This window comes from Alnus glutinosa, chromosome 7 (genome assembly GCF_958979055.1).
Source record: "Alnus glutinosa chromosome 7, dhAlnGlut1.1, whole genome shotgun sequence".
Classification (NCBI taxonomy): Eukaryota; Viridiplantae; Streptophyta; class Magnoliopsida; order Fagales; family Betulaceae; genus Alnus; species Alnus glutinosa.
Window position 1 is genome coordinate 8942113 of NC_084892.1, and position 288358 is coordinate 9230470.

Here is a 288358-nt window from a genome sequence, read left to right on the forward strand (position 1 = left end):
TGCAGTCTCAGCTGGAGCACTTGCCCTTCAATCCCAATCAAACCCTTCATTCTGCGACGCTTCTGATACTAATGCTAGGTGGGTTTAAGATAACAAATGATTCTTCTTGAGAATATTGGTTGATAAATGGGTTTCATTACTTATTGTTCTTTTGGGTAGCAGAGGTGTCAGCTTTGGGGGCCAAGGTAGCACCGAGTTTGTGGTAAAGGGATCGCACAAGGAACTTCCAAAAGAGCTTATTGATGAACTGAAGGCTATATGTCAAGTATTATATCACTGTTTCTTTATAATATTTGATTGCTGAGAAATTTTAGTGAGGGCAATTTAAACTTCATTTGATGGAGCAACTAGCTGGAGCGTTATTATTACTATAATTTTTTTTGTTCCTACTACTATTTGTTACAGTTGTTAATTAATTGTTCGTGTGGGTTGGTAATGATATTATTAGTCGTGCAGGATGACATTACTATGGATTATGATGAGAGGTATATCCATGGAAAACCACAAAATAGCTTTCACAAAGCAGTCAATATCCCTGATGTGGTTGTTTTCCCAAGGTGAGACTTTTATGGACCTTGAGATTAGATGTTCATTTGCAATGCTAATCTTTGAGGATAAGCTTTTTGATGGCTTCGTTGCTCCTTATCTTCATGTGTATTTCTTATTCCTAATACTTCAAGAAAGTTGGTTTCTTTACATAAAACTAATCTATCTGTTTAAATTTCATACAAATTAAAATAAACGATTGCATTTTATCAAGTCAATTATAGTTATTAGCAGTATATTTGAGAGTTATAAAAATATGATATATCTGTGCGTGTGTTTATTTAGAAGCTCTTGCAGGCAATGTCAAGGTTCGTGATTATGCTTGTAAGGTAGCTAAAGTTTAATGCCGTCAAGAAGAATTTGGTGGTAGATTTTTATTTATTTATTTTTTCTTGTTTGCGGTTTTCTTTGGGTTGGAGAGGGGGGGAGGATATTGGGGGATGATGGTGGTAATAGCGAGAGGTAGCAATTGTAGCCATCATGCAGTGCAGAGTTGATGCGCTTGTATGGTAGCAATGACATATTGGTTGGATGGTGAAGCCCATATCATGATGATGCTTGTGGTAATTATAAGGATTAAGTACTAGAGGTTGGATCAGATGAAAGTTAATCATGTATCTATTTCTGTAACCATGTGTTATGAATGTTTGTTTAAGTTTTAAGAGTTTCCCATGTGTGATATTTTAATAAAAAAAGATGCATAGGATTTGTCACAAGTGGTTGCATATTATGTATTTGAGACATGAGGAAACATTAGCAGTTTTTTAAGAGAGTTAAAAATTCTGGTTACCTGCTCTGTGAATGCACTATGAACTATGTCTTATGCTTGATAGTTTTCTTAACAGAATGTGCCCTGATTCATAATTTGCAGGTCTGAGGAAGAAGTTTCCAAGATAGTCAAATCATGTGACAAGCATAAGGTCCGAGACTCTAAGTTTCTCCTCTTCTGTGAATCGATAATGATGCCCTACCCTTATGCATTTCTTTTGATTAGTACTGTGGCTTTTTCTTTGAGATGTTTGTATTTCCCTTTGAATTGGTTAGTTCTCAATTGCCATTAAAGTTTCAGCCATGTGGATCGAATGATAATACATCTATAATTTTTTCACAAACTGTGAGAATTGAAAAAGTAACTACTAAAAAGATCAACACAATTGACGATCTGCTTTATTTGCTTGCTGTCACTAGTGCATGAAAAATTATATAGCCTTTCAAGAAAGTACTGAAGTCGGTTTTCTTTTAATCCACAAGCAGGTCCCAATTGTACCATATGGTGGAGCTACATCAATTGAGGGTCACACCTTGTCTCCAAACGGAGGTGTTTGCATTGACATGTCATTGATGAAAGTATGTATTATCTCTTTGTATAATAAGAGTTAGATTTGGTTTAAAAATTAAAGCCTCGCTTGCCATTTCTTATATCTGTGGATAAATAACTGATATTTTTTGGCTTCCAAATTTGCTTGTGCAAGATGTATGGATTCTTATGTTTAAAATAAGATAAGGGACATCAGGCTAAATAGAAGTTGCAACCATCTTTTTTGGTCCTTCCCACTTTTGATGCAAGCATGCAAGTGCTTGCTTTCCTTTATGTGTGTTTGTGTGTGTCACCTATAGAAGACAAACTTGGATAGAGCAAACACCGCACTTCATCATGAGCTTTTGAATGTCAGTCTTTGGAGTCTAGAGCATGTTTTCTCTTCCGTTGATGTCAGTCTCTGGAGTCTGAATCCGTCATTCTCTCATATTTTATCTGTTCTCTCTAGTTACAAAACAAGAAATTCGTTTGGTGTTGTTATTATTGTTTGCCATGCTTATATTCCATCATTTGTTTAAATTATAGACTGTTAAAGCATTACATATTGACGACATGGATGTGGTTGTTGAGCCTGGGATTGGATGGATGGAGCTTAATGAATACCTGGAGCCCCATGGTCTATTCTTTCCCCTTGATCCAGGTTAGTTTATTATGTATCCTTGTTTTCAATAGGAAATATCTGGGATGTATTAATTTTGTTTCTCTCTTATAGTTGAGATGCTGTTTGAATTGTTTCATATCAAGAGAAAGTTAGAAAATGTCAAATGCATATGCCTTGGAACTGCGCATTTTGATATGTGCCGTGAAATAAAAACATGCTGTCAGAAGCTGCAAGGTATTGCAAGCAATATAAATCATTCTTCTAGGAAATTATATTTAGTTGGCATATGTTAATTCATGTGCAGCTTTGGTGGTGTCCCACTTGACATCCTATTGAAATGGTCTACACTGCCATTGCTTCCTGAATTGATTTATGGCATAAGTAGAGAAACGTGTGTTTGACATGGCAAAAAAATGCTAGAGTATCTTTCTAACATATTCTCTCCATCCCAATTTAAGTTTCTTGCTTACTATTCAGGTGTCCCAATATAACTGTCTACTTTCCAAAAGTTAGAACATTTACTTAGACATTTTCCTGAGCTACCCTCATCCTTTTCATAAAGTAAACAAGATTCTCATTACAAGTTGTGTCCAGCACTAATTTAGAATGAAGAACATGCTAAGTTAATTAGATACTTATTGTGGGGCGGAATTTAGAGGATAGACAATTTCCAGGCAATCTTTATGTGCTAATATCTTTCATCCTATGTATTTCTGTATGGAAGTCAAAGTGATATCTGAATTCCTTGGACCTTGGCTGTGTCAGTACTTATCTTTGAATCTTTGTAGAGTAATAACAAAGATATTTGAAGTATGACAAGAATTGTGTTATTATAAATCTGAAATTAAGGCTGAACCAAGGAGGCAAGTGGCAAATTCTTTGATAGTGTGGTGATGCTATTAGCCCGATACAAACTAAAAAGAGATATTAATAGTATAGTAAACTAATATGACACTTAGCTGCACCATAAAGTCTTCTTTGATAGTGTGGCACCACAAGTGTTACACTTCCAAAAGCTCTTATATAACAGAGATGTTACTTAGGATAATGAAATTTGGGTAGGTGCTTAGCTTTCTGCTTAAAAGGTAAAAAATTTATGCATTAAAAGCTAACACAACCCATTTTGTGTTTAGTTTTTCCACATCATTTATGGCCACATTAGGGTGAGAGTTGGAGTAATTCCCAACTAGTTCTGATATCTTATTTCCAATATATGAACCTGGTGTATTTAACAAGTCATTTTTCTATTTGGATTTTCATGTACTTCAAATCTTTTTGACAAGCAGGGCCTGGTGCGACCATTGGGGGTATGTGTGCTACACGTTGTTCGGGTTCTTTAGCTGTGAGGTAGTTGCTCTGCTTTATTAGCTTTAAATTTTCACTTTTTGCTGACAATGTTAATACATGCAAGTTTGCTTCCCAGAAGTAAAAGTTCAAAGATTTGATTACCTGATGGACCATGTTGTAACATTTTTGTCCTAAATTACTTGTGTTATTTTTCTCAATCTTAGTAATCCCATTGAATATGGGGGTTGAAGTACTAAAGTACTGCAAATATTCCTCTAAACACATCTACTAGGCTGTGCACCTTAGTCTCTCCCTCTGCACGTTAGTGAAGACTTCTTTATTTTATATCCCATCTTTGTGGATTGAACTAGACCTTAATGAAAAAAGAGAATCTACTTCATTCCATTAATAACACAGAGAGAAAGGCTCCACACTATATTTTATAAATCAGAAAAATGGCGTTTGTGATAGATTGAATTGGAGGTGCTCATACTATCCCCTTCTGCTAAATAAATAAAGGAAGGAAACTTCACATATGTTTAGGATTGTTTTTCTTTTCTTGCTAGAAGTGTTTCTGGATTCAGTATCATTGTTAAGCTCGTAGATCTGACCCTCCATATTTGAGGCTATGTATGCTGTTTTCAAGTGTTATCCAGAACCTAATGGTCTCTTTTAATGAACAAAATTATCATTTAGGGGTAGGGGTATAAGTACATTCAAGCAAGTAAGAGCGGACCCTGCTGCTCTAGCAGACTAGCACATATTCTTTTGCTGCAGGTTGAAACGCTTTAAGCTTTTCCACTACTTTGAGGAAAGTGTTAAAATATGTGAAGTTGTAAGAGTAAAATATGATTTATGAGGAGTTGATATATAATTGATCTATATGTAAATAATACTGTATTAAGGTTGATTGTAAAGAATTTGCATATTTTTTCATCATAGATTGTCATAATTCCCAAAAGTGTAGGCGACTTTCATGTAGTGGTCTTTGATCAAAGCATCATGAAATGCTTATGGGCTGTTGAAAAGAATAATGTATTCTTTATGTCTTTTAGTTGGTCAAGAGTGGCTGTCGTAGGTGCCCACCTGGTAAACTTTCATATGCTTCCATTGCTTCTTATGAATTAACATCTATAGGTAACCCCAAGGGGTTGGTAAAAGTGTTAAGGACCTTGGTCTTTGTGGTAGTCCCATGAGGTCTAAGGTTCGAATTCCCTTGAGTGCAAACAATTCATTGGGGCTAGCCTACCGGCGAAGTTGGAGTATTATCCGATTCGTATGGAGGGGGCGCTTTATACGGGTAAGGGGTTTACCTGATAGAAGTGGATACACAAAGTTGCTCTGCTTTGGAGGGGTTCCTCATCATTAAAAAAAAAAAAAAAAATTCTATAGGATCAATCAATGAAAATTAGTGACCAAGTCCACGACCATTTCATGACAAGACTCTTTTTTCTTTGCATGTCTTAGCTTGTCATTGTATACTTGGATTTTATATAATTTCATGATTTCCTTGTTCTATTTTATTCTTCTAGTTAGGTGTTTCTCTTGTATACTTCCTATGTGTCCGGGTTGGCCTTTCGCTTTTAATAATATTCCGATTACTTATTTAAAAAAAAAATAGTAATTTCAGTTGTCTGATTTAATATTGGATATTGGATTTAATGATTATGTTTCTAGCATGTAGGTATGGAACCATGCGTGATAATGTCATTAATCTCAAGGTTTGTTAATAACCCTTTTGATGTCATATTCAACTTCCAAATGCTGTATTTCTTATGTTGTTTGTCTTCCAGGTGGTTCTTGCCAATGGAGATATTGTTAAGACAGCATCTCGTGCTCGAAAGAGTGCTGCAGGGTTTGTTCTATTGTCTTCTTCTTCTTCTTCTTTTTTTTTTTGTTTTTTTGAGAAGTTATATTAAAAAACAAATGAGAAAGTTGGTGGGACAAAAATGCAGCCAGGCATGCTGTTAACCATATAATTTGTATGTCTTAGGTATGATCTGACCCGCCTGATGATTGGAAGTGAAGGAACTCTGGGTGTAATAACAGAAGTCACTCTTCGACTTCAGAAAATTCCTCAATACTCAGTGGTACCTTGATCCTTTATTTGTTTGAAGGTTTTATTTTCAAAATTATTTCTAGTTTGCTGACATATGTGGTTGTCTTTCAGTAATTGTATCTTAAATCTAATTATATAATTGTTTTGTTATGCAACATGATGAGAGATATATTTGAATCTTATTTCTCATTTGAATGATCTTTTACTCATTTATGATCCTTTCCATGTATAAAGATATGGCTTGTGTGGAGACTTCTTGATTTGTGTTGTATGCTTAATTTCCATTCTCTCATGTTTCCGATTTCCATCAAATAAGCTGAAAGATGAGGAATAACATTAGAAATAGATACACTAAAAATACAAGAAATTGCATTTATGATCTTTTGAACTACCTCATATTGCATAGAATATATAAGTAATCAAATTCATCTGATCATATGCTTTTGGTACTCTTAACATATCATCAAGACAGAGGTTTATGTCTTGCTTTTTCCCTCTGTAAAACATCGTGGTTCTTGCCTATGATGCCTCTAAGATTCGCTATTGCAAGATGAGCATCAATATATTTGCTGGTGGTGTTGTTACATACTGGCTCGCTAGCTGTTGTAAGCATCACTGTGATAATTCTTTCCGTGGTTTTTAGTATTAAGTGGTTGTGGTTAATCATGGTTGTCACTTCTAGTCGAAATTATAATATTTTATTCCATGTAATATTGAAAAGCTTTGTTTTAGTAACATTGGAAGTTTTGTAACCTTTCTTTGAGACACTTCTACATGACATTTTTATTCTAATAATTTTTCTTTCTTGCACAATAAAAATATTCTGTCAAATTAATTAATCTTTCTATCTATATTAGTTGCAGTTGGAGTCATATTCATATGCTCAGCTTATATACATTTTGTTGATTTACAATTTTGCAGGTTGCAATGTGTAATTTCCCTTCAGTTAAGGATGCAGCAGATGTTGCTATAGCCACAATGCTGTCTGGTATACAGGTAGGATTTAGCTGCAAATTTTGTTTGCCATTTCAATTTCTTCACGGATATTCTTTTCCTACTTGTTAGGTGTCAAGGGTAGAGCTATTGGATGAGGTTCAAGTGAGAGCTATCAATATAGCTAATGGAAAAAATTTGCCTGAAAGTCCTACCTTAATGTTTGAATTTATAGGCACAGGTAAACAGGATCCTCGTTTTATCTCAAGTGAAATTTTCTGTCCCAATTTATTTTTGGCTAAAAGCAAATTTAAGTTGAAGGAATTTTTTTATCATTGAGCTTACTGCACTTACCTTTATATCAGAAAACCAAAACCAACTGATTTAATAATTGCTGGTGTTTATTTGACTTTAAAACTCGAGAAATTATGCTAAATAGGATGTAATTAGTTTATGTTAGCAATCACATGTAAGACAACAAATAGTATGGTCATAGCGACTCAGGCTTTAAAGCATCCTGCCCCCGCCCTCTTCCCCTTACCTGAGCAAAATGCTCATTACTTTTTCATATTTCTGAATAAATACATCACCATTTCCAGTAGGAAGCTAATCCTAAGCTGTCTTCTTCTTCACCTTTTGTGATTCGTAATTTATTTCTTGATTATTGTGTTTTAGAGGCATATTCACGTGAGCAAACACAAATTGTTCAGAAGATTGTTGCAGAGCACAATGGCTCAGATTTTGTATTTGCAGAAGACCCTGATGATAAAAAGGAGCTTTGGAAGGTAGTGGTTACGAAATTGATGTTCAGTGATTGGCCTTTTGTTATTACTATTCTTTCATGTTGATATATAAACAAACCCTTTTACTTCAAAATCTTACTTTTGGGACTAATTATTTTATCAAAATAATTTGTCAAAATTGGAGAAACACTACAAGTTTGGCTGTTTAATTATATTATTTATTTTTATTTTTTATTTTTATGGACCTTGTGGCTGTTTTATTTCAACTCCGTATGTGAACTCGTGTCTCACTGCTCTACTATGTCCTTTTAATTTATTTTCCAAATTGTGTAATTTTTCATGTATGATGTTAATTACTTAGTATGTCTCTACACGGATTTTAGACACAAGCATGTGCTGGGCCAATATCCCAACCATTTTACTGTATTAAATAATGACAGTCTGATCTTTTTGTAAAAGAGAATAAGATCTTGCCAATAAAGATATAATTGTATGACATCCAAGAGCTGTACACGTGTAACTGGACTCAATTGAAGAAACTCTTGAAAACTAGATTTACTTACCAAGTTAAGGCAGAATATATAATATATGTGGCTGGACTCACTTGTGCTGACATTTTACCCTTTATCCCCTTGGAATGGGCGTGTTTTTTGGTATGTTTGAAAGAGACATACATGCATGGAGTTGCAACTCTTTAAATAGATTGATCGTACACTCAAACGTACTTGTTAGTGCATGTGGTATACAGATCAACACACACAAAGGGTATGTATACATATGCAGAATAGGGTTCTTCAGTTGCATCATTGCACCTGAAGCCTCAGCCCAAAACATACCAGAGATCTGGTTGATTTCCATAACCATTAACCAACCCCTTGTAAGATTAAAACCCTAACTGGCCTATATGGCCTTCTTGGATGAGTAGGTATTGGTTTCTTACTTAATTTGTGGCCCCTATTCCTTATTTTTCTTTCATCCGCAAACGTTTTCCCATAGGCCGACACCCCCCCCCCCCCTCCCCTCTCCCGGTCCAGGCACTGATCTATATCACTCCAGAAGTGACCCCAGTAGTTTCCACTTCTGTTGGACCAGACACCACCTTGCAACTATGACATAACGTCACCCGCTTCCATCCCAATATAGATCCATTTGTTTATTTAGTTTAACGAGGCCTCTTGTAAGATGCTTCTTCCGAATAGTCCTTATTGCCATTCTCTATATTTTCTAATTCAATGTTTTAATTGCATTAAGCTAAGGAAGGAGGCACTCTGGGCTTGCTTTGCATTGGAACCTAATTTTGAGGCAATGATATCGGTCAGTTGACAACAAAGGATTTTATTTACAATTGTATTTACTTTCTAATAGTCTTAAGAACCTCTTTTCTTTTCTTTTCTTTTTTTGTTAGTTTTAATCCTATGACCTTTAATTTTTGCAGGATGTATGCGTTCCTCTCTCGCGCCTTGCAGATTTAATATCAAGGTCCAAACGAGAGCTCAATGCATCACCACTTGTCTGGTATGTCTGATCAGAATGACTATTTTTTTGGACATAAAGGTTAAGTTGAAGCATTTTATGTTTCTTTTTCAGTATGGATGGTCAAATGAACTTATGCTTACAATGCATACGCCTTTTGTTATCGTTCCTATTAACAGCACAGTTATTGCTCATGCTGGTGATGGAAATTTCCACACAGTGATTCTGTTTGATCCTAACATAGAAGAACATCGGCGGGAAGCAGAGAGACTTAACCAATTTATGGTCTATACCGCATTGTCAATGGACGGTATGCACTCTTATTCTGGGATGAACTTAGTGTATCTGTTTTTCATCTGGACAATGAAATAACACTGCAACCTGAAAGCAAGTTATGGTGCTAACAATTGGTTTCTGTGACAACTAAGCAGGAACATGTACCGGTGAACATGGTGTTGGTACAGGGAAAATGAAGGTATCTCACTATAATCTTTAGACGTATAGGAGATTTAATAGAATACCCAGATGCAACTTCTCAAATGCATTGGGCAACAACTTCAGTATCATGCTCATATCTTGGAATCTGGCACAATTGGCATGTTCTAAATTTCATGCTTTGGCAGTTCCCTAGCTGGGGCAATGGCATGGAAAGTAAATGGAACTTCTGTTTACTTATTCAATGTTATCTGACAATGTAGTTACTATTCTGATCAGGTTCTCTTTTACATTTTTCAGTATCTTGAGAAAGAGCTGGGAATGGAGGCTCTGAGGACCATGAAAAGAATAAAGGCTGCATTAGATCCCAACAATATTATGAATCCAGGAAAGCTCATTCCTCCCCATGTTTGTTTCTAAGAGCTTCCCCTTTTGAATGTTGCACCTACTGGAGTGGTATCTGCTTTGTATTTGAGCTACTGCATCAGGCCTTGCACAACATAACTCCCTATCCTCCTTCAATGTCCGTTTGGTATTGACAAAAGTAAATTAAGAATTGTAATTTTGCACCCTTCAATTTTCTCGATTTACCCTTCTATATTTCTGGAGGAAAAAGTTTGAAGGAGAAAATTTCAAGTTAATAAATAAACTAGTGGAGATGTGGAACAATTAAGTAAAGGAAATTCCATGGAATGGTTAACCTACTTTAAAAGGCTTCAAATTTTGCATGTATATGTAGCAGACGTCAAGCACCTTAAGAGAAGTGATAATTCAGGACTAAGGTCACGTTTGGTAGACACGAATAGTTCCGTTGTTTGGTTGTGCATCATTACTACTATTCTCCTAAAATGAGGAATAGTTATTCCTCTAAATTCCTGGAAGAATAGAATAGTATTTTAAAATTATTATATATATATATATATATATATTAAAAGTCCCCATCACATGGGACGGGCATGTGATAAAGTTTAGTTTTTTTTTTTTTTTTTTTTTTTTTTTTTTTTTTTTTAAATTGGGTGTAAAATTAAAAAATAAAAAATCAAGATTTTTTGAAAATATTTTTTTAGATCTGGGGCAGTTTAGTAAATTTGACTTAATTTTAATAAGAATTTAGTCATTTTCGTGTTGTCATCAAAACAAAAGAATATAAATAGTTAGTACATTTCAGCTTTATATATTTCTAGCAACACTTATTTTTGATTTAAGAATTCATACTTGTTGGAAAAGCAACGGATTCACTTATTGAATTCAAAAATCATAATGCAAGACCGAAGGAAAGGCGAATTCAAAAATCATAATGCAAGGCCGAAAGAAAGGCCAGAGCGTGGAAAGCGACGAAAGCCCCTACTTGTGGAGTGGTAAAAAATGAATTGGGATGCAGCTGTACGTAGATAAGAATAAATAAAAGATGGGCATTGATGTGATTGTGAGGGATCATGTAAGATAGTTGATGTAACGTTAATAGCTCCCAAACCGTATATTACTGATCCGATTGTTGCAGAGGCCATGGCTGCGTTGAGAACTATTGTATTTACTAGAGAGCTGGGGTTACAACAGTAGAATTAGAAGGAGATGCTCTTCAGATCGTGCATGCATTCAAAAATAAAGAAATGAATTGACATAGATTTGGTCAATTGATTGATAATACTAAAGTTGTTTTGAACAGCCAATGAAATTGGCAGGTAAGTCATGTTAATAGAGAGGCAAATCTAACAGCTCATAGGCTAGTCAAAGAATATTCTCTCTTTGAGTGGCACAAAAGGTTGCCGGAAAGCAAATTGTCATTTGTCGGTTTATTCAACATTAGCTCGATCTTGCCGCGTAAATGGCTGTAATTTTTTATTCGGGCTGTGGACCAGTGGCCTTTGGGCCTACAACCCGAATTCGCGGATATCCAATTGCAGGAAAAAAGAATAGAAGTCAATCATGGAAGAGGACAAAACAAGGGCGGGACAATATAGAACCCTTTAGAATCTCCCAAGAAACTTTAAAAAGTATTTTGTTTCTTTTAAAGAAAGTTAAGATCTTCAAGATTGTTTGACGAAAGAATGAAATTGATTCCTAAGTCGGATTCCATAGGCAATGGAATCTATTTGGTAAGCTGTATACGCATGCTTAGCACAAAGCAATATAGCATGTATTTTTTAAAGGAATATAAACAATTAATATTAGACACTTTCTCCTTACAAGCCGATCTTCATAACTGAGATATATTCGAGATTTGTATAAGTCGGTATCAAAGCCAGCTATTACGTTGAGTATATATGGATCGAATAGATTGCAGTTTATAATCGAGTCACAGAAATGATGACTTATAGGCTGGGTTAAAATGTTTTGGTACATAATATTAAGTCATTGAATAGTGATAGATGAGCGGAGTCGTCAAAGGAGAAAGATCTACTGCGACGTCGTCCCGCATCGCCTTGTGTAGGAATGGGATGTGTTTATATGTATATTCGCACAATTCTTGACACAACGAGTTTTAAAGTTGTGATGACCATTAACTTATTAGAACTTCGTAGTTAAGCATGCTTATGCTTATGCGAGAGTAATAGTTGGATGGGTAATCTCCTGAGAAGTTTGGTTCAACGGAGTTGAAAGCAAACAATATTGTGTTGTATGGGGGTAGGTCGTTAGAGTGCACTGTTGTAGACGTTGGGTACCGAACATAAGGTGATGTGCTGGAATATAATATTTGGTAGGTTAGATATGCATGCATGCTTAGCACATAGCAGGTATTTTTGAAAGGATTACCCAGCTTATAACTTCTAATTAGAAGTTTAGAATCAATGCTCAAAGATACATCATTTCTTTCCCTGACTAAAAGAAGGTGGAGTAAAGCCAGAGAAAGAGATCTGAGTAAAACTGGCAGGTTCCATGAATGTAAATAGTGGGCATTATGATAGGAGACAAACTCTCTGTAAAACACACCACATGTGCGGTTGGGGCCACTGAGAATTGTTTTATAGCAAGACTTTTTCAAACCCTTTAGGGTTGGAGTTGAGCTTAAATCAGTGCATGGCCAGTTGAAAACCATAACCATAACCACCCCAAGCACGACTATCAGCTAGGATTGGGCAATGTTCTTTTGCTTCATGATATTAAGACAAACTTTGTTTTGAGCCAAGCAATCTGCTATATACGGGTTCATGCACTTGAATTTTAGGTTGTTGGTCCTTGGTGGTTAGTTAATGATGATTTTGATCATTGAAATAAGAGTACTAATACTATTTTTCACATCCATCGTCTCACACCGGTTGACTTGAAAAGCCACTCAAAATATCTCACGTCAGCTGGTGTAAATGTGATAAATGGGTGTGAAGAGTAGTATGAAAAACCCCCCAAATTCACCATCCGCCCGTTTGTATGTGTTACATGTGAATTTTTAGCCTTAACCTAGGATGGGTGAATAACAAAATATAGGTAGGCGGAGGTGGATAATCCTTTACCTACCCATATTTATATATAAAGCTTTGTAGTCGTTTCGTCTAGGGAAATGACCATCTAAAAATTAGATTAAGCCCATCTAAAAAAGCTCATAAATTTTTATTTTTTATTTTTTTTTAAAAAAATGTCTGTACAAATTAATTTCATAGTGAAAAAAATAAAAATAAAAAAAAGCATAAAATGCAAAGCGAATGTCACGAGTGGTTAGTACAAAAAAACCGTCCACTCGTGTACAGTTATGCGTGGTTGATATTAAAAAAAAAAACCAACCGTATAATGCAATAACGAAATAAATTTATTATCTGCTATATAGTGAAAGTTGTTTATGAGATAATATTATGTAATTTGTAAGATCAAATCCGAATGATGAATAGATCCTCTTAGAATCGAAGTGGCGAGGATTCTGATCCTTTGTGTATTGCGTCTCGATAGGAGGTGAGCTTCGACCATAATTATTTATATTAGTTATCGTTATCATTCTTATGGTGTCCACCCCCGCCGGTGTGGGATAATCAGTCAATAACTTTTATCCTACACTAACTAATTGGTATCAAGCTTGTCTCAGGTCAACATTATGCCTCTCACTCACATAATTGGCTTGACTGGAATCTAATCATTTAGCGTACGGCTCCTGCTACCGGCCACTATAGCACTGCCCCAAGATTACTCAACCATCCATCAACGTTGCACCAACCAACGGGGTCGTTTAACGTTGCTACTGCTGCTTCTGTTTTTGTTTTGATATATATATATATATATATAAATATATTTTTTTTTCCTTCTTTGTATTGCTGTTAATTATATATATATATATATATATATTTTTTTTTTCCTTCTTTGTATTGCTGTTAATGTTGCTGGTTAAGTTTTTGTAGGATTTTGTCTAACTACGTCCCTTTGTGGTGTTATTTAGTAGTACATGTGGAGTGTTTTGTAACCGGAGTTCATTTTTCCTTGTCCACGGATCCTGATAGGTGTTTTTTTTTTTTACTTTCGATTACTGCTTTATGTGGCACTACAAAAAAAACACCTTTTAGCGTCATTTAATTTAGTGTCGCTTGTACTAAGCGGCACTAAATAATGTTGTTTACTGTTCAAGCGGCGCTACGTTTAAATTTTGCGTCGTTTGAACAGTAAGCGACACTAAATTTAAATTCAAAGCAGCTTGAACAATAAACACCTTTAAATTATTAGCATCGTTTTTACTGTTCATGTAGTATTGCTAAATATAAATTTAGAGCCGCTTAAATTTAGTGTTGCATGAATAGAAAAAACAGTGCTAATAATTTAGAGCCATTTACTATTCAAACATAGCAAAATTTAAATTTTGTGCCCTTTGCTATCTTCTGATCAAATGACATTATTTTTGGTGGTGAAAAATTTATATATATATATATTTTTGAAGAATCGAGTTGTTTATAATTCCTTTGGGATCATTTATGGACTAATTTATTATTTATAGCATTATCTCTTCCATTTGGATACGTTGGTGGGGAGCGCGCCCCCCCCCCCCCCTCTAGTTCTTTGACACCTTGTAATCCTTTTTCTCTATATTGAATATAAAAAAAATAAAAAAAAATCAACCGATCATTCAAGTAATTAAAATAATGATGATTTATTTTATAGTTCAGATTAAGGTTTACAAACCTAATGTAATATATGTTGTTACGTTATTTAATTTTTTTTAAAATAATATAACATCATATACATAATTATATACAACAAAATAAAACCTTAACCATAAAATAAATTATCTCCTCCCCTATGGTTGAAATAGAGAGATTCCTACTCCATCATACAGTATCCTCCCATTTTTATCCATTTTCGATCTTTACTTATTTAATATAAGCAGGTTCTGCCTCCATTTTTATTTATTTATTTAATTTCCAATCACGAGGGCCCAGCCGAAAAAGAAACAAGCAAGTAAAATAATAAGCTGTCAATTTTCAACTTACGAGGAGGTTTGGGGAAGGTGCAGCCTAAGGGTCAAAAGTAGTTGAGCTTGTGGCTGTGCCTGTTCTACAAAACATAAATCAAATTATAATAACATAATATTAATACAGATTTAATAATGTGGCAGCCAACCATTTGTCCTTTAGCATATATATGGTTTAAATTAAGTTTAAACTATTGTTAAACCTTAGGGTTCGTTTGCCTGATAGAAAATCTATTTTCTCCCTTAAGAGCATTTCTAAAATAACTTTTCTAGTAGCTTCACCAAATTTTACTCACCAAAATAACTAAAAATTACTTTTTTTCTATTCTGGTGAGCCACTTTATTAAAATTCCCCCAGCAGCCTCACCATTTTAACTAGTCAATATTCACTATTCCATTTAAATAATAATTTTTTCATATTTATTTATTTTTTCTCTATATAATCTTTTTACAAAAAATCATTCGTATCTATGAAATAAGGACATTATCGTGTGAGAGATGGGAGATAGGAGAGAAGAAAATGAGAGAAAAAAGAATAAAAGTGTGTTAATCATGTGAGAGAGAAAGGTGAAACAAAATTTGGTGAGTGGGTTGTTGAATGAAAATGACTCATCTAATTTGGTTAGTAATTTCAATCATCAATTTTTTTTTGTTAAAATGGTAAGGCTGCTGGGAGTGGTTTTTCAGGATTTTCATCAAATTGGCTCACCAAAATAGCTAAAAAACTATTTTGGTGAGGCTACTAGGAATGCTCTAATGCTGGCATTTTCATCCGGCTAGCTAAAAATTAACCCAAATGTTATTTTGGTTAGCTAAGATGTTAAAATGTGACAAAACATTCCGCTTAAAGCTGCTAAAAAAAAAATAATTAAAATCTCTAATATTCTTTTTCCTCTCATAAAAAGAATAAAGAAATTTTTGAAAATAAATATTTAAATAGAATAGTAAAAATAAATAACTAAAATAGAGAACTGTAGATATTTCGAAAAAGGTAAGTAGTTAAAATAAAAAATGTAAAAATAAAAAGTAAAGTTACTGAGCTGGATGTAAATGCGCCACCTGCCTCTCATTCATAAACATCTCCATCAATTTCTTTTGAGAGCACCACCTCGCCATTTATTGGGTTGAATAATAAAACTTATCAAAAACAAAAGAACTGGCATTTTTTTCCTTAATTAGTTGAACTTTGCTGTCATAATTAACAAAAAAAAAAAAAAAAACCTTTTGTACATATGTACTTTATAGAATTAAGGAATGCTAATTGCTACGTACATAACTCTCATTTCACTGGAATGATATGACAATGGCCCCGTTTGAAAACCACTTTCCCCTGGCCTTCCCTCCCCTTCCTTTCACTTCTCTCAAAAAACATCAACTTCAAAATATTCTTAATTTTTTTTCACTTTTTATATCATATCAACACTTTCTTATTACTTTCTAAATAAAAAACTCACTACAATACATTTTTTTTTTTTTTTTTTTTCACTTTTCCATATAAATTTTTCAATTTTATATCACATCAATTTTAATTTTCAATCATTCAAAAAAAAAAAAAACACAAGGGAGGGGAGAGTAAGGGGGTTTTCATACGGGGCCACTGCTCCATTAACATTTATGAAAAAGAAAAAAAAAACAAAAGTTAATGGACATATTGAGACAAGAGTTATAAGCATTAATCAAGAGACAAAAGTTACAACTTATAAGCACTCAAGAGACAAGAGTTACAAATCTCTTTTACTTCTACATTAACAACAATAAATCCAATTTATCATCTTGTAACTTTTGTATCTTAAATCATGATTGTAACTCTTGTCTCTTGAGTGCTTGTAACTCGTGCCTCAATAGAACAGTTCTACATCAACTCAGTAAGATAAGAGATAAGTATTTAGAATTACAATATAAAATTATATCTTTCTTAATGATATGACATGCACACACTTTTACCCATTTTATTACTCCACTTGGTGTAATTAATTAACTAGCTTGACCCTTCACACCCACAAATTTTTTCATAAATTATTGTATGCGACTAATTTTATAGTTTTATGTATAGATGTGAACTGTAATTACAGATAAGTTAGAAAGTGAAGAGTCTCTTCATATATATATATATATATATATATATATATATATATATAACCCTGGTGAGCCCTCACCTAAGCCATTTTGAACATTTTCAACCCTCAAAACAAACATTACCCTAGCCACCACTCCCATCTATGGTCCATATTCAATATAATAAGATAGACCAATGGCCGTGCACGCATATGCCACCACATTCAAATAATGTCCTCTCGAATTTACACAATCACCCCCAACTTTCCACACTTTCCCCACCATACCCACCTCCCTTTTCCCCTACTTATATCCCTCACATTCCCTCTATACCCAACCGCAACAAATCTTAGTACAGAGAAACAACAATGGGTTCTCTCCCACAGATAGTAGAGGACTGCATGGGCTTCCTCCAGCTCTACAGCGACGGCACCGTTTTCCGCCTCAAAGACATCAACTTCAACACCCCTGTCGTCCACGACAACTCCATCCTCTTCAAAGACTGTGTTTTCGACGAGAAACTCAACCTCCATTTGCGCATGTATAAGCCCACGTCGACAAAATCCACTACCACTTGTAACAAGTTCCCAATCATTGTCTACATACACGGTGGTGGCTTTTGCTTTGGCTCCTGCCGATGGCCCAACTCTCACAACTGCTGCGTTCGGCTGGCGTCCGGGCTCGGCGCGGTTGTTATCTCGCCGGACTATCGGCTGGCGCCAGAGCACCGGCTGCCGGCAGCCATGGACGACGCGGTGAGTGCAGTGAGGTGGCTCCAGAGGCAGGCTCTGAGCCAGAGTGGCGGCGATGCATGGTTGAGTGGTGGTGCGGTTGACTTTGGCAGAGTTTTTGTAGCAGGGGACTCGTCTGGAGGGAACATTGCACACCATTTGGCTGTCCGGTTCGGGATCGGTTCGACCGAGGTGGAGCCGGTTCGCGTACGAGGTTACGTTCTGTTGGCGCCGTTTTTTGGTGGAGAGGTCAGGACCAAGTCAGAGGAGGGGCCGAGTGAGGAATTCTTGAGCTTGGAGATACTTGACAGGTAATTGTAAATTTTGTTTTAGTTGTTGGATACCTGTTGTGTTTATGTTTGTGTTGACACTACTTATAACTTGAGAAATTGGAGGTATAGTTTAAAGCAATTAATTTCATTTTTGGGATTTTTTTTTTTTTTTAATAAATGTTATTCAGTAGGCTGTTATAGTATTGCTATATGAATGAGATAGCGTAACAGTAAAAATCAATTATTGATTTTTCTTTTTACAAATCTTTGATGATCAAAAGGCTGATATTCACTGTCACGTTATCCCTATCATATGACGGTCGTATAACAGTTTACTAAATATTATTATTTTTTCTTTTTTATTCAATGTGTTGTGCATTCTTAATTGGATGGAAAATTTTCTCGGTACTAAATTTTTATCACAACATATTCATTTACAAACTCACGTGACATCTAACATTTCATAAAAATTAATGAGTCTCATGCATAGGTAGTCCACAATTTAGTGATTGAGATGATAAATGTCACATTAATTTGTTATGAACTTAGTAAAATAAGAATAATGCTACTTTTTACACCTATTTCACACAACGCGTTTCAACTAACTTTTCATATTAATTAAAAAAAACAATTTCTCTGAATATTTCTCTAGCTTTTAATGTCATAAAAGTTTTGACATGTACAGATATGTTTAATCATGAACTATATATATAACAAGTTGTGATTGTCATTGCTCCCAAGAGTAGGGAAAGAAAAAGAAGTTAGCATAAAAAGGGAAACCAAAAGAGAAAAAGAAAACAATGAAGGCCAGGTTATAGGTCAAATGCAATGTTAGAGGTGATTGTAAGAAGAAAAAGGAATTTGTAACCGACTAACCGCTTCTCTCCGGCCTTGGAGAAAAACTTTTGAAGGGTCCGTTGATGATCATGGGCCACTTTTTTGTTTGGTGAGAAATGAAAGGCATCTCAATATTATTTATTTTTGATATATAAATATATATATACATGATTGGGAGTGGTCCGTACTTGTAAAAGGTGAAGCAACTTGGAACGTCACTCCTATCATGGAAATACCTTTGAATGTCACTAATCACGATCCACGAGCCACGACATTTTAGTCATTTTGTTCTCATCTATTCTACCCTTATTCCTATGAATTGACCTCCAATTTAGTACTAGATACCTTTTTACAACTGTCGGGTCTACCTAGTGTTTTTTATTTATTTTTAATAAATTTATTATTCACATTCATTTTATCAGTTATCACACCCTCGGCCGCTTCATATATGTTGATATTGCATTAATTAAATAGCTACTTGGAAAAAAACAAAAAAACAAAAAATGAGTTTCCATGGTTTCGCTTAGAAACAGAATTTAAATGACAGTCAAATATATGGGTCAAATGAAATTACAAAACTTTTAGAATTTTTTATTTTATTTTATTTTATTTTATAACTAAGAACATATATATACTTAAGGAAATAATTGAATCCAATTTAAGGTCTCTCAGCACAATCATCCAAAATTGAAATTAGAGGAGGCACATGGTAGTGGGGGAAAGTTTTTAATGAGAAGTTCTTGAAAATCTTGTAGGTGCCTAAAGAAAATTGTCTAGAATAGGATAAGAGTATGAGTAAATGCTAGATCGAGGTCTAACAAAATTTTCCCACAGATTGTGGTCGGCAAAAGACACGTATATAATAAGGCAACTAGCTAGGTGAACTCTTTTATTTTACTTTATTTTTTGTTTCAAAAAGTATGTCTTCCTTTTTGACCTTGATACCTACACCGAATTGCGTATTCCAGGATCTCGACCATTCTTTCAAAATGGAGCAGTGATTGGGAGGGGACGTTTTACCGTCCCCTGCCCGCCCCTTTTAATTAAAAAACAATTTTTTTGTTCAAAAAGTCAGTTGGGGGACGGTAAAACATCCCCCAAAAACCAGTGCTCTTCAAAATGAACTTCATAAATTTAGTTATGCCAACTTCTAAAAAAAATAATAAAAAATTAAAGGATAATCTTAAGATGGTTAGCCACCTCTTCAAGATTGGTCGACCGCTCTTCACTTTTAAAGGAGTGGTTAGACACCCAAAAGTATTGTTAGCTAGGATAGGCCGACCACCTTATCAACGTTTAAAGGATTGGTCAACCATATATTTAAAGTGTGTTATTTGGGTGGATTGAACATTCTTAGAGGAGGGAGTGTGAAGCGACTACCCCTAAGCCCATCACCCATGGACGGCTCCAGAGTGGTGTACATTGAGTGTTTGGGGGTGGCTTGAATGGTCCGACCACCCTAACCCTCTCTTTGATGTGGCTTATCACCCTCTCAAATATGGTAAAACTATGAGATGGCCGACCACCATTAGTCTTTCTTACTTGTTGTTTTTGTTTTTGTTTTATTTTTTTAAATGATGGCTCATTTTGCCCAGTTTAGACTATTTATTTTAAATAAATGGTCTAAATTTTTATAATTACATGCTCGGGAAAGATAATTGTAGAGAGACCTCAATCCTAATTTGCAAGTTGGACAATAATTTTCTCTATTTTAAGTAAAATAAAAATGAGTTATTTTATAATCAAAATTTTATTTTATTACATATATAACTGTATATATAATATATCACATTATTTAAAATTTAGAACTTTTAAATAATATAACAATATATACTACACCTTTAAATCTGTAAGAGGATCTGTTCCCGAGCAGGTGTCTTATCGCAATAACATATGGAAACAATAAATTTTGGGTTTAAGAACGTGAGCAAATTCAATACCATAATTATAGTTCCATAGGCCAAAATTAAGAACACATGTGGAGAGTATGTGAGTAAGATTAGAACACGTGGCTTGTTTCTAGTGGAGCTTGTTTGATACCACTTGGCAGTGGTATCAAAACATGTCAAATCAGCGAATCTCTAAAAAATCATATGTTGAGAGGTGTTATTGTCCGAAACTTTTTGTTTTCGGTATTCTATTGGTTTCTTTTTTCTTGATGAATCATTCAATTGCTTTTCTTAGCCATCACCAATCACCATATTTGACCGTAGAAAGAGTCGCTTGGAGTACTTAATTTGGATAAACATTAATTAATCTTAAATGAATTTATATGATTTAATTAATTTCCTTATTTATTTATTTATTTTTGTAGTTTTTGTAATTTTGTATGAACCATAAGATGTTCAAATTAAGATATATTCTAAGGTGCGGATTGAAATCGATCTCCAGCAATCTCGATCCGATCCCCGTCTGAATTGCAAGAAATCCCCGACGAGGCTCATCATAGTGGAAATGGAATATATATATATAAAACTGTTTGAGGATTCAATTCTTGTCACACTTGTAAAATAATTAAAAAGGTATACATGCAAGGGATTTTTTGTCAAATGAAATCTACCTTTAGTTGATATGGTAGGTAGTAAATCAGCTAATGCATGCCCTGTGTATGATGTATCATGTTTAGTATATATATGTTTAATTTTATGATAATAAAAAAAATTGTTTTCCTGTATATATTATTGTGAACAGATTTTGGAGGCTGTCGATGCCGGTGGGAGAGAATAGAGACCACCCATTGGCGAACCCATGGGGAGGTGGCGGCTCGAGCCTTGAAAAGGTGGCGCTTGCCCCGATTTTAGTGGTCGTCGGAGGAAGTGAACTGCTGAAAGATAGAGCGGAGGAGTATGCGAAGAGGCTGAAAGAAGCAGGGAAGGAGATTGAGTACGTGGAGTTTGAGGGAAAGCAGCATGGTTTCTTTACCAATCATCCCTTCTCAGAAGTTGCAAATGAAGTCATCCAGCTTATCAAACAGTTTATGTTTGAAAATTCTGACCGGGAGATCATGATCAGTTAGAATTAATCATGTTGGTTCATGATCAGCTTGATCTTATTATGTATTTAGTGAGAGATTGTGAGTGCAAATAAAAGTGGGCATGCATGGGAAATGAAACCCTAGTTATCCTTAGAGTTATTGTATAACAAGTAAATGAAACTGGTGATTGCAGGCTGGCTTCAGCTCCGGTGAAATTATAAAATTTTTGTTTCTATATATATATTTAGACATGTTTGAAGTTATAACATGTAACGCTTGTCTAGAGTGAATTATCGTGGATGTCGACTGCAGAGCGTAATGGTTAAATGAAATTTTAACCACATATATATAAGCTCTTGGACACCGTACGTCTCTTTGTAAGCCGGTTTTTAAAGGTGAATTAATTGTATATGGGCTTGTATCATCTATCTTAATTTCCTCTTATTTTTGTTATGAAAGGTTAAATAATATTAATTGCTTTCACTCTTAAAGCAGGATTAATGAGGCTTGTAGCTATATATCTTGAAAAACATGCAATTCAGACACATGGATTATGGAAAGGGCTCAGGATTAGTGTTCCAAATAAAAAGCACTATTTTGTGTGGGTAAATTACCCTAGCTCACAGTACCATTTCTGGTCATTGATACAATTCTATTGAAAACATTACCAATAATATATAGTATCCAATTATTTTAATAAAAAAAAAAATGTAGCCTCTAAAGCTTTCAATTGTACGTGGATATAGGCCATACACTGAATCACACAATTTCCGTTACTACGTATTTTTCTTTCGCTACATTTATCTATCTCTTTATTTTGTTCTGAAATTCTACGCAAAATTTTAACTTTGCAGATAATTAATGAAGAGAATGATATACATACATACATATACATGGAAAGTTCTAAAATGAAGCAGGCTAGGGATGGATCTTGTGGATGACCATGAATTCAGTTGTTGATGAGTACAAGAGACATGAGAAGATAATTGAAAGGACAGTGCAACGTATTTAGATGGAAAATCACTCCAATAATGATTCTGGTCAACACTTAAATAATCAGATTGTAATTAATTTGGATTACATTCGATCGATATATATATATATGTGGTGATAGCCATGATATCATTATTACAATTTGTAGTGATTTGTGAGCTCATTGTACGTACCATGATGATTTGTTATGGCCTTCATTCAATATTCATAACTCTCCACAGCAAAAACTACTGCTCCATCACATGGAATATTGCCACCATCAATGGACATGCATGTCACCCAGCTTCTTGTATACATGCTCATCCAAAACCCATCACTCTCACGCTTACCATAATACAGAAATTGTGCTTGTCTTATTGTTAGCAGCCTTTTTAGGAGATTTGGTGGGTCCGAAATCGGCTGACTTGATTTTTAATTTTATCCCCGATTTTTGTGTAGGAAATTGATTTAGTCGATCTCATCCTTATCCCCCTATTAATTAAACAATAATTATCCCAAAAGCCATTGTCCATTGAGTTGGGATGATCGACAAACACATAATTATAGATATCTATATATATATTGGTAATTCATAATTAAGGTCCACGAGGCTATCATATTTCCAGCCTCCAGCGGTCGATCGAAGATTAGTTCTTAAAATAAAATAAAATATCTGCTCACGTATGCATAGAAACATGGTTTCTTCCATCGCTATCTTCTTTAGTTTAATCCCATGAGCTTTGGTCCATAATGACTCCATATATATACATGGCAGAAAGATTTTGCTTAGCATACGTATGCATATAAAGAAACGTGGTTTCGTCCATCGTTTTCTCTTATATCTTCTTTTAATCCCACGAGCTTTGGTCCATAGGCCCAAAACATGGCGCGATTTTTACGCAAATATGTAGTGGGAAAGTTCGTACAAAATTCTACCTTGGATTTGCGACCGCGGAAGATTAGGCTTCTGTCGTACGCTTTGTTTTTTTTAGGGTTCAGATGTAATTTGAGTGCTTCATTAAATAAATAAATAAATATAATCTAGATCCTTAAAAGAGTACTGGCCATAATTCAATTCTTAACAAGAACAAGTCATATAGCCTAATATTTTGAATGGGCTTTATTCTAATTATATATCTTTGAAAATCATAAAAGAAAATGAGACTAATGTCCACGTCTTTCAACTAAATGCTAAGGTTGCATATGCGGACGTGGTTATTGGCTATATCCGCATTCGTGCAATTACTTATTGTATCCGCACAATTTTTGAATGCGGATATTATCCGCTATCCGTGTATCTAGTAATTGGCATATTTTAGTCTTTTGGATTTTCTGTGGGCCATATTAGGTAATAAGGATATTTTAGTCTTTTGAATTTTTTGTGAGTCTCTATCAGAGCATATTTTAAACGATTTTGAAAATAATTTGGATCTATTTTTAGTATTTTGGGCCTTTTTTAGTATTTTTTTTTAAGTCATAAACATCGCCCTATACTAAATCTAAAACGTCATTTTGGTGTTAAACACCAAAACAGCGTCGTTTCGGTGAATATATATATATATATATATATATATATATATATATATATATATATATATATATATATATATATATATATATATATATGTGTGTGTGTGTATGTGTTATAAATTTATATATATATATAGTGTATTCGAATGAGGTCATTAATCGCATCCGCATACCCTAAAACTAATATATGCGTATGCGGATAGCTGCAAGAAATATCATCCCGCATGTACAGCCCTACTAAATTTATAATCATAAATATATCACTATTTTTCATTTTGGAAAAAGCTAAAAGGGTTATCTAAATTTTTATTTTCTTTTAAGACTCTGTTTGCTTCGACGTAAAATGTTTTTTGTCGAAAAATATTTTTAATGAGAAAAATAATTTTCCTAAAAATATTTTTTGGCGTTTATCTCGTATGGAAAATGAGCGATAGTGGAAAACGGCCGGCAACTTCTGGTAACTTTTAGCGGAGGTCCGAAGAACTCTGGCGATTTGAGAAGTTGAAACTCAAGCTCGAAAAAATGTTTACAATTTTAAAAAATGAAACCATTTTATAGAAATAAAAGAAGCTTTTTTGTTTAAACCAAAAATGTTTTCATTTTGACTATTATTTTTTTGTTTATTGTTGCATAAATTATTTTCTAGAAATTATTTTATATCAAAACAAAGAACTTAAAAGTGAGGTTTTGATAGATTGGGAAGTTATGTAATTTGTTTGAGGTAAGGGAAGTTATGTAATTGATTGGTTGGCTTGAAGCTAAATTAAAGTATTCTGCATCATCAACTAACATTTCAAAATTAAGGTATATTGTGGATAATGATACCGAAAGTGAACCTATTGGTATGTCCATTTCAATTTAAGTTTGTTAAGCGATAAATATTTCTAAACTTTTTCATTTTCAATTAGTAAAGGTTGATCCCAATGATTGTTAAAGTCACAATCAAATCCCCCCACCCCCATTAAAGGAAACGAGAATCCTAAATGTATAAAATCTTTGCACTTCTTCTATTCTGCCTAGCTGCTTTCCCGTTTTGATTATTGTCAGATTTTAAATATAAAAAGATTCTAATTCTTTTTTAACATATTTTATATCTTCTTTTAATTGATTTGTTAGTCTTAAATCATTAAACAAATTGAATTCTATATGTTTTATTATAAAATCTCCATAATTATTGTGATCATTATTATTTATTTATTTATTTTTTTAACTTTATGGGCAAAATAATTAGGTAATCCTTTTATAAATTTTTCTTTCCAATAAAAGACTCTATTATTCATTCTGATTAATATTCTTGAAAGAAATACATCTCTAAAATTTGTTAAAGTATGGTATTTTAAATGTTCTAAATTATCATAAATATTTTTCCTATATACTGATAGATTTTCTACAAAATATTATAGGATTGCAAATATTAAAGCATCTTCTTCAGATTGATTTGCTACTTGATGATATAATCTATTATCATCTTTATAAACATTTGCTAATATCATTATTTCATGTAAAATATTCAAAATTTCGTATTCTGATAAACCATTCAAAATTTCATATTTTGATAAACCATCTATATTCCATTCATACAAAGCATCAGCTGTGTAAGCAGCTCTTATTCCTAATTCTTTTTCTTCAAATTGTATATCTGGAGGTTTAGGATACCAATCATTCTTAGGTATTTGATCATTTCCTGAAATCATTTTATTTAGATCTAAATTTTTTAATTGAGATCGTAATTCATTAATGTAAGATTCATCATATACTTCTGTTTCTTCATGTGATTCTTTTATAGTTAAAATCTCTTTATTATGTTTTGAGGTAGAAGCATAATTTTTTGTTTTAAAAGTATCAACTTTTTTAGAAATTCCTTCTAATAATTATGTATTATTATTTTTTAAAGATAATTGTAAATTTGGAGGAGTTTCATATAATAAGAGTCTTTCAGTTTCTTTTTCTTGATTTTCAATTTTTAATGGATTTATCTGATTTTCAATTCTTCTTTTTCTCATCAAGATTTATTATACATGTATTTGTAAAATTATTTTGCTGTATGATATTATTATCATCACTAGGACTAACTTTTTTAAGCGGAGGAGTAACTAATTGTGATTCTTTATGTCTAAGGCTTAATGATTCATTAGGAGTATATTCTTTATGAATAATTTCATTAGGTAAAGGATTTTTAAAATTATTTTGTTGTATAATATTATTCATATTTTTATTATCATCATTAAGACTTGTTATTTTAAGAGGAGAAACAATTATTTGTGATTTTAGATGTGTGAGGGTTGTAGATTCAGAAGGAGGGTATTCTTTCTGAGTAGTTTGAGTATTTTCAATTTCTACTAATATTATCTTCTCTAGTGTTAATTTTTTCATAATTATGCTCAAACCAAGGGAAGAAATATATATCTGTTTTTGTTTCATTCATATGATTATACCATCTAGTTCTTATACAATTTTGCTCTATTTGTGAAAACTTATTAAAAAACCATGTTCTCTTATAATCATATTCAGGAGACATAAAATCTTTTCTTAATTTTTCTTTATTTATCTCATAATTTCTTTTTATTTCATAATCTCTAATTATCATCATGATTTGTGAATCTCTCATAACCCTAAGTTCTTCATTAGTTATGACATTATCACTACTATCAATAGAAGAAAACTTATGAAATCTAGAGGAAGAGCTCCTAAAGAACGAATTCATAATTTGCTTTAACACTCTAAGTTTTCAGTAATCAGTTTCAAACTACTAATTGGACCACTGCCTGGACCACCCTCAACGGTCTCCTGGCAAACGGGCTAAACCAATGGCCTTACGCTAAACCAACGCTAGCAAGATTTAATTCTTGATCCATGATACAAATTTCTTCATTATTTATGACATTATCACTACTATCAGAAGAAGAAGGTATATGAGATCCATATGCTCAAATGATAACCAATGATTCTAAGATTTTCATAATAATCAGAAATATAATTTAAGCTTATTAGAAATCTCTGTAACTGATTTTTGTCTTTTATTTCATCAGGAAGTTTATTTGCAAATTGTAATGATCTATTTATAGGGATAATAATATTTTGAACAATATTATGACCAAGAAACGAATATTATTCTGAAATAAACTAATTTTAGTTGGTGAAACTACTAATCCATTATTTTTTATGATTTGGACATCATCTATGTATACAATGGAGAAGTTGATAAAATGAATGAAAATATCATTCATAATATTTTGAAATTCACTGGGAGCATTTTTTAATCCAAATGGCATATCATTCCATTCATAATGTCCAAATGGTACTGTAAAAGCAGTTTTATATCTATCATTTTTATCTATTTGGATTTGTCAAAATCTACTTTTCATATCAAATTTTGAAAATATAGTAGCATCATATAATCTTGAAAGTAAATGTTTTTTATTGGGAATTAGATATCTTATCCATTTGAAAGCTTCATTTAGCGATTTATAATTTATAACTAGTCTAGGGGTTCCTCTTTCTAATTCAGCATTTTGTTGAACATAAAAAACTGAACAATTCCAAGGTGATTTGCTTTTCCTTATTAGACTTTTTTGTAATAAATCTTGGATTTCTTTTTTGCAATATTCTAATAATTCTTGATTCATTTGAATAGGTCTAGCTTTTGTTGGTATTGTTTTCTCATCAAAGTTTGATTCATAAGGTAATTGGACAACATGATTCTTTCTATACCAAAAAGCATTTGGAATGTTAGCACAAATTTCTAATTCTATTTTTTCTTGAAAATTTTTAATTTTTTGTTTTAATAATGGATCATTTAATTGTTCTTTTATTCTTTTATATTTTAAGTCTTGTTTTAAAAACATTATTTGTTTTTCTTTTCTGTTTCTTATTTGTTTGGAAATAACATTAATATCTTTAGCCATTAGTGGTAAAATAAATCTGAATAAGATTTTCTTTCTCATAATTTCAGTACTAATTCCTTCTTCTGTAATTTTTATTAAAGGATCGAATAATGCTAAAAATGAATTCCCTAATATTATTCTTGGTATAATTCCTTTTTGAATATAATTTATATCTGTACCTGAATCTAATAATGCTATAGTTGTAATTTGAAATTCAGCATTAATTATTAATGTTACTTCAACATACCATTTTTGAAAGATTATTCTATTTATAAGATTAATGAATAATTCATTATCTACTGAATTTTGTTTGGTTTCATAATTATCTTGAACCTCTTTGATTTTAAATTTATTATTATCTTGTAAGATTTCATTAATTTGTTGTTTTTCTGTTTGTAGTGTTATAATTTTTTGTACTAATTGTTCATTAGAGATTTTAAAATTATATTTTAATTCTTGTTTTATATTATTTATTTCAAATTTTAAATCTTGAACTGTAATAGGACATTTTTCTTTTTTAAATCTATTAGAAACATTAGTAAGATTATAATTTATGCTATTAGTAATAATTTTCTCTTTTTGACTAATTTGTGGTAAATACTTTATTTTTGTTTCTGGATCTTCAATTTGATCTATTAATTCTAATATTATTCTTTCTCTTTTTAAAGTATTTATATCTTTTCTACAGGTACACATATTCTTATTTTTGCAGAAACAAAATCCTATTTCGTTATCAGAATATTCATCATCTTTAGATGTAGTATTGTTATCATCAATTTGTAATAATTCTTCAGATTTTGTATCAGATTCAGATAATATATTTAAAGGTTGAGATTTGTAATTTATCATCAATATTAAGTTCTTTAATTTTTACTTTTACTTTGCAATTATTTTTATAATGACTAATTTGACCATATACAGGTTGTTTCCTATTATGCTTAAATTTATTAGAATTTTTTGTAAATTTACATTTGCTACTATCATCATTTCATGTAAGACATTCAAAATTTCATATTTGATAAACCATCTATATATTTTTATGAATATTATGAGATCATTAATTATATTGATATTTATAATAACTATATATACAACCATTCAACTTCTACTAGAATTATGAATGGTTACAACTATTCACCTTTTAACATTTTATATTTAATATATTGTAAGATCTCTTCAACTATCTCATTATTATTGTCTTTAATTATGAATGCCTCTTCAATGTCTTCATTGATATGCTTGTCATTACTTGTGTGAGTTATATCTTTAACAATTATAATTTGGTTTGTTATTTCTGCTCAAATTTGTTCATCACACTTATTTTACATCGGTTGATATAGCGTGTTTAAGTAGCTTTTTTCTTTCTTTTTTTTTTTTTTTTTTTTTTTTTTTTTTTCCCCTGTAAGTAGCTAATATAAAAAGCTACTTAAAACATGTCATATTAACCGATGTAAAATGAGTATCAGTTAGTAGGGGTGAAAATGCGGATGCGGATGTAATTATTAGCAATATCCGCATCTGCATAATGCAGTCATCACTTTTAGGTATCCGTGTCCGCATCCTCATCACGTAATTATTATCTGCATCCACGCGGTTATTACGGATATTGAATGTGGTTATTATTTGCTATTCACATATCAGGTAATAGTCGTTTTAGGTCTTGAAATTGTAATTCTTACTTCTAGTATAAAGAAAAAGACATTTTTTATAGTTGAACAATAGTATTCAGATCACACTTGCTAATCATTTTACCATTAAATTTCTATTTCATACATTATTTAGCTTTCAGAATCATCTATTTATAGTTGGTAAAGGAAAAATATATATATATATATATATATATATATATATATATACACACGCATATGAGGTAACACCAAAAAAATGTCATTTTTTAATAAATTAAATTAAATATATATAATGTATATACTATATATAAATGGTATGCTGATACGGTTAATATGTAGAATTTGGACTAATATGTAGTACATACATTATATATATATATGGTGTTATTTGCATCTACATATGTGGTTAATAGTTTTTGCTAATTGCATTCGCATACGCAGATAATGGATAACAGACAGGTGCAAATAGAGGATACAAGCGGTTATTATCTACCTGTATTTTTACCCATTTCAGTCACGATCGGAACTAGAACTTGAGGGGAGGGGAGGGGAGGGGGAACAAACTTTTTTTTTTAAAAAAAAAGGGGTGAAAAGTAAATCTTGTAAGGAAGAAACATATATTTTTTTTTTAAATTTGGGGTGGCCGAAGATTCCTCACCCATTAAGGTGGTTCCGCCCCTAGTGCTGATCAATATGAAATGGGTGTGATTACTTGGCTGCTTGCTTCAAGCACAAATAGGACTTCCTTGATTGGACCCAAAGCAAGTCAGCCATATTGGATAATTGTGAATGGGGGAGCCCTTATGCTTAGAAAGTCAGCCATATTGGAGTATATTGGGCCGTTATGAAAATAGTAACAGAATTTTGCTAAAAATTTAGACAGCAGAGAACATTATATTGGGCCGAAACACGGGTTTTGAAACAAGTCCTCGGCCCACACAATATTACTCCAAAATTCCGTGCATTGAAGGTTTCATAATTTCTTAGCTTTTTATATTATCAAAAGTTCTTAAATTATTAATTGTAATTTTCAACTTAAATGACTAAGATTTACCAACTCAGTTTTTCATTATTTATTTATTTTTTCTAAATTTTTTATTAGGGTATTTTTATCATTTTTGGTACAGATATTTGTATTTCCTTTTGAATTGGATTCTGTTTTAGCTCTTTTTTCTTTGCCTGTCTTAGCTTTTGTGAATGTATATTTGGATTTTAGTATATTAAAATTTATTTTGGAAGCTAGGATGTTTCTCTTTTTACATAAATTTTTGTCGAAAACTCATAAATATCTGTTGTAGAAATAATTTCAGTTGTCTGATTTTGTCCAAAACTAAAAAATATTTTAATTATATAATTGTTTTTGTTAGAGCATTCCTAGCAATTACCTTGAGGTTGCTTTCCTTCCTTAAAGTTGCTTGAAAATTTTCAAAAAGATCACTTACAGCAACTTCTCTATAAGTTCCCTAAACATTTTTTTTTTTAATTCTTCTCGGCTATCATGAAAGATTAGGGAGAACTCCCTTGGACACATATATAGTCTTTGATTAAGTTCCCTAAACATTGAGTGTGCTACAGTGTTACCCAATGTGTAGAGAAGCTCTATCGTTTATTTTAATATAAAATATTTTTCTTTTCTCTTTCCTTTCTCATCTCTTTGGCTTTTATTGAGAATTGTGTTAAAATTTTGTACAAAACGTAGTGGTAGGTAAGGAACTTGTATTTTGTAAAGAAAAAATATTTAATTGGTGTAAGGCCCAATTTCTTCACCTTTTGAGAATCCAAGCAAGGCCTATCTGCGAGTCCAAGGAGACACATCTCAAAACTCCCATGGATATATTCACTAAGAGAAATGTTACATGTATTTAAACTTTTACAAAAGAAGCCTTACTAACTGATGTGAAACTTATTCATTGGAGATGATTAAAATAATTAATAAAAAAAAATGCTACAAGTACCAATGAATAAGCTCTATATTATATCTTAGTAAGAGAAAGAGAGAGGTGCATTATTCTATGATTTCTATCTGATAATGCAACACGATGGCCGTCGACGGGTGAGAGTTTAATTCATTCTGTGCAAGATGGCATTCAAGTAATTACACAAAACGATTTAAATAATTGCAAATTAGAACCTGCAAAACCACTCCCCATTCTCTAAACTCTTAACTTCTCCAAATTTCCCATTTTAACCTCATCAGCCAAACCCTCCTCCCCAAGCTTCCTCAACCCTTTACTCAAAACCTTAACCACATACTCATCCGCCGCAAAGCTCGACCCCCATCCACTCCTCTTCATCATCCCGTAGATCCTGACCGTCGATTCCCTCCTCCCAGCACCAATCACCGCCTTTAACAACCTGATCAGCCCCTTATCATCACACTGTATCCCACCGCCGCCATCTCCCTCCTCCATGTCACGGATCACGCGGTCGATATCCTCCACCATCCCGTTCCTCGCAAGGGCGGATGCCACGTCGGCGTAGAGAGATAGGTCGGCCCGGTATTCCGACCGGAAGGCGGAGAAGGCGTGGAGAGCGAGGGCGCACTGGTCCTGGCGTAGGAGCTCGCGTAGGGTAGCGAGGAGGTCGGACTTGAGCAAGCGGGTGAGGGTTTTGGAGAGGAAGGCTGGGAGTTGGGTGGGGTCGGAGGACTTGTGGGCTCGCTTGAGGGCTTGGATGGCGTTGATGGCTTCGATGCTTAGGATCCGGCCCTTCATCAGGGGCCCACGGTTGGACCGTGGTCCGCATCGTATGGGAGCGTAGCTGGTGGGTCTGAGAGTGGTGGTGATTGGGTTTGGAGGGCGGTAGGGTTTGAGGGAGGTGAGGCTTTGGTGCAGAGTGGAAGCCATGAGTGAAGGGTTTGGAGAGGAGGAGATAACAGAGTTGAGGGATCAGGGAAGGGGATGATTAGAAGTTTTGGGGTTTGAACGCCAAATGACGATTTTGCCACTAAAGAAAAACAAAGGTTCATCCTCAGATCAAGATTTATAAGGGAGGATTGTTGGAGAAAAGTGAGGGTCTGAGAGTAATTATGTAAGAATTGGAAGGAATTCTGATCTTGGGTTCAGTGATCTCGGGCGCCACGTGGGAGGGGGGGGGTGGGGATAATTTATTTCCGAACGTGGATTAAATGGAAGCCGTTGATTGTGATTACAAGACTCGTTTCTGTCAGCATGAATTTTCATCTGTTATCCACAGTCTGCATCCAACGGTAGTGAACGCGAGCATTACAACTTAAATGATCTTAAAAAAGCACCGTAAAACTTTATATAAGAAATCAATAAATTGAAGAAGATATTGTCTATACGCAAATATTTTACCTTTAAATGATATAGAGTTAGTGTACCTCATAGCATCCCCATCAAGCTCTTCAAAATTTTCTTTAAATTTAACTTAAACAATCTACTTTTTTGATTTTATCTCTCACTTTTGAAACATTTCTTACATAAAACTCTTTAAATATTTCTCCATTTTAATTATATATTGTTTTTTATTAGTTTGGAAACCAACCAATTTAACTATATAAACATCAAAATTTCTTACCAAAAATAATCTCACCAAAATCGGCTACCCAGAGAATCGAAATCTCAAAATTAGCCAAACATCAACACAATACCAGAGAATCAGCCAAACATCAACACATGCAATACCAAAATCACTATATCGGTCAAACCAATTCGAGCTCAAACACAAGATGAATCGAAACCCTAAATTCAAGGTCAAACACGAGATGAATTGAAACCCACAATTTCAAACCCTAAATCAATTTTTTTTTTTTAAATGAATCGAAACCCTAAATCAATTGAAACCAATTTATGAAACTCACATTTGAGAAGGGAAATTCGAGGTCAAAAGCAAGATTGTCTGGGTTCTCGGCGTTGTCTGGGTTCTCGACTTTCAGGCGTTTTGGCGTTGTCTGGTTCTCGGCGTTCTCAGCATTTCGGCGTTGTCTGGGTTATCGGTGTTCCGGCGTTCTCTGTGTTGTCTGGGTTCTCGGCTTTCAGGCGTTTTGGGGTTGTCTGGTTCTAGGCGTTCTTAGCGTTTCGGTGTTCCGGCGTTGTTTGGATTATCGGCGTTCTCGGTGTTCTTTGCATCTATATCGTCAACCTTGTCAAGCCCAAATTCTCAGAAAAGGAAAAGGAACAAGGAAAGGAAAGGGCGGCCGAGGAAGAGAGGGGAGAAATCCTCAGAAAAGGAAACGGAACAAGAAAAGGAAAGGAAAGAGGCGCCGAGGAAGAAAGGGAAGAAGCGGGAAAGAAAAAAAAATTATTAAAAAACAAATGGCATGAAGAAATCTGGAGCCAAATTTGGAGATGGATTCTGACATAACTTATTTTGGTGAAATGATGAAGAGCTTGATGCAGATGTGGTTTTCTGAAATTTCACCAAAATTTGGTTAAACATTTGAAATGCCGAGTTTGATGAGGATGCTCTCAATTTTTAATTTTTAAAAAAATGTGAAATTGTTTACATAGTTTGATACACAAACTCTAAATTTTAACCATAAAATAGAGAGCAAGGGCGGAATAGAGATTTTTGGCGTGGGTCACGAACCTCTATACATGTACATAGTCTCTCTATATGTGTGCACCCGTATTTATGTAAAATAAAAATAGATAAATCTTAAACTTAATTTCACATCAATTCATAAGGCATAACTTATACAAAACTTACATGTCTATAAATTCATCTTTAAAAAAAACTTCCATTTCGAATACAAAAGTTTTCTAATTTGCTATAGACATGTACAAAAAAAATCTAAAAAGGAACTTGGCATCTCTTTCGAATTATGCTCAACGGCAGTCTTTCATGAAATAAAATTTATTCATTATTATCTTTGTAGTGAAATTCTTAGCAAATTTTTTTTTTCTCAATATAAACTACCAAATGATCTGATAGAAATTCATCTTCTAATACGTAATTTAGTTTTTACAAGTTTCATAGTAGAAAAAGCTTGTTCAATAGTGACAGTAGAAACATAGAGAGTCAACACCAGACGAATCAACCTGTCAATCAAATTATATATCTTTGAGTTTCTCGAAATTGCTAATCTTCTACATAACTCAAATAAAGTAGACATATTTTGAAAATCCTGATGTTTTGGCACATCAAGCCTATAATGCTGCAATTGAAAATCCAAATTGATTATTTCTTGCTTAGTGAAATCTTGAGGATAAAACTTTTCAACTAAGTTTCATATATCATCAATCTTAAACGATTTGAATCCATCTTTAGGGCTTAAAGTTGTGCTAAGAATAAGAGGTTCCTCTGCATGCTCACTAAATCTATTCTTCAGTTCTTACAATTAGAAGTCTATTGCAGCAGTAAATATATCAATTCTAAAATAATGATCTATTGTCATTGAAGATTCTTCATCTTGGTCGCCGATGGGATATTCTTCAAGCTCTAGTGTAACGAGTATTCATATCAGGAACATCAATTTTTTTTTTTTTTTTTTTTTTCTTTTTCACAAAATGATTTAATAGTATCAAGCAAAGGTCCCCAATACTCTTCATTTCTCAACTTCTGAATAAATAATTTTGTAGTTGAAACTGCACTCATGGCATTTAAAATGTCTTAAGAATTTTGTTGCAAAGCTTGGCAAAGAGAATTAGTGAGTCCTGTAATCTATTTAATCAAATGCAAAATCAAAACAAATTCAAATGATGTTAATACTATATAAGCTGTTTCAACATCACCAAGCTGAGAATAGGCGATTCACTCATTTGAGATAGTATCTAGAACTGAGTAAGTTACACGACACATTCTTATCATGTTACAAACAAAATGAAAATGAGAAGATCATTGAGTATCTCCAAGTCGTTGTTGCAAAGTACCAATTTGGTTTGTTTTTTCTCAATTTCATTAGAAACAATCATACTTTGTATCTCGGCAACTTGAGAAGATTGCAATTCATCATTGCGTTTTGAAGAACCAACAATAATATTGATATATAATAGAAGCCAAATGGACAAAGAACTGATGAATATATTTTGCTTATCTAGATGCTGCATCTAAAGCTAATTGTAACTTATAAGTAAAGCAATGCATATAATATGCATATTAACATTCTCTAAGAAATAAAGCTTGTAGATCATTTTATTCACTACGTATAGTACTGCTTCCATCATATCACCAACCTTGAATATTCTCAATTTAGAGATCGTAACAAGAAATGACATCACATATTTCAATTTTTTAAAGTTAATGTAGTAGTCTCTTTGACATGGATAATATGGAATAATTTCTCTATAATAAAACCATATTTATCAACAAACCTCAAAATAATAGTCATTTGCTTCATTTTTTACTCATCCCGAGCTTCATCAACAAAAATGCAAGTTTTGACATTCCAATTTCTTTACAAACCACATCCATTACTTTAGTTGCAAGATTCTTTTTGAATTTTGGATGATGTATAGCATTCTATGGAACATTTTTCAAGACAACTCCAACAACTTTTTCATTATAAGTTGCTAAGAAATTTATTGATTCAATGTAGTTGCCTTGCTTTTTTGAGTCAGAGTTTTCATGATGACTTTTAAATGGACATGCTTGGAATGCTAGACATCTAATACCATCTACTAAAGTTTTGCCGCAACCGATTATTCTCTATTTCTTGTAATGATTGTTTTTCAATTAACTTGCCAATATGTTGTGATAAATCATTACAACATTTCACAGTAATTTTATCTGGTAAATTTGGATCTTTCCCACATGTCCCATTAAAGGACAAATCATTCAATTGTTCACATTTCTCCAATTGTTAAAACCTTTCCCTATAAATGCATTTGATCTCGGATGGCCTGTCAAATTCTTAGCAAAAATATAACATGAATGACAAAATATGGTATTTTTTGAAGGTGAGTACTTCAACTAATTTGAGTATGTCTTGAACTAAGAAGCTTAAAATCGACAATGATGATAATCCAATCCTAAAGGCGGATATTATGGAAGATTGGGTTGGTATAGACCAGCTTTAAGATAAACATGTCACATTTCATTTTGTAAATTAATAGGAAATTCTCATATTTGCGGACGTAATCTTGGATCACGTTCCAAAGACGGAGCATCATTTATTCAGGTTGAATTCTTGGATATTTAGGAGGCCGCTAATCAGTTAATGGAGCATTGAGAACCGTTACTAATGGTCTATCTAAAGTTGTATTAACCTCTGAATTACTCGCATCTTTTTCTTAAAGAATAAATCAATTGTTTTTAGTTTGCCCATATTTTCTAAGTTGTAAGAATAATTTATGGATCAAGATTAATTAACCTGAAAAATGCCTAGAAGTATGAGATTTTTGTTAGAATTTTTTATCCAAAATAGTTCTTATTATTATTAATAAGCGAAAGAGCAACAAACAAATTAATAATGTAAAGATGATTGAATTCAATCCCACAATACAGAGACTTATTGGAAATATGGTGATCATTCTCAACGATCGTGCATGTCTTGTTTTTTAGGTACGTCATACCAAAAGAGTTGATTAGAATTGCCCTCTATCACAACTTTTTAGCATTTCATCTATATGCCTTTTTAAATGTTATTACTGTTCAAAATAGTTTTTTTTAAAAAAAATTTATAATTAACATGTGAAAAGTACAGATATATTTTTTTTAATAATTTTATGACATACTTTTTAAGTAGTTGAACTACTATAAAAATTAATTAAGTGCTTAATTCTCACATATTCAAAACACATAACAAATTTATAAAGTAATTTTTCTTTTCAATCCAATTTAAAAAAATTTCTGTCCTTTCAATAAAGGTTAATTATTCTTTAAGCCCACGAAAAAGGTGAATTATTTAAGTGACTATTCAATATGCTGTAAAAGCAATAAACCTATATATCATATATCTTCACTGCCTTTGAACGGTTGGAGCCCATAGCTCCCGATGACGTCCAACAACGTGGGTCATTCCCATGATACCAACACCACCTGCCTAATCTTGAAAAAACTTCCATAATTGCCGACGTGTGAGGTAGTCCTGTTTCTCACTTATAGGGCTGTACAAGCGGTTGCAGTTAGCGGTTATGAATTTTAACAATCGCAACTGATCTGCTTAGGCAGTTAACGGTTATTTTATAACTAGAGGTTAGCGATTATTAAATCCTATAACCGGCGGTTGATAACCGTTTTTTATATGTGGACTTTTGAGCCGGTTTTTAGGCTTTTTTTAACTTTTAATTTTTTAAAAAAGAGCTTATCAAATAAGTAATCGAAAGAATCTATGTTGTATCCATTGACAAAGGTACTGTAATCCTCAATTCCCTATAAAATTAAACAATATATACCAAGAAAAGTGTAAAGAATTCTATATCCATATTCATAAATGAACTTAAAAAAAGAAAATGGTATAAGTTGCATAATAAGCTTACCAATTCAAATACCCATTTGGTGGATGAGATTTCCATCAAACCCGCTTAATTTTGTTACCTTAAAGATGAATTGTACGTAGGACCTTGGGAAAAATTGAATAAGGCACCGGAATCTTAGATTTAAAGGCTCAAAGGTAGTGATTTGAACTTTTTTTGCAGATTTTAAGATATTAATAATAAATTGTGATCCCAAGTATAATCTTCTTTGCTTGTTATCAAAGATAATAAAAATTTTAGAGCGGATGAAAGATTTTTTTTTTTTAATAAAATTAAATACATCACTTTGTGTATCGAAGTTATTGTTTTATATTAAATAAGGGTAGGTGGTTAGCGGTTATTAACTACTTACTCATACCCCTAAAACCGCTAACTGCTCCGCTTTAAGCGGTTAGCGGTTATTTATAACCGCCTTCAAAAGCGGTTATACGGTTAGTGGTTACGAGGCGATTATAACCGTCCCGTTTGTACAACCCTATTCACTCGTGAAAATTACATGCTCAACGTCTTGTTACTCCCCGCCTGCATTAAACTACAAAGACCTTAAACTAACAAAAAAAAAAAAAAAAAAGAGGAATATTATTTAGTAGATTATTATAAAATTATTATAGTACTCAATAATATGACAATGAAAATTAGATTTTGGATCAATCATTGTAAAATAAAAATAAAAATTGAGGACTAATTTCCACCCACATTCTCTTGGATGACAATTGAAAATTAAGGATCGCCCACACCAATCATAAGTGTAATTGTTACTTGCCTACATAGTAATTAATAAAGTCTTGTGAAAAATAAAATCTTACGTGAATTTTTATTAATAATATTAGCTAGTACAAGTACATACTATTCAAACAACATACTTTTTAGCTAGCTGGCTAAAATTTATATCACCAACCCTTAAGAAAGCACTAAAAAAGGAAAAAGAAACAAAGAAAAAGGAAAAACTTTACTTATAATTACTGATCTTTCATTATTTTTGAAAAAATGTACATAAACTTTAAAACGTGTCAATTCAGAGCATCCATTTTCCAATTTTTTCCAATTTCAACAATCCGTTAGAATTTTCCGTTAAATCCTATTAAAATTTTCAAAATACCTCTATGTTTATTTTTTTAAAAAAAAATTTTAAAAAAAATTCAAAGATTCAGGTATGGTTATTTTTGCTAATTCCGTTAAATTCTTACCAATACCTAAATCTTAACAATTTTTTTTTTCCTAAAAAAAGGAAGGGTATTTTGAGAATTTAACAGAAAATTCTAACGAATGGTTAAAATTTAAAAAAATTGAAATATGAATATCAAAAATTGACATTTTTTAAAATTTAAGCACATTTTTCAAAAGTGATTAAAAATAAAAAATTATAAGTGAAGTTCTCATGAAGAACAAAGAAAAAAAGAACATTCTAGTAGTTATTCATTGATGAAAGCCTTGATTTGAGACATCATCTCATGGGTTCGAGGTTGAGAGAGCTGGGAGTTGTGCAGAATTTGAAATGAATGCCCTACGCCTTTGTGCATCACTGTTTCCACCTTGGTCCCTGCGCTATTCAATGCGTTGCAAAATTCCAAGTTTCGATCCTTCAATATATCCATCTCCGATATGCATACCATTGTGGTTGGAAGTCTTGAATCACGCAACTTGTCTGAGCCATTTGCGAGAGGGTTGCACCATGCATGGTCCCGGTTCGCCCCTGGAGGTAGGGATAAGCGCCAATATGCATCGGAAACTGGTAGGGTTAGCGCTGAACTAGGCGGTTGATCGGTATGCTTTTCGGACCAAGTTCGCGCCTCTCCTCCAAAGAAAGGTTGGATCAAGATGGTACCTTTGAGACACAACGGCCTTATAATGGTGGATTCGGATGAGCCACTTGACCCTAGCCGTGTGGCCACATTGTAAGCTATGTTGGCTCCTGCACTGTCACCGGCTAGGTACACGCTGGAAAGACTGCAATGCTTCACCCACCATTTGTGCTCCCTAGAGCCACTTAGAGCTTGCTGTTTCACCCACATAAGAGTGTTGAGACCATCCTCATATGCAGCAGGGAGACGGTTCTCAGGGGCTAAACGATAATTTACAGAGATAATCACGCAATTCGCTTTGGAAGCAAGGTTGGACAAAAACTCGTTGTAACAGCTCCAAGCAGCAGAGCCGACACAAAATCCACCTCCATGAAAAAAAACAAGCAATGGAAGCTTCCCAGGGCAGCTCGGGAGATACATGCGCGCCCATAAGCCGGTGCACTTATCGATTACAACGTCTTTTGCTGTAACACCACGCTCCAATGCTATGGTGCAGGGGACAATAGTGACAATCGGCGGCCTTTCGACGTGTCCATCTATGTACACTCTAAGGAGACCTTCAATCTCTTCAAAGACTCCTCCATGTTGGTGACTGTTCTTGAAAACTTGGAGGGAAACGGCAGCCATTCTTTTTGTTCTGATCGTGAAATGAAATGAATAGAATGGTGTTTGTAGTATATATGAATGTTATGCCTTAAGGGGTCTTTATATAGGAAACAACTAGAGGTTCGGCCGAAGAAAAAGCTTCAAGTGGGTAGTCAAGCTCGCCATTTGTCTTCACTTGGCTTCTCATGATATATATGATGCAAAAAATTCACATTTCTCAATCCTTTAGTTAATTACATATCATATGTATATATATATATATATATATATATATATATATATATATATATATATATATATATATATATATATATATTTTATTCTTATCTTATCCCTCATTGTGACCAGTAGTATTGAAGAGATAAACAAGCATCTTTTTCAAGAATGGTTGTACGTGAGAATTCCACCATGAAGAGCAATTCATTCATTAAAATGATTAAACGAAAGAAAAATATACTGGACTGCTTATTCTTCCCAAATACTATTTTCATGTGATCTCCTGGCCGGAGGATGAAGCACTTTCCAGTCCCTTAATATATCTTCTCGATCATGAACGTTTCTTCTGATCACATGAATAGGGAAGAATAAGCAGTATTTGGGAAAAATATACTGGACTGCTTATTCTTCCCAAATACTATTCATTCATTCATATAAGCTGTTCTAAATATATTATAAATATAATATTCTAGGTCGATTTGTATTTTCTAGTATAAGTATATTTACTTTTATTTATATAGGTCGACTTATTCAACTATAAATAGGGATCTATATATATTGTAAACAATCAAGTTATTGAATACAGTGTAACCTTTTGGGCTTTATTTGACCTGTACGTTGACGTAAATCATAGACCGAACCACGTAAATTTTCTGTCTCTTTTCTCTCTCTTGCTTCTTCTATTATTCCACTTTTATTCTATTTTAGATTTATACACAAATCCCAACATGACATCAGAGCCAAAGATTCAGCTGAGTTCAAACCTTAATTGACTCCGTCATTCACTCCAATTTCAATTATGTTGTTAGGCTTGACCTATTAAAATTTAGTTTGAACCCACACATGCCCACACGTGAGGGGGATTGTTGAAGTATTGATTAAGTGATTAAATTTATCTCTTAACCTTTTAGGAAAAGTGATAATTTAACATGATATTAGAACCATCTTTCCTTGGCCTAAACAGTCCAGCCATGCCTCCATGCACTGACGAGAGTTTCTGCATTTGAAATTTCTCCCCTCCAAAGTCGTCCAATCACCTTGCTACTAGCGCCTATCGATAATCGACCAATTGGGCTCGTCTTTTTTTTTTTTTTTTCCTAGCCCACATTCGGCCCCTAGTCGGTTCTTGGCTCACAACGCCTACCAATAACCGCCCAATTGGGCTCATCATTTTTTTATTTATTTTGTGTTGGCCTGCAGTCGGCCTTTTTTAATTCAGTTTTCGGCCCGTCGTCTGCCCCTTTTCAAAAAAAAAAAAAAAAAGGAACGGAAAGGAAAAGAAGAAGAAGAAGAAGTGTATCATTCATTTTTCACTTTTAGGCTCAAGCTAGCGTTCGTCAGTCTTCACCACCAGCTGTCACTTGCCGCCCACCAGCCTCCATCAGCCTCTTGTCTCCTCTGATAGTATCCGTCAGTCTTCATAACCAGCCTCCGTTTTTTATTTTCAAAATCAAGCGTCCAGAATTTTCCATATTGAGTTTGAGGGGATTTTAGAATATATTAATATAATATTATTATTGATTTATATTTTCTAGTTTTGGTCGATATGTATTCCTTAGTATAAGTCAGATTTAGGTTTACTTATATAGGTTGAATTATTTAACTATAAATAAAGATCTATGTATTGTAAACAATTAAATTATTAAGTACAATGTAACTCTTTGAGCTTTATATACCCTGTAGACATAGGTTATAGACCAAACCACGTAAATTCTGTCTCTTTTCTTTCTCTTACTTCTGCTATTATTACACTTTTATTCTATTTTAGATTTATACACAAATCTCAATATGGTATAGAGCGATTCCAACGTAAACAATTCCCCTACGGTTGTGATCCACTGTTGATTGGAATTTTTTTTTTTTGGAATATTCTTCAAAATTCTACGTCCGTACATGCAAATGGACAGTCCCCTTTATTCTCCAGATATCCCCACTTTCTTCTCCATTGCTTTTTGACTGCTTATTTTCTAATTATTCCTTCCCTTGCCTTTTTTCCCCCCGGGGGGGCCGGAGCATGTTCTGAATTTCTCTATTTGAATCTCTAATTAAAGAAATTAAGTTAAACTTGTCTCTCTCTCTCTCTCTCTCTCTCTCTCTCCTCTTAAAAAATGAAACTCAAGTTAAATCTCCATGGTAGATGAAGAAATTCATAATCAAATTGAAAGAGGGAAAGAGACACAAGAATTATATATACGTAGTTTTATCTATGATTTATATTCACAAATTAAAGCTTTAAAAACTATATTTTTGCTCTTATTCTTGATGATCTTTACAATGCAAATGATTCTAATATATTTATAGAAAAAATATGGTAGATGAATACAATTCAAATACTTCAATTACAATCACAATTATATAGAGAATAATTTAATAAATAATATATAAAAAAATATAAAAAAAATATATATTTACATCCCATCAAACTAAGATAAAAGATTATGAAAGTTTGAGTTTAAAAATTAAAAAGAAAAAGGAAAGAATCATTCAACAGAATGACGTTTTAATTTGATGTGAAGTAAATTACAATAATTACTAATATTTGGACAGCAATGGTCCAGTATATATGGGCCAACTCTTGCAGCCTGGAAAGGGCATTCATGCTGAAGATGCTTTCTCGATAGACCATGGACCACTCTTTTTGCATGAGGTAAAGAAGATGATTTTAAGTTATTGATTAAATAATTAGATTTTTTTTTTTTATTAACTTAAATTTTTGGGATAAATGATAATTTAATATGGTATCAGAGTAAATGTTCTAAGTTTGAACGACTTCGACTCCGTCATTTACCTTTCATTTCAATTAACTATTCCACATTATAGGCCTCACTTATTAAAAGTCAATTAACTATTTTACGTGTTAGGCTTCACTTATAAAAAATTAATTAATTATTTTACGTGTTAAGCCTCACTAATTAAAAGAGAGTTTGAGCTCACACGTGAGGAAAAGTACTAAAGTATTGATTAAATAATTAAATTTACTTATTTTTAAGATAATTAATAATTTAAGAGACCGAAAAGGTGAGACACTTTATACGGTCAAAAGCAAAACTTAGACCATGCGGCATGGATATATCATCTTTAACTTTGAAACTCGGACAATCACAATTGCTCGACCCTTTAATAATTAGTCGTCGCATATATGTAGCGAATCTGATCATGTGTTGGATGATCTGCACGTGCATGAAAAGGCCAGGGGTTGAGAGCTCGGACCCCAGCTGGCTTTTCTAGAAGATGATCCAAAAGGACCAAAATTACAAAAAACATCCAAGCTTGGATCGAAATTCGCACATAATCCACCGGCTGAAACAAAACCCAATGCAAATGCCAAATCTTGCAGAAAACTAATTAAGATCTGAGAATAAAAACAGAGGGGCGTGCAGAAGGGGCGGAAACTATGGGTGAAAAAACTGCCGTCTAATAACCGTTGGCTAACTGCTAATCGCATGTAACCGTTAACTGTACAACTGCAAAACCGATTTAAAAACCGCTAATCGCATTTATATATATATAAACTGACATTGTATTAATTAACAAAACGCATAGTCTATTCGTATCTTCAAGCTCTTCCAGTTAGAGTCAGTTGTAATCACACTTCCTACACATGCTTAGACTGCTCGTTGACCACAGCTGTCTCGCACTACTCCTCTCACGACTCATCTGCTAAACTGCTGCCACACATCTTCATCCTTCCTATAGCTTCCTTCATGCCCCTCATTCTCCATGCTATGCAATGGTCATCTTCTTCATTCCTTATGGTATGCACCTTTAACCATTACAAAAGTCATTTACGAGAATTGTAGCTTCATGATGTTCTCGTCGTCCTTATCTGTCGATGGATTCTACCTCCTCAAGAGATTCCCTATTCCCTACAGTATATGTTTTTTTTTTGTTGAATGAATCTTTCAACATTTTGAATAACTATATTTTTGCCATTCTTTTTATTGATTCTCATCTCATCAAATAAATCCATCCTTCAATATTCTCTCCTCCAAAGAACCTCGATAATTTCCTTCAGCTCATTTTCTAGTACTTTTAGAAGCCCATCTACTTCTTCTTCTACAACATTCTCGTCAGTGGCAGACCCAGCCTTGCAAATATGGGAGGGCCAAATTGAAAGATAAAAAATTTGGAGGGGCAAACCTAAAAAAGGAAACAAAATTAAGGGCAAAATTTTATTTTATTTTATTTATTTTAGAATTTTTTTTTTTTTTTTTTTTTTTTGAGAAAAATTCTGGGGGTTGGGGAGGCCAGGGCCCCCCCTAGCCCCCATGTAGGTCCGCCATTGATTCTCGTGTTCTTTCTTTTCGCCCTAGCAAGCTCATTTTATTTTATTTTATTTTTAAAAAAAAAACCAAAAACAATTAACGGTTAAAAATAAACCGCTACTTTGAATAACCACGTCTAGGCGGTTGCAGTTAGCGGTTTTGGCCAATAACCGCTAACCACATTTTTAGCCCTAGCGGACCACCGGAAATGGATCCTCTCCATTTCAGTTATTTTAATTTTTTAGACAATTTTATCCCTTGTTTTACAAGAGACCGGCTTGTGGGGCGAGGCTTAGAGAGAGAGAGAGAGAGAGAGAGAGAGAGCTTCAAAAGTGCACAATTGAGAATATTATTTTTGTTATTTTTATTTTTATTTTGTGTGGTGTGTTATTAATGAGTACTACTGAGTTAGTCATCCAATAAAAGTTGTTTTTTGAGTGCATGCTCTCTCTCATTCTTAAACAAAAAATCATCTCCAGGTCTCTTTCTAGCTCATCCATATGTATTTTAATTAATGAAATACAAGTTATTTTTTTCCAATTAAGCACGGTTTGCCTTGTCGTTAAATTTATCATCCTATATGTTGATAATTTTGTTTGGACACAATTTGTAGTTAAAGCTAGTGAGATTGATGCTTTGGTGGTGTAGCTAGCTAGGTACGTTATTTCGTTAAGGACACAATATTGCGTGCATGTGACGTATCAGGTGTGATCATACCTTTTAAATGGAAACAACAAAATTTAGTTTTCATTTTTTTACCAAATTCGCGTCGTTTATGTGCTTCGATCTATAAGCGACGTCAATTGGCGTCGCTTGTCTAAGGGATGCCTTTGGTGTCGCTTCTAAGCTTAGACAAGCTACGCCAATTCATGTCGCTTCGATGATCAGAAGCCACGCAAATTAATTTTCTCTACTAAATTATAGCAATAGAACATAAACGCTGCTAATGGAACGTCGTTGATTAATTAGCAACGTTTGAGGACCACGTACTTAACGATGTTTTGTAAACGTCGCTCAATGAGGGTTTTTTTTGGCTGCTCCTTTTTCTTATACAAAAAATTATCTCTAAACTGATAGACTGATACAATTATCACCATTGCAAAACCTTTTTTGGCAAATGATAAATTAAAAAATTTACAAGTTCCAAGTTAAGTTTTAAACGATAATTAAATTTTGTTAAATTATTTATTTACCCCTATGAACTAAAGTTCTGACTCGGCCATCGGGCCGGGCCATAGAAATATAATAGCTTTAGGGATAGTAGATAGTCTAAGTATACATTTGTTGGCTTTCTTTGCTTCTTTGTGCGAGCTAGAGTTTTTCCTAAATTTGCTCTGTATTGTGCTTCTTAGTTGTAATCATTTTCTCTATTTCTTGAGTACAATTCCATATTAGGTTTTAGTAACTTCTATTTGTAGTTGTGAGTTTATCTTTGTAATTGCTCAATTTTGAAGACATATTAATCACTCTTGTGTATGCTTAGGAACTTGGGTTTTGACTTGAAAATCATATATCAAATGTTTATTTTGAGGTTTTATATATCTATTTGTCCAAATAAATTTTGAAGAAAAATTACCATCTAATTGATGTTCAAATTGATCCAATAATGGTGAACGAGATTTGGTTACATGATTGTGATGGTTATGTTAATTATTACACTCCAAGAATATTTTAATCGATGTATCCTAACAAAAAATTGATGGCGTAAAAATTGGTTATTGGATTAGCACTTTTAAATGAAATTAAGGACTAATTTTCACAGCTATATCATTTTAATTGTATGACAATAGTACATGAGTCTACTAAATAAATTACTCTTAATGATTACTAGATTGTGGGTTTGATATAATTTCTCACCACACTCTGCTTGTTCGAGTGGAAGTTCTAAAATATCATGTCTTTCTTGTTTTAATATACATGCGAGGAGATCAAAAAAGAAAAAAGAAAAAAAGAAAAAAAAGGAGAATATTTTTGATAAAGGACAAATTATCTAAATGTTCAAACTCGTGAAAAATAAATATAATATTTCACCTACTCTCATTCATAAATATTTTATGAAATTTGATATTTACAAAATAGGTTATTAAACAACTCTGTTTTGTTTTTAATTTCTAAAACAACTAAAGGAGTACTTATATGTCATTGACTTCAAGTTTGTTGGGATGTGGGCCGGCGGTCCATAGGCCCAAATCTCTTACCATCTTCTGAGTCAAAGGCCCGTTTAGTTAAGGGGACTTAAATCAAGTCTTGGCCAATCGAGCAGCGATTGCCCTCCTCAGTAGGTCGGCAATCGCCTCTCTCAGCGGATCAGCAATCGCTAGGCATAGCAAATCAAGGGTTAGATCGTCGTCCCATCTCCCATTTCGATCACCAAGATATTTATCAATGTCAACTAAATATCAGTAAGTGGGCCTGGTGCAGCCAAACTCACCATTCTTTTATCCCCTAAATTTTAAGAAAAGTATATGTCACATCAACTTTATACTTTGGAGCATGGAGATGAACAAATCGACACATGGCTCTTAGTCATGTCTAAGGCCAAATTATACCCCCAATCTCGATGCTTGCAGGGTAAGGGGTTCAACCTCATGAAAAACCTAGTCAATACATAAATAGAGGAGGAGAGACAAAGGTAATGACGTTCCAAGGATTCCTACTCTGAAGTGCTTTGTGATTTGGTGATCATTTGAAAAAGAGCAATACTAACTTAAGCGTCAGAACTATTTCTCACCAACTCGCTCCAACAAGATCTTTTTCTAACTGTTCATTGTCTTGCAGCTGTCGACATGTCACCAGTAAGAAAATTGTCCCAACAAAAGTGTAAGCTCTTAAATTTTTTGCCCAACTTCTTGGAGCAATGATACGTTTCATTCCATTGCTAAACCATACACAGCATAGCTACTTTTTAAGATTACTTTCTGAACGACTTGTATCTCACGAATTGGTGGTTCTGCAAGGATGACATATAATTAGGGATTGCAGTTTGTGTTTGCATGTCTAGTTTAGGTTGTTAAGGCATGGCATAAGATTTTATGGATCAAGCCAAACTCGACCAATTTAATTAAGCTTGCAATCCTCCCAATTCTAATACAACCCATTTAAATAGGTGGATTATACGACATGACCTGTATAATTCATTTAATAAACATGTCATATTGGTTTGATCCAATCCAACCCGCATAAAATAATTTCTAATTCTTGAGCATGGAAATGTCATTTTCTACAAAGATATTATCACAATCATTCTCAATTATTAAACATGAAAATGAATTCCACGACCAAAATTATATCTTTACAACTCCCACCAAGGGTAATCTTTTGTTTTAGACTTTAGGGTTTTAATTTTTTAATTGTACAAAAAATTAAAAAAATTATATGGAGTAATTCTATATACTATCCTTTTATCCCCCAAAGTTGACGTGGGGGAGGGGCCGACTTATCTTGCATTCGACTTCGGCAATATCGCATCAAGAAAATTACTTTCATCAAAAAACACTTCATGTAAAAGGAATTAAGGGGTATTTGTTGAGGAATAATCACGATCTTGCAAATAGGTCGAGGATTTGAGCCCACCAAGATCAGCGACACACTACTAAGACTAGATCTATTGGGCTCATCGGCAGAAAGGCCCAATAGTTCATAACAATATTTTACTGAAACCTCATCACCTATGGTCGGTATAATACCAACCCTGCGTATGCTTCAAGGTCGGTTAAAAAACTGACCTTACGATTATAGCGGAAAGTGCTCCCACAACCTAGAGCTAGTTGAAGACGGACTCCACGATGATCATAGGTTGTGTACCACAAACCCCCATGATTTAGAGCCAGTTGAAAACCAACTCCACGATGATCATGGGGCATGTACCATAATCCCGCAATCCGGGCAGTTGACCAGTGCTCTAGACCCGACACGTGGTCCAATGAAAAATCAGACCACTCTCAACACTTCATCTATAAATACCTCATAACTACGCAAGTACTTTTTAGAGGTTGTTTAGGGTGCAATTACTATAGATTGATATACACTTGATATAAATATTAACTTTAGCATCGGAGTGTGATTGTCGGGTCCCCCCGACGAGATTTTCTTCTTAACAGATTAAGAGGCAGGCTCTTTCAGTTCGGCGATTGACCAAATCGGAATCTGTTCTAACAAGTGGTATCATGACCCTTTGTTTGAAGGTGTTTCTTTTCAAAATTATTTATAGTTGGCTTACACGTGTGCTTGTCTTTTGATAATTGTATCATCTTAAATCTTAGGGTTAAATACCCCAGAGGTACTTGAGTTTTACGTGTTTTTAAATTTAATACTTCAGTTTCATTTCGTATCACAGGTAGTACCTGAATTTGGAAGAAAAAAGCTTTAGGTAGTACCTGTCAGATTTCTCGTCCAAATTTCAACTTCTCGCCACGTGTCAACCGCTGAGGTTGACACGTGGCACCAAAAAAAAAAAAAAATTAAAAAAATGATTAAAATTAAAAAAAAAAAAAAGAAAAAAAAAAAAGAGGGGTGGCCCTTGGCCGGTCTGGGGTGGCTGAACCACCCCCTATGGGGTGGTTCGGCCACCCCACAGTTGAAAAAAAAAAAAAAAAAAAATTTGAAGGGTTTTGGCCCTAGGGGGTGGGGCTGGTCTAGGGGTGGTTGAACCACCCCCGTGGCGGCCACGGGGGTGGTTCGGCCACCCCACAGTTGAAAAAAAAAAAAAAAATTTTTTTGAAGGGTTTTGGCCCTAGGGGGTGGTTCGGCCACCCCACAGTTGAAAAAAAAAAATAAATAAAATTTTGAAGGGTTTTGGCCCTAGGGGGTGGCCGAACCACCCCCGTGGCCACCCCCTATGGGATGGTTCGGCCACCCCAGACCGGCCACCCCTCTTTTTTTTTTTTCTTTTTTTTTTTTTCATTTATTTTAATTTTAAACATTTTTTAATTTTTTTTTATGTGGTGCCAGCGGTTGACACGTGGCGAGAAGTTGAAATTCCCACGAGAAATCTGACAGGTACTACCTAGGGTTTTTTTCTTCCAAATTCAGGTACTACCTGTGATACGAAATAAAACTGAGGTACTAAATTTAAAAACACGTAAAACTCAGGTACTTCTGGGGTATTTAACCCTAAATCTTAACCATACAAATATGTTCTGTTATGCAGCCATGATGAGAGATATATTTGAATAATCTCAATATTGCATTGAATATATATAAATAATCAAATTCATCCGAACAGGTTACAGAAGGGCTTTTAGCACTCTTAAAATGTATAGAATCACCTAATAATCTAAAGAAATGAAAGCATGAAAAAAGAACATAGAATTAAGGTGGTTTGACATTTGGCCTACGTCTCCACGTCAAAGCCTTTTTGGCTACATCTTTTCTTCATAATCTGAATGTTACACGTCTTTTTTACTTTTACGTTAACAAGAATAAATTTAATCCATACAAACCATCTTATAAATCTTTTCTCTTAGAGTTTTTGTAACTCTTGTCTCAATAAAATGTAATCAATAAATTTAATTCACATAAATCATCTTATAAGTCTTTTTTCTTGAGTTCTTGTAACTCTTGTCTCAATAAAATGTCATCAAGACATAACATTTATGTCTTGTTTCTTCTACATATTTACAGGTGGTGTTGTCATATGCTTGCTCAATTTGGGTCCCACCCCAATGTGTCTTGTTGTTGTACCATTGTTGTACATTGAGAGTGTTTTGATCATTTTCCAATCATAAGATAGCGAGCAAGCATTGGGTCCCACCCATCCCAATGTGTTTTGTTGGTATGCCATTGTTGTACTCCAAGAGTGCAAGTATCATTTTCCCTTATGATTTTTCTTTCTTCAAATCAATTGATCTTGTTATATTCATATGCTCTGCTTTTTACATGCATTTTGTTGATTAACTTTCTTGCAGGTTGCAAAATGTAATTTCCCTTCAATTAGAGATGCACAGGTGGGATTTAGCTACAAATCTTGCTTCCCAATTGGATTTCTTCACTGAGAATTATACTTGTTGTTAGGCTTCACTATATATCAGAAAACCAAAACCAACTGATTGGATGATTGCAGATGTTTATTTCACTCAAGAACTCGAGAAATTTTGCTAAATAGGATGTAATTTGTTTATGTCAGCAATCACATATATGACCACAAATAGTATGGAAACTGCATTGCCGAGATTTTCCAATGCAAATCAATGGGAAAAAAATAAAAATAAAAAATAAAAAAAATCCAAACCGATCCCAAATCCTATACCCATTCCACCCCAACCGTTGAGCAAAAGCCTAATCACACAAAATAACCCTTGTGATGGCGAGAACAAGGCAAGACACGGCGAAGAAGAACAAGGAGACAAAATCCCTCGCCGACCATTTCCTGACCGCCTTGGCCTCGACACGCAAACTTTTCGCCCTTCGAAGCGCGTCGACCTCCTTCAACAAGTCGAATTCGATCCCCTTCTTCTTCAATTCCTCAACGCACTTGGCCAAGAGCTTCCCGTCCTCTTTCTCCCTCTCCAGTAGCTTCTCCAGGTGGACCTCCACGTCGGTCTTGTACCGCACGGCCCAAATGATTCCGAGGGAAAACAGAGTGGAGCAGAGTGATGGGATCCATGACCTGTGGCAGGCTAACCGGCTGGAAAGTGGGTCTCTCGAGGAGGCACTGAAGAGGAGGACCAAAGCCGTGGAGTGGAAGAGGAAGAAGAAGATGTAGAGCATTGTGATTTCCTTTCGGACCGAGTCGATTTGGGTTTCTTTGAGGATGGTTCTTCCGAGGATTAGTTCTTCTTCCTTGAGCCATTGCTTGAGAAGAAGCTTGTGGGTCGGTGTTTCTGCGATTTGGTGAAGTGGGTGCAAGGGCTTTGACTCCATGATTGATGGCTTTGTGCTCTGATCATCCATGAATTTGTAGACAGATAGAGGGTTTTGAGGGAAGAGAAACAGTGGTGCTAAGGATTTTCAAACAGCCGCGTGGTTTGTGGTTTTGAATTTCGTAACGGTTGGATTGGAAATATATATAATTTAAAAAGAATAATAAAAGAATCGTATTTCCAGGAATGCCCCTAGTCGGTGATTGAATAGCAGAGCGTGCCAGCGTCTGTAACGGCTACCAGCGTGTAAGATTCCATTTTGGTCCTTTATGAATATGACGCATTTCAAAGCTGCCAACGGTCATTTACACAAAATATTTGTTTATCATTTGAGTAATGATTGTTTGTACACAATTTTTTTCGAAAAAAAAAAAAAAATTTGCTTGACACACTTCTTCATTACTCTTATCAGGTTTGGAGAAGAAAAAGACATTTACAAATAAAAATAAGCATTGCCATTCTCTCATTTCTTTTTCGATGACTTGTCATTTCTCTCGATTCACTCTTAGATTAATTTTCATTAAAAAGAAAAAAAAAAATTACAATAATAAATTGACAATGTTACATTAAAAAAAAAAAAAAAAAGAGAAGGAGAAGAAGATTGAAAAGTGATAAAGAAAATAGTAAATAGCATTTCTATATATCTTTTATCTTGCCTATCAATGCTTTTGGGTCAGACTTGGAATAAAAACGGGTAATTGGAGAGACGACACTCAGAAATGGGAATTAGGAGAAAGATGACTTTGAGAATGAAAAACGGGTAATATGGTTTTGAGGTGGTGTGATGTAATTTTTTTAACAGTTTATATTTAATTTTAAAATTCTAAGGAGAATGAGAGAGTGCAATTAAATTTGGACTATTAAAAAAATTACGGCATATATACTATAGTTTTTTTACATCACCTAAACCATTTCTTTTATTATTATTCTCGGGATACACACGTGATACACATGTTCCTCCTTTCGCTGGATTGTATGGAGTTTGAATTTTGAGATTTATTTCTGACAATGAATTGATGAAGGGATTAAAATGTTGAGAAATACTAGATACTATGATTATATTAAACATTTTTATACAATAAGGCTGACGTGACACTCTCAAATCCTTGGATTAATTATTGTTAAATAAATAATAATAATAAAATTTAATGGTTAATTTGGAGTACAGCATCCACATTGTTCGACAATTGTAAAATAAAAATATGAGAACTGCAATTTAGCGTACTCATGTCCTTCTTTCATACATTTTTTTAAAAAAATTATTCATTGGATCAACATTTGTTAAAAAAATAAAAACAAATGTTGATTTAATAGCTGATTTTTTTGTTTTTTTAATAAAAAAATTGTAAGGAAAAATGACAAGAATATGTTGTCTAGACTTTCTCTACAAATATATATATATATAGTATCTAAAATTTTATAAAAGAGGGTTGTAGGAATAAATATGTTAGGTTAGCATTAAACGGGAAGAAATTCAAATAACGGGAAGCAACACTCAAACTGAATTCAGCCTCCAAATCAAACGCAAAACAAAAACAAGTTAAGCCGGCCAAACATTCAACACTAGTGCATGGATTTTTGGAAAACCTAAAACAAAAACAAATATTGTGTGCTGTCAAACAGGGATAAGGATCATCTACAATTGAGCCGTCCAACCACTTATTCGGTTATGATTCGTGTGCGTCATACAAATGATCTCTCACGATCATCTTCTTAAATTCTTTCAAATTTGAACAAATAATTGTAAACGATAATCCGGTCAAACAAGAAAGCACCTTAGAGTATGCAAGGACCAATATTAAAATAAATAAATAAATTGAAAAACGAACTTGGTTTCACTTAAAAGCAGAATTTAAATGGCAGTCAAACAAAGATTTTTTTTTTTTTTTTGAACTAAGAACATACTTAAGAAAATAAATCCAATTTAAGGTCTCTCAGCCCAATCATAGATACGAGTAGATGGCATCATCAGAACCTTATCTTTTATGCTAAAAATAGCAAATAGAGGGACAACATACAATCATACATGCTCACAAAAAGAGAAAAGGAAAACTTTACTTACAATCTCTTATATTTTATCACTTTTAAAAAAAGGTATTCAAATTTTAAAAAGTGTTAATTTAGTGTATCAATCTTTTAATTTTTTCAATTTCAACCATCCGTTAGAATTTTCTGCTAAATTCTATTAAATTTCTAAAATACCCATTTGTTTATTTATTTTTTTTAAAAAAAATCATAAAGAATTCTAAATATTTAGGCATGAGTATTTTTGCAAATTATGTTAAATTCTTACCAATATCTCAATCCTATCAATTTTTTTGTTTTTTTTCCTAAAAAAAGAAGAAGCGGTATTTTGGGAATTTTGATATGATTTAAATTTTAATAGAAAATTCTAACGAATGGTTAAAATCAAAAAAAAAATTGAAATATGGATACCCTAAATTGAAAGTATTTTTTAAACTTTAGGTATTATTTTTCAAAAGTGATAAAAAAAAATAAAATCAGAGATTTTAAGTAAAGTTCTCCAAAAAAAAAAGAAAAACAAAGAAATAAAAGACAAAAAACATGCTTAGTATGTAAAACCTTATACAATGTTCATCATAGACTCATAGGAGGTGGAAAGTAACTGTGAATTATTTCATTTTTCTCAATTACTACCACCACAACCACCACCGCCACCAACACAACCACCTCCACCACCATCGTCGCCTCCACAACCACCATCATCACCGCCGCCACCGCCGCATTTGCGAGGTGTTTCAAAGTCATCATCAGAACAATAAAAGATGAGCATGTATATAATTGAGAGGGACATGATAATCAAGTCGAGCAAAAGTAGGCCACCCGAGCCTTCCAAGGCAACACCTGGATCATCGACATGGGCAACACCAACTAGATTGAGCACCAAAATCTCACCATTTGTGGAATTTCCTTCTCTTTGTAAGATTTTTAATAGCTCAATACTCAATAGTAGTGTGTGTATATATATATATATATATACACTCGAGTTTAAAACGTCTACTCGACGATTGAAATTTCTAGCCAAGTTCATCCAAAAAAAGAAAAAAGAAATTTATAGCCACACGATTTCTGATAATTTTCCTTGAAATTTCTTCTGTTCAATAGGGTCCACGTATTTCCACATGACATTATTCATTGAAATTTTTATGTAAGACAATTTATGTGATAAAAATACTGTACGTGAATGATTAATTTTTGCAGATATAAATAGATATTTCAGCGATCGACAAAATAAATTATCCATAAGATAAGACCAAGTAATTAATTAAGTTAGAACCACAAGTTTTGGACTACCAATCTCAACAAGTCAAGAACTTTCGCAATCTTTATACAAGTCAAGCCCTTTGTGCAAAGCATTGTCATGAAAACATTAGCCACCGTGTTTCTAATTTGATGAAATTAAGGTCAATGCTTTGAATATTGTAAATTTAAAAATATAGTTTTGCCTAGAGGTGAAAAGGCTGTTGGTAAAATTTAATAACTGCCTTAGACAGTTAGCAGTTATTTAACAACCGTTAGCTGGTTAGCGATTATTTAACTTACAACCATACCGCTAACCCTTTTACTAGATTGGGCCTGTTTTTTGGGTTAGAAGCCAGGGATAAACAAACGATAATGATTGGATTTGCCTTGTGAATCACTGCTTGTTGTTTAGCCACTTTGTTTTTGGTTGTTGACTAGCTTGATATGATTTTTGCTCCTATATATATATATATGCTGCTTTCCATAACAACAGGATTTCTTTATTGCTTTCCTTACCACATAAAGCACCAGAAGTTGCAGGTATCGGCCTCATAAATAGCAGCCCTAAAATCGCATGTTTGGGGGATTCGACTGAAGGCGGACACTGCTCTATCTCTCTTGATCTATTTTCCTTTTGGAAAGATTGATCAATGACTTCATCTTTTCTTTCTTAGCTCGTACTTCTTATTCTCTGACGACTTTTGCTTTAGGCCGATTGTTCTTGCCGAGGCGCGCGGCAGACCACGTTGGAAGACGTAGAAGGTGAACTAGTACTTGGAGGCCTTGTCCATGAATATGGAATAATTTTATTCAACCCGTTCACGATCTGCTTGCCTAGGTGGGCTGACGCCGCTTCTCCGGTAGCGGTAGTGATTTGCTATGGGAGTGCTTGAGAGAGAGAGATAATGAGATTGAGATGTGTGTGAAGTTGGGTAGGAAGGAAAAAATAAGATGGTATAAACCCTAGACGTGAAACGATTTTGCTTTGTATATATAAAAATTTAATATATATATATATATATATATATATATATATATATATATATTAAGCGGTTAACGATTATAATCACTAATCGCCTACTCTAAAATTGCTAACCGCCCGACCCTAGGTAGTTATTGATTTTTCCAAACCACTTTTAAAGGCAATTTAAGCGATTAGCAGGCAGTTAATAACCGCCCGCCTTTTTAGCCCTAATCAACTTATGCGCCTCATATATATATAAAGTGGTCATGGTTGAGCACATCCCGGTTGTGGCCATGGCCGTGGCCGGTGGTAGTGCCCAGCCATGACCACATGGCTGGGTTGGGTGACATAACCCAGGATGAGCTACTTTTTTGGGTTTTTTTTTTTTTTTTTTTTTAATATATTTTTTTAATTTTTTTTGCTTTTTAGTTTTGTTGAATTTCTTAAACAGAACCACCTATGTACTTATTTTACCAATTAATTTTTGGATCAGCCCTGGTTAAACAAAAACAACGAATATTAATTGACAGTGTCATATCAACAAAGTAAGATAAACGTGTAGTATATAACATTATTATTTTCTTAAGCCAAATCATTTTTGAAAAAATAAAGACGCATTTCTGTGTGCGTGTGATCAACCAACAAACCAAAATATAAAATGCGGAAAGTAAAAAACACAGATATTTTGGTGATGAAATTGAAATTCTTTGTACCAAAGAGAAAAACCCTTCCGGGACAGCCAAATCCAGACAATCTACAATTCAAAAGAAAAAGCTAGTAAAAAATTAAGACTCCTAAGTGTGTGTGTAATCAACCAAACATGTAACCAAAATATGAAATGCGAAAAATAAAGAACACATATATTTTGGACTTAGAATGCTAAGATTCATCATAAAAAAATCCCATCTAATATCCCCACTTTATCGATCAAAAGCAAGAATACTCATATACCACAAAACAACAATTAAGTCCCATGAAAATTTACGAAAGTCTCTGATTTAACAAATAACTCAAGATCGAACCCTCCAAAAAGAAAAGAAAAGAAAAGAAAAGAAAACAAACAAATAAACCAAAGACTAGAGAATCAAAAGGTGAGGGACTCTCGCAAGCCTGCCGTCCTTGTCCCTTTCTCTCTCATAAAACAACAATTAACCTAATGAGGGGGGAGGGGGGGAGCGGTAGGGGCCATGGGCCCCCTCAACTTTTAAGAAAAAAAAATTAAGGTGAAAAAAATAAAATAAAATTATAAGGTTTTTTTTGCCTATTGGTTCATAGCGAGAAATTTTTTGGCCCATTGGCCCATTCCCTTTTATGATCTCTTCAATTAATTATGTAAATCTCATTTGAAACGATAGTTTCTTTATCAAAACTTTTTCCTTATATTTCACGGGTATCAACAGACATGTTTGAGAATGGTAACAATGGAAGGAGCTTTACAAAGTTACATATGTTTTGTTCAAAGTAAATGAAAAAGGTTTAGTAAAGTAGTGCATTGGAAGAAGACAGGTGTGGACTCGAGAAGTCACATCTGGCAAAGCTCAATTTCCTAAGGATGTGTAGCAAAGATAACGTAAAATGAGGATTCATTTCAATATAGCTAGATGACATTAGAAACGTCTAGAAGATATGCATGCGTTTCATTTGTTTTGTGTTGCGTTTAGCAGAATGTGCTTTGTGTAAAATTTAGAGTTTTTTGTATAACAAATAGTGGGCTACTGTGTTAGTTAGAGTGTGTTGTTCTAATAAAAGGAGCAAGGGAGTGTTAGCTTTAAGAGCCATGTCATTCAAGTAAAGCCTTGCGAGAACACCGAGAAACATACAATTCATCCAACTAAAATTTCTCAATTTTAAACAGCAATTTTCTTTACTTTTTTTTTTTTTTTTTCAAAAAACTTTCTTTTCAATTTTGCTTGTTGATTTTAATTTGAAGGGAATAATAAAAATATAAAAATTAGGTTATGTTTAATTTACTTAAAATTTGGCTTTATATATATATATATATATATATATATATATATTCATACTTTAACCCTTCAAAAAAAAAAAAAAAAAATTTGGCTCCCTCCCATTAAAATGTCTGGTTCCATATTATTTATTAACCCATAAAATTTTACAAAACTACTAACCGCTTCGGTAGAGCCGGTTACTTAATATTTTCAACTGATACCAAATCAAGAAGTAAGGGAAAAACAGGAAGTAGTGTAAATCAGGAAGTAAGAAACATCATGTGGGCTCAATTAGGAGACTTTTCTCATATGAAGAAAGCCAAGGAGCTGCTGGAGAGGACATGCGTGGGACCAAGAAAGAAGAAAAAGAAGAAATGGAAGAAGAGAAGAAAGAAGAAAAGAAAGGTGCAGCGCCGCATGCAATGCAGAGAAAAGAAAGGAAAAAAGAAGAGAAAAGCGGCGTGGTCAAAGTTTTTTTAATAGGATATTTGTACTTTGTCATGTATTTTAATAGGATAAGTGGCTAAATTTTTAGTTAAGTTTATGGGTGAAGTTTAGTATATTTTTTTTTTTATGGTTCTTGAGATTATGTTTAATGTTTTTCAATGTTTAATGATCGAATGTTGGGGATGATTTTAAATTTGTGAAAGATTTCACGTTGACTAGTTTTTGATTCATTATTATTTTTGTTTATATCAAATACTTACTTTTTGTTTGATTTGCTTTGATTCGAATTTATAGTGAATGCTTAATCTCTCTTAACATGTCATTAAAATCAAATTTTTATCAACTCATGTTCAATCTATATTTTTTTTCCCGCTTAATTGTTTTATCTTCCAACTAAAAGAGTTGATTCTATACCTAGTTGAGAAAAAAATAAATAATATATGTTTCAAGAATACGTAATAGATTGCTAGGTAGATCACTGAAGCCTTACTATTTTCTATTAATTTCCTCAAATCTCACTTTTATTAATTTAGTTTGGTAATTTAATTTTAGTTTACCTCTGGTTCTTTTTATCTTGATAGTTTATTACTTTTATAATTTATTTTGTTTAGATTAATTGCATGTTTAATTTTATTTTTATTTCTAATCAACTACATTTTTTTTGAATTAGATTAGGACTAATTTAGTTAGATTTGGTTAGTGTTTCTACTATTTAGGGGTGTAAACGAGCTGAGCTACTCGTGAGTTTACTCGAAATCGGCTAAAATAAACTCGACTCATGCTCGAATTAATTATTAAATGAGCTACTCGTGAACACGAAATTAGGCTCGATTATTAAACGATGCAAACTCGTATAAACTCGGTTTGACTAGATTAAAGCTCGTAAACCCGCTCGTATAAGGATCGACTCAGATATATATATATATATATATAAAATGATAATAATAATAATAATAATTTATATATTAATTTCTCAATACATAACTTATTTTTATAATATAGTATATTAATAATAATAAAAAATATAGTATATGTAAGCATAAATTAAGTAACAAATAACAATGATCATTAGTCAATATATATTACACTAGTCTCTATGAATTCTATCTTGCGCTTGCAAAGCTATACTTCGATACAGTTCGTGCGCTTTCGAATACAATTAAAGTTTCACAACAAAAAGACAGCATACATGCTTAGCAAAACCTTATACAATATTCCTCGCATACTCACAGAAGGTAGAAAGTAACAATGAATTATCTCAATTTTTTTTTTTTTTTTAACTAAGAACAATGCCCCATAGAGTGTGCAAGGACCAATATTAAAATAAATAAATAAATTGAAAAAGGAGCTTGGTTTCACTTAAAAGCAGAATTTAAATGGCAGTCAAACATAGATTTTCTATTTTTAACTAAGAACATACATAAGCAAATATATCCAATTTAAGGTCTCTTAGCGCAATCAAATATATGAGCAGATGGCATTATCAAAACCTTATTTTTTATGCTAAAAATATCAAATAAAGAAGACAGCATACATGCTCACAAAAAGAAAGACAGAAAGAAAAGGCAGCAAACATGCTTAGCAAAACCTTATACAATATTGTTCGTCATTGACTTACAGGAGATGAAAAGAAACAGTGAATTATCTTATTTTTCTTAACAACCAACACCGCCACCGCCACCGCCACCACCACCGCCACCACAAGCACCACCACCACCGCCACCGCCACCACAAGCACCACCACCACCGCCACCACCACAGGCACCACCACCAATACCGGCACCACCACAGGCACCACCACCGCCACCAAGGTCACCACCACCAGTACCACCATGACCACCGCCGTGGCGGTTGCGAAATATTCCATCAGCACAAGAAAAGATGAACATGGATATAATTGAGAGAGACATGATAATCAAGCCGAGCAAAAGTAGGCCACCCGAGCCCTCTAATGCAATACCTGGATCATCAACATGAGCAGCACTAACTAGAGCACCAAAATCTCTCACCATTTGTAGAATTTCCTTTGCTTTAATTTCTAAGATTTTTAATAGCTCAATACTTAATAGTAGTGTACGTATATATATTCTCAAGTTTAGAAACGTCTACTTGACGAGCGACAAGTCTTTGGTTGAAATTTATAGCCAAGTTCATCCAAAAAAAGAAAAATGAAATTTATAGCCACACGACTTCAATCTGATGACAAGAAGGAAGGAGGCCGAAGTTTCCTTAATTGAAATTTCTTCTGTTCCTTCGGATCCACGTATCTCCACATGACATTCTTCATTGAAATTTTTATGTAAGACAAGCTTTTGTGATAAAAATACTGTACGTGATTGATTAATTTCTGTAGATATATATAACTGGATATTTCAGCAATCGACAAAACAAATCATCCATAAGATAAGACCAAGTAATTAATTAAGCTAGAACCACAAGTTTTGGACTACCAATCTCAACAAGTCAAGAACTTTCGCAATCTTTATACAAGTCAAGCCCCTTGTGGCTGTTAGAATATATAGAAAATATATTATATTTTTCATATATTCTATATTTGGTTGATATTGTAATATTCTCTATTTATTGGTTAATTGTAATCAAATCATGGGAATTTGATTACCATATTTGATGGGGATTTGATTACCATATTTGTATTCACTCTAAACCCTATAAATAGGGACTTTTGTATTGTAGACAATCAAGCAATAAGAGCATAATGTAGTCCATTATATGTTTCCGCTTTCTCTCTTCCTCTCTCTCTAGCTCTTACGTAAAATTTCTTGTCTCTTTTATATTATTTCCGCTATTTTTCTCTTTAGTTTTCCATCTTGTTGTGTTTTCTTTCATGGTATTAAAGCTGTAGGCTAACGTGAGTGTTCGATCCAATGGTCTTGTTAATTTTTCGTTTCCTCTTATGTCTGTTGCTTCTTTTATCTCTATGTTTTTCTTATGCTTCTCTTGTTATTTGTCTATGATTTCACTATGTTTTCTTTCTAAGGGTCCTGTGAATTTTTTGCTCTTGTTCTGTTTTCCACTCTTCTCCTTGATAGTCTGCAAATCTCATCATCATAGAATTTGCATACTTGAATTTGCCAAAAAAAAAAAAAAAAAGAGGGACAAATCTCACTCTCCACGACAGCAGAACTTGTAGATTCATGGCAGAACCAAGTCTCCAGTCCAGTCCGATCCTTGACCAGCTCCTGCCCAATCCGATCAGCGCCCAGAGGCTCAGCCCAGTCCGATCCACTCCAGCCCCACTACAATCCCTTATGTTCTCTGGCAGTTCAGTTGCTAACTTCCAGGAAAGCCCTTTGGGTGGTCTTCGTTTGGATCATTGCACATGATAGGAGTACTGAGTATACGTGGTTAGAAGCCGAGATGGGTGATCTTCTTCAGTTCGTTTGGAAGGTTTGGATTTTCAAACCTTTTCTTTTAACTTTAGATATCGTTGATTTGTTGGTAGCAAAATGGAAGAAGAAGAAGAAAAAAAGAAAAACAATCAAAAGAGGCCAAGAGCTCGTTTGGTAAACCGATTTTTTGTTTTTGTGTTTGAGAATTGTTTTCGAGAACAAAAACAAAAAATCGTTTTTGTTGTTTTTTCGTTAAAAAAGTGTTTGGCAAATTGTTTTCGAAAACAGTTTTATAAAACAGAAAACAGTGGTTAATACGTTTGTACAGTTGTTTGCAAAACAGTTTTCATTTAAGAAGAAAATAGAAAACTGTTTGGCATTTCTTAATGTATTTTTTGTTTTCAATTTTTTGTTTTCACCATTTATTTAGTGATTTCCAAATAAAATTTTGTCAAATTTATGTCATTAGACTTGATAGCCTAAATGAGAATAGTATATTGTCAAAACTCTTTTACACTATTTTTGTTAAAAATTATTCATGATGTATGCTCTATTTAGGTGGCCAACAAGAGGTCATTTTTAATAACCAAACTTATCCACTTTCCTGGATGAAGATAGTAATGAACTAAGAACTTAACATTTAAAATATGATCCACGGGCCACAGTCATTCATACTATCATGTGTGTCCCATATTTTTGGATTAACCTGCCTAATAAAATTAAATTGATAAACCATAACCCATTGTCCCACCTGCTTCTAATAATAACATTAGGAATTCCTCATACAGTCATGAAAGATACAAGATTATAAAAGAATTGGAACAAAAATCTCCAAACAAATATCTCAAACCAGGTTTGAGATGGACACTCATGTGTCTTTCAATAATAGAAATAATCCATTTACCTAAATACTAAAGAAGTTGAGGGAATAAAAATTACAAATAACACAAAACATTAGCCTCAATACTTAGTACTAATAATTTCAAGTAGTGTCGTTCCCATTACATAAGCTGCATAAACGTGATAGATATTAAACTAGTTAAACATAACTGACTCCAAAAGTCATGCACATCTAATCATTTCGATGCTGCCACATAAGTTGTGCAATGCTCTCCCTCAAGACGGCCATCTCATGCCCGACTGAATCTGATAGGTTCTGAAGGTTTCTTCCATGCCTCGAACTGGACCCACCAACACTTTCATAATCGTCCGTACGCACATCTTCATTCTCCCAATGGGTAAATAAATGATCATCATCCGCAGCCATTCGAATGAAGTTATGCACGGCACAACAATCTGTAACAATTGTCGGTTGCTTACTTGTTTTATATGATGCCATAACTATCAATATTTTAAAACGAGCTTTCAATACACCGAAACATCGCTTTATAACATTCCGCAGAGATGAGTGCCTGTGATTGAATAGCTCCTTATAACCTCTAGGGGTGCCTGTTGCTCGGAACTCTTCCAAGTGATATCGTTCTCCACGAAATGGTCTCATAAAACCTTTGGCTTGCGGGTAGCCCGAGTCCATCAAATAGTAATGACCTACATGATGGTAAATTATATATAAGCGTTTGTGACCATCTAAGTATGTGGATAAATATCTAAAAAATTAATGCAAATTTAGCATTTTAAATACTTTCCGGTGCCCAAGGGAATTTGTTCTTCACGTTACCAAGCGCATTCAGAAACACACGTGAGTCATTCGCGGTCCCTTCCCACCCAGCATACACAAAGGTGAATTTCATGTCAAAGTCACAGCAACACATTACATTCTGTGTTATAATCGACTTCCTTCCCCTAAAAGCGGTTTGCCTCGATGTAGGAGCATGCGCTTTGATGTGTGTCCCATCGATCGTACCGATAGCATGCTACAATCACAACACAACAAGTATATATGATCTTTAAATAATGGGTACAACAATCGAGTTAATATGGAAACGGGTAAATATACAATTACCTTGAACCACGGGTAATATTTACTTGAGTTACTAACAAATGGATGCACTCCAATAGTCTGTGTCGGTCGTATGATATGTTTTCCTAGCTTGCTAAAGGCTCGAATAGTCTGCCTAAATTTACGTTGAACTGTCTCCAAGGAGTGCTGGAAACGATCAGCTGCAACTCTCATTCCCACACCATGACCAAGTATAAACAGTGTGATACCAACGGCCTCTTCAACAGTGACTAATTTAGTATCTTCAGCGTAGTTCAATTCCCTTAAACGGGCACACAAGCTTCTAAATGCACCCTTATACATTCGAAACATGTCATGACAGTTTGCAGGGTTGCCTTCCAGTTGCTCATTGATATAGGCTGCTCCAGTTAATATGGATGTGCGCTGAGGCTCCCTAGGCCTATAGTTCATAACAATCACTATCAGATCAAGCATTTCACGCATTTCGGTCTCCTCATCGGAGGAATCACTATCGGTATCCAAAATGTTATCTAAATCCATAAGAATATTGGCCCAAAAGTTGCCTCCACCTACAAACCATAATAGCGTAAAAGCATGTCATACATATAAACCAACAACATTATTCATGGAAAACTCACAACTAAATATAATATAATAGAGTAGAAGCATAAGTTACCCTTACTTCATATAGTAAAAGCACAACAAGCTTCATAAGTTGCATATAGGATATCATAAGTCAATGCGTTTTACATCATTAAGTAATAGCATTTTTCATGGAAAAGAAAAACTTAATACTAAATAATATCCTGTCACATTGCACCTTAACCACACCACAAAACAACTCCATAAGATGACAACAATCTACAGTGAGGCTAACCACTCAACACGATGCTCAGGTGGCATCGTAGCAAACACAATCCTCCACCAATCTTCCTTGAAGGTCTGCACCGCCTTCAAATAAGTGGTGCTCGAGATAGGTGGATCCAATTCTGACATAATGGCCATGCAACCTTTTATCGAGCAAGGGTCAGGTGCAACGTTGCTGCTCCCCATTTGTTGTTCCTCAATATTCTTAAGTCTTTCTTGCTTTTTATTATTGATATAGGACCGACTCTGACACGACTCCTCCATAGCGGCCAAGGTTGCGTGAAGCTGTTCTGACACATTTTGCCTTTTTTTCCTCCCAGATCTTGGTGGTGCAGTACTTCCAGAACGCTTTCCAGAGTGGTTTCTTCCATTGCCATTCGCAGAGGGTGGGGTGTCAACATCAACAAGCTCTTCATCAGCATCCAAATCCACGTGGACACCACCGTTTAGTAGCGCTTCATATAGATGTCTCTCATCCTCAGAGTTGGGTGGGTCTTGTGTAGATGCATGTTGCAACACGCCAGTTGCTGTGGTCTTATTGAATATAATCCCCAATAGATTGTAGTTTGCACATCCTTTGGTCTTAAACTGCGTCGCAATAGGGTTAACCTAAAATAGGAAAATAAATAATCAAGCGCCTGAATGCACATATCATAAGCTTCCTATATTACCGCAGGGTTAAGAATTTACCAAGAGATGCCTTGCCCAAGCATCTTCATCAGCAGTGACCGTGCCTTTTTCAGGATCCCAACCGAATCCAGTCGGTTCATTCAAAAGGGTCGAGAAGCTACGGTGTTTCATGCGAAGCCTATTAAACTTTCCCTTTATCTGTTTGTGCGTCATACGTGGATTTACTTTTGCTCTTTTGTTGAATTCATCCGTAATCTTACGCCATTGGATTTTGGAAAATCCCACACTGTCAGATGTTCCCTTGTTAACCTCCTCAACCAAGATGTCAATTAAAATCTTTTCAACATGGGGTGGCAGAAATCTGATCATTAGCGGCCAGCGCATAGTGGCCGCAAATGATAAAATTATTAGCGGCAAGATACAACTCGCCGCAAATAGTTGCCACTATTTGTAAACTATTAGCGGCCAACTAATTGTGGCCGCTAAAAATGGACGCTAATACACAAAAATATTAATATTTGCGTCGAAATTCAGGTTGCCGGTAATAAGTGGCCGCTAATAACTTGGCGGGAATTTGCAGGAAATTCCGGGAAGCTATTAGCGGTTAGATAAGTGGCCGCAAATAATTTCTTGATGTCGATATGTGTTAGTTTGTAATTGGCCACATTCTGTTGGACAAAATCACTTCTTTATAATGATGCTTTTTAACAGGGATTCCGCTATTCAGAGTGCTTCCAGAAGATTTTGTACAATCCTTAAGTCAGAAAAATCTGGTTCCCTGCCAGTCGTCCGGACGACGTGATACATCGTCCAGACGCCCAACTGTCCAAAGCATCATCCGTCCGGACGACAAGAACTTTTTGTCCGGACCTTCCTTTGTGTCGAGAAGCTTCGAACTGTTCTAGCTTGCATCCGTCCGGATGTTTCAGCAGCACGTCCGGACGACACTCAGTGTTTGACCAGCTAGAAGATTTCTTTCCAAAAGACAGCTATGGGAAGTTTACTGCAACCGTCCGGACGATGTGGAATCTCATCTGGACGCACTCATCTATAAGGCAAGTATCGCATTCACAATCCAGACATCCGGACGCTAGTCAGCATGGTCCGGACTCCCGAGCATCAGATATGGAAATTGCATGCATTAGATCAACCATCCGCATGACTATTCCCTTGGTCCGAACGCGTGAAGCCTTGATATGGAAATTACTTGCAGCGGAAGTGCTACCGTCTGGACGACATGGCAACATCCTCCGAACGAAGCTCAAATCAGGAAAAAATTTCTACGAAATTTTCGGAAAGCCGATCGCACAGCTATTCGTCTGGACGCCCTATGACCACTGTCCGGGCAGCGCCTAGGTATTATCAAGCCAAACGCTTAGTTGAACCTGCAGCCTACAAATAGAGGTCCCAAGGCTTGAGAACAGCAAGAATTCGGTATTGAATTTCATTAGTGCTTAGAGAGTTATATTGTGAGATTATTGAGCTAAGTTAGTCTCTCTAAAGCCATTATTGTGTGTGTTGTTGCTGCGCTTTTCTGAAGTCTATCATAGGGGTTGGCCCTAAGGTAAAAGATTCCATTGAAAACCCCTTCAGGTAGGAGACCTGGTTGGGAGGTGTTCGTGTTAGGCTACACATAGAGTGCAAGGTACGACCATTGCATCAAGGGTATGTGAGTGCTACTACTTTGTAACTAGTCTTATCTTCTAAATAGCGAATATCCTGGGTTTGGCTGCCCCATAGTGATTTTTCTCACATTGAGTTTTCATTTCGTTAACAAAAATCTTGTGTTGTTTAAATTCCACATTGTTATTATTTTGTTAATACTTTGTGCACACACACACACTTGCTTTGTGTTAGAAGTCATTATTATTTTTGAATGGGTATTAGAGCTTGTTATTATTATTATTATTAGGGGTAATTACCTTTTCCCCCCATGAATTACCAACTTTTGCGCAAAGCCTCCACAAACTACCAACTCGACCAAAATAGAGTATTCAATTACCAAAGACAACCATTTTCCCCCATTTCGTCAGTCAAAGGGGTTAAAACAAACGGTCAACGGGTCACGTGACTGTCACATGCTATTTTACCCAGGGCCCGCTGGAGCCTTAGGCGGATTAGGCGACCGCCTAAGGCCCCTAATTTAAAAATATTAATAGAGATTTATTTCTAAAAAAAAATAAAAATTAAGGCCTTAAATACGATCAATACACTTAAATAAGGCCACAAATCTTAGTAAAAATAAAATTAAAAAAGGCAATAATATAATGCAGGGCCCAATTTTATAAGGCCTCATTAATGAAGATTTATTTTAAGAAAAAAAATGCTTACAAAAAGACGAATCATCAAAGCATTGTTTTCGGTAATGCCCCCAGTCAATGCCTTAAAATATGCTGCCTAGGGGCCTTCTCCCGTCAAAAAACTGCAGGTTAAAAAAAATAAAAATAAAAATTCAGGCCTTCATTAATTACCAACGACTTGTGAGATATGAAAAGTCTAAATTAAAGGCCTTTAATTTTTTGTACATATAATTACCAACGACTTGTGACTTATGAAATATGGAAAGTCTCTGCATTAAAGACCTTCAATTTCTTTGAACGTTGACGTTCAAAATAGAATTAATGAGATATGAAAGCTTCTAAATTATAGGTCTTAATTACTCACATTAAAAATTGAAGGCTTTATGTTCAGTGTTCAAAAAATTTAAGGTGTTAAGTCCAACGTTCAAGAATCAAAATAAAATGAAAAAATAAAAAATGAATGCTAAGAAGATGAAAAATCTCTAAGTTTCCATTTTAAATCCTATTCTTTATAAGTTTTTATTTTTTTATCTTAATTTTCCTATTCAAGTCTTATTTGAATTTGAATTTCTCTCTTCTCAATTTTCATTATTTCCCAATAGCTTATTATTCAAGTCCTTAAAATCAATCCATATCTGATTAGTGATTAAAAAAAATTAATTACCAAAACTAAATTAATCAATTGCAATAATTTTTTTTATTCGATTTTAGGAAACATTCTAACACTAATTTGTCTTTCCTTTGATAAATCAAGTTTTACCATTCTATTTTTTAAATTAATTAATATTTTTTTTTTAAAAAAAAAATTGTCTCATTTAAACTTTTCGCCTAAGGCCCCAAAATGTATTGAGACGGCCCTGGTTTTACCCTCATTTTCTTCCTATTTTCCCTCCATGAACTACCACCATCTTTGAACATGCCTCCATGAACTACCACCATCTTCCAACATGCCCCCATGTTAAACGGCACGTGACCCGTTGACCGTTTGTTTTAACCCTCTAACTGACGGAAGGGGGGAAAATGGTTGTGTTTGGTAGTTGAATGCTTTATTTTGGTCGAGTTGGTAGTTTGTGGGGGCTTTGCGCAAAAGTTGGTAGTTTATAGGGGAAAAAAAGTAATTACCCCTTATTATTATTATTAATATTAATAATAATAATAATTATTATTATTATTATTATTATTATTATTATTATTTTTTTTTTTTTTTTTTTTTTTTTTTTTTTTTTTTTTTTTTTTTTATCTTTGACTTCTAGCTTTTAAAATGTCTCAAACTCTTAATACTGTTCATGCCTTTGACGATACGAACTATGGCTATTGGAAAGCTCGTATGCGGTTCTTTTTAAAATCTATTGACTATTGAAGTATTGTTGAAACTAGTTGGACTAAACTAGTGGATACAGCCCTCGAACTAGTCCCTCAGAAAACCGCACGGCTTTTTGTTGATAAAGCCGTCTATGCTCTTTGTCAAGCACTTTTACCATCTGAATTTGCAAAAATTTCAAATTGTGAATCCGCTCAAGAAGCATGGCAAATCTTGAAAACAATATATGAAGGCACCAAATTTGTAAAATCTGTCAAACTTAAATGTTGATTTTCAGATTTGAAGAAATTAAGATGTTGGAAGAAGAGACATTTGGAGAGTTTTACTCCAAAATGAGTGACCTAAAAAACTCCATGGTGAGTCTTGGGAAACTTGTCTCGGATGTAAAACTCATCCGAAAAATTCTAAGATTTTTGCCTGAGCGTTTTAGGATCAAGGTGACTACAATTGAAGAGAGCAAAGATCTAGAAGAAATGAAGATTGAAGAGTTGGTGGGATCTCTTCAAACTTATGAGCTGTCCCTGCCCCCGGTCAAAAAGCTGAAGACCATTGCCCTGAAAGCTTCCACGAAAAAGGTAGAAGCCAAGTCTAAAGATGACTCTGAGGAGGAAGAAAAAGTTGTGGCTATGCTGGCCTAAAATTTCAGAAGACTAATGAAAGATGACCAATTCAAGAAGAAGTTTTCTGAAAAGATGTAGAAAGCTCTTAGAGAAGAAAGATCCCAGAGGTCCAAAATGTTTTGAGTGCTCAGGATTTGGGCATATACGAGCTGATTGTGGGAACCTCAAGCAGGGCAATGGGAAGGCATATAATGTGACTCTTAGTGAGGAGTCAGAAGAAGAAGAAGTTCCTGAGTCAAAAAAATTTCTAGCCTTTGTGGCTCCACTTGCAGAAGAAGAGGATTCTTACTACTCAGAGCACAGTGATGATGGGGAAGAACTCAAGGAGGCATACAAAACTCTCTATGTAGAATATGAAAAACTGAAGGAAGGTCGCAAGTAGCACATTCATCATCTGAACAGTTTGTAGACTGAGAAAAGTTCATTGCTGAACAAAATACAAGAGCTAGAAGAGAAGCTACTAGAGACACGGCTCCAATTAGAAAGAGTCACTTATGAAAAGCTGACTCGTATGCTGTCCATTCAGAAGAGCCCAACCGACAAGATTGGTCTCAGGTATGTAGCTCCTCCCTCTAATACTCCCTCTACTTCTAGGACTGTCTTTGTTAAGCCTGCAGTCCCAGAGCCTCCCCCCACTGTTGAAGATAAAGGGAAGGACAAGCTTAATGGAGATATTTCGGGCACTCAGAAGCCCCCTTCCATCAGAAAATCTCTGATATGTCATCACTACGGTCTAAGTGGGCATGTCCGACCCCAGTGCTCCCTTCTTAAAGCATAAATAGCAAAGGTTAAGAAAGAAGTGCCCAGACAAGCTAATCATGGCACAAGACCTCTGACCCAGCATCAGACTCCATGGTATTAAGCTCCTTATCATGCTCCATGGAATCAAGCACCATGTTATCGGGCTACTCAATATCAAGCTCCTTGGTCTCATGCACCACGACACCTAGCATCTCAGCATCAGAGGCCTCAGCAACAATTTGTACCTTCCAATTACAGTGGCAAATCCAAGATCAAATCCAAGCACTGTAAAAGGTCACAGAAGGTGGAAAACGATCAATACTACAGGGAGCCACCTATTTGGATGCAAAGCATGGTGGAATGGATGGGTCAACAGATGAAGTTTTGCTAGCAACCATCCACAGGAAGGTAGGCTTGGGTCAAGAAGAAGAATAATATTCACCCCATGAGAGGGAATGGACGCACCTAGTAGGAGAATGTGTTCATGCCTAGAATTTGGATCCTAATCCTAAGGCATCAGGTTTGATTGCTTGACTTTTAATTGCTATATTTTGTGCTTACTATGCAATCTAGGAACCAGTTTTGTTTTTACCCCCTTTTTCTCTTGAGAGAATATTGCAAGTACTATCTGGGGAAGACAGAAAAAGCAAGTCGAGCGACTGTTTTTCTGTATTGGCAACATCGAGGTTACATAGGTTTGATCATGCCTTGCATGTTATATGATGTCATTTCCATATAACATTTTTTTTTTAATTAAAAAAAAATTGGGGAGAAATTGCAGGAAACTTTTCCTTTTCTTGGCATGTCAGATATTGCATGTGTTTTTACCTGATATCTCAATTCTTTAGGCATTAATTTACTTTGCTTAGATATGATTGATAGTTTATGACTATATCTGCCAAGCGTTTTCCTGTATATGCAAAAGTTGGATAGCCTCTTTCCTCATGTAATGAAAATGTACACTATCCAAGACTCCCCTAAAGGTACATCTTTCCTTCTCTGACTTTTTGCTTTTGGAAATTCTGAATAAGAGAAGAGGTTTTTGATAAGATGGTCAAATTGACCAAAATGCTAGTTGAACCTAGAACCTAAACACTCTAACATTTTCTCTAGGTTGTAGCACCAAAAGAATCAAGCAGTTACTATTATGAATTCTATGCTATGTACGTATATTCACTGCCTATGTGCTGAATTAACAATATACCTTGTCCTTTATGGTGCAAGTAAAATTTTACCTTATCTTTTATGGTACAAGTAAAACATTTGGGTGCTGCATCTTAGGGAGAGTGTATCAGATGAGGGTGGCTAGGCCCTAGTAATTAATAAGGTTTGACTTTTGACTAATCTTTTACTGATTTTATCTCTTGTCAAGAAAATCTGGTTACTTTGTGTCATGTTAGAGAAAGTCATACCTTTTGGGAAAAGTCTTCACACACACATGCATTGTATGAGTTGAGTAATCTATCTAAATTTTCTGTCTACAAGAAAATCTTTGTGCTGATTGAACTCTAAACTCTCTTTTATATCTCTGCATAGTTTTGAGATGCTATCTGATTGCTTTATCAGTTGATTATACATGCATGTTCTGAAGCTGATATTAGGAAAAATATTTTCTACTAATTTTTCCCTCAGTTTGTCTTTTCAGTGTGAAGCATTCGGACGGCCTCTCTTTGCGTCTGGACGGGTGTGACTCAGACGGCCGGACGGTAATGTTACACGTCCAAACGCGCGCGGCTCCTGATGGCCGAACGGTAAGGTTACATGTCTAGACGTGTTGCTTGTCCGCATGTTTACGAGACAACGCGCGTCCGGACGAGGACCCCACTGGTTTTAAAATCCCCTGGCCGCCGCATTTTTCAGCCTACCTCACTCATTTTCTCACTTTCTTTTGGCTTCTAGTGCGTGATTTCTCGAGATTTTTGCATTATCTCGCTCTCTTTTGTCCTTTTGTGCATTACTCTCCTCATTCCAGGTACATTTTGTACTTAACTTTATTCTTTTTTAGTTTTTTTAAAACTTTTAGAATTTTGATTATTTTGGGAATACTGTTGAGATTATAAAATGCATATTTGTGATATCTGCTGTGTTGGGATTATCTGGTTCGGTATTATTGTTGACTGTATTGTGATATTTCATGTCTGTAATTTTTGAAAAAGTCCATTTTTATTGCCGCTATAATGCCGTATTTTCTATGTGCACTAACAAGAATATCTCTATTGGATTATTATTGCCAAATCTTTTTTTTTTTTTTTTGTAGAATCATGTATGCAGGCAGTCCACAGTGCAGAGTTCGACAGAGGACAGAGGGAGATAGGGTAGCCCTTAGAGCTAAAATTATGGACCAGCTAGTCATTGCTGAGAGAAATGTTGTTCAGTCAGATATCATGGTGGCTCCTCTGGACAGTATCCATGACACTATCTAGTCCTATCATTGGGGGTATCTACACAACTGTGCCTGTGTTGTGTACACCAGGCTGATTAGACTATTCTATGCCAACCTCGAGGTAGTTCAGGATGATGACCGTGGGTTGGTGCTTCAATCCACTGTAGGTGGGCATACTATTACTGTTGATCCCAGATCATCTGTCAGTTCATAGGAGTACCTGTTCTCTAGATTCTTGGCTGCCCGTATAATGAGGTGGTAATCCCTCCTTCTCTAGATGATCTCAGAGAATTCTTTCATGTCGTTCCCCAAGGAGAGGAGTGCGCCACCACCATCAGGATCGGTGCCTTATCTGCCCCACACCGCATGCTAGCCAAAATTGTCCAGGACAACCTTTGGCCTCAGGCGCAATGACCTGATTTTGAAGAGGGCCTAGTTCGTCTATGCTATCAGTCTTCGCTTGCCTTTCTTCATTTGCAAGTGTATTTTGGGCATTATTCTGGAGGCTCGTGATGAGGGCAATACCAGTCTTCCGTTTGGCTGCCTGCTCACACAGATTATTCTACAGTCAGGCATTAGTATTGCTGGCGAGCCAAAGATGAAAATTCAAAATTCTATTAGCAAGCAGACCCTGATGAAGTCTAATGCTCAACTGCAGCGACATGATCAGGATGATGATGTGCCCCCGCCTTCTCCTATTCCTGTAGGCATAACGGATGTGGCGTCTTCTTCCTAGATTGTTCCGCCACCACAGCAGGATGCCAACTATTCTCAGATTATGGAGGCATTAGCCGCTATTCAGGGGGGCATGAGTTCCATGCAGCTATCCATGTCATCCAGGCAGCAGTCCATCTCTGCCATGTAGCAGGAGGTTCACTCAATTAACCTCTGTGTAGAGTAGAACTGGATTGACCTCCGGGAATGTCTCAAGTTCCATCATCCATCCAGCAGTGACAATAAGGATGATGCGCCTATGGCAGAGGCTGCTTGAGTTTATTTTGTTTATTGTTGTTTACTTGTTTGAGACATCTCTGTTATCTTTGTGATAAGTTGCTATATTTGTTTAAACTTCTGGATACTTTATTACTCTGTTTACCCTAGTCCTTCTGAGACCTTTTAGGGGGAGTAATTTTTGTGTGGTTTTTATCATTACTCTATTTTACACTTTACAAAAAAGGGGAGTAATTTTTGTTTTTGGACCAAGATTGTATTTTAATTGGTCAAGTGATTTTTGTCCCAGAATGGCCAAAGGGGGAGTTTGTTAGTTTGTAATTGGCCACATTCCATTGGACAAAATCACTTCTTTGTAATGATGCAAACTAACAGGGATTCCGCAATTCAAAGTGCTTCTAGAAGATTCTGTACAATCCTCAAGTCAGAAAAATCTGGTTCCCTGCCAGCCGTCTGGACGACATGAGATACCGTCCGAACGCACAACTGTCCAAAGCATCATTTGTCCGGATGACGAGAACTTTCTGTCCAGACCTTCCTCTGTGTCGAGAAGCTTCGAACTGTTTCAGCTTGCATCCGTTCGGACGTTTCAGCAACACGTCCGGACGACACTCAGTGTTTGACTAGCTATGGGTTTGCTTTCCAAAACACAGTTATGGGAAGTTCGCTGCAACTGTCCAGACGATGTGGAATCTCGTCTGGACGCACTCATCTATAAGGCAAGTATCGCATTCAAAATCCAGACGTCCGGACGCCAGTCAGCATGGTCTGGTTGCCCGAGCATCAGATATGGAAATTGCGTACATCAGATCAACCGTCCGGACGACTATTCCCTTGGTCCGGACGCGCGAAGCCTTGATATGGAAATTACTTGCAGCGGAAGTGCTACCATCCGGACGACATGGCAACATCATCCGGATGCGGCTCAAATTAGGAAAAAATTTCAGCGAAATTTTTGGAAAGCCGATCTCACAGCTATCCGTCTAGACGCCCTATGACCACCGTCCGGACGGCGCCTAGGTTTTATCAAGCCAGACGCTCAATTGAACCTGCAGCCTATAAATAGAGGTCCCTAGGCTTGAGAACAACAAGAATTCGGTATTGAATTTCATTAGTGCTTAGAGAGTTATATTATGAAATTATTGAGCTGAGTTAGTCTCTCTGAAGCCATTGATGTGTGTGCTGTTGATGCGCTTATCTGTAGTCTATCTTAGGGGTTGGCCCTAAGGTAAATGATTCCATTGAAAACCCTTCAGATAGGAGACCTGGTTGGGAGGCATTTGTGTTAGGCAACATGTTAAAGTGCAAGGTACAACCACTGCATCAGGAGTATGTGAGTGCTACTGCTTTGTAAGTAGTCTTGTCTTCTAAATAGTGGATATCCTGGGTTTGGTTGCCTTGGAGTGATTTTTCTCACATTGAGTTTCCACTTTGTTAACAAAAATCTTGTGTTGTTTAAATTCCGCATTGTTATTATTTTGTTAACACTTTGTGCGCACACACACTTTGCTTTGTGTTGGAAGTCATTATTATTATTCAATATGTAAACCACAGTGTTTTGATAAAAAAATTTAGGTGGGTGTTCTTGGCGCTATGGAATTTCTTCAGAAGAAAATTTTCCCTCATCTCTAAATAATTAATATTCTCCACTTTCTTCACTTTCATCTTCTCCCTTTTCTTCAGTATTTTTAGACGTCTCTCTCTCACGTCTCTCTCTCTCTCTCTCTCTCTCTCTCTCTCTCTCTCTCTCTCTCTCTCTCTCTCTCTCTCTCTCTCTCTCTCTCTCTCTCTCTCTCTCTCACGTCCTTGTCGAGTCTCTCTCTCACGCTCTCTCTTTTGCCCTCAACAGCCGTACTACCCCTCACCACCGATCTTTGGCGGCGTTTCCAGCTCCGTCGACCGCTTCTCCGGCAACCTCCAGCCAACTCATTTATTTGAGATTTGCACTTCAGCTACACCAGTAACAAATTTTGTATCGTCAATTTTGGTTAAAGATTTGATTTTTCTTACCATTTAGGGTTTAGAGAAATTTCTAGCCATAGCTTTGTGGAGCAAATTGATATATGTGAGATAGATAAGATGGTCATTGATATAAGTAGAAGATGTTATGTGCTCCAGGTTCGAAAGGTCCAAACCTAACTCTCTTAAATGTCATGGACCCTCTGCTAATTTGGGTTTGGTGGAAATTTTGTGGAGAGAGAGGTTTGAGTTTGGTGCGAGAGAGAATCAGAGCCACCACCACCGCCTCCACAACTTTTACCTTCAACAGAGTCGTTCATTAGGCGGTACAAGCCCGTTTGGCGTTCTTCTTGATCTTCAATCTTGCTCTTGGAGGTCAGCAACTATCTTTCCTCTCTCTCTTTTGTGTCCATGTGTGGGCTTCAGGCATTGGAAATGTGGCTCATTGGTTGTTAAAACCCTAGGGTTTTGGGTGGTTTTCATTTTGGCCTATGATGTGTTTGACGTATTGGCTAGGATGAGTTTTCTAGCTAGTGCTACATTGGTTTTTTATTTAGTTTTGTTTTGAAGTATGATTATTTGAATTTTTTTTTTTTTTTTGCTTTGTCTCGTTTGAGACTTTGAGGACCATTTTGATTGATTTTTGTGGTAGTTACTTAGAGTTAAAGAGGAATTTTTTTCACTGAAAAGAAAAATATATATTGGGAAGGAAAACGTGACCAATGCGGAAATGCATGAGAGTGTCTAACATAGTAAGGTATGTTTGTAAAGAACTTGAGATATTTATCAGACTAATTAAAGAACTTCAGATATTTATTAGAGTAAATAGTTATAGAGACATCAAGATGGATCGGAGTTGGATGCGAGAACCTACTCGATGTTCAGATAGATATTAGGCTGGTGTTGAAGAATTCATAAGAATGGCGGGTAATTGTGTGGGAGTAGATGGTGAGACAAAGTGTCCATGTCGTAAATGCGAAAACACATATTTTCATCATATTGACTTAGTAGAGCGTCACTTGTATGTACATGGAATTGACACTAAATACACTCAATCGATATTTCACGGGGAAGAAGATCCGTGTAAGGTAAATGTTACTGGCAATTCCCAATCCGTGGGTGTGAATGAAACGATAGATGAGATTGAAGAATTGTTAGATGATGTACGTATAGGGACATTTTACGATGCTAACATAGGCGAATCCTCTGCTGCTCAAGGTTCCACAACCGACGATCAATTGCCGAGAACATCTTTTGACCGATTATGTGTAGATGGCTTGAGAGAAATTTATCCAGGCTGTAAGAAAATTTTAAAAATCTTTTTCATTTTAAAGATGCTTCATATAAAGACGATTTGCAACATGACTAACAAGGCATTCGATATGATGATTGACTTGATAAAGGGGGCCCTTCCAGATGGAGAGACCTTGCCACAATCATACAGAGAAGCAATACGGTGGACCCGAGACTTGGGTATTGGTTATGAGTTAATACATGCATGCAAGAATGACTGTGTACTATTCTGGAAGGAACATGCCGATAAAGATAAATGCCCAAAATGCAACACTTCAAGATGGAGTATTGTCAAAGGTAGCGATAATAAAATTCCTCAAAAAGTCTTGCGGTATTTTCCAATAAAACCGAGGTTGCAACGGTTGTTCACATCAAAATATATAGCCAAACAAATGAGGTGGCACAAAGATGGATGAGAAGATGACGACAACACTCTCAGACACCTGGCCGATTCCATTGTGTGGAAAGAGTTTGATAAGGAACATGACTGGTTTGCTAGTGATTCCCGCAACATGCGACTTGGTTTGGCAAGTGATGGTTTCAACCCATTTGGTAATATGAGTTCATCATACAGTATGTGGCCAATAGTATTAGCACCGTACAATTTACCTCCGTGGATGTGTATGAAGGCTCTAATTTACCTACATGATTGATGAGGATGATTCCAGCAAACCTCATTATGAGCATGTCCAAGCTACCACCACACTTAGGAGTGAGGTAGTTTTTGAGGAGATTTTTAATGAGCTAAGTCTGAAAGATCCTTTTGAAGAGAGTTGTGCTAAATTCGAATTTGACCTTGACTTGGTACTTGAGCAAGATGAGGCCTTATTGGATTCCACTCCTGAGATACGACCTATGAATGGGGAAACCACTGAGATATCATTCCCCACCACATCTTCTTCAGGAGCTGAGAAGGAAGAAAAAAGAGAGCACTTGAAATCTGTTGAGCACCTGGAGCACACAACGCCCCTGCCAAATCCAAATATGTCCAATGACAAGGAAGTGAGTACTGAAGCTTATTCCTTCATCACAATCCCTCTTGAGACATTTCATGAGCCCCAAGCTTCAATTCTTCAATGTCTCCAAAAGCCATCTTTTGCTAAAAGCCTCAAGGATCGATGCACACATGGTCAAAAATTTAGGAACCATCGTCCTACGAAGATCTTTCGAAGCAAGTAAGTTGGCCACCTAAGAAGGCGACACATTCTTCCAGAGGAGTATCAAATTTTAAAGAAGAAAGGGTGGAAGGATTTGGTTGGACATCCACGTGATCGGGGAAGGCGTTGTAAATTTTCTTTTCCCTTTTACTTTCTGTACATTTGATTTCTTCCATTTTTCATTTGATTTCTTGTTATTTAATTTATGTTTCTGATAGCAATTAACTTTTTGATATTGGTTTCTGTGAGAAATTTTGATGTTAGTTTGTGACAGGTGTGCTCGTGTTTAAGTTTGGGGACGCCCTGGCTTTTTTCACACTTTGATGTTTCCTTACTCCTGGTAATATATTTCTATACTACACATTGTGGACAATGTGTGATTCAAGTTTTGGGGTATGAAAAAACAATATGTCTGTTTGTTATTTATTTTTAGTGTCTTTTTGTTCTTAAAATTTTGAAAAAAAAAATTGTTGTTATCAAGTTTGAGTTAAACTGTAGCTGTGGTTTGCATTTCATTGGCTTGCTTAAAGTGTTGAGCATTTCATCATGTCATTAGGAATCTGTGTCTTTTGACTTATTTTTGGGCTGGTAAGACTTCACTTGTTTGAGTTGAATTACCACGAACACATTATCATGCAATATGTAGGGTATGAATTTGTGCTTAATCATTGTGTATTTTGAGAATTGTTGGATGACATATTGATAAATAATCCTGACTTGCAAGATATATTTACATATAAAAAAAATGAGAAAAAAGAATAAGATCATTTTTAGTTTTTCACTGAGTAACGGGGCATCTTGCCTCACTAAACATTCAGTGTTCGCGTCAAAAGGTGAGAATTTCAATTTGGTTGATTGTATGGCTAGTTTGGCTTCGTAGCTTTTGACTTGAGTAATTAAGCTCATAGGGATGTTTCTACATCTAGTGCCCTAAGACCATCTGGTTTGGGAGTCACTAGCCCAACACTCGTTACATGGGTCAATTAGAAAGCTTAAGGGAGTCGAACATTGCACAACCTACACATAAAAATAATAATAATAATAATAATAATAATAAGAATAATAATAATTTACATATCTTGCCTTGGTTGTTTCATTTGATAGGGATTTTAAAGATTTTTGAGGTACTTATCTTGAGATTAAAATGAAACCTCATGTTTGTATGTTAATTTGACTCTACACTTTTGAGAACAGCTGATGTCTTAATAGTCCATTTATGAGTGATTCGATGTTGGATCCCCTGTTGATGTTGATAATGGTGTTTGTCTTTTTAAGCATGCTAATGACGTATGAACCATGGTTTGTGTGAAAATTCTTTCTTGTTGACAACATAGTGTTTCAATGTTTGTGGGTATCATTTCTGGCAAACCCTAACGAGACTTCACTCGTCCTCTAAGGAGTCCTAGGGGTTTAAAAGGCTTGTTGCATACGCTAAATGCAATCGTCTCTCCCACGAAAGCGGATTTATGTTTCTTGCTTTGATTTTATTTTTCATTTTGTTTTGCTAAGGAACTAGCAAAATGTAAGTTTGGGGGTATTTGATGAATGCTAAATATTGTATATTTGGACCCCTTAATTCACATTTGCTAAACCTTTAGCTTTGTTATTTTTTAATGTTTTTTGTTAGTTTTTGTATTTGTTATTTTGCAGATTATGAAGAGAAAACGGTAGTTTTAAAGTGAAAAATGCAAATTTTGGAAGTCAAAATTGGATTGGATTAAATTTCAGGTTCTGCATAAGTCGTAGTTTTTTTTATCATAACTTTCAGCTCAAGTATTGGATTAAAGTGAAATCATCGACGTTGGAAATCTAATTCAAAATGCTAGAAATCATTGTGAAATAGAATTTTCCTAATTCGAATGTTCGCTACGTCATAAGTGCCCCACAATATAAGAACACGAATTTCCTTGTTCTTGACGGCTGCAGATACTTCAAACCCTATCATTCTTTTCTCTTATTAGGGTTTTTGAGTGGTATAGGTGTCATTTTGAAAATATGGCCCTAAACCCTAGCGTTCTTTTCTCCTATTAGGATTTAGAGGGGCAGAGGTGTCATTTTGTAAAAGTTAGGTTTAACCTAATCTTCTTCTATAAATACCACTTGCTGGGCACCACTTAGGACACATCCCAACATTGTACATAGCAGCAGCTGGGTTCTTTGGCTTCTATTCTTTGTAAGTTTTTATTTTTATATTCTTAATAAAATTTAGTATTTTCTTTTTAGTGATGAGTAGCTAATTTTTCAACTAAGGTTGAGGATGAAACCTCACCTTTGATAATACTTTCATTCTTGTTATTTTATCTAATGCAACTCCGATATTTATCAAATTATTGTTCAAGTCCAACATTCAATTAATTGATTTATGTCTTTTGATCGAATGATTATTTATGAAAAAGTTGGATATTCAATGCATTTCAACCGATGGATACATCGAATGATTTGGTTGAAAGAGGATATCCATTGTGATTTGTTTGTCAAAACGGATACATTGGATGATTTGATTTCAGTTGGGTATTAGTTGTGATTTGTTATTAAGCTGGATTCATTGAATGATTTAATATAATTTTTACGGAACCTTGAACAATGAATATGTCTTAATTGTTTATGGGGTGTATAAATAAAATACAAGAATGTGTTATTTGATATGGTGAGGTGGATTCTAAAACTTTGGTTTTTTTATTTTTTTATTTTATTTTATTGATTGTTTTTAACTCAGTTTTTATTTAGTTTATTATTTTACATTATAAAATCCCAAAATTCGGAACTAGGTTAAGATAAAATTAGTTATATAGAAATTAATTTTTGCAACGCAACTCCCTGTGGATTCGACCTCGCACTTGCACATACACTATATTGCAAACGATTTGTGCGCTTGCGAGTATTAAAATTTGCACATTAGCAGACAAAAATAACTGGTGTCAGGCCCAGTCTTCTCGAATTTTATAGCGATACGCACAAAAAGAAGGACGGGTCTTTTGTTAACGAAGTTGTTGAAAGCTTATATGTAAGTTTTATAAAAGATTACTCATAATGGATATAAATATTCAGCTTGTGTGAGTGATTTAGTTAATGTTCATTTTGTTTGTGCAAAATGAAATGGAAGCAAGAGTTCACTTAGACAGCGCGAATAACATTGAAGAAGAGGCATTCACGGAAGTGCTTGGGGTTTCACGCACAGGGCATGTTCGAGGGATGGGGTTAGGTGTCGTACCTACCCAGCCAAAATCTTCTCGAGCAACATCCTCAAGCCAAATTGACGTTCATGAGGAATGCAGGAAGCACCAGGAAGAGCTCGAGACATCTTATCAATTCATGTGTGCAAAGATGGCCGCATCACAGGAGGAGATGGCCGCATCGTAGGAACGGATGCGGAAAGAGATTCGGGCAGAGATGCGAGCAGAGGTGCAGGCAAAGGTGTAGGTAGAGATGCCAGTAGTGATACAAAAACTGCTATCACAATTTCACGAACTTTGCCAATCGCGTTTTTTTCATACACACGCATTTGATATGTAATTATTTGTAAGATTATTGATAATGATTTGAAGTCTACTCTTATCAGGCTTGGAGGGAGATCTACCATAGGTCAATCAAGCCAAGGCAGTAAGGAGTGATTGATGCTCTATAATAGTTTTTCTTAGAAACTACTATTGTCTTAGACAATTTCTACTATAATAGTTTAAATGTTTCGAACAATTATGATTTCTATTTAGTATAAAACATTCGAACAGTCATGTGTGTTTTGTAATATGCGTAATTGATGTTTTGTAAATGATGGTTTGTGTTACTACAAGGTAAAAGATTAAGACAATTTTTTTGGTTTAAGAACTTTGAATAGTAAACTTCCCTTGACATGTTTACCAAGGTTAAAAAACTTTGAGTAAACAAAGCAAGGGAGTAGAACTATCTAATAAAATTTTCTTTTTAAGTGTTTGTAGGATGGCAACAGGGAAAGATGGCCGAGCTAGAAATTGCGGTGCTAAAGGGCTCAAGTGATCGATGGTAAGTTATTTCAATCCTATTGTCATTTACTTACTAGTGACAGTACTATAAATTGTAGCAAGCGGGCGGCTTGTAGGGAGTGATAAGGTTGCGTAAAAATTATTTAGAGTGTTTGGATATGGTTGTTGGTTGGTTGTTGGTTGTTGATACTTTTGGTTGAATATTTTTGCTAGGTATGCTAAATGAAGTGCCACTTATGTGCCTAGATATGTGTGTGTTTTCCATCTTTCCCTAATTACCAACCCAATAGAGCATATATAATTCTTAGGGATAATTGCACCGTTGGTCTATGTGGTATGCTATAATTATTTTTCACTCCTTATGGTTTAAAAAGTTCATGAGAGATCCCTGTGCTATGCAATAATTACAAATCGATCCATAACGTCAAATTCTGTTAAATTTTTTAACAGATTCCGTCAAATGCCACGTCAGCGCCACGTGTCACCAATAAGATGGCGACACGTGCCTATCTTAATAAAAAATATAAATTAATTAATAAATAAATAAATATACTTATTTTTTAAAAAAAAAATTAAAATTCAAAAAAAAAAAAAAAAAAACCCCATTAGCTGGGGGCGGCCAGGCCACCCCTTGCTTCCTGTTTTTCTTTTTCTTTTTTCTTTTTTTAATTAAAAAAAAAATAAGTATTTTTATTTATTTTTTAATAAATTTATATTTTTTTTTATTAAGATGGACATGTGTCGCCATCTTATTGGCGACACGTGGCGCTGACGTGTAAAGCTAATAGATTCCGTCAAAATGGTGGATGGAAAATCGGCCCAGGGATTAAAACGTAATTATTGCATAGCACAGGGACCTCCCATGAACTTTTTAAACTATAAGGAGTGAAAAATAATTATGGCATACCACAGGGACCAACGGTGCAATTATCCCTAATTCTTATCTGGTTTCGGATGTTGATATTGTGAAGAAATGGAACCTGTGATAGTTTACTTATATTTCGAGTCCGTTTGGGTTTGTGATTTCAAAAAGTGCGATTTAAAATAACGATTTTAAAATGTACGATTTGAAAAAAGTGATTTTTAAAAACGCAATTAAGTGTTTGACAAAATCGCAGTTTGGCCTTTAAAATCGCGAATTTACCTTTAAAATTCTGTGTTTTCAAAAAAGCACCATCTTATCTGCGATTTGAAAAAGCATATTTTTTGCGTTTTCAAATCTCAATTTTTAAAAATGCAGTTCCCAAACGATCTATGTTCTGCGATTTGGTTTAAAATCGCACTTATTGTCTACGAAATCGCAATCCCAAACGCACCCTTCAAAGATAAACTCCTTCCGGGTTTGTGTTATTTTGTTTTATTTTGATTAGAGATTTTGGGATTCACATGATTTTGTTAATGATGTAGTAGTATTAACAGAATTGGGGATTCTGTTGATCTCTCTGCTTCAGTTTCTTGTTATTGGATTAGGAACATGTATACTTGCACTCCAGCTTCTACCCTTGCATCACATTTGGACAGATTGCTGATATGGTTAGCAGAGGTTCTTCACGTAAGCCTATTGAAAACAACTTACTTTCTGATTATCAAGTTTAAGAATTTATAGAAAATGATGGTTTGAGTTTACATCTTTTGTCATATTATTTTTTCTAGTGTTTTTACAGATTGTGCTCCAAGCGGCACAGTTTATGGAGTTATGTCTAAGGATGTGTGGCAAAGATAACATAAAATGAGGATTCATTTCAATATAGCTAGATGACATTAGAAACGTCTAGAAGATATGCATGCATTTCATTTGTTTTGTGTTGCGTTTAGCAAAATGTGTTTTGTGTAGAATATAAAGTTTTTTGTATAACAAATAGTGGGCTACTGTGTTAGTTAGAGTGTGCTGTTCTAATAAAAGGAGCAAGAGAATGTTAGCTTCAAGAGCCATGTCATTCAAGTAAAGCTTTGCGAGAACGCCGAGAAACACACAATTCATCCAACCAAAATTTCTCAATTTTAGACAGCAGTTTTCTTTACTTTTTTTTTTTTTTTTTCAAAAATCTTTCTTTTCAATTTTGCTTGTTGATTTTTAATTTGAAGGGAATAATAAAAATATAAAAACTAGGTTATGTTTAATTTACTTAAAATTTGGCTTTATATATATATATATATATATATATATATATTCAAAAGGAAAAATGTCTAATAAATCCTGAGTTGAAGCGCCATTTGAATTCAATCCCTCACTTTTTGAAAATCAGTATTCAGTACTTAACTTTTTCGCGAATTTGAAATAGATCCTTCCGTGATTTTTCCGTCCATTTTCATATCTTTTGTTAGTGCCACGTCACCCTATTCACCACATCATCTTAAAAAATTATTTTTTTTATTATACTATAAAATTATAAAATTAAATTAAATTTTTTTATTTTTTATATTTTTAAAAAAGGAAAAGGCTGGAGGGGGTGGCCTGCAAGCCCACCTCTGGGGTGGCTCACGGCCACCCGCCAAACCCCCATTTTCCATTTCCCCACCTTTTCTTCTTCGTCTACGAATTCGTTTTCTTCTTAATTTGTACGCTTCAAATTCTCTTAAAGCTTCGTGCTTTACCTCTACCTCCGAGAGAAGAAAACCCACTTCCCTGTTTTGCAAACAATCTCGGTTTTTGAGGTCAACGGGTGAGAGCCAAAGAGGAGAACTTTTTGTGCTTAAAGCAGGCGATATGACTATCACCGAGGTCAGGGAAGAGGAGGAGGAGGGACCTCCACTGCTTGACCCATAGACCAATTCAAGGCCTCGCTGCATTACTCTCTCTGTTGAGCCTTCTCCGTTTGCGTGAATTTCTTGATCTGTTATGCTGAAACGGAGTTCATGGCGTCTCTTTGATGGCAAATCTTAATGAAGAATGATAGAGGGATATGCAATCATATTTTGCCGTATTTATTGGTTCTAGATTCATAGTTGATAGAACAGCTTGGTGTTTTGGTTTTTCTCGTCCTTGAAAGGTTGGTCAAGGACTCAAGGGGGATCAGTATAACTATTTAATGTTTGCGTCTCCACTCGGTCTTACATGAAATTCATCCAAAGATTTCATTACCAGGGTTCCAGGACCTCTAATACCAAAAACCCACTTGCAGAAACTCAATATTGATCAAAACCAGAAACCTGATGAAGCTAACTCATCCTCTCTAATACAACAACTAACGATATCAGATGAAGCTATTACCATAAACCCATAACTCTTTGAAACTGATGACTATTAAAGATCCCCCAACACTCCACCCCATGATTGTCCCCACACGGATAGGACAAAAATGTTTAGCACCAGCAGTTGGTAACGATGAATAACCATTAACCAATGCATTCCAAAGCACAACATCTTTCATCGGCAATCCCTCAAACACCTCCTGTGCCTCTTCCATCAACCCAAATTTCAAACAAGTATGAACCAACGCACTTACAACAAACACATTCATAGTGCCACTTAAAATTTGACAGCTCTGGCAGTAAAGTTAGCAATATTATAATTTCTTCGTCGGAGGATAGCCCGAACACAAACGGGATTCACCTGCAAAACACTCGAGAGGTAGAAATTCAGCATTCTAATATTGGTTGTGGTAAGAGCTAGCCACAAATTTGAAAATTTCTTTTTTCTTTTTCCCAGAAAATATAGCCAAGATTTGCAAGGCTGGTGTCCCAATACCCTGAACCTTACGTTTTTGCTTTACACGCCGGTCAACAATGTTTAGTTATGTAATTTGTCAGGTGCCCATTGGGTTTTCGTTTGGCTTTGTTCGTGCTGGAAATTTCAGTGAGGTGAGTGTAAATGGAGGTAGAAGGGAAAAAGAAGAGATTTCTTGGTTTTATACTGAGAAATTGAGGAACTTAGTGAATTTTTTCAATTCAGCTAATGATAATAAAGGAAATGGAAAATTGAGTGTCTCAAGATTCATCAAATAAGTCTGCTTTTGATGAGGATGGACGTAGTCGAACAATAATTGATTCACAAAATGGGAAAACGAGTTCAGGGGAGATGGGTGGCAGTGATAAAAGATTTATTGACGGAGAAGAATATAGTTACCGGAGTAGAAGGGCCGAGGGTGGCCGCGCGGCGAACCCCCTCAAACCAGCCTTTTTTCTTTTTTTAAATAAAAATAAAAAAATTCTAAATTTTAAATTTTATAATATAATAAAAAATAATATTTTAAGATGATGTAGCAAAAAGGGTGACGTGGCACTAACAGGAGTTGCAAAAATGGACGAAAAAATCACGGAATGATCTATTTTAAATTCGCAAAAAAGTTAAGCACCGAATACTAATTTTCAAAAAGTAATGGATCGAATTCAAATGACGCTTCGACTCAAATATTTATTAGACATTTACCCTATTCAAATATATATATATATATATTATTTGACCCCTCCCATTATAATGTCTAGTTCCGTATTATTTATTAACCCATGAAAATTTACATAACTATTAACCGCTTCAATAAAGCCGGTTACTTAATATTTTCAACCGATACTAAATCAAGAAGTAAGGGCAAAACAGGAAGTAGTGTAAATCAGGAAGTAAGAAACATCATGTGGGCTCAATTATGAGACTTTTCTCATATGAAAAAAGCTACGAGTGATTGGCAAGGGACGGTTTACCATCCTCAGACCCCTTCCTTAAAAGGGGGGTTTTTTTAATAAAAAAGCTGGTTGGGGGACGGTAAACAATCATTTCCCGGAGAAAGCCAAGGAGCTGCTGGAGAGGACATGTGTGGTACCAAGAAAGAAGAAAAAGAAGAAATGGAAGAAGAGAAGAAAGAAGAAAAGAAAGGTGCAGCGCCGCATGCAATGTAGAGAAAAGAAAGGAAAAAAGAAGAGAAAAGCGGCGTGGTCAAAGTTTTTTTAATAGGATATTTGTACTTTGTCATGTATTTTAATAGGATAAGTGGCAAAATTTTTAGTTACGGTTAGGGGTGAAGTTTAGTATATTTTTATTATGTATTTTTGAAACTATGTTTAATGTTTTCTAATGTTTAATGATCGAATGTTGGAGATGATTTTAAATTTGTGAAAGATTTCACATTGACTAGTTTTTTATTCATTATCATTTTTGTTTATATCAAATACTTACTTTTTGTTTGATTTGTTATGATTCGAATTTATAGTGAATGCTTAATCTCTCTTAACATGTCATTAAAATCAAATTTTTATCAACCCATGTTCAATCTATTTTTTTTTTCCCCGCTTAATTGTTTTATCTTCCGACTAGAAGAGTTGATTCTATACCTATTTGAGAAAAAAAAAATATGTTTCAAGAATACGTAATCGATTGTTAGGTGGATCCTTGAAGCCTTCATATTTTCTATTAATTTCCTCAAATCTCACTTTTATTAATTTAGTTTGGTAATTTAATTTTAGTTTACCTTTGGTTCTTTTTATCTTGATAGTTTATTACTTTTATAATTTATTTTGTTTAGATTAATTGCATGTTTAATTTTATTTTTATTTCTAATCAACTACATTTTTTTTGAATAGGACTAATTTAGTTAGATTTGGTTAGTTTTCCTACTATTTAGGGGTGTAAACGAGTTGAGCTACTCGTGAGTTTACTCGAAATCGGCTCAAATAAACTCGACTCATGCTCGAATCAATTATTAAATGAGCTACTCGTGAACATAAAATTAGGCTCGATTATTAAACGATGCAAACACGTATAAACTCGGTTCGACTCAATTAAAGCTCGACAAACCCGCTCGTATAAGGATCGACTCAAAAAATATATATAATAATAATAATAATAATAATAATAATAATAATAATAATAATAATAATAATAATTTATATATTAATTTCTCAATACATAACTTATTTTTATAATATAATATATTAATAAAAAAATAGTATATGTAAGCATAAATTAAGTAACAAATAACAATCGTCATTGGTCAATATATATTACACTAGTCTGTATGAATTCTATCTTGCGCTTGCAAAGCTATACTTCAGTATAGTTTGTGCGCTTTCAAATACAATTAGAATTTTACAACAAAAAGACAGCATACATGCTTAGCAAAACCTTATACAATGTTCCTCACATACTCACAGAAGATAAAAAGTAACAGTGAATTATCTCAATTTTATTTTTTTACTAAGAACAATGCCCCCATAGAGTGAGGGTGCAAGGACCAATATTAAAATAAATAAATAAATTGAAAAAGGATCTTGGTTTCGCTTAAAAGCAAAATTTAAATGGCAGTCAAACATAGATTTTTTATTTTTAACCAAGAACATACATAAGCAAATAAATCCAATTTAAGGTCTCTTAGCGCAATCACGTACTGATATGAGCAGATGGCATCATCAAAACCTTATTTTTTATGCTAAAAATGTCAAATAGAGAAGACATCATACATGCTCACAAAAAGAAAGAAAAGGCAGAAGACATGCTTAGCAAAACCTTATACAATATTTTTCGTCACAGACTCACAGGAGATGAAAAGAAATAGTGAATTATCTTATTTTTCTTAACAACCACCGCCACCGCCACCACCACAGCCACCACCGCAGCCACCACCGCCGTCGCCACCACCGTGGTGGCCACCACCATGGCCACCACCATCGTGGTGGCCACCACCATGGCCACCTCCACCATCACCACCACCTCCATCATCACCGCCACCACCACCACCACCGTCACCACCGCGGCGGCGTTTGCGAGGTGTTCCATCATCAGCACAAGAAAAGATGAGCATGGATATAATTAAGAGAGACATGATAATCAAGCCGAGCAAAAGTAGGCCACCTGAGCCCTCTAATGCAACACCTGGATCATCAACATGGGCAGCACCAACCAGAGCACCAAAATCTCTCACCATTTGTGGAATTTTCTTCTCTTTAATTTCTAAGATTTTTAATAGCTCAATACTCAATAGTAGTTTATATATATTCTCAAGTTTAGAAACGTCTACTCGACGAAAGATAAGCCTTTGGTTGAAATTTCTAGCCAAGTTCATCCAAAAAAAAGAAAAATGAAATTTATAGCCACACGACTTCTGATGACAAGAAGGAAGTAGGCCGGAAGTTTCCTTAATTGAAATTTCTTATCTGTTTGATCGGGTCCACATGCACGACTTCTGATAGATTTTCTTCTGTTCCTTCGGATCCACGTATCTCCACATCACATTCTTCATTGAATTTTTTTTTTTATAAGTCTTCATTGAAATTTTTATGCAACAAGCTTTTGTTATAAAAATACTGTACGTGAATGATTAATTTCTGCAGATATTTATAACTGGATATTTCAGCAATTGACAAAACAAATTATCCATAATTAAGACCAAGTAATTAATTAAGCTAGAACCACAAGTTTCGGACTACCAATCTCAACAAGTCAAGAACTTTCGCAATCTTTATACAAGTCAAGCCCAAGCCGCTTGTGGCTGTTAGAATATATGGAAGGTTAGAATATATGAAAAATATATTATATTTTTTATATATTCTATATTTGATTGATATTGTAATATTTTCTATTTATGGGTTAATTGTAATCAAATCATGGATTCACTCTAAACCTTATAAATAGAGACTTTTGTGTTGTAGACAATCAAGTAATAGGAGCATAGTGTAGTCCATTATATGTTTCCGCTTTCTCTCTTTCGTAAATTTTTTTGTCTCTTTTCTATTATTTCCACTATTTTTCTCTTTAGTTTTCCATCCTATTGTGTTTTCTTTCATGGTATCATAGATATAGGCTAACGCCAGTGTTCGATCCAATGCCCTTGTGAATTTTTCGTTTTCTCTTATGTTTGTTGCTTCTTTTATCTCTATGTTTTTCTTATGCTTTCTCTTGTTCTTTGTCTATGATTTCACCATGTTTTCTTTCTAAGGGTCCTGTGAATTTTTTGTTCTTGTTTTGTTTTCCACTCTTCTCCTTGATAGTCTGCAAATCTCATCAGCATAGAATCTGCATACTTGAATTTCCCAAAAAAAAAAAAAGGGGTCAAATCTCACTCTCCACGACAGCAGAACTTGTAGATTCATGGCAGAACCAAGGAAGGGCCTACAAACAAAACGTACAATTTATATATTTTTACCTTGAATGAGATGTTTGGTAAGTAATTGTACGTGTAATGAAATATTTATTTGAATAGTAGTAAGAAGTGATTGATGTGATATAAAATTTTAGAATGTTTTATAGAAAGGGTTAAATATATTTTAGCCTCCCAAACTACTACATTTTCTCCGGATGGCCCCCCAAACTATCAATGCTTAGATTTTGGCCCCCCAAATTACCACTTTCTGATTTTTTGGTCTCATCTGTCTATGCAGTCAATTCTAACAGAAATTGGCCAAAAACCCGAAAAATACCCATTCCTTAACCGAGGGAATTTCAAAGTGTAGGAGAGGTACTTTCGAATTTCTGTTTAAAATTGACGGCATAAATGAACGGATGAGGCCAAAAAATCAGAAAGTGATAGTTTGGGGGCTAGAATCTAAGCATTGGTAGTTTGGGGGGCCATCCGGAGAAATTGTGGTAGTTTGGGGTGTTAAAATGTATTTAACCTTTATAGAAAAGTGAAAAAGTTTTGTTTTGTATTGGGTTTTTTTATTTGAATAATAATAAAAAAAAAAATTATTGATATGATGTAAAAAGTGTAAAAAAGTTTAAATTTTTTTATTTAATTTTTTTTGGAAGAAGTGAAAGGGGAATTGGAAATTTTACATTTTGTTGCCAAATAGCTCCCAAGTCTCCAGTCCAGTCCGATCCTTGACCAGTTCCTGCCCAATCCGATCAGCGCCCAGAGGCTCAACCCAGTCCGATCCACGCCAGCCCCACTGCATCCCCTGTGAGAAGGCAGTTCAGTTGCTAACTTCCAGCAAAGTCCTTTTGGTGGTCTTCGTTTGGATCATTGCACATGATAGGAGTACTGAGTATACGTGGGTAGAAGCCGAGATGGGTGATCTTCTTCAGTTCGTTTGGAAGGTTTGGATTTTCAAACTTTCTCTTTTAACTTCAGATCTCGTTGATTTGTTGTAAGCAAAAAAATAATAATAATAAAGAAGTAGAAGAAAAAAAAAAAAAACAATCAAAAGAGGCTAAATTGCCCATATTATTCTGGCCTTTTGTTGGCTCCTTATTTTGGTCATTGACCCATCTTTCTTTTCTTTTGGCATTTGAGGTATTCTCTAAAACTCATGCCCATTTCAACCCCATTATTGACTCACTTTCTTTGGCCCATAGTTGGCACATTATATTTTGGCATTTGTGAAGTGATATTATGCCTTATTCAGCCCATAGTTGGCCCATTGATATTTAAGGCACATCTTCACCGACGCCAACTTCCTCCATTCACAGTTGACCTATTAATTTGATTTTCGCCCACAGTTGGCCTATTGATATTTAAGGCGCATCTTCACCGTCGCTGACTTCCTCCACTCATTGTCGTCGATCATTGTCATCTCCAAAAGAAAAAGAAGCATTTATTGTAAACTCAAGCTTCCAGAATCTTCCACTTTGAGTTTGAAGGGGGATGTTAGAATATATGGAAAATATATTATATTTTCCAAATATTCCATATTTGGTTGATATTGTAATATTCTCTATTTATGGGTTAATTGTAATCAAATCATGAGGATTTGATTACATATTTGTATTTACTCTAAACCCTATAAATAAAGACTTTTGTATTGTAAACAATCAAGCAATAAGAGCATAATGTAGTCCATTATATGTTTCCGCTTTCTCTCTTCCCCTCTCTCTCTCTCTCTTACGTAAAATTTCTTGCCTGTTTTCTATTATTTCCGCTATTTTTCTCTTTAGTTTTTCATCCTATTGTGTTTGAGTTTTTGGAAATTATTTACGACCCCGTCATGCTTTTTGCGCTTTTTGACATTGAAATGCATGTTTCTCATTTGATGAAATTAAGGTCAATGCTCTGAATATTATAAATTTGGACCTCCATTGATATTCTCCGTCAAATAGATGACATAAACAAGTAAAACAACATAAAAATATAGTTATGTCTAGAGGTGAAAAGACGGTTGGTGAAATTTAATAACCGCCTCCGCAACCACCAGTGTTAACAATTAACCTACAACCACACCGTTAACCGCTTTTACTAGGTTGAGCCTGTTTTTTGGGTTAGAAGCTAGAGAGATAAACAAACCATAATGATTGGATTGGTCTTGTGAATCACTCACAGTAGGTGTTTTTTTTTTTTTTTTTTTTAAATAGATAACTCACGGTAGGTGTTAATTTGTTGTTTAGGCACTTTGATTTTGGTTGTTGACTAGCTTGATATGATTTTTGCTCTTACGTATACGCTGCTTTCCATAACAACATGCAGGATATATTTTCTTTATTGCTTTCCTTACCACATAAAGCAACAGAAGTTGCAGGTGTCGGCCTCATAAATAGCAGCCCTAAAATCGCATGTTTGGGGGATTCGACTGAAGGCGGACACTGCTCCATCTCTCTTGATCTATTTTCCTTTTGTAAAGATTGATCAACGACTTCATCTTTTCTTTCTTAGCTCGTACTTCTTATTCTCTGACGACTTTTGCTTTAGGCCGATTGTTCTTGCTGAGGCAGCAGACCACGTTGGAAGACGTAGAAGATGAACTAGTCCTACGAGGCCTTGTCCATGAATACGAAAGAATTTTATTCAACCCGTTCACGATCTGCTTGCATAGGTGGGCTGACGCCGCTTTCTCCATTAGCGATAGTGATTTGCGGTGGGAGCGCTTGAGAGAGACATAATGAGATTGAGATGTGTGCGGCGTTGGGTAAGAAGAAAAAAATAAGGTGGTGTAAATCCTAAACGTGAAACGACTTCGTTTAGTATATATAAAACTTTCATATGCATATGTATATATGTATTTATAATATATATAGAGGGTTACCGGTTATCGCGTTAATTTGTTACTTTAAATTGCTAACCGTCCCATATTAGGCAGTTATTAATTTTTTCAAACCGCTTTTAAAAGCGATTTAACCGTCCGCCTTTTTATTTACTTATTTATTTATAACTAAGTACATACTTATGCAAATAACTCCAATTTAAGGTCTCTCAAAGCAATCTGAGATATGAGCACATGGCATCATCATCAAGATCTGACTTGCATGCTCTAGGGAAAAGTATTGGATATTTGTTATAGAAAAAATAGACGGTTGAGATTCAATTAAGTATATTTTAACTTAAACGCGTAAAAAAGTATAAGGAAAAATTAAAATTAAAATTAAGGCCATTGCAAAGAGAGAGAGAGAGAGCTGTCAACGAAAGAAGAATTGGGTACTGGTTAGCTCAACCTTACCACACTGCCTTTCTTTACATTTATTCAGAAAGGTGACGTGTCTGATGGCTCACTTTTTTCTTTTTCTTTTTCTTTTTAATTTTATTTTTAAGTTTTTGATAGGATATCTACATACTGCAGAATTTACTAGTCTTTATGTGACTTCCGATCCTTTAGGTACTCGGCCCTTTTTGGTACTTAACTTCATTTTTAATAGGTGAGGTTCAACACATGTAATATTTAAGTGAAATGGGAAATAAATGAATGAGCCAAAATTTTGAACTTAAGATATTTGACTCTAATACAATGTTAAATTACCATTTATCCAAAAAGCTTAAGCTACATTTGTGTGGTCCATGTAGCCCATTTTTGACCCCGTTTTGGCCAAAATAAGTTGAAGTCTAAATTCCGGCCAAACTAGCCAATGTCGGCCAGAGTTGCCGAAGTCTAAGTTCCAATCATAATAGTCAATATCAAATTCAAGCGATAGTAGGCCATTCTTCAGCCACTCGATATTCAAGATCAACGATCGCTAATAGATCGTTCATCTTGCAGAGAAATGTTAAGGATAGAAATCCGTTGTGATAGATGTTTATTTGAATTTCCTAAATCTACAGTAATCAAATCAAAAAAAATCCCTTGATTTAGAGAATTCAAATAAACATTTATCGCAACGAATTTTTATCCTTAACATTTTCTATCAAACAAAAGATGGCTTTTGGTACTTATTTTCAACACCAAATCAAAACACTAAAACCAACTTCAAACTCAAAGAAAATCAACCATTGAAACTCTAACACACCCAATTGGCCAACCCCATCGACCCATAAGCTTAAACCACATAAATCCAAAATCAAAACAATCAACGTAAATTTCTCACCCTCCTGATCGTCAAAGCCTTCTTTTTTATTCTACAAATAGCAAATAGAAAATACAGAATACATGCTCATAAACAAAAACAAACAAACAAAAAAAAAAACAGCAGACATGCTTAGCAAATGTGGGAGAAGAGAGAACTTATACAATGTTCATCACGGGAGATGGAAAGTAATAGTATTGAATTATCTCATTTTCTCAACATCCACCACCTCCACAATGTATAAGTTCATCACAGGAGATGGAAAGTAATAGTACTGAATTATCTCATTTTCTCAACAACCACCACCTCCACAAACACTACTACCTCCGAAATTACTAGCTGCACAACCGCCACCTCCAAAATTACCAGCTGCACAACCGCCACCGCCACCGCCATAGAGAACTCCAACATAAGGACGACCACCTCCACCCCAAGCACGACCACTCCCACCTCCAGCGGTTTTGCAGCCGGCACCTCCAGCTGCAAAACCACTGCTGCGAGTTCGCGGAGGTGTTTCCGAGATACCATCAGCACAAGCAAAGATGAGCATTGATATAATTGAAGGGGACATGATAATCATGGCGAGCAAAAGTAGGCCACCTGAGCCCTCCAATGCAAAACCTGGATCATCAACATGGGCAGCACCAACTAGAGCACCAAAATCTCTCCCCATTTGTGGGATTACCTTCTCTTTCTAAGATTTTTAATAGCTAAATACCAGTGTATATGTATATACTCGAGTTTAAAAATGTCTACTGGATGAACGATAAGTGTGGTTGAAATTTCAAGCCAAGTTCTTTTAAATATATAGCCACACGTACAACTTCTGATCATAATTAACTTTCCTTGAAATTTAATGACTTGAAACAGGTATGAGGTTTCCTTGATATTTTTTCGGTTTGATAGGGTCCATGTCCGTATCTCCACAACACATTCTTCATTGAAATTTTTATGTAAGATCGACAAGCTTAATTATGTGATAAAAATACTGGAAATGATTAATTTCTGCAGATATTAATTTCTCCACACACACACACACACACACATATATAAGATAGAGTAATATTTCTTGTACAATTTTTACATAATTTTTGCACAACTCTAAAGAGCACTCACAATGGATTATTTATTTGAAAAATGTTAGATTTACAACACTAACAAAACAAGTGCACAACAACCCCTCACATGAGGGTGGGCCCCACACATTCACAGATCTATCTTTATTTTATTCTTTCTTTCACCTCCCTTCTTCATTCTTTGAGTTTTCTTCTTCATTCTTTCAGCTTTCTTTTTCTTTCTTCCTTATGCAATAAATGTTGACATTATTATATAAACGTAATTTACATGAAATTAAATGTTGTTGAAATACAATAAATATTCTTGAGAGTTGTTGAAATGTTGTTGCATAGAAAATTTATTGATATTAATGAAATCAAACCATATAAGCAAGCCAACCCCACATCTTCTATCTCTAAAAAAAACAGACAATAAAAAAATACGATAGTGAAAAAAGTAATTAAAAATAATAAAGAAAGAATATAGAATTAAGAATAGATAATCGAATGTATGGTGTCATTTAAAACTCATTAGCTAAACTAGATAAAGTAAGTTTTGGTTAGCTATTTTAGATGAAATATACGCGATCCGCTATGAATGTTCTAACAACCTTTTTTTAAGATCAACCATTGAATATTTAGGGTACGTCCACATGTAAGAAAATAAATCTAATGATTGATCATAAAAAAAAAATTAAAAAAAATAAAATAAAAAAAATAATAATAATAATTAATTAAAAAAAAAATTTAAAAAAAAAAAAAAAAGTAGTTAGAGTTGTGTAAGAAGACCAAATAATGAAGTAAGTTAGAACCACGTGTACACATTAAACATGAATTTTCTCCTCTTCATAAACTCTCTCTAGCTCCCAATGCCGGTTAGAACCACGAGTACACATTATACATGAATTTTCTCCTCTTCATAAAATATTTTGTCTTTTCATATTTGAATTTGAAAATCGAGATGTGCATTATTCTTTAGTCTTTCTCTACCGACGTAAATTAGAAAGCCCTAACCTTTTAATTAGTTTTAAAAAGACCTAAAGAGTCTAATGCTTCTCGAATATTGATTATTATTTTAAAATCTTCTACAACTACAAATGAAAATTTCAAGATTTAGCATCTAATTGAATGTTTGATTCCCACGTTTCTGTCTTCCCGGTCGAAAGCTCCATGAATTCATCTGTTAGATCCAAACAAAAAGCTCCAAATTTGGTTTTCTTATTTCCTTTCGGTTGTTCTTGAGTTTTTTTTTTTTTTGGTGTGAGTGCATTAGAAATTTAGAATCATGTAGGTTTTTTTTTTTTTTTTTTTTTGGTAGAATTACGTAAATGAGGGTAATTCTAAATATCATATAAATGTTTATTAAGTGTCCATTAAAAAATAAGGTGGTTTTTAAAATTACTATTGAGCGTATGATTAATCAAATAGTAATTTTCATCAAATGATGATTTTAAAAATCACCTCATTTTTTTATGGACACTAATATGACATTTAGAATTACTCTATAGTTAATTTAGCATTAAATGCCCTATCGTGACATATTCGGTTCCCATTAGAATCCTTTATATGGATTAACAAATTGACCCCTCAAAATGGATTAATCGGATCCTCTTTAATTTGTTTGAACCGGAGAGGATGCTTGTCCATTGGGTTCTCTCCCCAGTCCCCACCAATAATTGGGAGTTTGGGACAAAGAATCTCTCCTGTTCTAGCGAACTGAAAATGTGCCACTTAGTAAAAATATGAGGGTAAAATTGTCCTCTCATCCCTAACCGGCTCATCGACAGCTGGCCTGAACTGGATAGATCCAAATGCCAATAACAAATGAAAACGACATTCATTAATGCAACGACTTTTCGTCTTTTTCGAGCAGTGTGGGCTTTTTCCTTGAATGTCGTTTACTAAGAGCACTAGCAGTTACCCTATATTGGTTCCCTTCCCTATATTTAGGGAAAATTTCATAAAAAATATCAAAAAACCTCCCACAGCAGATGCCCTATATTTAGATGAGGGGGTTGGGAATGAATAGTGATTCCCAATGTATACATGTCTACTATTCATTCCCTATGTATTATTTTAATATAAAATAAGTATAATTAATTGATATAGGGAAGAGAGAAAAAGTAGGAAAGAGAGAAAAAGAATAAAATAAGAGTAAAAAAAATAATATTTAATTGATATAGGGAAATGTAAGGGAATCTATTGTGGGGTATTTTTTTATAGGGAAGTAAAAAGTAGTTTTGTTCCCTAAACATAGGGAAAATGGTTGGGAATCTGCTGCTAGTGCTCTAACTCCCTCCCCCTCCCCTTCCCCTTCTCTCCCCTTACTTTTACCTTTTCCAAAAAATATCAAATTCAAAACATTCTTTTTTTTTTTACTTTTTATATCACATCAATAATTTTTTATTATTATTTAATTAAAAAAATCCACTACAATACAAATTTTTTTCACTTTTCCATATAAATTCTTTCTACTTTATATCACATCAATCATTTTCTATTTTCACACAACAAAAAAATTCTCACAAAGGGAAGGGGAGAGGAAGGGAAGGGAATTACTAAACAGGGCCAAATGCGGCAAGTTGGCAACAGGCTTAGCCGTCCACCGACAGAATTACCAGCTTGCATCCTGGATTCCCGCTGAGCACTTTTCCCATGCATGCTTCCCTAGGCGGTCAGAGGAGTAACGCCATGCTCCTGGTGTGTCGCCTATGCCATGTGATATCACTGTACACCTCACATAGTAACGCCACGTGTCTCTCAAGAATACCATTAATTTTGCATAGTGAAACCGCATATACAATCTCACGCGTTCTGGGATAAATAGTCACCATTCGATTTTCCTCATTTTTCTCAGAGCCGTTCGATTCCAGATGCGCTTTCCATGTTGACGGTGTGTTTGACTCACTACAATAAAGCCCACCTACTGCCTTTATCCTCCAACCGTCTCCCACCTACACACCTGACACCCCCTACCATTTCAAAAAAAAAATTGAAATTCTCAAATTATTTTTGAAATTAAGCGGTTTTTCACATCACAATGGCTTGAAAAATACTGTATATTAAATATATGGCATGTTAATAATAAAATAAAATAAAATAATTTCAAATGCTTTTTCTTTCGCTTTTAAAAAGACGTTACGTTTTTACCGAATCGAAATACAGTTTTTTTTCAAAGCTTTTATACGACATAAAGGGTGCGTTTGGGATTGCGATTTCGTAGATAATAAGTGCGATTTTAAACCAAATTGCAGAACATAGATCGTTTGAGAACTGTGTTTTTAAAAATTGCAATTTGAAAAAGCAGAATCTGCTTTTTTCAAATCGCAGATAAGATGGTACTTTTTTGAAAACGCAAAATTTTAAAGGTAAATTTGCGATTTTAAAGGCTAAACTGCGATTTTGCCAAACGCTCAACTGCGTTTTTAAAAATTACTTTTTTCAAATCGCACATTTTAAAATCGTTCTTTTAAATCGCACTTTTTGAAATCGCAAACCCAGACGGAACCAAAGTATAAGAAAAAACATTTTCGAATGATTTTTTTATTTGGTTTCATTGTTAACATGTCATCTTTTTAATATATAGCATTTTTTTTAATGTTATTTCAATGTAAAAAATAGCTTAATTTCAAAAACAAATTTAAAAAATAAAGGAATCCTGATTTGCGCTGCACCAATCACCATGCCTTCATCAACGAATTATGCAGAAGACTGAAAAGTTGGTTCCCTTTCTAGCCCTAATCATCGACTAATGCCCCTAATATATATATATATATATAAATGGAAAATGCTAGAATTACTATAAATATATTATAAGTGCACAACTCCTAAGTACATTGAAGTGAAACCTACATATAAGTGGTCATGGTTGAGCACGTCCCAATAATGGTCGTGGCCGGTGGCAATGCCCAGCCATGCGGCAATAAAATGAGATAAATGTGTAGCATATGACATTATTCTTTTCTTAAGCCAAATCATTTTTATTATTTTTTGTGACATGCATGTTCCTCTTTTCACAGATTTGTATAGAGTTTGAATTTTGAAATTTATTTCTGACAATGCACTAATAGAGGGATTAAAATGTTGATAAATTCTAGACATTATAATTAGAAATAACATTCATCCAACAAGATTGATGTGACACTCTCAATTAATTTTTGGATTAATCTTTGTTAAATAATAATAATAGTTTTTTTTTTTTTTTTAAAAAAGAAGATTTAGTAATTGATTAGGAGTGTCGGTCAACACTATTAAACAATTATAAGAAAAAGAGAAATGATCCCTACACTCATTTCTCACAACAGCCTCACAACAAGCTGATGTGGATGGTAATATTTTATTACTTTTTTTGTTTTGTTTTATTTTCTTTTCTTTTTGTAAAAAAATAATAAAACACTACCAGCCACGTCAGCATGTTGTGGGGCTATTGTGAGAAATGAGTGTAAGGATCATTTTTCTAAGAAAAAAATAAACTACGTAACATTATTCTAAAACGTTGTAAAAAAGGAATTTGGATCATCTCCATTTGAAATGGAGAGAATTCTCTCCATTTAGTATACATAAAAAAGGGTTGTAGGAATAAATGTGTTAAGTTAGCATTAAATGGGAAGAAATTAAAATAAAGATGCAGGCTGGGCATCGTATTAATTAAGGGCCTAAACAAGCTTAGGTTATTTTTTGCAACTTGTTTCAGAAGCCCACACGCACTCAAAACTGAATTCAGCCTCCAAACCAAACACAAATAAAAACAAGTTAAGCGAGCCGAACATTCAACGTACACTGCATGAATTTTTACAAAAACCTAAAACAAAAACAAATATTGTAGGCTGTCAAACAGTGCCACGTGTGCAAGGACCAAGATTTTGAATATATATATATATTGGAAAAACGAGCTTGGTTTCACTTAAAAACAGAATTTAAATGGCAGTCAAATATATGGGTAAAGTAAAATTACAGAGCTCTTAGAATTTATTTATTATTTTTTAACTAAGTACATACTTAAGCAAATAACTCCAATTTGGGGCCTCTCAAAGCAATTAGAGTTAACCAGTACCCAATTCTTCTTTCGTTGACAGCTCTCTCTCTCCCTCCTATAAAATGACGTTAAGGAGTTTTTTTTTTTTCTTCTTTTTTTTTTTTTTCCTTAAACTCTCTTTACCACATCTCAAAGCAATCAGAGATGTGGTAAAGAGAGTTTAAGAAGAAAAAAAAAAAAAAAAAAAAAACCCTTAACGCCATTTCAAAGGAGGGAGAGAGAGAGAGAGAGCTATCACTAAAAGAAGAATTGAGTAGTGGTTAACTCGACCTTAACACGTTGCCTTTTCTTTACATTTCTTCAATAAAGGTTTAGGTAATGACTCTCTCTCTCTTCTTCTTCTTTTATTTTTTATTTTTGATAGCTTTTGGTAGAATATCTACAGAATGGAGATAACTGGTCTTTATGTGAATTCTGATCCTTTAAGTACTCGGTGCCTTTTGGTATTTAACTTCTTTTTTAATAGGTGATGTGACTAATGTTTAATACGTGAAATATTTAATTAAAATTTAAAGTAAATGAAAGAGTTAATGTTTTAACTCATAATTTTTAGCTTTAATACAAAGTTAAATTATTATTTATTCCAAAAGCTTAAGTTATACATATGTAATCCATTTAGCTCATTTCAGAACCATAGTTGGCCCCGTTTCGACTAAAAATAGTCGATGTCTAAATTCTGGCCAAAGTTGTCGATGCCGGCTAGAGTTGCCGAAGTTCAAGTTCCGGTCATCGTAGCCGATGTTCAAATTTAAGACATAGTAACTATTTTTTAGCCATTCAATATTCAAGATCAACGATTATTAACAAACCGTTCATCTTACGGGAGAATGTTAAGGATAGAAATCCGTTGTGATTGTTTATTTGAATTTCCTAAATATAGACTAATCCAATCATCTAAATCTATTTAGAGAATTCAAATAAACATTTTTAACGAATTTCTATGCTTTAACATTTTCTATCCAACAAAAGACGGCTTTTGCTACTTATTGTCATTTGTCAACACCAAACCAAAACACCCAAACCAGCTTCAAATTCCAAGAAAATCAACCATTGAAACTCTAACACTCCCAATTGGTCAAACCCCATATATCGACCCAAAAGCTTAAACCACATAAATCCAAAATGAAAACAATCAACGTAAATTTCTCACCATCCTGATCATGAAAACCTTATTTTTTATTCTACAAATAGCAAATTGAAAATACACCATACATGTTCATAAACAAAAACAAACAAACCAAGAAAACACAGCACACATGCTTAGCAAATATGTGGGAGAAGAAAACTTATACAATGTGCATCACATGAGATGGAAAGTAATAGTACTGAATAAATTATCTCATTTTTCTCAACCACCACCACCACCACAACCGCCACCGCCACCGCAGCCGCCACCGCCACCGCAGCCACCGCCACCGCAGCCGCCGCCGACGCCGCCGCTGTTGTAGCTGCTTTTGCGAGCGCCTTTGCCTTCGTCACCACAAGCAAAGATGAGCATAGATATAATTGAAAGGGACATGATAATCATGGCGAGCAAAAATAGGCAACTCGAGCCCTCCAACACAACACTTGGATCATCGACATGGGCAGCACCGACTAGAACACCAAAATCTCTCGCCATTTGTGGGATTACCTTCTCTTTCTAAGATTTTTAATAGCTCAATACTAATGTGTGTGTGTGTGTATATATATGTTTAAGAATGTCTACTTGACGAACGATAAGTGTGGTTGAAATTTCAAGCCAAGTTCTTTCAAATATATAGCGACACGTATGACTTCTGATCATAATTAACTTTCTTTGAAATTTAATGACTTGGGATAGGTATGAAGTTTCCTTGAAATTTCTTCTGTTTGATAGGGTCCACGTATGTATCTCCACATCACATTCTTTATTGAAATTTTTATGTAAGATCGACAAGCTTAATTATGTGATAAAAATACTGTGAATAATTAATTTCTCCATATATAAGATAGAGTAATGTTTCTTGCATAACTCTAACAACTTTTTTAAAAAAATCAATCATTGAATATTTAGAGCCCACGTGTAAAAAAACAAATTCAACAATTAATTATAAAAAAATAATAATTAGAGTTGTGATAAAATTGAGTAAAAAGACTAAGTATTGAATTATGTTAGAACCACAAGTACACATTAAACACGAATTTTCTCCACTTCATAAACTCTCTCTCCTCCAGAATGTCGGTTATACATTTTGTCTTTTCATATTTAAGTTTGAAAATTGAGATGTGCATTCTTTAGTCTTTCTCTACCGACGTAAATTAGAAAGCACTGACCTTTTAATTAGGTTTAAAAAGACCCAAAGAGTTTAATGCATCGCGAATATTGATTATTATTTTAAAATCTTCTACAACTACAAATGAATATTTCTAGATTTAGCATCTAATTGAACGTTTGATTCCCACGTTTCTGTCTTCCCGGTCGAAAGCTCTATCAATTCATCTGTTAGATCCAAACAAAAAGCTCCAAATTTGGTTTTCTGTATTTCCTTTTGGTTGTTCTCGAGTTTCTTTTTTGGTGTGAGTGCATTAGAAATTTAGAATTTTTTTTTTTTGGTTTTTTAGGTAGAATTACGTAGTTGAGTGTAATTCTAAATATCATATAATTATCTATTAAAAAAATGAGATAATTTTTATAATCACCATAAAGTGTGTAATTGATCCAATAGTAATTTTAATCAAATGATGATTTTAAAAAACTACTCATTTTTTTATAGACACTTATATGACATTCATTTCTATAATTACTCTGTAGTTGATCTAGCATTAAATGCCCTATCATGGCATATTCGGTTCACATTTAAATCTTTTTCGGTTCAAACAAACCGGAGTGATCCAATTAGTGTATTTTAATAAATAAATTTATCTATAAAAATATAAATAGACAAATTTACCCTTCAAAATGGATTAACTGGATTTCCTGCTATTCAATTGAATTGAACGGAAGAGAATTTCTGTCAATGGGGTCCACTCCCCAGGGGTAGTGACTGGGGGAGGCCAATGACCGGCTCTCTCCGCCCTTTAATATAAAAAAATTCACTTTCAATCTAAAGAAAGGAATAAAATAATATAAAAGATAAAAAATAGATTGAAAGTAAATTTTTTTAATATTAAAGGGGGAGAGAGCCGGTCATTGGCCTCCCCCATCACTACCCACTCCCCAGTTCCCACCAATAACAGATGAAAACAACATTAATTAATGCAACGACTTTTCGTCTTTTTCGAGCCGTGTGGGCCTTTTCCCTGAATCATTTTATCCACATGCAGCTATAGGCTTAGCCGTCCACCGACAGAGAAATGTGAAAACAACATTAATATTCCAGAGATGTAAAGGTATGTTTGGGTCTCATCAAAATTTAGATTAGATTATATTATATTATATTTCAATAACATGTTTGGCTGGTTTTTGAATTTCAGAATTTAGAAATCGGTTTTATTCAACCCGTTTTTAACCCAACTCAACCCGATTGAAAAGCATACGATTTAGAATTCCATAACGTCTTCAGAGTACTTTTTAGAATTCCAACGCGTCCTTACTTAGAAATTTTTCTCGGTGTGTTCCTTTTACACGACGTTTGTTTGCATTTTGCAGTATAAACCGTTGGATGCAGAGACTGGTTAGATTTAGCGTCCACGTTTCAATCAGGACCGTCAACCGAAATGTACAGATAAAAGTTCCATACACCGAACAACTTTCCTCCTGCACAGGTCACGGGACGACGGGTCATGGGTCAGCTTTCTCGTTTTCCTAGGGGTCCTTTGCATTGTATGTGTTGGGCTTTACAAAACGTTAAGGTGGGAGTGGCAGAAGAAAACCATTGGATGAAGCAATCTCATATCTAACGGTTGTTGACGAATAAAAAATATATCCGATAGACCGAGCTTCTCGTCCGCATGCCTCCACCTCATTTTCTGCACTAGCTTTACCAGCTTGCAAGCCTTGCATCCTTGATTCCCGCTGAGCACTTTTCCCATGCATGCTTCACTACAATAAAACCCACCCACTGCCTTTATCCTCCAACCGTCTGCCACCTACACCCTCCCTACCATTGCAAACTTTAATTTTAAATTCCTAAAATTTTTTGAAATCAAGAGATTTTTTACATCAAAATAATATGAAAAAATATTGCATATTAAAAATATGGCATGTTAATAATGAAATAAAAAAAAAAGTCATTCAAAAAGACTTTTTTTTTTTTTTTTTTTTTTTTTTTTTTTTTTCACTTTTGAAAAGATGCTTTTTTTTTACTAAATCGAAAGATTATTTTTTGCTCAAAACTTTATACGACATAAAGTGTAAAAAAAACATTTCGATTGATTTTTTTTATTTAGTTTCATTGTTAACATGTCATATCTTTAATATGTAAAATTTTTTATACTATTTCGATGTAAAAAACGGCTTAATTTTAAAAGAATTTTAAAAATTTGTAGAGAATCCTAATCTGCGCCACACCACGCCTTCATCAACGAATTATGCAGAAGACTGAAAAAGTTGGTTCCCTAAGTTCTCTTTCTAGCCCTAATCAACTAATGCCCATGATATATATAAAGTAGTCATGGCTAAGCATGTCCCAGTTGTGGCCGTGGCCAGTGGCAGTGCCCAGCCATGCAGTCATGGCTGGGTTGGGTGACATAACAAAGCATGAGCTACATTTAACAAAAACAACGCATCAACAAGTGAGATAAACGTGTAGCATATGGCATTATTCTTTTCTTAAGCCAAATCATTTTTATTATTCTTGTGACATGCATGTTTCTCTTTTCACTTATTTGTATGGAGTTTGAATTTTGAAATTTATTTCTGACAATGCACTAATAGAGGGATTAAAATGTTGATAAATGCTAGACATTATAATTAGATATAACAATCGTCCAACAAGATTGATGTGACACTCTCAATTAATTTTTGAATTAATCTTTGTTAAATAATAATAAATAAATAAATAATTTAGTAATTGATTTGAAGTGTCGGTCAACACTATTAAACAATTATAAGAAAAAAAAATAGACTACGTAACATTATTCTAAAACGTTGTAAAAGAGAAATTTGGATCATCTCCATTTAAAATGAAAAGATTCTCTCCGTTTAGTATACATAAAAAGGGGTCGTAGGAATAAATGTGTTAGGTTAGCATTAAATGGGAAGAAATTAAAATAAAGATGCAGGCTGGGCATCGTATTAATTAAGGGCCTAAACAAGCTTAGGTTATTTTTTGCAACTTGTTTCAGAAGCCCACATGCACTCAAACTGAATTCAGCCTCCAAACCAAACACAAAAAAAAAAAAAAAAAAAAAAAAAAAAAACACAAAAAAAGAAAAAAACAAAAAAAGTTAAGCGAGCCGAACATTCAACGTACGGTACTGAATGGATTTTTACAAAAGAGTAATGATTCAATGATACCCAAAGATACAATTTTTCACTATCTTGCCTATGTGGCAAGGTGGTCTCCCACTATTTTTTGAGTTTTTTTATTTTTTAAAAATAAATTAAGGTGGGGGACCACCTTGCCACATAGGCAAGGTGGTGAAAAGTTGTATATTTAGGTGGTAGTGAATCATTACTCTTTACAAAAACCTGAAACAAAAACAAATATTGTGGGCTGTCAAACAATGCCACGTGTGCAAGGACAAAGATTTTGATAAAAAAAAAAAAAAAAAAATGAAAAAACGAGCTTGGTTTCACTTAAAAACAGAATTTAAATGGCAGTCAAATATGTCATATATGGGTCAAATAAAATTACGGAGCCCTTAGAATTTATTTATTTATTTATTTTAACTAAGTACATATTTAAGCAAATAACTCCAATTTAGGGTCTCTCAAAGCAATCAAAGATATGAGCACATGGCATCATCGTCATCAAGGATCCTACTGTAGGAAAAAGTATCGGATATTTGTTGTAAAAAAAATAACGGTTGAGATTCAAGTTCGTATATTTTAACTTAAACGATGTCGTAAAGAGAGTTTACGGATAAAAAAAAAAAAAACCTTAAGGCCATTTCAAAGGAGAGAGAGAGAGAGAGAGTTGTCAATGAAAGAGGAAGTGGGTACTGGTTAGCTCGACCTTATCACATTGGCTTTCTTTACATTTCTTCAAGAAAGGTGATGACTCCCTCTTCTTTTTTTTTTTCTTTTTTTTTTTCTTTTTTTTTTTTTTTTTTTTTTTTTTTTTTTTGTAGTTTTTGGTAGGATATCTACAGACTGCAGATTACTGGTCTTTATGTAGAAATGTAAACGAAGCAAAACTACTCGTAAGCTTGCTCAGGCTCGGTTCGATAAAGCTCGACTCGTATGCGACTCGGTTATTAAATGAGCTACTTGTGGGCACGAAAATATACTTGATTATTAAACGATACAAACCCGTATAAAACTCAACTCACTCGTTTATATGATACTAAATCTTATAATTTAAGTGATATACTGATAGGATATAGTGTATCTTCATTATATAATGTAAATTATGTAATAAACATATAATTAATCATTTATATCAACAAGACAACAACACTTATTTTATATGACAAGTGACTAAGTATGATCTAATCATATATATTACATAATATGATCTAACAATTCATATGAATATGATATAAAGATTCATATGTGATATAATTAAGTATATATATATAAATTATAGTCATATAATGTCACATAATTCCTAAATTCTAACTCATAAGTATACAATTCATAGTAATGTAAACTATATCACTTTACCACAAAACATCAGTATTTTTTTTTTCGAGCCGAGTTGAACTTAATTTTTAAATTTTAAAACTTGTCATATGAGCTCGTGATAAATGAGCTCGAGAGTGGCTTGAGCTCGGCTCGAGCTCGTGATACATTTAAATGAGCAAAGCTTAGACATGCACTTTTCGCTCGAGCTCGACTCGTTTACATCCCTATCTTTATGTGAATTTTGATCCTTTAGGTACTCGGTGCGATTTGGTATTTAACTTCTTTTTTAATAGGTGATGTTCAATACGTGGAATATTCAATTGAAATTTGAAGTATATGAAAGAGTCAATGTTTGAACTCATGATCTTTGGCTATGATATCATGTTAAATTACCATTTATTCTAAAAGCTTAAGCTACATATGTGTAATCCATGTAGCCCATTTCAGGCCCATAGTTGGCACTATTTCGACCAAAAGAAGTCGATGTCTAAATTCCGGCTAAAGTAGTCGATGCCAGTCATAGTTGCCGAAGTCCAAGTTCTAGTCATAGTAGTCGATGTTCAAATTCAAGACATAGTAACCATTCTTTAATCATTCGATATTCAAGATCAATGATTACTAACAAACTGTTCATTTTGTGGAGGAATGTTAAGGATAAAAATTCGTTGCGATAAATATTTATTTGAATTTCTTAAATCTATTTAGAAAATTCAAATCAACATTTATCACAACGAATTTCTATCCAACAAAAGACAGCTTTTGGTACTTATTTTCAACACCAAATCAAAACACTCCAACCAACTTCAAACTCCAAGAAAATCAATCATTGAAACTCTAACACACCCAACTGGCCAAACCCCATATATCGATCGACCCAAAAGCTAAACCACATAAATCCAAAATCAAAACAATCAACGTAAATTTCTCACCATCCTGATCATCAAAACCTTATATTTTTTATTATACAAATAGAAAATAGACAATACAACATACATGCTTATAAACAAAAATAAACAAACAAACAAACAAAGCAAAAACAGCACAAATACTTAACAAATATGTGGGAGAAGAGACAACTTATACAACATTCATCACAGGAGATGGAAAGTAATAGTACTGAATTAATTATCTCATTTTTTTCAACCACCACCACAATCGCCGCCGCCACAACTACCGCCGCCAGAGTTACCATCACCACAAGCAAAGATGAGCATAGATATAATTGAGAGGGACATGATAATCATGGCGAGCAAAAATAGGCCACCCGAGCCCTCCAACGCAACACTTGGATCATCGACATGGGCAGCGCCAACTAGAGCACCAAAATCTCTCACCATTTGTGAGATTTTCTTCTCTTTCTAAGATTTTTAATAGCTCAATACTAACGTGTATGTGTGTGTGTGTCTATATATATATATAATAATAATAACGTCTACTTAACACCAAGTTCATCCAAAAAAAAAAAAATATGAAATTTATAGCATGCACATTTCTGATAACTTTTCTTGAAATTCAGTGACTTGAAACAAGTAGGAAGTAGGAATTTTTTCCATATTTTATTCTGTGATTCGATCGGGTCCACGTATATTAATAACATTATTTATTTATTTATTTTGGATGAATATATTAATAACATTCTTCATTGAACTTTTCATGCAAGACAAGCTAGCTTAGTCACACGAGATTATCCATAAGACCAAGAAATTAACTAAGCTACAAGTACAAGTTTTGGATTACCAATCTTTATACGAGTCAAGCCCTGGCCTTGACCATTTCTTGTTTCTCTCTTTTTGAAATTATTTTATGACCCCTTATGTTTTGTGCTTTTTGACATTGAAACCTCACTTCCTAATTTGATGAAATTACGATCCTTGTTTTGAATATTTGTAAATTCAGGCCTCCGATACTATTTTCCGTCAAATAGATAACATAAACAACATAAAAATCATAGTTATGCCAAAGGACGGAGAGGTGGCCACGTGGTGTGGGGGGACGACCTTAAATAAATACATATATTGTCTCTTGATGTGTGTGTCGATCTGTGATTATTGTAGCAAATAATTAGTACATAAAATTTCAAAAAATCAGATTATTCAATTTCTGCCTAATCGGTAATATTGATTTTTATGCCATTAATTCTATGAGAGAATTAAAGACTTTCTTTTTTTAACTTAACACTAGCAGAAACAGTAATTAATAACAATGATTGGAAAACCATCCATTTTCAAGCAAGATAATATAAAACTAAATTGACTTTGCACCATATATTCTCTGCATAAACTAAAAAAACTCACATAAAAACACTACTTTTTTTTTAAAAAAAAAAGAAAAAAAATTAATAGAACAGGACTTTCCTCTAATTTAAGGTAAAATAGGAAGTGGGTGTGGATGGAAGTGGGTTATTCATTATTGATTACCTTGGACCTAGAATGCCAAGATTCATCATTAAAAAAAAAAAAAAAAAAAAAAAAAAACCATCTAATATCCCCACTTCATTGATCAAAAGCAAAAATACTCCTATACCACAAAACAACAATTAACCCATAAAATCTACACAAGTCTCTGATTTAACAAATAACTCAAGATCGGACCCCCCCAAAAAGAAAAGAAAATAAAATCAATTTTTTATCAACCCATGTTCAACCTATATTTTATTTTTCTTTGCACTTAATTGTTTTATCTTCCGATTAGAAGAATTGATTCTATACCTAGATGAGAAAAAAAAAATGTCTGAAGAATACATAATAGATTGCCAAGTGAATCCTTGAAGCCTTAGTATTTTCTATTAATCTCCTCAAATCTCACTTTTAATAATTTAGTTTGGTAATTTAATTTTAGTTTACCTTTCGTTCTTTTTTATCTCGATAGTTTATTGCTTGTATAATTTATTTTGTTTAGATTAATTGCATGTTTAATTTTATTTTATTTCTAATCAACTACATTTTTATTGAATTAGATTAGGATTAATTTAGTTAGATTTGGTTAGTTTTCCTACAATTACACAAACGTCAGTAGATTCAACCTTGCCCTTGCAAAGCCATACTTTGGTACTGTTCGTTCGAAAGGCTTTCGAGTGCATTTAAAATTTTACAACAAAAAGACAGCAGACATGCTTAGCAAAACCTAATACAATGTTCGTCATAAACTTACTGGAGAGATAGAAAGTAACAGTGAATTATCTCAATTTTTTTTTCATTTCTTTTCTAAAGAAAGAACAATGCCCCTTAGAGTGTGCAAGGATCAATATTAAAATAAATAAATTGAAAAACGAGCTTGGTTTCACTTAAAAGTAGAATTTAAATGGCAGTCAAACATAGGTTTTTTATTTTATTAACTAAGAATATACTTAAGCAAATAAATCCAATTTACGGTCCCTCAGCGCAATCACAGATATGAGCAAATGGCATCTTCAAAACCTTATCTTTTATACTAAAATAGCAAATAGAGAAGACAGCATACATGCTCGCACGTTTAGCAAATAGTGAATTATCTTGTTTTTCTCAACGACCACCACCGCTGTCTCCACAACCACCACCACAACTAACGCCTCTAGCTCCACAGCCGCTGTTGCTGCCAGAGTTACCATCACCACAAGCAAAGATGAGTATTGATATAATTGAGAGAGACGTGATAATCATGGCGAGCAAAAGTAGGCCACCCGAGCCCTCCAACGCAACACCTGGATCATCAACATGGGCAACACTAACTAGAGCACCAAAATCTCTCATCATTTGTGTGATTTCCTTCTCTTTTTAAGATTTTTAATAGCTCAATACTAGTGTATGTATATATATACACTCTCAAGTTTAATAACGTCTACTTAACTCCAAGTTTATCCAAAAAAAAAAAAGAAATTTATAGCTTGCATATTTCTGATAACTTTCCTTGAAATTTAATGACTTCAAACATGTAGGAACTAGGAATTTTCCCATATTTTTTTTCTATTATAATTCGATCGGGTCCACGTATATTAATAACATTTTTTTTTTTTGGATGAATATATTAATTAATAACATTCTTCATTGAACTTTTCATGGAAGACAAGCTAGCTTATTCACACGATTATCCATAAGCCAAGTAATTAATTAAGCTACAACTACAAGTTTTGGATTAACAATCTTTATACACGTCAAGCCTTGACCTTTTCTTTTTTCTCTCTCTTTCGGAAATTATTTTACGACCCCCTTGTGCATGCTTTTGTGCTTTTTGACATTGAAACCTCACTTCCTATTTTGATGATATTAAGATCCTTATTGTTTTGAATATTTGTAAGTTCAGACCTCCGATATTATTTTCCGTCAAATAGATAACAAAAACAACATAAAAATATAGTTATGCGGGCTCATATATATATATATAGCCGGGTTGGGTGACAAAACCCAGCATGCATGAGCTAAATTTTTTTCGGCATTTTTTTTTTTTTGGCTTTTTAGTTTTGTTGAATTTCTTAAACAGCATGCTTACCTATTTTACCAATTAAATCTTGGATCAGCCATTAAAAAAAACAAAAAAAGAAGAGTTGTTTGATAATTAATGAGACTTTAATCAACAAAAAGAAATAAAAGTGTATTATATAGCATTACTCTTTTCTAAATATTAAACACACATTCGCACTTGTAAAACAGAATGTATATAGAATATGCAGTGGAAAATAATTTTGACATGCTTCTTTTATAGAAAATGCAATGAAAAATAATTTTAAAATTCCTCAAGCCATGGTTGTTCAAGCTTACAAAATCCCAATACACATAATTTTGGAAGAAAATTTCAGAGACAGAATTCTTCAAACCTACGTCAAATTTTGACTATGTTGATGGAATACACGTACCTTTTATTTATTGGCTAGCTTAGGAAGCCTTAATCAAAGTTTCACTTTAATTTTTTTTTTTCTCCCACCGAGAAATAGCACTCAATTCCAAATAGCTAGAATTCCATTAAAATAAATTGCCAAACACTTGCAATTTGTGTTTAATTAAAATACACTAAACCACATGCGGCATATCGGTCCACACTTTAAATATTAGATAATATCATATTACATTGGCAAATACATTTAATTAGTCTAAATAATTCTAGCTGCTTTGGTTTGAATAGTGGGGCCAAGGCTCCAATTGTGTGAAAAACTAATAATTCAATTGCTAACAAGAACAAGCTATATACCCTAATATTTTGAATGGGATTTATTTATTCTAATCTTCTTTGAAAACCATTTGAATAAAGATCATAAAAATAAAATGGGACTAGCTAGTGTCCACATCTTGCAACTAAATGCATAATCATAAATTCAGTATTTTATTTTTTATTTTTTTGGAAAAAGCTTAAGTTTTCTTTTCTTCTAAAAGTGAGGTTTTGATAGATTGGGAAGTTATGTAATTGATTGGTTGGTTTAATGCTAAATTTAAGTATTCTGCACTTAAGCCAAATTAAGTATCAACTAATTAACATTTTAAAATTAAGTATGTTGTGGATAAGAATACCCAAAGTGAACCTAATTCGTGTGTCCATCCTTTCAATTTAAGTTTATTAAGAGATAATTTGGGGGGGATGGGGGGAGGAAAGGCTTATTAAAAGATAAATGTTTCTAAACTTTTTTCGATGGACTTGGCTTAGGTGCTAAAAAGATTAATGACAAAAAAAAAAAAAAAAAAAAAAAAAAAAAAAAAAAAAAACCCTACATGTGTTGTATTAACATTCTCTCTTTCTTTTCTTATGAAAAACTTGAAATTGCACTTAAGCCAAATCCTATTTGGTAAAGGTGGATCAGAATGATTATTAAAGTTACAATCACCTTTAGGCTTCACGCTATTTCTTCTTCTTTTTCTCCTTTTCCCAGTAAAAAAAAGGAAAATCCATGTTTGAAACCCTTGCACTCCTCTCTGCTTTCTCCTGTCATGAATATAATTTGGTTTGCCATTTCTGCTAAGATTAATTTGTTGGTCACCTTCTAGTAAGGTTATCTCCGACTTCCAGAAGGGTTGCTCCGGGTACAAATAAGACTCCTTTGACTGGAATAGGGTAAAGATTGTGCATAACTGTGAATGAGAACCCATTTTGCATAGAAAGTCAGGCATATTTTAGTATATTTTGCAAGAAATTCAGAGATTTGGACTTCAAGGGAAAAATAATAGAATTACACTTGGCCAAAGATACGGCTTTCGAGATTTTAAACCTGCCTTTTATCCTTTTGTACCCCATCATTTATAAACTAAACTCTTTAATTAATTGGTTTCTTTTAATTTGTATTCATCTTTATCACTTACATTTTGCACAAACTGGTTCCTTGTTCAACCTTAATTGACAAATATAACTCCACAACCTTAGTGAAAAGGGAGACGTTCACACCCAACTCCATACTGTATTTACAACAAAATCAAATTCGATAATATAGACCATATACATATGCCGGATACCATCATCACTTCTGAAAAATACTTATTCATATTAAGAAATTCTCACACTTTTCTCATAGTAGGCACCCAAAATTATAGGCTCTCAGTGATAACCAAGTGGAGCAGTAGACTCCCTCAACTCACGTCCTTGATAATGTATGTCCTGCAATTCAAAATTTGCAACGAAAAACACCACAAACATATATACAGAAGATCAGCTAAAGGGGAAAGCCTGTGACAAGTAATGAGATCATTTTACACTTACAGCTGCAAAGTGGTTGACATCGAGGTGGTGAGCCTCATCCGCTCTCACAACCATGACAATATCGCGTAAGGTTGAGTCCGCCAGCAACTGCCAGTAATCAATGGCAATGGCCGGAGTTGGCACATTCTCGATGGTGCCCTTGTCGAGTTCCTTGAGGAGCTCGGTGTACGAGTGTATTGCCTCCTCCTCGAGGTAACCGACCACACGGTGAGCAACTTTCGGAGAGATGATGTAGCCTAAGAAGTAAGCATTGAAGACAACACCTTGGACAGTAAACACAAGAGCGCGCTCGTACCACCTGGGGTTGGATACCTCCATGAAGGTCATGAGGTGCATACGCTCATTCTCAGCTTCTTCCAGCAGGGCTTTGATCCAACCACCGCTTTGCTCGAAGCGCCTCAGTGACTTGCAGTGCAGCAGCAAGCCTCACACCATCCCCGGAACAGCAGCTACAGTTTCTAGCATCATTGCCCGGCATCCATATCGCCTCTGTAACATTTATACAAACACATGGAAGAAGGAAATTTAATTAATCTCTCCAAGGGAAATTCAAACATAAAAAAAACACATGGGAATATGCAAATTAATCGCCCAAAATGACGCAGGAAAACCAACAATAGTCTAACGACTTCTTTATTAATATAATAACTGCTAACATTTTCTTTCTAAGATGTTAGAAGATCCTAATCCGGACAGGGCAACATAGGAATAGCAATTCAAAAAATTTGATACCAATGATACTAATTATTTTTATTTTAATCACATCTCAGCATGAAAAAGAAAAAAAACATACAATGAAAGTTGAAACTCAACCATCCAACCCATACTCTAACAATTTTCCTTGACAAAAAGATTGGAAAAAATATATTTAAAATATTAAAACATTTGAATCAATGACATATAATAAATAGGAAAAACTAAACTTAATCCTTTGAACTTTTATAAATTTTCACTTTAAAAAAGCGGGGCGTTAGAGAGAGAGTGAGAGAGAGAGAGAGAGAGAGAACAGTCAATGAAAGAAGAATTGGGTACTTGTTAGCTCAACCTTACCACGCTGCCTTTCTTTACATTTATTCAAGAAAGGTGATGAGTCTGATGACTCTCTTTTTTCTTTTATTTCTTAATTTTTTTTTTAATTTTTTTAGTTTTTAATAGGATATCTACATAGTGCACAAGTCATTGGTCTTTACGAGACTTCTGATCCTTAAGGTTCTCGTCGTTTTTGGTAGTTAACTTCATTTTTAATAGGTGATGTCCAACACGTGTAATATTTAAATGAAATGGGAGGTAAATGAAGGAGCCAAATTTTAAACTCAAGACATTTGGCTTTAATACGATATTAAATTACCATTTATGCCAAAAGTTTAAACTACATATATGTTGTCCATGTAGCCCATTTCAGGTCCCATTTCAGCCAAAATAAGTCGATGTCCTCCGGCCAAAATAGCTAATGCCAGCCAAAGTTATCGAAGTCCAAGTTCCGGTCATAATAGCCAATACTCAAATTCAAGCCATAGTAGCCATTCTTCAGCCACTCGATGTTCAAGATCAACGATCGCTAACAGACCGTTTATCTTGCGAAGGAATGTTAGGGATAGAAATCCGTTGTGATAGATGATTATTTGAATTCCTTAAAGCTACAATAATCAAATCATCTAAATCCTTATATTTAGAGAATTCAAATCAACATTTATCATAATGAATTTTTATCCTTAACATTTTCTATCAAACAAAAGATGGCTTTTGGTACTTATTTTCAACACCAAATCAAAACACTCACACGCCGTCGCCGGTGGCTCTAATATTCCCTGTTTGGCCGGATCTGTGTTGGTTTTTTCTGCAGTGTTATTTTTTCTGTTGTATTTCTTAGGTTTTTTCAAAGCCTGCTTATGATTTTTGCAGATATTATGGGTCTGTTTTTAGGGCTTGTTAGCTCGGATCAGCCCTCTCTTTTTAGTAGTGGAGCGTTATTGTGAAAAAGTGGCTCAAATGCCGGTTCTTGTAATATTTGTGTAGTTGTAGGCAGCACCCAAGTTAGATTTTTCTGACTTAGTGTGTAGGATGTTTGTATTTCTACTCACTTTGACAGGCCTTTAGGCTTTTACTAAAATTAATACAAGGAGCTCCATTTCTCCGTTCAAAAATTATAAAAAATAAAAAAATAAAAAATAAAAATAAAGAAAGAAAGAAAGATAAATCAACCATTGAAACTCTAACTCACCCAATTGGCCAACCCACATCAACCCATAAGCTTAAACCACATAAATCCAAAATCAAAAGAATCAACGTAAATTTCTTACCTTCCTATCATTTTTTATCCTACAAATAGCAAATAGAAAATACAGCATACATGCTCATAAAAAAAAACAAACAAACAAACAAAGAAAAAACACTAAACATGCTTAGCGTATATGGGAGAAGAGAGAACTTATACAACGTTCATCGCAGGAAATGGAAAGTACTAGTATTGAATTATCCCATTTTTCTCAATGACCAACACCACCACCACCACCACAACCACCTCCACCACCGCCGCCGCCACCACCAACGCCGCCGCTACCACCACAACCACCTCCACCACCCCCACCACAACCACCTCCACCAACGCCGCCACCACCAACGCCGCCGCTACCACCACAACCACCTCCACCACCACTGCCGCCGCCGCCGTGGCGGCGGCGGCGAGATGTTCCCGAGTCACCATCAACACAAGCAAAGATGAGCATTGATATAATTGAGAGAGACATGATAATCATGGCGAGCAAAAGTAGGCCACCCGAGCCCTCCAACACAACACTTGGATCATCAACATGGGCATCACTAACTAGAGCACCAAAATCTCTCACCATTTGTGGGATTTCCTTCTCTTTCTAAGATTTTTAATAGCTCAATACTAGTGTATGTATATATATACACTCTCAAGTTTAATAACGTCAACTTAACTCCAAGTTCATCCAAAAAAAAAAAAAAAAATTTAATGACTTCAAACATGTAGGCCGGAACTAGGAATTTTCCCATATTTTTTTTCTATTATAATTCGATCGGGTCCACGTATATTAATAACATTATTTTTTTTGGATGAATATATTAATTAATAACATTCTTCATTGACCTTTTTATGGAAGACAAGCTAGCTTATTCACACGATTATCCATAAGACCAAGTAATTAATTAAGCTACAACTACAAGTTTTGGATTAACAATCTTTATACAAGTCAAGCCCTTGACCTTTTCTCTTTTCTCTCTCTTTTGGAAATTATTTTACGACCCCCTTATGCATGCTTTTGTGCTTTTTGACATTGAAACCTCACTTCCTAATTTGATGATATTAAGATCCTTATTGTTTTGAATATTTGTATATTCAGACATCCGATACTATTTTCCGTCAAATAGATAACATAAACAACATAAAAATATAGTTATGCGGGTTCATATATATATATATATATATATATATATATATATATATATATATATATATATATATATATATATATATAGCCGGGTTGGGTGACAAAACCCAGCATGCAAGAGCTAAATTTTTTTCGGCATTTATTTATTTTTTTTTAATTTTATTTCGCTTTTTAGTTTTGTTGAATTTCTTAAACAGCATGCTTACCTATTTTACCAATTAATTCTTGGATCAGTCATTTAAAAAAACAAAAAAAGATGAGTTGTTTGATAATTAATGTCACTTTAATCAACAAAATGAAATAAAAGTGTATTATATATATAGCATTACTCTTTTTTAAATATTAAACACATGCACATTCACACTTGTAAAACAGAATGTATATAGAATATGCAGTGGAAAATAATTTTGACATGCTTCTTTTATAGAAAATGCAGTGAAAAATAATTTTAAAATTCCTCAAGCCATGGTTGTTCAAGCTTACAATCCCAACACACATAATTTTAGAAGAAAATTTTAGAGACAGAATTCTTCAAACCTACGTCAAATTTTGACTATATATGTTGATGGAATACACATACCTTTTAATTTATTTATTGGCTAGCTTAGGAAGCCTTAATCAATGTTTCACTTTAATTTTATTTTTTTCTCCCACCTAGAAATAGCACTCAATTCCAAATAGCTAGAATTCCATTAAAATAAATTACCAAACACTTGCAATTTGTGTTTAATTAAAATACACTAAACCACATGCGGCATATCGGTCCACACTTTAAATATTAGATAATATCATATTACATTGGCAAATGCATTTAATTAGTCTAAATAATTCTGCTTTGGTTTGAATAGTGGGGCCAAAAGGCTCCAATTGTGTGAAAAACTAATAATTCAATTGCTAAAAAGAACAAGCTACCCTAATATTTTGAATGGGATTTATTTATTCTAAATCTTCTTTGAAAACCATTTTAATAAAGATCATGAAAAAAAAAAAAAAAAAAAAAAAATGGGACTAGCTAGTGTCCACATCTTGCCACTAATTAAATGCATAATCATAAATCTATCAGTATTTTATTTTTTATTTTTTTGGAAAAGGATACAAGGGTTATCTTAAGTTTTCTTTTCTTCTAAAATTGAGGTTTTGATAGATTGGGAAGTTATGTAATTGATTGGTTGGTTTGATGCAAAATTCAAGTATTCTGCATTATCAACTACTTAACATTTCAAAATTAAGTATGTTGTGGATAAGAATACCCAAAGTGAACCTAATTGGTGTGTCCATCCTTTCAATTTAAGTTTATTAAGAGATAAAAAGTTGGATTTGGCTTAGGTGCTAAAAAAAAAAAAAAAAACTACGTGTTCTAATAACATTCTTTCTTTCTTTTCTTATGAAAAACTTGAAATTGCACTTAAGCCAAATCCGATTTAGTAAAGGTGGATAGGAATGGTTATTAAAGTTACAATCACCTTTAGGTTTCAGGCTATTTCTTCTTCTTTTCCCAGTAAAAGAAAAGGAAAATCTTAAATGTTTGAAACCCTTGCACTCCTCTCTGCTTTCTCCTGTCATGAATATAATTTGGTTTGCCATTTCTGCTAAGATGTGTTGGTCACCTTCTAGTAAGGTTATCTTCAACTTCCAGAAGGCTTGCTCCAGGCACAAATAAGATTTGATTGACTGGAATAGGGTAAACTGGTAAAGATTGTGCATAACTGTGAATGAGAACCCATTTTGCATAGAAACTCAGGCATATTTGAGTATACTTTGCAAGAAATTCAGAGATTTGAACTTTAAGGGAAAAGTAAAAGAATTACACTTGGCCAAAAATTCGCCTGCCTTTTACCCTTTTGCACCCTATCATTTATAAACTAAACTCTTTGGTTTCTTTTAATTTTTATTCGTCTTTATCACTTAACATTTTTCACAAACTCGTTCCTTGTTCAAGTTCAACCTTAATTGAAAAATACAACTCCACAACCTTTGTGAAAAGGGAGATGTTCACACCCAAGTAACTTCATACTGTATTTACAACAAAATCAAATTGATAATATAGACCATATGCATATGCCGGATACCATCATCACTTCTGAAAAATACTTATTCATGTTAAGAAATTCTCACTCTTTCCTCATATATAGTAAGCACCCAAAATTATAGGCTCTCAGTGATAACCAAATGGAGCAGGAGACTCCCTCAACTCACGTCCTTGATAATGTATGTCCTGCAATTCAAAATTTGCAACGAAAAATACCATAAACAACATACAGAAGAGCTAAAGGGGAAAGCCTGTAACATTTGATGAGAACATTTTATACTTACAGCTGCAAAGTGGTTGACATCGCGGTGGTGAGCCTCATCCGCTCTCACAACCATGACAACATCGTGTAAGGTTGAGTCTGCCGGCAGCTGCCAGTAATCAATGGCAATGGCCGGAGCCGGCATGCTCTCGATGGTGCCCTTGTCGAGTTCCTTGAGGAACTCGGTGAACGAGTGTATTGCCTCCTCCTCCAGGTAACCCACCACACGGTGAGCGAATTTCAGAGAGATGATATAGCCTAAGAAGTAAGCATTGAAGAAAACACCTTGGACAGTAAACACAAGAGCGCGCTCGTACCATCTGGGGTTGGATACCTCCATAAAGGTCATGAGGTGCATACGCTCATTCTCAGCTTCTTCCAGCAGGGCTTTGATCCAACCGCCGCTTTGCTCGAAGCGCCTCAGTGACTTGCAGTGCAGCAACAAGCCTCCCACCATGCCCGGAACAGCAGCTACAGTTTCTAGCATCATTGCCCGGCATCCATATCGCCTTTGTAACATTTATACAAACACATGGAAGAAGGAAATTTAAGTAATCTCTCCAAGGGAAATTCAAACATAAAAAAAACACATGGGAATATGCAAATTAATCGCCCAAAATGACACAGGAAAACCAACAATAGTTTAACGACTTGTTTATTAATATAATAACTGCTAACATTTTCTTTCTAAGATGTTAGAAGATCGTCCTAATCCGGGCAGGGCAACATAGGAATAGAAATTCAAAATTTTTGATACCAATGATACTAATTATTTTTATTTTAATCACATCTCAGCATGAAAAAAAAAAAAAAAAAAACATACATTGAAAGTTGAAACTCAACCATCCAACCCATACTCTAACAATTGTCCTCGACAAAAAGATTGGAAAAAATATGTTTAAAATAATAAAACATTTGAATCAATGACATATAATAAATAGGAAAAACTTAACTTAATCCCTTAAACTTTTATAAATTTTCACTTACGCTTTTTATAAAAAGCGGGGCGTTACAGAGAGAGAGAGAGAGATAGAGCAGTCAATGAAAGAAGAATTGGGTACTAGTTAGCTCAACCTTACCACACTGCCTTTCTTGACATTTATTCAGGAAAGGTGATGACTCTGATGACTCTCTCTTTTTTCTTTTATTTCTTAATTTTTTAAGTTTTTAGTAGGATATCTACATATTGCACAATTCATTGGTCTTTATGTGACTTCTGATCCTTTAGGTACTCGGTCCTTTTTGGTACTTCATTTTTAATAGGTGATGTTCAATACGTGTAATATTTAAGTGAAATGGGAGGTAAATGAATGAGCTAAATTTTAAACTCAAGACATTTGACTCTAATATCATGTTAAATTACTATTTATCCCAAAAACTTAAGCTATATATATATAGCTTAAGTAGGGGTGGGCATGGGCCGGATTGGGCCAAATTTGCATGTTTTTCATAACCCGCCCCGCAGTGAACGGATTTGAAAATCAAGATCCGCAACCCGCATAGTGAATGGTCAACCCGCTGGGTCTTGGGTAGTGCGGATCGGGACGGGTTCATACGGGTTCGGGTATTTTTTTTATGGGCCCAAAACCAAAAAAATAATTCACAATCTTGTTAACCCAATTCAAAATTTGAAAATTTCTATTGAATCAACTTCACCAGCAACACAATAACAAGAAGAAAGAACTAGAATTACCAACAAACCTAACTGTAAATAACTTTTTTATTCTTTTATGCGATTGTAGATTGAATGAGTATGTGTATGTGAGAATGTAGAGATAAAAGTGTATATAAAAATGGAATAAGAATAGAGATGAAATGGAAAGTGTAGAATTGAATGAAATCAAAGGTACACAATCTGGGCAATTCATGAGTCTTATAATTTTTTTGGAGAAAATTTGATGAAATCAAAGGCACACTCCTAATCATGATTCTTATAATTTTTTTGAGAAAAATTTGATGGTACGAGTATAAAGGGATTGCGGGGCGGGGCGGGTGTGTGGGTGAGAAAAAAATTTAATACCGCAACCCGCCCCATAAATCACGGATTGGCATATTTAGGATCCTCACTTTTTTAGAAATGTTTATATCCGTTATTGACGGGGCGGGTTTGCGGGTACAGGTGGGTTTTGCACACCCCTAATTTCAAGCCCCGTTTAGGCCAAAATAAGTCGATGTCCGAATTCCGACCAAAATAGCCAATGCCAGCCAGAGTTGCCGAAATCCAAGTTCCGGTCATAATAGCCAATATTCAAATTCAAGCCATAGTAGCCATTCTTCAGCCACTCGATGAATCAACGATCACTAACAAATCGTTCATCTTGCGGAGGAATGTTAGTGATAGAAATTCGTTGTGATATATGATTATTTGAATTCCCTAAAACTACAGTAATCAAATCATCTAAATCCCTTAATTTAGAGAATTCAAATCAACATTTATCATAATGAATTGTTATCCTTAACATTTTCTATCAAACAAAAGACAGCTTTTGGTACTTATTTTCAACACCAAATCAAAACACTAAAACCAACTTCAAACTCAAGGAAAATCAACCATTGAAACTCCAACACATGAACCCAATTAGCCAACCCCCATCGACCCATAAGCTTAAACCACATAAATCCAAAATCAAAACAATCAACGTATATTTCTCACCCTCCTGATCATCAAAACCTTATTTTTTATTCTACAAATAGCAAATAGAAAATACACCATACACTGCCACCGCGCTTGCGACGTGTTCTCGAGCTACCATCAGCACAAGAAAATATAAGCATGGATATAATTGAGAGGGACATGATAATCAAGCCAAGCAAAAGTAGGCCACCCGTGCCCTCCAACGGAACACCTGGATCATCGACATGAGCAGCACCAACTAGAGCACCAAAATCTCTCACCATTTGTGGAATTTCCTTCTCTTTCTAAGATTTTTAATAGCTCAATATATATATATACTCAAGTTTAATAACTTCTACTTAACTCCAAGTTCATCAAAAAAAAAAATTGAAATTTATAGCCAGCCTGCACATTTCTGATAACTTTCCTTGAAATTTATTGACTAGAAACTGGTAGGAACTAAGAATTTTCCCATATTTTATTCTGTTATTCGATCGGGTCCACGTATATTAATAACATTTTTTTTTTTTTTTGGATGAATGTATTAATAACATTCTTCATTGAACTTTTCATGTAAGACAAGCTAGCTAGCTTATTCACACGATTATCCATAAGACCAAGTAATTAATTAAGCTACAATACAAGTTTTGGATTACCAATCTTTATACAAGTCAAGCCCATGACCTTTTCTTTTTTCCTCTCTCTTTTGGAAATTATTTTACGACCCCCTTGTGCTTTTCTGCTTTTTGACATTGAAACCTCACTTCCTAATTTGATGAAATTACGATCCTAGCTTGTTTTGAATATTTGTAAATTCAGACCTCTGGTACTTTTTCCGTCAAATAGACAACGTAAACATTTAAAAAAATAAAAAAAAAAAATAGTTTTGCCCAAAAGGGCGGAGGGGCGGAACCAGAATTTGTGGTGTACGTGGAGAGACTACCTTAAATAAATACATATAGTCTCTTCATGTGTGTCTGTTCTTCATTGAAATTTTTATGCAAGAGGAGAAGCTTATGTGATAAAAAATACTGTAAATTAAATGGTTAATTTCTGCAGATATAAATAGATATTTCAGCCACCCACAAAACAAATTATCCATAAGATATGACCAACTAATTAATTAAGCTAGAACCACAATTAAGTTTTGGATTACCAATCTCAACATGCAAGTCAAGAACTTTAGCAATCTTTATACAAGTCAAGCCCTTGACTTGACTTGACTTAGTCAAGGGCTTGACTTGTATAATTTTAAAAATATATAATTTTAAAATTCCTCAAGACACATTGTTCAAGCTTACAAAATCCCAACACACAAAATTTTAGAGACAGAATTCTTCAAACCTACGTCAAATTTTGACTATGTTGATGAAATACACATACGTTTTAATTTATTTATTGGCTAGCTTAGGAAGCTTTAATCAAAGTTTCACTTTAATTTTTTTTTTTCTCCCACCGAGATATAGCACTCAATTCCATTAAAATAAATGGTTAAATACTTTTTTGCCTCGTGTGGTTTAAAAATTTATTTTTTGTCCTCTTAGTTTACATTTTTTTCATAGATGGTACATGTGCTACGGAAAAAGACGGAGATAGTACCTTCGTCCATTTTTCTGTCCAAAACTAACGTATGGCCATGTCATCGGACAAGTGTTGGTATAATAATGTGATATCTGTCCCCAAATGCAACGTCAGCGCCACGTCAGCGCTGACATGGCTACCATATTTTTTTTTTATTTTTAGGATTTTTTATTTTTTTTAAAAAAAAATTATAGAAGTGGCTCAGCCACCCCCAAGCCCAGTTTTTGGGGTGGCCGAACCACCACCATAGCCTATGGGGTGGTTCAGCCACCCCCATTTTTGGCCCTTGGAGATGGTTCAACCACCCCCAAAACTGGCCTTAGTCACCCCTACAATTTTTATCTTTTATTTTTTAAAAAAAGTCCTTAAAATAATAAAAAAAAATTTAAAAAAATATGATAGCGACGTCAGCGCTGGCGTGGCGCTAACATTGCATTTGGGGACACTTGTCTGATGACATGGCCAGACTTTAGTTTTAGATGGACAAATCGTTGGAGGCTAGGTATCATCTCCGTCTTTTCCCATAACACATGTACTACCTATGAAAAAAATGAAAAAACTCAGAGGGCAAAAAATAAAGTTTTTAAACTACAATGGGGTGTAAGGTATTTAATCCTAAAATAAATTACCAAACACTTGCAATTTGTGTTTAATTAAAATACACTAAACCATGTGCGGCATATCGGTCCACACTTTAAATATTAGATAATATCATATTACATTGGCAAATACATTTAATTAGTCTAAATAATTCTGCTTTGGTTTGAATAGTGGGGCCAAGGCTCCAATTGTGTGAAAAACTAATAATTCAATTGCTAACAAGAACAAGTCACCCTAATATTTTGAATGGGATTTATTTATTCTAATCTTCTTTGAAAATCATTTTAATAAAGATCATAAAAAAAAAAAAAAAAAAAAAAAAAAATGGGACTAGTGTCCACTGTCCACATCTTGCAACTAAATGCATAATCATAAATCTATCAGTATTTTATTATTTTTTTGGAAAAAGCTACAAGGGTTATCTTAAGTTTTCTTTTCTTCAAATAGTGAGGTTTTGATAGATTGGGAAGTTATGTAATTGATTGGTTGGTTTGATGCTAAATTTAAGCATTCTTCATCATCAACTAATTAATTACATTTCAAAATTAAGTATGTTGTGGATAAGAATACCCAAAGTGAACCTAATTGGTGCATCCATCCTTTCAATTTAAGTTTATTAAAAGATAAATGTTTCTAAATTCTTTTCGTTGAATTTGGTTTAAGTGCCGTAAAAAAATAAATAATAAATAAATAAATAATAAAAACATGTGTTGGAGTGACTTTTTTTCAATGGTTCATATTTAATTTTATTCTTTCTTTCTTTTCTTATGAAAAACTTGAAATTGCACTTAAGCCAAATCCTATTTGGTAAAGGTAGATCAGAATGATTATTTAAGTTACAATCACCTTTAGGCTTCAGGCTATTTCTTCTTCTTCTTCTCCTTTTCCCAGTAAAGAAAAGGAAAATCCTAAATGTTTGTAAGAAACCCTTGCACTCCTCTCTGCTTTCTCCTGTGATGAATATAATTTGGTTTGCCATTTCTACTAAGATTTGTTGGTCACCTTCTAGTAAGGTTATCTCCAACTTCCAGAAGGCTTGCTCCAGGCACAAATAAGACTCCATTGACTGGAATAGGGTAAAGATTGTGCATAACTGTGAATGAGAACCCATTTTGCATAGAAAGTCAGGCATATTTGAGTATATTTTGCAAGAAATTCATAGATTTGGACTTTAAGGGAAAAGTAATAGAATTACACTTGGCCAAAGATACGGCTTTTGAGATTTTAAACCTGCCTTTTACTACCCTTTTGCACCCTATCATTTATAAACTAAACTCTTTTTTTTCTTCTAATTTTTAGGGTTAAATACGTTTTTACTCCATATGATTTAATGCATTTATTTTTTGCTCCATGTGGTTTATTTTATATTGTAGATAATACCTCGTTTATTGTTAATGACGGAGATGGTACCTCCATCCAAACTTCTGTCAAAAAATTGACGGAAGTCCACGTCAACATTTCTAGCTTAAAAAAATAAAAAGGAGGTTAATCTCCCCCTCCTTTTTTTTATTCAATTATTTTTTTATATAATTTTTTTAAGTTTTTTAATTTTTAATTAAGTATAGGACACATGTCAACACCTTAGAGGTGTTGACGTGGACTTCCGTTAAATTTTAGACGGAAGTAACATCTCCATCATTAGTCATAAACGAGGTACCATCTACAATATGAAATTGGTCAGAAGAAGCAAAAAATAAAGACGTTAAACCACACGGGGTTAAACGTATTTAACCCTAATTTTTTTTCAACTTAATTTATCACTTACATTTTTCACAAACTCGTTCCTTGGTCAACTTTAATTGACAAATAGAACTCCACAACCTTAGTGAAAAGGGAGATGTTCACACCCAAATAACTCCATAACGTATTTACAACAAAATCAAATTGATAATACAGACCATATGCATATGCCGGATACCATCATCACTTCTGAAAAATACTTATTGATATTAAGAAATTCTCACACTTTCCTCATAGTAAGCAACCCAAAATTATAGGCTCTCAGTGATAACCAAGTGGAGCAGGAGACTCCCTCAACTCACGTCCTTGATAATGTATGTCCTGCAATTCAAAATTTGCAACGAAAAACACCATAAACATACAGATGATCAGCTAAAGGGGAAAGCCTGTGACAAGGAATGAGATCATTTTATACTTACAGCTGCAAAGTGGTTGACATCGCGGTGGTGAGCCTCATCCGCTCTCACAACCATGACAACATCGCGTAAGGTTGAGTCCGCCGGCAGCTGCCAGTAATCAACGGCAATGGCCGGAGCCGGCACGTTCTCGATAGTGCCCTTGTCGAGTTCCTTGAGGAACTCGGTGTACGAGTGTATTGCCTCCTCCTCGAGGTAACCCACCACACGGTGAGCGAATTTCGGAGAGATGATATAGCCCAAGAAGTAAGCATTGAAGAAAACACCTTGGACAGTAAACACAAGAGCGCGCTCGTACCACCTGGGGTCGGATACCTCCATGAAGGTCATGAGGTGCATACGCTCATTCTCAGCTTCTTCCAGCAGGGCTTTGATCCAACCGCCGCTTTGCTCGAAGCGCCTCAGTGACTTGCAGTGCAGCAACAAGCCTCCCACCATGCCCGGAACAGCAGCTACAGTTTCTAGCATCATTGCCCGGCATCCATATCGCCTCTGTAACATTTATACAAACACAATTTTATTTAAATTTTTTCAATTTTGTCTCAAATTTTTTAAATCATCTAAACATAACTTTAAAAAATAAATTTATTCATTATTCACAATTTAAAATATAATAAAAAAAATCGCCCATCCTAAAGTTTCTAACATGCTCTTTAATCGGGCGGAGACAAAATCAGAAATAATTTGCCAGAAAAGAGGGCCTCCGATATTGAAATAATTACAACAAGACTAATAAATTAAGACTGCACATAAATAATATTTAAAGAAACAAGCACCTGAAAGAACAAGTCAGTCGGCCATCTGAGGGATTTGACGGTCCAAAAAGCCAATTTGTCCATAAACGTAGCGGGCACGTGGTGCTTCTTCAGATCAATTGAAAGATCCGCTTGGTACGCCTCCCATGGCTGATTCCATCGTCCATACACACACCATGACAATCATAGCATAAATCAGTAATTTCCATCGCTAAACAAATTTAAAATATTACAAAAAATTATAATTTCTTTTACAGAAATTCCTTCTTATAATATTTTATTAAAAAAAACATGTATATTTCAGAGATTTCCAAAAAATTAAAAACTTTTCAGCAAGATTCCCAAAATCAAAATACAACATAAATTATAAAAGAACAGAATAACCGTGTACGTACTATTAAAAATGGGTTTTTTTTTTTTAAAAAAAAAAATTCTCAAGAGAAAAAAAATAGCACTACCAAATCACCCTATAAATTTAATTTATATTTTAATTAACTTAAATTCAATACATAAAAGAAATGAAAAATGAATGACGTAAAATATTTTTGATAACAAGGTTAAATTATTATATATGAGAGCTTCTACACATCCTCCCCTCATCCCTCCTTATCACCCTTTTATAATAAAAAAAATTGATTTTTATTAAAAAGTTGTCTCTAATGTCACATCATAGACAACTTTTTAATAAAAACCAATTTTTTTAAGGAAAAGGCGGTGACAAAGAAGATGAGAGCCTCCTCTTTAGCATTTCCCATTATATATTCCATTTAGGTGAAGAATTTAACCATTTAATTTATATTTTGTTAATTGTGTATATAAGTACGTACCCTAAAGCAAGTCCACCTCCAATCGGTGCCATCCTTTTTCACAATCTTCCCAGACGGCACGCCCCAATAACTCACAATCTCCTTCTTCTCGGCCTTATCGTTCTCACTAATGGAAATACTTGGCTTACCGTTCTCCACCTGCTGCTGCTGCTGCGCCACGGCGCTGAAGTTCCGGACGCCGGCGATCCAACTCGCGCCTAACGTATTGGTCGCGTTCCCGTTCATGATTCCGGCCAAAACAGATTTTCCGTTGGCCACGCCACGGGCGGCGGTGGCGGAGTGAGAGAAGAGGCGCGCGTCGAACGCGGCCAGCATAGATCCGGCGAGCCTGGCCCCACCTTGACGCATCATCGTGCTCTGATTGTTGAGAGGTCTTGGCAGAAGAGAAAGAAAAAAAAGGTTTTTCTGGGGTTTTGACTTTGGTGATAGGGTTTAAGACAGACTTGTGTATATGTTGTTGCAGTTATATATACGTTCAAGTTAACTATGGTTAGGTTCGTGAGTTAGCCTCTTATTTACTCGACGGTTGTTCCTGATATTTCCAGTCTAGAAGTTGTGATGAATTGACGTAATTGTCCTTGACCAATGTCTATCTATAGCGTGCTACTTGCTGGAGTTTTTATTTTTTTTTTATTATTATTATTAATTTTGTTGAGAAAACTATGTGCTGGAGTTATGTGTGGCACACGGGGTGCGGATATTTTAGTAATTTTTGGTAGACGAAAAGAATTTGTCGACTACAAGTAAAGGCGGTTGTAGCGTAGCGTTTGTTCAATCTTGGGGACCAAGGCAAGGGTATATGGGTTGAGTTAAGTTGCGTGGTGGACACGAACGATGGTTAATAAAAAATAAAAAATAAAAAATAACTCTGCACGTTTGCCAAGTTGGCAGTTTCCAATTTGGAAGCTCCCACGCTGTGGGAACTTTTTTTGACCAGTTTGACCGGTGGCGGGCAGGCTGAAATCACGCACTTGTCAGTGGCAAAGAACACGACGCGTTGCAAATATATATTGAACTGTTTTTCAAAAAGGAGGGAGAAAAATTGTCACTACGACTTTACATATCAAAAGTAACACACGAAACAACTTCCTCGAAGGTCGGAGGAACTAACCTCATTCATACATTCATGACTTTTTTTTCTTTTTTCTCTTTTTAACTGAATAAGGTAAATATATATATATATATATATTATCCTTAAAAACTATCACTCAATTGTCAATGTCTTTCTCAAATCATTAACATGTTTTGGTAGTTTAGGGAGGACATTAACACAATTGGTGATTTGGGAGGGATTGGATATTGACAATAATATAGTAATTTAAAGAGCTTATGAGTACTTTTTATTTTTCTTTTTCTTCTTTTTTTTTCTTTTTTTTTCTCGTATGCTTCTCACATATTTTTAAGTCATGTTACACGCCTATATCCGACCCATTTCCTGTCCATCCCATTTTCACATCTATTATTGGATTGGTTTGATCAAGTAGGTCCCACAAAATTTAATGATTGATTTGAAAAAATTTGCTATAAGAGATGCATAGCGGATGAGAAGGGGGTGAATGTCTATCATTTTTTCTTTTTTCTTTTTTAGAGAACTTCACTCAACTCTTTTAAATTGTCGCCACTTTTGCAATTACCCTCTAAACTTCAAAAACTTTTAATTTAATGTATCTATTTTTCAATTTCACTCCTCCGTTAATATTTTTCGTTAAATGTCAGTCTAAATTTTTAAAATATCACTCTTTAAAAAAATAAAAAATAAAAAATCAATGACTCAGACGTGAGTGCAAGCATCTCTCTATTGCCATTCAAGAATTAACTTCTTCCTCCTCTCATACATGGTTTTCTTTTCTGGGTTGCATGTGAATTTTAGTTGTGTAGGGTGGAAATGAAGAAATTAGGGTCTTGTGGGGCATTTCAGGTGATGGTTAGAGGTCATAAAAGTCGCACAATTCTCCTCTACTGGTATGTACGTAGTATGTACATTCCAATTGCTCTCAAAATTGTTTTCATATGTGGTTGGATTTGGCAAGACATACAGACCAATCTGACATTTGGATTTGGTGGATGATTTTCAACGATGAATTCGCTCACTTTTGTACTAATAACATTGTATAGACCTCAACTTTCTATTTTTTCAAGTTTTTTGTATCAAATTCATTTTATACGTTTTTTTTTTTTTTTTTATGAGAGAGAAGTCGTTGAGAGAGAGAGAGACTAGTCATTATGTAAAATCAAGCATCATATGACCTTCTTCTTTCTTCTTTTTTTAAAAGATGAATGGAACAAGAAATTATATCAGCAATCTATAACAAAATAAGAAAGGAACACAAATGTCCTACAAATTAGGTTGTATGAACCTCCAAAAAAGTGACATATGTCTCATAACACGTGATAAACACATGTTTTTCTAATAGTTTATGCTTCTCACATGTGTATTTAATAGTATTAATAAGAAAGCATGTGTTTCTCATATGCATAAACGACACATGTCACTTTTTAAAGGTCGGGTTGTTTGTAGGAAATTTGTATCCAAAAAAAAAAAACATTTACACTATCTATTGCAACAATCCATTCTACGCTTCAAAGAGGATCCTTGACATGGAAGAAGCAAATAGAAAGAGCTTATCAATAAATAGATCTCTTTACTAGTATGACTTAGATGTCTCGTATTTCTCAAAAAAAACGATTGAATTGATGGGATTTGATATGATACTTATGAGATCAATAAGATTGATATTCAAATATTATTTTCTTAGAACGTATTGATTTGACCCCATAAGCGGGACCACCACCCCATTGCATGTTACTGCCAGAAGCATAACACCATTTTTTTTCTATAGAATCCCCGATTGTTCCAAAAAACGTATTGATTTGACCCCATAAACGAGACCACCACCCCATAGCATGTTATTGCCAGAAGCATAACACCATTTTTTTTTCTATAGAATCCCCTAATTGTTCCAAAGCAACTAGAATCTGAAGCGCATGGATACAAGTTATGCCTTGAAATGAAAGACAATTCCGAATCCGCTTTGTTTACGAGTGAAACGGGAGTAGAGAAGCTTCAGATAAACCGGAATGAGTAGCAACATTTTAATATAATTTACTAAAAAAATATAATATAATTTTATCAATTCAGCCCCAAGAAAAATATGCACTAACAATTCTATTAACTAAGAGCTATCACAGTTTCCCTGGTCTCTCAAAGTTTATCTAACTGTTTGCTTACATGGGCAACCCCACAGTAAATCAAAAGCAAAAGAAAAATGTCGTAAAAGACTCAAAGACGAAGTAATGAAAGAGCTTGGTCCAATTTAAAATTTTATTATCTGAAAAGAAAAAAGGACAATTAAAAATAAAAATGTTTGAATGTAAGTGTTATCTGAGATTTAAACGAGGTTGCTCCAACATTTCTACAAGAAAATTTCTACCTGAAATTCAGACATGGGAAGAGATCTCTCGACACTTCTACAGAACCTTCTACTTGGTTTCAGGACTGTAGGCCATAGCCCTTGCGATTCCAGACTGGAGTCGTCTCAATAAGCTTATGAGGTACAAGCCGCCTCTCTCGCTTAGTGAGCTTGCGGAAATTATGGACTCTAAGTCTGGCAATCTCCGCCTCCTCTTCAGCCGTCATCTCCCTTACTACCACCGTTAGTCGGCACTCCGGTCTCATTTTGACTCCACATCTTCCTTTAGAATGGTAGGAAACTCTCTTTTTATACAATCCTTTTCCCAGAAATGCCTCAGCTGTATGAAAGGAGAGAGTGCAGGATAAGCAGGATTACAATAAGAGCAAGAATGCATCAACCTCATTTTCATCATTTACCAACAAGGAGACGATCTGGATCCAACCCATGGTTATGTGTTGCATTTGCTCGAGCTGAGTGAATAACCTGCAGAGAACACTCTTATTACATAACGTGAAAAAATTCAAAAAGAACTAAAAAAAAAAAAAAAAAACCTTCTTTCATGGCATTTTTAACACATCTTGAACATAATGCCGACATGCAGAGTGCTTGTATTACCTGATATACAGTTTTTGCAGCTCGCTTTACTGTCACTTGCAACTGCAACAATGCATCTTCAACTCGCATCCCACGAACTAATGCAGCAACCAAGTTAACCTTCTTTGGACTCTGAAAGCAGCATTAAATCAGGGGGACAAGAATATAGCATGATATACATATACACGTGTACGTGTATACATATATACGTATATATGCATATATTTACACACAATGTTTTTCAAGCAATTAAAGTTTGTTTATTGATCCAAATATAAAATTTCCAATTCTATGAAAGTTAGCAGCTGATTATAATGAAATTACGGCAGGCTTTGCTTCCACTTTAATAAATTTGTCCATCCACAGAGGACGTTTAAAAGGGATCTGCCTATTATCCTGTGAATCCTTAGAAAAACAGAAGTACAAAAATACAAAAGACGAAAATAATAATGATAAGAAGGTCCAGAATATGAATACGAGAACATCTCTTTTGTGTTGTTCTCCTGGGCCTTGGAAAGTTGGTAACAGGGTGAAGTGGAGTGGGACTAGATCTTATGATCAAATCTTAGCAAGCTTATCTGAACACCTTTTCATTATAATAGGGGATGTTTAGGCACCCTATGGTAACTGAATCATACAATTGAGCTTTAATAGCATTTGACCTCTCAAACTGGGAGTGTTACAATCAGATTACTGTATTCCCCCCCCACCCCTTTTTTTTTATAAGTAATTTTTATAGATTCCTGTAACTCCCGATGTGGTTTTGGAGCTAAATGGAGAAAGTAGATTTTTGCGTGCATTTCCACCACTCGCCTTTTCATTTTGATTAATGGTAGCCTGTATGGCTTCTTCAGGAGTTCTCGGTGCCTTCGCCAAGGAGACCCTCTCTCACCTCTTCTCTTTGCTCTAGTTATGGATGCTTGCAGCAGGAGTCTCTCTAGTGCGATGGTTGGGGGATTTGTATCAGGTTTTCGGGCTAACAATATCAACAATTCTTCTTTGGAAGTTTCTCACCTTTTGTTCGCAGATGATACACTTATTATGTGCAATGCAAATAGTGAACATATCTATAATCTGGATCACATTCTCCTGTGCTTTGAGGCCATTTCAGGATTGAAGATCAACCTCAAAAAATCTGAGTTAGTCACAGTGGGAGACGTTCCTAATATAGAGGAGCTGGCCGGTATTCTCAATTGCAGAATTTCTTATTTTCCTATGAAATACCTGGCTCTTCCTCTAGGTGACCCCTTCAAATCGAGAGCTATTTGGGATGGGATAATGGAGAGAATGGAAAAAAGGTTGGCTAGCTGGAAAAAGATCTACTTGTCAAAGGGGGCGCGTCTTACGCTCATCAAGAGCACGTTATCCAGTTTTCCTACATACTTTCTTTCCCTCTTCCCATTACTAGCAGGTATAGCTAGGTGATTGGAGCGCCTTCAGAGAGACTTTCTTTGGGATGGTCTAGGCAGGAATCCTAAAATACATCTAGTTAATTGGAAGACAGTCCAGTAGAAGGCAACCGTTTCTACCTTAGCACAAGCGCTAAGCAATAATAATGGTCAAGATATTTCACTCCTTGAACTGTTTATCAAATTCAAAAAAATTTAGCACTGGTTCGCTCGATATTGCTCTCTTCAGCTTGTCAAATGCCATTTGAAAATCAGGAGACCAGAACCACTTCTGGTCTTTCTTCAATAAATAAGTCTGTTAACACCACGACTTTCTTTGAATAACTTTCAGTAAGAGGGCTATAACAGTTTGCCAAACCCAAGAAAGATCTCAATTCAGTGACCTTAGTGGGCGTAGGCCACTCAAGAATAGCCTTGACTTTTCTTTCTGGTAACCCCCAATATGATGTCCCAAAAACTGCATCTCTGTCTAAGCGAAGTTTTTCCTGCTTCAAATAAAATTCATGCTCACAGAGCTTAGCGCTGAGCTACCATTCCTCTGATCTAATGCCCCTATGCGCCACTCCTCTTTGCTTGCTTGCATCTTCACTAAATATGAGCTCCTAGGCCGTTTTCTTCGCATGTTCCAATATTTACACGAGTAAGTTCTTTCAAAACCTAGGGTAAGGCGCTTATACTCTTTGATTGAAGCAGTATCGGGTGCAATTTCTGGTTGAAGTAGTAAGCAGGTGTTCTCGCACCGCCATCCCGTAAGGGGTGGAGTCAGGGGCACCCTTTATAATATGCATGCAGTCATTAGACATTATATGGTACGTGTAAAATGGTAGTTTAGCTAAGTAAATAAGAGGAATTATTATCGCTTAACGCTTGTGTTAAGGAAGAAAATTCTATCGATATTTACCCTATGTCAACAGCCATGACGTCAAGTACATCAGGATGTACAGAAGACAATTTCGATATCGATATTTACCCTATTATCGCTTAGGGATGGTCCAGGCAGGGATCCTAAAATACATCTGGTTAATTGGAAGACAGTTTGCGACCCTGTTTCCAGAGGGGGTTGGGTATTAAAAAGTTGATGGTATTCAACAAGGCTATTCTAGGTAAATGGCTTTGGAGATTTGGGCATGAGGAGCATTCCTTATGAAGACAGATGATTGAATTGAAGTATGGGCTCAAGAGAGGAGGTTGGTGCTCAGAGGAAGCTTGAAGTCCTTATGGGGTGAGCCTTAGGAGGAATATTAGAAATGGTTGGGATTCTTTTTCCAATTTCCTATCCTACAAGGTTGGTGATGGTTCTCACATTAATTTCTGGCATGATGTATGGTGTGGAATAGAGCCACTTAAGCATTCTTTTTCCGAACTCTATTCCATTGCTCGAAACAAGGCCTCTGTGGCTAATTATTTGGACCTATCTAGTTCCTTTATCCATTGGAATCCTAGTTTTATTAGGGCGGCACATGATTGGGAACTAGAATCTTTTGACTCATTCTTTAGTCTCCTATATTCCTCAAAGACGCATCCAAGGGAAGTTGACAACTTGTTGTGGACTCCCTCTAGTAGCCAGAAATTTGCAGTGAAGAGTTATTATACTCTGTTATAGTCAAGTGAGCACAGTTCTTTCTCTTAGAGAAGTGTTTGGAAGGTCAAGGCGCCTCCTCGCATTGCTTTCTTCTTGTAGACAGCAGCACTTCATAGAATTCCCACGGTGGATACTCTTAGAAAGATAGGCTTCTCTTTAGCTAATTAGTATTGTCTTTGTAAAAAGAATGAGGAAACGACTAATCACCTTCTCATCCACTGCGAATATACTTTGGCTCTCTGGCAATTGATCCTTAAATCTTTTTGGAGTCTCATGAGTTATGCCTAACAACATCTAAGAACTTCTTCATTGTTGGAAAGTACAAGCGAGGGGACATCCCAAAGAGGCTATCTGGAAAATTATTCCTGCCCTCTTAATGTGGAGCATTTGGAGAGAAATGAATCGTCATATTTTCGAGGATAGTGAGACAAACGTGCTATTCTTTTTTGAGATCTCTCTTGGATTAGGTTCTTGTTAATGTTCCTAACTTTATCTTTACAAATTTGGTTGATTTGACTAGCTTTTTACATTGTAACAGCTTATAGGTTGAGTCCATATTGTATACTCTTCGTGTGCTTGGGTTTAACCCTTTTTTTTCTCAATAAGATCTGAATTATTCATTAAAAAAAATAAAATAAAATAAAAATAAAAGATTACTATATTCACCAAAAGTAGAACCAAATTCATCAGTTCTATCCTAAGAAGTATTTATTTATTTTTATTGGTAAGTTACACATGCAACTGGTGGGACTTGAACCGACAACCTCGCCCTCCACTTTGCTACAAAGGGAGAAAGTACAATTTGAGCTAAAGCTCATTGCTAATTGGAAAGATATGCATTAAAGAAATGGTAAATATACTCATCAAAAGCTGTCAAAAGCATACAATAATCTCAAATGGCTATAAATATGACATAAGACTGAACAAATATGAATTTAATGTCTAAATGTCCCACTAATATTCTTAGTAGACACTAACCAATGCAAAAAATAAGACATCTCATACCTGTTTAATGCCCTTTAATATGGCTTGAACTTTGGAAGGCTTAGAGACTGCTTTCTGGTTCTGATCTTCACTTTTTCCACTATTTAATGCTAATACAGGAGTCAATGGAGATGGAATGGCTGCTTCTTCAGAAGAATCAGCTAGTAACTTCCTTGAACTGGAAACTCCCTGGATCAGTAAAAGATTATCAAAACAAAATATCACCACAGTAAACCATGTCTAGAAATCCACTTTCGATGATTATAACTACTTTAACTTATATATGTAAATTGGAGGATAAAACTCAACCTTCAAAACGCACACTGTATGAGCATGATTTAAACATTGAGTTTCATCCTCTAATTGACATGAACGCTTCCAAGATATGTACTTACATCATCCCTCCTCTTTTTTGATAAGTCATTATACTTGCACTTCATCATACTAAAAAATTTAATTTACAAATTAAATCTATACATTTAAAAGATGTTTAGTCCACGTCTGCTGCATCTCTAATGTGTACTATAATGTGATGGAATTTTACTTGAGAATTCTGGACACCATAGATGGTTTACAATATATGTCCATGTTTGTTGGAGAATGTCATGTTTAAAATGCTGCACAGATTCTCTGTTAAAGTATCCTAGCTACATAGGATAAAAACCAAGAAGAGCTTCACTAAACTAGAGGACAGGTGAGGAACTAATATCAGTAAAAAAACAAATCAAGAATCGAAAAGAAAAGGTTTCATTTAAAAAAATATATGACAAAGGATAAGTTAGCAGTACCAATTGTTGAAAATATTGATAAAAAGGCCTTGAGATGTTTGCAGTAGGTGGTCTCCATAGTCTCTGCAGATAAGGTAACTCACCTGCAAAAGCAGTAAGTGTTATTCGATACTCAAATTTGAGTTATTATTAGACAGAAAACACTGAAAGGCATTGAAAAAATGGGGGAAGGGGAGGGGGAAGGGGTTTAATAAACAGGGCCATTATCTCAAAGACGACAACAACAATGGCATTTCAAACATAGAACTTGGTTTTGAATGACAGGACCAACAACGAAAACAAAAATGCTATCTAAAAATACTCCATTTCTAAAATCAGTTACTTAATAAAACTTCATATGTGGCAAAATGTTTCCACCAAAAAAATTGGAGACTGACATGGAGAAATAGAGGATTCCAAGCGATGCGAAGAAAAGTTGGCAGATACGTTGTAACTATGTTCCACCCTATTCCCAACACCACGAAGCACAAATTGTATGTGTCTCTGCCAGCCCACCATGGCCTCAAAAGCTAACTCTACCAACAAATCTTCTGCAAGGAAAACATCAAATTATCTACAAGTAAGCAAAAGTAGACAGTAAAATCAAGAAAACAACAATGAACAAAATAATAGACATGTGTTAGTTGGGTAAAGTAAAACTCAACAATCTCTCATTCAAGACCCAAAAGGCCATCTACATCTATCACCCAGTTGACAAACTTAACACTCCTTAATTTGTTTTAGTCCTATTTTCAATCCTCAAACATGTTTATGTAGAAAATGATCAACATTTATTTCAGCGTAAAATATTTTCTATTGGAAAATGTTTTCAGCAAAATCATTTTTTAGGAAAAAAATTTCCACTAAAAAAATTTTCAACGTTTGGCTCATACAGAAAATCCGCAAATATTTCTTATTTTTTCATTCAATCATAGTACCATATAAATATCAATTTTTATTCACAACATAAAAATATTAATATAAAACAACTAAAAAATCAACCAAAAAATTATGTTTAATTAAAATATACACATTAACTAACAATGATGATATATTTTCAAGTTGGGAGAGCCATAAATAACATCCAACAATACATTTAAACTACCGACAAAAGTTCAATGAATATTACCTTTCAAGTTCAACCACAAATATTACAATCAAATTTTGGCCAAAGTACCATCAATAATATGATAATACATATCGATAATACACAAATTCTTATCTCCATGGTTGTTAAGAACTTATCAAAATTCAAAGAAAACTATAGGACTCATTCTTATTTGGTTAGTACAATCTTGCTTGCCTCCAAAAAGAATACAATTCATATAAATCTCTCTTTCATACTCTCGATTAACATGAAGTTCCCTAAGTAATAATCTCCTAGATCTAATATCTTCTAAGATTATAGCTCCAACAGCAAGGATAGATGCAACTGTGGTCATAACTGTTGCAAGAATTTTTTTCATCCATCTACAAACAACACAAAAAATGGAGCCAACCCCAAGTGAGAGAAGTAATAAGGAAGCAATAGTTACACAGTACAGATTTAGTTAAACTGAAACAACGGCCCCTTGTACATAGATTAAGGCCATTAGATTTGCAAACAATTCGACTTGAACGGTCTCAGCAGGAGCTGAGAGGTTTTAAAACAAAGGAGAGGTAAAAGAGATAATAGAACAGCTAAAGAGACTATAGTATTGCTGTATAATTTCTGTCGTACTCATCAATGTGAGCGTGTATTGATATTTATAGAAGTAGAAGAATAGAAGTATAGTTTAGATACAACTCTATCTCTAGTTTTAAACACATGATTATCTAACTACAACCGCATGCTGGATGCTTAACATCTCAGCATGCGTTTACAAACAAAGTGTTGCAATCCTATTATGATTCTAGAACCTAAGACTTATTACTAGAGTTCCGGATCTGTAGATTGTTTAGGATATGCATCTAAACTATACTTCTATTCTTCTACTTCTATAAATATCAATACACACTCACATTGATGAGTATGACAGAAATTATACAGCAATACTATAGTCTCTTTAGCTGTTCTCTTATGGTATCAGAGCCACATATAGACTAACGTCTCATATGTCCATCTCATCTGAACCCTCCACTCCCACCGCTGCCGTCTCCATACCCACTGCTGCCATAGCCTCTCCTACTCCTTCCATTTCCTCTATCTCTACCATGGCTTCAACGCCTCCCCCAACTAACCCTTCCTCAAATGTTTTTCCCGTTTCTAACATGACTCATTCCCTCCACATCAAGCTGGCCAAAGGGAATTTTTTTTTTTGATAAGTAATGATAGTTTTATTGAAAGCGTAAGGCGCCCCTACGTACACTAGAAGTATACAACAGGAAACACCTAACTAGAAAGCGAAAAAGAAGCAAGAAATTCAGCAAAGCTGATAGATAAAGGGTACAAATAAGCCATCGACCAGACATACAAGGTATGGAGAAACAACTCTAGCACCTCCTCTAGGGAGCTCTCTAGATTCTCAAAATACCTAAGGTTTCTCTCTCTCCAAATACACCAAAAAAGGCAAATAGGCACCATCTTCCATGAAGTAGCGCTCCCAGATCTCCCAGACTTCCACCAACAAGCAACTAAGTCAAGCACACTCCTAGGCATGACCCACGAAATACCAAAGCGGGAGAAAATGTTGTTCCAAAGAGTTGAGGCTAGATCGCAATGCAGAAGGATATGGTCCACTGATTCCCCATCCCGCTTGCAAAGACAACATCTATCCACAATAATTATGTGCCTCTTCCTAAGATTGTCCAAGGTAAGAATTCTGCCTAGAGCTGCAGACCAAGTGAAGAAGGCTGCCCTCGGGGGAGCCTGAGACCGCCACACACACTTCCATGGGAACCACGTACCTCCAGAACCCATCATAGAACCAAAATATGACTTCACCCCGAACACACCTTTCTTGGACGGGACCCATTTGAGACAATCAGCCCTCTCAAAGTTCACCTTGGTAGCGCCCAGCACCTGGAAGAAAGAGGCAAAAACATCGACTTCCCAATTATGAGCCTCTCTAATAAAGCTCACGTTCCATTGAATGGACCCACCCAAACTCTCCAAATTATCAGTCACTGACGCATCCTTCACTCGAGCAATGCCAAAGAGATCAGGAAACACTTCTTTCAGAATCGAATCTCCACACCACAAGTCATGCCAAAATCTAATCCTGCTCCCATCCCCCACCTCAAATCTAAGGAATTTGGAGAAATTCTCCCATCCTTTCCTTATAAACTTCCACAACCCTACTCCAAACGCTCCAGCAACCTCTCGGGAGCACCACCCACCCCACAAACTTCCATATTTGGAATCCACCGCGACTCTCCATCAAGCATCTCTATCCATGCCAAAACACCATAACCATTTACCTAGCAATGCTCGATTGAACTGAACCAACTTCCTAATGCCCAGCCCCCCATTCGAAATAGGAGTACAAACCTTCTCCCAACTCACCAAATGGTATTTAAAATCTTCACCCATTCCACCCCAAAGAAAATCGCGTTGCAACTTCTCAATGCGAGAAGCAACACTCACCGGTATAGGGAACAAAGACATGTAGTACGTAGGCAAGTTAGAAAGCGTACTCTTGATAAGGGTCACTCTCCCTCCCTTAGAGAGGTATAACCTTTTCCAACTAGCCAACCGTTTTTCAACCTTCTCAATAACTCCATCCCAGATACGAAAAGACTTGTAAGGAGCCCCCAATGGAAGACCCAGATACATCACAGGCAAATGAGCAACTTCACACTCTAAAATCTCGGCTAACCTTCTCACGTGAGCGACATTCCCCACTGGAATAATGCTGGATTTGGCCAAGTTAACCTTAAGACCCGATACAGCCTCAAATAAGAGCAAGAGACCTCGCAAAGACCGACTCTTTGAGGAGCTTGCATCACAGAAAATCAATGTGTCATCAGCAAACAAAAGGTGGGAAAAAGAAGCATCGCCCACTCTGAAACCATCCAACACACCCCCACTCACTGCCGCAGTAATCATCCGACTCAGCGCCTCCATAACAAACACAAACAACAGGGGGGACAAAGGGTCTCCTTGCCTAAGGCCTCGCGAGCTGCTGAAAAAGCCATATGGTGAGCCATTAACTAGCACCGAAAACTTTGCAGAAGAAATGCACCGAGCTATCCACGAACACCACTTACCCCCAAAGCCGAATCTCCTCAACATATACAACAGAAAATCCCAATTGACGTGATCATAAGCTTTTTCTAAATCCATTTTGCAAACGACTCCCGGCTCCCTTGATTTAATACGACTATCAAGGCATTCATTCGCAATAAGGATTGGATCAAGAATCTGCCTCCCTTTGATGAAAGCACTCTGGGATTTGGAGATAACATTATCCATAACCGTCTTCAATCTGTTGGCCAAGACTTTAGCAATAATCTTGTAGATACCTCCTACAAGGCTTATAGGCCGGAAATCTTTGAGAGACAAGGCTCCTGGAGTCTTAGGAATAAGAGAAATAAAAGAAGCATTTAAACTCTTCTCAAAAACTTCTCTAGCATGAAACTCAGAAAAACCTTCATAATGTCCAATCGCACCACCTCCCAACAAGCTTGGAAAAAAGCCATTGTGAAGCCATCCGGACCCGGCGCTTTGTCGCCATTCAAAGCAAACACTACCTTTCTAACTTCCTCCTCCTCAAAGTCTCTCTCCAACCACCTAGCTTCTGACTCTAAAATGGCATCAAAGGAAAGATCATCCAACCGCGGCCTCCAACTGTGCTTCTCAAAGAAGAGATCTTGATAGAACTGAACCACATGCTCCCCTATCTCTGCCGGATTAGAAGAAATGGAATCTCCAATCAATAAGGAATCTCATGGCTTGGAATACTCAAATCCTTGCCTACATCAAAGGGCAGGATGCTTATGGTTTTCTAGACGGTTCTTCTCAACCTCCTGCACAGCATATTCCGAATTCCAGCACTGCTGAAGGTGCTCCTGCTAATATTATCAATCCTGATTATCTTGCGTGGTGTCAACGGGATCAAATGATCCTCAGTGTTCTTATCTCTACTCTCACTGAACCATATATGGTTCATGCAGTCGGATGTGCTACAGCCAGCACCTTGTGGAGCACCTTGATCTCCATGTTCGCATCTCAAGCCAAGGCTCGTGTCTTGCAGATTTACTTCCAACTTGCCATTGTCCAAAAGGGAAATAACTCCATCACTGGGTATTTCCAAACGATCAAAACCTTGCAAGATACCTTGGCTGCTGCTAGACAACCTATAAATGTGTTTGAGGTTATTTCCTTCCTCCTTGAAGGCCTTGGCACCAAGTTTGATTCCTTTGTTACGTCTGTAACAACTTGGGTGGATCCTTTATCATTTGATGAGCTCTATGGTCATCTCCTAGCTCATGAGATGCGGATTGAGCAGCAATTTCCAGTCTTGGAACTCGCCTAGCCGTCTGCCCACTACACCACTCGTGCTGCCATGCTGAGGGGAAGAGAATACCGTGGTGGCTGAGGCTCTTACTCTGGAGGCCGCACATCTTTCCGAGGCAGAGGCCCTTCTTCTAGCAACCATGGCCAAGGATCCTACTTCAACAATGATGCTCCTTCCAACCAGCATGTATGTCAATTTTGTGGTCAAATTGGCCACACCACCGCTCGGTGCTACCAAAGGTTGGAATCTGTCCAATCTTCTGACTCTTATCAGCAACAACCACAGGCCTCCTAGTAGCATCCACATTCCTACTACTCCTCTCCTGCCCTGTCAACTGAAAAAAATTGGTATCCTGATACCGGGGCCACTCACCATGTCACTAGTGAGCACCAACACCTCAACCTCTCATCCGAGGACTACACTGGCCAGGATAAGATTTGTGTAGGAGATTGTTCAAGTTTGCCTATCACTCATATTGGTTCTGCTCTCTTAACTCTTACCCGTCGCCATTATATTCTTACTCAACTTCTTCATGTTCCTCTTATTTGCAAAAATCTACTCTCAGTTCAACAATTTGCACGTTATAATGCTGTCCTTTTTGAATTTCACCCTTCCTATTTTGTGATTAAGGACTGCAAATCCGAGATTACTCTTCATCACGGCCCTCTTAAGGATGGACTTTACCAACTCCATCCTTCATCTACCTCCTCCATCAATAAAAAAGCTCTTGTAGGTGAACGGACCTCCACCAATCACTAGCACAAGCGCTTAGGTCATCCCACACTCCACACAGTCCAACGAGTTCGCTCTATGTTTCAGCTTCAAGTCATCACCAATAAGGCAACTTCTCCTTGTGCGGCCTGTCCGCATGCCAAAGGCCATCAATTGCCCTTTCCAGTTTCATCTTCTAGCATTTGTAAACCTTTAGATTTAGTTTATTCTGATGTATGGGGTCCTTTCCCAACTCTTTCTATTAATTTAGTTTATTGAAACCCTATTTCTCTCCCAAACAAAATCCCGAACCTATTCTTCCAGTTCTGACCCAAAATAATCCGAATTTCTTAATTATCTGACATCACCCAATCTGTTGGTGGTGGGCTGAAAGCGGGTTCCGTCAATGATGGACTGAACAGCGATTTTCTCTCCGGTATCCGAGAAGGTGGGCGCCGACGTGTGGTGGTGTGCGGCCGTGGCAGTCAGCCGTGCGTGGTGCTGATCTTTAGTGGTCTGTGCAATAGTGTTGAGGAAGAAGAAGGGTGTCTATTGAGCGGTGCTGCAGTGCAGGAAAATAAATGCAAAACGGTCTAAAAGCACCGAGAACAACACCAACCACAGTCAAACAGAACATATATATCTACACCATCCACCAATAACAAATTTCATAGAACCAAAACAAAAGTGCCCAAACAGAGAGTGACCGAGCGCTTGAGATGTTTACCTGAACGGGTTGCGGTTCCTGCGAGCTGAGTAGCAGCTAGTCGGCTTCGGAGAGAGACGGAGTCCCAAGCTTTTCACGAAATGAAAAGAAGCCTAAATCGAAGTATACGGGTTTGAACCGACCCGGAAACCTAAGTCACAAATGGGCCTTGATGGGCCTGTAAATTTTTAAAACAATCGGCCCAACAAAGACCCCAAAACTTGACTTGCAAGGCGCCGCCATAAGTCTGATTTGGGAAATTGGAAAGATTTGGGAAACTGAACCCTCGAAGGCAACGGTTATATTATATATACCTCTCTTTCAGAGTACTTTTCGTTTGCGTCCATACTACTACCGTCACGAAGAAGATCTGAATCGTAGTTTTTGCTTTCTTCTCTTTCTAGTTTCTAGTTTCTCATTCTGTGTGTATAAAGTCGAGAGAGATGGGCAGGCCACAAGGTACGGGGAGAAGGAAGATCGACATCAAGAGAATAGAGAAGAAGCAGAGCCGGTTGGTGACCTTCTCGAAGCGCCGGCATGGGTTATTCAGCAAGGCGGCCCAGCTTTGCTCGTCCTCCGGTGCCCACATAGCTATCATCGTATTCTCTCCGCACGACAGGCCCTACGCGTTCGGCCACCCATCCGTGGACGCGGTGATCGAGCGGTTCCTTGGCCTCCAAGAAGACTTGAAAGATGTTGGGGCTGTGAAGAAGGTGAAGAAGGTGCAAGATCGCGTCGAGGGAGAGGGAAACAAATGGATTTGCTTGGACATACCGATAGAGAAGATGGGGTTGGATGAGCTCGAGCGGGAGGAGGCGTTCTTGGAAGAGTTGAGGAACAGAGTGGCCGTGCGGGTGGACGAGATGGGGACGCGGAGGGTCGCTACCAAAGAGTTTTTTCCCCTTAATCCGTTACTTGAGGAAGAGGATATTCGCATGGACGGAGCCAAAAATTCTTATGAAGTAGGTATTTGTATGAATGGAGTTAGAAATTCTTATGAAGGGGATATTCATATGGATGGAGTCAAAAATTCTTATGAAGAAGATATTCGCATGAATAAAATTAGAAATTTTTATAAAGAAGATATTTGTATGGACGGAACTAAAAATTCTTATAAAGAGGATATTCATATAGAAAGAGCCAAAAATTCTTATGAATATGACCAGGGGACAAAAAAAAAATTAATTGATAAAGATAGTAGGCTAAATTTTTTATTTGGAATTGAAGAGAGGCCATAGTTTATACCGCGGCCTTAAATCCGTTCCTGGTTCAAGGTATTGAAATGTTTAATTTGGAAGAATTAGGGTTTTGCTTCTTTTGTTTTTAATTTATTTTTTATTATTCGATTGAAGTGTTGCAGTATGTAATTTATTTTTAATTAAAGAGTGAGAATCGAACTACTTCGGTGGTTATATTTACTAAATTTTGTTGATTGGCACTTCTACTGTGAGCCAAAACGTTAGGATAATTGTAGCCCACAATTTTCCCCCTGTTTTTTTTTCTTCTTGTAATTTATATCCAGGGTTGATTAACATCTCATTAACAGAGATTATTATGAAAGAAGAAGAAGAAGAAGAAGAAGAAGAAGAAGAAGAAGAGCCAAAAAATAATCACTGTTGACGGAGCTTCCTCTTTAACCAGTTCTTTCGTAGAGAAGGCATCCAATGCTAAAAGAGATATGTTTCTTGCATTTTCAGCTGTACACCTAATTTGACATGGACTGACTTCTGCTTCTTTCTTTTTCTTTTCTTTTCTTTTCTTTACTTTTTGATCTGAAAACGGGTTGGAGGGAAATTTCTCCTCCAACGTACACGTTCTCTCTCTCTCTCTCTGGAACAGTTTCCGGCCGGTTTGTCTCTGCAACTTCTGTCCAGGAGGAGGCCGTCCTTATCTCTCTCTCTGTGGCCGGCCGTTTCGTTTCTGCAATGGATTTAGCAGCCGGATCTGTCTCCGACATAATGAAAAAAGTTCTCTCGCTCTGTGTTGAGCTAACATTTTTATGGAGATAATGTTTCTCTATGTTTACAAATCTCACTGTCGTTCTTTGTCTCTCTTCGTCGTTGTTCTTCTCTACCGGTACTGTCTCCACCGCCGCTGACTCTCTTTTTGTTGTTGGAGAGTGTTAGTGATTTTGCGAGTTCGATTGTTAGATGATGTTGGTGATTTTGCTTGGTTCTGAATCAATTTTCGAAAAAAAAAAACAAAAAAAACAAAAAACAAAAAGAAAAAAAAAAAAAAAAACCGATTTGTTTTGGTACAGTAGGTCTTTTGATTTATTTTGGGTTTTGATTTTGGAAATAATGTAAGCTGATTATCGGATGGTGTTGGTGATTTTGCTTGGTTCTGATCCGGTTTAAGTAAAAAAAAAAAAAAGTTTTGGCACCGGGTATTTTGATTTATTTTGGTGATTGTAGTTTGTTGTTAGTGGGCATTTTGTGATGAAATTTTTGTTTGGTTCTAGAAAGATAAGGTGATTTGAAAGGAAAACTCCTGGAAGTTCCTTTGGAAGTAATATATCTATATCTATGTATATGTGGTTACAAAGAATTGGTTGCCCGGTTTGAAGGGATTGTCCACACTTTTTGAGAGATCGCTAAGTAATAGAACCTGTGATTTATGAATACACCACTGCAGAATTTACAGAAGCCGGAAATATCATGACATGGGAAAACTCCCCAAAGTAATGTGAATACATGTCCATATAACGTACAACATATACATAGAAATAGATATATAACTTCCAAGAGTTTTCCTTTCAAATCACCTTTCTAGCAAACAAATTTTCCATGTAAACAAACATCAATGAAGCAGTGTTTAATTTTCTCGGCACTTCAGAGGAACATGTGAATTGATTTTACGACAGAATATTTGGAAAAATAAAAATTTCCCCTCAAACCAAATCTGAACTAAGCAAAAATTTCATCACAAATCACCCACTAACAACAAACTACAACCAAAACCAAAACCCAAAATAAATCAAAATACCCGGCACCAAAACTTTTTTGTTTTTTTTTTTTTTTTCCTCAAACCGAATCAAAACCAAGTAAAATCACCAACACCATCCAACAACCAGCTTATATTATTTCCAAAATCAAAACCCAAAATAAATCAAAAGACCTACTGTACCAAAACAAATTGGTTTTTTGTTTTTTCCTAAAACCGAATCAAAACCAAGCAAAATCACCAACACCATCCAACAATCAAAACCTACAAAATTACTAACACTATCCAACAACAAACAAAAGACCTAATTTTTTTCCCCCTCAAATTGAATCAGAACCCGACAAAAAATTCAAACAATATGATTCAATAATTTTAGAGAGAGAGAGTCACCAGTAGTGAAGACGACACCGGAAGAGAAGAACGACGACGAAGAGAGACAGAGAACGGCAGTGAAATCTGTAAACATGGAAAAACATTATACCTATAAAAATGTTAGCTCAACAGGGAGAGAGAGAGAGAGAGAGAGAGAGAGAGAGAGAGAGAGAGAGAGAACACGAGTGCGTTGGGGGGGAAATCCAACCCGTTTTCAGATCCAAAAGAAAGAAAAAATAAAATTAAAAGTTAGTCCATGTCGGACTAGGTGTACAATTGATGTACAACTGAAGTGCAAGAAACATATCTCATGTTAACCTACAAAAAAAAAAAATGTGTATTAAACCAATTTTCACGGCCCATGCTTGTTTGCTATATATATATATATAAGTAATGTCATTTCATTTCATTAATAAAGCACAGATGAGCACAACCATAATACAGAAGGAATATACAAGATAACCCCTTATATGAAGGAACAGAAAATAAATTCAAAAAATCAGCATAAGTTTAAAACACTCAAACTATGATAAACCGCCATCCATATATATAACATGTTAAACAAAAGCTTCCGTAACTCCAACATCGATGTCTCTACGTTTTCAAAGTGCTGAGCATTCATTTCAAGCCAAAGACACCACATTAAACACAACGGAACTAACCGCCAAACTTCCTTAGCTGGACCACACCCAAACGAATCGCTCCAGCTAGTCAACAAATCCAGCACCCTTTGAGGCAAAACTCACTCTACCCCAAACAAAATAAGAATGTAACTTCATAGTTCGCATGCAATGTCGCAATCAAGTAACAAATGTTCAATGGACTCCCCACTCTTTTTACACAAATAGCACCACTCAACCACCACGATATTCTTTTTTCGCAAATTATCATGTGTCAAAATTGTTCCCAATGCTACTGTCCATACAAAGAATGGCACTCTCGACGAAGCCTTGACATGCCAGATACTCTTCCAAAGAAATGAATGGTCATCTTGTCTATTTAACACTTCATAAAATAACTTCGCTTCAAATTGATCCCTCTTGGAGGGGCTCCAAACTAACCTATCCTCCTCTGCATGTCGAACCTAAATAAAATACAGCCGCTCGAAGAAAGAGAGTACCATCTCCGCCTCTCAATCCTGGACTGATCACGTAAAGATGACATTCCACTGGGTAACTCCATCTTGAAGAAACAAATTATCCGCCACCCTCGTATCTTAATGCCTAGCAATACTAAACAACACTAGATAGCATAGCTTCAACGACAGATCCCACAGCAAAGGTCATGCCAGAGACTTACTTTAGACCCAACCTTTGCCTCAAATCGAACAAAGTTGTTAAACTTATCTCACCCCCTTCTTATATGGCCAGTTTTATTCCCCCTGTGTACTTGGTCTAGCAAAAGGCCAATAAAGTGCTTGTCTTGCGATGGAGTCCAGTTAGCCCTCAAACTATCTTGCTGATGGAGGAATTATCATCCATTTCCTCACCTGCAATTTAAATAGTAACTGCAATAATGAATGGAGCACATGCTTGCAAAATGTCATATGCTTAGAAATGTACATGAGTCACAGTAGTCAAACAGTCTAGATGAACAACACTGTAATTGTAACAGAGTTCAGCACCCAATTGATTGTGTGAGCAGCCAACACCATTTTGTCATGAACATGGAAAACCAACACTTCCACCTTTGTTGCAATCTTATCACATACACCACATGCCTCCTTCACATGCACATTACTTTCTGCAACTACTAACATCAATGGCCCAGCCAACACAACCACACATATCCCTAACATCAACACCAACTCTCCATCAACGCCACCATCCCTCGCCATCGCCATCGCATCACCACCACTGCCAGTATCATTACCTGGTCCACACAATTACATAAAAACTCTAAATCATGCTTTATTACTTTTGCTTTGTTGCAAAAAGCAGAAAAGGCAATCTTCTTCCCTTCTTACCTTTCTTTTATTACTCATCGAAAATACTTCATATTTTCAACTTCTAATGCCTAAGATTTTTTTTATTAAGTAATCAAAAATTCATTAAAAGTGCATAGACGTAATCCCAATAACCAGGAAGTACACTAGTATACAAGATGCCTAATATGTTATTTACTAGAATAAAGTTCAAGATATCAGAAAAGTTAGCTCCCTAGACCAATCTGACTAGTGCATCTTATCCCACTTTTATGATCATCTGTTAGACCTTCAGCTAAGAGAGAGAGAGATTTTCTAAAAAGTAATAAATTATTTGAAGTAGTTAGTAGTTAGTAGTTGGTAACCCAAATGGAGGTAATTGCATGAGGTAAGTCCAAAAAGTAGCGACAAAGTCGAGCAAAAGCAGCTCACCTAAAATGTTCTTGGACCAGTATGAGATCTTATTGAAAGAGGAATAATAATACTGGAAAAGTATACAAGAAAGGACATTGGCTTATTCATCTATATCAGCATAAAGTTTTTTTTTTTTTTTCGGTTAAAAAATAAAAGAAAAAGGTTTTGACTTTTATATTTGATGCTGTTTGGTTCCTGAGAAAAAAAGGAGAAACTTTTGCAATTCACATTAATAGAACTACAACTACAGTTTCTGATATATTCCTTCAATTTTTCAGCAGCCAAACAAGGCACGAAGCAAAGAAATTGAGAAACAGTACACAGTCTAGCCAATCACTTCATCAAAATATGGATTCTCAGTAAATTTACAAGTTGGTCCTCGATTGAAAATATGATTAAACACTAATAATACTCGGGTTTGGATGCCCAGAAAACATAATGAGGAAAAGCAAAGAATTTCTAACAAACCAAGAAAGATAATTAAGCAAGTGAAAAAAAAAAAATTAAAAATTAAAATTTTTTTTTAAACAAAAAAAAAAAAAAAAAGTGAAAATTTGAAACCCAAAAAAATTAAGCAAGTGAAGAATATCAGGTACCTCTTTGCACAAGAAGGACCAGTGAAGCTCTGGGTGGCCAAAAGGGGAATAGGGTTTTCCGAGAATAAGAAACAGAAATGTCTTTTTCTTTTTCTTTTTCTTTTTTTCATATGAAAAAAAAAAATCTACTATACATTATAATTTATTGTGACTCTTCTGAATTGTTAAGATAATTTATTGCATATAATTTTTTTAAAAAATTTTTAACTATTATTTTCAATTTAAGATTCCGAATTTTTTTATATAATTTTTTTTTTTTAAAAAAAAAAACTGATATTATAATGTTTGACTATATACTGATTTTATAATGTTTGAAAATATGAAATTATTAACATTGAATTTTTTGTAAATATGGTTCCAACATAGGTTGGCGTCGGAAACAGATGGTAGAATTTATAATATGTTGAAGTAGAATTTGACTTAGGTGTTGTCAAATACATTTTTTACAATTTTTTTAATAGTTTAAATTTAATTTCACTTTATTTCTAACTTACAATTAAATCTGAATTGTTAAAATAATTACGAAAAGAGTAATATTTCATGCCTAACACACACTTTGTAAAACAAAGTTGATGTGGAAATAATTTTTACTTTCTTTTTTTCTCAAAGTGAAAAAAAATGTGTACAATTATTGTGAAAATTAATTATACATCAACTTTGTTGTACAAAGTCTGTACAATTGTTGTGTAGGAAACATTACTCTTACGAAAAATTGAGAAATGATTGTTGTACAACTTTCGTACAGTTTTTGTACAACCGTAACAATTTTTTTTTTTTTTTATGATCAACCATTGAATTTGTTTTCTTACATGTGGACCCTAAATATCCAATGGTTAATCTTAAAAAAAATAGTTAGAGTTATACAAAAATTGTGTAAGAAACATTACTCTACGAAAATTATGCTCAATTCAGCCACGTCTTTACTTTGTGAGATATGTTATATGCACAACAATAACACAAAAATGAAATATATTAAATAAATAAATGAGTTCTTCATTCTTCATTTTTTATTTTTAAAAATGTTAGACACATCAATATTGTTGTGCAACTATTGTATAAAGAAATGATTTTTCTACGTCACATTACATTTCATCAATCCTACACCAAGACACATAGAGTGTGAGACACATGCATGCGAGTCCCATTTATGTGGGTCCTATATACATGGGTCTCACACCCAATGTGTCTTGGTATAAGATTGAAGTAGGATAATGTGATGTAAGAATAACGCATCCCTATTGTATAAGAGTTATGCAAATAACATAAAGATATAATCTTTTACCACTTCAAGACACAACTCTTAACCACCTTGCATCTTTGCCCATGTAACAAGGTGATCTCATATCTAACTTTATAATTTTTTTTTCAAAAAATAATAAAAATAAAAATTATCACAGGAATAAAAATAATCAAAATTATATCTTAAAATACCAATCTATCATACCTCAATAACATATCTCTTACTTTGTAACAAGTGCAAGGTCTGACGTGGACCTTTACATTAGGAAAATAAACAATTAAACATATAAGATTTTGTTCTTCGGTGAGATTTACACTTATCTCCACGGATTGGCAATCAATTAAAGAATCGAATTTCGTACTCCAACACAAGTGTTTTAAGGTTTATTTTAGGAAGTGAGTCATTCAACTTTACGTGGCTAGAAAGCATTTACCATGCCGATATTTTAGAATAAAGTAATGATTCATTACCATCTTTTAACACAACTTTTCACCACCTTGCTTATGTGGTAAGGTGGTCCCCTACTACTTTTTAGGTTTTAAAAATAAAATAAGGTGGGGGACCACCTTGCCACATAAGCAAAGTGGTGAAAAGTTGTATTAAAAGGTAGTAGTGAATCATTACTCTTTAGAATAATTATTCTTATTATTATTCTAACAATGAAATATATATTTCGTACAACTCACATATAAAATTGACATGTGTCCCTTAGTATGTGAGAAGCACATGTTGTTTTAATAGCATGTACTTCTCACATGCTTTTTTAATAGTATTAATAAAAATAAATATGCGTTTCTCACATGTTTAAAAGACACATGTCATTCTCATATGTGGATTGTATGAAATTTCTTACAAAACAGTTTGTAAGAAATTTCTGTTCACTTTTTATTTTATAAAAATTGTAATATTCATTGCAAGACTCTTATTTGGGTCAAAATTTCAATAATTTGCTTCCGAATTGTTAGAATATAAGAAAGTATTCACGAGACTTACTTGTCCTAACAAGTGGACAAAATATTCAAAATATGTTAAAACAAGTAAATCTAATAAGAATTCTATTATATTTACTACCTAAATTATTAACGATCCAAATAACAAAATTGCTGAAATATCTATCCACCTCTTATTATTTGTACTACGATAAATTTTCTCAAGTTTGTAACATTAATTAATAGTTTAATCAATGCTACCCCGGATGTGAATATTGAAGTAAATTCATAGTCGTAATTTGAGATTATGATCTTCTCAAATTATTTGTCAGAATTTGAGAGAATTCGAACAAATAATTGTGAGAGATCATTTATGAGACCTACCAGACAAAATAAAAATTAAATTATTTAACTATTCATCCAATCGTGTAAGTCCTTTAAATTATCTCTCACAGCCAAACACTCCAATTCTATCCAATTTCAACAAATAATTTGAGAAATTTCATATCCGTACTATCTAATCCAATTAATTATCTTAACTTTGACTCTTCATAAACGTGAACCGCACGCCAGGAAGCAAAGAAGTGTTGAATTTATTGTTTTCCATTCAACTTGGTGGGGGGTGGCCGCCCTCATTAGACTTTATGATTACCTGTCAATTTACTAGAAGCTTCGCAATTCGCATTAAGGGCACTGACAAATGACAAGCTCCTTTTTATTTTTCATAAATTTAGAATATAAAATTATTTTTTCATCTTTATTCACATACACTTTATAATAATTTTGTTTATTATTTATTATATTATTAAAATATTATTTCTTTACAAAATACACTTTTTTACTTTTACTTTTTTTTTTTTACAAAAATTCGACACAGTCAAAATAAAAGGAAAAAAAAAACATTAATAAAAAGATAAATATTTTGTGTTAAAATAATAAAAAAAAATAGAAAAGTTATAGAGAAACTGAAGCGAAATTTTTTTTTTATGAATGTGTTCTTTTGTTTTGTGAATTATTTTTTTTTCTATATATTTAAAAAATAAAAAAAAAAAATAAAAAAAAAAAACACCTGCCGTGATCTCTATAAAGACAATTGGACCTCCGTCACCTCCCCATCTGTATTTATTATGGCTTCCGTTGATGGGTGTCGGTGAGATTCAATTTCAAGTCAAAAAAGTATTTGCCTTCTGATTGTCTGAACCAGTTAATCCCTATTGTTCCTTCTATTTTTGACTTTTTTTTATTTTTGCTATTATTTATTTCCTCGACTGGGCTTCTTTTTTATATGAATGCCTCTTCAGGTATCTACTGGTGTTCTTGCAATTCAAGGTAAGTATATATTCTTTATGCATAAAGGTAAAGAAAGAGAGATAGAGACTTGGGAGAGCTATTTATGCCACAAAAAGGAAAATAAAGAGATGCCTCTTGTGATAGGGTTTCTTTTGTTATTTTTCTATTCCATTTAAATATCTATTTTTACATTAAAATAGTGTTAGGATAAGTAAAAGTCTTACCCTAGATTTAGGGTAGTATTTTTGGTTCCCTTGATCTTCTATTAATTTTCATGATAACCTATTTTATTCCATAAATATAAGAAAAATTAAAAAAAAAAAAAAATCACAAATAGTCTTATGTAAAAACTTCTTTATTTATTATTTTAATACAAAATATTTATTTCTCGAAGATAGGCAGAAAACTTGCATTTTGTAAAAGAAAATATATATATTTTATTGGTATTACTATACTTTATGGTTAATATAATTTAATTTTAATGTCACTTGCAATCACGTAGGGACAACTGTGAGGATCAAAATCAATCCAAGAAGTCAATAATTTTATTATTTAGAATTTTTATGTAATAGGGAAATTAGGTTAGGGCTCTATGTGCTTTTAGCAATATTGACTTTTAAGACATCAATTTTGAATATAGATGCTTGGGTCAATTCTAAATTCGAGATTTAAGTCATAAAAAGGTATATATATATATATATAAGAGACATAATTGTATTTTCATAATCATTTTCTATTATCTATTTAAATGTATTAAATTAAAAAGACCTTAATGTCAAAACAATAAAAGAAAAAATTGAAAATTCTAACCTGTACTACGATTACGTGATCCTCATTAACAGCACTAGCAATAAGCAAAGTGGATTCCTTCTCTTTTTCAAAGCAAATTCGTTATAATCTTCTTTTTTTTTGTATAATTAAATTCGTTATAATCTAAATAAAGTAATGTTAGACTTATAGTTGGTTTATAATTTCTTTTTATAAATTGCTGACACGTGTTGATTGGAGTCACGTTTATCATTAAACAAATTGTTAACACCATCTAACTATATATTATCACATCTCAGTAAATTTTTTAAAAAAAAAAAGAAAAAAAAAAAAAAAAAAAAAAAAAAAAAAAAAGAAGAAGAAGAAGAAGAAAAGAAAAGAAAGAAAGAAAAGAAGAAGAATTCCTTGTTCCTGCGCGTCTCCTAAAATCTAGCGGCCGCGATTATTCGCTAGGGGGAGAACGGACGTCAACGATGACCTTACCGTGACAAAAGACCGTAACAAGCACAGGTGGTCCTGTTAACTTATTTCTTAAACAGCGAAAGCCGCCTCTTTCTCAGGTTCCTCTTCACCCAATTGTCAATTTAGCAGTTTTACTAGGTGGTCCCCACCAGACACTTCCAAAGACGGTACAAAACCAACGTAGTCCTCAAACTGGTATTTTTCCCTTTTATTTATTTTTATTTTTTTTTTATCATTTAAGTCGGTAAATTTTGGAAACAGTGTTGTGGAATTTTGATGGTGATTCTGTGTCTGGAACTCGTTATGCCCAAGAGGAATGAATAGCCCATGTCGTATATCCGTCTGGGTGGTCGCACATCAGGTGACTCTGTCTGCTTTGTCTCCATAAGTGAATGATTCATTTTTCATGGAGATCTGCATTGGGGTGGTGAGGATTTCAGTGTTCTGATTCTGGCTCCTGTTTAGAGCTCATAAAGGCCAGCTGGGTGCTCCTCAGGGAGCTTCATGTGAGTTGAATTTTAATGGGTACGTTCTTAAAGAATCTGCCTCTGGGTACTTTGATTTTTCTGAGTTCTGGTTTTATTTTGGATTGGATTTTGATTCATTTCAAATATCTGTGTATCGTGGCTTGTATGTATTGGTCTGTGCATTTCTTCTTCTTTTTTCCCATTCATTTGGTCAGTGAAAGTGTTTATGTAATCTGGGTATTGATGTTTTTCGCTTTTTCTATTTGGTTGATGTGCTTAGAGGTGTAAATATTTGTGTGTATGAAACTGTCCGATGGTGAGTTGTTAACTGTTTTGAAAATTCTGTTACTCGGTGCTGGTGAAATTAGAATTTTAGTGGTATAGTATGCTAATAAAGGAATAAGATAAATCGTTGAAGGCTTTTAATGGAAGTGTTCTAATGGCTTTCAATGAACATTAAAGCTTTTTCTGGTTCCAGGTGCCTCGTAAGATGAAAATAAAATAAAGAACTTTGACTGTCTTTAATTACTTATGTAGATCAGGAGGAAACTTTTGCAGTCATCATTTAGAAGTCTTATCTTGATGCATGTATTTCATTACATGCACATAATTTGACGAATTGTGGTTAATCATGCATATTGAGACGTAAGTTTCATCCGAGTACGCATGTTGCAAGGATGCTGTTGGGTTTTTGATGTCCTTATTAGTTATTATCTCCACTTATTCTATATTAGTGAAATAACCTTTTGACATTTTTTTTTTTTTTAATATAATGTTAAATCAGCAGATGATACTGAAATCCATTAATTGTACGTGGTGTAGATTCCTCAGTTGACTGTTTGAGACAGAGCTCTTTATGATTTTCTTGGAGATGCAAAGATGGAGAAAAGGCAAAAGATCACTCAGTATAGGGAGAGGCTGGACAAGACACTTGCATCTCCTGATCTGACAACTGAGGAGACGCTTAAAACCCTAGTCAAGAATCAACTCCTACATTCTTCCAAAGATGAAGCCAAAGGTTATTAATTCTCCAGATTTTCCTGTTGACTTCCTCTAATCAGCTATGGTTTACATTTCCTTATATTAAATGAGGTACTAGTATGAAGATTTCATACATTCATTGATCACTTTCCAATTTCAAATTTTTGGTCATGCAGGATGTGATCAGAAAGTAATTGAGAAAAGGACTGCAGAAGTATCGTATTTTCTTGACATGTTGAGGAGTGTTTCTGTAAGTGATAATGAAGGATCAAAGGCCGGTGAGAGATCACATGCCGAATGGAAGGTAGACTGTCTAATTTGCATAATCTTCTTCTTCTTCTTCTCTCTCTCTCTCCCCTGAACTTTTTTAGTTCTTCTATCCAGACAATTCCTTTCTCAGGAAACTTGAAAGAATTTTGTCTGATGAGTAGTGACTTCATCACCGATTGGTTTAACTTCTTAGTTCAAAATGTTTCTACATTGTTGAGAATTTAATAAAACTTGATCCAGTTGCACATGATTTTTATATTTGGTTTGGCCTGCAGATGACATGTTATTAGAAGGTGTTGGGATATTTACTGACAATCCTACTTCTTTTGGCAGATAAAACAAGATAATGAAGAGTTTCGTGTTATGTATCGTGAAGGACCTGAAGGCACTCCCTTTCATTCATTACTTGTTGAAGGCTATGTAGATGGGCCTTTAGATGTTTGTAAGTTAAACCAGAATTATTTAGACATCTTGAGTTCATTCTAGAATGATGAACAATAATCAGTGAATTCTTTTAGGCCGTTAGGTACCACTGAATATGAAATTGAAAATTTTAAGATGAATTCCATCCTTCATTGCAGGTTTATGCATCTCGTGGGAGTCATCCCTCTACAAGAAATGGTGAGAATTTTTCCATCATTCTACATGCTCTTAATTTTCTGAAGGTCACCTGTATTGACATACGTTATATGGTGGGCTACCGCATCACAATTCTGCTGAATGTGAATAACAGTGTTGCAACATAAATTACATTTAACTTTATAAGTTTTAGTACAGCACCATAGATGATATGTACTGTTAATCATTAAAATTTGAAGTGGGGATACCTTACTCAAAGATGTTTATGTGTATCATATATACATATATCACAAATATTGTTGAAATAAATGCTTCATTTTCTCTTTCTTTTTCTTTTTCTTTTTTTTTTTTTTTGGGGGGGGGGGGGGGGGGGGGGGGGAGGGGGCTGCAGTAAAATTAAACTTCCTGCATCTTTGAGCCAGTAACAGTAATATACATTTTTCACTTGAAAGTATGAGTTTGGTTTTCCATTTATTGGCATCATATAGGGTCCTATTAGTTCAGGTATTGGTGGTTAAAAGGTTCTTTGAATTTCTGACTGGTTATAAAAATTTGAGTTTGTAGAACTTAAATCTTAGTGATGTTTTTTTGTGTTTCTTTTACATCCCTTCCTATGTTCCTACCGTACATTCATCATGGTACATACACATTGGAAGAACTAAAAATGGAGGCATTCATGAGAAGTTTGATGCAGAACCTGTTGGTAATGAGGACAAGATGAGAGAATACCGGCTGACATAGTTGTTCTTTAATTTCTCTCCTGTATTTCATTCATTATTTAGGTGACACTGTAATTTTGACAATTAACTTCCTTTTCTTTTTTTACATTTTATTATTTGTCAGGTGGCCTCAGTTTAGTATTCCATCTTTCAAAATTATCTCTTGCAAATGTTTGCAAAAGGTCCGGATTGGTGAACAGATATCTTTAGTGAGGTTTGTTTAGCATAAAACCACAGCATTTCTTAAAAATTTACTTATTTGAATACTCTCTACTTTCTCAAATATATGCCACTTTGGATCCTGATTTTTCTTTAAATTTTTGGAAGAAAGGGTGAAGCTTTCTTGGCCGCTGTCAACAAGGGAGGCTGTTCTACACTATTTTTTGTTTGAGTACTTTCAAGATGATCTCATTGTTGTTCTTCTAAACACGGTAGGACTTGAAATCTTAAGTGGACTAGATTTTTGTATCAGTTGCAATGTGTTTTCTGCCCATACGCCGAAAGTCCAGCTGTTTCTAGATTGAAACCAGAAGTAAGAGAGTATCTTGTCACTACTGTCCTTGCAGATCTCTGATTTGAAAAGCATTGATAAAACCACTCATGGTTTCACCAGTGAGGGGATCCCTGAAGCAATGGATGTTGTCAGGATTGATGTGGTAGGAGGCTTTGCTTTGCAAAAGGTGACCTCAGAAAGAAGTTACTTTCGGTGAGTTGTAGTTGATTGGCTATCACATATGAGTAGTCCTGTAAGTAAATCTGAGCAGATTACATGTAGCATCAACATTTAGATCTGTAATCAACCCAACCCCATATGCATCCCTTTCGATATAAATTTTATTTTTTCTTATTTTTTGGTTGTTAAATGGCTGGAGCCTTGATGATTTAAGACTTTCTGTATGTATTTGTCTTGTTCACATGATTTTTGAATGGGTCTAATGGCTTTCCCACTGGTAGCTTGTCTTATGTTGCCATTTGAAATAATTATGCATTGTTGCTTGTTAAACAAGACTTTCAAGTGATTGAGTTTCTGCCTAGTGGTATCTAAACTAATTTAAGTAATGCCCAGGATTGCTTGCCTTGTTCAGTGCTCCACCAATTTAAGAAATTTAAGAACTCTTAATTTTTGTAGGACAATAGCAAATATGGATATCAAGCTGGACTTTGTTCCTCCATCCCTTATAAACTTTATTTCAAGGCAGCTCATCGGCAATGGTTTCAAACTTTATCAAAAGGTCATACATTTTATTCGGTTATACTTTTACGTATTTGGTTCAAGATGTCGTTTTGTCCACTAGGTCAGCAATAAGACCAACTCATGGTGGAATAATACTATTTAATCTGGTTATGATTGAAATTGAGGCTATATTTGAATCTGATCATCCAACTCAGTAACTTTTTAACTGCATATTGCATACTCATCCACTGGACTTCAGTAGCTCTCAATGATCAATAAGACTTCAAATAAAAACTTAAAAAAATGTACTTGGTTGGACCTATACAATGGATGGCCCTGGTTAAAATCCTGTGTTGGCTCCTGGATCCTCATGTATGTGATTCCTGTTCTATTATTTTCTCTCACGTTTTCCAATCCTCAACACCTTAGGTAGTGTCTTCTACATTTAAGTGTGATGAAGATTTTAGCAATGCCATGGGGGATCCACTGTATACTAAAATACGTGAAGCTCTTTATTCCACTAATGTGTCAAAAGGGATTGTGGAAGTAGAAAAGCTTACAACTGACGCATGCACTCTCCCTGAAGAGCATCCTACTGAGACTAAGCAAGATGACTTGAAGGATACGAATCAGGAGGTTCATAGCAATTACCACGTAAGTGAATCGGAACCAGATAATGCAAGAGCTAAAAATAGGAAAGCTTTTGGAGAGATTGAAGAAGAAGTGAGTGAAGAATCCAGACACTTTGAGAAGGATAGCGAGGACATAGATCACATTTCAACCAAGGAATTCAGAGAAAGGTGTCATGTAAATGGCAAGAGAAATATTTTAATCAGGCCCGAGGTTGAACAAGCTCTAGGAACATTGGAGAAGGTCATCTCTGTGTTTCAGGAATATGGATTTAATGCCCAAACTGGGTGCTCTTCTGGTTTCACTCGTGAAGAACCTCCAAATAAAGAAAAGGGTCTGGTGAAAAACTCGAATTCTTCAAAAGACGAAAGAGTTTGTTCAAATGGTGAGGTTAGTCTTGAAGTGTCCGAAAAGGGAAGCACGGAGAGAACTTCACAAGAACGACCAAGGAATAGCTCCAGCAATCAAAGCTTCAGGTAATTATTATGTTAGTGAACCCAATTTTTGTATGTCCCATAATGTTTGGAGTCTAATTCATCATTCTTGTCCTCCATTTTTGCTCATGTATCCTTATCTTTCATTCGTTTTGATTATTTGTTTACTGAAATGTCATATCCTTTTCTTTTCTTTTTAAAATTTATTTTTAAATGATATCACTTCGTCCATCTTAAAGCAGAAGAGGAAAAGTGCTTCATCTTTTAGTTTTTGCTCCATTTTACAGTTTGTCACTCAGTTTTGATATTACTGAATAATCTACTAACCTAAGCAGAATTTCTGTCTCGCTTACAAATACGCAAATAAATGGTACTGTTCTGATCCCGTTTGCAGGCGTCCCGGATCAAATTCTCACTCGAAGGAAGTAAACCATAACAAAGTAGCACCAGCATCACCAGAGCAGTATGTTTCAGTGCCTAGTGAGGCTACCCAGGTTGCTTTGCGTTCCACCGAAAACGGGGCAACAGAAGTACTGTCTTTGGACCAAAGCACACATGATATTACGCAAATGAGCACTGAGCCAAATGGCATCCATGAAAGTAGTCTAAATGAAGAGAAGTCAAGCAAGCAGAAAAATCATAGGTTCTGCTGTTTCAGCAGCAGACGCTGTGTTGGTTGAAATGGCAACAGAGGAAAAGATAATAGAACTCACAGGTTTCATAATGTCAAACCAGAATTCAATCCTCAACAGATGACCCAAAAGAGGATTTTTTTTAACATCTTGTACGGAAACAACTTGTGTAATAGTCCATAACTTATATATATTCAAATAATTTCTATTTTAATTTTTTTTTTGAATCTTTTACTTTGGGCAAGTGTAAAATGTACCAATAAATAGAAGAGTTGAGAAATTGCCATAAACAATGGAAAAATGTTCAGTTAATGCAGAGTAGAATAGGTTATTATTATTTGGGGTCACGTTTCTTAGATATTTACATATTCTTTGTTATTAATTTAAAAGAAAAACTAATATGCTCTTAGTCAAATGAAATTCTTTCTGCTTAGGAATGAGATTGTTATTGAATTAAAAAGAATATTAATAAGCACTAACTTTGATTATGTAGTTGATTGCTAGGCCTTCTTAGCAAGTTAAGTGTGTTGGTTAATTTCTGTTGGAATAACGAAATAGTTGGGATGGCGTGGCGTGGCGTGACTGTTATCCTCTGTGCCGCGCCCCTCGTTGCAATTTGGACAACTGGCTAGTTGGCTCGCTTGACCATCGAGGCTTGTGGTTTAGGCCAACTACTTGGCCCAAGTTTGCATTCCCACACCTCCGGGCTGGTGAAGTAGATGCTCAGTTGAGTCAGTATTTTATGGGTGAAAGATGGTGAGATTTATCAAACTCAATTAAATAAAATAAAATAAAATTAATAAATTAGACTAGCAGTGTGTCAGGGTTTTTAGCATGGCACTAGCAACACCAACGAAAAAAAAAAAAAAAAAAAAACCTCAAACAAGATTTTTACTTAGTAGAGTAACGATGCTTTTACACCGATTTATCATACTTATTTATTATACTTATTTTATACCGGCTGAAGTGACGTATTTTAAATGACTTTTCACATCACCGCTTAAAACATGTCATGTCATCCGGTGTGAAATCGGTGTAAAGAGTAACATTACTAGTAGAATCTTGATAAATACTTTAGTAATGTTACTCTTCTTATTAATGTTACTCTTCTTATACTCTTTTACACCTATTTATTATAATAATTTCATACCGACTGACGTTACGTGTTTTTAAGTGGCTTCTTATTTCAGCCACTTAAAAGAAAAAATAAAATAAAATTGAAAGTCACTTAAAACACGTTACATCAGCAAGTATAAAATTAGTGCGATGAATGAATGTGAATAATAGCATTAATAAGAGTAATGTTATATATCACACCACCTAACTACTATGTTGATGTGTGACGTGTTTAAAGTGGCACTGTCAATCCACCTTTAGATCAACAATTGTCAAAAGAAAATAAAAAATAATTAATGAATTGACAATGCCACATCAACAAAATAAGATAGTGGTGTGGTATATATTATTACTCCCCACGTAGTGTATAGGTTGAGAGTTTAAAATCCTCCAGAATAGAATACAGTGTACATGCTTGGAAAATAATCGAAAGTTCACCGTAAACGCTCTCCTCATCGAAAAAAGAAAAAGAAAAAGAAGAATAAGAAAATGAGCCCTTATTTGTTTTTCAGATACCAATAACACCCTAAATCAGTTTTATTTTTCCCTCTTTTCTTCAGGGGTGGCTCTCAAGCAAAGTTGTATTTTGATCCTTGTCTACTTATTCCATTTTCTTGTAGAATCTGTTCAAACGCCTGGTTTAGAGAAGTAATTCTACTATTTTATAAGTCTCTCTTGTGTCCCTCCAATAATAAGGTGGCTTTTAAAATCAACATTTAATCAAAAATCAATTGTGATCAATCACAAGTTCAACGGTGATTTTAAAAGGTACATCATTATTGTAGGAATACAAGATGGACTTTTAGCATTACTCAGTTTAAACTGCTTGCAATCATGAAAGAGAGAGACGAATAAAACGTATAAATACTAAGATTAAGGTTATATTAAGATTATCCAATTTCATCAACCCGTAGAATACTTAGATTTTTTCTAAAAGAAAATTAACTAGTCTTTTGAGAAACTCCATTTTGTTCCTCCTATTTCTCTTTGTAGGGGAATATTCCAAGAATGGTATGCAAACCAAATAAAGAAACTATTCCATAGAAATAACCATTCCATTCTATAGCCTATTTTGCATACCAAACATGCCCTAGGGCTCAAGGTTTATATATGCATTGATATAGTATAATCCTATGATATGCTTCTATTGTATTAAAATGATAGATGCTTGAAGAACAAATATATAATATACACATTTTGGTCAAAATCATATTGTGACAAGAAAAAATAGCAGTTGTTGCAGAGGTTCCCAGTGGATAGATATTTAAGTGAAACAATTAAAGCAAATACTCAGAAAAAGTAATCAAGATAGATTATGTCAAGAACTTTCGTTTAGATCTTAAAGCTGATTTTTGTTGCAACACAGTACAAGCTAAATCTTGCTTCCCTTCTCTGTTTAGCCCATAAAAAACTTCTCGAAAATTAACAGTACTAGGGACAATCCCACTATCAATCATTTCTGATATAAGCTGCAAGGCCTCTTCAGATCTACCTATCTTACAGAGAGAAGTAATGAATATTGAATAAGTTTTAAAATCAGGTAAAGGCCCTTTTAACTTCATACAACGGAAGATATCCCAAGCATCAACCACCTTCCCCGTGTTCATGTAACCACGTATCAGTTCTGTATAAGTAACAACAGTTGGTTGACAACCTTCCTGTTGCATTTTCTGGAAAACTTCTAGAGCTCTTTCTATCTGCTTATCCTTCATGAAATGAGCCATTAAAGATGTATAAACATGGACTGTTGGAGGGATACCTGCCTGCTTCAGAGAATCCACCTTAGCCAATGCCTCTTCTACACGTCCCTTTCGTAGTAATCCATGAACAAGGCTTCCATAAGTGTACTTGTCCAACATAGATCCTTCTGCCCCAACCTCATCCACCAATGCTTGAGCTTCATCCAACCTCCCTGCTTGACAAAGAGCCCTAATGTACAGGGAATGACTTAGTGGAATTGCAAAACCAACTCCACGAAGGGAATCTGTGCATCTTCTAGCATCTAACAGCCTACCAACTTCACATAAACAACCAAGATAAGCTTCAACCAGTTCTTTGTCAGGGATATATCCCGCACGCATCATTTCCTCAAATATTTTAATGGCTTCATCTGCCTTCCTCCCTTTCCTCCTACAAAGACTTATAATCAAATACTTGTAGCTACTGCCATTTGGTTGACAACTATTAACTTTCATCTCCCCAAAAATCTTCAAAGCAATCTCAGTCATACCTGTACGGCCATATTGCATAATCATGATTGTCCATGTATCAGATGTTATTGAGCAACCTCTTCTTCTCATTTCATAGAAAAGGTGTCTCATGTGCTTGAAATCTTTTCCGCGTCCAGCAAGTTTAATAGCCATGTTGTAAGTTTCTGTAGTGTGGCTATAACCAGATTGTTTTCCTGCCCATGAGAAAAAGTGTAATGCGGCAGAACCATGCATATTGCAATTGCGCAAGATCTCCACAACAAGGTCTGGTGTGAACTGAATATTGCACTTCTCCAAAGCTTCTTGAATTAGGCACCAATCTGTCGAGGTTGACAAAATCCTACAAATTTCATGCAAATCCTTCTCATCATAGTTCTTTGCAGGTGGCTCCATTAAGTGACAGTCCATCCTTACTGCCACTGATTGGTTAGAGTTCAACTCCAGCTTGAGCTCCTGTTCTCCAGTTGCATCAGTACTAGGTAACTCGCCTTCTTGTGGGTAAAGCTTATAGATTCTCCGCATCCGCTTTATTTTTTCAATACTATCCTGCTCTCCCTTTTTCTCCATATAAGACAAAATCCAATCAAATATTTCATCTCGAATGTCTATCTTATATGCCTGCATTTCATTAAAAACCTTGAAAATTTCATCTATCCTTGAAACCTTACAAAGCTCCTTAATGAATACTGAATAAGATTTCCAAGTAGGCTTGATGCCTCTGTCCTCCATACTCTTAAAAACTTTCCATGCTTCAGATACACGGTTTTGACTGACATGACCTGCAACCATGGCTGTGATTGCCACGGTATCTGGCTTAACTCCTCTTTCCAACATTTCATTATATAGCACACAACCTTTTTCATACTCATCCAACCTGAAAAGACGCTGCATCAGCTCTGTATAGGTAGAAGTCATAGGCATGTGCCCAGCCTCACTACAAAAAAAAGGACATTTATGGACGGTTTTTTTTTAGACGGTTTCTAAAACCGTCTAGAAAATAAAATTTGCAGACGGTTTTTTTGAAACCGTCTAGAAAAAATTTATTATGGACGGTTTGATTAAACCGTCTATAAAATTTCAGACGGTTTTAAATTTCCAGACGGTTTTATAAAAACCGTCTATAAATTTATAGGCGGTTTTTTTTAAAACCGTCGGTAAATTTTATTTCTAGACGGTTTAGTTAAAACCGTCTGAAATTTTATAGACGGTTTTTATCAAACCGTCTGGAATTTCTTTTTTCCACAACACGTCATCAATCCGCGTGATACCTCTTATTTCACCGCGTCCGTCAGATTTATTTGCCAACCAAAATCACAACCAACGATCTCTTTCTCTCTCTGATCTCTCAGTCTTCTTCTTCCCCCAAAACTCTCTTCTCCCCAAATCTCTCTTCTCTCTCTCGTCTCTCTGATCCTTCTCACTAGGTGGCGATCTCGCCCAATTACACGTCCACGGTCTTGGCGACTCTCTGCATCGCAGTGGAGCAGTGCTCTCCGAAATCACCGGCGTTAAATACGGCCACGCTCTTCTCCTTCTCCGCGAATCCCGAGATGATTCTCCTCACGCTCTCCAGGTCGAACAGCCTCTCTCCGTCGTAGGTGAAAGAGAGCACCAGGAGGTCGTCGACGGTCACGTGCTCCAATATCGCTGAGATCCACTTCTCGAGCTCGTTCTTGGTGTTCAAAGCCTGGAGGAATATCGTCAATCGGAGAAGGCAGCAGAGGAAGTTGATCGGGGTTTCGGGCTGATTCGGCCGAAATTGGCACTGGGTCGTTGTGGGTTGGAGCTGATGGGTTGGTGATTGGGGTGGGTTTCGGTGATTGTTATGGGTTGAAGCTGATGGGTTTGCTTTTTTTTTTTTTTGATTGTTTGAGGTATATATTTTTGGTTGATTTGTGAAAGGGGGGTGGTTGACTGGTTGGCTGTGGCTGTAGCTGTGGAAGAGAAACAGAGGAAGACGTCGATTAGCTAGCTTGTAGCAGATTTGGTGCGGCTGAACGGGTCGATGGTGGTGACTGGAGCTGATCGATTTTCGGTGGATATTTCTGGACTCCAGTAGAAAACATAGAAGCTAGCTTCGACCCTTTGACCGCTGGACAAAAATAATAATTAATTAAAAAAAAAAAAAACAGGTTCTGGACGGTTTTGGGCAAAACCGTCCAGAACTTTTGTGGACGGTTCTGCCCAAAACCGTCCAGAATTGGTTCCTGACGGTTTGGGTCAAACCGTCTGTAATTGCGGACGGTTTGACCCAAACCGTCTAAAAATTTATTTAGCAACACTATATTCTAGACGGTTTTAAACCGTCCAGAAAAAACAGTCTGGAATTGATTCCAGACGGTTTTTTTGCATTTCTAGACGGTTTAAAACCGTCTAGAATTTGCTTTTTTTTTTTTTTGTAGTGCCTCTTTCATGCTTTGAAACAAATCAAGTGCCTTTGAAACATCATTTCTCTTCAAATACCCATTGATGATGATCCCATAGACCTTCCCGTCAACAAGATGTCTTCTCTTCATAATATTAACAATTTCCAGAGCATCGGCAATCCTATCAACCCTACATAGTCCTTTCACCAAGGTCTCAAAGTATTCAAGGTCAAGTGTTACATCTTTACTTTTGAGTTCACGAATCCATTCTAAAGCTTCTCTAATTCTCCCAGAGATGCACAAACTTTTCAGTACATATCCATAAACATTGTGCTCTGGAATCTGACAAACCCTCATCATGTCATCCGCAACTGAGCGAACAGCAGCAATATCTCCTGATCTTGCCATGCAATCCATTAGCATCTTATACAAACCCACATCAAGCTGTAAGAAATTACATATGTGTCCCTTAGACACATTTAATTCATTGTAACGGTTGGAATTTAAATAATTATCATAATGGTAATTATTTAATATAAAGATTAAATATGATTTATTCCACATTAAGTTATATGAAATCGTAACGGTTTAAAACGGTTTTTATATTAAATTTTCTGATTTATTCTCCTTGATGGGAGGAGAATAATCAGCTATCTATTGATGATGAGGGTCCCTAGCCTACCTATATATAGAGCCATGTGTATCCATCTATTGGCACACTCATAGGCATAGGCCAGAAGAACTCTCTGAATTTTGTTTTTACAGATTTTGGTGTTGTAGAAAACTTCTTCGTTCTTCGTTCTTCATCAAGCTTGAACAAAATATGGCTGGAGGTATTTATAATTCCGCTGCTTATTATTTTAAAGCATTTTATTTATATATTATGCTTACATGTGGTATCAGAGCCAGCCTCTATGCCAATTTGTTCAGCTTTTAGTTTTGGTAATTCTTTATTAGTTGAATTGTGCAAATTTCTGTGTATCTGTTTATTGATAATTTCACATATTGTTTTGGGAATTTTACATATGTGTGAAAATTTCTTAATAATTGCACATCGTAAAACATGAACACTGTAAAGCATGAAAGCATAAATATGAATATTTTTATTAAGAAACTTGCTACACTAACATGTGGGTATTTGGGTAGGGTTTAAAACCCATGCAGTTTTTGGGTTATAAAGTGGGCTGACCCATTCGGTTATCTGACCCAACCCTAAAAGCCCAAACCATTTATAGTAGCCCATCAAGAATTAAAAAAAAAAAAAAAAAAAAAAATTGGGTTATTATGGGGTTTAGAACTTGGGTTTCTAAGTGTAAAGGGCCTAAGACCACTTACTAAACCATTAAGCCATGATATTTATTATGCTATTATGTCATAAATTTATTTTTGTTATGTTTTATATGTTCAATATTAAAATTAATGTTTCTTTAATACTTGAACTTAGAAATATAATTAATTTTAATTATATTGTTTAAATATAATTTGTTTGATGCCTAGACCTAAGAATAATTAACAATACCATACATGCTGGCGTGTTTACAGTAATATCCGAGAATGCAATGTCTAGAAAAGTTCTGGCAAAGGAAAGTCTTGGGATTTAAGTGTGTCCGTTGTGACCTCCCTCACTTTCCTGGGAACTCACCTGGTTGCACCTTGGAAAATTACTGTTTACCCCATTTAGGTATTGGTTTGTTATATTCTTAGGACTTTTGCGAGCATCTATACAGTTAATAGATGTTAATGAAGTAGTAATTATTATAATATTTTTGGGAGGGCCACAGCATCCCAATTTTAGAATAATAATTACATCAAGGTTATACACATGAACTTCATATAGAAAAATTAACATCGATTATGTAATTAATTCATAAATTTAATTGCTAATCCCCACAGGGAAGTTTTTATTTTTATGACTTAATTAGAATAAGATAATAAATTTAATGTTAAAAATAAAATTTCTCTTAGGCCCACAGGTACGGAAAATTTTATTTATTAATATTTAAATTTATTAGTCTTATTAATAAATGGTAAATTTCATGCGTGATGCAACTTTTGCCCACAGGTAGGTTGAAATTTACTATTAAATTAGCATTGGTTAATTTAAAATAAAGTTTCATAGCATTAAAATTTTTTCCTTGATTATTGCAGCTATTTTTACTACTGCTATTCTAGAAAGTACTGTTCCAATGCTTAATGGGAACAATTTTTCTGAGTAGAAAGAAAATTTACTTTTCTATTTGGGGTGCTTAGAACTTGATTTGGCGCTCCGTGAGGACGAACCACCTGCCCTCACGGATACTAGTACGACATTAGAAGTTACGAAGCATGAGAGGTGGGAGCGATCTAATCGCCTAAGTCTCATGTTTATGAAGTCTCACGTAACTAAGGGCATTAGGGGTTCTATCCCTGAATGTAAAAAGGCAACAGAGTTCATGCGGGCTGTTGATGAACAATTTGTAAGTTTCGATAAAGCATTGGCAAGCACCCTAATGAAGAAACTCTCAAGCAAAACCTTTGACAGATCCAGAAGTGTGCGAGAGCACATTATGGAAATGAGGGACATGGCAGCTCAACTGAAGTCCCTAGAGATTGATATTTCTGATTCCTTCTTAGTTCATTTCAACTTGAACTCACTCCCGACTGAGTACTCTCCTTTTAAGATATCCTATAACACACATAAGGATAAATGGTCAGTAAATGAACTTCTGACCATGTGTGTTCAGGAGGAGGAAAGGCTAAAGCAGGAGAAACCACAGAGTGTTCACTTTGTGGCTACTCATGATAAGGGAAAGAGTAAAAGAGGCAAAAGTGCCCCGCATCTCAAGAAAGATAACAAGTTGTCAATCAAGAAAAATGACAATAAGGATACTTATTTCTTCTGCAAGAAAGGGGGGCATATGAAGAAGGATTGCCAAAAGTACAAAAGATGGCTTGAAAAGAAAGGTAATATCATATCTCTAGTATGTCATGAATCTTTTTTTTTTATTGAGGCTCCTTGTAATACATGGTGGATTGATTCTGGTTCTACAATCCATATTGTTAATACAATGCAGGGTTTTCTCAACACAAGGAAACCGGCAAGCAATGAGCAACGGGTCTATTCCGGAAATAAGTTGTTTTCTCATGTGGAAGCGGTCGGGACATTTAGATTAATTTTGAAAACTGGTTATATTTTAGATTTGGAAAATGTATTTTTTATTCCATGTTTCTCTAGAAACTTAATTTTGGTTTCTAAACGGGATGTTATTGGTTTTAGTTTTTGGTTTATAAACTCTACCTTTAGTATTTTTAAAGGTGAAAATTTTATTGGTGGTGGAACCAAAATTGATGGTTTATTCAAAATTGATCTAGATCCCGACTTTGAAAACGATCATTTATCATTGCATTCTAGTGTTGGCATAAAGAGGAGCCTTGTGAATGAAAACTCTGTTTTGTTATGGCACAGGAGATTGGGACATATCTCCATAGAGAGAATCAAAAGATTAGTAAATGATAGAGTCTTAAAAACTCTTGATTTTACTGATTTTGGTACTTGTGTGGATTGCATAAAGGGAAAGTAAACCAACAAGACCACTAAAGGTGCCAGAAGGAGTTTTGAGATTCTTGAAATCATACATACAGATATCTGTGGACCTTTTCCTACTCCCTACCTAAATGGTCAAAGATATTTTATATCTTTTATTGATGACCATACACGGGACATGTATCTCTACTTTCTAAATGATAAGGCTGAAGCACTCAATGCTTTCAAGACCTATAAGGTAGAAGTAGAGAAACAAAAGGACAAGAAAATCAAGATCGTGAGATCTGATAGAGGCGGAGAGTACTATGGAAGGTACACAGAAAATGGACAAATGATAGGTCCATTTGCGCAATTTCTTAAAGAAGAAGGCATTGTTGCTCAATACACAATGCCTGGCACACCACAACAAAATGGTGTTGCAGAAAGGAGAAATCGCACACTTATGGACATGGTAAGGAGCATGCTCAGTAATTCTGAATTACCTTTATTTCTATGGAGTGAAGCCTTAAAAACTGCTGTGTATGTATTAAACCGGGTACCATCCAAGGCTGTCCCTAAGACACCTTTTGAATTATGGAATGGATGGAAACCAAGTTTAAATCACTTACACATATGGGGTTGTCCTGCTGAAGTGAGGATTTATAATCCAAATATAAAGAAGTTAGACCCAAGGACAACCAGCGGTCATTTTATCGGCTATGCAGTCAACTCCAAAGGATTTAGGTTCTATTGTCCTTCTAATAATACTAGAATTGTTGAGTCTATGAATGCAAAATTCTTAGAAGATCTTGAACATAGTGGGAGTGCTTATCCTCAAAGGATTGAATTAGAGGAAGCACAATAGTTGACTGATGCTCCTTTATCTAAAGGACGTTTGATTATGTTTAAGGAAATCCAAACAGATTGCCTTGAACCACAATCAATTTCAGAACAGTCAACTCATGAGGAACAAGTTCATATTGAACCTACTCAAACCCCTCAACATGAGGATGAAGTAGGATTAAGAAGATCTTCTAGAATAATTAGACCAGCAATCTCTAGTGATTATATTGTATACCTCCAAGAGTCCAATTTCGATGTTGGGCCTAAGGATGATCCAAATTCATTTTCACAAGCCATGAGTGGGGAACACTCCACATTATGGTTAAATGCCATGAAGGAAGAAATGGAATCCATGGCTAAAAATCAAGTCTGGGATCTTGTTGACTTACCAGAGAAAGCTGTAGCCATAGGCTGCAAATGGGTTTACAAAACCAAAAGGGATGCTTCTGGTAATGTTGAACGATATAAAGCTAGACTTGTGGCCAAGGGTTTCACACAAAAGGAAGGTATTGATTATCATGAAACCTTCTCTCCAGTATCCAAGAAGGATTCATTTAGGATAATTATGGCATTAGTAGCTCATTTTTGATCTAGAGCTACATCAAATGGATGTGAAAACAGCTTTTTTGAATAGGGATCTTGAAGAAGAGGTTTACATAAAACAACCTGAAGGTTTTGATGATAACACTCAGAAAGCTTGCAAACTAAATAAATCTATTTATGGACTAAAACAAGCCTCCCGTCAATGGTATATTAAATTTCACAAAGTTATTACCTCATTTGGTTTTATTGAGAACTTTGTTGATCAATGTATATACCTTAAGGTCAGTGGGAGTAAAGTCATATTTTTAGTCCTATATGTAGATAATATTTTACTTGCAAGTAATGATTTAGGTTTGCTGCATGAAACCAAACAGTTTCTTTCTCAAAATTTTGAAATGAAGGATTTGGGTGAAGCCTCTTATGTCATTGGCATAGAGATTCACAGAGACAGAAAACAGAAAATATTAAAACTGTCTCAAAAGGCCTACATTGAAAAAGTTTTGGAAAGATTCAGAATGAAGAACTGTTCGGCTTCTGTAGCACATATCATTAAAGGAGACAAATTCAGTAATGATCAATGTCCCCGAAATGCATTGGAACAGGAGCAGATGAAGAACATTCCATATGGATCTGCAATTGGCAGTCTATTGTATGCACAAGTTTGCACTAGACCTGACATTGCGATGGCAGTTGGAATGTTGGGTCGATATCAAAGTAACCCAGGAATGGAACATTGGAAAGCTGCAAAGAAAGTCATGCGGTATTTGCAAGGAACAAAGGACTACGGTTTGACATTCAGACACACTAACCATTTGGAGGTGGTTGGGTATTCAGATTCAGATTTTGCTGGATGTGTAGATAGTAGAAAATCTACTTCAGGGTATATCTTTCTCTTGGCTGGAGGGGCTATATCCTGGAGAAGTAACAAGCAAACTATAGTTGCTACATCTACAATGGAAGCAGAATTTATTGCGTGCTATGAAGCCACTACACAGGCGCTATAGTTAAGAAATTTTGTTGGTGGTCTCAAAATTGTCGATTCTATAGCGAGACCAATCAAGATCTTCTGCGATAATCGTGCTGCCATATTCTTTTCTAAGAATAATAAAAGTGGAAGCAGAAGTAAGCATATCGACATCAAGTATCTTCGTGTGAGAGAGAACGTCAAAAGAAATGAAGTGCTCGTTGAGCATATCAGTACTGAATTGATGATTGCGGATCCTATGACTAAAGGTTTACCGGTAAAGCTGTTTAAAAGTCATGTGGAGCATATGGGACTCATTGATTCATTTTGTACTTAGTTCTTTCTAATTTGTCTATAGACATCAAGTTATTATTAATAAAGTTTGTGCAAATTTGTTACATTATCCATGGGGATAAAATTAAAGTTGGACCCGAATAACTTATAGGAAGTTTATTCATAAAGTTTGATTGCCCATATAGTACTCATTTAAGGAATATTTTATATGTAATACATGGAAGGGACGACTTATTATATAAAGTTTTACCGCCATGATTCATGTGTAATATTCTTTATGTGAGTGGGAGGATTTCATGAATGGCTGGAATAAATAAAGTGATAATCATATTGAAGAACTGGACATCTAGGGAATTATATGTGTCATAAGGGCCAAGTGGGAGAATGTAAGAAATTACATATGTGTCCCTTAGACACATTTAATTCATTGTAACGGTTGGAATTTAAATAATTATCATAACGGTAATTATTTAATTTATTGTAACGGTTGGAATTTTAAATAATTATTATAACGGTAATTATTTAATATAAAGATTAAATATGATTTATTCCACATTAAGTTATATGAAATCGTAACGGTTTAAAACGGTTTTTATATTAAATTTTCTGATTTATTCTCCTTGATGGGAGGAGAATAATCAGCTATCTATTGATGATGAAGGTCCCTAGCCTACCTATATATAGAGCCCTGTGTATCCATCTATTGACACACTCATAGGCATAGGCCAGAAGAACTCTCTGAATTTTGTTTTTACAGATTTTGGTGTTGTAGAAAACTTATTCGTTCTTCGTTCTTCATCAAGCTTGAACAAAATATGGCTGGAGGTATTTATAATTCCGCTGCTTATTATTTTAAAGCATTTTATTTATATATTATGCTTACACAAGCACCATGTACTTCTGGTCCATCTCCTTGTAGAATTCAATCACAATGTCAGCTTTTCTAGCAAAACAAAGTGCACGTATCATCTTCTTGTAAACCTGTGCATCTGGCTCACAACCACACTTCCTCATATTCTCAAAGGCCAACAAGGCTTTGCTAATCAGCTTTGCATTCCCATATAGGGAGATAATAATGGTCCAAGTCTTGATATCTTTCTCGCACAAGTTCTTCTCCATTTCCTCCACCAACTTCTCCACCAGCTGAAACTCTTTCGCTTCCCCAGCTATGGATAACATAGTATTGTAAGTCTTCGTTGTATGACGAAACTCATCCCTGCGATTCACCCAATTGAAGAATCTTAAGGCCAAATGTGGCACTTTAAAGCACCTTTTCAACACTTTCTCAACAACCTCTGAATCAAACCGAACACTCAACTTTTCTAACTGCTCCTCCATTGATACCAAACCGTTTTCCGCCCGAACAATCTCCGTAATCATATGAACTTCGGGGCTAACATCGTTACCACCCAAATTTCCCAACTTGGCATCCTCTAAAGCCAATACATAATCCTTTTCTTGCAACACGGCATCTTCGGCATTTCCACAAACACCTTCGGTCCAGTTTGAGTGTTCTTCCTTTACCTCAGCGTCCATCCCATGAATATCTTTGGATACAGAAATCCCAGACTCGGATCTATCTGCAGTGAAGCTATCAGCGCCTAAAACCTCTTTTATCTCATTGAATAGTAAGCCAAATGTACTAGTTTCTGCTCGGTTCTTCAAGTGGGTGTCTTGGGGTTTCTTGGACCGGGAGAGCTTAGTCAATGGAGATGGAATGGCTGCTTCTTTAGAAGACTCTGCTAGTAACTTCCTTGAACTGGAAATTCCCTGGATCAGTAAAAGATTATCAAAACAAAATATCACAACAGTAAACAATGTCTAGAAATCCGCATTTCAATGATTATAACTACTTTAACCTATTTATGTATATTGAAGGATAAAACTCAAGCTTCAAAACACACACACACACACTGTGTGGGCGTGTATGACCATGATTTAAAGGTTGAGTTTCATCCTCCGATTGACATGAATGCTTCCAAGATATGTACTTACATCATCCCTCCTCTTTTACAATCCTTCATTATACTTGCACTAAATCATATTAAAAAAATAAAAATAAAAATCTATACATTTAAAAGATTAAACGTCTTGTGCATCTATAATGTGATGAAATTTTACTTGAGAATTCTGGACACTGCAAATGGTTTACAATATATGTCCATGTCTGTTGGAGAATGTCATGTTTAAAATGCTGCACAGATTCTCTGTTAAAGTATCCTAGCTACATAGGATAAAAACCAAGAAGAACTTCACTAAACTAGAGGACAGGTGAGGTACTAATATCAGTAAATTTTTGTCAAGAATCAAAAGGAAAAAGTTACTTTATTTATATATATATATATGACAAAGGATAAGTTAGCTGTACCAATTGTTGAAAATATTGATAAAAAGGCCTCGAGATGTTTGCAGGAGGTGGTCTCCATAGTCTCTGCAGATAAGGTAACTCACCTGCAAAAGCAGTAAGTGTTATTCGATCCTCAAATATAAGTTATTATTAGACAGAAAACACTGAAAGGCATTGAAATAAATATTATCTCAAAGTCGACAACAACAATGGCATTTCAAACATAGAGCTTGGTTTTGAATGACAGGACCAACAACAAAAACAAAAATGCTATCTAAAAATTTTCCATTTCTAAATCCGGTTACTTATTAAAACTTCATATACGGCAAAATGTTTCCACCAAAAAAATTGGAGACTGACATGGAGAAATAGAGGATTCCAAGCGAGACGAAGATAAGTTGGCAGATACGTTGTAACTATGTTCCACCCTTTTTCCAACACGAAGCACAAATTGTATGTGTCCCTGCCAGCCCACCATGACCTCGAAAGCTAACTCTACCAACAAATTTTCTGCCAGGAAAATAGCAAATTATCTACAAGTAAGCACAATTAGACAGTAAAATCCGGACAACATCAGTGCACAAAACAATAGACATGTGTTAGTGGGGTACCATCACCCAATCGACAAACTCAACACTCCTGAATTTGTTTTAGTCCCATTTTCATTCCTCAAACATGTTTGTCTAGAAAATCATCAACATATAGCAATATATATATATAAGGATCCGTTTATTTCGGCATAAAATGTCTCAGCAGGAGGCTAAAAGGAGGGGATCTGCCACTGTATCTTTCCAGAACATCCAGAAGCAATTTGGAAGCAAGAATTGAACTCTCTCTCTCACTCTCTCACTCTGCAGCTTACCTTTGATGAAAATTTTCAACTAATGGAGGGGTGTGGAACAAAAAGTTATAATATTCCCCTCCCTTGAGACTAACAAACATTTTCTATAAAGCTGTTCATGAGTTGGTTACCTAAGGATGAAACACATATGACCGCATATGCAATTTTCAATGACAAATAGGCAAATATGATTCGAAGGCTCAATATAAAGTATCACAATTTCCTCAGAAATTATTGTCGAACTTGCAGCCTTATAGTGGTCCTATCACATTCGTGTAGAATGCCTACTTCCAAAACCTTCATTAAGCTTGATGAAAATATATAATTGATTAAGGATTAAACAATTTTCAATTATTTTCTAATATGCTTTTTAACTCCCCTATCATTATTGCTGTTTGAACAGGGTACTAAAATGTGCCTCAGGTACTAAAAAATATGCTTTTGTTTTGATCAAGTATGAACATATCCTGTTTCTATGGTTAACAGAAAATGTATAACATAGAACAATATTGTTTATCAGTGTAATTTCAAAATTCACAAATGCAGATATCTTAATTTTAAGGAAAGGATGATCGCAACTAAAAAGGCTTGGCTAGATTGGTTAGAAGAGTCATAATATCGAAACCCCATATATGGTTCAGGACTACATTGAAGGTAGTTCTGAAGTTGTGTCAATATCAATGTTAGTCATGTCTCTTGTGATCTTAAAGGTGCTCAATGGAAGTACACCTAAATGTAATTCATTCCTATTCAACGCAAAAGAACACATCCAAGGTGAAAATTCTAATATGTTGCTATTTTCCAACACTTGACAAAAATTCTCCCTTGGAACTGAAACCAAAAACTCCTGCCATTAAGTAAATAAAATTGCACCCATTTAACCTAAATGGATCCAGACTCTGTAAACAAGTTCCAAATAAGTCTTGATACAGCAGCTTTCTTCCAATCCGTGACTTTCCTTCAACCTAATCCACCCTCTTTTTAGGTACACAAAGTAAACCCCATGCTACTTCTCCGAAAGCTTTGACATCAGTGACATTTCACAAATAAGCGTTGAACTTCTGCACAATCAACTTTATGTAACCTTCTTCGAAATATTGAAGAAATTAGTCCAACACACATGAATGCTATAAAGGACTGGTTGAATTAACCGCAATTTTCGCAAGATTTGTTTTGCACTCAAAGAGTTTAGTAGTAATCTTATCAACAAAGGGTTTGGAATCCTACATGGTAAGTTTCCCTAAGATTAAAGGAAGACCCCTAATACCTTACTGGTAACTTGCCCTCTTTAGAATTCAATAGAGAGAATCTAGCTTTATTATTCTCTTGAACACCAGCAGCGAGAAAAATTCATTTTTTGCTGATAAACCAGAGAGATGCTTAAACTCTTCGAGCACCTGCTTAAATTTTAGGGTTAAACACCTATTTGCTTCTTGTACTTTACGACCTTTATTTTTTGCACCCTCAGTTTTATTTTTTATCAAATTTGATACATATGGTATAAGAAAAGACGAAAATGGCCGACCACCCCCAGAATTTATTTATTTATTTTTATTATTATTATTATTATTTTATAAAAAAAAGCCTTAAAATTAAGAGCCACATTTTTTTTTCCAATAGATACCCCTATAGTTTTATGAATTTCACGATGTGCCCTATGTGGTTTTAATAAGTACCGAAAATAATACTTTGTTTTTGTAATTATATGACAAATGATACTTTGTACACAAACAATATTTGATATATTTGGTATGCCAGTTTTAAACCAAAAGTAACATATATGCCTGTCGTGTATCAAAATAATATGTTGACAAGAATTGAACCCTTCATAAAAAATTGAAAAAAAAAAAAAATGCTATCAGTCTTGTGTAACAATTGGAAACACAAAATAATCTGTATGGCCAATTGATATAACCCAAAAAATGACCAAATATTTGTTACTTAAACACAATTTTTTTTCCCAATGTATACCCCTATGGTTTTTATAGATTTCATGATGTGCCCCCCGTGGTATAAATAATTACTAGAAATAGTACATTGGTTTTATAAATATATCACACATGGTACTTTGTACACAATTAATATATTTTTGTCCCCAAGGGGTAGCTCAATCGGCTTGGGACCACGCCTCATGAAATTGAAGGTATTAGTTTGAATCTCCCCCTCCTCTTGTGTGGATATGTCAAAAAATAAAATAAAATAAAATCAATATATTTTGTTTTATATATATATATTATTTTAAAGATTTTAAAAAAAAATTGTTCAGGTGGCCGAGCCACCCCTTTGGGCCACACGGGGTGGTTGGCCACCCTCATTTGGCCTGGGGGTGGCTCGGCCACATCCAGACCGGCCGTTCTGGGGGTGGCCGAATCACCCGCGTGGCCCATGTCGGCCACCCCCAAGCCAAATGGGGGTGGTTTCGGCTAGGGTTGGCAATTTTTGACACGACCCGCGAACCCGACACGAACACGACACGAAAAAACCGGGTTTGGGTTTGTTATAATCGGGTTGACCCGATTATGACCCGATTGCACGGGTTGACCCGATAACACGATTACCCGCCAACACGATTATAACCCGATTACCCGGGTTGACCCGCCAACACGATTATAACCCGATTAAAAAAAAAATAAAGGTAAAAAAAAAATAAAAATTGAAGGTTGAAACATGTGAAAACAGTGAAATTGATGCCGTGTCGGGTCGGGTCGGGTCGTGTCGTGTCGGGTAAACGGGTGACACGTATTTTAGTCGGGTTTGTCGGATCGTGTTCGGGTTACCTGATTATTAATCGGGTCGTGTTCGGGTCACGTGTCACAACCCGATTAATAATCGGGTCGGGTTTGGGTTGACACGTTTATATAATCGGGTCAGTCGGGTTGACCCGAACCCGACCCGTGAACCCGAATTGCCAACTCTAGTTTCGGCCACCCCCATTTTGGCCCTTGGGGTTGGCCGAACCACTCCCAAGGGCCATGAGAGTGGTTCGGCCTTTCTCAAAAATGGTCTTGGCCACCCCCATGTGGCCCAAAGGGGTGGCTGAGCCACCCCAGATTTTATATATACATATATATAAAAAGAAATCATTAAAATAATAATAAAAAAAATGATAGCCACATTAGCGCTGAAGTGTATCACGGGGACAGGTGTCGCGCATGCACGCCGATACCTATAGGATGACGTGGTCGGACGTTAGTTTTGGACGAAAAATTAGACAGAGGTACCATTTTCATTTTTTCATATACCACAAGTACCAAATTTAATAAAAAGTAAAATTGATGGAGTAAAAAATAAGGATCGTAAAAAACATAAGTGTATAGGCTATTTAACCCTAAATTCTACAAGACACTAAGTCATAGCAAGTGCAATCAAGCTCCTCCAGCAGTAATTTTATACATGAAGCTTCAAATAAGAAGTGGAGTGAACTTGCTTTGCAAGTTTGAGAACGGTGACTCACCAACTAAATAATTATGAAATGATGATGATTCATCAGCTGAGTCATTAGATCATTATTACAAGGAATATATTTTTTTCTGATATTTTTATTAATTCTAATTAAATTTTATCTTAATTAATTATATCCGAGATATTACATTAAACAAACTCCCAAAAAGTAATTTGAACGCGAATAGCAAGGCATATAATGAGTCCAAAAAGCCTAGAAACATAAAGTCTACTAACGAACTTTATGAGAGAAAAAGAGTCGTTCTGCGTATGGAAGAAGCAAAGGCCCGCCATGCACATCAACATCATGCACACAAAAATAAGATTCCAATAAGTCTTCCATTTTATACTTCCTGAGGCTTCTGAGGTTCAAATCATACATTTTCCGAGCAAAATAGCATATAATTTTGTAATATTTTGGTCTTATATCGAGAAGAGATAAATAATTTATATAAAGTGAATAGTTTATAAGAAACAATCATAAATGCTAAGTTTTACATTGCTTAATTAATTATTAAGTGAAACTAAACTTTATAAAAAATATTAAAAAAAAAAAAAATTAAAAATTGATTAATTCTTTTAAAGTAATAGCACAAATATGACTAGAGCTTTTTCATTATTGTTACAAATTTTAATGCTTGGGTGCCTTGTCTTTGTGTTTTCTTAAAACCCTTTTCTATTACTGAAAAAGAAAAATGGGGGAAAGAAAAAGTAGTTTCTAGCAGCAAAAAAAAAAAAAATGGGGGAAAGAAAAAGTAGTTTCTAGCAGCAATACTCGTTAGTCTTTAATTATATTATGAGTGTTTATTAATTAATTCAGAAAATTAGTTAATTTATCATTCTATATAATTTCTATTGACAAAAAAGAAAAAGTATAACTTTCTACCATCTTGACCGATAACAGAGAGAGAAAGAGATGACAAAAGTAGTGTGTGTCTCTATTCATTAGTCTTTGTATTATTCGGGTGTACAAAGAAAAGGATAACTTTTCACAATCTTGACTGATAAGAGAGAGAGAGAACTTTCCACCCTCTTGACCGATAACAGTCCATAAGACACAGCATTGTAACACAGTGAGAGAAATGGCAAGTGATTTGAGTCTATTTTTAGGGATGAAAAAGCCTTATCAGGCAGCCCTGAATGGAGACTGGGACGCCATGAAGAGCTTCTACGACAAACACCCTGAGTGTGTCGTTCGTCCTCTGACGATCGACGGGCTCACTGCACTTCATATTGCAGGATATAATAGCGAAGGAACGGAACTGCTTCAGCATTTGCTTGATCTCCTACCATCCTCCGAGATATCGCTTGCCATATCTAAGAAGAGCGATCACAATAACAACGTTTTTCACGAGGTCGCCTCCACCAACAATGTTGCATCAGCAAAACTCTTGATTAGTAAACTCTCTGGAAATAATCTGCCCGATCTGAGAAAGATTCTCGATGATCGTAATCAAATTGGTGAAACCCCGCTGTTTAGGGCCGCTGCCCTTGGTCAGATACAGATGGCCAAATTTTTGGCTAAATTAGTTGGGGATACAAGTCCTCACTTCCATAGATATGACAGCATGTCCATTCTCCATACTGCTGTGTTAGGCCAACACTTTGGTCTCTCTCTCTCTCTCTCTCTCTCTCTCTCATGCAATCATTGCTACTTAAATAGCATGCTTTAATTCCGGCCTTTATACTTCTTTGCAGAAACCGCCATTTGGTTACTCGGAAAGGAAGAGACACTTGGAACAAGAAAGGAAATCAATGGCATGACATGTCTTCACCTACTAGCGAAAATGCCATCTGCTTTCAGGAGTTCATGCAAGATGGGAAAAGTGAAGAGACTCCTCTATTATTGTATGTCTTGCTTTCATAACAGTATTACATGCATTTGTGTTTGGCTTCATTTACTTTGAAGAAATTAAGCATTATTATTATACTTTAAACACCCCAATATAATAAGTAACTTAAACACATTCTTAGTGCAGGCCTTCCTGCCAATCTGGATGATGATGATGGTGATGATGTTCAAAACATATCAAGTCAAATGGAAGATTTGGAGACAGGCCGCCAGGATAGCAGTAGCCTCCATCAATCGAACAAACATTCATCAGGTAATTATGTTAAAAATACATACAAACATTTTATAAATATTTTATTAATTAAGCGGATGCGACAAGATCTAAACCTTATCATGTCAATTTCGTCAAATATTTGTATGCAATGTAGCATAACTCTCTGTGATCATTTGTGTACTGGCATAAATACTTTTGTAACCATGCATCTAATCTTACATAATCTTTGCAGCAATTTCAAGAACATACTATGCATTGTGGAGGGGCCTTGCTAAAGGTGCGACCTCATTTTCTTTTATGTATATAGTGAATGGGACGTTTTTAATGTTAAAAATATCTTCCTCGCACGTACTGTTCATATTTTTTAAAAAGAAAAAGAAAAACTAGTAGATATTGCTCTCTGATCGTGACAAATAAGAGAAGTCAAGTGAGTGGGTGGACTCCCTGTAGGCTAGGGTGATGACCAACTCCAAGGTTAATAACTTTTTATTTATAATTTCAAGCAAAAGTGGATCTCAAACTATAGTTTAGAGGTGACCCATGAGGCCATGATACCTCTCTTTCTCGTATAAGAGAAGCCTTGGATTTAACCTATGAAAGGGGTCTGGAATGATTTGGTTGATAACTAAGTCAATATTGTTGTTCACTACTCTACTATATATTACAATTTTTTTTAATTTTTTTTTTATTTTTTATGAATAACTATATGTTATAAATTATTTTATATTACAATTTAATTTTTAGAGAAAAAAAAGGTACGTACGGTTACCATGATTTGATTCATTGATTTTATTTTTTCTTTTTTTAAGATGATTGAATGGTTTGAATTAAAAAAATATACAACATGTAGTTGATCATCAGCTAATCCTTACAGATTCCATCGATAGCCGGTCATTCTGTCATGCATATAAGTATGCGTTTGTGAGAGATCGAATTTCGATTTATTGATTTTCATAACTCTATTCGTAGAAGAAAATACAAATAATTGTGGCTGAAGTAGCCATATGTTTTGGTCGATTTTCATAACTGATCTATTTGTAGAAGAAAACACAAATTAATCATTCATGCTAGCTACTACCTCTCTCACAAACCTACGTACATACTTATATATATTGATGATATATATATATATGATGGACAGAATTGCCGGCTATGGCTGAAATTTGGGAGGCGAAGAGAAAGCATAAATCAGCTCTTGAACTCACAAAGTTGCTAGCGAAGATGGATACTACGTGGGCAAACAGTTTAAAAGTAGACGACAAGCCCATTTCCTTTAGGAAAGGAGACTCTTCGGACGACAGTGCATGGCAAAGGAGGAAAAGGGGAACAACCCAACTCCACTGACGGAGCCGACAAAGGAGGAGATCAAACACCCGACACCCCATTGCTTATTGCAGCAAGAGAAGGAATAGTAGAAATATTTGACGAGATAGTTGACGTGCATCCTCAGGCAATTGAGCACATTAGTAAGGATGAGGTAAGCATAGTGCATGCGGCCATTTGCCACCGCCAAAGAGAAATCTTTCGCCGTCTAAAGATGATGAAAGGGATAATGGAACACAGGTTGTTTTCAATGATTGATAAGCGAGGCTACACCATATTGCATCATGCGGCAGACATGAACAACTATAATGGAGGAACCCGTGCTGGTCCTGCACTCCAATTGCAGGAGGAGTTGCAATGGTTCGAGGTAATTTAACGTCATATATTAATAGAGAGTATAACTTAGAAGGAAGTGGTAGTTTAAATGATTAAATATATTCATCTATTTCTAGTTAAGAGCTTAAGCTTTTAAGATAAGTGATGATTTAATATAATATTATAGCTTAAACTCTCCCTTAATAGGTAAGACCTTACACGTATAATATTTAATAAAAATATGAAGTGAATTACGAAGATAAGGACATATAAATTTAATTCGCCACTTATCTCAAAAACTTAAGTTGATAAGAAACTGATAAGAAGATATAAATTTAACTCTTCCGTGATAAATGAGGTCCAATACTAGAATATTTTCTTTAAATGAGTCTGGCTCTAATTTCATATTAAATCACCACTTATTTTAAAAGTTGAGCTTATAAAAATGAATGAATTTAATTATTCTTGTACATTGAGAACTCATTAATCTAATACAATGTTGCCACGCAGCGTGTGCGAAAGATAGTTCCCTCTCATTATGTCATGCACCGCAACAATTCTGGCAAGACTACAGACGAGCTCTTCAAAGAGCAACATGCCGAGCTTCTCGAGAAGGCAGAAAGGTGGATAAAGGAGACCTCTCAATCATGCTCTGTGGTTGCCGTCCTTGTTGCCACTATTGTTTTCACGGCTGCGTACACCGTCCCAGGAGGTAACGATCAGAGGGGCCATCCAGTTTTCCTTCATTCTCCCTTCTTCTTGTTCTTCACCATCATGGACGTTGTCTCCCTTGCGAGCTCCTTGACTTACGTCGTCATGTTCCTCTCGCTCCTCACGTCTCCGTTTAAGCAAGAAAATTTCCTCAAATCTCTCCCCCGGAAGCTCATGATTGGCTTCACCTTACTCTTCCTCTCCATGACAACCACCATGCTTTCTTTCACGGCAACTATTTTTCTCATCAATCATTTTGAGAAGAAAACTCTGACTGTGACTCTAATTAACATTGCTATAATGCTTCCCGTCTCCATGTTTGCGATTATGCAGTTCCCCTTGTATGTTGCACTCTCCAGTAATATGCATTCCCTTTTCAAGAAGATTATGAAGAAGGCTCTTCGTGGGATTTCCATTCCTCGTCTTTTCAAGACTGGTAACTGCAAGACATGTTGAGATACTATGAGAGAGTTCTGTGTTTGTGTTACTCACATATTAGCCTGCTGCACGCAAGAAGCAATAACTCTTTTTCGGGATATTGGACATGGCCGGGTTTAATTAACATGTTATTTTTCTTTTCTTTTTTAATTTTGGATTTTGATTAAATAATTGTGTATTTTTAGTTCCCATCATGAACTACATATCAAAAATCTGTGATCGATCATATTATGTATCGGCTTGCTTTATGTACAATATAATAGGGATAAATTATATATTTCTCAATTCGAAGACCAGTCTTTACCCATATTGCATCTTTCATATACTTAAAAGATCTAGCTTGGCTTGTCTCAAAAAATTACTAGATATAGTTTTATTTTATTTTTTGTAAAATTAAACGTAGAGATTGTAAGATTATGAGAGATCGAGCTCCATTTAATTTTTTACTAGAGAAAATATCTATCATTTATTTTTAGATTGGAGGAACTTGCGTTATTTTTTCACTGAAAATAAGCCAAATTGATACTTAAATAAGTCAAATTGATGTGACATTAACATATCTGCTTTGAGCCAAAAATGATATGATTAGCGAATCCATTGTTAGTCAATTTGTTGTATGTTTACCTTCAACCAAGAATAAACATCTAAAGTTCTCAAAGATATTAGATTCTACTTCCGCAAAGCTATGGAGAGTCTAATTAAGAATGTCAATTTTTAACATGATCCACAAATTTGACACAAACTCAACATAAAATTAATGGGTTAAGATTGATGGGTCTGACCCGTTTCATTAATTGGATCGGATTATGGTTGTTTTATATAGTCTTATATTCATGTCTCAACACAACCTGAACCTAACACGCGATATTTAGGGTTAAAATTTTTTACACAATCTGCAAACCCATCACAGAATTAACAAGTTAATGTTGAGAAATCTGACATGTTTAATTAAATAGATTATGTTAAGATTAGTGTGAAAAGAAGGAAAATACTATTAGAGGCCAAGTTGCCACTAGCCGGCCCATGTGTGGGAACACATAGTTGTTAATTGGAGTCAGGGTCCATTCCACCATCTATGTGGTTGGGCCATTTCCTCTCCTATAGCACGCGAAGCCCACGAAAGATTAATACTTCATTTCTCCTCTATGATCATTGGGTTTCTCTAATGCCAATATATATATATATATATAATCATGATAATATTATAATTTCTAAGATTTATCTTATGAGAGCTGATACATAGGGGCGTCCATCACTCTCTTTTTAATAAAAAATAAAAAAAGTGTCCTATGATGTGACCATCAGAGGACACTTTTTTTTTTTTTTTTATTTAAAAACCAAAAAGAGGGGGGTGGGGATGGTTTTTCGGTCCCCACAAATCATTTTCCTTATCTTACATATTGAAAAAGATAAACAATTGTTGCTGTCTGTGTTGGGAGCTGTGCTATCTGGATGACAAGGGTCGGACGCCCTCGTCTCACGTAGCAGTCATTTATTATCTTTACTTTAGAGATATAAAAAGTGTGAAGGGAGTTCAAACAATAAAATATTTATTTGAAGCCTCTCAAAAAAATATTTAAATTGAAGTTCAAACAGTAATTTTTATTTGAAGGTATGGATTTACAGTTTTGTCATTGCTCTTTCTTCATTAGAGTTAAATCAAGCAAGGTTATTTTTGTCTTTTGACATATATCTTTATGGTTCTACCCTCTTTCTTCCTCATTAGAGTAAAATCAGATAAGGTTATTTTTGTCTTTCGGTGCACAGTATTTTTGTCTTTCAGTACACTTTTTTTCTTTGAACGTGTGCACAGTGTTTTTTCTTTGATGGTGCGGTTTTATGGTTTTACCCTTCTTTCTTCATTAGAGTTAAATCAAACAGGGTTATTTTCGTCTTTCGGCATGTATCTTTACAGTTCTGCCCACTTTCTTCCCCATTAGAGTAAAATCAGATAAGGTTATTTTTGTCTTTCAGCATTTCCTTAAATTTCAAAATTACTATATTGCCCTTATTCATAAATCTACTGAGCCTTTGTGTTTTATATGAAATTACCATTTTGGCCTTTGCTAATGTAAATAACCGGGTGTTGTTTTTAGGGTTTCGTTTGTCTTTTTGCTTTTTCAACAGTTTCTCTTCTCCATCGACAGAAACAAGAACAAACTGAAAAAAAAAAAAAAAAAAAAAAAAAAAAAAAAAAAAAACTCAGTTTCTTTGTCCTTTTCTTTTTCATCTTCAGTTTCTTTCTTGTCACTTATCAAATCTCAAGATGCAGCAATCACGATTTTATCTACCAACTCCTCCACCGAAACACTGTACTACTGTATACTCTGCTTTTTCTTTTTCTTTTTTCCCCTTTTTTTGAAATTTCTTGTCAGAAATCCATTCATGCTTCGGAGATGCAGAGTACCAACCCCATCAAAGCCAGCTGGATTTTCTCCCAAAAATCTCGTCCATGCACTCGGTTAAGAGAAAGAGAGAAAAGCATAGAGCAGTTAAAAATCAATGCCCTGTTTTGTATCTCTCCACTCTGCAATTGGTCAAGAGATGTAGCTGTTCTTCAGAAAAATTCTCCATACAAGGTTCGTTTTCAGTTATTTCTTCTTCTATCCTTTGGGTTTCAGAATAATAATCCTTGCTTGTGTTCTTATATTTTTCTATTTGGAGAGACCTGCTTCTAAGCCATCTTTTTTATTTTCCCTGTATTGGGCCTCAATGTATTATTATTATTTTTTTTTCCCAAGCTGCTGAATGCAATTTTTCTTGGGCTTATTTTGTTCTTCTAATCAACGTATGTTGCTTATCTTGGAATTGAAAATCTATATGGTCAGCTACAAATGGATAAAAATGAAAAAGGAAAAAAAAATGTGTTGTTTACATGCTATTCGGATGCAAACTGTTTTTTGTGTAAATGATGGTTTAGGGCTATTTGTAAATATCCGACTCCTCGATTTTGTTTGTGAAATTATCTGGGTTTCATCGTTTGGTCGTAGTTTGGGTTTTTTGAAAAATCTCTTCAACCCTAGGACTGACTCAGAAAAAAGTTGATCTATATTTTGATGGTACAGATTTGTTAATTTTAGTTAGATTTTGTTTGATTCTTATTACTTCTTTATATTTGGTGGATTTGGTTCAAATGATTGATTATACATCTCCGTTTTTGCTGCAACACATCTTAAGTAGAGGAAATAGAAATTAGTGTTCGTATCAGAATTTCAAATTTCCTAATTTTGCTCTAAGGAATTTAGTATTGGAACAATTTTTTAATCACAATCATTGCAACAATTCAGCTGGGCTTATAAAAACATCATGGTGCAGTTATATGGTGGTCTTGATTATTGACTTTCGCTGGTAATGCAGATTGGGTAGAGGCCACAGAGCCAACCCACTGGTCTAACATCCAACCTGTTGAAGCTTTTTGAGCCTCGACTGCTTTTGGAGTTTAAACGCCTCCAGAGAAGAGAAAATGCATGTCATTGACAGGTTTAATGTTGTTATCTAGAGCGTGTTTGAATGGTTTTCGATTTGATACTGATTTGTATAATTATAATATGATCTTTCTTCTTAATATTATGAAGGGATGGCACAATTTGTGAGTAGGTTTGCCGAGCCTGGAAATCCTGAATATGCTCCGCCTGTTAAGAGGTTGAAACTCTGTAAGATGTTTCTCTCTCGTTTCTTTTTTCCTTTTTTTCTTTCAATTTTCTTTTTGTTGAATTTCGACCAAAGAAATATTTGGTTTGTTGTTTAGTTCAGCATTTTATCAGGAATTAAACGAAAAAACTTCAAAGGAGAAAAGTCTTGAAGTTGTCTGGTAGGGCTCGAGAGCCTTCGTTCATCTGCTTAGGTGAAAAACAGTTTTTTTTTCTTTCGAAAATCATATTATTTATGGTTATGGGTTTCTATGTTTTCGAAAATCACGTTTTAGTTTTGCTTCTAATTTCTGTGTTGTCGCGTTTTTGTTTGTGAAAATGTCACAGCAAGAATCAAGGTCCATGAGCTGCGTCAGAAATCGAAGGCCAAGCTGTTGAACCAGCTCAAGGATCTTAAGGCGGATCTCTCCCTCCTCCGCGTCTCCAAGGTCACCGGCGGTGCACCCAACAAGCTCTCCAAGATGTACTCTCTCTCTCTCTGGTTTTATTTTCGAAAAGCATAGTCTTTGTTTCTGATATTGCTGTTAGTATTTTTTGGGGGGTTTCCTGGGTAATACAGAAAGGTGGTGAGGCTGTCGATTGCGTAGGTGTTGACGGTGATATCGCAGAAGCAGGAGGTTCTGAGGGAAGTTTACAAGAAGAAGAAGTACCTGCCTCTCGATCTGCATCCCAAGAAGACCAGGGCCATTCGGAGAAGGCTTCCAAGCACCAGGTATATATAGACATCTTTGCTTTGATATAATTTTGAGTTTAATTCGTGTATTTTTTTATGCTTTGTAACTTTAAGCTTTACTAGTTATATGGTACCTCCAGTTTTGGTTCGTATATTTATAAGTGTTAGAGTTGTTTTTAAGTTCATTTGTTTGGGTTATTGAAAATGTTGTATGCAATCCTACGAAGTTTAAAGTTTGAGTGTTTTGGACATTGGGATTCTGATAAATGGGACTTGATATGGAAATTAAACCTTTAGGAATGGCAACAAAGCATCTAGGCCTATTTAACGTGTTAAATGAATAAAGCTCAATAACTGATGTTATGAGTTTCACTGATTTGTCACTTCAAAAGTTTTTGCTTCTTAAATGCACTCTCATCTTTTAATTTTATAGGTGGATATAGAGTGGGCTTACATTGTGATGATGGAATGGTTAAAGCTTCCAATGCAGAACACAATAAGAATAATCAAGATTGCTTAGACTTTCGGGTCTAAGATTCAAGCTCTCTGATAATAGCTTAAAAGTGCTTATTTTTCCTATTAAAATAAGTATTATCATACTTTATTATAATTTAATTCTTGTATTTTATATTTAATTGTGGAATATTGTTCAAACATTCATATTAAGATTAAATGAAATATAAATCAGAATTCAAAATTAACATCATGCTCAAGAATAATATAGCAAAATATTGGATAGTGTTTTGTTCTTTCATACCCCCAAACTTGAATCACACATTATCCTCAATGTGTATATAGAACTGAACATAACGGTGAGAGGATAGGAATACCTGAATGAGCAGATGTGGGGCATATCATACCCCCAAACTTAATTGTAAAAACACATGTCTTGAGAAAGAGAGTGATATTCCAACCAAATACTAGTCACGTGCAACACATTGTTGTAAAAATATAAACTAATAATGAAGCAACAATGGAGAAGATAAACCTGGAAGGAGATCATGTACCCTGGCCTGATGGAGGACTTGAGCGCACAGGGCCTGTGGTAGAAACCTATGAAGCTAACTCATTTAGTCAAAATATGTGGGATCCGCCATGCCAATGGAATCCACATCCTTGATGCGCCTCTTAATGCTCTCTGACCCTTAAATTTAAATTTAAAGCACCAATCTTTTCTTCTCTTAGACCAAAGAGAATAAATTTTACCTACAGAAAGGTAATTCCAAATGTCCGCATATCGAGGTAGATTCTTTTGAGTATTCTCAAACAGTTTCTCATCCAGAAAGGAATCATGAACTGGAATAGAATGAGGAGAATACACAAGGAAGTTTTCTACCTTGATGGTCTCTTTTTGCTCTTCTAATATCCCTAACAAACTAATCTCTTAACCTCTTGGTAAATCACAAGCAATAGGGGCTTGGGGTTCATATGGCGTCTCGAGAATAAGAGTGGGTGATGAAGGAGCCTCAGTGCTCACTTCCTCGCCTTTTGCCCGATGTAGAGCTTGTGGGGCCTCAATTTGCTCCTCCTTCCTCTCTTCCCCGTGAGTTTCGACCACTTCTCCATCCTTCATTGTAGTGATAGCTTGCTCATTATAAAAAGTACTCTCATCTACCACGTAGTGTCCATCAAGATTGGCCACCGACTGTCTTTGAAGTTCTTCTTCTTCTCTATTGAGGTGGTTCATGATTTGTTCAAAGTGAGCATCCATCCTGGCTTCCATCTCGGTGAAGAATTGAGGGGTATATTTTTCCTGGTGAGATTGTTGTTGTGGAAGCCAGTAGATGGGAGATGGCTCCTCTTCGTGAGCTTCTATCTTGGCAATGGATTCAGAGTGAGAGTTCAATGTCTGACCGAGAGAGGTCACTGTCTGAGTGAGTTTTTGATTGATCTCACCCATAAGTTTCAATATCTGACCTTGAACGTCAGAATCTGATTGAGGTGATGGTGTAGCCTGAGAAAAAGGCTGCCAATTATCCTCAAAGTCAGCACAATATGGAGATGATTGCCATTGCTGGTGGGGAGGATGGAAGTTAGATGGTGGATAGGCCACTTGATCATTGAACTGCGGATATGCCTGATGGTATAGTTCATGAAATTGTGGAGCATAATTTTCAGGAGCTTGAGCTTGCCACGAGATATTAGACTGGTTGCTCCATCTCGGGTGATCGGAATCACAGTAAGGCTCATTCCTTGGTCTAGAGAACTGTGTGTTCATATGCTCATAAGAATAGTTAGAAAATTGTCCTATAGTAGGACAATTTTTAACATGATGATAAGGACTATAGCAACATGAACATGGTCCATGGGGTGTTGGAATGCCTCCCCACGTGAACTAAATTGACAAAAAAAATAAAGAAATAAAATAAAAATAAAAACAAAGATTGAAAACAAAAAATAAAAATAAAGAAACCAAAATTAAAAAAAAATAAAAATAAAAACAGAAAAGAATCAAGTTAAATTCAATCTTTAAAACTTAATAACATAACCGTTTATAGTATAGTGGTAAGTATTCCCGCCTGTCACGTGGGTGACCCGGGTTCGATCCCCGGCAACGGCGCCAAAAACTGATGTGGTCTTTTGTTTACCAAAATATATCAATAATAAAATTACCACTCGCAATAGTACGAATCCTTATAGGATAGGGCTATGTTAAGGGTGTCGAACCTCAAGAACTACAGGGGTATTGCTATCAAGTTTTTCAAGATTAAATATAACTTAATTAAAAATATGTTTGATTTTATTTTTGTTTATAGCTAAGTTAAATGCATAAACTTAAAGACATAAAAATAAACATTAGAGTGATGAGATAAAGAATAGGGGATTGATTTCACCACTCACTGCATAACAATGGTCAATCATAAATTAACAAGGAAAATTCATACTATGCATGATATAGGGCTCATCTCACTCGAGTAGTCAAGAAATTACCTCTAAAGAATAAGTATAATCCATCTTCGGTTGGCACGAACCGTCTACCTAAATTATACTAAACTAAGGTGTAGTAAAATCCATCTTCCCTAGGCATGGTCTATCTAATCCTCTTGATCATATATCAATTAAAACCGTTGTATAACAATCATTCACATAATCACAGAAAATATGAAGGATTGAGTTCAATCAATATAAAATACTTTCTAAGACAAGATAAGAAATTCATAATGATTAAATATAAACATTAAAATCAATTCTCACAGTTATACAACCATCATGCATAGAGAAAATCTCAAACTAAAATACAATTAAATCATTGTTACTTGGAAAGGGCTACATCAACACCCTATTAGGAATTTAGCCGCTCATCGTGGTGCTGGAATGGCCTCCTGTCATGTTCTTCTCCTCTTCAACTTGTCAAGCTTCCAAGAAGAATTTTCTGTCTAAATCTAAGCACAAGCACAAGTACAAGCACCAAGCACCCTTCTCTTGAAGCTTAAGGGTCTATTTATAGGGAACACACAAGTCCTAGAGGCCATTGGAATTCCAGAAAAATCGTCTCTTGAGTCTTCTTGTCCAAGTAGGAGATTGAAACTTCAATCCAAGTAGGAAAATGATTCCAAATTCGTGCAGAATTGCGATCTTTTATTGCGGGCCGATTTGACATAGTAAACGTCCAAATTAGGGAAAAGCTATTTCTGACATATTTGTTTTATTTTTTATTAGCTTTCCAACATCATAAATTTCATTATAATCAAATATATGATGCAAAAGTTATGATCCAAACACTGAGACATATGCAGAATCCAAATTTGAATCCAATCCGATTTTGACTCTTAGTGGAGAAATTTCAATTTAATCATTCTCTTGATTTGATTAAACTTAACCACATCATATAGGTATTCTATTATGATTGGTTAAGCTTAAACATATCTTCTAGTCTTCTCAAAGTGTGCTTTAAGCCCAAAATCAATGGAATTAATTGCATCTTTATTTAAAACCTGAAAACAATAAAACAACACAAAATCAAACAAATAACAATACTAAGGAATTAACATATATAAGTTAAGGGGCTTGAATGTGCAACATTCGATGCTTATCACACCCCCAATCTTACATATTGCTAGTCCCTTAGCAATACTAAGGAATTAACATATATAAGTTAAGGGGCTTGAATGTGCAACATTCGACGCTTATCACACCCCCAATCTTACATATCGCTAGTCCCTTAACAATACAAAACAAGAAATAAAACTTAAAAACAAGAAGATAAATCATTCTTTCGTGAGATGTACGATTGCATTTAGCGTATGCAACAAGCCTTTTAAACCCATAGGACTCCCTAGTGGACGAGTGAAGTCTCGTGAGGGTTTGCCAGTAATGATACCCACAAACATTATTCCTACCATGTTATCCCCAAGAATGCAGCATTATAAAAATAATGGTTTTCATTCATTGGTAAGCTGAAGAAAATAACCTCAATTTTCACAATTTCAAGGAATTAAAAATTAAGTTACTAACATGGCATTATGAGATATCATAAGATTCAACTAGTGTAAAGTGAACTTAACACATAGTCATGAGATTTCAAAATTAATCTCAATCATGAATGGTTCAACACTCAAAATTCGCTGGACTCCTCATTAGATAAAACAACTAAGGCATATATATTTATTATTAGGGGTAATTACCTTTTTCCCCCATCAACTACCAGCTATTGTCAACATGCCCCCATGAACTAACACATCGACCAAAAGAGAGCATCCAACTACCAACTTTACACACTTTGCCCCCTTCCGTCAGTTTAATTCGTAAAAAGACATAAATGCCCTCAACTTTTTTAAACATATTAATTTTAATATTTTTTTTATTAATTACTGTTGGAGGGCATTTTGGTCTTTAAACCAAAATTAACACCCAAAAATGGAATATTCCGTCCAAGTTAACGAAATTCCTTGACGGAAGGGGGCAAAGTGTGTAAAGTTAGTAGTTGGATGCTCTCTTTTGGTCTAGGTGTCAGTTCATGGGGGCATGTTGACAATGGCTGGTAGTTGATGGGGGGAAAAGGTAATTACCCCTTATTATTATTATTATTATTATTATTATTTATGCAGGCTATGCAATGCTTAGCTCCTTTAAGCTTTCTAATTGACCCATGTAACGAGTGTTAGATCAATGACTCCCAAACCAAATGGTTTTAGGGCACTAGGCGTAAAACACCTTAAAGACTTACTAACTCAAGTCAAAAAGGCTACAAAACTAAACTTAGCCATTTTATCAATCAAAGAAAACTTTCACTTTTTGACGCGAATACTCAATGCTTAATGAGGCAAGAGATCCGGTTACTCAGTGAAAAGCTCAAACTGATCAATATTATTCCTTTTTTCTTTTCTTTTCTTTTCTTTTTTTTTTTTTCTTTTTTTTTTATGCCAAGGTTATTCTTCCAATAAGTTACCCAGCTACATCTAAGATATTGATAACAGACATAACTGATTTCAAATTTCATACCCCACAGACTACGTGCTAGTGTGCTTGTGAGAATCAAATTGAAATAAGTAATATCTCATGCTGCCAAAGAAAATAACAAAACTTCTTAATTCCCTTGTCAAGTGATCATGTGTTCATCATGTTAAGCTCACCAATGAAATATGAGCTGAGTAACCGGGCATCTTGCCTCAGTAAGCAGAGAGTGTTCGCGTCAAAAGGTGAGAAGTTTGGAGTGGTTGATGTCATGTTGTGGCTAGTTTAGCTTCGTAGTCTTTTTGACTTGAGTTAGTAAACCCGTAGGGGTGTTTCTACACCTAATGCCCTAAAGCCCTCAGGCTTGGGAATCATTGGTTTAAAGCTTGATACATGGGTCAATTAGAAAACTTAAGGGAGCTAAGCATTGTACAGTCCACACATGGTATAAAAAATAAAAATAAATAAAAAAATAAAGAGAGAGAGAGAGAGAGAGAGAGAGAGAGAGAAAGTAGCTTAATTTCTGCCTTGGTTGTTTCATCAAATGGAGATTCCAATGAATTTTGGGGTATTGAATCATGTATATAGAAATTACTTTGAAGCCCCATGCAAGGGCGGTCCTACATTGGGGCTAGGGGGGCCCTGGCCCCCCCCAAGCCCCAAAATTTTCCCCTAAATTTTTTTTTTTTCACCAAAAGAAAAAAAAAAATTAAAATTTTACCCCCTAATTTTTTAATTTTTAATTTTTACCCCCTCAATTTTTTTTTTTCGATTTGGCCCCTTGATAAGTCTTGAATTGTTTGATTCAAGACCCCTTTATTTGCATTTGTTAGACCTAGTTCGTATTGTATATATAACGTTTTGTTATAGTTTTTGTGTTTTATCTTATTTTCAGGTCTTAGTTGAAATCTAATTCAAAACTCTTGAATTAGACCTGGAAATACATCAAGGGCATTTTGATCACTTCCAGAGTTCGAGACTGACCTTGAGAAGATGGAAAATCGTCCAAGGCATTTCGATCGATCTACTATTTGTACAGCCAATAATTCAATCGATCGACATATTTTCAATCGATCGAATTCGCCGTCTTCTAGAAAATCAGATATTTCCAGATCTTTGCATTCTTTATGCAATTCAAATCATAAGTTGGATTTTGTGGACAGAAATGGACGCCGACCAGCTCTGTTTGTGTGGCTAGGATTAGCTCTTGATGGTCTTTTGTAAATCCAATTCTCTATATATATGAGATTAGGGATTTAGGTTAGAACATGCATCTTTTGGGGTTTATTCGGATTTGCTCAGGTGTATCACTTCAATTTCTTGTATTTTCATTTACTTAGATGCTACTCTCTGGACCGAAATCCAGAGAGTTTGTTTCCTTGTTGTTCTTCCTTTGTTCTTCATATTCTAGTTAGTTTTCTTCTTCCTTTTCTTGTATCCGAATTGTAGAAGTTTTAATTTATTGTTTTAGTTCATTTTCTTCTTGATTTCATTATTGTTTTCATTTATTTCCATGCCTAGATTAGTTTAAATTCATGTCTAGCTAATTTAGTTCTTAGGGTTTGATCCTAATCCTATCCAAAACCATGTAGTGTTCTTGAGATTCTTAGGATTTTCTTTAGATGTTTGATGATTGTTGAGGGCTAGAGGATATCAAAACTCATGCTAAAAGGTTTTGATATCAATATTCCAATCCAATTATTCATGAAAAATAGATTAACTTGTCTATGAGTTTTTCTTGAAGTCTTGAGTAAAACCAACATTCTTGGAAACAAGAATGATGTCTTTTGCAATGAAGCTATTTGACATGATGTATGATTTCTCATTAGAGTCACCTTATAGGGTATGCTAGGGAACACCAATCATTTCACCCCTTTGGTAGTCTAATTGTTTTTCAATTGTAGTTTAACTTTATGTGGAATGATTTGGTGTGAAAATAGATATCTTATCATTGTGGCCTAATTAGGGTTTTTATGTATTGTGTATACTCATTAGGATGTGTTATAGAGTAGTAAGCTAGGGAACATTAGTCACTCCACACCTTTGGTAGAATAAATGTTTTTCAATTATAGTTTAGTCTTTACGTGGAGTAGATTAATGTAAACCTAGGTGCTTTATGATTACGTTTTAACTAGAGTGTTTTCACGTCGAGGTCGTCGTAATGGTTGACGCCCATTATGCGCTCATATCAAACATGTTAGGAAGGTCCATATAGACTTTAAGCATTGCATTGGTGGATGATTGGATAAAGATCAACACCCTAAGTTTTCTCTTAGTTTGTTTTCATTTTCCACTTTCATTCCTTCACTTTATTGTTGTAGCTTCAATTCTACAACCTTTACTTTTATTTTTATCTTTAAGTTAAGTTAAATACGCTCTTTAATATTCCGTTATGCAAAACAACCAATAATCTCTATGGTTCGATCACCCTTACTATAGTACAATCGATACGTACTATTGTGAGTGGTAAACTTATAAATTTAAAATCCACGTAGCCGCTTGGCGCACTACCACCCCTCCATTTTTACAAGCCTGGTTCGCCACTGGCCCCATGATTGTGTGATAATTCACTCTACACCAAAAGAGGACTTGTGACGTTTCAGTAGCCAATTATAGGTGATGTGGCCTATTTTGGATGTCCTAAACTTTTGAAAATGAAGTTTGTGCTTCTAAGCTTGTTAATGAATAAGAATTATATTTTGTGCTACTCGATTCTCATAGATAACATAGTTTGGCATTTATTTAATTTGAAGTCAAGACTGAGCAGGTGGTTGGAAATAATATAGCGTTTGTGGGTATCGCTTCTGGTAAGTCCTCACGAGACTATAACTCGTCCACTAGGGACACCTAAGGGTTTAAAGGCTTGTTGTATTCGCTAAATGCAATCGAGAATGCCAGCGAAAGTGGTGTAGTTAGAACTTTTATTTTAATTTTTTTTTTCTCTACATTTAAAAAAACAAAAGAAGAAAAAAATTATTCTTTTCTTGAGTCTGTTTTAGTTTGTGTTTTAAGTCGCTTGAATTGCTAGGGACTAGCAATAGGCTGGTTGGGGGGGTGTGATAATAGCTTAAAAGTGCTTATTTTTCCTATTAAAATAAGTATTATCATACTTTATTACAATTTAATTCTTGCATTTTATATTTAATTGTGGAATATTGTTCAAACATTCATATTAAGATTAAATGATACATTAATGCAAGAAATTGTGTTATGTAGGAATTACAAAAGAAATCAAAGAGTAAAAGCCAAGATGTGGGTCAAAAAAAGAAGTCTATCCTATGCCCAAGATAGAGTCCAATGTGTAAAACAAGAAGAGGTGAAACCAAACTGCTGGACCCACGAATTGGATAAATATTCTAATACTACTACATGACAAAACCAAGAAGAAAAATGTGTCTTTGGCTCTTATAAAAAGAAGCGGAGTTTTATTTCAAGTGTAAGAGAGAGACATGGAACAAAGAGAAGACTGAGATTCTTATAGTAGTACGAATCCCAAAAGAAGAATGACTCTTATATCTATAAGAGAAGCAACAACAAGGAGGCCGGAAAATTGCAGAAAAAATAAGAAGAAGACGTTCAGCTCAAGATCAAAGAAGACAGCGACGACGGTTCAAGATTTATTTTTGTTTTCTTCTCAGTTATTTTATTTTGCTAGCACGATGTTTATGATTTTAACGATGAAATTTATTTACATAATCATGTCTAGCTAAATTTCTAGCTGAGGCTAAGGGTGAAACTTTTAATAAGATTGTAGTATTTATTTTTCAACTCTTTTATGGTTTTTAATGTAAGATCTTTTTAATTGATGGCATGATTTATTCTTAGAAAAATGTTTTTGTTCTGCAAAATTCCTTGATTCATTGTTAACTACGGGTACAATGAATGCTTTAAATTCCCTGCGAATCAAATAACCAATTTTGCGTAATAAAATCAATCAATTTTAAGATTAATCTTTCGATAGTATTTTCTCTTGGTATTCACTGATCTATTCTTCGATCATCACATGAGTTGCGAAATAAATATTATAATTTTGTTAAAAGTAAAACCCCAATGCCTTAGCAATCCCTTTTAATTGTTATTTTCATTATATATTTTATTTGCATCATTCAACTAAATCATCTATCATAAATTTTTCTTAATTTTATTTTTTTTTAGTGTTCTTTGTTTCCCAAATCCCTGTGGTTCGGCACTCGACTTCCGAGAATTACTACTTCGCGACAACCTGCACCTGGGTTCGCACACTTAAGTTGTCAACAACATACTTGTTGTGAAATGGATAAGGCTTCTCGTATTGTGGGTCCCTCTAGATTTCTATCAACACCTCGTTAATGGGAGAATTCAAAGGAGTCCACTCATCTATGAAAAATTGGTAATACTTCGCAGGCTCTTTTTTGGTGTCAGTCCATTTTTCTTCCTTCCGGGCTTTTTCTTTCTTCCCAGGGTTGCTTGACTCCTCAATCTTTTGTTTCTGAGATTCTTTCAGAGCCACGAGGATTTCTTCCTAGTTTACGTATCTCTCAATCACATCCGTGAGATCAACCAGATTCTCAGGATGATTGAGAGCAATCTCAGACATAAGGGGCCCTTCCACCCGTAATCCTTGGTAAAGAGCAGAATAAACCATCTCCTCAGTTGGGTTATCAACCGTGAGCTTCGCTTGATTAAACCGGATCACATAATCCTTCAGAGACTCATCTCCCTTTTGGCGCATCGCCATCAATTGCCCGGACGGCTTCTTCCGTTTGCACCCAACTAGGAATTGGGTTATAAATTTTCGTCCGAGATCTTCAAAACTCATGATGGAACTCGGTGGGAGTTTTCGGAACCAGTCTCGGGCAGAACCGGACAAGGTGAGTGGGAAGGCTCGGCAGGCCAGTTCCTGCGGAGTCCCCTGCAGATCCATGTGCGTTTTGTAGTTGTCCAGGTGCTCGGTGGGATCCTCAACCCCGGTATAAGTTTGGATAGCCGGAACTTTGAATTTTTCCGGCAATTGGATTGCCATGATACACTCAGCGAATGGGGAAGACCTGTTCAAGAGACTATCTACTCGAGAAATTTTCCCATTGCCCTTTTGCTGGATTTCAAGCTGCAATTGGTTATACTTTTCTTCATACTTCTCATCGAGCGTGGCAATGGCTTCATTGAGTCTTCTTTCTTCATAACGGTGATTCATCATCCCTTCGCTAGGAGGAGGGTTCACGACTCCTTTAGCTCGCTGAGATCGGTTTTCAAGTTGAGTTCTTTCCGTAAGCCTTCTGCTCTCCCTGTCTTCTTCCTCGTGGGTGTTGCTTTCTCCTTCTCATGTCCTCCAGGTACTTCAGGAACTCATTCATCCGCCAACCGCCTCTGCAGACGGATGTTCTGCTGAGTTAGAACCTCCATGTCCCTAGACATTTGAGCTATTCGAGCCTCCATCTCAGCCGTATGTTGATGAGATGTACCCCCCACCTCGTTACGGGGGTTATTAGCTCCTGAAACTATGGCTCTTGTTCGTACCATTTCAGATATATTTTTGCGTAGTAAACAACGCACACTTGCCAGTTGTTTCCCACAGACGGCGCCAATCTGTTAGAACAGATTCTGGTATGGTAGTTGATGAACGGAAGAGGCTATCTCCAATATCCTGCAAAAGAGAAAACTTCGTCGGGGGGAATCCGACAATCCCACTCCGATGCTTTTGTCAGTATTATCTCAAGTGTATATTACTCTTAATCACAATGAGCAATCTGAAAAATACCTATCTAGTTGTGAGGTATTTATAAATGAAATGTTGAGAGTGGTCCGGCTTTTCCATTGGACCACATGTCAGATCCAGAGTGCTTGTCGACTACTCGGATCGTGGGATTGAGGTATATTCTCCACGATCGTTGCCAAGTCGGTCTTTAACCGACTTAAGATCGTGGAGTCGTGATTCGTGCTCCGCAATCATTGCGGAGTCGGCCCTCAACCGGCTTTAGATCGTGGGGGCACCTTCCTATTGTGCAGATCGTGGGACTTCCTTCATGGTCGTCATAAGGTCGGTTTTTAACCGTCCTTGATTTTTATGTAGAGTCGGCAAATTACCGTGTCTGAACATGACAGTCTCAACAATTAGCCGTTGGTCCTAATTGCTTTGGATTATGGCCCATTGGGTGGAATCGGGATTATTTCCCAACAATTGCTTTGGATAATTTAGGTGAAAATCAGTGAAGTAAGATGTTTTTTGTCGGAAAGTGTCACCGTGTATATTGTTAAATATAATAAAATAAAATAAAATTTAACATTAAAATAGAGAGAATCCTGAATTGGAATCGAATTCCACCAAACGAAATTATGGTAACATTAATTATGTAACTCTAATCAATAATCATCACCTTCATATCTTTTTCGATGGATCTTTATAAATTTTGAATTATTTTGGCCGAATGAATTGGGGCATATTACCGATTGAAAATGTATCAATTACCTTGGCCAAATGAACTGAACCCACAGAGACCCAAATACAAATTTCTCATGAAAAATTTGAAATTAAATATGAATCATGAGTGAAGCACTTCAGCCAAATTGGTGACACAACACTAGCCCTCACAACCTCAAACCATGAATGCCTGCGAAGAGATAGAAAATGAGATCTAAGGCTACAATCGTTGTTAGGTGACGTTTGGTGTTAGGTGCTTCTTAGCAAGTTAAGTGTGTTGGTTAATTTCTGTTGGAATAACGAAATAGTTGGGATAGCGTGGCATGACAGCTATCCTCTGTGCCGAACCCCTCGTTGCAATTTAGACTAGCAGTGTGTCAGGGTTTGTAGCATGGCACTAGTAACACCAACGAAAAAACAAAAACCTCAACCAAGGGGTTTACTTAGTAGAGTAATGATGCTTTTACACCGATTTATCATACTTATTTATTATACTCATTTTATATCGGCTGAAGTGACGTATTTTAAGTGACTTTCTACATCACTGCTTAAAACATGTCATGTCATCCAGTGTGAAATCGGTATGAAGAGTAACATTACTAGTAGAATCTTGATAAATACTTTAGTAATGTTACTCTTCACACCTATTTATTACAATAATTTCATATTGACTGATGTTACGTGTTTTTAAGTGGCTTCTTATTTCAGCCACTTAAAAGAAAAAATAAAATAAAATTAAAAGTCACTTAAAACACGTTACATCAGCAAGTATAAAATTAGTATGATAAATGAAGGTGAAGAATAGCATTAATAAGAGTAATGTTATATATCACACCACCTAACCACTATGTTGATGTGTGACGTGTTTAAAGGGCACTGTCAATCCACCTTTAGGTCAACAATTGTTAAAAGAAAATAAAAAATAATTAATGAATTGACAGTGCCACATCAACAAAATAAGATAATAGTGTGGTATATAGTATTACTCCCTACGTAGTGTATAAGTTGAGAGTTTAAAATCCTCCAAGATAGAATACAATGTACATGCTTGGAAACTAGTTGAAAGTTCACCGTAAACACTTTCCTCATCGAAAAAAAAAAAATGAAAATGAGCTATTCTTTGTTTTTTCAGATACCAATAACACCCTAAACCAGTTTTATTTTCCCCCTTTTCTTGAGGGGTGGCTCTCAAGCAAAGCTGTATTTTGATCATTGTCTGCTTATTCCATTTTCTTGTAGAATCTGTTCAAGCGCCTGGTTTAGACGAGTAATTCTACTATTTTAGAAGTCTCTCTTGTGTCCCTCCAATAATAAGGTAGCTTTTAAAATCAACATTTGATTAAAATTCAATTGTGATCAATCACAAGTTCAATGGTGATTTTAAAAACTACATCATTATTGAAGGAATATAAGATAAACTTTCAGCATTACTCGATTTAAACTGCTTGCAATCATGAAAGAGAGAGACGAAAAAAAGCGTATAAATACTAAGATTAAGGTTATATTAAGATTATCCAATTTCATCAACCCGTAGAATACTTAGATTTTTTCTAAAAGAAAATTAACTAGTCTTTTGAGAAACTCCATTTTGTTCCTCCTATTTCTCTTTGTAGGGGAATATTCCAAGAATGGTATGCAAACCAAATAAAGAAACTATTCCATAGAAATAACCATTCCATTCTATAGCCTATTTTGCATACCAAACATGCCCTAGGGCTCAAGGTTTATATATGCATTGATATAGTATAATCCTATGATATGCTTCTATTGTATTAAAATGATAGATGCTTGAAGAACAAATATATAATATACACATTTTGGTCAAAATCATATTGTGACAAGAAAAAATAGCAGTTGTTGCAGAGGTTCCCAGTGGATAGATATTTAAGTGAAACAATTAAAGCAAATACTCAGAAAAAGTAATCAAGATAGATTATGTCAAGAACTTTCGTTTAGATCTTAAAGCTGATTTTTGTTGCAACACAGTACAAGCTAAATCTTGCTTCCCTTCTCTGTTTAGCCCATAAAAAACTTCTCGAAAATTAACAGTACTAGGGACAATCCCACTATCAATCATTTCTGATATAAGCTGCAAGGCCTCTTCAGATCTACCTATCTTACAGAGAGAAGTAATGAATATTGAATAAGTTTTAAAATCAGGTAAAGGCCCTTTTAACTTCATACAACGGAAGATATCCCAAGCATCAACCACCTTCCCCGTGTTCATGTAACCACGTATCAGTTCTGTATAAGTAACAACAGTTGGTTGACAACCTTCCTGTTGCATTTTCTGGAAAACTTCTAGAGCTCTTTCTATCTGCTTATCCTTCATGAAATGAGCCATTAAAGATGTATAAACATGGACTGTTGGAGGGATACCTGCCTGCTTCAGAGAATCCACCTTAGCCAATGCCTCTTCTACACGTCCCTTTCGTAGTAATCCATGAACAAGGCTTCCATAAGTGTACTTGTCCAACATAGATCCTTCTGCCCCAACCTCATCCACCAATGCTTGAGCTTCATCCAACCTCCCTGCTTGACAAAGAGCCCTAATGTACAGGGAATGACTTAGTGGAATTGCAAAACCAACTCCACGAAGGGAATCTGTGCATCTTCTAGCATCTAACAGCCTACCAACTTCACATAAACAACCAAGATAAGCTTCAACCAGTTCTTTGTCAGGGATATATCCCGCACGCATCATTTCCTCAAATATTTTAATGGCTTCATCTGCCTTCCTCCCTTTCCTCCTACAAAGACTTATAATCAAATACTTGTAGCTACTGCCATTTGGTTGACAACTATTAACTTTCATCTCCCCAAAAATCTTCAAAGCAATCTCAGTCATACCTGTACGGCCATATTGCATAATCATGATTGTCCATGTATCAGATGTTATTGAGCAACCTCTTCTTCTCATTTCATAGAAAAGGTGTCTCATGTGCTTGAAATCTTTTCCGCGTCCAGCAAGTTTAATAGCCATGTTGTAAGTTTTTGTAGTGTGGCTATAACCAGATTGTTTTCCTGCCCATGAGAAAAAGTGTAATCCGGCAGAACCATGCATATTGCAATTGCGCAAGATCTCCACAACAAGGTCTGGTGTGAACTGAATATTGCACTTCTCCAAAGCTTCTTGAATTAGGCACCAATCTGTCGAGGTTGACAAAATCCTACAAATTTCATGCAAATCCTTCTCATCATAGTTCTTTGCAGGTGGCTCCATTAAGTGACAGTCCATCCTTACTGCCACTGATTGGTTAGAGTTCAACTCCAGCTTGAGCTCCTGTTCTCCAGTTGCATCAGTACTAGGTAACTCGCCTTCTTGTGGGTAAAGCTTATAGATTCTCCGCATCCGCTTTATTTTTTCAATACTATCCTGCTCTCCCTTTTTCTCCATATAAGACAAAATCCAATCAAATATTTCATCTCGAATGTCTATCTTATATGCCTGCATTTCATTAAAAACCTCGAAAATTTCATCTATCCTTGAAACCTTACAAAGCTCCTTAATGAATACTGAATAAGATTTCCAAGTAGGCTTGATGCCTCTGTCCTCCATACTCTTAAAAACTTTCCATGCTTCAGATACACGGTTTTGACTGACATGACCTGCAACCATGGCTGTGATTGCCACGGTATCTGGCTTAACTCCTCTTTCCAACATTTCATTATATAGCGCACAACCTTTTTCATACTCATCCAACCTGAAAAGACGCTGCATCAGCTCTGTATAGGTAGAAGTCATAGGCATGTGCCCAGCCTCTTTCATGCTTTGAAACAAATCAAGTGCCTTTGAAACATCATTTCTCTTCAAATACCCACTGATGATGATCCCATAAACCTTCCCGTCAACAAGATGTCTTCTCTTCATAATATTAACAATTTCCAGAGCATCGGCAACCCTATCAGCCCTACACAGTCCTTTCACCAAGGTCTCAAAGTATTCAGGGTCAAGTGTTACATCTTTACTTTTGAGTTCACGAATCCATTCTAAAGCTTCTCTAATTCTCCCAGAGATGCACAAACTTTTCAGTACATATCCATAAACATTGTGCTCTGGAATCTGACAAACCCTCATCATGTCATCCGCAACTGAGCGAACAGCAGCAATATCTCCTGATCTTGCCATGCAATCCATTAGCATCTTATACAAACCCACATCAAGCACCATGTCCTTCTGGTCCATCTCCTTGTAGAATTCAATCACAATGTCAGCTTTTCTAGCAAAACAAAGTGCACGTATCATCTTCTTGTAAACCTGTGCATCTGGCTCACAACCACACTTCCTCATATTCTCAAAGGCCAACAAGGCTTTGCTAATCAGTTTTGCATTCCCATATAGGGAGATAATAATGGTCCAAGTCTTGATATCTTTCTCGCACAAGTTCTTCTCCATTTCCTCCACCAACTTCTCCACCAGCTGAAACTCTTTCGCTTCCCCAGCTATGGATAACATAGTATTGTAAGTCTTCGTTGTATGACGAAACTCATCCCTCCGATTCACCCAATTGAAGAATCTTAAGGCCAAATGTGGCACTTTAAAGCACCTTTTCAACACTTTCTCAACAACCTCTGAATCAAACCGAACACTCAACTTTTCTAACTGCTCCTCCATTGATACCAAACCGTTTTCCGCCCGAACAATCTCCGTAATCTTATGAACTTCAGGGCTAACATCGTTACCACCCAAATTTCCCAACTGGGCATCCTCCAAAGCCAATACATAATCCTTTTCTTGCACCACGGCATCTTCGGCATTTCCACAAACACCTTCGGTCCAGTTTGAGTGTTCTTCCTTTACCTCAGCGTCCATCCCATGAATATCTTTGGATACAGAAATCCCAGACACAGATCTATCTGCAGTGAAGCTATCAGCGCCTAAAACCTCTTTTATCTCATTGAATAGTAAGCCAAATGTACTAGTTTCTGCTCGGTTCTTCAAGTGGGTGTCTTGGGGTTTCTTGGACCGGGAGAGCTTAGTCAATGGAGATGGAATGGCTGCTTCTTTAGAAGACTCTGCTAGTAACTTCCTTGAACTGGAAATTCCCTGGATCAGTAAAAGATTATCAAAACAAAATATCACAACAGTAAACAATGTCTAGAAATCCGCATTTCAATGATTATAACTACTTTAACCTATACATGTATATTGAAGGATAAAACTCAAGCTTCAAAACACACACACACACACACACTGTGTGGGCGTGTATGAGCATGATTTAAAGGTTGAGTTTCATCCTCCAATTGACATGAATGCTTCCAAGATATGTACTTACATCATCCCTCCTCTTTTACAATCCTTCATTATACTTGCACTAAATCATATTAAAAAAATAAAAATAAAAATCTATACGTTTAAAAGATTAAACGTCTGGTGCATCTATAATGTGATGAAATTTTACTTGAGAATTCTGGACACTGCAAATGGTTTACAATATATGTCCATGTCTGTTGGAGAATGTCATGTTGAAAATGCTGCACAGATTCTCTGTTAAAGTATCCTAGCTACATAGGATAAAAACCAAGAAGAACTTCACTAAACTAGAGGACAGGTGAGGTACTAATATCAGTAAATTTTTGTCAAGAATCAAAAGGAAAAAGTTACTTTATTTATATATATATATATGACAAAGGATAAGTTAGCTGTACCAATTGTTGAAAATATTGATAAAAAGGCCTCGAGATGTTTGCAGGAGGTGGTCTCCATAGTCTCTGCAGATAAGGTAACTCACCTGCAAAAGCAGTAAGTGTCATTCGATCCTCAAATATAAGTTATTATTAGACAGAAAACACTGAAAGGCATTGAAATAAATATTATCTCAAAGTCGACAACAACAATGGCATTTCAAACATAGAGCTTGGTTTTGAATGACAGGACCAACAACAAAAACAAAAATGCTATCTAAAAATTTTCCATTTCTAAAATCGGTTACTTATTAAAACTTCATATATGGCAAAATGTTTCCACCAAAAAAATTGGAGACTGACATGGAGAAATAGAGGATTCCAAGCGAGACGAAGATAAGTTGGCAGATACGTTGTAACTATGTTCCACCCTTTTTCCAACACGAAGCACAAATTGTATGTGTCCCTGCCAGCCCACCATGACCTCGAAAGCTAACTCTACCAACAAATTTTCTGCCAGGAAAATAGCAAATTATCTACAAGTAAGCACAATTAGACAGTAAAATCCAGACAACATCAGTGCACAAAACAATAGACATGTGTTAGTGGGGTAGCATCACCCAATCGACAAACTTAACACTCCTGAATTTGTTTTAGTCCCATTTTCATTCCTCAAACATGTTTGTCTAGAAAATCATCAACATATAGCAATATATATATATATATAAGGATCCGTTTATTTCAGCATAAAATGTCTCAGCAGGAGGCTAAAAGGAGGGGATCTGCCACTGTATCCTTCCAGAACATCCAGAAGCAATTTGGAAGCAAGAATTGAACTCTCTCTCTCACTCTCTCACTCTGCAGCTTACCTTTGATGAAAATTTTCAACTAATGGAGGGGTGTGGAACAAAAAGTTATAATATTCCCCTCCCTTGAGACTAACAAACATTTTCTATAAAGCTGTTCATGAGTTGGTTACCTAATGATGAAACACATATGACCGCATATGCAATTTTCAATGACAAATAGGCAAATATGATTCGAAGGCTCAATATAAAGTATCACAATTTCCTCAGAAATTATTGTCGAACTTGCAGCCTTATAGTGGTCCTATCACGTTCGTGTAGAATGCCTACTTCCAAAACCTTCATTAAGCTTGATGAAAATATATAATTGATTAAGGATTAAACAATTTTCAATTATTTTCTAATATGCTTTTTAACTCCCCTATCATTATTGTTGTTTGAACAGGGTACTAAAATGTGCCTCAGGTACTAAAAAATATGCTTTTGTTTTGATGAAGTATGAACATATCCTGTTTCTATGGTTATAACAGAAAATGTATAACATAGAACAATATTGTTTATCAGTGTAATTTCAAAATTCACAAATGCAGATATTTTAATTTTAAGGAAGGGATGATCGCAACTAAAAAGGCTTGGCTAGATTGGTTAGAAGAGTCATAATATCGAAACCCCATATATGGTTCAGGACTACATTGAAGATAGTTCTGAAGTTGTGTCAATATAAATGTTAGTCATGTCTCTTGTGATCTTAAAGGTGCTCAATGGAAGTAAATGTAATTCACTCCTATTCAAGGCAAAAGAACACATCCAAGGCGAAAATTCTAATATGTTGCCATTTTCCATCACTTGACAAAAATTCTCCCTTGGAACTGAAACCAAAAACTCCTGCCGTTAAGTAAATAAAATTGCACCCATGTAACCCAAATGGATCCAGACTCTGTAAACAAGTTCCAAATAAGCCTTGATACAGCAGCTTTCTTCCAATCTGTGACTTTCCTTCAACCTAATCCACCCTCTTTTTAGGTACACAACGTAAGCATTGAAGGACTGGTTGACATCAGTGACATTTCAGTGACATTTCACAAATAAGAATTGAACTTCGGCACAATCAACTTTATGTAACCTTTTTCAAAATATTGAAGAAATTAGTCCAACACACATGAATGCTATAAAGGACTGGTTGAATTAACCGCAATTTTCCCAAAATTTGTTTTGCACTCAAAGAGTTTACTCCAGTAGTAATCTTATCAACAAAGTGTTTAGAATCCTACACGGTAAGTTTCCTTAAGATTAAAGGAAGACCCCTAATACCTTACTGGTAACTTGCCCTCTTTAAAATTCAATAGAGAGAATCTAGCTTTATTATTCTCTTGAACACCAGCAACGAGAAAAATTCATTTTTTGCTGATAAACCAGAGAGATGCTTAAACTCTTCAAGCACCTGCTTAAATTCTACAAGATACTAAGATATAGCAAGTGCAATGGAGCTCCTCCACTAATTTTATATATGAAGCTTCAAATAAGATAGTTGTTAGCAAGCAGAAAATGACTTGCAAACAGATTTATAAAATCTTGATACATTCCAGCTGTTTCATGTTTAAGGAGTAGAAAAGGTAGTCAACATTATTTACTATGACACCATTAGATTTTAGAGAGATAAGGGGGTGGTCCTTCAATTGCTGCATTCACAAGATACATACACACAATATAAAGCAAAAGGTATTGGAATCAACTTCGTAAGAAAATAACAGCAACAGAATGAGAAATGCAACCAGAACCATTAGAGAAAAAAATCAAGCAAGAGATCCGAAGGTACCTTGACACCGAGCTAAGAAGCGGTTTCAAAAGCAGAGCTTTGGGAGACCTGTGTGGGGAAATCAAAATTTAGAGAAGCAAACAATATTTTCTTGCACTTCTCACACATGTTTCTAGGTTATTTTCCTCTAACTATTCCTGGAGTTTCGCAGAACCCAAACAGAGTGAGCGCGTGAGATTTTTACCTGAACGGGTGCATTTCCTGCGAGCTGAGTAGCAGCGAGTAGGCTTCGGAGGGAGATGAAGTCCCAAGGTTTTTCACAAAATGAAAAGACCAAAGCATCCTTTCTTTCTGCGTACAATATTTTCTTAAAAATAATTGTCGTTATTTTTTTTTCTTTTTCTCTTTTCTTGGTGCAATCAAAAATACTAATTAAATTAAAAATATTTTTGGTTTGTTAAAAAAAAAACTTCTTTAGTTTTGAAAAATAATTTACATTTTTAAATTTTCTAAATCATTTTTCAAGTTTAGATTTCTCATTCTCAAATCGATAGACCACCACAAACCAGCACCGAGCCATCGCCATACCACCACCAAGTCACCCCCTGAGTTTGAGACCGTTAGACCACCACAAAACCAGCATTGCGCCTTTGCTGGACTACCACCGAGCACACTAAACCACCGCCGAGTCACCTCCGAACCACCACTGAGCCACCCTTAAACCACCATTGAGCCACCCAAAACTAGCACCGAGCCACCCCTATAACCATCATCGTACCACCACTAAGCCACCACCGAATCATTACTGAACTATCCCTGAACCACCACTGAGCTACCCCCGGACCATCGTCGAACCACTACCAAGCCATTGCTGAACCATCACTTAACCACCGACGAGCCTTCGCCATACCACTTCGGGAACTCAAATTATTATGTTAATTGTTTTTAATTATTTTATATTAATATTTTCATGTTGTGAATAAAAATTGATTTTTATAACTTAATACGATGGAATGACTTAATTTGATGGAATGAAAATATTAAAAAAAAATATATTTGTGATTTTCTGTACACGCCAAACGCCGAAAAGTATTTTCAGCAAAAATTATTTTCTTGAAAAATGATTTCCTTGAAAATAATTTACAGCAAAGAACATTTTACACCGAAACAAACAAAGCCTTAAAAGTATCTTCAGCAGAATAGCCAAATGACCCATAAATATTAAATTTGACTATTATGAATTATTTTTTGTGTTAAGCAAAGTAGCTACTTTAACCTATTTCTTACGGTGTGAACAATAAAAATAAACTTTTCTACTTATTTACTATTCATACTACAATTTTTTTTTTTCCCTCTCCCCCTATTTCTTTCACACTCTCTCTCTATCTCACGTCGCTATCCTCACTCGAATAATAATAGGAACCATCTTTTTATCCTCTCAAATTTATGTGACTTCTAAAATCATCATTAGATTTGAGATGTATGTATCAATTGAATTTTGATCAAGAGAATAACTTCAATTCGGTTGTGGCAAAAAGAAGGCTTTGTTTGCCCACCAATGAGAAATTGGCACGTAAGCCTGGAGCAAGAAAATCACATACAAGCAAAACACCCGATTTTTTTTTTCTCTCTTTGCAGTGAAATGAAGAGATCGAGGGAGAGAGATGGGCATGTCACGCTGGAAATCCTGCCCCGACCACCGACCCCCAACCCCAACCCTGACCCAGACAACCAAACCGGCGTAGCCCATGGAAGCCGCGCCACCACGTTGCTGACCCGAGTTCGACCCCGACCACATCGCCGTTCACCATCTCCAGTTGAACCAGAATGCCGAGAGCACCAAATCACCAGACCAGATGTGATCACCGACTAGATTTGATCACTGAAAGCCATCAGAGGGGAGAGAGGGGAGAACGGCCGGCGAAAGGGAGAGATCCCGGGAGAGGATGAGGCTCAGGGCCGGATCTCTATCGATGGTGTCGGGAGGTCGCGGGGAAGAGGATTTGGAGGCTCGCCGGTGGTTGCCTAGACTTTATTGCCGGATCTCTGTGACCGGATCTCTCTGGCTAAAGGACCGGCCGGCCGGAGACGGGGAAGAGGCAGTCGGCTGACGGGTTGGATTGAAGAGCTTCAGTTTATATATATATATATATATATATATATATATATATATATATATATATATATATATATATATATATATATATATATATATATATATATATATATATATATATTTTTTAGTCCAGGCGGACGTGCGGTGATTTGGGGCGGATTAGGGGCGGACGGCAGATGGGCGGACGTGATTTGGGCAGTGGGGTTTTTCTTTTGTTTTGGAATGGGGGTACTCTAAAGGTGTGAGAGGGATTGGCTACTTCACCAAAATTTCAATTTTTTTACTTTTAGCTGATGTGTCAAGTGATTATTCGTGGGCATAAACTCACTGTTTTCTGCCACTACCGTATAGAAGGGGCTCTCTTTGATCAAATGTGATTTTAAAAGCCATATTAACTTTAGGAGAATAAAAAATAGTCTCACATTACTCATCCTCATCTTACATGTTCCTCTCTTCCTCATTCTCTTATGCAATTCGAACCAAGACAGCGAGAGGTTGAGATAAAGAAAGAGTTTAAAGCCAAAAGGAGTGAGAGCGAGAGATTGAGAGAAGAGAACAAGAGAGAGAGCCTGTGAGAGAATGCAAATTTTTTTGCCTTGGGTGGTGTGGTTTGGTAGCAATGGTGGTTGGGCCACCGTTGACGTGCGTGGGCAGCAACTAGAGCGGCAGATTCCAACCTTGTTTCGGCGAGCTCTGCCTTCGGTTGGTTCCTATAGCTTCTTGGTGTCCAACGAAAATCATCAATGTAGGAAATTTCTAGTAATTTCATTGGTTTAATCTTTGTATAGATGAAGGCATTGAGATTTCTATTTTGAAACTCCATAGCGAATGGGCAGTTCCATTTTAGTTGTTCTGTATAGGTTTTCATTTGAGGATTTGGGAGAGAATTACTTGATGGTGTACAAATGGATGGATCTGTAATTATTGTGTATTTATGTGGGGTAGCTGTAGATGAATGGATGGGGCCTTTGTGCTCTGGGTTGGAGACGAGAGAGAGTGAAGGGAGGAAAAATCATAGGGATAAAAAACAATAAATTAAAAAAAAATTAAAAATTAAAAATTAATATTTAAAGAAAATAAAAATGTAAAAAATAATCTATTGGAGTTTGTATTTAAAAATTGATAACTAAATAGAAAAATGTGTATTTTGAGTAGCTAAAATAGCTACTACAATTGGAGATGCTCTAAGGGCTCGTTTGGTTCGTGGAATAGACATTTGCAACAATCGGTGAATTGAAGAAACTAAACAATCTTTATGTAGATGGTAACATGTTTTCTAGGTTTATACCGGACTCATTAGACTCGTGTGTTTCCCTCACTGACATAAACCTCTTCGGGAATTCACTTTCGGGCAACATTCCACCAAGTATTGGATATTTTCCATATTGGATTGACTCATTCTTATACACGACACCAAGCAGTAACTGAAGATAAGAGATAAAACTAAGTCAAAGATTGTAACTAAGTCAAAGATTGCATGAGATTACCTCATCTCATTAATCATTATGTAACACTCCGAGGAAAATTAATTAGTAATTGATTCCACAACGTGTCATCCCATTCCCTTTCGGACGAAATGGAAACACAAAGGGGACATTGCACCCTCGTCAAAGAGCATACAACAGAAGACTTCACTTACCAAAAGCAATATAGCCACTAATCATACTCAATAGATAATCACTAGGGTGAAACTAAAAAATCAAGTCATGACATAGATATCCATTCAGTATTGCGATCTAAGACCGATCATGAAGTCAAAAATAAATTATTACAAACCAAGTATAAAAGGTGCTAAAGCATTAAACAATTTCAACCATACCAAAAGTTAAGCTCATCAAGTCATCATAAGTTAGATCACAGTCTTTGATAACCTCGACAACAGGTTCATAGGCAATATGAGGGCCCTTACTCTAAACACACTGAATTAAATAAATACCATGAATGTTATCTAAGAAACGATCCAACTCTTCAAAAATAAACCGAGATAAGTCATCCAAGACTATCGAGAAAAAGGTTTATGTCTCCTACGTTATTGTCATCATTAAACAGACTAACTATAAAACAACACATGTTTTACAGGTGAAAAGATACGAACGTAAGTCTATGACTTAGTGAGTACAATACACATGGTGTACAAGTTATCATGCAATGAACTCAATTTTTTACTAAAAAGATTTACAAATCACAAGCAGTAACAAGGTAAGATCCTCAATTTAATAATAAGATCTGTAACTATGCAATATAGATATAATACATGATAATTAAAGATAACATATCATATTTTAACTCCATATGGTATATCTAAGTCCTTAACCCCTTATTGGTAGGGTTGACGATGTCTCGAAAGGCCTGTAGTACAATATCGGTGTCTCATATATTGCCGCGTACTGTCTTCGTTGGTGGCCTTACAGGATTTAAACCTCAAGTGATCCACATCACTAACGAAGTCATAGTTGTGACCCCTATCCATACATGGTACACTGATTACGTGTAAACCCATTGGATCCAAGGCCAATCAATAAACATAAATCTCTTTGACCATAAGGCCAACCCTTATAATAATAGCCCATAATCATTATCCCATTACACGGTATACCATATCATACGATATGCTATTCTTCATTCTTTTACATGCACGAATGCATTTACAACGTCATATTTTTCATCTTTTCATTAATCATTTCACAAAGTAGAGTCCATATAATTTTAAAATGTATTTTCATGTAAATTGTAAGCATGCACTTTTGATATATAAAATAATCATGTCATGAAGTATTATAATAACAAGTATTCATGTGAGTTTTAGTTCCTTTACTCGTGCGATTCCACCAGACAATCCGCCAGATAGTCACCAACCTCAAAATCTATAGAATGATCTATTGTCAGTCTTTGATCTAGATGAAAATACTCTTAAATCTAAACTAGAGGCAAATGGTCATTCTACCTGGCCATCGAATGCTTGGTTATCATGTTGATAATTCGATTTTGATTGTTCGATAACCTTACTAAATGTTCAATAATCGAGCAGAATCTCCATTTCTAACAAAGGTCCAAACTTTTCCTAGTCTATCACGACCTAATCTTATTTAAGATTATTCGAATACTTGTCAAGCCATTCGATACAGGCTGTATTTTTTGAAAAAAAATAAAAATAAAGAGTGAAAATAGAACTACTTCTCTTGGTTATATTTACTAAATTTTGTTAGTTGGCACTTCTATTGATTTAGACTTCAACCACTGAGTTTATAGGGTAAGCCAAGATGTCAAGATAATGTGACTAGACATAAATTTCATTAAAATTATGTTTGGAGGAATTTTTTTCCAACCCGCTTATAAAATTATCATGTGTCAAGGAACACATTGCAGTTTTATAAATTGTGTTAAAGAAAATTAAAAGAAATTTTTGTCTAACGTGGCCCCCAATTGCAATATTTCCCAAATATTTTCCTTTTTTTTTTTTTTTTTTTTTTTTTCTTTTTCTTTTTGTAATTTAAATTCAGAATTGATTAACATCTCATTACCAAAGTCATCTAATAAGGCTCTTTGGACGAACCGTTTTCTCTCCAAAAAACAAGGCTCCCTATAACAGCGTCGCTGTTTGCTAGGTGAGGGAGGTCTTAAGCCTCTCTCCTCCCGGTTTTGCTTCCACTCGTAATCCCTCTAGGACTATAGAGGTTTTTTTGTTCCTCTCTGAGTTGGTCAAGTGAAGGTTTAGAGTCTCCCAGCCATTAGGTTGTGGAGTTTTTGTCCCCCCAAACTAGATCCGGTGGTGATTTTCTTCCTCCTAGTCCTTTTGGACTATGAAGGTTTATGTTTTTTAGTTTTTTTCTTTGTTTGTTGGTAGGAAAGCACTCTAGAGAGGTTCCGAAAGGGAAGAGTTCACCGCTCGTGTCGCTGGCTAGAAGGCTTGGTCGTGCTTCGGTTTTCAACAATTTTTTGAGGCCAAAACTGTGTTGTTCTGCCGCCCTTTGGTCGACACGCGCCCCTCAACCTTGCTCGCCACCGTCCTCTGGTCCAACTGCCGCTTGCTGCGGCCGGAATGCTCGTCGGTGCTCGGTGCGTGGTCATTACACGCCATGGTGTTTTCACACCTTAGGTCGCGCGTGATAGCCACGCTCCGTTCCTTTTGCCATGTCTCATGGCGTCAAATGGCATGTGGTGCTCGATTGTTGGTGAGGTGTTTTTCGACAACAGTTTCTCCTCTGTCAGCAGTTCTGTTTGGGTGTTTTTTTTAGTTAGTTTGGTGGCAATTTGCTTTGTGGTTATTAACCTGGTCATTGCTTTTAGCCCAGAATGTGTGACCTTCTCCCTGTTTAAGGAAAGTTCTATGTCAACGTAGAGACACCATTCTATTTAGCTATATTTTATTTATAGTAACTGTTTGTATTGGTCTGAATCTTATTTTGGCTCAGGATGGGTGCACACCTTTATGGTGGTATAATATGTACGCCTTTATGATGGTGTCTTATGTACCTGTCGTCATGATTAATGAAAGTTTCAACTTTCCTTTAAAAAAAAAAAAAAAAACATCTCTTTACCAGAGAGATGATTGGTGGCCAAGATTACCATGTCCCAGATAATCTCGAGTTTGAATTGGCTTTATGATCATCCCTAAATGGGGAGGAGGAAAGAAGGAAAAAACCAAAAAAAATCACTGTTGACGGAGCTTCCTCATTAACCACTTCTTTCGTAGAGAGGCATCCAATGCTAAAAAAATCCTTCCTTTTTTCTCATCCTCCAAGAAGTCACAGGCATCCAGCAATAGATCGTCATCCATGTCCGGCATAGCCTGAAGCACATCAACCACGTCCTCAATCAAAATAGAGTTCTCTTTCTTTGGTTTCTTTGTAAATGATGTAACCACAACTGTCATCTCCCTTAGAGCATTAGCCATACCATCATGGATTCTTTTTGCTTTTTTAGACTGTCGAAATGTTTGTTTACACATCTCAGGTTGAAGCCTTTTCTGTTGTTCACTTGCATTCTTATCACCATCTGAATGTAGTGCTGCTTCTATTTTTCTGGATGAATGGTGCTTCTTGTCACCACCTGAATATATTGCTTCCTTGTTTTTTCTGGTTTTGTACTGCTTCTTATCACCACATGAATGCAATGCTTCTTCACCTGCATTGTCTGCAACATCTGCATTACTGATAATCAAAGCTTTTCCATTAATATTCTTCTTCCCATGGGTTTCCTCCTCAAGACGTGACTTGCAACATGGTGTATTATTTTTCATAGTTGTGGCTTCGGCGCCGCATATGATGCACATATCAGAATAATATGGCATTACTTTATTTCTGTACATCCGAAAGTTATGATGTGCCTGTATTTACAAGAAGTAAGCTGCTTGACACAGAATCTGTTGAAAAACTAGATCATGAGGAACAAAAAAATTTCGTACCTTGATGTACTTATTCCAGAGCCACTCATCAGCTACCACTTTTTGTTGTGTTTCATCCCAACTAAACCCCTTTTGAGTGAGCAGAATCTTTATGCTACTATAATGCCTCCTCAAGATATTATATCGATTTTTCAACACCACCCTACCATAATGGAAGCCAAATTTCGTATTAAATGATGTGACCATGCCTGCCCAAGCTTTCTTCTTAAAAGTGTGGCCAGTTTTATTCCCTTTATGCACCTGGTCGAGCATTAGTTCAACAAAAAATTGGTCCATGGTCTGCGACCAGTCAATTTTTGAATGATCGTCACTAGTTGTAGGTTTAACATTTGTTGTTTCTGCTACAAAGTTTGAGAAGTAATTAGAAATTAAATTGCATGCTTTGTGCATATAAATTAATTAAGAAACAAGTACAACTAAAAATCACCAACCTTTAAATTGATGAATACTCTGCATTTCATACCTTCATTGGCAAAGTCTATGTCGAAACAAGAAAGACTGTATCTTCCATCAGCAACTGCATGCCCACATATTATGCACAGCTCATTATAGTGTGGCACAACTCTTGCTCTGTATGGTAGCATATCAGGGTGGGCCTGCAAGTAGCATTTGCAAACTCATTGCAACTCAATTTTTTTTATGTAGTTTTGAAAGATTTACGAATAACTTTTACCTTGACGAACTCCGCCCATACATTATCATCAGCTGTTACCATATGTCGTGTTTCGTCCCACTTAAACCCACTTTGATCAACAAGAATTTTTATCTCATTGTATTGCTTCCTAAATCGCTTGTATCGGTTTTTCAGAACATCTGTATCATACTTAAATCTAAAATGTGTATTAAACCGTGCAATCATCTCTGCCCATGCTTGTTTGCTAAATATATGGCCAGTTTTATTCCCTCTCTGTACTTGGTCTAGCAAAAGGCCAATAAAGTACTTGTCTTGGGATGGAGTCCAGTTAGCCCTCAAACTATCATTGCTGATGGAGGAATTATCATCCATTTCCTCACCTGCAATTTAAAGAGTAACTGCAATAATGAATGAAGCACAAGCTTGCAAAATGTCATGTGCTTAGAAATGTACACAAGCCACAGTAGTCAAACAGTCTAGATGAACATTGTAATTGTAACACGAGTTCAGCACCCAATTGATTGTGTGAGCAACCAACACCATTTTGTCATGAACATGGAAAACCAGCACTACCACCTTTGTTGCAATGTTATCACATACACTACATACCTCCTTTCCATGCACATTAGTTTCTGCAACTACTAACATCAATGGCCCAGGCAACACAACCACGCATATCCCTGACACCAACACCAACTCTCCATCAACGGCACCATCCCCATCACCATATCTATCGCATCACCACCACTGCCGGTATCATTACCTGGTCCACATAAGTACATAAAAGCTTCAAATCATTCTTTTTTACTTTTGCTTTGTTGCAAAAAGCAGAAAAGGCAATATTCTTCCCTTTTTGCCCTTTTTGCCTTCCTTTTATTGCTCATTGAAAATACTTCATAATTTTCAATTTATGACGCCTATTTTTTTTTTTTCTTTAGATAAGTAATCAAAATTTCATTAAAAGCGCATAGGTGCAACCTCGGTAAACAGGAAGTTTACAAGATGCCTAATATGTTATTTAATAGAACATAATTCAAAATATCAGAAAAGTTAGCTCCCTGGCTAACAACAAACTGACTAGTGCATCTTATCCCACTTTTATGATCATCTGTTAGATCTTCAGCTAAGAGAGAGAAAGAGAGAACCTACTACTAATTTATTTACAGTAGCAGGCACTTTAGGTATGAGGGGCAGTAATTAGTAGTTGGTAACCCAAATGGAGGTAACTGCATGAGGTAAGTCAAAAAGTATTGGGAGCTGATTTTTGTCCCTAAGAGGGAGGGGGGCTTGGGGATTAAGAGGTTGGAGGATTGGAACAAGGCATCTATGATGTGGCATATATGAAATCCGTTTGCAAAGGCTGGATCCTTGTGGGTGGCTTGGGTAAAAGAATATTTGTAAAAAGGAAAATGCTTTTAGCAAATAAAAATTCCACAAGGGTGTTCTTGGTGTGGGAGAAAGCTTTTAAAGCTAAGGGATATTGCTAGAAAGTTTATGATGTTTAAGGTTGGGAGTGGAGAGAACATTTTCCTATGGTTGGATAATTGGCATCCAGATGGGGCGTTGCTTGACAGGTATGGTCCTCGGATCATATATGAAGCAGGGAGCCATTTAAATGCTAAGTTAGCCACTGTTATTCAGGAAAAGAATTGGTATTGGCAGGCAGCAAAGTCTGAAAACCTTGTGAAGATCCAAAGCAAGCTGCCTTTGGTGAGTATTGATGAGGAGGATCAGCCTATTTGGAGCATTTCTAAGTCAGGGGGGTTCAACTGTGCTGATTCCTGGAATGCTATTCGAACAAAGTACCTGCCAGCCACTTGGTGGAAGTTAGTTTGGTTTCCTGAAGCAATTCCCAAGCAAGTTTTTAAAACTTGGTTGGTTGCTTGTGATAATCTATCCACGGGTGAAAGATTGCTTAAATTGGGATTTGTCGGTGATGTTCTTTGTGGTTTTTTGTAGGGTTGTATTGAAGGAAGGTATCATTTGTTATTTTATTGTAGTTTTTGTAGAAGGGTATGGAGGGTGAACCTGGAAAAGTGTTTGGTGGATAACCCTCCTCATGGATGGGATGCTATTGTGGAAAGAGGAATAAAAGAATGGAAGGGCAGGGAGTTGAAGGCTGTACCCTGTAAACTGGTCTTGAGTGCTTCTATCTACAAATATGGAGGGAGAGAAATAATATAAAGCACGGAAACCAGATGCTCTCTGAGGAAAAACTTGTCCAGAAAATTAGTTGGGAAGTTATAATGAGAGTAATGTCTAAGAGAAAGTTTAAGAGAAGCAAAGAAAATGAATATTTATGTAATAAGTGGGTTTTGTTAGAGAGTATTTTTGAATGAAGAATGTGATTGGACTGCAGGCTGAAAATACTGCAGTTGAAGGAGAGGATTTACTGCTGAGTGTTGGTTGCTGGCTTCAGCACTCGATTGAAGCTTCTGCAGAGTAAAAGCTTTCTGCTTGTGAGTGGTTGGATGCGGGGCTGAAGTTGCTTTTCTGTGAGTGACTCTTTGAAGCTACTGCAGAGGAGCTTTACTCTGATGAACTTGCATTTTGAAAATACTGCAGTTGAAGGTGGTTTAGAGTGGCACTTGGAGCTTGTCTGTTTGGAGCTTCAGCTTGACAAAATTTCGTTTGTTTCTATTGTATAGTGTATAGAGTTGTATAGCTTGGATAGCTCTCACTATTAGTTTTGGTGTATAGGGGACTGGATGTTTCCTTGAGTTTTCTAGCTTAATTGCTAGAGTAATTTGTGCTTCATTGATTGATATATGAAAGATTTACTCATTCATCAAAAAAAAATAAGTCTAAAAAGTAGCGACTAAAGTCAAGAGCAAAAACTATCTCACCTAATATGTTCTTGGACCAATATGAGATCTTATTGAAAGAGGAATAATAATACTGGGGAAGTATACAAGAAAGGACATTGGCTCATGCATCTATATCAGCATAAAGACCTCAAGTACTAACGTAGGGGGCTAAGTGAAAGAGGTTAGTAGTTTAGGGGTCGATTGTAATTTTTTTTTTTTTTTTTTTTTTTTGTGGAGGGGGGAATTACTTGCCCAACAGCCCCTCAACTAAATTTGCGACCTTTCAGACTTCCAAGTTGCTAACAAAACCACATAAAAACGGCATTTTGATTTTGTATTTGAAAAAATGATGAAAGCAGAGCAGACCCAAGAAACAACTGAACTTCTGCATTGTTTAATCCAGCTTTAGTGCTATTTAAATGTTATAAATTATAAATTGAGCTATGATTCAAAACTGCAAGCTTGGCCGTTCTAATTTTGGCCCCCAAAATCATAAAACATTAATGAACAATTCCTAGAAAACCAAACACGTAAACCCATGTGCATTGTTCAATTCGATGGTCAATGAATCAAAGTTACTCTTTTTTGCAATGACGAATAACCAATTCAATCAACGAAAATTATCAAACACTAACCCACCACTTAGTTGGTGAAACAACTGAATTCAGAATTAAATGTTTTCTACTTTTATATTTCATGCTGTTTGCTTTCTGAGAAAAGGAGAAAATTTTGTCATTCGCATTAAGATAACTACAGTTTCTGTTATATTCCCTCAATTTATCAGCAGCCAAACAAGGCACGAAGCAAAGAAATTGAGAAACAGTTCACAGCCTAGCCAATCACTTCATCATCAAATGGATTCTCAGTAAATTTACAAGTTGGTCCTCGATTCAAAATATGATTAAACACTAATGCTCGTGTTTGGATGCCCAGAAAACATACTGAGGAAAAACAAAGAATTTCTAACCAACCAAGAAAGATAAGCAAGTGAATGAAAAAAAAAAAAAAAAAACAGTGAAAATTTGAAACCTAAAAAAATTAAACAAGAAGAATATCAGGTACCTCTTTGCGCAGGAAGGACCAGTGAAGCTCTGGGTGGCAAAAAGGGGAATAGGGTTGTCCGAGAATAAGAAAGAGAAATGTCTTTGCTTTGTTTGGTTGGCATTGGTTTACTTGTAACCAAAACTCTACTATACAGCCTACTTATTCGGTAACTCTGGTTTCCATGGATGGACCCATTTGTCATTGAATGGATCCGTACCTTTTTTTTAGCAAATACAAGGAAAAAGGATGAGTTTTCAATTCATATGGATCAGGTTTATTTTGGCATAAAATGTTTTTTTTTTTAAAAAAAAAATATTTTCAGTTAAATTTTTTTTGGTTAAAAATATTTTTAAATATTTAGTTCGTATGAAAAATAGCAATCGTGGCAATATATAGCCGATGACGGTAAACAATGACCGGCAACTTCTAACGAACTTCGATGGCGACCGACAAACTCCAGATATGGCCAGAAAACAGATTGCAACCGAGACAAAAATCAAGTACACTTAGGATTTTAAGTTCTACCGTGTTTAGAAGAACAACAATGAGACCATCTTGAAAGTACTCAAACAAAAACTAGTGCAGTACAGCTTCCCTTGTTGACAGAGGCCAAGAAAGCTTCACTTTCTTTTTTCTTTTTTTCTTTTTTCATGAAGATGAACCCATCCCTGTCAGGTAAATCTCAAACACATATAAAACAATCTTTCTATACGGATCGGATAATACTCCATTTTTACTAGCGGACTGACTCGAATAAATTATTTACATCCAAAGAAATTCGAACCTTAATCGTATGACTACCACAAAGAAAGTGGCATATATTTGAGAAAGTAAAAAGTATTCAAATAAGATTTCAGTTATACAAACTCAAATTTTTATAACCGGTCAGAAATTCAAAGTTGCATAGATGAAATGTTGTGGTTTTATGCTAAAAAGGCAAGAGAAAGATTTTAATCAAGCCTAAGGTGGAATAAGCTCTAGTGTTTCGGGAATAGTGAAATGATCTTTGTACAACATAGAGTGAAACCCATGTGAGTGAGACTTTAGAAATATGAATTTAATGCCCAAATTGGGTTCTCTTCTGGTTTCATTGGTGAAGAACCTCCAAAAATGGACAAATGCATGCTGAAAAACTTGAATTCTTCAAAAGTGATAGAGTTTGATTTTGGGACTAAGATCTTCTACAATTTTGAAGAAATTTTAGATTATCAAATTATGTGAATTTATGCTCTCTTTTTTTTTACAACAAACAGCGTGAAAAATGTTACGTATTAAATATATGACATGTTATCGAGGTAAACAAAAAAAAAACCTGATAAACTAAAAGACAATTTTTTACTCAAAGCTTTTATACGATATAAAGTGTAAAAACCTGATAAAGATATATTCGATTCTTATTGTTAACATGTCACATTTTTAATATGTAGCATTTTTCATGCCGTTTGATGAATGAAATGACCTAAATTCATATAATTTGAAAATTTATAATTTTAAAGAAATTTTAAGAGACCTTAATCCGTTTGTTCAAATGGTAGGACTAGTCACGAAGTATCCGAAAAGGAAAGCACGAAGAAGTGTTAGAATATTTTATGTTCTTTTTTATTATATTTTTTTGTAAGGTTTATCCTTTGTTGTGTTAGAATATTTTATATTCTCTATATTAAGCTTATCGATCTTTTCTTTATTAAGTCATTTACATTTCATGTATTATAGTAATCAAATCTCTCTTGATTTGATTATGATAAATACATTATTCTACTTATTACACTTTTCATATAAATAATGACATTTTGTATTATGTATATTACACACTTCAATAATAAAGATATAACCCTATTCGGTTGGTTCACGGAATAAGTCTTTGGAATAGAATGATTATTCCATTGGAATAGCTATTCTTTTATTTGGTAGGGACCTATTCCTTAGAATAGCTATTTCATGGGAATAACTATTTCCTTACGAAGAGGAATAATTATTTCTCTCATTTTTTAGAAGAATTATAATTATTCTTGAAGGAATAGACAACTTTTTTTAAAAAAAAAAAAAAAAAAAAAAAACATATTTTTCTTTAATTTTTCCAAACTAAACTTTAAAAAAAAAAAAACAAAAAAAAAAAACAAACAAACAAACAAACAAAGAATATAGATCAGATTTGTGGCCGGCCACCCATAGATTTAATGTCCAACATTTTATTTTTTAAAGATTTTATTTTATTTTTTAAAATAAGAAATTATGTAGGTTTTTTAATAATTTTGGATCAATTCCAATTGTGGTATATGTGTTGTCATCAAATTAAGAAAGTTGAATAATTATTTCATTACACTATTCCTCATTCCTAGTAATAACTATTCATTTTACTAATGGAATACCTATTCCGCGAACCAAACGAGACTAAATGTATCACTAGTCTTCTTCTAGCTCTTTTTCTTTCTCTCTACTTCTGCTCTCTTCACCTTTTCATATTTTACATAAAAATCTACAGAGAGAACTTTACAAGAACGACCTAGGAATATCTCCAGTTAGGTTTGCCTTGATACATTTTGAGGCCTAAGACAAGGTTAAGTGATGCATTTTTTCATTACAAAAAATATTAATTATAATTATAATATTATATTTTGATTTAAAAATTAATTTTCTCACTTTTTGGGATGCAAAATTGTTGTCTTCTTAAATTCTAATTGAAATTTTGGCTACTCAATGCTCATCACATGGCCAAAAAAATCTCTACCCACAACACAATTGAATATTATTATTATTTTCATTCTTTCCATTATTTCTAATAATAGAATGTTTAAAGTTAGAAAATGAATTTTATTTTAGAATGTCTTTATTAAATTATTTGAATCTCTTATTTAATACTATCATTTTTTTAAGACTTATTTCAAGAATAGAATATTGAAGAATTAAATGATATTATTGTATTTTTTTAATTACTTATTACTATAATTAGGAGCCTTAAATAAAGAATATTTAATATAATTAAGCCTTCAATTTTTTTTTTTAAATAAACTTCTTATTAATATTCTCACTCAAAGGAAGTGAACCATAACAGAGTAGCACCAGCATCACCTGCAGAGCAGTATCTTTCAGTTCCTAGCTAGTGAGGCCGGCTACCCAGGTTGCTTAATTTGTGTTCCATTGGGAACGGGGAACTGAAGAACTGTCTTTGCATGGATAATTGGATCAAAGCACACATGATCATAAATATTACGCAAATGAGCACTGAACCAAATGACATCCATGAAAGTAGTCTAGATGAAGAGAAGTCAAGCAAGCAGAAAACGCATATGTTCTGCTTTTTCAGCAGCAGACGTTGTGTTGGTTGAAATGGCAATATATAGAGGAAAAGATAATAGAACTCATGCACAGGTTTCATAAAGTCACACCAAAACTCCTAAGAAAATATATTGATAATTTAGTTGATAATACGATTAACTTCAAGAGATATGATATTTTGTCACTTCAAGACATAACTCTTAATTACCTTGTCCATGTGGCAAGATGGTCCCTTAACGTACTTAGCTTTAAGGTTTTTTTTCTAAAAGAGAGAAAAAAAAAAAAAAAAAAAGTAAAAGTAAAAGTTGTCACGCAGATAAAGGTAGTCAAGAGTTGTGTCTTGAAGTGACAATGTATCATATCTCTAAGCTTAAAACCACGAGTGCTTGCAAAGTAGTAGTGTTATGAAAATAGATTTCTATGGCGTCTAGAAGACATTGACATGACTTAAAACCAAGAATGCTTGCTAATTGGTAGTGTTATGAAAGTAGAATTCAAAATGGTAGTATTATGAAAGTAGAATTCTACAACGATTAGAAGATGTTGACATGACTCAAAACATGCTTGCAAAGTGGTAGTGTTATGAAAGTAGAATTCTAGAGCATCTAGAAGACGTTGGCATGACTCACAAGGACATATCTTACGAAACTCTTGCAGTCATTTTTGTTGTATCTTATCTTAGAGTAGTTGTAGTTTAATTAAATAAGAATAGTTATAATTATCTAAGTTAGAGTCTTTTAATTATTTGTAGCACTATGGTGCGGAAGTAATTTATTCATAAAAAAAAAAAATCATTTAGTAGTAGGTTTCTATTGTTCTATATAGGAATTATCTCCATATTTATGTTATCGCTTATAGACGTTTAGTTCCAGTGAATGTTTATCTCCACCTAGTTGAGTCATAATAAAAGTTGTTTTTCGAGCTGTGAAACTCAATTCTGCATAGGTTATGTTGTTCCTCTATTTAAAGAGATGCATTTCTTAATAAAGGTAAGCATAATTAATTTCAAACCTTTTGTTTAAAAAAGTATAAGTTCTCTCATTATCTAAGGTCGATTGCAGGCTTGTCAAAGGGTCGGTCGAGAATATCTTCAATGCTTAAGCTAGCTAAGAGTTATTTTTCACACCGAGGGAAAGTCACATAAAAAACGATAGAGTATAATGTGCGTACTTGGGGTGGTTGCCTTCATATTCTTATGTGAAACATGTGTCCTCCGTACGGCCTTAGACAGGTGTTGCCCTTTGATAGGGCACAACTCCTATCCATGCATTGTATCTAATTCATGTCGTCTAATGAGGAACATCTTTTACCAAGCGTCAATCATTGGTGAATTAGAACCCTAACAAATTAGTGGCGTTGAATCTCCCGCCTATTGATGAGCTATAATTATTATTAGGTGTCTTGCGGTGCTACGTGCTTGTGCTTGTGCTTGCATGCTGACAAGCCAAGGGTGTTGGTTGATTTTTTCTAGGAATATCGAATGGTATATATTAGATATTCATCTCTTAATCATCTTTATAAAAGCAAGTTTTTAATTTACAATTAAATTTAGGGTTAAATACCTTTAAGGTTCATGAGTTTTGACAACTTTATATTTTAATCCCTAAGTTTCAATTCGCATCACAGATGATACATCAATTTTAGGAAATGACCAAATTAGTACCTCGGTTAACTTCTCCGTCCAAAAATTAACGGTCCGCCACGTGTCAACCTCAGAAGTTGACACGTGGCACTATATAAAAAATAAAAAATAAAAAATTAATTAAAAAATTGAAAAACTAAAAAAAAAAGGGGGTGGCTCATGGCCACCATGGGGGTGGCCGGCCACCCCCATTTTGGCCAGGGAGGTGGCCGGCCGGTCTGGGGTGGCTGAACCACCCCCATGTGGTGGTTCGGCCACTCCCTGGACAAAAAAAAAAAAAAAATTGGGTTTAGGGTTTGCCCTTGGGGGTGGTTCGGCCACCCCAAGGGCAAAACGAGAAATTTTTTTTTAGGGTTTATTTTTCCCGTTTTGCCCTTGGGGTGGCTGAACCACCCCCGTGCCCCTTGGGGGTGGTTCGGCCACCCCCAAGGGCAAAACCCTAAACCCAATTTTTTTTATTTTTTTATTTTTTTATTATTTTTTTTTTCTGTCCAGGGGGTGGCCGAACCACCACATGGGGGTGGTTCGACCACCCCAGACCGGCTGGCCACCTCCCTGGCCAAAATGGGGGTGGCCGGCCACCCCCATGGTGGCCAAGGGGGTGGCTTTTTTTTAGTTTTTTCAATTTTTTTTTAAATTTTTTAATTAATTTTTAAAGATTTTTTATTTTTTATTTTTTATTTTTTTATATAGTGCCACGTGTCAACTTCTGAGGTTGACACGTGGCGGACCATTAATTTTTGGACGGAGAAGTTAACCGGGGTACTAATTTGGTCATTTCCCAAAATTGATGTATCATCTGTGATGCGAATTGAAACTCAGGGACTAAAATATAAAGTTGTCAAAACTCAGGGACCTTAAAGGCATTTAACCCTTAAATTTATGAAATTCACATATATTTTACAAATTTAATAATAAATTAAAAAATAAGATAAATAGGAAATAAATTTGTATCATCTCTCATATGGAAATAGTTGAGATGTCCAAAGTTCAAACTAAACAGTAAACACTACCCATTGAAAATAATAATAAATAAATAAATAATTTTTTTTTGTTTTTCAGATACCAATAATACCCTTTCCTTTCAACAAATTCCTCTCATGTCCCCCCCTCCCACGAAAAAAAAATAAAAAAACTCCTCCATTTTTGTTAAAACCTCTGTTTAACCAGAAACAGTATCACACCCGAAAGCTGAAGCTCTCCCAGAGAATGTCGAAGAGGAAGCTTTGGAGCCCTCTCTCCACAGCTCTACGCCGAGCCCTCCCTTCGACCCCTCACTTCCCAACCTATTCAGCTTCACAATTCCACTCTCCCACTCACCATTTCTCGCCCTCACCTCCGCCGCCTCTGATTTCAACAACAAGTTCCCGAAGTTTCTCAGCCCGTGATTTCGAATTTCTCGGGAACCCCAAATTTCCCGGAAAAAGCTTCAGCTCCGGAACGGCGGAGGAGCCCAGCGTCAGGTGCTGGAGCTGTGGAGCTTTGGCCGAAGCGGCGGTGTTTCTGGTCTGCCAGTCGTGCCGGAGCGTTCAGCCCGTGGATCAGTCCGTGGACTACTTTCAGATTTTCGGCCTGTGAGTATTTCGAACTTCCAAAACCGGTTTCCGGATCCGATTTTAGGATTGCGCGCTCTGTATGTTTCCGGAGAAAGCTGAGGAAAAGTTAGAAAACAATGGTAGGAGGGAGGTGTTGAATCTAAATAGCTCTATTAACTACGGCATTGCAAGCGTGTTTTCTCGGCGAGGGAAAGGCAAGGCTCACGTGCTATAGCGTGTATGCTCCATGTGAGTTCTGGGTTTGAGGTGTTAGGGTTGAGGGTTTATTTGGGTCTTTTTGGATTTCTTCTTATGGGCAGTTTTGATTGTTTCTGTCTATACTTCCTGTCTACGTTTTTTTTTATAAATTTGTTACTTATAAAAAAAAAAATAGAAAACAACATAGAATTAGAATCGAAGGTTAAGAATATTTGCCCCTAATCGTAGATTTTTAGAATTCAAAATTTACTTTCTAGCAATTGTAAAAATTCAATGAGGGAAAGCATGATTTTTTTATTTATTTTTTTTCAAATTCAAGTAATCATAGGCCAATGATTATTTATTTATTTATTTTTACTGTGACAGCGAGAGGAAGTATGATATTGAGGTTCAGAATCTGGATGGAAAGTATAAAGAGTGGCAGAAAAAATTGCACCCTGATTAGTGCACTCAAAATCCGAGGTCTGTCAATCAAATTCTTCATTTTGAAAATTTAAAGTTTTATAAAAATTGTTGGAAAATATCGTTGTAATTTCTCTGGTGTTTTTATAGAAAGAAAGAGGGTATGCCGCTGAACAGTCTGCTCGTGTAATTGATGCATACCACACGCTTAGCAAGCCATTGTCGAGGGCAGTATACATTGTAAGTGTTCTTTGAACGGATGGGTTTTGTAGAGGGTAGTATGTTCAGAAATTTATATTGGTTTCTAAGGTTTTGGCATATTTTTTTTTTCAACACTTTACTACTTGATATCATGCTTCTTTTTTAATCGTTATTGTCTCCAGATTTTACTTTGAATCCATATCCTTACAAAATTTGCGTTGAAAGGCTAGTACGTATTATGTGGGCTGTCCAATTTTCAAAGTTCTGTTGATATGATGGTTATTTGGTCCGCCTCTGCAATTTATTTGAGAACAAAGGACCTTTTCAATGTTAGAAATGTTAATATCTAACCCCAAGGGGTTGGCTCAAGTGGTAAAGTTATTGGTCTTTGTGGTAGTCCCATGAGGTCTAAGGTTTGAATCCCTTTGGGAAAGTATAGAAGTCTAGTGTTTGAAGGTGCTGCAAGGGAAAAGCTTAAAAGTCAGCTTGGGCCGGTTGTGCCTTGGAGCTACTGTGTACCATTTATGGAAGCAGAGAAATGATCTCTTGCACAATAATACTCCACGCACTGAGGAAGCACTCCTGGCTCGTATTAGGTGGGAAGCCCGGGCTAGGATCATAGCTAAAGGGTATTTCAAGCACCTTCGAAATTCTATGAGTCTTGTTTCTAGATGGAACCTGCAGAATCTTATCTAGTTGGTCTGTTTGGAATGGAGGGTTGCTGTGTTTCTGATGTTGGTTTGCTGGGGTTTTTCTATGATTCTAGGTTTTTTCTATTCCTTGTCCTCCTCTATAGTGCGATATGGTTGAGCCCTGGAGTGTTCAAGTGATGAAAGGAAATAATTTCTCTACCTGTTTCAGAAACTTTCTCTTGGGGCTGTTGTTTTCATCTTTGGATGCAGAGAATTCGTCTGATCCATGGTAATACTTCTCTTTCATGGTAATACTTCTCTTTGCGAAGAGAGAATTATTTCAAGGATTAGATGGGAAGTGAAGACTAGATTGTTTGCTAAGTTTCCTCTGAAGTGTTCTCGTAGAAGTTATTGACTTCTGTTCTTTGTGGTTGCTGCGGGCTTATTTTGCTTTTTCTGTTCCGTTGTTATCTGGTTTGCTTGTAGCAGTGTAGTTGTCATAAGGTTGAGGCTCTATGTTGTGCAGTAGCCTTTGTTTGTTCCTGTTCTTTGTTGTTCTGTTTCATTGCTGTTGTGCTGTTTTTGTTGGTTTCCTAGCTAGGGGGTTTTGTCCCTATGCAGGAGTTGTTTCCAGTCTTCACTGGATTGTTTGGATTGTTGAGGTTGAGCTTTATAAAGTCTTTTATTCATAAAAAAAGAAAAAAAGAAAAAGAAAAACAATTTTTTAGGGCCAGCCCGCCGGCGAAGCTGAAGTATTACCCGATCTGTGTGGAAGAGGTGTTTTACATGGATCCAAGACTTACCTGACAGGGGTGGGTGCACGAAGTGGCCCTGCCTTGAAGGGGTTCCTTGTCATAAAAAAAAAATTAAAAAAAAAAAAAAATGTTAACATCTCTGTTTCTTTTCAAGAGCCCTTTATATACAGGTTAAAGTATTAGTGTTTCTGCAATGGCTGCAAATACTAGCAGCCAAATACCACTTGATTTTTGTGAATAGAGTGGCAATTAATCTGGATCTTCTTAGTTGAAGATATTTATCATATGAAATACTCTCTTTTTATGGTAGATGGTCCATATGGGCGTACTTGGGATGACCTAAAGGGCTGGCAGCAATAATAGTAATAGAGGCATGTGATGAAGCTGCTTATTTATTAACAAGATAATTAATTAAACCTCTGTATTTTGAATGTCCCATTGGTGGTTAAGCATAAATGAATTTGGTATTTGGGCTTGCATTTCAACAGACTATAGGATGCACACTGAGAAAAGGATGGTATCTTGATGATATTTCTAAATTATTATATCTATTTTTGCCTGATTTCATTATAAATGTCCTTGGATCAATTTTCATCTTTCTTGAATTCTGTGACATTTAGATCTGTCATTTCTTTTATAGCTGAGGCTTCAAGGTGTTGATGTTGATGAAGAAGAAACACTTACAGATCCGGAATTGCTTTCTGAGGTAATTTGTGTCTAATTTGATTTGTATCTAGATAATCAATCTTTTTACTTTGTTTGTACATTGCACTTCCATCTGGACGATAATTGTGTTCTGCACTTTCTTGTCTACAAGCATGGTCTGGTGTCCTGCTCATTGCTTGATGTTACAAAAAATATGAACAAATTGAAGCTCCTCTGTGAGATGTAGCATAATGTGTATAAGAATCCATGTCAAACATGCCTGGTCAAAGGGAAGGGAACATTGCACATATCTATCTAGGGAGGTGATGTGCCACATCTCCTTTGCATGCCCCTCCCTCCTTCCAGCTGGAAAATCTGTGGTTACAAATTATGATTTATGATTAGTGGATACTGTTTGACTTGTTTATACTTACCAATGATAGTTAACTAGTTATACTAGTCTTAATAATTACTATGATTTTTTTTATTTTTTTTTTATTTTTATTGAGATTGGTTTATTACTTATAAAAAAAAAATTACTATGATTTTAACAAATAAAAATCCTTACTGCAATCTTAAATTTTGATCTTTGAAGTACTAAAAGCACAATTGCATTTGTATTTTGTTTCATGTTTCCTCAATTATTTATGTGAACAGGCAAGTGTCTTGGCAAATATTCAGATACAATTGTCTGCTGTGATAGTTGGTGATATTTGATAAAAGAAATAAAAAAAAATAAAAATAAAAAAGTCATATTTCATGAAGTTGTTGGTGCTAGTGTAGCAGTAGGAGATAATTTTATGAAATTTTTAATAGCCAAAATATGTTTCATTGAGTTGTCAATATTGTAGGATGCAGCTGTTGGTTAGTGGAGGGTTTTCTTCTTCTTTTTTTTTTTCTTTTTTTTTTTTGTAAATTTTTTTTTTTCAGATTCAATGGACTTCTGAAACTTAGTTTTTTGTTTTGTTTTGGCGGAATTGCTGATAGGCAAGCTTCTATGCTGTGTGAACCTTTATACTTCTTATTTTTTTTGGTTAACTCCTTTATACTTCTTGATTATGATATCCCAGTCCCTAGCTCAAAAGGTGGGACTTCAATTTTTTATGGTTTCTGAATCTGCATTGCAGATATTGGAAATCAGGGAAGCTGTTGAAGAGGCAGCTGACTCTCAGGCGTTAAATCAGATTAAGTCTCAGGTATGAAAAGCCCTCTTATCACTCCGACATATTTTGGGAGAATAGAGCAGTCGGTTGTAGAAATGTAGGGTTGTCTATACCCTAGTTTGAATATTTTAAAATTGTCGTGCGGTTTCAATCTGCTAGAAAATTTTGAAAGTGATGGCTGATACAAGAACCTGAATGGGATAATTGAAGTCACCCAGCCACATGATTATAGGGCTATGTAGGTCTCCTGCATAGATGCTAAGATTGGTGGACCTTAAACCCCTATCCAACTGCTGTGTTTACTCTATTTGCTAGGAGGAAAAGCTTTCATGATTTCTGTCCTGATTCTAACCGTAATCAGAAATATGCATATTTACTTTGTCCAGATGCAAGAGAAGCTGAACAACTGGTCTAACTCTTTTGCAAATGCATCTCAATGCCGGAAGTTTGAAGAAGCTCTAGATTCTATCCGAAGAATGACTTACTATGAACGTGTAAATGAAGAAATTGTGAAGAAGCTTTAATATAGGTACTCAATATGAGAATTTTTTGCCAAACTCTTTTCATATAGGAAATGTGACTTTTGGAATTTCCTTAGGGTGAAAAAGATATGAAGTTCTTTTTTCTTTTTTAGGAGTGATTCTTCACCTGAATTTCACTAGTTTTGGAAGTGAATGAATCAGCTTTCTTGCTAACAGCTAATACTGACCTGCGGATGGCAAAACATGTTATCAATCTAGATCGATTCAAATCATTTTCAAGGAAATAAATTGAAAATACCAAATGTGGTTTAAGATGATTTATAGGTTTGCAAATTCTATGATATGAATTAGAAGTTGGGATCATTGACTTTTCGTCTATGAATTGTTTGAAACAGAGTTTTACATGGTCATAATTAAGTTAAGTTTCTGACCAAGTCATTTGCTAACTATTTTCACGCTCTTGTTGGTGCCCAGTTTTTGCAGTTGTCGAGTCGACAATATTTAACTCCAAGATTTACAAGCCAATCTCGTCAGGAGTATATGTGAGTATTAAATGACATGATTGCAATCGACATTTTCTTTGATATTGAGAAGTATGGTGATAGCTGATTCAATACATAAATAAAGCTGCAGGCATATTTCTGTTCTTCTTGTTACCATTAACGAAATCAGTTTTATTTTCCCTTTTCCTTGAGGGGGTGGCACTCGAGCAAAGCTGTATTTTGATCCTTGTCTGCTTATTCCATTTTCTTGTAGAATCTATTCAAGCGCCTGGTTTAGACTGCTTGCAATCATGAAAGAGAGAAACGAATAAATCGTAGAATTGTAGAAATACAAAGGTCAGGGTTGAGGATGTGTGGCCAAAGCCCATAGATGTTTTTTGTGAGACTATTTGTTTATTCTTTTTGTAATCCATGGTTTAGAGCTAAATTGACACTGTTTTCTTCAGGCACATGGCACCATGCATGTATCTACCTCTCCATAAAGTTATGTTTGATTTTACAATAATAGATGACTTTTCTAGCATTGAAACAGGGTGCACCTTCAAGAACTACCGATGGTGTGGTAGTACTTGAATAACAGCTTCATCCTTTAATGTTTTGTTTGTTTCGGCGTAAAATGATTTTTGAAAAATAATTTTGGCATTTTACGATGTTTGGTAGGAGCGAAAATAATAGTCAACGAAAATCATTTTCAATTTGACCGTAAAAGCTTCTTTAATTTTTGGAAAACGATTTATAGTTTTAAAAATCGTAAATCGTTTTTCGAAATTAAACTCTTTGTCCTTGCACGTACATTTGATATCCGATTGTCGGAATCCGACAATAGTTAGTCATTGAAATTCATGCAGCGCTGGAATCTGGCAACATTCGGCCATCGTCGCCGGATGCCGGCGAACTAGATTCTGGCTGAAACTAGCTGGAATTCGGCCATGGTCAGAAGCTGGCCAAATTTGACCGGATTTGGAGGAATCCGACCATTTTGGCTGGATCCAGCCAAACATGCTTGCTGGAATTCGGCAACGGCAACCGGACGTTGCCGGATTTCGGCGACAGTTGCATTTTTGCGTTTTGTAATTTTTTCATGCAAGCCAATGCCGGAAAATATTTTCAAGATAATTTCGTCGAAAATATTTTACGATGAAAACCATTTTACGTCGAAAATCATTTTACGTCGAAACAGACGGAGCATAAATTGCCATCTTTCAAGAGAATTAGAAATCATGAAGAATTATCTATTATTATCTTTAGTTATGGCTTTCAAAAATTGAACGCACTTTTCAGGTTATTAGATATTATATTTGTATATGTACAAGCTTAAGGGTTGGTTTGCATTTGTCTTCCAAACGTGTGATTTAATAATAACGATTTAAAAATGTGTGATTTTAAAAACACAATTAAGCGTTTGATAAAATCATAATTTGATCTTAAATTCGTAGTTTAACCTTTGAAACAAGGTGTTTTTAAAAACATATCTATTGTCTGTGATTAAAAACTCATATTTTTATGTGTTTTCAAACCGCAATACTCATATTTTTATGCGTTTTCAAACCGCAATTTTTTAAAAACATACTCTTAAATGATACACCTTTAGTGATTTTGATTAAAATCACTCTTTCGACTTGCGAAACCGTATGGCCAAATAGACTCTAAGTTAGACACGATACTAAGGATATAAGACTCATTTCATTAATTTCTATCTATTGACTATTGTTTCGTCCGTTTCTTATCACTATACTCTTACAAAGAACGGGATTGGATTATAACTCGATCCGTCTTAAAAGAGTCGCTATGGATTCCTTACATGAATTGGGATCTCAAGTAATTTGTTGCCCAAAATGGGCAGCCAAAACTTCTTTGGATACGTGAGTTTCATATGAGATTTCTTACAATTTCTACCCAAATTGCTAGAAATCCCGATCTTCCTTCCCCTTAAATCTGTCTATACCCCTTATAAGTGTGAATAACATTCTCAATTTTATTTGAAATAGAGAAATCATTTATGGTCAAAATTAGATTTAATAAATCTAACGGTGAATATATTACTACATGATGAATATATTGTCACGCTATTTAATTTTTTTAAGTAACGTAAAACTATATACAACATTTAATATAAAAAAATAAAATTTTAATCATAAAATGACACCTTAAAATGAAGATGATCATGATACTTGCATCAGTAAGGATGCTATTATGGTTACGTTAAGTAGAATGTTATCATATGCCCATGTCCAATTAAGAATGATCTATATATATAAAAATAAAAAAATAAAAAAAAAAATAAAAAAATAAAAATAAAAATAGTCCAATTAAGAATTATAGAAACTGCTCCTGGGTCCTCCCCTTACATTTTTTGACTTGGAAAAAAATATGTACAATGTTGAATTAAGAAAAGAAAAAGAAAATAATATAATAATGGCTAAAGCTCCCTTTTTTTTATAGACGTATATTTTTCAACGAGATTATATTTTTAAAAATAATTTTGTTGAAAATATTTTTAGGCGTTCGGTTCGTACGAAAAACCACTAACAACGGGCAACGACAGACAACCTCTTAAGGCGGCCAAAAATGGTCATTGATTTTTTGCCACCTTTGGCAAACAATAGTGGCAGATTCTGGCGACCTCTAGTTACAGCGGATTCCAGAGAACTCCCGTGGCCAACGGCGAATTCTGACAACAATGGAGAATGAACTACAAAAAAGAGTGTGGAAGAAAGAGAAACTCAAACTTGAAAAATGATTTACGATTTTTTTTAATATAAAAAAAAAAAAAAAAACAATTTTACGGAAAATTAAGAAGATTTTCTTGGTCAATCAAAAATGTTTTTGGTTGACCACAATTTTTGGTCATACCTAAAACCGAAATTTTTTTTAAAAAAAAAAATCAAAAAACATTTTATGTATAACAAACAAGGTAATACGCTGACCCATTTAGAACCGGCCGACCCATTCTAATTCTGAAGGGGACGCACCCAAACAAGCCCATCTTTTTGGGCCACCTTTTTTGGACCTCCATCCATGGACTATTATCACTTTGGACCCAAAGTAATTTCTCACCCCAAAATGCATTTCGGGGTATCACGTTAGTAGCCGGCCCTTTGATATTTATTTTTTAAAGTTTTTTTTTATTTATGTTTTTAATAAATTTATATTTTTTTATTAAGATTGACATATGTCGTTATCTTATTAACATTGATGAGGCACTAACGTGAGGTTTAATAGAATTTGTCAAATTTTTTAACGAAATTTAATTCAAGAAATCAATTTATAAATTAAGTCAAACATATAAATTTATAAATTAATTTATAATTTAGGCTGACATACAAAATTACAAATGCTGCAATAGTCCCAAGTAAGAAATCGAAACTCAGCGCTCAAAAGAATATCGGAACTCTCTGGATTGAGCGCGAAGTCAGACGAGGCGGTTACAATGGGGTGGGTGTGGAGGGACGACAAAGAAGACGAATTCGATTCGTCGGCCGGAAGCGTTAGCTCCGGCGACCAGTGCTCCGTCAGAAAGGTCGTGAAGTCGCAGTGCAGAACCGAAGAGGTGGAGCCTGGAAAGTTCATCAGAAAGTGCGAGAAAACCGAACAGGTTCTCAGGGATTGCGTCGGCAAGTACGTTTCTATCTTTATATGTCTATACTTCGTTTGGTTTCCGAGAAAATGTTTTTGAATAGCAAATGGGGTTGATATTTTGTGTTTTGTTTAGGTTTTCGACTGTTTGGGATTGGATAGGGTTTATCTATTTATTATTTGTTTATTTAATTTTATTGATAATTTTGGTCGGTTCGGCGTTTGATTGAGCAATTTGAGCGCTTGTGATGTTGATTTTTGAACTTCTTCATTTGACTGAATATGGAAATTGGAACCTTTGTATTCTTTTTCTACTTCCGAATTTGTTTGCTGTCACTCAAGAGTGTCACGGTTAATTTGATTTTTTTTGTTTGTCGGATGAATTTAAAATGAAAATCAGTATTAGATATAGACGAGATAATATTCGGAGTCGAAGATATGAGAACTATGTAAATTTTGAAAGAGAGAAATGGAGTGATTTTTTTGGTAGAAAAGTAATAGAAATGGATTAGAAACAAGGTAAATCACATGAACTAGGACTTTTTGTGTGGGCGCCCAAGAAGAAGGGGTACCTTTGAGTGTAGACTCTTCTTCCTAGCCAGATCTCCTGAATCCCCAACATCAATGATGCTGAGAGTAGACTCTTCTTGAGCTGGCTTCTCAACATGTTATGTATAGCTAGAGAATTTGCAAGTGCACCTATACCAAAAATTCACTTCAATCTCAGAACTAGCCACTTCTCATAAAGCATATGGACAATTAATGAAGAAGAATATCAATAGCACACTACATTAACCTAAATGCTTGACATAGTGTCAATGCAATTATGCAATAACATAAAAAAAAAAAAAAAAAAAAGGCTTACAGGAACAGATAGCTGGAGAAAGTGATGGAAACCAAACAACAAGACACACAACTAAACAAGAAAGCAAGTCTAATCACACAAATTCACCATATGAATCAAAATAATATATGAGACATCTTGATCAATAACTCATTCAGAAAATCATTGACCGGTAAACCCAACTCCCACGTTACTCATCCCCCCAACCCCTCAAATAAAAAATGAAAAAACAGCTCTACATTGGTTGCCAAACTTCAACTGATCTAAAGGTACATCCAAAAAACACATTCCATAAATGAGAAAACAATTTAGAAGAGGAAAATATTAACTGTAGGATTTTTAATTTTTTTTTTTTGGGGAGGCTATACCCCAAATGTAGGTCTACCCCTGATCACAAGTTGTGAACTTATGATGAAGTTGGGTTTGTTTTTGTGCAAGGATGGGGTGTGTTGTGTACATGATAGCTTTAATCTCTTGTACTAATTCGGTCAAAAGTGTCTCCTGAACCTTACTACACCTTCAGGGTTCTGAGGTGATATCAAAGCACTAGAAGACCCTTTAGACTTGGGATAACATCACCTTGAGTAAGTTATGAGTTATCTCTTAAGTTGCAGAATATTTGTAGCGGTTAGCAAGAGATTTGGGGGTTTCACAAATCACTGGAAGAATGATATTTGATAGAACTGATGGGTAGGTGGTGTGCTGCTTATTGTTAGGATACAGGTGGCAACTTGCAGAGGACTATAAGCATTTTGCTTTTATTTGAAAGAGACATCTCAAAGTCTGCAATGCTTGTATTTTATGCATCATGCGCCTTTTTTCTAGGTAACCTATAATAAAGCCCCTCAAAACATCCCCCTAACCCTCAATGGTTTTAAGTCCATACTTTACTATGCAGCATAATAGTGTGGCTATGAAAGAGTTTCCGTCTTCCGAAAAATGCAAAAACAAAAGAGAGACGATTGTGCTATAGTTGAGTGGGCCGGAAACCGGGATTTTAATAACGTGAGAACGGTTGGAAGCCTACTTGAAGAAGTCTGACTAGAGGAACAAGCCTACATCGATCAAGTAAACTCACTTTATGTTGTGTAAAATGAAAAAAATTACCCGTAATAAGGCATTCAATGATTAGTCAAAGGCTTACCCTTGTAGTTGGCTTGCAAAAGGTTAGTAGAAGATGATTTAATATATTCCAAAATGGCAACATTACTTTGGTGGAATTCAACACATTCCCTTTTGCAGTCAGTCGCAGGAAGGAAGGCCTTCATCTTTTTTCATTAAAAAGGCTTGCTAAATATAGGTGTATTTCTCCCCTACCCTGGGCTTGTGGTAAACTATTGAATCTTAGAAGTTTGCCCAGGGGCAAAATGTTAGCATCGCTCCTTGGACACGGCTAACAATTTTTAGGTTATGTCTGATTTTATTTCTGTTATGAGGTTTTTAATTAATCTTTACTCCAAGGGGTAGCTCAATCGGTTGGGAATCACGTGAAGCGGAGGTCACTAATTCGAATTTTCACTTCTCCTTCCCCTTGTAGTTAATTACTTATAAAAAAATAAAAATTTCAACCAGGTAGATGTGTGAGATTTTGATCAGTTACTTTGAATCAACTAAGTATTCAAGTAAAAGAGTTGCATCCCTTGCGCTTCTAATAAATTTGCTTTACTTATATAAAATAATAAAAAATAATAATAAAAAAAAGGGTCTTATTTTAAATTGATTTTTCCTGCATGTTGTAGTCTAGAAGGTTAAGCTTGAGGATTTGTCTCTGTTCTTACATGCACTAAAAATTGAATACTGTTAAGACTGTTATAGATTCTTCCAAACTCAAGTTTCCTTGCTTATCTATAACATATATGATTCTGATTCGTTTGGGTGGTTATGTTTTATTTAATTTTGCGCATGTGTGCATGGGTTTTCCAGTGTCCAACTCTGTTTGTGTCATTGTGTGCTTTGGGGGTGGGAAGGTTTTCATTCAAGTTCCATTGAGTCTAAGGGTTACACAACAGGACCCTTTAAGCCCCCTATCCTTGGTGAATGAGGGATTTGATTCCAAGTATTCGTAGCTTGCACCTTCTATGGACCCTTTATTGTTTCCTTAGGCCTTATATCTTTGCTGAAGTACATTGCTAGATGGAGATTTTCACTTCTTATCCACTCTATCACCTAACCTTTTCAAAATCTTTTCTATCTGCAAGATTTAGTCTTTGACTTGATTGTAGATGACATTTTTATCTGAAACTGGTATGTTCCGAAATCAATTATCTTGCTTAAGTTGCAAATGATGTCTTGTGTTATTGGTTGTTCATATTTGTTTCCTGGTGAATTCACTGCTTTTCTTATATGTTGGTTTTCTGTCTGTCGAGCTTTGTTACTGATTTGGGCTTTTAGATATTGGGTAGAATAGTTAACAAGAGGGAAAAATACATTTAACCCCCCCGAAGTTGCAATACTTTTTCGATCTTGCCTCCAATGTTTAAAAATTGGCAATGGATCCTTCTGAAGTCTCTGAGATTGTCAATGCTACCCATCCGTTAGCCATTTCGACGCACATGGGTCATTTTCCGTACATGAATCTGGTATGGGTATTTAGGTGTGTTTAGTTTTGTTTTTTGTCAAAAGATGTGGGTATATGTATGAGATATCACGACCGATCCACTTGTAGCCAGCTTTTTTTATTTAGTTTGGTTTAGTTATCTTTATGGATTGGTTTTACCCTTTAAGTTAGAAAACTGATTCAGCTCCCCAGGTATATAGAAATTCCAATTGACATTGTAACAACCTCCAATTTATGTTATTGGGTGGCAATGGGGTTGCAACAGGTCCGGCAGAGACGAGATATATTCTGACTGGCGGGTTTAGTCTTACAGTTGCCTTATTTATTTTTTATTTTTTATCAGGCCAGTTGAAGTGGTGGAGTTCAACAAAGAATATACTGAAGAGGATGTTACAGACGAGGTGGTTAAAGGATCTCTCTCATTTGGGACGTCAGAGCATGGATCGTTGGACTTCCCTGGATTATGCAGTGATATTGAAGGCATCACACGAAGCCTCTTTGGCAGCCTTAACCGTTTCTTTGAAGAAGCTGAAGGAATGAAGAATGAGTTTTTCAACGTTTTTGGGACTCCGCGCGTGTTTGACGGGGAGTCTTCATCTTCACCATCTATGAGGCGAGGGATACCTGTGGAGGAAGGCCATCCTAGGGAAGAACAAGCTGAGCCCGGGTCAGGACACGTTGATCTTTCTGGATTGGCAAAAGATGTTTGAAGCAAATACCAAGTGCGGATGGTGGCATTGCTTGTTAAGAAAAGAAGTAGAGGGTGAAGTTTGTGTTTGTTACTTAATGTAGACAAGTGGTGGTTTGACTGCAACTACCTTTTTTTTTACTGTATATGTTCAGGAGGGGGATGCCAGAATTCAGTAGTTTGAATTAAGGTGATCAATTTTTGATACGATAGTCGGATTAAGGTTGACTTATATAGTATTATATCCATGCGAACACGAATTGCTAGCTTATGATATGGTCATAATTCATATACGAATATGAACGGGCTTATATGCCTTCTGATCTTTGGAGGATAAAACACGAGGTTTGACTTGATTTTACTTCCACCTGCCCGGGCCCTGTTAGAAAAGGAGGAGGTTTCATCCATTCAAACGTGTTTAGTGGGTCAAGTACTCATTGAAGTCTTCTTGGATAATAATAGTTATCTACAGTTAATGCACGTTCGGAATTTAGAATTGGCAAACTTATTGACATAGTGGTGCACCACTTATCCATCCACTCTTGAGTCTTGACAAAACCCAACGTTGTCAAAAGTTGTTGACCCCGCGCCCCCCGGATAAGGCCTGGTCCAAACACTACCGCCCAATTTAGAAGACTAGTGTGCTGCACACTTGGAATTATCTACCAAATAAAAATCAATTTAGTAAATACAAAGACCTAACATTTTGGTTTTCACCTCAGCAGAGAAATCATATTTTGAGGGATCCCCATTATCACTGGAACTCTTGGATCCAATATAAATTCAACACGAAATTAACAAGTTATGATGGAGCGGTCTGATCCGTTTAATTAAATTGATTAGTTTAGGATTGATTCGAATTTGACATGTTCGCGGATACAAATTGTCAACACTTACCTTGTGAATTATTTGAGAGGCCTTGTTGATGAGAGACTAGTAGATTAGTCATTTTAAACCATTCTTCCAGTTTGACAACTTCCATTTTCTTATTAACCAATTCCATTTGAACAAGTATCATGCAGTTTAATAATTTGAAATCACTTCATTAATCTTCCATTGACAAATTAGATGATTGGAAAGGCTAAGGCCGGAGGAGGGTTTCAGACCCTCCCTTCTTCTAGTAATCATTGTATAATCACCCCAAAATTTTAATGTTTCCCCATCAAATCAAATTAAGCATGAATAGGAACAAAACATGTATGCTTTATCTTAAAAGCTAAGCATGTTTTTGGAGGCAGTCCAAAATCCAAATAGATAAACTCTAAAATGTCCTCTCACATAAACAGTTAAACACCCTCAAGTAAATAAATACAGAAACGAAATTGCACTGGCATGGGCGGGCTGCCGGCGGCGGAGAGCCCAGCCCAGCTCAAAAAGGTGCCAAGAAAAGTAAGCACAGAGGTCGGTCAATCAATCGCAGCCATCTGCTTAAATTGGGCCCACCCACTCCAGAATTCAAATCGTATATTTATTAACTTATTATAATACCCAATCAAAACCCAGAGCTTTACGCGTCCTTAATTTGAAACGTTCCAACAGAAATACCTGCATGTCTGTCTTTCTCATTCCTTTTCCTTCGCTCCTTCCCATTTCGTGTCCAATTTAATCAGAGATAGAAAAAGAGATTCGATTAGAAAAGGAAAATCAAAACCCTAGTCGCACAATCGAGGAAATTTCCCACCGCTCTTTTTTTCTTCTTCTTTTAAACCTGTGACGGCAAACATTTTTATATATCCGAGTCCTTCTTCTCTTGTAAATCCTCGGCGTGGATTTCGTCAATGTCATGATTTCTTTTATTGTTGTATTGTCATTGGGTTCTTCATTATTTTTTCTTTAAGAGCCTCTCAGAAAGAAAAGGCTTGGTCCATTGGTTTTCATACCGGTTTGTTTGGGTCATACACCATTAGCCAATTGCGTTGTGAGCTGGTGATTGGCGAATAAAGAGCTTCGTTATTCATGCTTTTGGCTTCAGAATCAGACACCCATCTGGGGAAAAACAAAAGGGGTTTTGCGTATTTGAATCATATACGAGTTAGTTAGTAGAAATAGTGGAATCACATGGGAAACAACTGTGTGGGATCGAGAGCTTCTTCCAAGTACGGACTCCTCGAATCGATTTCCAATTCGATTTGGTGGTATAGAACCACAGACTGCGGTGTTTCAAACAAAGGACTAACCAGTGAATCGCCTTCTGTGAATAAAGAACCCGAATTCCCTTTACCCGTACAAAGCAAGCCCCCTGAATTGGTGAAGATAGTCGTTGAAGAGACTAAATTGGCACAACCCATTGTTCATGAGGAGGAGAATCAATTAGCAAAACCCGAAACCCGGCAGGAAGAGACTAATAAACCAGTAGAACCAATGAGGCACAAGGAAGAGAGTGCTAATATTAATAAGCCCGCAGGGCCGAGGAATATGCCTCATTATGTGAAGAGGTTACCGAGTGCCGGGCTTCGGGCCGGGTCTGTGTTGCAAACGAAGACGGGTCATTTGAAAGAGTATTACAACTTGGGGGCCAAGCTTGGCCACGGCCAGTACGGGACGACTTTTCTCTGCGTGGAGAAGGCGACCGGGAAAGAGTACGCGTGCAAATCCATTGCCAAGAGGAAGTTGTTGATCAGAGAAGATGTGGAGGACGTGAGGAGGGAGATTCAGATAATGCACCACTTGGCGGGGCAGCCTAATATAATCTCAATCAGAGGGGCTTATGAGGATGCTGTTGCAGTCCATGTTGTAATGGAGTTGTGTGCAGGGGGTGAGCTTTTCGACAGGATCATTCAGCGGGGGCATTTTACAGAAAGAAAGGCAGCAGAGCTTACTAGGACTATGGTTGGTGTTATAGAGGCCTGCCACTCTTTGGGGGTCATGCATCGTGATCTTAAGCCTGAGAATTTTCTGTTTGTCAATGAGGAAGAGGATTCGACTCTTAAGGCTATAGATTTTGGATTGTCAGTATTCTTCAAACCAGGTTTGTTCTCTTTTTCCCCTGTTGAGAACCAGTTTTTTTATTTTATTTCTTTGTCTTGTCATATCATTTATAATTAACACTACTATACCGTACTTAATATTTTAAAATTTTATATCCTTCTGACATTGTCATTGGGAACTTTGTTAAGAAAATATTAGCCTCACCCTTTGTTGTTGTAATTATTTGGCTAGAAGTGGTAATATAGATCTAGTACAAATTCAGATAGTGCACTGATTATGATAGATGCGGTTATTAGATTATATGCTTTTGCTTTTGGTAAGTATTTAATATTGAATCTCCTGATATATTTATTATTTGCTCAAGTTTCAGGGTAGTCTTCCATGTTTTTGATATGTAGGAACAATAAATTTTGATTGTTAATTTTAAAGCTATTAGGATTGCTAATTATCATCATCCTAAAAAGCCTCTAGATCATTGTTGCAAGGGAGAGGCACCCTTTGGAAGTTTTAAAATCAACTAATACCTGTCAAATAAATAGCAGAACTCTATAAGACAATCATAATGCAATATATGCTGCTCTCAATTAGAATGTGATATCCACCCAATGATACTCAATTATTTGGTAGACTGAGAACTCTATGCTGTTTACCTGCTTCTGTCTGCTTATTTGATATTGCATATTATCAAAGGTTTTGCAGTGCTATACATATGATTTTGCTGTGTCTATTTTATTACTGACATTTCTAGATTACAGGGGAGGTTTTCGGTGATGTGGTTGGAAGCCCATATTATGTTGCCCCTGAAGTTTTGTGCAAGCGTTATGGTCCAGAAGCAGATGTTTGGAGTGCTGGTGTGATCCTTTACATTCTTTTAAGTGGGGTGCCTCCATTTTGGGCTGGTAAGTGTCCTAATATTCCTTAACAGTAAGAATTTTTATTTGTTTTTCTTGTTTGTACTTTCACACATGTTTTTATCGTTCTAGCAAATTAAATCTTCTTTTCTTTTCTTCTTTCTCCTGCTTTCATTTTGAAATAGAAACTGAGCAAGAGATATTCGAAGAGGTTTTGCGCGGTGATCTTGACTTCTCATCAGATCCCTGGCCTAATGTTTCTGAGAGTGCAAAAGATTTAGTTAGGAAGATGCTTGTCAGAGACCCAAGAAAGCGGATAACTGCACATGAAGTTTTGTGTAAGTTGTTTAATTTTTTCTTTTTTTCTTTTTTCTTTGTCTCCGTGGATTTATATGAGAATAATCATGAGAGTGATGCTGGAGAAACCCCTCTCTCAGCAGATTTTTCATGATGTATCATATAAGTCCACTGTCTGCAATTTCGTATAAATATGACTCTTGCTTTCAAATGCTAGATTAGCTAGTAAAATTCTAGCTTTTGGGTTTTTATTGTATGGTTAAACTGATGGATAATCAATAACCTGATAGAGCCCACTTAACTAATTCACCTGGTTTGTTATCATACCTTGGTTGTCAGATGCACAAATTTAATGAGTAGCTTCCTGTTGTACTTTCTATAAAATGGTTTGTAGACTCTTTGGGAACGAATAGATCCCGGCCGGCCGGCCGGGATCCGGCCGTTCTGGCCGAGGCAAGGACGGCCGGCTCTCCAAATCCCTAGATGCAGTCGCCGCCGGCCGTTCAGATCCCGTCGTCCGGAGCTCCATTCGCCGGCCGGAAAGAGAGAAGAAGAAGAATGAGAGAGAAGAAGAAGAACCAGAGAGAGATAGAGAGCGTTGGTTGAAAACGAAAAAAGAAAAAAGAAAAAAGAAAAAATCTAGGTGGAAATGCGAGGTCAGGGTGTAAAAAGTGGGTGTGGAACTTTGGGTGTAAGTATAGCATTTTCCAATCTAAAGAAAACAAAAGCCTTTGGATAAGGCAGATGAATTTGCATTGTCATTCTCTACACGGAGCTATCAGTTTATTTGATGGGCATATGGAAAATCAGATTAATAAAAAGCTGGATGTCTTCTTCTTTGATAATGATTGTAGTGGTTCCTTGCAGGTCACCCTTGGATTCAGGTTGATGGGGTGGCTCCAGACAAGCCCCTTGATTCCGCAGTCTTGAGTCGCTTAAAGCAGTTTTCTGCAATGAACAAGCTTAAGAAAATGGCTCTTAGAGTAAGTTCTGGAAAATTTATCATATGACAGAAGTCAATCCCACAAGTGTTTGTGATGTTCTTTCCAAATTCGATAATGTCAAGAAATTGCTTTTTTTCTTCTAAATTTTTGCATTTATTATCTGTAGGTTATTGCACAGAACCTCTGTGAAGAAGAAATTGCAGGTTTAAAAGAAATGTTTAAGGTGATAGATAGTGACAATAGTGGCCAAATTACTTTTGAAGAACTCAGAGATGGACTGAAAAGATTTGGGGCCAATCTAAATGAGTCTGAAATATATGATCTAATGCAGGCTGTAAGTACTGCAGCAGAATTATTGTTGATTCATATACTACACTTGAAACCCACAAACTCTGTACTAGTATTTAAAATTAGATGAAGGTGCTTCACTGCTTTCATTCTATCATGTCTTTAGGTTACATGGCTCTAATTGACTGCTATTTTATTCAGTGAATTTTCTAGGATAGCCTAGAAATTATTTTTTCTTCATGCACCAAGAAGCAAAAATTTAGACATTTGGATAACTGAACTATATGACTATGGGAATCTCACTGTGTCTTAGCCTATCTGGTTAAATTCCATTATGCCCATCAGCCAACAGGCTTTTGTCTATGCAAATCCTTTTTTTTTTTTTAATCATTCTATAATGCTATCGATATATGACCATTCTGGTTAACAGTCGATCTCTTGTGATGTAATCTAATGATGTCACTATAAAAATTATAATTCTCGTGTTTTCTTGCTTTCTGCTGTAGTTATTTTTATGGTTGAAATTCAAGGATTCACCTTACTAGCACAACTACTGAGCAGATGGATCAATCCCATTCAAGTGACTTTCTGAGTTTATGTTATTTTGAAGTTAATCTGTCTTTCACGAAAAAGAAAATGTGTTCTTGCTAACTTGGACAGTATACATATGTTAATTCTAGACTGATTGAAGTATGATTACATACAAATAGCTGATTGAATTTTAGTCGCAATGAAAGTATTAGTACCAATGGTGCCCATGTCTATCTTAAAAAAGTACGGAAGGCTCTAGGCAACGTCGGTGGATCCTTTATATATGGAAATTTTGACTGCAATTGTAGAAATCAAAACGTGGAAGCTTTTCTGGGAAATTTTAGGGAATATTATTTGGGGCACTTATATACACTTCGAATATTATTATTTTAGTGACAATTACACTAGACAAGTAAGATTATTCTAGATAATAATGTTCTTTTTAGCACAGTGCTACAAGAAAGGACAAAGAATAAAGGAATTTATAGATTATTGTTACTCTCAAATTTATCAAAAGCTAGAAAACATATGGCAAGAGCATACACAATGACCAGAGACTGTTTGAGCAAAATACAAGCAATCATGTATCAGTTTTATTAGAATTCATAATTCTACCAGTTTCCCATTAATCAGCATTGCTGTTATACTCTTTATGCTAAAGTTGATGCTTTTGTTCCATATTCTCATATCGTGTCACTGCTTGCATGCCTTCATGCATGCGAAACCTCTGTAGTGCATTATTGCTCCTATGTTCAAGGATGGCTTTTTGTTATTTCTATATTTTACTGAGTGGTGGTTTTGTTTGCTTCTGTATTCAAATCCATACTAAACAATGGCCTAATGCTTGTTTCATAATAACAGGCAGATGTTGATAATAGTGGCACAATTGATTACGGAGAATTCGTTGCTGCAACGTTGCATCTAAACAAAGCCGAGAGGGATGATCATCTATTTGCTGCTTTTTCATATTTTGACAAAGACGGTAGTGGCTATATTACTCAAGATGAGCTTCAACAGGCCTGCGAGGAGTTTGGCATTGAGGACGCCCACTTGGAAGAAATGATCCAAGAAGCAGATCAGGATAATGTAAGTATATTCTTTATATTCCCATAAATTTTATTTCCACTTGGCATTCAATAAGCCATTCTCACTTGAAGAGCGAATGTAGCACATAGAGAAAGCTATCACATTGATAGATCTAATTGGAAATCTCTGACATGGGGACTAGTGCAAAAGTGATAAATGTGGTTAGTTAACAACAACCTTCTTGCACTTTTCGGAGTCCATGATTGACAAACATGGATAACTATGTGCAAATATGATGCAGCTGGAACACAAAAGAAAAAATATATTTTAGAAGAAGAATGGAGAGAGAGAGAGAGAGAGAGAGAGAGAGAGAGAGAGAGAGAGAGAGAGAGTTATTAAAGAAAACTTTCATTGATGATAGAAGAATTTCTAACCTCACAAACACCCTCCCAACTCGGGCTGAATCCAGACCTTCAAGTTAATAAATAAGGGAGAGAAAAAGCCAATGATTAAGTTGTAGTTGTTGAAGCACAGCCTTTTTGTGATTACAGATGGAAATTATTATACCAACTGGTTGAGAATGAGATAGACAAGCTGGCCAAGTAGATTATACTGAGTTCTAAACTAACTTTAATTTTGTAATTTAGATTCTGCTTTCTATTGGTTCTAAAATTTGCTTTATTTATGTTTCAGGATGGACGAATAGATTACAATGAGTTTGTGGCCATGATGCAGAAAGGCAATGCTAATTTGGGTAAGAAGGATCTACAAAGTAGTTTTAGCATTGGATTTAGGGAGGCACTTTCTGTCTGTTAAGATGGTGAGGACTTTTTTTTTTTTTTTTTTGTTTAACTGGAACTTTTTCTTCCCCACAGTATTGTGTATGTATACGACTTTTCAAGGTTTAAGGATCATCAGATGCTCGTAAATAGTAGGTTATACTATTCACTTTATTGCCCGCGTGTTGATTTTACTCCATAGCTGCAGTTGTATGATTGTGTCTTACAGATTGCAGAGTAGGGTATACTTTCTCATGTACTCTGTGAAGGAAAAGTTTAATACATAAACAGGCTAACTTCTCGTATGATTTGTGATCTACTGCTTTTCTCTCTCTCTCTCTCTCTCTCTCTCAATTGAAAATCAAAAGATATAGAAACCAAATGGATAAATCGACCGCTTCGAGGGGATCGAACATCTAATTGACCACTTCGAGGGGGTCGAGCCTCCATAAATTGCTTACAACATTTGAATGAAATTATTCTTCAATGGCACTACCATACGGCATCTACATCTTACTTATAGGGGCGAAACAAACCCAATATTAAAACAAAATCAAAGCAAACGTAACAATCAAGCAAAACTAAGAGAAATGCAGGAGGAAATTAGGGGATTATTCGAGAATCCTATCAAAATAAATTACAAATGAGAGTCTTTTCCACTATCTAATCATAAGTCCGAAATATTTATGAGATCAGCATTGGTGAATCCCAATGTAAAAATACATAAAGAGTAGAGATTATACTACTCAAGCTAATATATATATATATATAAGTAGCTAATTCAATTAGCTAAACAAGCCTTTCTCCCCTTTCCCCTCTCCATTGTATTCAATGTGTTGCTTCTTCTTTTTAGGAAAAAAAAAAAACCCTTTCAAAGATGTGCCCTAACACAAATAACCTTTCAAAGATATGCCCCAACACAAATATTGAGTTTTTTCTCGGATTAATACTAACTGGACAAATTTATTTATTGAAGAGTACAATCAGACGTTGGCAGGAGAGGTTAATCGCATGCTTAGTGTGTCGAATGTTGAGTTGAACGAATTGGGTGATCTGAATGTTGGGGCGTCGTTCAATGTTGGCCACTTTTCAAATAAGACCAGGCTTTCACGGTGGATTCCTCCTTCAGCTGGTTTTTTAAAAATTAATTAGGATGCGGCTTTAAATACTCATGATGGGAAGATGGGCTATGGACTTATTGTCAGGGACTTCTCAGGTAAGGTTTTTGTTGCTGCTTGTTTTACAACTTTTTCAATATTAGATCCGGTGGTAGCTGAAGCTTATGCTGCGTTGCGTGCTGTGGAATTTTGTCGTACTAAGAGGTTCTTAAAAATTATTGTGGAAGGCAATTCTCTTCAAGTAGTTAAAGATATAGAACATAAAGGGGTAAGTTGGACCATGTATGGGCAGATTGTGGATGATATTAAAATGGTTCTTAGAAATTGCGAGTATTGGGAAATTAGGCATACTAAGTGGGATGGTAATAGGGCTGCCCATTTGCTTGCCAAAAAGGGTGCTTGCCTTGATTCTGATAGGGTTTGGTTTGATTGTTTTCCTGATTGTATTAGGGATATCGTTACATTAGAGCTTTCGTCTCTAGTTATGTAGAGCTTTTTGCTCTTGTTGGTTTTCATGATTTTAATGGAATCGGTATCTTTTTCTTGAAAAAATAAAAATAAAAATAACTGGACAAAGACCATATACTAGTAGAGTACAAAATTTAATCTCCACCCATCATTTTTTGAAAAGAATAATGGGGACAACTGTAATTTGACAGAAATAGTAACAAAAAGCATTATTATGTTCTAAAAATCAGAAAGAATAACACTTCAGTTCTATATTTAATTGAAAATGACAAAGAATCATCACATTCCTTATCAAGTTATTGACTTGATTGAAATCCCAAGGGTGAAGTACTGTTATTGTGTTTGACTTAGAACAGACAACTCTTTCTTTATGCTCATATAAACCGGTGCCGGTTTCACTTCATATAAAAGAAATGTTATTTTGTATTTTTTTCACATACTCAGTTGATTTGGCATTTGCTTAATCTGTTTTTGAATTTATTTTTTAATTAAAATTTATCTAAAGGTGGATTGAACATGCCACGTTTGTTGAGTATGCTTTGAAACTGTAAAATAACAGTTCTTGTTAGATAATGGACATGAGTTTATTAGATCTTATGGATTATTAAAGGCAACGGAAGTGTGAGGAGATTGTTACTTGGAAAATGTTTAGAATACAACAATTTTTAGGATAAATGCAAAATTAGGCCATGTGGTTGGCCTAAATTACAAATGATCTTTTAGTATAGAAAATAATTCATAGATCTTTGGAGCAGGCCAAAATAACAATTTAATCTCTGTAGTTAAATTCCATCAAAACGCTTGACAGATTCCGTTAGTGTGTCATGTCATCACTCTTAATAATAATATATATATAAATCTAAAAACTTGAAAAATTGAACTTTTTTATTTTTTTTATTTTTTAATTGTGTCTCCAACCCATGAGAGTGGCCATGCGCCACCCCAGAGTTCGGAGTGGCCTTCGACCCACCCAAGAGGTGGCTGGAGTTTACCACCAACCACCTCTATGGTGGCTCGTGCGCCACACCCGGCCCATGGGTGGCCACATTTTACCGTCACCCACCTCTAGGGTGGCCGGGGGTGGCTCGTATGCCACCCCCCTCGATCCCCCAAATCGGTAGCTACCTTTTTTTTTTTTTTTTTTTTTTTTTAACTTTTTAATTTGTTAGTTTTATATATTTATATATTTTTTTATTATTATGATTGATACATGTCATCATTTTATTGGTGTTAACGTGGCACATTAACGGAATCCATCAAGTGTTTTGACAAAATTTGACTGTAGGGACTAAATTGTTATTTGGCATACCCCAAAGACCTCTGAATTATTTTTTTATACCACATGGACTGATTTTGCATTTATTCACAACTTGAATTATAAGTTTTTTACAAACTGTGTGACAGTTTACATGAGTGCCATGCGGTGCCACATGGGTGTAAAAATTAAGCAACAAAATTCAACAAATAAATCTAGTTCGTCAGTGATTGACGTGATAACATCGCGTGGATTGCCACGTCAGTTCATAAGAGACTTGTTGTAGTCTTAACTAAGTGGAATTTGACTTGCTTTGTGATGGGTAAAAGAAATATTAAATAGATGATACCTAATAAGTGGGGCGTTCAAATTATTATTTGGGTCAACCAAATCTGTTGATGAATATGGTTGGCCCAATTTGTGTTTATACCAAATAATTTGCTTGGTTTAAGTAGCTGTCATTTGTCAACCACCAGTCGGCCCAACCCCAACTTCATGAAATAATAAAATAGGCACCCAAAAGATTATTATTCTGACTAAACATTATGATTATTGCTAATTATTGATTAAAACTGGTTAACTACAGTGAAAGCCATGGGTAGAGTTAATGCCTTGTTCGGTGAGTGAAAAGATGGGGGAGGAAAACAATTACAAATTACATTTTATATATATATATGACATCCTTGACACACTAACTAAAATTATGTTAATATTTTATGCTAGATTTAAATAAATAAATTAATTAATTAATTTTTTATATGCTTTTGAGCTTTAATATTGAGATGGTCTGGAGGGTGTTGATTAGAATTTAGAAATGCAAGTGGAGTTTAAACTTGAAAGGGTCATTATCAATCAAAATGCAAGGAAACAGCTCATGGTACGGACATTATTTGGGCTCTCCACACTCAATTTCGGGATCCAATGTCTATCATTTAATTTATAGTAAAGTCTTTTTCTCAATGTTTTTTTTTTTTTTGAGAATATATTCACATAATTATTGTTAGAGCAGTTTTTTTTATGATGACCAGACAACTTCAAACTTGGCCACACACGAACTAATCCCTGCAAGATAGAGGAAAATTAGGCAAAGAGCTTGTCGGGACGCGTCGGCAGGAGATTGCTCAAATGCCTAAGTTAGATACAGCTTAAAGATGAAGATGGCAAAGATAAAAGCTTTGTGACGATTGTAGTCATGATAGCTAATTCTCCTATCCCCTTACGCCTTTTGATTAAGAGGGGGTGTTAGTATGGCCAGATGACACGTGTCACCAAGTTGCAATGTCTACATTTCTCAAATTGTGGGGTTGTATATATGAGTATTGTAGAGCACTACGTGCGTTGTTGTCATACTCTAGGATCGTAGAACAAAAGAGATAGTCCAAAAATCTTATTTTTAATGCGGATCCAACCAGTCACTGACAGAACCTCGTAAGTTGAGTTAGTGAAGGTTTTATGGCGATCATGACGGACGCTTGAGTCCAACCCTCGATCAATTGTGAGTCTTGATAATGAAAATGAGGGACAATCCCAATCGATGCTCGGTCTTGTAATGGATGAACGTTTGCTGGTGGGCTTTAATCGTTGATGGGCCAAATTTAATTGATTCCTTCACGCGCAATTGTGCTTGTATTGGTCGGCCCAACTCCAACAATTATTAACAAATTTGACAATTCTAACCAAGATTTATTAGATATTTGATTGAAATGAGAGGTAAATGATAAAGATAAGATTCAAATTTAGCACATTTGTTTCGATATCATGTTAAATCATTAATTATTTAAAAAATAATTTATTTAATTATTTAATTAATATTCTAACCGATTTAATAGTAATGATGTGATAAAAATAACATAATAGCATACTGTGAATAGCTTTGTAAAAGAAAAATTGTGAAAAATAAGTCAAATTTTGATAATCCCCTGTTAAAATATAACATTAATTAATGGTTAATTGGGTTCTAATGACGTGCATTTTACAGGTAATGTACATTGTACAAAAAAACTACTACAATATTGGTCGACTAAGATTCGTATCTCTCTCTCTTTCTCTCTTTTTTATTTTTTATTTTTAACAAATTAATTCCTATCTCTTGTAGATTTGTTAATTGACATGGTCTAATTCATTGTTCTCATGAATATTCCCAAGAGTTTTACGAATCTTCCCTAACATTTGAAACGTGCTGTTAAACTATATGTGACCCATAAGTTTTTTTTTTTTTTTTTAATAATTATTCAAAAAAAAAAAAAAAACCTTCTAAAGGATGGTGGTTGTTCACCCTTCACTTAGCGAGGGAAAACCTCCCCTCGAAGGAGGGGTGAAGGGGAAGTTGACCGCACCTCACCTAGTGATGTGTAAGAGGTGACTCCCTTTACAAAGTGGTCAACTAATTGCCCCTCGTATGGTGAGGGCAGGTGCCCCATCACTAAGGGATGGTCAACAACCCTTCTATGAAGGTGGCTGTCCCTCACCATTAACGAGCGACTTTTTTAAAATTCTTTTATAATGTAAGAGTAAAATTGTAATTATACAATAGATTGAGTCATTAGCTATGTTTTGTATATATATTTTTTTCTATTCAAATGAGGGAAGAGGGAAGCTATGTTATGTGTTATTTGGCTATTGGTTGTGACATAAATCCACGTATGCATCTAATGATTTTTGTCAAACGGGGTTTTAGACATATAACTCATCTAAGGGATCTTTAAGGTACTTCGGATACCCCATATATCAATTTGGTACAACCACAAATCCTAACTACTAAGAGAATAATTTAACAAATAAAAAAAAGGTTTGAATTGATTGAGAAGAGATTTAACATAAAATGAATTGATTGAGAAGAGAGTTGTTTTGACTATCTTATAAAAACCAAATTGGTAGACACTACAACATGTGATGAGGAAAACCACGTTTTGATCATCTTGAATTATAAAATAAATTTGATAATATAATTACATTTATCGAAAGAGTAATGCTGGTCTTCATACTTATTTAGTAGACTATTGTACAACTGTCATATAATTATTTAATGATATGACAGTAAAAAACAACATTTAAATCATCCGTAATTGTAAAAAAAATAATAACAATCGTCACATTTTTTTAATTATAAAATAATAATTAATATAAAATAATAATATAACCGTCTATTAAATATAATAAGTGGGAAATGTTAAAGTCCTCTTCCACCTGAAGATACCGTTTCCGACATGCAATCAAATTTTGACAAATTAACCGTTCAGTGGCCCCCACGGCTTTCCCCATGGCAAAATTTGCAAACTTGGCAGTTATTACAACTTTGAGGCCAGCCTTGGCCCTTGAGTGCAACGTACCACCCACAACATCCCGACCAAAAACAAAAATTTCCTCAGAAAAAACGTGGACCATGATTGGACCCCACCCCCACCAACAATCCGACGGTTCCAATTCTCCGGCCCAAACCGGAAACAGCCGTAGGATGTCTTGGCTTCCCTCCCCATTACCAGCCACGCACGTTGTGACAGCTCACGCGCGGTATGTGGTGGGGCACATGTCGAGGTTGGCCTAACGTGGAGGCCAATCATGTTGCTCAGTCGTTCCACGTCATGAGAGTAGGACAGCACCCACCTGTGAACCCAACCCGCAGAGACTTCGTCACCCCACGTTCTCAAACAGTCCCTTCTGTTGGCTTTCAATCATTGGTTCATTCCTTGATTGACTTCCATGCCCTTGCTTAACGCTAATTACTTCATTTTTTTTATTTTATTTACTTTAAGGCCCTTAATTAATTGAGAGTTGGTGAGCCATAGATGTACTTAGTTTGTGGGATTAAGACTTGATTGGTGATACACACAAGGTGCAAAGATAATTTAAGAGAAAATTACACTTTTATTTTTATTAAACTACCATCAAATTTATAATATCTTCGTAAACTTTTAAAAAAAAAAAAGTAATATCTCTCAAAATTATTATTCCTTTCACTTTATTGTTCGGGAGAAATATTGGAACTTTGAAAAGTTTTGGGGCCCATTGTACATTATCTAGTAGCTTGAGGGGGTAAGTATTGTTTTTCTTATTATATATAGGGACACTTATCCCTTCTCGAAAATATCACCAGTTTTGCAATCATACCTTTGAAGTTCAATTTTTTTTTGTAATATCGGCATCTCATGTTTCAACCTCTTTAATTTCACTCATACCTTAAGGTTTATGTTAAGTCCTAACGGAGGACGCTAAAATGACAGTTTTTACTTTTTTTTTTTTTTTTTAAAAAAAAAAAAAAAATCAAAATATACAAGAATTTTCCTAGTCGTGGGTTTTGGGTTTTTTTTTTTAATAAAAAAATAATTAATTAGGGTAAACTTATATTTTTATAAGTTTTACGGGAGTTTATATTTCACCTATTTATTGTTTAATTTAATCCTAAATCCTAATGGTAGGATAAAATTAAAAAATGTGGAAATATGGGCTACTAACGTCACAAAAATTTAAACTTCGAGGTCATGATTGAAAAACCGTTGATACTTGAGAAATTGATAAATGAAGTTTTCCCCATATATATATATATATAATAAACCTCAAAAACTAACATTACCTATTGAAATAGCAAATTTAATAATTTAATTAATCTTTTAATACTCTTCTTCATGTGTGGAATATTTTAAGTAAAATCAAGGATAAAGTTGTAGAATCAAAGTCCAAATTCAAATTACTACCTTTTTTTTTTTCACTCTTTACTCAAAAATTTAAATTAATAAAAAATTCAAAATTCAAAATTCAAAATTCAAAATTCAAAATTTTAAATTAATAAATAATAAATAATTCAATAATTTAATTAATGTCCAAACATTTTCTATATACAAAGGTTGTATGAAAAAAGGGGAAAATTATTTTTCTTTATGATCATTGATCATTTGAGGTTTATTAACTAAGCATCTAGTTCACTAGTTCAGTGAGTAGAGTGGGTTTATCATTAAATAAATATCCTTTTTGTCATTAGTAATTTTGCAAATGCAAATGCCAAAAAAAGAAAGAAAAAAAGAAAACTATGAAATAAATCTCCTATGCCTACATATATATTCAGCTTTTAAAGTTCAAACCTTCTACAAAAATACACTTCATAGAAGAAGAAGAAGAAGAAGAAAAAAAAAACACTTGCTTTCCACATTTCCTCTTTTTAATATATATATATATATATATATGAGATTGTTGGCAGGATGTTCCTACTCAAAGCTATTGAAGAACTTTAGAAAGTCTTATGGCTTTATTACAATAATGGAGTATTGTCCAGCTACCTGTCAATAATCAAATCCTTTTACTTTCAACTTTCTAGAGAAGTGAAAGATGATTAGTCTTTAATAAAGTCAATCTCTACAGTTATAAGATTGAGAACAAAGGACTGATTTTCTTGTTTCCTAGTATATTTTCTCTATCCCCAAGCAAGAGAAATAGAAAATTCAAAAGGAAAATCTTTGGCATCGGAGTTTTTACATAATTTTTTTATAAATTAACGTGACATTTTATAATTTAATAAAATACTTAAGAGAGTGCGGTTGACAAGTCGGTCACAACTAATTAAATTGGCAAATTAATTTTTTTATTTAATTATTTTACCAATTATAAACTACAACATTAATTTATCAAAAAAAAAAAATTATAGTAAAAGTTGCATGCAGTAACCCGAACTACACTAAATAATAATAATAATAATAATAAATTCAAAAACTTATAAGAAATTTATAGCAAAAGTTGCATTAACCCGAATTACACTTTAAAAAAAAAAAATTGTTATTTAATAGACTGCTATAGTACTACCATACAACTCGATGAAAATTCAAATTAAAGGTTGATTTTTATTGTCACATCATCTTAACAGCCGTATAACAATATATTAAATAGCATTTTCAAAAAAGAAATTAATAAAAAAAAAATCCTATTATCTTCCGACTTCCATCAGTTACAATTATCTTCCCTCCCTCAACATTCAGATTTCAAACTGCTAGAAGTTACAGTTACAGTTTAAAGCCAGTGGCAGTTCAGTCATTTTAGCAACGCCTATCAATCTCTTCGCTTCATTAAAAAACTCGTCCTACTTCATGTTCTTTTCCACACATCTCTCTGTCTCTCTCTCTCTCTCTCTCGCGTTCTTCGAACCAAACCGGAGGAGTGACTACCACCAACTCGCTGTAGCTTTCAAGCTCAACTATCACAAGCACTTCATCTTCACTAGTGCTTCTAATCCAAACCACTATCAATCTTTCTTCAAACTCCACTCTGTCTCAGTCTTCTAAACCAAACAATCAATCTTTTATTCAATCTCTACCATAATTCAGGTTTGGAAAAGTACTTCATCTTTATCTTCTTCTCAGTGTTTCTCTGACTATGGGAGATTCCTATTTATAATTCAAGCCCAAACACCCACAATCCAATTTTACTAGGTACATACTAATTTCTTTGACTTTTGATGAAATGGGCTTTGAATTCTTGAAAACCTGGTTGATTTTTGCTGCAGTTTGTATACTTTGACGTCAGAATGGTTGATGTAGTGCTTAGTAATATTGGGCATCTGTGCTTTCTTTTGTCATTTAATTTCACGTGTCCTCAAGTATGGAAAACCTCTGCTGTTTATGATGATTTTTATTAATCCTCTGTTTGGTTGCTTAGTAAATGAAGTGCAAGAAATTAATTTGTCCGACCTGGTGTGTTTTTTCATTTTTATTTTCTTTCCCTTTATTTATACCTTGATGGAGGGTTAATGCCTGCATATAAGGAGACAATGATTTTTAGGCCAGATCCTCACTGGGTGTTTGGTAAATATGGAAAAAGCAGGAGAGAACCTTTTTTTTTTTTTTTTCTTTTTTTTTTTTTTGAGAATTCAGAGTTTTCCATCCTTTAGTTGGAAATACACCGAATCGAGAAGTATAGTTCTTGTGAGAAATTCCCTTTTGTCATTATTGTTCACTTCTGCCTATTTTGATTTTGTGGATCTCTTGCTGTCTTGTTTAATATTTGCCACCTTTATTTTTTTGGGTGTATGCCTTGCTGCTGTATATCTGGTTAAACATAACGAAAAGTAGGATAATTTGGAAGTACTAGTCTGTAATTTATCTGGTGTTATTTCCAATACTAGTTCATGTGATTGAGTGGATTGAGTCAAGTGTTTTTGGGCCTAACTGGGGCATTGATTGGTTCTACAGAAATTCTTCTTTCCTTTCTGTAAGCATCAGTCACACAATGGAGTCTGAAAATGGGGTTACTTTGGAGGATGAGAGTTGTGTTATTGAGAAAAACTATGTTGAAGAATCAGTTGTGGATTTGAACAAAGAGGGTGAGAATGTTGGTAACAGTGAAGTTCCCACCATGAATGGAATATCTGAACCAGCAAACAAAGCTGAAGGCTTTAAATCCTCTGGTGTGGTGGTTAAAGCTTCTGCAACTGTTGCTACAAGTAAAAAATCAAAATCTACAAAGGTTCTACACAAAGATTTTTCTCACTTGAGCTGATTCTTGATGATTAATAATAGCATGTATTTAGGGATTGATGCGCCTTGTTATTAATATTTCGGGGTCTGATTTTGTGTTTGTGTGGCCAGGAACCCAGAATTCTGAATGGTGGTTCTCCAAAGACCAATAAACTGGCCAAGGACAAAGCCAATCTGAAAACCACAACCCCGTTTTCTCGCAACCAGAGGTCAATCCTTACTCAGAGTGTTTCCTTCCCGGCAAGAGGAGTCCATGCCGATGTTATGAACAAGAGCATTGATGTGTATCCATTGAAAAGAGAAGCCAAAGATGCTCAAAGAAATGGGACTAAATCCCATTTAAACCATCCCAACAGGCGTGCATCCACTGGACTCCCCTCAAAAGAAGCAAATACAATTGGTGGAGCTTCTGGTTGGCCGACTTCTTTAGCAGCCACACCTAGCATTAGACGCTCTGTGGTAATTTTTTCTTTTCAATCTTTCATTTCAGCAAATACCTTCCATTTATTACCATATTTCATTCTAAAATGTGTTCTTGCTTGTATCAGCTTGGAAAGTCTGGTTCTTTGAAGGCAACTGGTAACTGTCCAGCTGAGGCATCCCAGTGAGTCACAACCATCATCAAAATAATATAGGCCTTTATATTTTTCTGCTGAATAAGTTCTCATGCTGTGATATGATGTAACTGCAGATTAGTTAATCAAAATTCAAATCCTATGAAAACAGCACTGCCGGTGAAAGAGGACGACGATGCTCGTTCCACGACTTCGTATGATCCTTGATCAGCATTTTTTTTTTCATTATCTATATTCTCCTTGGTATTACATTGATATTCTTGATTGTTATCAGAAGTGGGACTCCTCGTGAGCTGAGGGGCAGTGGTTCAAGGTTTTCCTTCAGGTTGGAAGAACGAGCTGAAAAACGCAAGGAGGTTGTTGTTGCACTTCTTTAACTTTGTTACAAGTTTTATCCTAAATGCATAACACTGATAACTTCTGCTTTTTCTTGACCAGTTCTTTTCAAAGCTAGAAGAGAAGACTCAGGCGAAAGAAGCAGAAAGAACCAACTTGCAAGCAAAATCAAAGGTGCTTGGAAGATATTTACTTTCATTAATTGTTTCTTCTTTTTAGCTTCCAATTTTATATTCGTTCTGGATATCTTTCAGGAAAGCCAGGAGGAAGAGATCAAGCAACTGAGAAAGAGCCTGAAATTTAAAGCTACACCCATGCCAAGTTTCTATAAAGAGCCACCTCCAAGAATTGAAATAAAGAAGGTACTAATCTCTATTTACTGCTCTTTCTTCTTCCCACTCTGCTTCATGCACCTTACCTTTTGTACATCATTGATCACAATTGTGTCTTCTCATTGATCTAGATACCGACCACACGCGCAATATCCCCAAAGCTTGGAAGGCAGAAGAGCTCTGTGACTGCAGGAAACAACTCCTCAGAAGGTGATGTGCCTTGTGCTAGCCCACGTCCGAACCTATCTCCAAAGCTCATGAAGAGCAAGAATTCCATTACTGCAAACAACTCGTCAGAAGGCGGTGGGTCTTGTCATAGCCCACGTCTTAACCGAGAACAGAACAATTCAAGCAAAGGATTCCGGGCAGAATCTGACAAAAATGTTGTGGCTTCGAAGAAGCCGATTAGAAAGTCCCAACTCAGTCTTCAATCTCAGGAAGTTGCAGTCACAAAAACTGAAAGAAAGCCTGCTAAGCCTAAACCAGAGGCACCAGGAGAAGAAAACCAAAACCAGAAAGAATGTAGAGGAGAAAAAGAAGAAAGCCAGAACCAGTCCCTGTGTCTTTCTGAATACAAAAATGAGATAGACCTAGAGTCTACAATGGATACTTCCCAGAACAATGCACCGGTTTTGAATTCACCTACCCCTGAGATTATGCCTCATGAAGTTACCGTTGGTGATTAAAGACATACTTCATGGACCTTGTTTTTATAGTTTTGAAAGTTTTAAAAGTTTCGTTAAACTTATCAAAAGAAAGAGAGTTCTGTGGTCTTGTGAATACAGTGGCTGTGAGTAAATCATGTAAGCCTGTTGGAACTTATAAGTGTTTGCCTCAGTGATCAACTATGGCTTTCATCTTTTATAGGCAATTTATGACAAGTCTTCTTTTTTCTTGTTTTGTATGGATAAGGCCATAAGGGCATCAAAGGTAAGCTCATCTTGCATATGCATATGCCACTGAGGATATGCCCTGTCCTCGTTTCTTATGGATCAAAGCATCAAAGGCCTGAATTTAGCTGTTAAGAGGATTGAATTTTCTTTCAAACTCATAATTATTCCACATCTCTGTTTTATCTTAAAATTGTTTAGGAACTGTTTCCGCAAGCATTTGTTGGAAGAAGTCATCCAATTTCATTTGAAAACCATAGACATACTAGAAAAGTACGCAGGAAATAGCACAACATAGGCACCAAAAAGAAATATCTAAATTCCATTAAGAAAAATCAGCAAAATTAGCGTTTATACAAGATAATACAAATGAGAAATATCTAAAGCCTTCCGCAAAGACTAGTACTCAATGTAGCATTTCCTTCTCTATATTGCGGATGTACAATGAAGTTCCAAAATTTAACTTTGTTGCTGCATATTGCATAAGGAAGCAATGCTTTCTTTCTTCTCGTGTTTGGAACCAGGGTGTCAAAAGTTTCTCCGAGTTGATTTCATGGCTAAACCAAACTTTCCACAGTAATTAGAACAAAACTTTAATCTGGTCCCACAAAACAAAACCTCATTATTTCCGAAGAGATTATGACGAGGTTTAGGTGACCGATGAAATATAAACCAATAGATAATATGTGCACTTGTAGTTGCCATTTCTTTTTCATCAAGCTCCACTCTGAGATGAGAAATGAGGAGCTCTGCCAAGTGGAATCATCAGATCCTTCATAATCTCATATTCTTCAACACTTATTTGGGCACCATCCAACACCTGTTTACCCAACAACAAAACCAGAAGTATAGTTACAACTTTTCTTACTCGAAAGCCATTGAAATTGTAAAAATTAGATCCCATACTAAGATTGAAAGTATAAAGCTACCATATGAATCTTTACATTCCAGAGTTACCCCTTTGCAATATTAGGCAGTCAGCACTCCTAAGAACTAAATTTTTTCACATTCACCATCACATATTTCTTTCATTTTCCACCATTTAATTTCCAGCCTCATAAGCTGACTCAATCTCTTTGAGCGTGACAGTTGATCAGCAATTATTCCTCTTCGATAATAAATAAAACAAAATTCCAGCATAAATAATAAACCCCTAATTGCAACACCATAATTCTACCTTCACACAATACCTAAACTGCAAAGCAAACACACATTTTCTGTCAAGCTTAACGTACCGCTATCGAGAATCTCCAATCATAAGTTAAATGTATAAGATGATAAGACAGAAGGGTCTAACCTTCAGCAACAACATCCTCCTATTAGTCATGTGTGGAGTAAGTGCAGGGATCCTACAAACAGAGAGAGCTTCAATGAACAGAAGAACAATCACTTGCCACTGTTTAAATCTGAAAGCTGGAAGTGCATCGGTAAAAGTCATTGTATCCAACAAGCGCCCCTGCATAAGAACTTCTTAGTGCCCGTCAAAAATAAATAAATAAAAAATCATCTAATGGTTGGATGATACAGTAAATTTAAAGGATATTATGCAAAGAAAAGAATGAAAAATATAAGATACAGTACACAGTTCAAAGAATTAAAAAGACTTCAAATGCCTGACTCAGTACTTCTCTTTGTGTTATCATTGGATTTTACAATAGAGAGAGCGGCTCCCCTCCTGTAGCCTCCCATTATAACATAGATGGAGAACACGTGTCCAAGACGAGACCCGATGATCATTCTTTTGCCACATCCCTTGCACTAAATAAAGCTAAACGAATGATATTAGTGAGTTAGCATTGGAGTTCTGCATGGGGAGATTCCTCTTCTCGGTGGAGGAAGGGCAACTAGGCTATTCTGTTGATTCTTCTCCAAACAGGAACACCAATGAAAGCTACTACTGCAAAAAAATAAATCTTAGGCAGTTGATGAAAGCTAACGTGCCGAGAATTCTTGAAGGCCACCTTTCACACAGTACATGGATAGAGAGTGCACATGATTCACTGCCCCACGGCAACATAATTCTGAAACTCCGTAAGTGGCTTACAATGGAACTTATTTCTATGGATCGCTTCTTTACCCGTCAAAGTGAAATAAAACTGTACCTATTATATTGCTTCTTCCGCACTTTAAGTGGCATTTACACTATGTTTGGCAGTAATAGTTTAACAGGGTGATAGAAGCGGGAAATGGAAGGAAGGGGGAATGGAAAAGAAAGGGGAGGGAAGGAAAAGGTCTGCTCCTTTGAGGTACTTGATTGCTTGAGAGAAGATTGGAAGGAAAAATGTATGTTCAGTGCCTCAGTGGCTTTTCTATCCTCTTTCTTCCGCTGCCTCCTTAATTTGGGAGGAAACAAAACAGTGGGTCCACTGCGAAAGGATGGGTATTGACACTCTGGATATTGAAACCATCCTGTCTAGTTTGGTGGATAAGATTGTGCATTCCTTTTTAAGTTTATTGCTTCTTTCTATGTTTCCCAAAGCAGATTCTTCTGCTCCTCAGTACATTGCTTGGTAAAGCTCCTCTCTTGCTCTCTTGAGAAAGGAAGATTTAAGGCTGACAAACGTTACTTAACATCACTAGACACATGATTTTAACACAGCCCTTGGATTTTTAGTACTTGACGTGTTGCATATCCACTCAAAAATGGGAGCAAATGGGAGGTATTTAATGGGAGGGGAGCTGCTCCCTATAATAGATACTTCATTGACAAGAGAAATAAGGAATAATATAGTCAACAACCACTTTGAATACAGGTAAATAACACAAAACTCAAAAATAAAAATAAAAAAGGATTTGGTGAAAGAAACATAAAATGTATAAATTCTATCTTACTAAGTGTCAGGAAGATATTTTATTTTTTAAGTCCTAGATATCCAAATCATCTTTCTTTTTTCTCCCTCCTTTCTTTCTTTCGTTCTTTCTTTTCTCCTTTGAATAACCCAAATTAGCATTTAGTTCTTTACTTAATGTTAAGGAGCAAACTAGTGCAAGACTCTTCTTTCATTATCCATCACTGCTGAAACAAAACAGAGAGGTTCAAAATACATACCATTCCTTGCTCCAAAATAGATATTGGTGTTGGCAGTCTTAGATCAGCAACTAGTCCAGGCAAAGCCCGAGCAAGACAACCAGCAAGAGTTTGCTTGATTTCAGAAGAACGACCATCTGCCAAGACAATCTTACAGGGGTACACCTTCCCATTTACTGATAGATAATCTTCATGAAAACTTTCATCTCTCCCATATATATAAGCCAAAGAAGATGACGTTGTCCATTCAAAGAGAGCCATCCACATTGTAGCAAAAGGTGATAACTGAATGACAGTAAAGTTGTATCTAGTAAAGCATAAATTTAAAATAGAAAAATAAAAATCACTGCAGTCTTGGTTTAAAAAGGAAAAACTTACAGCCAAACTGAAACCTTCTGGTGGAGCATCATACCATGAATCTTCAGGGTCAAATAAATCAGGATGTGGAATCCCAGGCTTTCCTGGCCACTTTAAAGGAGCTGATTCTGGTTCCAGCATATCAACATCCTCCTCCAATTCCTCTTCATCTGCATCACTTTGATGTGGCAATATAATAATTCCAGCTTCGTACACTGGATATTGATTGTGAGAGAACAGGGGAAAAGAAAAAGTTAGTAATTCAGTTAAGCTATCTAAATCAAAAATTAGTTTGATAACGCAAACTTGAAAGCATATAATAATATACCGGCATCAGTGGCATCAGATTCTTCGGAAGCAACAGCTTCTGCTGCCTGGCTCAATGCTTTTGCACAAGCTTCCGCAGATACAAACCATAACATTTCATCATCTCCCAAATCTGTACCACCTAATTTTTTAGGAGCTATTTTGTTTTCCACGTCTCTAATGTCACAAAGATTTCCACTCCCAGTGCCATTAACTTTCTCATCAGCCCAGGTAACAGAGCAACTACGTTTCATTCTCCCTGAAGGTTTAAGACAGGATTTGAGTATGGTTCCATTCGATTTAGCTAATTTTTCAACATGGGCTTCCTCTTCTGCTTCTGCAGTACTTACATTGGGACCAATTGCGCAGGGATTTGAAGCTGAAGGCACCTCCAGGATGCTATGATTATCTTTGCTGACTATTTTATTCTTTTCCCCTCTTGATCCTCTTGATTTCCTTTCAGAATCATTCTTTGTGGGAACAGATGGTTTTTCAAATATGGTGACTTGATCCTCAGAGTCCTCATAACTCACTTTTCCCTTTGGTTCCTTTGATTTAGTATAGGAGGTAGTCTTTGTTGAACCTGGTGGCACTTTTGAGACACTATATTCATCTTTAGTGATTATGAAGTCTATCTCATTAATAAGCAAGCCTTTTTCACTACTCGACTTGGTATGTTTAGCTTTGGACCCTGCAACATACAATCCAAGCTCAATTTGGTGCTAAAAATTATTTTCCCAGTTTACTCAGCAACTTAAGCAAGAGTAAGATTCTCTAACATACAACTTAACAGTCGCATATCTGTGATGGATCTCATAGAACAAATAAAAGAGAAACACTTAAAAAGACTCGCACACTCCAAGCTGAAAATTTAAAGTTCATACCTTCTTTGATATTTTTCGAAGGTGAAGGCTTGGAACTGCGATCTCTCTGAGGAACATAACCTTCAATTGCATTTGATGGACCAATCCACTGCTCCAAAGAAACTTCCCCATCCTTGGTTTCTGTTTTCTCCTGAATCTTCAAGCCGGACAATCCTAAATCCCCATTCTTCCCCAAATCATCCCCACAATCCAAACTCAAGTTTCCAAACAACCTCAAAACCTCATTAAGTTTATCTGAATTCAAAACTAAGCATCTCTCATCTTGCAAGCTCTTAGCAAACGCTTGGCTGTTTACAACACAACTGGAAGAGCAATACATGTTCGTCTCCTGTAGATCATAAACCTTGTGTTCCTTCACAGAAATGTGATAGCGGCCCTTCCGAGTGCGATCGGACAGCAGAGAATTGCGGCAAAGAGGGTAACCACAGATGTTTGCAATCGAACGCTCGGTCACAACATCTTCATAGTCGCTGCGCGACATCAGAGATCCAGCAGCAAAAAGCTGGTTTTCGTCTTGGATGCCTTCAAGGAGGGAAAGCTGCAGTTTGTAAATAGCATCTTTCACAGAGATTGGTTGATCCCTTGCCATTGAAGAAGATCTTCTGAAGCAACGATCAAGTTAGAAGAATTTCAAGGTAACCCAAAACTTTCCACACAGATTTGCAAATCCTCAAATACACAACAAACAGTAGACGAACTATCATAAAAGTAACAACAGCTTCAAGCAATTTTGGTAAGCCTTTAGATACCAAAAGAGCCAATATTCTTTCTTATTTTCCATTCAAAAAGCACATATGTGCAAAAAGAAAATATGTTTACTCACAATAAACTACGTAATCCCCTTTCCTTCCTTCATTCTCTCAACATTCAAACATAATCAATCAGTAATCAAACCTGCAGACCAAACGGAGAAAGTGCACGAAAACACACACACACCTATGGACATGTTTTGTATGCGGAATCGCATGGCTACTCCGGAGGAAAAATGAATAGCTATTACTAGGATTAGAAGAAGCTGAAAAAGAATGAATAGCTATTCCTACTCTTAAGTTTTATTGTAACACTAGAACAGAACCCTAAATATGCATTCCTTTGTTTGGTACAGTGCAATATGTTGGTGAATAGAATCATATTATAATCAAAATTTCTAAAAGCACCTTTTATGCACTTCTAATTTACATTTTTATGAAATTTTTGTATTTATTATTTTTAAACATCAACAGTTATGTTATAACTTCTTCTTTTTCAATTCATGCCACACGAGGATATCCAATATATTTTTTTTTTTGATAAGTAATTTCAAATTCAATAAAAAAGCGCAGAGGGGCACAACCCTAATACACGGGAAGTATGCAAGAGTGCCCCTAAACAGGAGGAACAGCTAATAAATTTAGAAAGTCTACAAAAGTAGAAACACCTAGGTGGCAAATTTCACCTTGCTCATAATGCAAATTTCACCATGTTCGATTCCTTTATTTTGGCTTTAGACGCCAAATCGAACAGCTTCATTGGATCTTCCTTTATAATTTTACATAGATCATCTCTTCCAACTTTTTAAGTCTTTGCAAACGGTTCCAGTTGTAGGTGCTTTTACCAGATGAATACCTTCTAAACCAATTATTTTCAATCCCTAATCTCTTAGAAAACTGAGGGGCAACAACTTATGAGCTAACTGTGGGTCTACTCAAACCCAATGTTTCATAAGCTTGAAGTTTCAAAGCCAATATCCCATTACCGTAATCAAAAATCTCTTTAGTCTCTAAAATCTGAACTTACTTATCAAAAAAATAATAATCTTTTCAGTCTCCTTCCACATTTTACTGATCTTACTATGCGAAATCCCATAATCACATAAAACCTGAAAGTTCTAAAGCATTAGACGATCGTCGCTCAAAAACATCAAGTTCCGTGGGAGAAGCATCGGTAGCTGAGATGGCCTCAAACCCAAGCTCTCAAAAATTGGTTCAAACTCATTAATGGGAGGGATTGTACCGCAGGAATTTGGTTAAAGACCGAGCAACATCTTTCTCACTATCAATCTTGGAGAGAAAATTTTGAAGAAATTGAGGGGAGTTCTTGCTTACGTGCTCAGCGTTCGTGAAGCTGAAGCTCCTAGTACAATGCAAATAATCAAAGAGTCGGTCTTGAGCTTCAGTCTTTCAAGAACCTAGACAAATTCACAATTAACACCGCCAATCAAAAGTGAGGGGCAACAACTGGAAGTACTTCTTTAGAGAGAGAGAGAGAGAGGTTGTAATCCCGATGAAATCGGTTTCTAGCAGAAGAGAGCATGTGGGTCATTCACATGTTTCCACAGACAGCTGAGCTGAAAGCAAAAAACCATGAAATTGAGAAGTTTCAATTGAGGGGTTTTCTTACCAAGGATAGACTTTTTCAGTGGTTTATGTCCCAATTTGCTTCTTTGCCCCTAAGAGAGCAAGCCGATCCAACAGCGACGAAACCTCGGGTTCGCGAACTGGAAGAAGGCAAACCGGGGCCGATCCGATTGGGTCGAGAGAGAGAGAGAGAGAGAGAGAGAGATACTTGGAAGAGGGACGAGGGAGAGAAGCCGGGGGTAGGGAGAGAGAGACGGGCCCAAGGGGAAAGGTTTTGGGAGATATAGTTCCTAAAAAAAAAAAAACAATACATATTTATGTGAAATAGCTCCTTCCAAGAATAACCGAATGCTACCAAACTTACCCTCTAAATTCTAAAACATTCCTCGACTTAGACTTTTGATTTTTTATTTATTTATTTTTATTGACTAGTAAGAACAAAATACTAACAATCAATACATACACAAAAACATAAAATTACGTAATTCAAAATACAAAGATTAAAAAAATAAAAAAATAAAAATCAATCTCGATAGTAGTTCAGCCACAACTTCAAACAGGATCCTTAAAAAGTTGAGATTTGAGGGGGGGAAGTTTTTTTTTTTCAAATATCGTTTTCAAGAGAGAGAGAGAGTAGCTGAATGATTGTTGGACATACACATTAATTTTGTGTAAATTTATGTAACTTCAAATTCAATATGCCTAATCAATCAAGCTCAATCTTAGCTTGAGGTATTGAAATTAGGAAATTTGGTGCTTGCAATTTGTTGAAGCAAATTTTGGACGGCCAAACTAGGTGACAGGCCACTTGCAAATTTTATTTTATTTTATTTTTCTACAAACAAAAAAAAAAAATCATCAAAAACTGCTAGTTCGTGGGGGATCGAGAGAGTCTCTAATGCTTAAGTCAGCATGGTGTTTTGAGAGCAATGAAACGAAAAGAGATTTGGGATAGGAGTGTATCGGTACCTAGGGATGTGTGCCAATTTTAATGTGGGAGACTCTTGAAAATGGTCTAATATGGTAACATAAATGTCAATGGTATGCATTTTATTTCTTGTTGGGTGTGTTCTTTTCATGTGGAGAAGATTTTGAGAGTTGTTGAATGAGTTTCCTTGTGAGGGTGATTGTGTGACTTGATATTGAGTTGCAGATTGTTCATTACCATGGATGTTTGCCACGTGGCCAACTCTAGTTACCTAATCATTTTTCATGTAAAATTTGCTTTAGTAGGTTTGTGGTAGTGATTTATATCCATACCAGTAGCACCCAACTCCCATGGCCAACCAGTCCAATTGGTTAGGCATTGAGAATTAGTTTCTATCTGCAATCAAGGTTGCCTTTCACCTCCAATACTGAGGTTGAAGTATCTACTACCAGATGTGTAGCTGAAATTGTAGGTGTTAGGGGTGCCCAGAGTATAACGTAGGTTTTAGTAAGTGTAGCTCTTAATAGGTTAATAGGGTGCGCAACCCATGGTGTAGGTCTTAATCATCGTTAACTTGTGACCGAGCGAAGTCCCATCAACTCGTGATGGAGAGAAATGCCCCTAGACAGGGTTTTTTGGGGCCCTACTAGTCCATAACCGAGTAGGGCGTTGCGGCCTCGTCAATTCGTAACTGAACAAGTTGCCTCCATCAACTCATGACTGAGGCGAGGTGTATGAAGGCCTTGTCAGTCCGTAACTAACAAGGTGTCCTCATCGGATTGTAGCCTAGGTGGGTTGCCTCTAAGCAAAAGGAACCCGAGGAGATTGCCTCCTTGTAGTGCTTTCAAGTGTTATAATGGATGGAGTCCAACAGAACTATGCTCGGGGGTGCTTCTGAGCACCAAGTTAAAATATAGCCAAGGGGATCACTTTTTGTTTGGGTGCTTCCTTGTTTTATTTTTGGCACATGTTTGTATCTTTAGGTCTTTTTCAAATAAAATCCTTATTTTATTCTTACGTTACATCTTTGATGCTTAAGTCAGTGAGGAAAGAAATGAAAAATTGTAAAGTATTAGCTAAAAGGCAGAACGAGAATACCTTGGTAGTGTGTGGTTCCCTTCTATTTATATGCCACAAGGCTCCACAAAGTATGGTCCATCTTCCCCACTCACTAGTTTTAGACATGAGTGGTTTCTCCCACAGGTTTCAGGGGAGGTTGTACAACATGGTCTATAACTATTGAACCATGCGAAGGGGATCTCCGTGGGCTATTATGAGGAGGGGCGTGTAGCCTATTGTGACATAGAGGTGACCTAGCACTTTCATCATGGTTGCCGCATATCCATTTGCTTCTCAGAAATGGCTAGTTGTGTTAGATCTCGTCAGCCTCCTATGTAACGCCCCGTACTAAATTAGGGTTAAAGACACTCTTATTCATGCCTAAGTGTGTTTGGTAGAGTTGGATCAGTCCTAAATTTCAAAAGATGGAGAACATTGAATTTTGGTATGATACACCTCAGCAAAACATCTGAATGGTGATAGTTTGCATGCGAATCAAATGGAGCCATTTTATCACGAACTAGCAATGGGAGGCCTATTTAAGGGTCTAGGTCGAATCCTATACGTCCATTTTACTCCTTTCAACCACCCAAACGAGAGAGAGAGAGAGGGAAAGAGAGAGAGAGAGAGAGAGAGAGAGAGAGTAGAAATAAGAGGGTTTTGGAAGTCTTAAGCTTCTATCTTCAAGGAATGTGAATTCTTTATTGTAATATTTGTGTATTTATGATTTCATTATGAGTTTTAACCATGTTTAGTTTCTGGAACATGTCATTTTGTAGGTGTTTGAGTGTGTTAGTAATTTTGTTGGTAAAAATTAGGGTTTATGTAAGAATGTAGATTTTAGGCTTAAAAAGCTCGAGCTATTAAGATGGTAATGCCTTATTTTGGTTTTGCATGATGACTTAAGATAGATCCCTTATTGTTTGAGGTGTTATTATGTAAATCCCTTATGTTTTTGAAGTATTGAAAGGAAATCCATCTTTTTGAAAGAAATGTTTGATTTTTAAGTTAAAGCTTGAGACTTTAGCCTTTAAATATTGTTTCGATATGTGTTGAGTGGTTAGGGTGTGAAAGGAAGTCTTTTAGGCCCTAGAACGTGTTATATGGGTTAAATATATAACATTTTTAAGTTTAATAGTTTCTGCACAGAGATTATTTCAACGGTCAAACTATTCCAATTGTCCATGTACCGTTCCAATGGTTTGACTAACAGAATACTTGTGACAACCCTTTTTTTTTTTTTTTTTTTATATATATATATATATATAAACGGATCATCACAATGGCATGCCATTTAGCCATGAAATAACATAACATATCTCATAACATGTATCTAACACATCAGAGATAAATACATATAGCAACAAAAATTAAATTCATTATCCAAAACGAGTAATTACGACATCAGAGCCATTTAATTGTCTATCTATTTAAGGCTTAATCAAATAATGTTTACATCAAAAGAATAGCTATACAAAAGTGTCACATACAACATGTGTCATTTATAAAAGATGGACTATCTACAAGTCCAATACATACAACTGTCGCGAAATGCTTCAATCATAGTATCCCAAATACAAAGCCACTGAGTCATCGTCGACATCAGCGGTTCCTACAACCACAACATAAGCATCTACATGATCGTGGTGGTTGTCACGTTTGCATAGGTAAATTAATGAGTCTACAATTTTAGTAGTATAAAACTCACTAAATTTTGTAATGAGCCGACATTTAGTCATTCTACCATACGTTTACATTAACAACTGCTCTTAGTAAACCATTTATTTTCTTAAAACATTTCGTAGCTAATAAGGTAAATATTGGCATCTTGTAAGCAAATAAAATCATATATATATATATATATATACACACACACTATTATACAAGCTTTCTAAACCTTCAAGAAATGTAAGCATATGAATACAACTAAACGATAAACAAATGACATCATATCTCAGCTATATTCGTATACAAGCTTTCAAAATCTTCGTGAAATGCAAGCATACAAATACATCTAAGCATAACATCACATAAAAATTATCATATGCAATCTAACCGTAATGATATACATATGTTCTGTTCCATTCAAACTCATAGTCATATAGGTATGTCTAGCATAAAATTCCACATAAATCATTCTATGCATTCCAATTGTAACGATATATATATGATATGTTCCATTTAAACACATATACATATTGGTACATCTAGTCATGAAAACATCATAAATCATGTCATGCATCATGTCATACTTGCCTTTCATCTGTTTTCCTTGTTTTGTTGCTGACATCAATGGGACTTTCACCCAACTAATCTTACACTTGAGCTGCCGATGAGACTTTCACCCAAACGGTCTTACGTTCCATTGTGTCGATGGGACTTCAACTCAAACGGTCTTGTTGCTGAGGCCAACCAGACTTTTACCCAACTGGTCTTACACATGAGCTGTCGATGGGACTTCAACCCAAACGGTCTTACGTCCAGCGTTCATGATTTCGTTCCATGCTATGCTCATCTTATCATTTCACATATTCATCATGGTATCATACATATATGCATCATATAACATCAAATACTTCTCATGTCATTTTCAAACATATCATGAAAATCCATAATCTTATCACAATTCCTCAATTTCCCATATCATACTTTAAAACTCATAAATCATCATCAAAATCATATCTCAACATAATTTAAGATATAGAAAGAAATCATAATTCATATATTATCTGAAAATATCATCGGCTCGAGTTATCACAAATGTATCATTTTTAAGATTTCACAAAGCATTAAAAGTATTATATTTTCTCAGTGACTTAAATACTCAAATTGGCTGCTTGACTATCAGCTTATGAATAAGTTTTCCACGCAAGCCTCGCAATATACCACTATGCAATACATTGCAATGACACATTAAAACTAACTCAACACATTTATAACTCTAAATCCCTTAGGTTCTTGATTTTCCCAAGAGATATACATTTAGGTTTTACAGTTTTCCCAGCTTCTCTCCTTTCTACTTCTTACCTTTTAGTTCCTTCTGATTTTTGGGCTTTGCGATTGGCTTTTCCTGGTTCTTGTACCTTATCTTCTTCTTCTCGAGACATGCAATGTTATGCGCAGTAAATGCCTCCACGTTGGTTTCGTCCTTGTTCTATGTTCCCTCCCAGATTGTGCATTTCAATGGGAAATTATTTGTAGGTATCTTGTAGCACATGTGATTAAAACTTTAACACCAAGCAAAATATAGGAAATTATTTGTAGCAATACCTACTATAATGAATTTTACCATATAAAATAAAAGCACGTACATTTCAATTATTATTAGAGTAATGCTACATACTTATCTCATATATGTATATCATGTGACTCAGCTATACTATTATACAAGCTTTCCAAAACTTAGAGAAATGTAAGCATATAAATACATCTAAACAATAAACAAATGACATCATATCTTAGCTATATTCATATACAAGTTTTTCAAATCTTCGGGAAATGCAAGCATACAAATACATCTAAGTATAACATCACATAAAAATCATCATATGTAATTTAGCCGTAATGATATACATATGTTTTGTTCCATTCAAACTCATAGGCATATAGGTATGTCTAGCATGAAATTCCACATAAAACATTCTATGCATTCCAGTTGTAATGATATGTATATGCTCTGTTTCATTCAAACACATATACATATTAGTACATCTAGTCATGAAAACATCATAAATCATGTCATACATCTTGTCATGCTTACCTTTCATCCGTTTTCTTTGTTTTGTTGCTGACATCAATGGGACTTTCACCCAACTAATATTACATTTGAGCTACCGATGAGACATTCACCCAAATGGTCTTACGCTGCATTGTGCCGATGGGACTTCAACCCAAACGGTCTTGTTGCTGAAGCCAATGGGACTTTCACCCAACTGGTCTTACACATGAGCTGTCGATGGAACTTCAACCCAAACAGTATTACGTCCAGCGTTCATGATTTCGTTCCATGCTTTGCTCATCTCATCATTTCACATATTCATCGTGGTATTATACACATGCATCATATAACATCAAATATTTCTCATGTCATTTTCAAACATATTATGAAATCCATAAATCTTATCACAATTCCTCAATTTCTCATATCATACTTTAAAACTCATAAATCATCATCAAAATCATTTCTCAACATAATTTAAGATATTGAAAGAATTCATAATTCATATATTATCTGAAAATATCATCGGCTCGAGTTATCACAAGTGTATCATTTTTAAGATTTCCCAGAGCATTAAAGATCTTTTCTCAGTGAGTTAAATACTCAAATTGGTTGCTTGACTATTGGCTTATGAAGAATTTTTCTACGCAAGTCTCGCAATATACCAATATACAATACATTGCAATGACACATTAAAGAGAAATAATTGAGGTTTTATTTTTTAATACAATTGCATTGTTTACTCAAAAGGGGGGGAGGTGGGCGGTTAAAGGTTCCTCCTCAATCATTTCTCCACATTAAAACTAACTCAACACATTTATAACTCTAAATCTCTTAGGTTCTTGATTTTTCCAAGAGCCAAAAATTTAGGTTTTACAGTTTTCCAAAGCTCCTCTCCTTTCTACTTCTTACCTTTTAGTTTCTTATGATTTATGGGCTTTGTGATTGGCTTTTCCTGGTTCTTGTACCTCCTCTTCTTCTTCTCGAGACATGCAAAGTTATGCGTAGTAAATTCTTCCATGTTCCTTCGCGCATTGCGGTCCTAAATTACATATAGACTTGAATTTTTTTTAATTTTTTTTTTTTTTAATAAAGACTGGTCCAAGAGTTGATATGCACTGCCACATCAACCCAATGGTATGGAAGTGGGATATGAGATAAGTATGTAGTATTACTCTAATAATAATTGAGATGCACGTGCTTTTATTTTATATGGTAAAAATTATTATAGTAGGTAGTGCCACAAATAATTTTTCACATTTTATTTGGTATTAAAGTTTTAATCACATGTGCTACAAGATGCCTACAAATAATTTTCCGTGGAAATACACAATCTAGGATGGAACATGGAACAAGGATGAAAACAACGTGGATGCATTTACTGTGCATAACCTTGCATGTCTCGAGAAGAAGAAGAGGGGGTACAAAAACCAGGAAAAGCCAATCGCAAAGCCTGGAATTCAGAAGGAACTAAAAGGTAAGAAGTAGAAAGGAGATGAGCTGTGGAAAACCATAAAACCTAAATGGGGAATAAATAGATCTGCTATGTTTGTCTAGACTTGCTTTTCAATTTGCCTAGATAAACCTAATGCTTGACATTTAAGAATTGTACATGTTCTGGATGTATCAACAGCAAACAAATCAAGTTGCCGGTATTGAAAACTAACAAACAGGCAGTTAAGTAATTGAAAGAAAGCCAATCTTTCACTTGGAACAAATTCCCTGAGTCTCATTCACAACAACTGTAGAGACTTCATATGAATATGAAGTCAATCATTACTATAGTTATTACTATGCTACTGTTAGTACAAATACTATTATTTATAACTCATGGAAACCCATAGAATTTATGGGATTTCATTTGACAACCCAACAACTAAAAACACTAACACATACAAAAATCTTGAGGTTAAACAAACAAATTACCAATTTACAACATTTAAGAAAATCTAGGGTTTTGGGTCTTACGTTAATTTCTCACCAAAATGAAACCCAATACTTATAGATGGCTTAGAATACATAGAGAAATTTGAGAGATTAAGCTCAAACTCTTAAAGATAAATCACAAATACAAGAAAATCTAGGATTTTCGGATTTACTTCAAACCAATTGGTAAAAACAACGATTTTTTTTTTACTAAGGATCACATTTCCAATGTCAGATTCACGTTTGGAGGCCTCAAAATGCTAGAATCTAGGGTTTATGGGCAAACCCTAGGAGAGAGAATAGAGAATTTTTGTGAGACAGGAAATGGAGAGAAACGAGCTGCAAATGCGCTCAAACAATTTATATCCAAGCCTTTCTGGACAGGCAAGTAGGCCGCCCGGACATGCCAAAGTGAAATGTGCCTCTGAACTCTCGGGTCGCACCTTCCGGATACGGCAAGGAACAGGACCTTACTGACTGACTCGTCTAAACAAAGAAATTGTCCGTTCGGGCACCCAACTCATAAAACTCAAGTTTTAAGCGATTTCTAAGTGTTATTTTTCTATACTTAGCTTAATTATTCCCTTAATTAATCTAATTTGTGTTTTAAACTCTAAATTAATATCTTGGACGTTACAATACTTAAAGGTCTAAGTTTTAGGTTTTAAGTTGAAATATTAGTCTACAATTGAGACTAATAGTAGAATATTTCACAAACGTATGAGCCATACATGAAGTTTCAAGATGATCTGTACGACTAAGGTGAGTGAAATTCATGTGGAAACTATTTACTGGCTCTTTATGTAGCATATAGATTTTGATATTAAACTTGCATACTTATTACTAACATGAAATGCTTTTTAAAAATGCCGTGAACTCTAAATTTTTGTGCAAAAATGAAATATTTGAGAAAATTCATACATTGATAAGAAAATGGTTAATATCTTTGTATAACATGGTCACCTTTGGAAAAATGAGTGAAGAGTCTGGGATATGTGCATTCTAATATATGGGCTTGACCCTATGGTCTAAGTTTATTTTTAATGTTCTCTACCTTGGATCCGAAGTCTAAAAGTGACTAGCGCAACCATGTACTGATAATAGTTACGCCCTGTTGCATCACTAGTTGTGTAGATCACCCAAGGTAAGACCTGGTTGGACAACTTAAAGTGGTTGGCATTTTATACCTTATAGGGGCACCGATGTTCTACCTGAAGTCCCACAAGACACCCAAACCTCACCATAAGAGGATTAAGAATACGATAAACCAACGATAGTTATGACCTGAACACATGTGATATTATTCATATGATCATAATAATGTATCAGCATGATTTTATGCCTTACTTGCCAGAAACTCTATTATATGATATTGCGTATGATTTATCATATTTTAATAAAGATTAAGCTCACTGCATATTGACATGTTTCATGTGTGCTTAAATCACTAAATCGTGGACTTACGTTTTGTTTTTTCTACTTGCGCAACATCTTTGTTTTGCAGTCAGTCAATATTTATTATGGTTCATGGGGCCTCGTGCAGAAGGATTTCAATAATTACTTGTGAATATTAATTTTTTGTGGACAACGCTAAAATGGTGGACTATATATAGGCTGATGAGCAAGATGAAGACTTTTCCTTCCTTACGTTTGTGTGGTATTGGTACATTATATAGCATTAGGATCTTAAGAATTTGTTTTTGATAGACTTAAGTTTTTTGTATTTTGATGTTCACTTGACTTCTAGACTTGATATTATTTTGGAGTTTATCTTCTGCTATATAGATCTCTGGTTAAGAAGTAATGTTGAAAGTCCCTCTTGTGTTCTTTAAAAAATGAGGTGGCTTGTAAGATCACCAATGAACTTGTGATTGATCACTATTAAATTTTGATCAAATAGTGATTTTAAAAACTACCTTATATTCAGAGGAACACGAGAGTGACTTTTAGAATTACTTATTGTTAAGAGATCTATATAATTTGTCGAGTTATTTTTCTTGTTAAATAATACTAAACAAAAAAAAAAAAAAAAGAAGTTATGGTGACATTATGTGAGTTCATTATCCTTAATAAATCCACATCGGGTGACCCGGCGGGCTTTGGGCCATCAGAGGGTAATTAAGAGTATTGTTTTCATTGTTGCCTAGGCCCAAAAGGGTCTTCGCCGAGTGGCCCAAAGTCTCTTTTCGTATCACTGAATTTGCATCTCAAAGTTAAGAGGTCGGATTGGAATCGTTACAATTAAATTGCATTTCAAAGTATTTGCCCATCACTCTTTCATCAATACAAATACCCTTTTCGTTTTATATAATCTACTTTAAGAATTCAACCTTTTCTTAAAAAAGAATACAACAAACAAGATGATTTATTAATATTAAAATATTAATTAAATAATTTAATTCCCACTTTTCTACTAACTTAAAGTTTTGAGGAAAATAATAATTTAATATTTTTTTTTTTTTTAACAGGCGAGATTATATTTTTGCGTGCCAATGGATAGAATTAACATTTCCATTATATACTTAAGAGAAGATGAACTCATAGTGACATAATTGATAGGGCACAAAAAACCAAGTGTTTCAACAAGAGGAATGTTAGAGATCAGTGTACTCGTCATTTTATGGTTTTTTTTTATACTGACATGACATCCTGTATTTTTTAATTAAAATTAAAAAAAGAAAAAATCAAACTATAATTTTTTTTTAAAAAAAACAATACCTTATGTCAGCATAAAAGAATCCCAGAAGAACACTAGCAAAAACTCTTAACACCTTTCACTAAGGAAGTGGGACAACATTTGCTTTGGTTTCATATTAAGAATTCAAGCAGGCGACCAATTGGAGAGAGAAAAAAAAAATAGTAAATGGTTTCCCCCAAACATTAAGCAATGATTCTGTTTATATATATATATATATTTCATAGAATGACAGAACACCAGCCGTGAAGAACCATTAGGGTGTGCTGTCTAAATCAAAAAACAAAATCATAAAATCACACAACAACCACCGTCGCTGTCACTGCAATTTTAATTTGAGCGGAGACGATACCTCCAAGCCAACCAACCAACAGGGAGGTCTATTTTCATACACACATCATAAATATGATATAACAAAGAATATTAATATGTGTTTAGGGTATGATTCACTAATCAATGGATGCATAAACAGCCCAACAACAACCAAAAAACCACTGATAAATCTTCCAAGTAAGTTTGTTTATGCATAATACTGTGACAGCGAACCAAACATAAAAATAATTCCAAAAAAACAAAAAACAAAAAAAAAAATGACATGTAATTACAGTATCTGTGACCAAAAAACAGTGAACTTAATTCCCCCCCCCCTTCTGTTCTGTGGGTTTTCCAATGCTCCCTCCCCTCCGATTATCTATTATGCATCCATTGTATCATACAACTGCATATAATAATAATAATATTAAAAAAATTACACAGCCAAATAAATTAACCCACTTGAACCAAATAAGAGAGATAAAAAAAATAATTACCATTTATTGATTGTTTACATGAATTCGTTTTTACTTGTGGGTTGTTTTGAGGGCCTATTTTCATTGACAAGTAGAGAAGTGAGAATCCTGTCCAATGGCTCCAAGCATCCTACATCCTACCTCCAGCAACTTCCCTGGCACATGCAATTAAATCAAGATTAAAAATTTAAGTCAACCCATAATATTAAATTTAAACAAATCATGCAGGCTGATTAAAAACTGTATAAAAAAATAATAATAATAATAATAACACAAGATATTAATTATATATCCAGGCTGTTGTTTGCATATTAATGGCTCACAGCTTGGAAACCCTGGATATAATAATGGAAGGAACCTTCCTTGGCTCCACTATTTCTTAATTATTCGTGAAAATGGTGTCCATCTTTACCTCTCACCGACAAAAATTTTCACCGGAGATTTCCAGGGATTTCTTCGCCGGAGGCCAAAGTATAAGAGCCCCACATCAAAAGGATGATAAGAAAAAGAAAAGCTTAAAGCTTCCACTTTATCAAACAATGATCGCAATTCACATAATGTAAGAATAATTTCTCCTTTCCACACGCGCTATTCACAAAACTCATCAAAAAAGGCAAAAGACCACACTATCGTAAACGCGTATTTCCATTTTCCATGATTCCATCTAACCCACTAATTGAAGCAACAGTAGCCTAAATCAGATTAATTTGCCTGCTATTCTAAATCAGTAACTAGATTGAAGAACAAAAAACACACCACTGACACCAGATAAAGCAATTGAGGATAATAAACAACATCAATATAAGCAATTTTAACTGTGTCTATAACTTACCTCTTCTGGGTTTGGTAACAACCTTAACAACCGGAGCTGTTTTTTTCTGTGTATTCGTCTCCTCCTCCGATGGGAACAAAACCCCATCAATCCCTTGCACCGAAATTCTCCCGTCCGTGTATATATCGGGGTCGAACAGATAAGCAGACCCATCTCCTTGACCGAATTTCACAGACCCATCAGCCTCCTGAGCCACAACCTTGTGCGGCAATTGCAGAGTATCGTACCGGATCTTCCCGAACCGCCGAACAGCATTGTACATGCTCTCCTCGGTCTGGTACTCCGGTATTATATGGTAGTATATTATCTGCTCCGGTGCGCCGGGCTCACTCAACTGGTCCGTGGTCAGCTTAGCCATCGCCTCGTCGTTGGGGGCCAAGACGGTCAACACGTACCCTTCCGATACCAAACGTCCCATTTCGGTGGCTAGCGAGGTTAGATTGACCAAAATATCGGCCATCTCGTTGTACCCACCGTAGTGTAAAAGGGTGTGTATGAAGTCCTTGACCTGGCGCATGCCGTTGAAGTGATGGCGGGGACCTCCCGGTCCCGGCGCCGGAGCCGGAGCCAAGGACGGACCCGGCGCCAAAGCGTCGTATATCGGCAGAACCGGGGGAGAGCCGGCCGGTACCGGTGCTGCCGGTTTCTTCAACCTGTTAGTCCTGGGGTCCACCTCGGGTGCGCCCTCCGGTAAGACGGCCGAAATCGACCGTAGACTCCTTCTCTGGTTGAAATCCTCCTGTACAGAACGGGGAACCAGGAGCCGCTCGATCCCGTGGATAACGCCGTCGGGGCGAACGACGTCGTCAGGGCGAACAATCTCGGCCGAGTCGACGATTCTCTTCCCCGAGCCGTGGCTTCTCAAATGCACGTGTTCGTTCCAGAGTGTCCGTTGCCGAACCGGCCCGGAAGGCTCACCGGGCCACTGGTCCGACCCGATTCGCCTGGGAACAATGTGGAACATCAAGAGGGTCTGGAGGGACCTGAGGTTACCGGGCTCGAGCAAGAAGCGCTTGAACTCCGGGTCGAGCCCCCGCTCCAGAGCCTCATTTCTGGGCGCGAAGATGGTGACGTTGTACTTCCCAACCGCCTCCTCGAGAGTCTGCAAAAGAAGGGCCTTCTCCACGAGCTCGGCCAGCTCGGTGTAATGCGAGTCGAGGAGTGCCACGAGGACCGAGTTGGAGTTTATTTGGCCGGAGCTCGAAGAAGAAGAAGATTTAGAAACAGGGTTTTGAGGCAATGCGGCATGGGATGTGGAAACAGAAAGAAATAATAATAAGAAGAAGAGCTTGGAGACGCCACAGATGTGAGAACCCATGGCGCTCAAGGAGAAGAAGAGAGATGGGTTTTTCTCTTTCTCTCTGTGTATTTTGGCTTTGTAATGGGGGGTTTGCTTGGGGAGGAAAAAAGAGAGAAGCGGAGGAAAAGAGACAAGTCCTGTGAAGACTTAAAAAAAGTAGAACAAGACTCGACGATGATGGGCTGTGTGCTTGTGTATTGGGTTCGAACAGGCTGGATGTAGGGACCACACTGTCACTACCATCACCGGCTCCACGGCTTCTCAGTTCTCAGTTCAAGCCACGCCCTTGTCCTTGGCTTTGAGCCGCCATTTTTGCTTTCTTTCTTGGTGGAGATATTTCTAGTGTTTGTTTTTTAGAAATTTTTAAAACGGAAAAAATAAAATAATCCTGTCCATGCGATTCTGCGAACGTGTTGAATATTGATATAATTTAATAAATAGGTTGAGAAAAGATTTGAGATTAAAAATCAAAGAAATCAACTTCAAAATACAGTTAATCTTTCACTTTATTAGGTTTTTTTAAATAATAAAATCAACTTCAAAATAGAGTTAATCTTTCACTTTATTGGGTTTTTTTAAATAATAATTTGATTTTTAACATGGATTGATGGAACTCTTCGTGGATACTATTCTCTACCATAATGCTTTAAAATATACAAAAAATTATCCTACGTGAAATTTTATATATCTCTTATCTTTTTATATTATAATCGTCATTTTTTTTTTATTAAAAGTCATTCTATCACTAATACAAAATAACGGGATATTTTTTTAAAATGTTATATTAAAAAATAAAAATCATGTTATCTCTCATGTTTAATGCTTTGGGCAACCCAAAATGTAACGCCCCGTCCGGCATAAAATAATAAGTTGAAAAATTGAATAAATCTATCTTCTATATGGCGCTATTACTATTTCCACAACCGTCAATTTTAAGTAAATTTTAAAAAAAAAAAACATAAAAAATTTAGAACCACAAACTTACACTTTATACAATTTACCAAAGCTTTGAATTGAACAAACACTTTATACATTTGAAAGTTATTACATACCCCTATATTAATATTGTTTTTGCACATCTCCAAAAGTTGCTACACACGGATACTAAGTTTTGGCTGATTTGACAAAATAGTTCTAAAATCAAAGACGGAGCTAGAAACTCTTATGAATATATAGGTCATGAGTAAAAAAAAAAATTGTTGGTAAGGGTTAGTAGGTTAAATTTATTTATTTTTACATTTTTTTTAAAAAAAAAAAAATTGAGGGGGGGGGGGGGGGGGGGGGGGGGGCGCATGACCTATATCGGCCCTCCCTAAATCCGTCCCTGCCTAAAATACTCTATAGACTCCAAGGGCAGCTTAACCTACTATTATTCGTGACATGTATTTACTTATTTTATTTTAAGTATAAACATTTAATGAATCATATTTTATCTTTGGGTGTTACACATAGCAAGACATGGCATACTTCATTTTCCCTTGTTGGCTCTAATTATTTATTATTAATATTATTATTATGTTGAACAGAAGTTATTAACAGTAAATTTTTTCAATAAAAATGAATTAGAGTTTGTTCATTTTAGCGTTTATAGAAAACTAAGAATTACATAATTCATAAGACCCTCGCGCATACTTGCCCTTCTTAATGAACACTTTTTCTATAAAGAAGTATCGATAATTATCATATAAATTATATATAGATTAATCGAAAGTTATGAGAATATCTAAACAAAACAATATTCATCATCTAGCTGTGAATTAAGCATTATAGGTTGCGTATCCGCTGTTGTATTTGTAAAATGTGAATATCACTTTTACATAAATGTTTTGCATCCACATCTACGTGGTTATTGTAGTTATTAAATGCGGTTATTATCCGTTATCTACATATTAGGCAATGAGTCTATATAATCTTTTGGGTATTTTTTAGTCTCTATTATGACATATTTTAAATGATTTTTAAAATAATTTAGACTGATTTTTAGTGTTTTGGGCTTGTTTTAATTATTTGTAAGTCCTAATTGTTTGAAAATATATTAATTTCACATTACTTTGTGTTTTTGCCCAAGTGTTACATCCACACGTATAAATAATAACTTTTACTAACCGCAATCATATGTGTAAATTTCACCCACATGTTGGTCCTAATAGAAAGATACATTTTGTGCCTCTCCATCAATATAATTAACGCATGGATCATGACCCCCAAACAAGCCAAAAAGAAGCAAACAAAAGCATTATTTGACTTTGACTCTCGCCATGGAAGAGGCATGAATTGTCGGTTTCAACATTTTCACGTTTCTAAGAAAAATATTACCAACCAAAAAGAAAAAAAAAAGAAAAAAAAAAGAAAAAAAAAAGAAAAAGAAAAAGATAATAAAGGTTGGACAGAATTATAAAGTGCATGTGTGTGGAGTGAATGAGTGAGCGCAAGAGTCGAAGCACAAGCCGCGTCTGATCACGTGTAGGCAGGCTGTAGCCTGTAGCTCAAAGGCAGGCTGTCGGTGTCCGAAAAAGTTATAAATGCCCTTAATTCTACGCCAAGTTAGACAATCAGCCGTCGCTTTAAAGCGCGCGTGGGACGCGTGGACTCAATAGCTCTTTTGTTGTTTTTTGTTTTTAACTCAAAACGGCGACGTCCTGTCCACCAGTAGGTCGTTTGTCACCCTCAGCTGAGCTGAACATCTTATTTGTTAAACAGGTGTAACTTAAATTGGTGCCAACTGCTAATGGGGACTCTTTCTTCTCAAAATACATTTTTATAAACCATTTTATTAACATAGTAAATGTATATATATTTTTTTAATCTTATCTATCACACTTCACTTTTTATTTTATACTCTTTACAAATATATCTTATTTGTAGAAAAATATAATTGTGTTTTTATTGAATAAAAAAATATCAATATATAAATATATAAAACCTTTTCTTTAAAAGAAAAAAAAAAAAATTGAAAAGAGAAGAGGAGTAGCCACCCCTAGATGCCTTTGGGGGGCTGCAAGCCACCGCCGGCCACATCTTGGGTGGCTGTACATTTTCTCTTTTCAATTTTTTTTAAATTATTTTTTTTCGAGTTATATATATATATATATTTTATTAAGATCGACACTTGTGTCATTTTATTAGCGCTGACATAGCGCCTAACGGAAGCTATCAAAATTTTAATTGAAATTTGACTTGAGAGAGCAATTTGTAAATTAGACCAACCATAGAGATTTTCTGAATTAATTTTGATATTATTATGAACGATTTATAATTTAAGCCAACTATAAAGGTCAATGGTATAATTTTATTTTATTTTTTTAATAAGGGTGCCAAATTGGATAAACCATTTATTTTTATTTTTTTTGAAGTGAATAAATTAGTTTGTTGGTCGATATATGTAATTATATACATCAAAAGGTTGATGTGAGAATAGTAAAAATTACTATTTGATAAAAAAATTTAATATTAATTTTCATTGTCATTGTCATGCAAGAAGTAAGGATTTGAAAGTGTAAACTTTGAAGTTTGTGGAGCATTTCTCAACTTATTTTTAGAAGTATATTATGGTGAAGTTTATGTTTAAGAAAATACACTTGCTTATTTTGTGAGGGGTGGCCGCACAACCATCACAATCTTGTTGTGATTGCCATGTAGCCCCCTCTGACCAGGACAGAGGTGGTCAATCAGTCGTCCCTTTTCCACTTAGGGTGGCTATATTGCCACTCTAATCCTTATAAAAAAAAAATTAAAATAATAAGTTAGCTCATATCCTATAAAAGTTAAGCTGTTTGCTAATATACTAAAAAAGTGTAACAAATTCAAACAAAATTATATGGATAGAAATTTCTTACAAACCGATTTGTAGGAAATTTCTTATAACCTACATATAAAAATGACATATGTCCTTTAAACATGTGAGAAGCACGTGTTTTTTTATTAATGTTATTAAAAAAGCATGTAAGATGTACATGATATTTAAATAACATGTGCTTCTCATATGTCAAGGAACACATGTCAATCTTATATGTGGGTTGTAGAAAATTTCCTACAAACCGGTTTGTAAGAAATTTTTGTCCAAATTATATATATATATATAAAAAAAAAAAAAAAATACAAGAATGCTCGATTGGTAACACTTTCTAGGGTAGTTTTTTAATTTTTAGCAAAAAAAAAAAAAAAGAGCATTAACAAATAAATCAAAACACTAAAAATTATTTTCACCTCTATGTTATATCACAAACTAAAATAATAATAATAATAATAATAAAAAATAATAAAAATAAATAAATAAAAAAAAAACACCATCTAAAACCCAAACCCTTTTTTGTTCTTTTTTTTTTTGTCATTTGGGGGTGGCCGGACCACCCCCAAGGGCCTGGGGGTGGTTTCGACCACTCCATTCGGCCGATTTGGGGGTGGCTGAGCCACCCCAAGGCCTTTGGGGGTGGTCCGACCACCCCCCAAATCCCTAACTTTTTTTTCTTTGTTTTGTTTTTTGGCCTTTTGGGGGTGGCCGGACCACCCCCAAGCCGACTAGGGTGGTTCGTCCACCCCAGATCGGCCAAGGGAGCCACCCCCTTGTCCAAGAATGGGGTGCCCTGCCACCCCTTATTTTTTTTTTTTGATTTTAATAATTTTGGTTTTTAATTATTATTATTTTTATAATTTTTAAATTTATTAAAAGTTTTGCAAATTTTTTTAACTGGAAAACGGTACTGTTTTCCACTACAGCACCCATGCGGTAGTTTTAAACTACCGCATGGAAGCCGGATCCCCAATAGAATACTTATTCTGCAAACCAAACGAGTATTAGGTGCTCTGTCAACAAGAGTAATTTTAACTATCCTTTTTATATTCTTCTAAAAATGATGCGACTTTTAAAATCACCATTATATTAAAATTTAAGAAAAAAATTACCACAAATTTAATAATAATTTTAAAAACCGAATATTTTTGAAGTGAAAAAAAATAATTGAAACATTACACGTCAACTCGTTAGAAGAAGCTTACAAATTCGACCACGCTTTCCAAACCTTACAACTTGAGCCTACTTTTATTCTAATCGGACGACTTAGATTGCACGCACCATTAACTCAATTCATTAAAAGACAAACCCCCCTCCCCCCTCCCAAAAAAAAAAAAAATAATGAAAAATGATTATGATACTCTTAAAGTACGACAATGGTACAACAACAAGACACATTGGGGTGGGACTCAATGTACATTTGAAGTCTTTTGATCATTTCTCAAAAAAAATATAATTATAAACAGGCTGGCTTAACCAAAAAAAAAATAATAATTATAAACAGCCGGCTTAATTAATGGTTTATTTAAAGCATTCATAGTAGTTTTTTAATTCTTTAAGAATGGTCCGTTCTCTAAATTTTAGAGTAAATTTTAAAAAAGTTATAAAAACTCCTCCACAATAATTTTTTTAAAATTTTTGTTTCCATGAGAAATAAATAGTACTTCTCGATCAATCAATTGTTTATTTACAAAATATATTATTTCTCTCTTCATTCTTTTTTTAATTTTTAATTAAAGTAGAAGTAAAAAAATAATATTTTAATAATATAAAAAAAAAAACTGAAGGAAAGTTACTGTAGGATTTTTATTTATTTATTTTTTTAAAAAAAGATTTTGTTTCTTCCGTATAAAAAAATGGTTAAAAAGTTATTGCGAATGGTCTGACAAAAGGGCCAACAGTTCAAAAGCTGCAAACAAAATCACATTTATTGTCTAATTTGTCTTCATTGTTTCTTTACCCTAACAAAAGGGCAACGCTGTCACTAATGCCTTTTACCCTTTTACTTTCCAATAATTCTCAATTTAAATATATATATATATATATATATAAATTCAATGTAAGCCTAGTGGGCCTACAATTTGTCACAGCTTTGGATGCTTCAATATGGTAAGTCACTTTCGTACCCAACTTTTACTTCGAACCAAGAGCTTGCCTCCGTGTTAAAAACAAAAGAAAAATATTATTTAATATTCTCTTATCTTTCTCTTATTTCTATTTTTTTTTTTAAAAAGTAAATTATTAAATCGGTAAAACTCACATTTCACTTATGTAGATTCTATAGGTCCATTGATTTTGAAATAAAATAAAATAAAAAAGACGAGAGAATACTAAAAAATAAAAAATAAAAAATATCTTCTATTAAAGTAAACTATCGAGATTGTGTCCAGTTAAAAACTAAAAAATAAAATAAAACCTAAGATCCTATAGTAAAAATGTAAATTGTGAAGAATTTATTTTTTAGTTTTGCAATCTTGACGGATTATTTTTTCACAAGAGATCTATAGCAATTTTTTTTTTTTTTTTTTCATTGGAGACAAGCTAAACTTTTAAATAAATCTAGTATCAGTAAGGACGGAGGATGAATGATGACGTATAAGTATTTAAATTGGGTTGGGATCTCCTTAAATTAAATTGTCAAAATTTCACTAAGATTCAGACAACCTAATTTTAAGAAGTCCTCATCGATTTAATTGAAATTCAGGCAACCTAATTTCAAGTATTTCCATCCGGGGATGTTTGGGTGTCACCAAAACTCATACTATATTTTATTATTTTTCAAAAACATGTTTGAGTTGTTTTTTAGAATTTAAATTATACTCAAATTTTATTAAACTTTTTTCTAATTTTGTCTCAAGTTTTCTAAACCATTCAAATATAATTTAAAAAAACAAATTCTTTCAATATTCACAATTTTGAATATAGTAGAATATAATTAAAAAAAAAAATAAAAAATCAAAGATGTTTCTCTCATTCCATTCCACGTGATCCAAAAGTGCATTTTGGGCGTGCTTTATTGAGAAAAATAATGAAATTACAATTTGATCATATGAACACAATTGTGGGAAGTAGAAAATTTGTGCATTTTTATTTGCATAAAAAGGATTACCACTTCACAATGTTAGAAGTTACTACCACAAGGTGAGAGGCCATATGTCCGGTATGGGACCCACAACAATTAGATATACAAATTGTTAGTAATTTGGGCATTTTATGCAAGAGAGGTCATGTGGTACCAAACCGACTAAACAATTTTGAACTGTCCAGCTGACTTATAACTAAAATGACGTGATAGTAAAAAATTAACCCTTAATTTTTATTTTGAATAATATTATTTAATATTATTACAATTTACTAAAAAGTATTACTTTTTCTTTTACAATTAATAATTCAAAGACTAATTTTCACTGTCAAATTATTAAGTTGTATGACAGTAAGATAAACAAACAAAAGATGACTTCTTCCCTGATGTTGATTGCCTCTTGGTCAGTCACAATATGCATTCCTAGCCAAGCTTCCTACTATACCCTACCCAACAGAACCCACAAGCATGGCCCTCCCGCATGCCGAATGAGCCCTCACAAGGCCTACAATGTCAACAGAACTTTAAGGCAGTGGACTTAAACCTGTCTTTTCTAGGCCCCATCTGATTATTTCACAGCAATTTGCCAAAATAATGGCAGAATGTTGCCAAAGATTGCAGGCTCCCCAATATCCAACCAAGCTTCCTTTGATTTTCTAAGGGCCACCAAATCACAAGTTCTAAAGGAGGTAAAGCACCGGAAAAGTAAACCGTTTAAGAATGCAGATAAAAAGCTGTGAATTCATTAGACTTGACACACATAATCCCTCAGGAATATTAATATTCAGTATAAATAGAGTGCCAAAACCTACCTTACCATCCAGACAGCTAAATACATATCCCACATCACATCTGGGTCATATACTCATATATAAACAAATTCACATACAAATACACATTTACAAGTCTGTCCAGATGGAAATTCTTTCCTTACTTCCTCTACTTTATTCGGATTCAAATCACAATCACCATGGTATTGCAAAGCATCTTGTCCTCAGCATGTCATGTCTGGAGAAAAAAAGTTAACCTGAAAATCCAAGCTAAACTCGGATCAAAGGATGAATTAGTAAAAAATAGGCTAAATAAAGCAAAAATAATCCAAGCCTTGCAAAACTCCAAAGTTGTTTTGTCCGCAGTAGGCATGAGACAGTTCCTCTAATAACTGTGTCAATGACATTTCTATTACTTTTACTGTCATGATATTTTAAGAACAACGAGGTTGACCGACTATATAATATTTTGTTTTGATAAGTTACTGCCTACATAATACTTAAAAAAAAGGGAAACGCCAAAATCATAATTCCTGCCTTTTGTTTTGGAAGGGGAGGAGGGGGGACGGACATATTACACGCAGATTTACATAATGCAGGCAGGCAGAAATTGAACAGAACTCGAGTCTGAACAGCAGTATGCACTCTACTAGGAAAATAGTAATGGCAAAAACATATGATGGCTTTGGTAGTGTGAAGCAGTTGGCTTAATAGGTGGATTCCCATAACTGGACCAATGAATTTAAAGCTGAAAAAATCAGCACCAACATCATTACTCACCTTCAAATATGAAAAGCTGAGGATAGATGCACTTGCTGAAACAATGTTCAACAACTTAGCTTGAAGCGGAACTTGCAGCACAAGAAGTTGGTTGTTTGCTGTCATTCAAAGGGTTTTCTCCATGAGTCTCTGTAATGTTCTGTATGCTCTGCTCCGTAACAGAAGAATCATCTGGATGATTTGCTACTGAAGCTTCACTGTCTCTACTATTTTCTCTGGTTTCAAGGTGCTCCATCATTCGAGATACACTGGCAATTCCTGAATTAACTTCTCTCCGAACTTCAGAGCCAACATCCGGCATGGAAGTATTCCGAGAGAAAAGCCTCTCCTTCCACCCTCTTGTACTCTTTGAAAACGACTCTTTGTATCTGAGGTACAAGTACAACAAGTGTTAATGGTAAATGAGCAGAGGAACAAAGTATATTAAATTTGCCCATATGATATGGGTTACCAAAAAAAGAGAATTCATGTCGGATATTGTACTTCATTGACATGGAGTTAAGTCTAGATTTCAGAGACTCTGAAAATGACTGAAAATCTGATGGTCCTGCCCTATCTTGATTTGGTGGTGAGGAATGACTAGCAGGGCTCCTACGAACAGACGAACATACACCGGTAAAGAAATATACACACTATGCATAAAAATACATAGAAGATACTGAATACAAAAAAAAAAAAAGTCATGACAATTATTAACGGATACAATACAATCATGATTACCGATTATTAAAGGAAATTCCTTGACGATTTGTTGGCAGGAAATTAGATCCTGATGCTGGGGACGAAACTTGATTAGTATGAACAGAAGGAAAATGTGAGACCTGCTGTGATAGTTCATCTCCACCAGATGCAAGCGGGGTAGATGGA

The 288358-nt window shown here is 35.3% G+C and overlaps 27 protein-coding genes and 1 pseudogene across 42 annotated transcripts in view; 10 read left to right on the forward strand and 18 right to left on the reverse strand.

Moving 5' to 3' along the window:
* LOC133872474 (D-lactate dehydrogenase [cytochrome], mitochondrial) overlaps positions 1–10116 on the forward strand; it is a 10512-nt gene extending 396 nt beyond the window's left edge. The window contains exons 1-18 of one of the 2 annotated variants that reach the window (XM_062309981.1): positions 1–78; positions 163–265; positions 457–557; positions 1418–1466; positions 1801–1893; positions 2390–2504; positions 3752–3812; positions 5437–5473; positions 5546–5607; positions 5746–5842; positions 6733–6807; positions 6877–6985; positions 7420–7529; positions 8748–8801; positions 8923–9002; positions 9140–9270; positions 9392–9435; positions 9696–10116. The exon at positions 1–78 is cut by the window's left edge and continues 396 nt beyond it. In XM_062309981.1, the coding sequence (XP_062165965.1) occupies positions 1–78; positions 163–265; positions 457–557; positions 1418–1466; positions 1801–1893; positions 2390–2504; positions 3752–3812; positions 5437–5473; positions 5546–5607; positions 5746–5842; positions 6733–6807; positions 6877–6985; positions 7420–7529; positions 8748–8801; positions 8923–9002; positions 9140–9270; positions 9392–9435; positions 9696–9815 (1519 nt within the window). In that variant the 3' untranslated portion in view covers positions 9816–10116. Of the gene's footprint in view, positions 79–162; positions 266–456; positions 558–1417; positions 1467–1800; positions 1894–2389; positions 2505–3751; positions 3813–5436; positions 5474–5545; positions 5608–5745; positions 5843–6732; positions 6808–6876; positions 6986–7419; positions 7530–8738; positions 8802–8922; positions 9003–9139; positions 9271–9391; positions 9436–9695 lie in introns of both variants that reach the window. The other variant, XM_062309980.1, reaches the window with a different exon arrangement.
* A 7041-nt stretch (positions 10117–17157) lies between these two features.
* LOC133872475 (carboxylesterase 15) lies at positions 17158–21888 on the forward strand. Its single transcript, XM_062309982.1, has 2 exons — positions 17158–17875; positions 21365–21888. Exons 1-2 carry the CDS (start codon positions 17202–17204, stop codon positions 21687–21689), a joined length of 999 nt encoding a protein of 332 aa, XP_062165966.1. The 5' UTR covers positions 17158–17201; the 3' UTR covers positions 21690–21888.
* Positions 21889–31701: 9813 nt separating this feature from the next.
* Positions 31702–32660, reverse strand: LOC133873023 (protein THYLAKOID ASSEMBLY 8, chloroplastic). Its single transcript, XM_062310736.1, has one exon. It carries the CDS (start codon positions 32505–32507, stop codon positions 31815–31817), a length of 693 nt encoding a protein of 230 aa, XP_062166720.1. The 5' UTR covers positions 32508–32660; the 3' UTR covers positions 31702–31814.
* Positions 32661–39451: 6791 nt separating this feature from the next.
* On the reverse strand, positions 39452–40477 carry LOC133872396 (probable carboxylesterase 17). Its single transcript, XM_062309899.1, has one exon. It carries the CDS (start codon positions 40466–40468, stop codon positions 39452–39454), a length of 1017 nt encoding a protein of 338 aa, XP_062165883.1. The 5' UTR covers positions 40469–40477.
* A 10541-nt stretch (positions 40478–51018) lies between these two features.
* LOC133873939 (uncharacterized) lies at positions 51019–51909 on the reverse strand. Its single transcript, XM_062311744.1, has one exon. It carries the CDS (start codon positions 51817–51819, stop codon positions 51205–51207), a length of 615 nt encoding a protein of 204 aa, XP_062167728.1. The 5' UTR covers positions 51820–51909; the 3' UTR covers positions 51019–51204.
* Positions 51910–53351: 1442 nt separating this feature from the next.
* LOC133873214 (uncharacterized) lies at positions 53352–60421 on the reverse strand. The gene is made up of 3 exons (XM_062310946.1): positions 60148–60421; positions 54472–54719; positions 53352–53375 (listed from the first exon to the last, which is right to left on the reverse strand). Exons 1-3 carry the CDS (start codon positions 60419–60421, stop codon positions 53352–53354), a joined length of 546 nt encoding a protein of 181 aa, XP_062166930.1.
* A 2410-nt stretch (positions 60422–62831) lies between these two features.
* Positions 62832–64676, reverse strand: LOC133873215 (protein ALP1-like). Its single transcript, XM_062310947.1, has 5 exons — positions 64558–64676; positions 64357–64361; positions 63723–64249; positions 63402–63633; positions 62832–63307 (listed from the first exon to the last, which is right to left on the reverse strand). The coding sequence occupies exons 1-5, from the start codon at positions 64674–64676 to the stop codon at positions 62832–62834; spliced, it is 1359 nt and encodes a 452-aa protein (XP_062166931.1).
* A 23688-nt stretch (positions 64677–88364) lies between these two features.
* On the reverse strand, positions 88365–88715 carry LOC133873216 (uncharacterized). Its single transcript, XM_062310948.1, has one exon. It carries the CDS (start codon positions 88713–88715, stop codon positions 88365–88367), a length of 351 nt encoding a protein of 116 aa, XP_062166932.1.
* Positions 88716–94283: 5568 nt separating this feature from the next.
* LOC133873218 (uncharacterized) lies at positions 94284–94664 on the reverse strand. The gene has a single exon (XM_062310949.1). The coding sequence runs from the start codon at positions 94662–94664 to the stop codon at positions 94284–94286; it is 381 nt and encodes a 126-aa protein (XP_062166933.1).
* An 18404-nt stretch (positions 94665–113068) lies between these two features.
* On the reverse strand, positions 113069–114148 carry LOC133873612 (ubiquinol oxidase 1a, mitochondrial-like; annotated as a pseudogene).
* Positions 114149–115912: 1764 nt separating this feature from the next.
* LOC133873219 (glycine-rich protein 5-like) lies at positions 115913–116275 on the reverse strand. Its single transcript, XM_062310950.1, has one exon. The coding sequence runs from the start codon at positions 116273–116275 to the stop codon at positions 115913–115915; it is 363 nt and encodes a 120-aa protein (XP_062166934.1).
* Positions 116276–118812: 2537 nt separating this feature from the next.
* On the reverse strand, positions 118813–119678 carry LOC133873565 (ubiquinol oxidase 1a, mitochondrial). Its single transcript, XM_062311287.1, has 2 exons — positions 119153–119678; positions 118813–119054 (listed from the first exon to the last, which is right to left on the reverse strand). Exons 1-2 carry the CDS (start codon positions 119648–119650, stop codon positions 118995–118997), a joined length of 558 nt encoding a protein of 185 aa, XP_062167271.1. The 5' UTR covers positions 119651–119678; the 3' UTR covers positions 118813–118994.
* Positions 119679–125619: 5941 nt separating this feature from the next.
* Positions 125620–128099, reverse strand: LOC133872995 (ubiquinol oxidase 2, mitochondrial-like). The gene is made up of 4 exons (XM_062310695.1): positions 127664–128099; positions 126858–126986; positions 126085–126573; positions 125620–125986 (listed from the first exon to the last, which is right to left on the reverse strand). Exons 1-4 carry the CDS (start codon positions 128012–128014, stop codon positions 125927–125929), a joined length of 1029 nt encoding a protein of 342 aa, XP_062166679.1. The 5' UTR covers positions 128015–128099; the 3' UTR covers positions 125620–125926.
* Positions 128100–130967: 2868 nt separating this feature from the next.
* On the reverse strand, positions 130968–143402 carry LOC133872766 (large ribosomal subunit protein uL22c-like). 2 transcript variants are annotated; one of them, XM_062310366.1, is made up of 7 exons: positions 143289–143402; positions 136811–136963; positions 136434–136516; positions 135667–135834; positions 131692–131802; positions 131493–131559; positions 130968–131413 (listed from the first exon to the last, which is right to left on the reverse strand). In XM_062310366.1, exons 2-7 carry the CDS (start codon positions 136929–136931, stop codon positions 131154–131156), a joined length of 810 nt encoding a protein of 269 aa, XP_062166350.1. In that variant the 5' UTR covers positions 136932–136963; positions 143289–143402; the 3' UTR covers positions 130968–131153. The 2 variants fall into 2 exon arrangements, with proteins under 2 accessions (XP_062166350.1, XP_062166351.1); XM_062310367.1 differs by having other exon boundaries at positions 136811–136960; positions 143289–143378.
* A 190-nt stretch (positions 143403–143592) lies between these two features.
* LOC133872767 (agamous-like MADS-box protein AGL61) lies at positions 143593–145404 on the forward strand. The gene is made up of 2 exons (XM_062310368.1): positions 143593–144229; positions 144814–145404. The coding sequence occupies exons 1-2, from the start codon at positions 143711–143713 to the stop codon at positions 144823–144825; spliced, it is 531 nt and encodes a 176-aa protein (XP_062166352.1). The 5' UTR covers positions 143593–143710; the 3' UTR covers positions 144826–145404.
* A 9023-nt stretch (positions 145405–154427) lies between these two features.
* LOC133873570 (uncharacterized) lies at positions 154428–160305 on the forward strand. Of its 4 annotated transcripts, none has more exons than XM_062311297.1 (11): positions 154428–154730; positions 155457–155690; positions 155830–155957; positions 156257–156365; positions 156505–156544; positions 157346–157435; positions 157553–157652; positions 157788–157927; positions 158351–158453; positions 158825–159501; positions 159854–160305. In XM_062311297.1, exons 2-11 carry the CDS (start codon positions 155552–155554, stop codon positions 160137–160139), a joined length of 1812 nt encoding a protein of 603 aa, XP_062167281.1. In that variant the 5' UTR covers positions 154428–154730; positions 155457–155551; the 3' UTR covers positions 160140–160305. The 4 variants fall into 4 exon arrangements, with proteins under 4 accessions (XP_062167281.1, XP_062167282.1, XP_062167283.1 ...); XM_062311298.1 differs by having other exon boundaries at positions 155460–155690; XM_062311299.1 differs by having other exon boundaries at positions 154428–154711; positions 155495–155690.
* A 2189-nt stretch (positions 160306–162494) lies between these two features.
* Positions 162495–174825, reverse strand: LOC133874317 (putative pentatricopeptide repeat-containing protein At5g06400, mitochondrial). The gene is made up of 5 exons (XM_062312213.1): positions 174637–174825; positions 174298–174380; positions 172815–173699; positions 165823–166227; positions 162495–164347 (listed from the first exon to the last, which is right to left on the reverse strand). The coding sequence occupies exons 1-5, from the start codon at positions 174752–174754 to the stop codon at positions 162521–162523; spliced, it is 3318 nt and encodes a 1105-aa protein (XP_062168197.1). The 5' UTR covers positions 174755–174825; the 3' UTR covers positions 162495–162520.
* Positions 174826–179640: 4815 nt separating this feature from the next.
* On the forward strand, positions 179641–183429 carry LOC133873220 (ankyrin repeat-containing protein ITN1-like). The gene is made up of 5 exons (XM_062310951.1): positions 179641–180166; positions 180257–180406; positions 180538–180663; positions 181902–182314; positions 182773–183429. The coding sequence occupies exons 1-5, from the start codon at positions 179641–179643 to the stop codon at positions 183427–183429; spliced, it is 1872 nt and encodes a 623-aa protein (XP_062166935.1).
* Positions 183430–201432: 18003 nt separating this feature from the next.
* LOC133874016 (putative pentatricopeptide repeat-containing protein At5g06400, mitochondrial) lies at positions 201433–208103 on the reverse strand. Of its 2 annotated transcripts, XM_062311844.1 has the most exons (5): positions 207957–208103; positions 207773–207820; positions 205514–205663; positions 205175–205257; positions 201433–204572 (listed from the first exon to the last, which is right to left on the reverse strand). In XM_062311844.1, exons 3-5 carry the CDS (start codon positions 205629–205631, stop codon positions 201459–201461), a joined length of 3315 nt encoding a protein of 1104 aa, XP_062167828.1. In that variant the 5' UTR covers positions 205632–205663; positions 207773–207820; positions 207957–208103; the 3' UTR covers positions 201433–201458. The 2 variants fall into 2 exon arrangements, with proteins under 2 accessions (XP_062167828.1, XP_062167829.1); XM_062311845.1 differs by lacking the exons at positions 207773–207820; positions 207957–208103 and adding an exon at positions 204928–205030 and having other exon boundaries at positions 205514–205561.
* A 6203-nt stretch (positions 208104–214306) lies between these two features.
* On the reverse strand, positions 214307–219974 carry LOC133873516 (L10-interacting MYB domain-containing protein-like). 2 transcript variants are annotated; one of them, XM_062311226.1, is made up of 6 exons: positions 219736–219974; positions 216476–216629; positions 215906–216246; positions 215696–215828; positions 215233–215573; positions 214307–215154 (listed from the first exon to the last, which is right to left on the reverse strand). In XM_062311226.1, exons 3-6 carry the CDS (start codon positions 216236–216238, stop codon positions 214480–214482), a joined length of 1482 nt encoding a protein of 493 aa, XP_062167210.1. In that variant the 5' UTR covers positions 216239–216246; positions 216476–216629; positions 219736–219974; the 3' UTR covers positions 214307–214479. The 2 variants fall into 2 exon arrangements, with proteins under 2 accessions (XP_062167210.1, XP_062167211.1); XM_062311227.1 differs by having other exon boundaries at positions 215233–215570; positions 219736–219973.
* Positions 217364–218312, forward strand: LOC133873221 (uncharacterized). The gene is made up of 3 exons (XM_062310953.1): positions 217364–217726; positions 217826–218002; positions 218226–218312. The coding sequence occupies exons 1-3, from the start codon at positions 217364–217366 to the stop codon at positions 218310–218312; spliced, it is 627 nt and encodes a 208-aa protein (XP_062166937.1).
* Positions 219975–225786: 5812 nt separating the features above from the next.
* On the forward strand, positions 225787–231695 carry LOC133872354 (iron-sulfur cluster co-chaperone protein HscB homolog). The gene is given in 9 exon segments (XM_062309842.1): positions 225787–226209; positions 226756–226829; positions 226832–226851; positions 226942–227031; positions 229020–229085; positions 230152–230220; positions 230574–230716; positions 231144–231211; positions 231426–231695. Coding segments are annotated over 7 exon segments (822 nt in total). The 5' UTR covers positions 225787–225844; the 3' UTR covers positions 230712–230716; positions 231144–231211; positions 231426–231695.
* A 2839-nt stretch (positions 231696–234534) lies between these two features.
* On the forward strand, positions 234535–239130 carry LOC133872310 (fra a 1-associated protein). The gene is made up of 2 exons (XM_062309795.1): positions 234535–234790; positions 238493–239130. Exons 1-2 carry the CDS (start codon positions 234603–234605, stop codon positions 238857–238859), a joined length of 555 nt encoding a protein of 184 aa, XP_062165779.1. The 5' UTR covers positions 234535–234602; the 3' UTR covers positions 238860–239130.
* A 1219-nt stretch (positions 239131–240349) lies between these two features.
* LOC133872586 (calcium-dependent protein kinase 26-like) lies at positions 240350–246786 on the forward strand. Its single transcript, XM_062310142.1, has 7 exons — positions 240350–241805; positions 242521–242664; positions 242802–242954; positions 243781–243896; positions 244024–244191; positions 245538–245762; positions 246396–246786. Exons 1-7 carry the CDS (start codon positions 240896–240898, stop codon positions 246516–246518), a joined length of 1839 nt encoding a protein of 612 aa, XP_062166126.1. The 5' UTR covers positions 240350–240895; the 3' UTR covers positions 246519–246786.
* Positions 246787–255389: 8603 nt separating this feature from the next.
* On the forward strand, positions 255390–258917 carry LOC133873595 (protein WVD2-like 4). 2 transcript variants are annotated; one of them, XM_062311327.1, is made up of 9 exons: positions 255390–255735; positions 256495–256768; positions 256891–257238; positions 257328–257383; positions 257471–257548; positions 257629–257710; positions 257793–257864; positions 257945–258052; positions 258154–258917. In XM_062311327.1, exons 2-9 carry the CDS (start codon positions 256532–256534, stop codon positions 258706–258708), a joined length of 1536 nt encoding a protein of 511 aa, XP_062167311.1. In that variant the 5' UTR covers positions 255390–255735; positions 256495–256531; the 3' UTR covers positions 258709–258917. The 2 variants fall into 2 exon arrangements, with proteins under 2 accessions (XP_062167311.1, XP_062167312.1); XM_062311328.1 differs by having other exon boundaries at positions 255390–255630.
* Positions 258918–259209: 292 nt separating this feature from the next.
* On the reverse strand, positions 259210–266095 carry LOC133872949 (putative RNA polymerase II subunit B1 CTD phosphatase RPAP2 homolog). 7 transcript variants are annotated; one of them, XM_062310632.1, is made up of 8 exons: positions 265867–266095; positions 265572–265654; positions 263488–264086; positions 262626–263294; positions 262319–262512; positions 261962–262225; positions 260210–260368; positions 259210–259732 (listed from the first exon to the last, which is right to left on the reverse strand). In XM_062310632.1, exons 3-8 carry the CDS (start codon positions 264074–264076, stop codon positions 259628–259630), a joined length of 1980 nt encoding a protein of 659 aa, XP_062166616.1. In that variant the 5' UTR covers positions 264077–264086; positions 265572–265654; positions 265867–266095; the 3' UTR covers positions 259210–259627. The 7 variants fall into 7 exon arrangements, with proteins under 7 accessions (XP_062166616.1, XP_062166611.1, XP_062166613.1 ...); XM_062310627.1 differs by having other exon boundaries at positions 263488–264089; XM_062310629.1 differs by lacking the exon at positions 265572–265654.
* Positions 266096–276627: 10532 nt separating this feature from the next.
* LOC133872733 (fasciclin-like arabinogalactan protein 17) lies at positions 276628–279229 on the reverse strand. The gene is made up of 3 exons (XM_062310319.1): positions 277770–279229; positions 276959–277092; positions 276628–276867 (listed from the first exon to the last, which is right to left on the reverse strand). Exons 1-2 carry the CDS (start codon positions 279085–279087, stop codon positions 277019–277021), a joined length of 1392 nt encoding a protein of 463 aa, XP_062166303.1. The 5' UTR covers positions 279088–279229; the 3' UTR covers positions 276628–276867; positions 276959–277018.
* Positions 279230–286662: 7433 nt separating this feature from the next.
* LOC133872807 (E3 ubiquitin-protein ligase RHF2A-like) overlaps positions 286663–288358 on the reverse strand; it is a 5977-nt gene continuing 4281 nt past the window's right edge. The window contains exons 6-9 of one of the 2 annotated variants that reach the window (XM_062310421.1): positions 288212–288358; positions 287975–288082; positions 287492–287859; positions 286663–286968 (exon numbers count right to left, since the gene is read on the reverse strand). The exon at positions 288212–288358 is cut by the window's right edge and continues 233 nt beyond it. In XM_062310421.1, coding sequence (XP_062166405.1) covers positions 287547–287859; positions 287975–288082; positions 288212–288358 — 568 coding nt within the window. In that variant the 3' untranslated portion in view covers positions 286663–286968; positions 287492–287546. Of the gene's footprint in view, positions 286982–287491; positions 287860–287974; positions 288083–288211 lie in introns of both variants that reach the window. The other variant, XM_062310420.1, reaches the window with a different exon arrangement.

Coding starts and splice junctions, on each gene's coding strand:
- LOC133873215 (XM_062310947.1), bottom strand. CDS start 64,676: ATGTCAGAATTGGATCCACCTATCTCGAGCACCACTTATTTGAAGGCG. Junction 63,634..63,722: donor AATATTACCCGTGGTTCAAG/GTAATTGTATAT, acceptor TTGTGATTGTAG/CATGCTATCGGTACGATCGA. Junction 63,308..63,401: donor ATTCCCTTGGGCACCGGAAA/GTATTTAAAATG, acceptor ACCATCATGTAG/GTCATTACTATTTGATGGAC.
- LOC133873023 (XM_062310736.1), bottom strand. CDS start 32,507: ATGGCTTCCACTCTGCACCAAAGCCTCACCTCCCTCAAACCCTACCGC.
- LOC133873218 (XM_062310949.1), bottom strand. CDS start 94,664: ATGGGGAGAGATTTTGGTGCTCTAGTTGGTGCTGCCCATGTTGATGAT.
- LOC133873565 (XM_062311287.1), bottom strand. CDS start 119,650: ATGTTACAAAGGCGATATGGATGCCGGGCAATGATGCTAGAAACTGTA. Junction 119,055..119,152: donor ATGTCAACCACTTTGCAGCT/GTAAGTATAAAA, acceptor TTTGAATTGCAG/GACATACATTATCAAGGACG.
- LOC133872949 (XM_062310629.1), bottom strand. CDS start 264,076: ATGGCAAGGGATCAACCAATCTCTGTGAAAGATGCTATTTACAAACTG. Junction 263,295..263,487: donor TTCGAAAAATATCAAAGAAG/GTATGAACTTTA, acceptor TGTATGTTGCAG/GGTCCAAAGCTAAACATACC. Junction 260,369..261,961: donor CTATTTTGGAGCAAGGAATG/GTATGTATTTTG, acceptor GTTCTTATGCAG/GGGCGCTTGTTGGATACAAT.
- LOC133872475 (XM_062309982.1), top strand. CDS start 17,202: ATGGGTTCTCTCCCACAGATAGTAGAGGACTGCATGGGCTTCCTCCAG. Junction 17,876..21,364: donor AGCTTGGAGATACTTGACAG/GTAATTGTAAAT, acceptor TATTGTGAACAG/ATTTTGGAGGCTGTCGATGC.
- LOC133872586 (XM_062310142.1), top strand. CDS start 240,896: ATGGGAAACAACTGTGTGGGATCGAGAGCTTCTTCCAAGTACGGACTC. Junction 242,955..243,780: donor AACTGCACATGAAGTTTTGT/GTAAGTTGTTTA, acceptor GGTTCCTTGCAG/GTCACCCTTGGATTCAGGTT. Junction 244,192..245,537: donor TATATGATCTAATGCAGGCT/GTAAGTACTGCA, acceptor TCATAATAACAG/GCAGATGTTGATAATAGTGG.
- LOC133872995 (XM_062310695.1), bottom strand. CDS start 128,014: ATGATGCGTCAAGGTGGGGCCAGGCTCGCCGGATCTATGCTGGCCGCG. Junction 126,987..127,663: donor GGAGGTGGACTTGCTTTAGG/GTACGTACTTAT, acceptor CGATGGAATCAG/CCATGGGAGGCGTACCAAGC. Junction 126,574..126,857: donor CGACTGACTTGTTCTTTCAG/GTGCTTGTTTCT, acceptor TAAATGTTACAG/AGGCGATATGGATGCCGGGC.
- LOC133873516 (XM_062311226.1), bottom strand. CDS start 216,238: ATGGATGATAATTCCTCCATCAGCAATGATAGTTTGAGGGCTAACTGG. Junction 215,829..215,905: donor TATGGGCGGAGTTCGTCAAG/GTAAAAGTTATT, acceptor TGCTACTTGCAG/GCCCACCCTGATATGCTACC. Junction 215,155..215,232: donor TCTGGAATAAGTACATCAAG/GTACGAAATTTT, acceptor TTGTAAATACAG/GCACATCATAACTTTCGGAT.
- LOC133872766 (XM_062310366.1), bottom strand. CDS start 136,931: ATGGTGGGCTGGCAGAGACACATACAATTTGTGCTTCGTGGTGTTGGG. Junction 131,560..131,691: donor CTGCAAAAACTGTATATCAG/GTAATACAAGCA, acceptor TGTTCTCTGCAG/GTTATTCACTCAGCTCGAGC. Junction 131,414..131,492: donor TCCAGATCGTCTCCTTGTTG/GTAAATGATGAA, acceptor CCTTTCATACAG/CTGAGGCATTTCTGGGAAAA.
- LOC133873219 (XM_062310950.1), bottom strand. CDS start 116,275: ATGGTGAGAGATTTTGGTGCTCTAGTTAGTGATGCCCATGTTGATGAT.
- LOC133872396 (XM_062309899.1), bottom strand. CDS start 40,468: ATGGCTGCCGTTTCCCTCCAAGTTTTCAAGAACAGTCACCAACATGGA.
- LOC133872310 (XM_062309795.1), top strand. CDS start 234,603: ATGGGGTGGGTGTGGAGGGACGACAAAGAAGACGAATTCGATTCGTCG. Junction 234,791..238,492: donor CTCAGGGATTGCGTCGGCAA/GTACGTTTCTAT, acceptor ATTTTTTATCAG/GCCAGTTGAAGTGGTGGAGT.
- LOC133872767 (XM_062310368.1), top strand. CDS start 143,711: ATGGGCAGGCCACAAGGTACGGGGAGAAGGAAGATCGACATCAAGAGA.
- LOC133874016 (XM_062311844.1), bottom strand. CDS start 205,631: ATGGTGGGCTGGCAGGGACACATACAATTTGTGCTTCGTGTTGGAAAA. Junction 205,258..205,513: donor GGAATCCTCTATTTCTCCAT/GTCAGTCTCCAA, acceptor CTGCTTTTGCAG/GTGAGTTACCTTATCTGCAG. Junction 204,573..205,174: donor ATCAATATTTTCAACAATTG/GTACAGCTAACT, acceptor TTACTGATCCAG/GGAATTTCCAGTTCAAGGAA.
- LOC133872733 (XM_062310319.1), bottom strand. CDS start 279,087: ATGGGTTCTCACATCTGTGGCGTCTCCAAGCTCTTCTTCTTATTATTA. Junction 277,093..277,769: donor TGTTACCAAACCCAGAAGAG/GTAAGTTATAGA, acceptor TGCATGTGCCAG/GGAAGTTGCTGGAGGTAGGA.
- LOC133873221 (XM_062310953.1), top strand. CDS start 217,364: ATGTTTAAGGTTGGGAGTGGAGAGAACATTTTCCTATGGTTGGATAAT. Junction 217,727..217,825: donor CTGAAGCAATTCCCAAGCAA/GTTTTTAAAACT, acceptor GGTTTTTTGTAG/GGTTGTATTGAAGGAAGGTA. Junction 218,003..218,225: donor AGGCTGTACCCTGTAAACTG/GTCTTGAGTGCT, acceptor ATTGGACTGCAG/GCTGAAAATACTGCAGTTGA.
- LOC133873214 (XM_062310946.1), bottom strand. CDS start 60,421: ATGGTGAGAGATTTTGGTGCTCTAGTTAGTGCTGCTCATGTTGATGAT. Junction 54,720..60,147: donor TGGTGGTGGCGGTGGTGGTG/GTGCTTGTGGTG, acceptor TACAAAGAGAAG/GAAATTCCACAAATGGTGAG. Junction 53,376..54,471: donor ATGGTGGTGGAGGTGGTTGT/GTTGGTGGCGGT, acceptor TTTTTGTTTTAG/GTTTTCCAAAAATCCATGCA.
- LOC133873220 (XM_062310951.1), top strand. CDS start 179,641: ATGGCAAGTGATTTGAGTCTATTTTTAGGGATGAAAAAGCCTTATCAG. Junction 180,167..180,256: donor TGTGTTAGGCCAACACTTTG/GTCTCTCTCTCT, acceptor ACTTCTTTGCAG/AAACCGCCATTTGGTTACTC. Junction 182,315..182,772: donor AGGAGTTGCAATGGTTCGAG/GTAATTTAACGT, acceptor GTTGCCACGCAG/CGTGTGCGAAAGATAGTTCC.
- LOC133873939 (XM_062311744.1), bottom strand. CDS start 51,819: ATGGATGATCAGAGCACAAAGCCATCAATCATGGAGTCAAAGCCCTTG.
- LOC133874317 (XM_062312213.1), bottom strand. CDS start 174,754: ATGGTGGGCTGGCAGGGACACATACAATTTGTGCTTCGTGTTGGAAAA. Junction 166,228..172,814: donor ACCAGAAGTACATGGTGCTT/GTGTAAGCATAA, acceptor AATTTCTTACAG/CTTGATGTGGGTTTGTATAA. Junction 164,348..165,822: donor TGTTTCAAAGCATGAAAGAG/GCACTACAAAAA, acceptor TTTTGTAGTGAG/GCTGGGCACATGCCTATGAC.
- LOC133873570 (XM_062311297.1), top strand. CDS start 155,552: ATGGAGAAAAGGCAAAAGATCACTCAGTATAGGGAGAGGCTGGACAAG. Junction 156,366..156,504: donor AGATGGGCCTTTAGATGTTT/GTAAGTTAAACC, acceptor CCTTCATTGCAG/GTTTATGCATCTCGTGGGAG. Junction 158,454..158,824: donor GTTTCAAACTTTATCAAAAG/GTCATACATTTT, acceptor TCAACACCTTAG/GTAGTGTCTTCTACATTTAA.
- LOC133873595 (XM_062311327.1), top strand. CDS start 256,532: ATGGAGTCTGAAAATGGGGTTACTTTGGAGGATGAGAGTTGTGTTATT. Junction 256,769..256,890: donor AAAAATCAAAATCTACAAAG/GTTCTACACAAA, acceptor TTGTGTGGCCAG/GAACCCAGAATTCTGAATGG. Junction 257,549..257,628: donor GATGCTCGTTCCACGACTTC/GTATGATCCTTG, acceptor GATTGTTATCAG/AAGTGGGACTCCTCGTGAGC.
- LOC133873216 (XM_062310948.1), bottom strand. CDS start 88,715: ATGGTGAGAGATTTTGGTGCTCTGGTTGGTGCTGCCCATGTTGATGAT.